Here is a 228,758-nt window from a genome sequence, read left to right as displayed (position 1 = left end):
AATTATTTTTTTATTTAATTCTCTATTTCCAAAGCTACAAACTGAGCCACAAGACTTTTTCTTTCCTCCAAATTTTACATCTCCCGTCTCTTATTTGTACCTTAAAATCTTCCCCAAAAAGTAATATGATGGACAAGCTGATACTAATTTTTCCTTTTGGTTTAAAATTCTATATGCTACTTGGAACTGCAATTCTCAGATCTCAGCCTCCTGAATAGCCACGATTATAGGCGTGAGCCATCAGCGCCTGGGAAATGTTACTTTTAAGTCATTTACATCTCATGAATTTGTAGTATAAATATTGTTTCAACCTCAATTTCCTTTGTATGAGTAGAAAGTTTTGCCATGTCACTTATTAAATTATTTAATTTAATTTCATTTATTAAATGAAATGTCATTTATTAAATTTTCATGTACATTAAGACTTATTTCTGGATTATTCATCCTATTTCATTTATAAATCTGTCTATTTTAATAATATTGTCAAATAATTTTATTCCAGGGCCTTTAAATTATGTTCTGCTACTTGGTGAGGCAAATATTCTTTTGCTAATCTTCCTTTGCACAATTTGCTATTCTTAGACATTTTTATTCTTTGCCATTTTTATAATTCTATAGAAACTTTAAAGGACTTCTAGATTCATAATTGAATGCTATTTGGATGTCAGTTGAAATTATATTAAAGTTTTAGATTATCTTTGATGAAAAGAATATTATAATTCTTTTTTCCCTCAAAGGACATAATCTGTCTGACCATTTGTTCAGACCTTGTTTTATGTTCTACAGTAGGGATTTGTTATTTGTCAAAACAAGGCACTGTAAAAGTCAATAAAAGCATGTTTGAAAATGTTTTCAATGAAGACAAAAAATAAAGGGTTTTTAAAGTATAAAGGGTTCCTTTATATGAGAGCTCAAAATCTCAAAAGAAAAATAGGCAAAGGAAGCTAATAGTCTTACAAAAGAATAAGTCTAAATAGCTGACAAATATAGGAGAGTATGCTCGAAATCACCCATAAATATTTTCAATTTTTTTTTTTGGTCAGATGTGGGGCTTGAACTCTGGGCCTGGGCACTGTCCTTGAGTTCTTCAGCCTAAGATGAGTAGTATATTTAGCAGAATCCCTGTTTTTGCTCAGTAGAAGTTAGTAGCAATCATTCCCTAGGATAACAACCAAAATGTATCATGACATTGGCAAATGGCTCCTGTGGGGTAAAACCATTACGACTTGAGAAGAGTGGATTTACAAGAATTAGAAATGCAACAGGGTAAAAACAGGCACATCAAATATTCCTCATCCTTCAACTATCTCTGACTTCCTTTTCTGTTACCAACAAGAGAAAAGTCTGCTTTCAAAGGGCTCATATGATTACACCTCTAATGAGGGATGCAGTATAAAACACTCTCAGTTGTTATTAGTAAAAAATGTAAGCTAGGGACTGGACCTAGGTAGCACATGCCTATATTCCTAGCATTTGCAAGGCTGAGGCAGGGAGATTGTGAGTTTGAGGCCAGGCAACGCTACGTAGGCAAGACCCTGTCTAAATAAATAACAAACAACCCCCCCCCCCACCATATTCTCTTTAACTTAGCAACCCCACTCCTGGTAATGAATGTCACTAAAACAAAATTTACAATACATACACATAACTAGGCATGATGATACACACCTGTAATTCTAGCACTTTGGAGATGGAAGCAAGAGGATTTTGAATTCAGACAGTTAGCTAGGGCTCTAAAGTGAATCCAAGGCTAATCTGGGCTACATATAAGACCTTGTCTCAAACAAATAAAGCAAAAGCAAAACAAAAACAAAAAAGTCCCCCAAAGCACAAAAAGGAAACATAAACATGTACTGTGTAATAATATTAATTGTAGCATTGTTGGTAGTAACCAAATGAACAAAGTGAAATGATCTCAATTAGTGTGATTAAATAAATTATAATATATCCACACCACAGGATATTATACAGGCATTAGAAAGAATTACATACTTTATACTTTACTACAAGAAATGTAATCATGAATTATTCCTTAGTGAGAGAAACAAAAACCATACAGTATAACACAGTCTTACTTTTTGCAAAACATACAACTCTACATATGTAATAAAGTCTCACAACATTCTATTGCTTCTACATAATGGGAACACAAAGTATTCAGAATACATAAAAAACTTTTATAACCCAGTGAGTGACCAAAAACCCAAATTCAATAGTAGGCAAAGGACTTGAAAATTCACTTCTCCAAATAAGATCTATAAATAATGGATAAATACATGAATATCATTAGTCATTACAAAAATTCAAATCAAAAGCATGCAATACAAATTTGAATCCACTAGGACAGCTATTTTTAAACAAAAATAGACACTGACAAGGATGTGGGAAAACTGGAAACTTTATACATTGCTTGTAGAAAGTAAAATGGTACAGCCTGTATGGAAAACACTAGTACTCTCTCAAACAGTTAACCTTAGAAACAGCACATTGATATAGCAGTCCTTCTAAGAATATACTCTCAAAAAATTCAAAACAGGCATTCAAAGCCACCTCTTCTGGAAAGGAGACAATGCAAAGTTTGGGTTCTGAGCAGGTACGGACTAATATCTGCACACTAATATCCCTAAGAACACTATTCACAATAGCTAAGATGCAAAACACAACTCAAGTGTTCACGCACAGATGAATATAAAAACAAAATGGCTACCAAAGGGAATGAAGTACTGGTATGTGCTGCCCAGTGTGTGAACTGTACAAATGCTATGCTTAGTGAAATCCAGGCAAGAAAGGTGTTATATGTAGACAATTTTCAGAATAGGTAAATCCATAAAGATAAAAATCACCTTAGTATTGGCCAGGAGTAAGGGTAGAAGAGACCAGGGACTAACAGCTTCAAGGGTGTTTTCATTCTAGGCTTATGAAAATGTCTTACAACTAGACAGAAGTAATGTTTATGAAAGCACTAATGCTACTAAGCAACACTTCAATATAGTTAACAGCTCATTTTGTGTGACATGAATATAATCTCAATTTTTAAAAATATATTCCATTTACTTTGTGTCCTATTGATACAGTAAGCTACACAACAAATCACAAGAATTTAGTGTTGGAAAAAAGTGACAACAGTTTAACTTACAGTTCTGTAGAAGTCCTGGTGGGCTTGGGTAGGTTCTGTTTAGTGTTTTACAGGCCAAAGCTAAGATGGTTCACCAGGCTGGGCTCTTCTCTGGTGTCTCTAAGAAATGATTCACTTCAAGATCTTCTGAGATTCCTTTCGGCAGCATTCATTTCCTGTCATTCTATGACTGGGACCCCTGCTTCCTTGCTGGCCATCAGCCAGGAGCCAGTCTCAGTTGCTGTGGGCTTCCCACATTCCTTGGTTCATAGTCCCCCCCAAACAGAAGAACATCAAATCCGCTCATCCTTCAACTCGGACTTCCTTTTCTGCGACTAGCACGAGAAAATTCTGTTTACAACGGGCCTGTGCAATTAGGTTGGCCCCAGATGAATAGTCTCACCTTTGCCATAAAATGGGAGTATTACCTAATTAAAGTCACAGGTTTCATCTCACACTCAAATGGATAGAGATCATTTGAGGCAAGGGTCATTTTGGGCCATTTTTATAATCCTGTCTTTTATAAACTCTTAGAGAAAAACAATAAAAACCTTTTTACCCAGTTAAAGAAAAACTATTTGTCTATATTCTGCCTCATTGGAAAGAGGATTTGAAGTGCCTAGGAAAAGTTTCAAAGCAGTGATTAACAGATTAATATAGTTCAGGTGCTGAAGCCTTAGGGAAAGTATAAAAAGCTGCTCTTAATAGGAGACACCTGGTTTTGAGTTGTCTCTGGGCTTTAAGTTTTCTTCTCTACTACTAAGGCACTGCAAAATAATTGCCAAGAGGACCACTGCATTCTCTCCATAGTCAAGATAAGAAACCAAAATCAGGCTAGGAAGGTGGCTCAGTGGTAAAGTGCTTGCCTTGTGTGCATGAGGCCCTAGGTTCGATTCCTCAGCATCACATAAACAGAAAAAGCTGGAAGTGGTGCTGTGGCTCAAGTGGTAGAGTGATAGCCCTGAGTGGAAGAGGTGAGGGACAGCACCCAGACCCAGAGTTCAAGCCCCACAACCGACAAAAAAAAAAAAAAAAAAAGAAAGAAACCAAAACAATGGTGGAAGTCTAGAGGACTAGATAATTGTATTACTTAGATCCAAAGTTCTTAGACTTCTTGTTATTAAGAACCTTAACGACCTTCAGTTTTTGTGGGTTGAAACCATGGCTATCACTGTATGATAAACTAAACCCTCCAGGTTTACACCATGTAGCGTCTGGACAGTAAAAGGAAATAAAACCTTAGTGTGATTATGAAAATAGTTTTGTCATTTGTAAAGTCCCTGGATTAAAGATCTTACATGTCTTTTGGAAGTGAAGAGGATAATCATAACAATGCTAATGGAACAAGTAAAAGAAGAAAAACAAAACATGAACAGTTTGCTGAGGAATACCTACAAGGACTTCATGAGCTTACAAGAATGTACATAGAATTCTTGATCGGATTTTACAACCAGAGAAATGGCCAAAAATTCCAAAATATCAGAGCCAGACTTTGACTTGAAGAAAAATACAGGATAGTCTAGTCCAAGCCCATCTACTTTAAAACTACCAGTAATCCCAGGCTGCAGCTCTCGACTACACCAATGAGCAAACTTTGTTCTGGTACCCAGAAAGCTGACAGTCACAGCTGAATGCTCCTCTCTGAATATGTCAACAGATAAACTCTCAACAACTCTCTCTGGGTGCAGTACTACAAAGCACATACCCAGGCTGTGATCTGAAATATCACATAAGAAGTGGAAAATTCACTGCCTAATTTTTATGCAACTACAACACAGCAGGATGCTTTTATCCTCCTGCATCTTCTGTGTGGCATTTTGACAGGGTCAGGCCAGGAAGGCCCTTGGCATTATGCTAATAGTAACTATGAAGTGAGCAGCAGAAGAGCAAGAAAGAGAGCCATTGTCATTGCTCACTATCCCAAGGACAGCAGCAGAACTGGCAATCAACAGCCTGGGAATTGTCAAGTGCAGCTGCCAATGGACTGAAGTTCTGCTGCCCTCCCTCAGCTGCGGCTGCAGGATTAGATTCCACAGACTCCTGGAAGGCACCTATTTTCTCAGAAGCAGCTGGTGCCTACTCAGATGGTGACAAGCTCATGACTACTGCTCATGACTACTGCCTCTGTAGCAATATTTACAGCAAGAAGCTTCAGGGCCATACAAGGTCCCAATGCTGCAGCTTTGGGATGAAGGATCTGCAGAGACTAAGGAATGCAGCTCCGGGAAGTAGAGTTAAATAGGTCAGCATATAGTCATTCACTCTCTAGAAACCTCCCCAGTGAAAAACAAAATAATAATAATTTGGTTAGTGTGTGTGTGTGTGTGTGTGTGTGTGTGTGTGTGTGTGTGTGTGTGCTGGCACTGAGGCTTGAAGTCAAAGCCTGGGCACTGTCCCTTAGTTTGTTTTTTTTGCTCAAGGCTAGCATTCTACCACTTGAGCTACCCCTTTACTTTTGGCTTTTTGATGGTTAATTGGAGACAAGAGTTTCATGGACTTTCTTGCCTGGGCTGCTTTGAACCCCAATCCTCAGATCTCAGTCTCCTGAGGAGCTAGGATTATAGTCATGAGCCACCTGCACCCAGCTAATAGAATCTTTATAAAAAATGTGCTTTCAGGTGGCTTGGTAAACTGTTGGTTCTTTCTGGTAGCACACAGGAGTCACCTGTGTCATAGTAGCGTGGCCCAGAAAAGCCTTACCTAGAGTTTGGAGTGCAAAACTAAGGAGCTTAAAGGCAGTAAGAGCATTTCCCCCAAAAAGCAGGCGTGCAATCTAACACAACACGTCCTTCAGCAGGCTTTTGTCCAGTCCCTGCTCAACTCTGATCCTCACACAGATATCCAAGAAGTTATACCACAACCCTGAGCTCGGGTTTTAGGAAGCCAGCACAATCGTGGCACACCTGGTCTAGAGTGTATGGACTAGAGTTGCAGATGATGGAAGGTTTTGGTGTGGGGGAAGGGAAGGGTAAGCATGGGTCAGCGGGCAGTAAACGAGCTAGTGTGCGAGGAAGCTGGGCAAGGATCTGGAGTAAGGAAACGGCAGGCGCTCGGGGAGAGCGCCAGCTTTTCTGATCCGAGTATTTCCCGGTGTTCCCGGGCGCGCAGACCCGCGGTCACACGGAACTCAAAGGCCCTAGGCCGCGCGGGGCCTCCCGGGGCCTCCCCGAGGAGACTGCGCAGGAGACACCCGGGCATGGCCCTCGGCGCCGCCGCGTCCACGTCTCCGTTCCCTCCCACGGGGCCGCACCGGAGCTGGACGGCTCCTCACGCACAGAAGCGCCAACGCGGGCGGGCACGCGGGCGAGACCACCGGGCAGCGAACCCGGCGGCACACGCGGGCGCCGCGGGCACGGCCGGGCCGCCCGGTCCCGCTCCGAGGTCAACCCGCGGCTCCTCAGGGCCGCTCGGCCGGCCAGGGACCCGAGGCTGAAGGAGAAGGCGGCCTGACCGGTGCCTGGAGCCGACCCGAGGCATGGAAGGGCGGGCTCCTCCAGACTCCACAGCGAGCGGCCACCGCCGCCGAACCGGAGGGCTCAGCCAGCCGGCTCCCCTCCCAGCGGTCCGCACCTCAGCCGACCGGGGTACCGCCACGGCCGCCCTTCACGGGGTGGGAGCTACCGGCCAATGAGGAAGAAGCCAGACACCTTGCGTCTGCGGTGATTGGCTCACGGCCTGGGGGGGCGGGCTTGAGGGCGGGGCTCGTTTCAGGCGGGGACACGTGAGGCGCCGGCCCGGGCGAAGGACTCAGTCCTGCCTGCGGCGCCGAGGCGGCGGCGGCGGCGGCGTTGGCGGCGGCGAGCCCCGGACCTGGCCCGGCGCCGCCGAGAGGAAGCGTCCGTCAAGGTTACCGGTGCGGACGTGGGGCCGGGCGCCCGAGCTCCCCTCCCGTTGGTGGAGCCGAAGGAAGGGAGCCGGGCCGGGTCCCCGCCGCGGGCGCCCCGCATGGATGCGCCGGGCCCGGTGTCCCGCAGGGCGGCGGCGGCGGCGGCCACCGTGCTCCTGCGCACCGCCCGGGTGCCCCGCGAGTGCTGGTTCCTGCCCACCGCGCTGCTCTGCGCCTACGGCTTCTTCGCCAGCCTGCGGCCGTCCGAGCCTTTCCTCACCCCGTACCTGCTGGGCAAGGACAAGAACCTGACGGAGAGGGAGGTAGGCCGGGCGGGGGTGGGGCGGGGGCGTGGCCGGGGCGGGATGGGGGCGTGGCCGGGGCGGGATGGGGGCGGGGCCGGGGCGGGGCCAGGCCGGGCCGGGGGCAGGCTGCGCGGAGCTCCCACCGAGCTCCCCCCCGAGCTCCCCCTGGGCGCCCGCCCTCCGGGTTTGCAAGTCCTGTGTGCCGGGGCCGCGGACGCGGGTTCGGATCCCCCGTGTGCGGCCCGGCCGTTCCTTCCGGGGGGAGGGGAGGGCCCCTCCCCCGTGTTGATGAACCGGCAGGCGGCCCTGGGCACGGGGTGTCGACCTGAAAGAAAGTCGTCCTGACGTTTCTGAGAAGGCTTCCTTCCGCCTGCTGCTTCCCCCCCCCCCCCCCCCGCCGTGTTTCCCGTCCCCCAATCTGTGTGCTCAGTCAAGTAAGGACAATGCAGGACAGAGAATTCATCATCTTAATTTGGGTTTCCTTTTTTTTTTTTTTTTGGCCAGTCCTGGGGCTTGAACTCAGGGCCTGGGCACCGTCCCTGAGCTGCTTTTGTTCAATCCTAGCGCTCTACCATTTGAGCCACAGCGCCACTTCTGGCTTTTTTCTGTCTGTGGTACTGAAGAATCGAACCCAGGGCCTCATGCATGCTAGGTTATTAGCACTCTACCATTGAGCCACCTTCCCAGCACTGGTTTGATTTTTTTTAATTAGGTGAGGTTGTATCCAAAGATATCCTGCCACCCCGTCCCCATCTCTTGGGATACAAGCAGATGGTTTCTGGTAATTGGCACTTAATTATAGTTTTTCCTTGTATTGTCGCTTCACAGATACTAGTTTTGCTTTTCGACTACAGGTGAAGTGTGTCAGGTCTCTGTACCTGTTTGTTGTTCAGGGTAATTGAAAATACATAGTCCATGATCCAGAACCTCTCACTGATTGATTTATTCAAGGTAAGGACTTAGACAGATTGTACTTAAGTGCATAATGTACTTTAGAAATGCACTTAAACATCTATACTCAACCTCAACACTTTTGCAGAAGAAAGATGTTATATAAACTGAAAAGGAAGTTAAACCCAGAGTGCTACCGCAAAACCAAAGTAAAACAGATTCAATCCTTGACTACTATGAAGTGTGAAAGATAAGGGTTGGTGTTCTTTTCCGTTCTATCAGCCAGGTGGACACTAGCCGTTCCTTTCTCCCCTATGCCTCTTTTTCCACTGGGGTTTCCCTGTCCCAGTTGCTGTAAAATACTTCTCCCTTTTGAAACTCACTCTTCTAAATGTGTTTAGTAATCATTCGCCTATTGTATTAGAAATCCAATAAGCAGTATAACAGGTCAGAGCAAGAGATGGCGTTAGCAGAGTCATTTGCAGACTGGCAGGTTCTAATTACTCATAATCCAGTTTGGTGTTGCTGTGGACCTTTATTTTCAAGGGCATCTGGGAGGAAACTGACAGTGTTTCTAGATTCATTTGAGTGAGTGTTTAGTCACTAGCAAGTTCAGGTTTTATCTAACCTTAGATCATTTGTTTCTCAATCTTATAGATCAGCACACAAAGAACTGTCATAGTATTGTTTGAATGTTGATACTGGTTAAAACCAGCAATGAAGTAGAAAGGACCAAGTCTTGTGGACAGAATGATTTTTCTGATATAAGACAGTGTGATTCTGGGCCTGGTGCTGGTGGCTCACGCCTCTAATCCTAGCTACTTTGGAGGCTGAGATCTGAGGATTGTGGTCCACAGCCAGCCCGGGAAAGAAAGTCTTTGAGACTTTTATCTCCAATAAACCACTAGAAAACCAGAAGTGGTTCTGTGGCTTAAGTGGTAGAGTGCTGGCCTTAAGCTGAAGAGCTGAGGGACAGTGCCCAGGCCCTGAGTTCAAGCCCCACAATCAATCAAAAAAAGAAAAGAAAGTGTGATTATTCTGGTGATCCAAACATGAGGTTATTCCACTGACACAGACATTATTTTGCTGAAAAAGCTTCATATGCACTACCATGTAATCTGCACAGTTTCTGTACCCTGACTCACAGAAGCAGAGGGGGAGAACCATGCTTCCAGTGTTGATATATGAAAGTTGATCTGTTGTGTTCTGTGACCTACGTAGAGGTAGGTGCATGCTGTGCTATCAGGATCATATGCTCTGTTTAGAGAAAGTGAAGTATGTTTTGGGGACACAGAAACAGAAGCACGGCAGACCCAGTAAATATTGGTTGATTGTGTAAGAATAATAATCATGCCTCCACATTGCAAATTAGAGGAAAAAGGCAAAATCTGGTGTCAAATCTAGTGATAGAGAATAGGATCACTTATTTCTGAGAACCTTCAAATCATGGCTGGTTCTGTTGTTGTACAGTGTGGCTCTGTTTACCTTATGGAGAACTCTAGAATTTTATTTTTATTTTTATTTTTAGTAACTAATAAGTGAAATGAATAGAACAACTTGTTCTTTCTGACTGCTTGCTTTCAGCAATGATCACTTCAATAAAACATATTACACTGCTTTTAAGCAAAAAAAAAAAAAATACCAAGTATGTTCAGTGGCATTTGTATTAAAGTTTGTATTTCTCCCTGAAGACTTCAGAAGGGTCAAATTAAATAATCTTAAATGAGTCTGTTATCATCTACATCCAAAAGTCAGAAATACCTCTATCTTTCTACTCAAGAAGGATTTTCTTCGCTTTAGGGTAGGAGAAAGCACTAACTTTAAAAGTTTATCACTTTGTAGGTTAACACTTTATAGGTTTGAAACAAGGCAAAATTTGAGTATGCCTCGATAATTGAGAACCAAGCTTATTTATTACTTAGTTAGAATACTGGGGCTTGAGCCCAGGTACTCATGATGCTAAGTAACCGCTACTGAGTTACATCCTCAGCCCTCTTTATTTTGAAATGAGGTCTTGCTAACCTGCCTCAGCTGGCCTTGAACTTATCCTCTCCCTGCCTCAGCCGCCAAGTAGCTCCAGATTAGGGGTATGTGTGACTGAACCAGCAGAGCTATTTATTTTTGAAGTTGTTTTATCATTCCTCTCTCTAACATGGCAGACATTTACTACTTTTTTTTTTTTTTGGTCGGTCGGGGGGCTTGAACTCTGGGCCTGGGCGCTGTCCCTCAGCTCTTCAGCTCAAGGTGAGCACTCTACCAATTAAGCTACAGCACCACTTCCGGTTTTCTGGTGGTTTATTGGAGATAGGAGTCTCACAGTCTCTCCTGCCCAGGCTGGCTTTGAACTGCGATCCTCAGATCTCAGCCTCCTGAGTAGCTAGGATTACAGGTGTGAGCCACCAGCGCCCGGCTACTTTTTTTTTTTTTTAACTGTACATTCTGCTTGATGTTAAGAGCTTTACAGACTCTTTTCCCTTCTCACCTTCAACATATCCAGGTTTCATTCATATCAATCTTATAATGTTAAGTTCAGCATAACCACAAACTCTCATCTGTTGACCTATACACGAAGCTGTTGATCTCTGCTGTTGATACTATTCTATTAGCTTCTTTCTTTTCAAGGGCCACCTCAAAGAAACAACCCATGTTTGCTGTTCCCATTATAAATGTTGTGTGTGCACACGAATGTGTGTGTTCCTCTTTCAGGTTCAGAACTCCTGGGGAATTAGGACTTCATTTTTTTTTGGGGGGGGGTCCGGTTGTGGGGCCTGGGCCTGGGCGCTGTCCCTCAGCTCTTCAGCTCAAGGCTAGCACTCTATTACTTGAGCCACAGCACCACTTCCGGCTTTTTTCTCTTATGTGGTGCTGAGGAATCGAACCCAGGGCCTCAGGCATGCAAGGCAAGTGCTCTACCACTGAGCCACCTTCCCAGCCCCTAGGACTTCATTTTATTCGTTTGCTGCCTCTACACAAGTTGAAAACAGTGTTGAGCAAATAGGTATTTATTAAGAGGGATATGAGAACTATTGAAACTATTTTGAAATAGTCTAAATCTGAATGAGAGCTTAAAACTAAACATTTGTTTTTCCTTGACTTTGAATCTCAGAAGAAAGCACAAACAAACTGATCCAAAGAGTTTTGCAAGACATTTCAACTAGAATAAAATCAATTGTTTTTACTGGAGGTGAGAAGTTAGATATGAACAATTCATAAGGGTCATCATTCCGCCCTCTCCCCCCAACCCCAGGAAGTTTGCAAGTAGGATTCAAAGTATCAAAAAGGTTTTTTTTGTTGTTGTTGTTGTGACATCCTCCTGGGAGAATTGAAAAAGAAGGGTTTTAGAGACCCAGTGACTAAGCTATGGAAATTATCTGGACCTTTGTTTCTTGATGAATTCATATAAAAACACTTCTATAGAGATTGAAACTTGGAAACAAGTGACTTGGAATTGTCCTAGATCAATGACAGCTTTTTGATGAAACAGTCATTTTAGTGTGGTAGATTTAGAATATCTGGCTTAGACCTTCCCTTTGCCAGTCTTCCCTGTGATGACTTTGGATAATTTACTTCACCTTTCATTAGTGCCAAGTTCCCATCATTGTAAGACAGAGATGATAAAAGTTTATGGTGCTGATAATTGAGGAAGAGGTATATTCACTCACCTGTGCCTGGTGTCTCTTACAGGAAAAAACATAGATCTCTTAGAGTGAGTTAAGGAGAGCCTATTAGATCTCTCTGCCCCATTTTATCCTATCTCACTCTGCCTTTTTTCTTTTTAAGTTGAAGTTTTTTAAGTTTTGGTTTTGTATTAGGAGTAGCATTAGATTAATAAGTAGAAGGTGGCTGGGAATGTGGCTTAGTGGTAGAGTGCTTGCCTAGCATGCATGAAGCCCTGGGTTTGATTCCTCAGTGCTACATAAACAGAAAAAGTTGGAAGTGGTGCTCTGACTCAAGTGGTAGAGAGCTAGTCTTGAGCAGAGAAGCTCAGGGATAGTGCCCAGCCCTGAGTTCAAGCCCCAGACTGAGGGAAAATAAAAAAAGGTATTTTGAGGTGGGATCTTGCTATGTTGTCCAGGCTGGCCTTTAACTTGTGATCTTTCTGCCTCAGCCTCTGTTATACCCTGCTAGATCTTTAAAATTGATAATCAAAGGTAATGTATATGATGAAAGTTGACAGCTAGTTAGGAGGCATCTATCAGTCAATTACTTCCAACAACCAGGTACATGAAGCCCTACAGGCCCATGCCGAGGAGACCACAGTGGCTCTTAACCTGCTGCAGACTCAAACTCTTTGAGAGACTTGACCTTCCAAACCCAAAGGCCCTAGATTTGTTAATGGCTGAAAAGGGGAAACCTGCGTTTTCTTGGGAAAAGAGTGTTGCTAGTGTGTGTTAACATGTCTGCCAGAGTAGAACAAAGCATAAAAGCTATGAAAAGACAGCTGCTAGCGTAAGAAGCCATTGGGAATCTCAGATCTTTGACAGCCTCTTCTGGGGATCCTTCACTCCTGGTTTGTACCTCTCCTGGGCCCGTTAGCAGCAACTTTTTGCCTTTTACTAATTGTGCTGTGCCTACTCAGGTATCCGCTAACCATTCCTATGGAAAAGATGAGGCTCTTCATCATAGAAGGCTACTTTCCAACAACAGATCAGGCATCCCTGACTCCTGTGTCCCTTCTCAGCAGGAAGTAGCCCAGTACTGTACTTAGTAAACAATGAAGGGGGCTGGGAAGGTGGCTCAGTAGTAGAGTGCTTGCTTTGCATGCATGAGGCCCACAGCACCACATAAGCAGAAAACGTCAGAAGTGGCGCTGTGGTTCATGTGGTAGAGCACTAGCCTTGAGCTGAAGAGCTGAGGGACAGCACCCAGGCCCAGAGTTCAGGCCCCACGACTGACCAAAAAAAAATGAAGGGAGAATGCTACCATGCCCCCCATCTCAGGTCTTCAGCCCCTCTTGCAAAACCAGTTGATCTGGCCAGGCATAAGGGCATCTGGCCTTTAGCCCGGGCTGTTCCTCCCACTTCACTTCCTGCTCCTAATAAAAGTTCCCGGTTCTAGTCCCCTGGCTATAAACTGACCCTAAACAAAGGACAGGTGCCATTTCTCACTCTACCACGAGAGAAGTGACTCCCTCTTGCTGTACATGACTGTGGGGCCTCATGGTTCTCTGGACTGCTGCTTTCAATAACTGCCATCAAAAGTTATATAATATGTCTAAGCACAGACTAATAAGTGAAGAATCGACCAGAATTCTAAAATAAAAGGAGACTGTATATTGAAGAGCACAATAGAGAACATCTTATTGTAATTTATTTTCTTTGCCAGGCTTAAGGCTTGAACTGAGGGCCTGGGTTCTCTCCCTGAGCCACGTGAGCCACAGTGCCACTTCTGGCTTTTTCTGAGTAATTTATTGGCAGTAAGAGTCTTACAGACTTTTCTACTTGGGCTGGCTTCAAACCATGATCTTCACATCTCAGCCTTCTCAGTAGCTAGGTTTATAGGCATGAGTAACTGGCACCTGATTTAATTTAATTTTTTTATTAATGTAAAAGAATTGTATTTTCTGGTTATGTTGTGATTTCAACACACATATATAGTATGCACTGATCAAATCATAATAATTAGCATTTTTCTCTCTATCATTTATTTTTGAAACCTTTGAGGTCCACTTTTCTAGCTATTTATAAGATATGTTGCAGGTTGTTGTGAACTAATCATTCCCATGTGCCAAGGGCCCTGGAACTATTCCCTCTATTTAAGTCTACTCTTTAGTAATCACTGCTCTACATTTGTACATTTTTTATAGTTTCAACACATAAGAGAGACTAAGCATTTGTATTTTTGTGTCTTCACTTATTTTGCTTAGCAGTGTCTTTCAGTTCCATTCATTTTCTTGCACACAGGAAGATTTCATTTTTCCTTAGAGTTGAATGATATTCCTGTGTGTGTGTGTGTGTCTGTGCCTGTATTATGTGTGGGTGTATCACATTTTTGATAGATAAGATTTTTAAAGGAAAGGTTTATTGGCTAGTAGATGTGGAGCTATGCTGGGGAACAGTGAAGGTACAGAATCATGCTGTCGGAGGAGCCAGAGAGCAATAGTATCTGAAAATTTATTGCTAGAAAAGGAGCAGGGCATTGTTAACCAGAACACACCTGTCAAAAAGTCTGTAAGGAAGGCTAACTCATCTCAGGATTATGCTTGTGGCTTTTTCTACTGAGGGGATCTTAGCAGGTGGACCTAGCAGCCATATGCTCCTTGCTTCTCATTTGTTAACATTTACACACATCAGAGTAAGAATCATCTCTCTCTCTCTCTCTGTGTCCTCTCTCTGTCTCTTTCTTTCTGTCTCTCTCTCTCTGTCTCTCTCTGTCTCTCTCCCTCTTTCTGTCAGTTGAGGGGCTTGAACTCTGGGCCTGGGCGCTGTCCCTCAGCTCTTCAGCTCAAGGCTAGCGCTCTGCCACTTGAGCTACAGTGCCACTTCCAGCTTTCTGGTGGTTAATTGTAGATAAGAGTTCTCATGGATTTTCCTGCCCGGGCTGGCATATTTCAGCCTCCAGAATAGCTAGGATTACAGACGTGAGCCACTAGCGCTCAGCAAGAATCATTTCTTGATTCCTTCAAGCATGTTTTCAGAAGCAGCATAGTTCCTGATCAGACACAAATTGAACCAAAATTAAACAGGTGACTTGTGAAACAAGTGAGACAGGAAGATGGAGTGTGGCTTACGATGGAGTGTGGCTTATGTAGTGAGATCGAGGCCAGGCTGTAGTGTCACCCTTCTCAGTTCTAGACTTAGAGATGATTAACCTTGATTCAAACTTAACTAAACTCTCAGTACCTTGCTAAGTAGTGGGTTCTATATAAAAGGAAGGAAAGAACATCTACAGTAATTGCTTATCAGAAGAATGGGATGATAGTGTGATTGTTAATTCATATTACCATGGGTGGTCGGTGTTATAGCCTGGGACCTCTAGTTTTCAGACTTGTAAATACTAGTATTACTCATACACACACACACACACACACACACACACACACACACGCACACACACACATATCAGCGATGCAATTATGAGTGTAAGCGACAGATCTTTACAGTGCATAGTTTGCACTGATGTTCCATAGGATATCTGAGCAAATGTAATTTTGACTTAGGTTCAGTTTGACAATGAGTTCATTGGGAACCTACCCTGTTGTAAGTTACGGAGCATCTCTAATTACACAGAAAGCAGTGGAACTGAATTCCAACTGGAGTCTTTCTAGTTTCTAGCTTATCTTAGAGTATTTTTTACTATATTCTGATTTAAAACTATACATTAAAGCAAATAAGTTCTGATGTACTATTACAGAGAAGGAAGGTTATAATTATTATTGTAACATATAAATAAAAACAACCAGAAGATAATTGAATGTTCTTATCACAAAGAAATGATAGATACTTGACGTGATTAGGCATCACACAATGTAGACATGTATAGAAATATCACATTGTACCCATAAATACGTGTATTTGCTGAAAACACAAAAACTTCTACTTTCTATCATATTACAAGTGAGTATATTAAGTAGTGTGTATATATACAGATGTGGATATAGATATGTTAGCTGTAATTCTCTTCAGAGAGAGTTGTTTTGTCAGGCCTGCAGGATGGATTTGCTCTCTACCTGTTCCTCTGCCTCAAAATAAATGCAACTTAAAATCAGAGAAAAGCTAACCAAACAGTTGCTTCCTGTTCTGTCTCTCAAAATAGGAACTGATAGTGATGGAATTTCTAACACATTTATTGATCCTAGTAGCTTAACAGTATACTGGCTATTAGACACATTGTACATGTACATTTGGGGTTCACCTTTAAAGAACCTAAGAAGCAATGGCTTTGAATCATGGCTCATGTTGAAATCTACTAAGAAGTTGTATTTTTGTTTGGTTTTTAAACATCTGTGGCTTATCATCCAAAAAAATTTAAGCATCTTGGAAAATGTACAGCCAATGTCATGACCCAGTGTCGTAAGTTAACTAGAGACATACATAGACACATACAAAGCCTTGATTAATAGGGAATCTTTTATTGGGAAGAAGTGATGAGGTGGAGATATAGGCAAGGCTATTCCAAAAGATTATTTGAGGTGGTGTTGCCAGCATTCTCTAGGTGATAAGAATAAGGTATTTGAAGTGCAGTGTTTTATAAGAATAGATTTTTAGGAATATTTAGGTGTTTTGATCACTAAAAGGTTTTTATTCTATTTTTACCAGGTCTTCAATGAAATTTATCCAGTATGGACTTACTCTTACCTGGTGCTGCTGTTCCCTGTGTTCCTTGCCACAGACTACCTCCGTTATAAACCTGTTGTTCTGCTGCAAGGACTGAGCCTTATTGTTACATGGTTCATGCTGCTCTATGCCCAGGGACTTCTGGCTATCCAGTTCTTGGAATTCTTCTATGGCATTGGCACAGCCACTGAAATTGCTTATTACTCTTACATATACAGTGTAGTAGACTTGGGCATGTATCAGAAAGTTACAAGTTACTGTCGAAGTGCCACTTTAGTGGGCTTCACAGTGGGCTCTGTCCTAGGCCAAGTCCTTGTCTCGGTGGCGGGCTGGTCCCTGTTCAGCCTGAATGTCGTCTCTCTCACTTGTGTTTCTGTGGCTTTTGCTGTTGCCTGGTTTCTGCCTATGCCACAGAAGAGCCTGTTCTTTCACCACGTTCCCTCCTCCTGCCAAGGAGTGAATGGCATCAAGGTACAAAATGGTGGCATTGTTACCGACACCCCCGCTTCTAACCACCTCCCTGGATGGGAGGACATTGAGTCAAAAATCCCTTTAAATCTGGAGGAGCCTCCCATAGAGGAACCGGTAAGCTCAATTATCTAAGTTTTTGTAGATATTATTTGGGGGCTTACTAATGGTTCTCCTGGGGTGCTTTACCTCCAAAATCAGACTGGCCACAAACTTCATGTCTCAGATTTCAGGGATGATGCCTCTTCTTTTATGTGCCAATCCTGGGGCTTGAACTCAGGACCTGGGTGCTGTTCCTGAGCTTTCTTGTTCATGGCTGGCACTCTACCACTTGAGCCACAGCTCTACTTTCAGCTTTTTTGGTTAATTAATTGGAGATACGAGTTTCATGAACTTTACTGCCTAGGCTGGCTTCCTACTGCAATCCTAGTGACTCCTGAGTCACTAGGATTACAGGTGTACCACCAGCACCTGACTCCTTTGTTTTTTTGTGTTTTTTTTTTTTAAACTCCTATTACGTGGTGTATATAGAAAGCACTCAAAACATGTTTGCTAAGTGAATAGGTAAAATGATTCTAATAAATATTTCAGAAAGAGAGAAAAATTAAGATGATAAAGGACTAAAGATTAAAAGTACGATTAAAGCTCTCTCTTAGAAGAAAGGTATAGCATTTATAAGTCATCCATTCATTCTATGTAGCCAGGAAGATTGCTTCCTAAAATCTCACCATTTTTTTTTTAATTATGAAAGTTTTTTCCTATTAAGTTATAAGCTTTGAGGTAAATGGTTCATTCCAACCATACTGAAACAGTTTTCATGGGACATGTTTGGATATAAGCATATTGACCTTCCTGCTTTGTATGTGGGCTCTGTCAGACATAAAACTTAGTAAATGGAAGCCGGGCCCTGGTGGCTCATGCCTGTAATCCTAGCTACTCAGGAGACTGAGATCTGAGGATCACAGTTCAAAGCCAGCCCAGGCAGGAAAGTCCGTGAGACTCTTATCTCCAATAAACCACTAGAAAACCTGAAGTGGCGCTGTGGCTCAAGCGGTAGCATGCTCGCCTTGAGCTGAAGAGCTGAGGGATAGCCCCCAAGCCCAGAGTTCAAGCCCATGACCGACAAAAAAAAAAGTAAATGGGTGAGCGTAACAAACGCTACATGAGTAGAGTTTTTGCTCTCTAAAAAGCAACCCAGTGGTTGAGTTGGGTTGAAAGCCAGCTTTACTCTTACTGGAAATTGATTTCTTGCCTACCCTATTCTTTACCTCAGGTTATTAGGGTTTAGATTATTATCCCAAGGATCCTGAGTCATTCCAGCTCATGGAGCCTGCAGGTCATTCATCATGAAACTCACCTTTGATTACCAGGACACTGTAGGTGGCCGCTTAGTGAACAGTACCAGGGATTAAGTATCAATGAAATGCTGATTACATCATAGTTTGTTAGGTGACACTGGAAATTTACAGGTTGCTGGGGGAAGAAATAGAGTATAATCATTTGGTTGTTGTATGTAATAGAAAAACTAAGGACCTTTTAGTCTGTTCACATGGTTAAGAGTGGCTTTGGGTAAAAATGTATGTAGTTCATGTATATGTATATCAATATGTTTTAAATATGAACATTAACACAGGGTGCCCGTGGCTCACACCTGTAATCCTGGCTACTCAAGAGGTGAGATCTGAGGATCCTGGTTCCAAGCCAGCCCCGGCAGTAAAGTCTGAGACTCTTATCTCCAGTAAACTACACAGAAAAAGCTGGGAGTGGTGCTGTGGCTCAAGTGGTAGAGTGCTAGCCGCCTTGAGCCAAAGGAGCTCAGAGACAGTGCACAGGCCCAGAGTTCAAGCCCCAGGACTGGCAAAAAATAACAATAAAAATATATGAACATTAACCATAGATCTGAATGTCTTTAGAGAGATTCAAGCTTTTTTGAATGTACACTAGAACTATAGTAAAAAGGACATTTACATAGCTATCAGTACATACACATGTATAAATGTTATATATAATAAAAATAAAAGCTTTACAACATATTTTATCCTGATATATTCCTTTATTCCTCAGTGTATCCTATGTCAACTTCCCAAGTGCTAGGATTATAGGCATGCACTGCTGTGCCTGGTCATTCTATTTATTTTTTTATAGTTTAAGTCACCATCAATAAAATCAGTTATTACTTACTGCTGAATTGTGGCTTAGAGTGTACAAAACACTCTCTTGAGCTGGGCACCAGTGGCTAACACCTGTTATCCTAGCTACCTAGGATGCTGAGATCAGAGGATCGTAGTTTGAAGTCAACCTGTGTAGCAAAGTTTGTGAAACTCTTCAATTAACCAGTAAAAAGCTAGAAGTGGAACTGAGGCTCAAGTGGTAGAGTACCAGGATTGCAAAGATAGCACTCTTAAACTTCTTTCTATACTTTTTGCCACAAAACCTTTCACTGAGGTAAAAACTCGACAGAACTGTCAGGATGTGTGTATAGACTTTTTTATTTAACAAATCTTTTTGCCTTTTGTCTTTGTAAAACTGACTATGTAGTTCATACTTATGTGTGCATAGGTATGTAAATACGCATATTTATGGTATATATATATCTCATACACACATAACCTTATTAGTATTACAATTATCCCTTTGGTTTGGGGGCGGGAAATATAATCTCCTGAATAACTACTTATAATAAAGATATAAAACTTTTTTTTTTTTTTTTTGTCTGTCGTGGGGCTTGAACTCTGGGCTTGGGTGCTGTCCCTGCACTCTTTAGCTCAAGGCTAGTACTCTACCACTTAAGCCACAGCGTCACTTCCAGCTTTCTAGTGGTTTATTGGAGATAAGGGTCTCACGAACTTTCTGCTCGGGCTGGCTTTGAACCATGATCCTCAGACCTCAGCTTCCTGAGTAGCTAGGATTACAGGCATGAGCCACCCACACCCAGCATAAAACTTTTTAAATTATTTGTTCCTAGTGATGATTGTAACAGCATTTACATATTGTGTATACCCATTTGAAGCATTATATTACTTCATTTTGATTTCATAATAATAATAATCTGTTCTTGTTCGCTGTGTAGGAAGCAAGGCCAGACCGTCTCCTGGTGTTGAAGGTTCTATGGAATGATTTCTTGATGTGTTACTCCTCACACCCTCTGCTCTGTTGGTCTGTGTGGTGGGCCCTTTCCACCTGTGGCTACTTTCAAGTTGTGAACTACGCACAGGGCCTGTGGGAGCAGGTGATGCCTTCTCGCCATGCTGATATCTACAATGGTGGTGTAGAAGCCGTTTCAACCTTACTAGGTAAGCTGTGCTGGGTGGTAGAAGGAGGGCTGGAAGGAGTCCTGGCTTTTAAGCCAACTAGGATCAGATTTGTTCTTCGTTCACACATTTCCAGTAGCCCTAGAGAACAATTTATGTTTTAGTTCTGATTTTATAATTTAGAAAGAGAATTTGGAAATAAGGGTAGAAGACTGTGACTGACAAACTTAAATTCTATATAAGTTTTCAGGAAACCCAATACAATACTCTCAAAATTATTTTCTTTGCTTAGCAAATTTTCACATACTCCTATATTTGCTGAATGTTTTTGTTACTTAATAAGAATTTTTAAATAGCAATATTCTATATGACAGTAGCTAATATCTTCTGAATGTTAATATACGTTAGGTGCTAAGGACGATGTATTTCAATTCGGTCTCCACAAAATTCTTGAGATAAGTGAAATTATCACTGCTTTACAATGGAAACAGGACGGTAGGTTAATAATTTACCTAAGGTCACATAAACTTAGATAAATAATGAAGTCAGGGTTTGGCTTCAGATCCTGTGTCCTTGATATCATACTCTATTGTCCCTAAGGTATTGCCCTACCTCATAAAGTTATTGGAAGGTTCGAGTAAGATCTGTAAACAGTAACTGTGTCTGCCACTGTAGCTACCATCCTCATGGTCTTGCCAAAGGACAGAGAAGTCCTGTTGCATATACTGGATTGCTCCTTGGTTTGAAGGAGAGATGACTCATCCTTGTGGGTTGCCAGAGTAGTAGCAGGGATTCTGCCTTGCCTGTGTGGCAGTCGCAGAAGTGGTTTTTTTTTGTAATATTCATTAGCCATTCTGTTCTTTGCCATCTGATTGCCACTTTCCCTAATTCAATCTCATCATCTCAGTGGCTCCATATTACTTATTCATCAAGTCCAAAATTCTCTGCTCGAGTTTTTGGGCCTTTCATAATGTACCTTTTAAATTTAAAGATTTTAAAAATTAATGGAAGCTTATTTTTTTTTCTTAATAAAAAGAATGACATCTTCTCGTTTTGTTTTGTAGGTGCTATTGCTGTGTTTGCAGTTGGTTATATAAAAATATCCTGGTCAACTTGGGGAGAAATGACATTATCTCTGTGTTCTCTCTTGATTGCTGCTGCAGTGTATACCATGGACACTGTGCATAACATCTGGGTGTGCTACGCATCCTATGTTGTCTTCAGAATCATCTACATGTTGCTCATCACAATAGCCACGTATGTATTTTAGTCCACAGACACATTAGGGAAGCTTATAGCAAGATAAACCTTGGATTTCTTTGCAAGTGATAAAATTTCTACACAAAAAGAGACCAATAGGAAGAGACGGTGTATCATATATGATTAGTGTTTCTCAGGAAGCATTCAGGCAAGATTTATTCTCTTGTTTGTATGTTCCTTATAATATTTATACCATTTGCATATTTCTATACTATTTATACCATTTGTGTATTTGCGTAATTAAACCATTTGGACACAAAATATTTTTTTATTTGGTTAGAAGAGAAATTGACACAACAAAGGAATTAGTCTTTACATTTCCAGTAAAAATTACCACTATTTAGGGAGCAACTTTATTCTTTTTTTTTTTCTTTTCAAAAAAGTTTTCAGATTGCTGCAAATCTCAGCATGGAGCGCTATGCCCTTGTGTTTGGTGTGAACACTTTCATTGCCCTGGCATTGCAGACTCTGCTCACTCTAATTGTGGTGGATGCGAGTGGCCTTGGCTTAGAAATCACCACCCAGGTAACGTCTTTCTTTTGGCATTGAAGAAGTCTGATGGGGCGAGGGTGGCAGAAGTGGGCCAAACTTAGGAAAATAAATAAATAAGACTGTAGACAGATAGAAAGGACAATGTTCTCTCCTTCAGTCACTTCCCTAGTCTATGTGGAGGATATTGAGATTATCATCTTGGTTTGTCTTTCATGGGGCTTGAACTCAGGGTCCTCGTATTGTCCTGAGCTTTTTTGCTCAAGACTAACACTCTACTTCTAGTTTTTGAGTGGTTAGTTGGAGATAAGGGTCTCAAAGGGACTTTTCAGCCTGGGCTAGCTTTAAACCACGATCCTTAGAGCTCAGCCTCCCGAGTAGCTAGGATTACAGGCATGAGCCATCAGCACCTGGCCTATCATTCTTTTCTAAAATGAGACCTACGAACATTAGACCTTAACATATTTTAAACATGACTAGCACAGAGGAACTCTTTCAGCTGAGAGGTAATATTAACAACTTCCAGACTCCACACTTCTAACTCCTCATTCATTCTTTTCCTCCATTCTCCCAAGGTCATGCTAAAGATTGAACCCAGGACTTCTAGCATGTTAGTCAAGTGCTCTCTCATGGAGCTGTAGCCCCAGCTTATTCCTAATCTATCCCTGAAACTTGATTACATGTTTGAGTTGCCCTACTTCAGGATACCTCATAGCTCTCTAAGTGTCCTCCCTTCCTTATTTAAAGCACCCCTCAGACAAATACCAAGGTAATGATTTACAGTTGACAAATAGAATTGTGATATTAACATATGACCAATTGACAATACACCTGGACAACCACCTACAATGTAACGTTAGTTCAGGAATTGTATAGTTGTATATGCCTCCATGTATTATGAGTTTGTAGACAGGTATTGCTGTGGACTTTAGTAAGATGGGAATTGAATCAGGAAATGCCTACCTCCATGCCTAGCCCATGGGGTCCATGGATTCCTCTCCACTATTCCTTCCATACATACTACCTAATAGTCCACATTTAAATAGGTTTTTTTGACACAAAAATATAACATGTTGCTGAACTCTGGTGGCTCATGCCTGTAATCCTAGCTACTCAGGAGGCTGAGAGCTGAGGATTGCAGTTCAATGCTAGCCTCTGCAGGAAAGTCCCCATGAGACTCATCTCCAATTAACCACCAGAATACCAGAAGTGGTGCTGTGGCTCAAAGAGGTAGAGTGCTAGCCTAGAGCAAAGACAGGGACAGTGCCCAGGCCCCTGAGTTCAACCCCAGGACTGACAAAAAAAAAAAAAAAATAACATGTTAATAATTAGCTTTGTCTTTTCTACTGAAAGAAATGACTAGTAAGTAATGTTCATTGAGCACCTTCTATATGACAGTTGCTTAGTAGCGTATTTTCAGTGCTGCTGTTAATTTTCAGAGAATTAGTCTGAGAGGTGTGCAGTAACTTGTGTAAGATCAAATGATAATAATGTGGTAGATCGGGGCTGGGAAGGTGGCTCAGCGGTAGAGCGCTTGCCTTGCATGCCTGAGGCCCTGGGCTCGGTTCCTCAGCACCACATAAGCAGAAAAAAAAAGTCGGAAGTGGCGCTGTGGCTCAAGTGGTAGAGCGCTAGCCTTGAGCTGAAGAGCTGAGGGACAGCGCCCAGGCCCAGAGTTCAGGCCCAAGACCAGACCCAAAAAAAAAAATATAATGTGGTAGATCAAGGATTTAGACATCTAAACTCAAATGCCCACCTTCACATGAAGAGTAGTAGAGAAACTAAGTGCCTGTCATCTTTCCTGTTTGGTAAAGGAAGACTACCAGACTATTATAGGTAAAGGGAGGAGACAACACAATCCTGTAAAAATGGTGTATTTAAATGTGGAATAATAATACTTTGTAGGCTGTGTGGAGACTGCCATGATTATATTAACTGCTGTGATTAATTAGCAGCCTTCCTATAAGAAATGTATTCACATTTGACAGGACATGGCTCAGATTTAATGCCACACTCTTGCTGTACCGTTAACTAACTTTGTACTTACTAAGTTGTGTTTAATAAGTTGTATTTTAGAAAGAAATGATGAAGATGTTGATAAATTACTTAGTCAAGTTAAAAATTAGTTTTAAGGAAGATTTTATAAAAGTAATCCTATAATTAGAACTATAATTGGCTTTCTACTGCCCTCTTCTGGGGAGGAATAAAAGTTCCTGATCTTGGACTGAGAGTGTGTTAGACTTGGACTGAGGACCTGAATTCAAACCCAGTTCCTCCCCATAGAAGTTGTTGATCTTCAGAAGTTGTCCTGTTAGTCTTACCCTAAGAATAGGCTACATGACTCAGTTACAGCCATGAACACCAACAATTAAAAACAGTAGTATTAAGAACATTGCCATTGTGCTAATAAACATTGACAAGCATGATCTCGTTCACTAAAGAAGTCACAGCTCAGAGATTAAGTATTTCAGTTGAGGTCACAGAGCTAGTAAGTTGTAAAGCCAGGATTCATACCAAATAGGTTTCTGCACTGTCATGCTATATTGCTTCTGTCTTCAGAAGCTGGCCACAGTGTCAGAATGCAGTGCTTTTTAAAGTTTTATTGAGGAACGAACTCCGAGTATAGTTTCATTAGTGTCTTCTCACATATGTAATGAAGTAGCTCATCTCTAATTAATAATTCCACAAATTATTACCTTTGTTTCTTTTAGTTCCTGATTTATGCCAGTTATTTTGCACTCATCGCTGTGGTTTTCCTGGCTAGTGGTATAGTCAGTGTTGTGAAAAAATGCAGAAAGCAGGAAGATCCAGAATCGAGTTCTCAAGAAACTACTTCATAACACACTGTTGAAGGGCTGCTTATTGCAAGAACTCTGCACAAGAACTGCCTGGATATACTTAATATTTTAAAGTTTAGACCAATATTTATGAACATGCAATTGCTGGCTTCAAAGCAACCACTCAGCTGACACCTTTATCCCTGGAGTAACATGATGCTTTTGAGAGGAGCCAGAAGTGGAGTTTCTTTCATGAATTATTTGTGAGAGACAATCCAAGGATGCCTTTTTTTCCTAATTCAAGAGTAAACTTGATTTTGGAAATCAAGTAATCCACAGAAGTCAAGCAGCACTTGGTGTTGTATACTTGATTAGCAAGGGAAGTATAGTGCTTTATAGGTCATACATGACTCTAATCCAGTTAGCTAGACCTTTGGCCAGTGGGACCAGAGCTTTAGAGAGTCCACAGGATGTTACAAATCATGATAAAAATGTGTTCTATCAGCACTTGCCTCTACTCAATTTCATTCTGATTTTATGTTTCTCTTGTGCATTTGTGTTTTAACAGATGAAAGTTGTTCTATCAATGGCAATATTTGCTCTGTTTTAATGTTCTGTACTATAAGAAGTGTCATTTCTAATTTTAAATATTCATTGTATGAATGTTCTTGGTTCCTGTCTTGATCATTATCTATTTGTGAAAACATTCCTTTGAAGTAGATTTTTGCATTATTCATATGCTTCCCAGAGAAGCTCATTTAGTCAGAAATGAAGGCAAGTTTTAAAGCCTCCTAATAATGTAAATGAAGAGATCTAATCAGAAAATGTTTGTTTGCTTGTCTTTAATACTTTATTATGATGTACTGTTAATTCTGTATGGGAAAAATCTGTTTGGGCTGAAGAGAGTTAGCCCATTTTGTATTTTCATTCCTTTTTATTTTCAAAAGAAAAGGACTTTTTCTTTAAAATAACCTCATTCTCATTGATAGCTTTTATGTTATTTTAGTTTTCTTGCCCAAGATAAAGATGTCAGTATGAGTTGGACTATTCCAAAGCCTTCATCATAAACCTAGCCCCTTATTTCAATGGGGCAGGAACTAGGATGAATGTTTGGACCTTGAATAAGCCTTTATTTCTAAGGATAGATACCTGGAATATTTGCTTAAATTAAAATTTGCTAGTGATCCCAAGATGCTTGAAAAAACAAGTGTTCTGTCTGCATTCAATTCTGAAATCATTCTATCAAGTTTGTGTGAGTCATGAAAAATAAAGCCAATTTTGTTGCCTTATTATGAAAAGAATTTAGGAAGGTGCTTTTAACTAGGGTGTTAACTTTTAAAGAATGACACAACCGTGTTAATAGTAGCAAGATTGCAAAATCAGGACTGGGATATGGCTCCATGGTGGAGACTGTATCCCACTTGTGCAAGGCCCTGGATTTGGTCCCTAGCAATGTGAACAAAACCAGAAGAGGTAAGCAGCCATCCTGGAAGCAAATTAATAAGGGAAGGAATAGATCATTTCCATTACCTTCCTTTTTAATCAAGGGACAGGAAAAAAATAGTAAGCAAGACGAAGGGGAGTGATATCATGAAGTAACAAACCTCCAGTCTTATCGTTTGTTTTCATTTTCTTGGTATTTATTTCCTTAACTCTAATAGGCAATTGTTTACTTGGAAACAAGTAGAAAGTAGTATTTGAAGAATTTTATTTAAGATTTAAAAAAATGAACTGTTGTATAATCAAAGAGCTCACATTACCAAAGCATTGCTTCCCTGGAATTTAATTCCTAGTGTGTGACACCCGGCCTGAACTTTTATCTGTTTCATCTTGGCATGTGGTCATATTTGTAGAATGCTGAATGCAATGTGCTGATTGTACTGTATGCAATTTTGCAGAAAAGTGAAAATAATTTGTTGTACTTTTTACTCAATTCTGTATAGATTATAAAATTATTTTTACTAAATAAATATTTTACAATACACTTCACTTTTAAATCAAGATTATTTTAAGTTCTCTTCTTCAAAAGCAGCTTTGTGTAATACTCTTAAGTCTTGTAATAATTTTCCTGGGACAAGGTTCATGTTAAGCTTTTCCCTTTTCTAGCCTTCCTGATTAACCTTTACTCACCCTGTTAATTCTTCAGTTGCTTTATGATCTTACTTTTGACTCCTTTCTTTGTTGTGTTTCCTCTTTATCTTGGCATCACTCACATCTCTTTTGAAAGTTTTCTTTTAGAAACTGAAGACTTGGCAAGATTGAAAGTCTTTTTTGAAGGACTCTGTCCTACCACCAACATACTCAAGCATTTTCTTGCCACCAATTGAAATATTTTTATTATAGCCTGAACACCATGTCAATATTTTTCTCACAATATCCAAGTTAGTACTGTTAACATCCCATTCCAAAAGCTACTTAGGGTATCTGATTAGATACCACCGAAAACTTGGAAAACTTCTGCAAAAAAAAAAAAAAAAAGTCAGATTTATAAGCCTTCTGAACAGTGATCTTAGCTTATATTTGTTGTTTGTTGTGAAACATATCCTGTGACCTGTGAATAGTAAATTATAGAAATGGTATTTGATAGCTGCCTGTCAATACAATAGCTAAATGCCTATCATTTTTTTTAAAGAGGTACATCATGAAAGATTAAAATGTCTTATCATTTCTAATCCAATTCTTCAGGGTATTCAAGGATAGAACTGTATAATGTGTATTTGTTTCGCTTATTTGAAGTCTTTTCAATTATTAATAGATTTGTTTAACATGTTACTCTTCAAGAAGGGTATTTGTGAAGGTCTTTTCTTGAAAAGGAACTTGTAGTAGTGCCAATTTTTGTTTTCATTAAATATCAGAAGAGTTTCAAATACTAGGTTTACCACTCAGAAATGGATTATATTAGGAAAGTCATTCTGTTGTGCCTCAGTTTTGTGTCTGCAAATGAGATGGTAATTTACAGGATTGTTTTGATGAAATGAAAATACATTTCAGTACTAGCTAATCATTGCAGACCCTGAGTAGGAGGCTGAGCAATGAATTTCATATCCCTTACGCTCCGTTTACAATGAATTTGTAGCCATCAATTTCAAAACTGCACTCTCAAAAGAAAGTTTGAATGATTCAATCAAAATGAGAATTGTCGAACTCTGCCTCCTTTTATCTTTCATTCCTATTTTATTTTCTTCCTATTTTAGCGCATTTCTGGGAATAGATTAAAGTCATAGTTCCTGCTCTCAGGGAACTTAAAGTGTACAATTACAAGAAAAACAAGAGCACAGTTGCAGTCCAAAACAATGTGTGGGCCCACAACCATGGAAAGGGGGATGGAGACTCAGGAGGGCCCCGAGCACACCCGGGAGGTTCCTGGACGCATGCTCTGCCCTCCCGCTGGGGGCTTCTGCTCGAAGGCTGTCCCCGCACACGTGCGCACACAGGAAGCAAGGACGCGGGAGCGCGCAGGACAGGACAGCCGGCAGGCCGCCGGGAGCGCGCAGGACAGGACAGCCGGCAGGCCGCCGGGAGCGCGCAGGACAGGACAGGACAGCCGCAGGCCGCCGGGAGCGCGCAGGACAGGACAGGACAGCCGGCAGGCCGCCGGGAGCGCGCAGGACAGGACAGGACAGCCGGCAGGCCGCCGGGAGCGCGCAGGACAGGACAGGACAGCCGGCAGGCCGCCGGGAGCGCGGCGGGCGTGGGACGGTGGGTGGACCGGCGGGCCCGGGCGTCCCCACCCGCGCGGGTCGGCGCCTGGCCCGCACAGAACTCGTGCGGTACCCTCCCAAGGCCGAGCGCCCGCGCAGGGGCACCGCACTTCTTCCGGCCTCCTACCCGCGTCGGTGGTCCCTGCGGCCCCGCCCTGCCCTGCCCCGTCCGTCCGCCGGGCGGAGGGTGCGGGACCGCAGGCAGACCTCGTTCCGAAAACAGCCCCACGGAGGATCAGTGCCAGGCGGTGGAAAGCCGACGGGCAGACGGGCGTCCCCGGGGCGGGGGCCGAGCAGAACGGGTGTCCAGGCCGCGGGGCTGGAGCCGGCCAGCGCTGCAGCGCAGACCCGCGGGCTCGCGGACGCGGGACAGAGGCGGGCGGCAGGCGGCGGGCGTGGCCCGGGGTGGGCGTGGCCTGAAGGGCGTGGCCGGATCTGGGCGGGGCCCTCCACCCTCCACCCTCCGGGTGCTCGCGCCTGCGCGTCAGTGCCTCGCCCGCTGCGGGGCTGCCAGCCCCGGTCCTCGGCGGCTCTCACGGCGGGGCCGGCTGTCCACCCACCCAGGAAGCGGCTCTCTCGGCTGGCCGGCTCAGGAGGGGAAGTCAGGCTTTGGGGAGCCTGTTTACAAAGGCTGGGCGTCGTGTCCCCCTCCAGGATCCACGTCGAGCTCTAGCGTGAAGGAAAGCCTCGGTGAAGATGAGGTTTGGGGTGGGGAGCGGGGCGGGCCTGGGGCAGGCGCCCTGGTGAGTCCCCTGAGTCCCACGAGCCCCTCCCACGATCCCCCCCTCCTGAGTCCCCCACGAGCCCCTCCCACGAACCCCCCCTCCTGAGTCCCCCACGAGCCCCCCCAGGGCCTCCCATGAGCCCCTGAGCCGTGCAGCTCACCCTCTCCTACTGAATATGTACATCTATGTTACCTATGATATACAGGTACGTAGGATCCCTAGGATATATGTGATCCCTAGGATATATGTGGTATCTCGGTTATATGTGACATATGTGATACCTAGGATAAATGTGATACATAGGATAAATATGTGATCCCTAGGATATATGTGATCCCTAGGATATGTGTGGTATCTAGGTTACACATGACATATGTGATCCCTAGGATATATATGTGATCCCTAGGATATATGTGGTATCTCGGTTATATGTGACATGTGATATCTAGGATATATATAGGGTAGATGGGCGGGTGCCGGTCCCGGCTGGAACCGCGCCTGGGCACTGCCCTGAGCCGCTGGGCTCGAGCCTGGCGCTGAACCACTCAGCCACGGCCCCACGCCCGGCCGTTTCTGGTGGTTTACTGGCAATGCGTGGCCCCGGCTGGGCCCCGGGCTGGCTGGGGGTCCTTTAGGCTCGGGCCTGGGCACTGCGCTGGGGCCACACTCCCCGGCCTAATGGAGAGGGGGTGAGAACTCTGTTTTAGAAGGGGATACTGAGAAACCGCCCTTCAAATGGAGCAAGTGAGTTCCAGGAACGTGCCCGTCGGGCTCTAGAGAGAAGCTGTGTGCGTAGTCATGACACAGAATAGCCCTTCTGTGCCACTCACCTAGGAGGCCGATGAGCACTTGGACACTAGGCCAGGGAAGGGCTGGGTGATGGAAACACACAGGATACAGGTCACTTGGTACCATATTCTGCAGAGATACTCGTTTGAGGCTGTTTCAAAATAATAACAGAATGAAGGCTCTCTAGTTATTCCCGGAAATGGAATAATTGTAATTGGAATATGACACCTTTACCAATTCTATTTTGAACACGTTTAATAAAGAAGTTTGAGTTTGATAGTGGCATCCAATGTGAAAGGGTGCTTATTATCTCGGGTTTATTTCTTTTGAAAAGGCTTGTCATTTTATAAATTTACTTTTCCCATTATTGATGATGTATTTCTTTGAAAACGAAAACTTAAAAAGACACACAGAGATCGCTGGGCATTGGTGGCTCTCACCTATCATCCTGGCTAGGGAGGCTGAGATCTGAGGAGCTTCGTTCAAAGGCCAGCCCTGGCAGAAAAGTCCACGAGACTTTTCCAGTTAACCACCAGGAAAGCAGAAGTAGAGCTGTGGCACAAAGTGGCAGAGCACCAACTTGAGTGAAAAAAGCTTCCAGGGACAGCTTCCAGGCCCTGATTTCAAGCCCATGACCGACAAACAACAAAAACTAAAACAAAACCCACAAAGACTACAATCAGGAATAACATCATTGGTTCATAGCGCAGAATTCTTGGGTTATTTCCAGTGTTTAGATTTACATAATTATATTTTCTCACTCAAGTTCTTCAGGATTTAAGGATAGAAAAATACATGAAGTAATTCTCAACTCAGAACTATTTTGTCATACTTAAAAACAATTTTTTATTCAGAATTAGGGCAATGCATTGCTAATTTAGTTATTAGTCAAATTCTAGAAGTATCTAATAGCCAATGAAGGTGGAGTGGTTACTGAAAGCAAAAGAGTGGAAGGAGAATACTGGTTTATTGCAGTTAAAATGCTTTAGTTTTGGAATTTTACAAAACTTTATGGTCACAGAAGTAAATTGTTAGGATCTTTGTCAGCACCTGTGCAGGTGCCGTGTCCTGAAACAAGCTGATTTTCATAATAAATTCTCCTCTTTGAACTCTGTGCCCTTTTAGCTACTGCTCTTCATCCTTTCTTTAGAAAAACTATCAGAAAAGAGCTGTGTCTCCTCTAATTTGCTTAGGATCCCCACCATTTCACTAAAACGATTGCCAAAATGGAACTTCCTGGTTCTCCTTGTATGTGACCTGTTAGCCACATTTCACATCACTGGGCATCACTTCTTGAATCATAATCCCTTCTTAGATTCAGCTGATGGAGTTCAGCTCAGCCCTCCTCTGTACTTCTGCTGGAGCTTCCTGGGATCCTCTCTGTTGGTGGTAGTTCTTCTGCACAGCCAAATATTGCAGCATCCCAGAGGGGCTCAGTTCTCCAATATGTGTGTGTGTGTATAGAGAATATATATATGTGTATATATATATATATATATGTATATATATGTATATGTGTGTGTGTGTGTGTGTGTGTATGGGCATCTACATCTCCCACATCCCTAACTCTGTCACTACACCTGCATGTTTTTTATACTAGCCTATGACTTGATGGTCTGTCTATACATAGTTCATCCCAAATTTTATATATAGTCTTTTCTGAATTCCAGAATCACAGCTGCTTATTCCATCTTTACTTCATTGCCTAATTGATCAATCACATAACATAACCATCAATAACAAGACTTCTTGATTCCTAATTGGCCACCCTGCTTCTCCTGGACCTCAGTAAATCCCCATTTCCAAATGGCCATTTGGAAAAGCTAAAAGCTTAAGTCATTCTTGACTTCTGCCTATCACTTCCCACCCCATTAACAAATCCTGTCCTAATACTTCTTCACCTCTTTCCATAGCACCTTTCTGCATCACTTGTGGTATTATGTAATTCTTTGTGAAGTCATTCATTTATACTTGTTACCATGGGAGCGTTTAGCCTCGAGCTAGGACATGGGGTAGTCTGTGATGGATCTGATTGGTTTTGCTTTGCCTTTCCCGTTCCCCTTCAAAAGAAAGGAAGGAAAGGGGATGCAGCGATTACAGTTTAAAATTTCCATTACTATAACTTTAAAAATATTTCAAAACTACAGTAACACATTCTCAATCAGCCATATTATTTTTCTTTTAAGCTAACTGATATGAATTCATTAATGTGCTAGAGCTTGACTACAATTAAGAAGAGGGCATAAGCCTGTGAGACTCTTATCTCCAATTAACCACCAAACAGTATATAAGTGGAGCTATGACATAAGTGGTAGATCACTAGCCTTGAGCACAAAAGCTCAGGGACAGTATTCAGGTGCTGAATGTGTTAGCCCTAGGACTAGCACAAAAATAAATGGAAAACATAACTTTGCCTTAATCGGTCAGAGCTTCAACATAGGTACAATATATACTTCACTATATATATACATATATATATATATATATATATTTTCACTATATATACATACATATATATGGTGAAATTGGTGCTAGAAGCAGAAGTCATCCCTAGAAAAATTAACCACTGAGTCACAGTTGAAGTTGATTTATAAATCATTTGACTGAATTTGGGTGTGGATAATGAAGAAAAACAAATATACATGTATACATATATATAGAGAGAGAACCAAAACCGAATTAGACAAACCAGTAATATTTTTTAAAGAAGCAAAATTACTATCCTAAGAAGTAGTGAAAAAGTCCTTAATAAAAGTAAAGAGGTTAAAAAAAGAGGGAAATAATAATTATAAAGAATATAATATTGTTTTCTCTTAAAAAAGAGGAAAAAAATGAATACAAATAGGAAAGTTACCAACATGGTAGCTATTCATACAATTATATCAAAATCACTGTAAATGTAAAATTGCCTAAAACACCAAAGACAGACTGAATGACTACAAATAAAACTCAGCTATGATGTTTATAAGAAACCTATCTTTAGAAAAAAAATTATTACATATTAGAAAAAAATTAAGTACAAAATCAGTAATTTAAACTTGGATCTTGGGAGAATTAAAGAAAGGCCAATTCAAGCCTAACGCACTAAGAAAAGAAATAATAAAAAAGAGTAGAAATCAATTGAAAACCAAGACAGCCGATTCTTTGAAAAGAGCAATAAAATAAACTTCACACCAAGCTAAGACAAAAGGATGACACAGACGATAAATATCAGTAATGAAAGAGGAATCATCATTATTGATTCTATGGGCAGTTAAGGATAGTAAAGGAGTATATAACTCTTAGGTCATAAATTTGGAAATTTAGGTAAAATGGACAAAAACCCTTGAAAAACACTGATTATACCTGTATCTATCAAAGAGTGAATCTTTAATGAAAAGCAAAAATAAATCACCAGGCCTAGATAGTTTCACTGGCAAATTGCATCAAATATTTAAATATTTATAGAATTACACAGATCTCCACAATCTATTCTAGAAAATAAAAACCAAAGAAACATTTCCTAACTCAGGAAGTCATCATTAGCTTAATGCCGAAACAAATATATTACAAGAAAGCAAAACTACAAACCTACAGATCTACAATAGATATGGAAAAAGTACTTGAGCAAATCCAACATCTATTCAGGATGTAAAAAATAAAAACTAGGAATAAAAGGGAACTTCCTCAACTTGATGAAGGTCATCTCCAGAAAGACTATAAGAAACTGGCATTGTAGATGTTCACACTCATCTTAATAATGTGAAGGGATCAGCAATGAAAATCACCTTGGAAATATCAAAGATAGGAAGGAGTTTTTTATGATCAAGATTAAGGAGGGCCATGAGATGACTTATGTTTTAAAAAGCACATGGGTTGATGGTGTAACCTTTAAGTTGTAGCAATCTAGTCTTGGAACACATTAACTCTCTATATCCAGATACAAAAGACAGTTCCCCATTATCTGCTAATAGCAAAGATACACTTTCAGATCTAAGTTCTGTAGGGAGTTTAAAATTTGATAACCTCCAAAGAAAGATATGTAGACACTACACTTTCTGGACTGTCACTGGAAGGCACTGACTAGAACACCAAACCATGTTTCTACCATACATGGGTTAGAAGCATAGTTGTTGTTTTTTTTAATCACTATTTTCAAAGAAACTAATGGTGGTTCATGCTTGGGCAGGACAAGGATCATACTTCAGAGCTAGTAAGCCAGGTAAAGAAAGTGAGAGCATCTCAAAAACATACGAAAGAGTAGTGGGGGTGTGGTTCAAGAAGTAGAGCTCATGGCAAGCACAGGTCCTGAGTTCAACTTTTAGGACTACAAATACACTCACAACTTAGACAATTTAGGGACATCTTTTACAGGTTTAATTATCTGGGTATATAGCTCAGTGGCAGAGCATTTGTCTAGTGTTGTGAGGCCCTGAATATGATCGCTAACTCCCCACCCCTCCACCAGCTGCACACATGCAAATACTGTGGAAAGCCCTATTCCTTGTCACTCACTACTCCTCATATGTACTCCATTTAAGAAATTACTTTCAAAGTCAATGCCAAGAGAACACTTCCCACTGCAAACCCTGCCAGCCAAGAAACATGCTTAATTTTTTTTTTCTTTCTGATAACGAGCTAAATACTTTTCTTTGCTTTTTTCTACTTGCTTACAGTTTGAAATTTGGTCACAGACAATAAGCGGATTCTTAGTTTGAGTATATTGGCTGTATATTGTAAGTAAAATGTGTTTGCAGGCAGAAACACATTTCATTTGGAAATGAATACCAATTTTAAGCTCATGCAAATTCTATTGCCAGCTCTTTGTCCTCAACCAAAATGTGTTTTTAGTAAACTTGTGATGTTAACAGTAATGAATATAAGTGATTATGAGTATAGACTACTATTTGAAAAGCATTTTTCTATTAAAAACATATAGACTTTATATAGGTGGGTCTGTTAATCACCTGTAGCACGTTAATAGAAGATTCTGCTTGTACACTTTCAATAAGGTCTCCGTAGTTTAGCCTCTCTATCTTATTATTGTTTGCTTATCATGCTAAATATTCATGTCTGAATGTCAAGAAAGAGGAACTTCTGTTATAAAGCTCACTGAGTAAAAGATGTACAGGGTATCTCTGCAAATAGTGCTTCTGTTCAAATACAGGTAGAGGTTTTCAAAGAGCAATTACTTCTTAGGCAATGAAACATAACTAATAAACAGATTTAACGTCAATAATTTAAAAAGTAAACTGTGTTTGTTGTTTTCCCAAAGGATAAACTGATTCATTTTGTTTCTTTTCCATAACTTACTCCCATTAAATTCTCCTTCAGTTAAGGGCTATGCACAAGATTCCTATCTACTGAGTAAGCTAGAGGAGATCAGCAGGAAATTGCTTCATCCATCAGAAGTGCTGAGCACATGAAACAAGGGCTGAGCAAATCTAGCGAACATATGGACATAGTGCTTCTTCACTGAGTGCATTTGTTAGGAGGAATGCCCTGCTGGCAGATGAGCGGGAAGTCGGTGTCCTGCTGGTTTAGGGTCAGGGGCAAACTCAAGGCCTCCAGCTCTGCTGTGGCTTATAAGGATAAACTATAAGGAACGGTTGGGGGGTGATGTATTTCTATAAGTACAGCCAAATATGAGACACGTGTATGATTTAAATACTATTCATCATCTCCTCACATACTATATTGTACAGCTTCCTTATTTAGGGTGCCTGATAGTCTGTTAACTTGATGTATGTAATCTTTTGTGTCTACCTTCTTCGATAGAACATGTTTGATAAACGTAGGTAGGTAAGGTTCTTCCATGCTGATTCATCTTCTGCATTGTCTTGGAAACTGAAAGCCTTGATAGGCTTTGTGTTCCAAAACAGATGAAGCCTTGTGCCAGTGCAGCTGTTTTCCTGGTGGGCTGAGGGAATGCTGATACTCTTATTTTAATACTTTTCTTTTACTACTGAATATTACATTTTTATGGACATGTTACATTTATTCAGCCATTAACCATTTGACGGGTAAGTCGTTTCTTTCTTGGCTATTATGAATTTAGAAAGCATTTGCAAACAGGGAGTGTTCAGAGTGTTCAGCTTCAGCATTACTAGAGTCCGAAAAGGACCATTTTTTTTTCTTCTCTTTTTCAAGGCCCCAGACTGAGTCCTGAAGTGGCTGAAATAGTAGATCACTACAGCTATAACTTGTAAATCTACGGCAGGAAGCACTCAGTCTTTTAATTCACGATGGCCTTGGCATTTTAACTTACTCTGCTCTGGTTAGTAAGGGGGAGTCTGGTGTGCTCTGTCCAGTCTTCTAGCAAACATCCATTGCCGAGCAGTGAGTGCCAGTCTGAGCCAGGCTGCAGGTTTCACTCAGGAGGGGCTTGAACTCTTCAGTCTGGGAGTCAGCCGCGGGTGGAGGGCCCCCCCGGCCCAGCCCCGCTCCCCCCCAGCCCCGCTCCCCCCCCAAGTCCCGCTCCCCCCCCTCCCCCAGTCCCGCTCCCCCAGCCCCGCTCCCCCCCAGCCCTGCTCACCCCCCCCAGTCCCGCTCACCCCCTCCCCAGCTCCCCCAGCCCGGCTCCCCCAGCCCCGCTTCCCCCCCAGCCCCGCTCCCCAGCCCCGCTCCCCCCAGCCCCGCTCCTCCCCAGCCCCGCTCCCCCAGCCCGGCTCCCCCCCAGCCCGGCTCCCCCCCCAGCCCGGCCCCCCCCCCAGCCCCGCTCCCCCCCCCAGCCCCGCTCCCCAGCCCGGCTCCCCCCCCAGCCCCGCTCCCCCCCAGCCCCGCTCCCCCCCCAGCCCCGCTCCCCAGCCCGGCTCCCCCCCCAGCCCCGCTCCCCCCCAGCCCGGCTCCCCCCCAGCCCGGCTCCCCCCCCAGCCCGGCTCCCCGCCCCGCTCCCCCCAGACCCGCTCCCCAGCCCGGCTCCCCCCCCAGCCCCGCTCCCCCCAGCCCCGCTCCCCAGCCCGGCTCCCCCCAGCCCGGCTCCCCCCCCAGCCCCGCTCCCCCCCGCCCCGCTCCCCCCAGCCCCGCTCCTCCCCCAGCCCGGCTCCCCCCAGCCCCGCTCCCCCCCCAGCCCCGCTCCCCCCAGCCCCGTCCCCCCCCAGCCCCGCTCCCCCCCCAGCCCCGCTCCCCCCAGCCCCGCTCCCCCCAGCCCCGCTCCCCCCCCCAGCCCCGCTCCCCCCAGCCCCGCTCCCCCCCAGCCCCGCTCCCCCCAGCCCCGTCCCCCCCCAGCCCCGCTCCCCCCAGCCCCGCTCCCCCCCAGCCCCGCTCCCGAGGGCTGGGGGGCGGCGCGCACGCATGCGCGGTCCGCCCGTCCAGCGTCCGTCCGCAGCGCTAGCAGCTTTGTTTCCGGGATTAGATACGCCGGGGTCAAACGCATCCTTTAACAAAACGACAAAGACGAGCTTTTCTGTTTCATGGGGTTACCTTGGAGAAGCTTCTGGAAGACGTGCACGAGGGGGCCTCACCGCTGGGACGGCCCGACTGCACCCGGAAAGGCGCGGCGGCGGCGGGCTGGACTTCCGGGCCGTCTCCCCGGAAACCGTAGCCAGGCCGGACCTGTTCTCCCGGGGTCTTCTGCGCGTGCGCGCGAGGGCGAGAGGCCCGGATGGAGGACGCCGCTCCGGCGTTGCCATGGCAGCCCGGTCGCGGGGCCTCCTCGAAGGCGCTGTCAGACCTCGGACGGAGGAGCGCTCCCGGGCCCTCCCGTGAGCCCGGACGCCCGCACGCCCGGAGCCCGGAGCCCGGACGCCCGGCGCCGCTGGGAGGCCAGGTGGGTGGGCCGCGGCGAGCGGGGCGGGCAGCGCCGACCTCCTCCCGGGCTGGGCGCCTGAAAGTTCTAGAGACTTCCAGCCGTCACCGGCCGCCACTCGTGGATTAGGCGGCGGCCCCAGGGTAGGGGTGTGACCGACCTCGGGATGCCGAGTGGAGACCCGAGGATCCATCGCCCGAGGCGTCTGGTAAACCCCTGCTTTGTGACAGATGACGTGTGTGTCCACACATGGACGTGTGTGTGTGTGTGTGTGTGTGAGTGTGATAGATATCTATGCGTGTGATAGATGATATCTGTGTGTGATAGATGATATCTGAGTGATAGATGATATCTGTGTGTGTGATAGATGATATCTGAGTGATAGATGATGTCTGTGTGTGATAGATGATATCTGTGTGTGATATCTATGTGTGTGATAGATGATATCTGAGTGATAGATGATATCTGTGTGTGATAGATGATATCTGTGTGTGATATCTATGTGTGTGATAGATGATATCTGTGTGTGATAGATATCTATGCGTGTGATAGATGATATCTGTGTGATAGATGATATCTGTGTGATAGATGATATCTGTGTGTGATAGATATCTGTGTGTGTGTGAGTGTGATAGATATCTGTGTGTGATAGATATCTATGCGTGTGATAGATGATATCTGTGTGTGATAGATGATATCTGAGTGATAGATGATATCTGTGTGTGATATCTATGTGTGTGATAGATGATATCTGAGTGATAGATGATATCTGTGTGTGATAGATGATATCTGTGTGTGATATCTATGTGTGTGATAGATATCTGTGTGTGTGTGATAGATATCTGTGTGATAGATATGTGTGTGTGTGATAGATGATATCTGTGTGTGTGATAGATATCTGTGTGTGATACATATGTGTGTGTGATAGATATGTGTGTGTGGTAGATGATATCTGTGTGTGATAGATGATATCTGAGTGATAGATGATATCTGTGTGTGATAGATGATATCTGAGTGATAGATGATATCTGTGTGTGATAGATGATATCTGTGTGTGATATCTATGTGTGTGATAGATGATATCTGAGTGATAGATGATATCTGTGTGTGATAGATGATATCTGTGTGTGATATCTATGTGTGTGATAGATATCTGTGTGTGTGTGATAGATATCTGTGTGATAGATATGTGTGTGTGTGATAGATATCTGTGTGATAGATATGTGTGTGTGTGATAGATGATATCTGTGTGTGTGATAGATATCTGTGTGTGATACATATGTGTGTGTGATAGATATGTGTGTGTGGTAGATGATATCTGTGTGTGATAGATGATATCTGAGTGATAGATGATATCTGTGTGTGATAGATGATATCTGAGTGATAGATGATATCTGTGTGTGATAGATGATATCTGTGTGTGATATCTATGTGTGTGATAGATGATATCTGTGTGTGATAGATATCTGTGTGTGTGTGTGATAGATATCTGTGTGATAGATATGTGTGTGTGTGTGATAGATGATATCTGTGTGTGTGTGATAGATATCTGTGTGTGATACATATGTGTGTGTGATAGATATGTGTGTGTGGTAGATGATATCTGTGTGTGATAGATGGATGATATCTGTGTGTGTGATAGATAGATGATATCCGTGTGTTTGATAGATATCTATGTGTGTGATAGATGATATCTATGTGTGTGTGATAGATGATATCTATGTGTGTGTGTGATATCTATGTGTGTGTGGTAGATAGATGATATCTGTGTGTGTGATAGATGATATCCGTGTGTGTGATAGATGATATCTATATGTGTGTGTGATAGATGATATCTGTGTGTGTGATAGATATGTGTGTGTGGTAGATAGATGATATCTGTGTGTGTGATAGATATCTGTGATAGGTGATGTATCCGTGTGTGATAGATGATATCTGTGTGTTTGATAGATGAGATCTGTGTGTGTGATAGATGATATCTGTGTGTGATAGATGGATGATATCTGTGTGTGTGTGTGATAGATATCTGTGTGTGATAGATATCTATGTGTGTGTGATAGATGATATCTATGTGTGTGTGATAGATAGATGAGGTATCTGTGTGTGTGATAGATATCTGTGTGTGTGATAGATGATGTAACCGTGTGTGATAGATATCTGTGTGTGTTATAGATAGATGACGTATCCGTGTGTGTGTGATAGATGATATCTGTGTGTGTGATAGACAGATGACATATCTGTGTGTGTGATAGATATCTGTGTGTGCTAGATGACATATCCATGTGTGTTATAGATGATATCTGTGTGTGTTATAGATAGATGACATATCCGTGTGTGTGTGATAGATGATATCTGTGTGTGATAGATGATGTATCTGTGTGTTATAGATGATATCTGTGTGTGTTATAGATGACATATCCATATGTGTTATAGAAGATATCTATGTGTGTTATAGATAGATGACGTATCTGGGTATGTTATACATGATATCTGTGTATATGTGTTGTAGATAGATGACATATCCATGTGTATTATAGATGCTATCTGTGTGTATGTTATAGATAGATGACGTATCTGTGTGTGTTATAGATGATATCTATGTGTGATAGATAGATGATGTATCTATGTATGTTATAGATATCTGTATATGTGTTACAGATAGATGATGTATCTATGTGTGTATTATAGATATCTATGTATGTGTGTGTTAGATAGATGTATATATATGTGTGTGATATATAGATGCTATAGATGTATTATATGTAGAGATGATATATATGTGTATATGGATTATATAAAGCGATGATATATATATGTATTATAGATAGATGATATGTATGCATATATGTATTATACACATATAGATGATTATATGTATATATAATACATATACAGGTGAGTATATGTATTATACATCTATAGACGATATGTATATATGTCATTGATGAAATCATAGTGTTAGCAGGAAGCAGCAGGAAGGATGTTTCTTAATGTTATGGACTTTTAGGCACTTTATATATTTTTGCTTAAGTGCCTATTTTATATTAAAAAAGAGTTCTTTCAGTGCCTTGTATTAGAAAGCAACATGTACAAAAAGGCTGTCTTACGAAGACAGCTATGAAAATCAGGTGTACACAGGACCTCCACTGTGGCAGAAGACCTGAAAGTCTGCTGGCCACACTGGAGTTTTTAGACACTTAAGAAGAAGGAATTAATTATAGTTTGTTATTGCAATTCCCCATTAAGAAAGTGGATCTGGTCTAAGAAGAAGGAATTATAGTTTGTTATTGCAATTCTCCGTTAAGAAAGTCATTTACATGGATTTTCACAAGTGATAAATGTTGATATCTAAATATTTGGTACTCACTAATAAAATAGGAAATAAATGTAGATAATTTGGCTCGTGTGAGATGTAACTTTGTTGTAGCTTGCTATGTAGGGTATGGATAGTATTCTGGGGACGAAGAGGTTGAATATCTTGTGGCACATTTGAAAAAAGGCTTAAAGGACCTGGTAACAAGAAGTTATGATTTACATTCTTTGTTTACTTGAAAAGCAGTCTTGAGACTTTTCTTACGTTACAGGAATCCAATTACACTCATTTAGAAGTACATTCATGTACTTCTCAGTTTACTTTAAGTAGTTTTTTCCATTAACTAATGTTTAATGAGTAATCATTGTATTTTTATTATATTGATTCTGTGTTTAAGTTTTAAACTTAAGTCTTCACTTGGGTGAAGTAAATAGAGCATACCTATCAAGTCTTAAGCAAGCTATTTATGAGTTCAGAATTATATTATAAAATTAAAGGAAATATTGAGGAGCTCAGTATTTAAGAGCACTATAACTAAAACATCTTAAAGTAAAAATTTCAAGAAGTTATCTTAGCATCATGACTTTCTAATATATTTTAGTGTATTCTGTATTTTTTTTTTTTTGTCAGTCATTTGTCTTGAACTCTGGGCCTGGGCGCTGTCCCTCAGCTCTTCAGCTCAAGGTTAGCGCTCTACCACTTGAGTCACAGTGCCACTTCCAGTTTTCTAATGGTTTATTGGAGATAAGAATTTCACGGCCATTCCTGCCCAGGTTGGATTTGAACTGCGATCCTCAGATTTCAGCCTCCTGAGTAGCTATGATTTACAGGTGTGAGCCACTGGTGCCCACCTATTCTGTAATCTTTATAATGCCTTTACTTTGTATTTGTAGGCAGGTAGACATACAGCTTAAGCGATTTAGCCTGTCTTGGAGCAGGTTACTGGTAAATAAACTCATTCTGAAGTATTTTTTAGGTTCCTCCATCATAGACACACACAATTTTTTTTGGATAGGATGCTGAGACAGAGTCTCTCTATGTAACTCAGGCTAGTCCCAGACCAAGTGCTGAGATTACAAACAGGCACCAACACACCTGGCTCCACATCAACATCTTAGTGTCCTTAACCCCTTACTTAGTCTTGAAGCATTGTTTTTGACATTTTAAGGAAAGGTCATTTTATATCTAGCTTAAAATATATATCTGGAAGGACTTGGAGTCTAACTAATACATTAAAAATGATAGCTACTCAATTGAAAAATAATTAAGCTGAATAATTAATTTTAGACTGAGTTGTTTTTCTGCCTTTATTAGTCCTTTGCATATGCTGTTGTTTCAATTGTAAATGTTTTTATCTATGGCTTCTATTTAACTTTGCCTTCTCTCAAAAACTGGAAGCCCACTGCAATAATCCTAGGCCTTCTCTATAAATTATGATGGAAATACATATATGTGTGTATACTAAGAAATACATGTATATATATAGTAAGAATTAAACAACTGATTGTCAAAGTTTTACAAATACATATACAGTTTTACACACACATACAGACACTTTATAGGTAAAGAGTGGTTTGAAAAATTTTACACAAATCAGCAAGGTTAATTCTGGTTTCCCTATACTTAACGATAACTTTAGATTGATTCTTTTTATATACCACTTTAACAAACATTTGTTATCCTTCATATGACAGTCCTATTTACTGTTACAACATTCTGTGATAGTATTATCAAAAAATTTTTAATAAAAATATAGTTAGGATTAACAAGTTTGACTTCTGTAGAAATCAACATTCACTATAATTAAGAATCAGTTATTACTTATTAAAACAAATTCAAATTATGTCATGTAAGTTATTAGAAGGATTGAGAAACAATGAGAATTTCCATAATTGTTTTTTATTTGAACATGGGAAAATGCAAGTAAAACTAAAATAAAACAAAACTAGCTTGAGTAGAGTGTTACAAATTGGCAGGGAAAGAGGGAAAATCTTTTTCGTAGTCTCAGTCTTCTAATCTGCTTAAAAAAATCTTCTTACAGATCAGGGTTTCAGGAAGAGAGAGAGAGAGAGAGAGAGAGAGCGAGTGTGTGTATGTGTGTGTGTGTGTTTGTATGTGTGTAGGTGTGTGTTAGGAATGTTCATTTATAGAAACACATTGCCATTGCAAGTCTTTCTTTTAGGCTATGTAAAAATGCATGTTTATTCTGAGTATTACATACTATATATTTCTGCAACATTAACCTCCACATTCCATTCCACCTTTAAAGTCAACTTAACATATACTTTATCTTTTAAAATCTTACAGCATTATTCTCTAGCAAGCGGAAAATGAATGACAATAAAGACAGTGACTCAAAAGAAAGTGGAGAATATGAAGATGATTTTGAAAAGGACCTGGAGTGGCTAATTAATGAAAAAGAACAAAATGATGGCAGCCTAACAGAGGTATATATAGATTATAGAGGTATATATAGATTACAAATGGCATTTAGAGTGATTACAAAATTGCAATCTAATAAGATCATGACGTGTTGCATCAAAATAAAAACAAATAGTTGATTCCTGTTTTCTGTGAACTTGAGGACAATCATGGGAGTATTTTGATATAAATGCAAAATGAAGCAAATTCTTTAAAAAATCTTAACCTTTCATCTGGGAGTTGAAAATTTAAGACGGAATAAGCCCTCCAGAGGAATGGATACAGAGAAAGAATTAAAGTGTCATTGTGAGTTTATAAGATACTTCTAGGGGAAAAGCTCTCAGGATAATATGCTTTAATAAGTGATACAGAAGGAAGATGCAGGAACTTAACCAGTTCCTGGCTCATGGTAGGCCCTTCCTCTCTTTACGCATATAGTGTGTATGTGTGTGCTTACACGATATGCATGCGCGTTCGTGTCAATAAATGGAGAAGTAATGAGGACATGGAGTTAGACTGGGATATTGAATAAGTAATTTTAGAGTGATAAGAGTCATCATCATTATTATTACAGAAGAGGCCAGATATAATGGAGTTAAGGAAAATATATGGGGAAATAAAGGCGTTAGCTTTTAAAACCTTCTCTTACCTCCATCTTGCTTTTTTTATATGATGGAAAAGAAAAATGGGGTAGATAAGATTTGAAGATGGCAACAGAATAAAAAATGCAGTTTTCTTCTAAAACAGCTTTTAAAAGGGAGTTTTATGCATCTTAACAGAAAAATAATAAAAATGAATAGCAGCAGAGGTACCCAGAGTGGTATGATTGAACCAAAGTTCTCCAGAGTGGAATGGTGTGAGAGATTCAAAGTACTGGCTGATAAAATGAGAGAAGTAATAATAGTGACGGTTCATAGTTTTACTTTTTTACTCACTCAGCAAAGATAATGACTACCTACTAGGTCAGGGGCTATTCTAGGGATACCACAGGAATCAAAACAAAATGCTTTCTTGAATCCTACACATTTCCATGCATGATTCTAGCAACTTCTTTTTGCTACTGGTGGGAAAAAGAGATTAGCAAGCTGGGAACAGTGAATGGTTGAGGTGAAGATTTCTTTCTAAAAGAAAAAGTGCTGAAGGAAAAGAAATGAAAGCCAAAGGACATCTTATGGACACTGAAGAAATAAAGCAGAGAATCAAAGGAAAAGAAAGAATTGCAAGGCAAAGATATTAACTCTAGTTATTTGGCAGTCATTGTAATGTACTAGATTTATTTCCTTATCAGATATCACACAATAATTTGCAGGTTAGGAAGTACAGGTTGTCAAAAGAGATGATTGTTGAGCAAATAAAAGAGGAACATAATTTTAAGGAGCAGAAATCAGCATGTTGTAGTTCCCATAGAACTGCAGTAAGAGGGAAAGAATTGTCTGAGAAAGAGGAAAAAACACATGCTCTGATGGTTAAATTTTTGGTAAGGGAAGAGGTATGTATAATCAAGGGGAGAGATGACAGAAGCCTTTACATGAAATTGCAGACATGTAGGGCCAACTAAAGTAGTTAGTATGGATTATTTATATGTCCGGTGGAGGTGAGAAAGGAAAATTTGATATAGAGGTAAACATAGCTTTGGAATTTGAATATGTGTTCTGTAGATACTAGCAGCCATGATTAGGACACAACTAAAGGACTTTATCTAATAATAGCCTGGGGAGAAAGATTTTGTTGTTGTTGTTTTGCTTCCAGATTTTTATTTTCTTTAAAAAGATAACTATTGTTATTATTATGTTGTACATAGGGGTTTTTAAGCATGTAAATCTTGCAAGCAGGTAATGTTTCAAAATTTTTTCCAAAAATGTAAAAAAATTAAAATTATTACAGCGGGCATAATATTAAAATAATGTTGTGTTGGCCTCGAAGTATGGCTCTAGCCGCTGTATATTTTTCTCTTAGGCTGTTCATAAATATATATTTGAATATTAGGATTGAAGTATGAGCAAGAGTCACTTCGAATTTCCTGTTCAAAACAAATCACACGAATAGGAAAGATCATCCATTTTGTATTGTTCAGATAAAAATGAACAGAACCTTGATTTTACTGAAAAAAATACAACCTCATTATCTTTTATTTAAGGTGAGTTGTAAGCAGGAAGAGGATATTAACCAGGAATTGAAGGAGAGTGACACTGAAAAAGAACATACCCAGCAGCTTTCAGATTCTGACACATCTGTTAAGGATGAGGCTTCTGCAAGAAGAAATGACTTCATTTCTGTACCAAGTATCCAGCCTTTAGATCCCCTATCAGATTCAGATAGTGAAAACTCTTCTCAGGATTCCAAGCCAGAAAACCAAAAAGACCATGAAGAAGATGAAGATGAGGAAGTAAAGAGATATATTATGGAGAAAATTATACAAGCTAACAATATTCTACAGAATCAAGAACCCATAAGTAGTAAAAGGGAGCGAAAACTTAAATTCAAAGACAAATTAGTTGATCTGGAAGTTCCTCCCCTTGATAACAATGATACTTGTAAAAATTCTTTTGAAAATGAGAATAATATGTCTGGAAAACTGTCACAGTTATATATTTCCAATGAATTAGAACAAGAAAACGTGATCTTGTCACTTCCTGACAGAAGCTGTGAAGAAAACAGGGATGGGAAGATACTGATAGAGAGAGACGGGAAGTTTGAACTTCTGAATTTGCAAGACATTGAGAGCCAAGGGTTTTTGCCTCCCATTAATAATGCCAGTAGTATAGAAAATGAGCCTCCGCAGTTGCTACTCAGATCTCCTAACTCATCTGCCAGTGGTGTGAAGAAAGATGAAACGTCAGGAAAGAGTCATGCCATCACTCACTCATCACCGGGAGAGCCGTTGGCTTACGTTCCTCAGCCACCACCCAACCCCAAAGCTCGTCCCAGCTCTGCTGCCAACTTAGATCGAAATAAAGGAAGCAGGAAATCCCACCGGACACAGTCCGCCAATATATCTCCAGTGACCTCGACCTACTGCCTTTCCCCTCGACAGAAAGAACTCCAAAAACAACTAGAACAAAGGAGAGAGAAGCTCAAGAGAGAGGTAGGAATGAAAGTAGAGGTATTTTGGGAATGTAACAGAAATGCTTCTTCAAAAGTGTTTGAGGTTGCTTGCTTTGTTTTTCTATTGTGAAATCGAATGGTTAAGTGTTACTAACGTATAAATGATTAACTATATGACTTATTACATACGCCTTTCTTGTAACCATCACAAAGCATAGTGGAATGATCTGTTGTAGAGTAAGAGGGATCTCAGCGAGAACATCACTTGGTCCTCTCATTTTAAGGGTGAAGACTCAGAATTAAGTGGTCATTGAAAGTAATTTTGATAGGAGATAGGTGAAAATTACACGTCATGTGGAAAAAAGACACATAGTTGTTGGATGTAGTAGGCACCAAGTGTAGTTACAAGTCCTGATTTCAGGGGTTTGATTCGGGGTATGTGTAGGTCAGTGGACTCCATGGGTTTCAATGGGTTTCACTCCTCACCTGAGGCCTGGCGTTCTCCACATCTCCAGCTCTGCCACTTCACAGGGACCAGCAGCACCGTGCTGAGCTTTGGCTTTGCTGAGAATAAGTAGCTTCTGAACCAGATTTCCAAGATGCATCTGGGGTAAGGGGCCGAGCTGTGCCAGTAGGCAGGGTTTCCAGGGTGCCATTGGTTGGGAAATCCCCAGTGGAGCTGCCAGTCTGGTTGTGAGATCTCAGCCACCGCGCTGTGCTCACCAACTGCAGCTGGCCTCTGACTCCTGCCTGTGTTTTGTGCCCAGCAGTACCTATGGCATATTTGTCACAATGTGGGGCTAGGCAAATCTGCGGTGCCACAAGTCCTGAGTGTGTTTGCTCTTCTGGTAGTTTGGTATGAGAACAGCTGTACAACGTGGTGTGTCAGCTTCCATCTTCCTCTTCCCTGAGGCCCTGTTATTCCCAAGATGGAAGTTTAAAATGCATGCAAAGTTCCAGGGGCAGAGATTCTGATTTTATGCCTCAAAATATGTTGAACAGATACATAATTTCATTAATTTTTTTTTTTTTTTTTTTTTTTTTTTAATCTTGGAAACTTTGCTCTTTATTTTTTTTTTTTTTTTTTTTTTTTTTTTTTATTGTAAAGCTACTATACAGAGGGTCACAGTTACATGAGTGAGGTTATGAGTACACTTCCTCTTGAACATTGTTACCCCCTCCATTGTTTTCCCCCTACCATCCCCTCCCTCCCTCCCTTCCCCGAGGTTCTTTTTTTTTTTTTTTTTTTTTTTGATTGTGATTAAATGATTACATAATTTCAAAGTCACAAGTTCATTCTAACTTCCCTGGAGCAAATTGTCTACCACAGTCTGTAATATATAACAGTGTTCACATGTTATATACCATATTTGTGATCAGCAGCATGAGGATATTTAGTAGTGGTTCAACCAGATGAGCGGGAGTTCTTTGTTTCTTAAGTCCTGTTAGTTTTGTCGTATCACTAACCTTTTGGATTTAGCATCCACTTATGAGGGAGACCATGTACCGTTTGTCTCTTCGTTCTTGGCTTACCTCGCTCAACATGATTCCTTCTAGCTCCATCCATTTCCCTGCAAATGCCATTATTTTGTCATTTCTAATGGCTGCATAATATTCCATTGTGTATAGATACCACAATTTTTGGATCCATTCATCTGTGGTGGGGCACCTAGGTTGTTTCCATATCCTAGCTATTGCGAACAGTGCTGCAATAAACATGGAGGTGCACGTGTCCTTGTATATTGGTTCCTGTTGTTCAGGGTAGATGCCTAGAAGTGGTATGACTGGGTCGTAAGGGAGGTCAATCTTTAGCTTTCTAAGGACCCTCCAGACTGCTTTCCAAAGTGGTTGTATAAGTGTACATTCCCACCAGCAGTGTAATAGGGTTCCTCTTTCTCCACATCCCCTCCAGCATTTGTCGTTGGCTGATTTGTGGATGTGGGACATTCTGACTGGGGTAAGGTGGTATCTCAGGGTTGTCTTTATTTGCATTTCCTTCACCACCAGGGATGATGAACATTTCCTCATGTGTTTCTTTGCCATTTTTATTTCTTCATTTGAGAAGTCCCTCTTTAGTTCCCTTGCCCATTTAGTAATTGGTTTGTTAGGTTTGGGAGGGATTAGTTTCTTGAGTTCCCTGTATATACAGGATGTTAACCCCTTGTCTGATATATTGCTGGTAAATATTTTTTCCCAATTCGTTGGTTGTCTTTCTAGCTTAGTTGCGATAGATTTAGCTGTGCAGAAGCTTTTTATTTTAAGGTAGTCCCATTTGTCGAGTCTCTCTCCAACTTGTTGTGACCCTGGGACTCTGTTCAGGAAGTTCCTTCCTGTGCCTATTAGTTCAAGTGTCTCTCCTACTCTGTCCTGCAGTAGTTTCAGAGATTCAGGTTTAATGTTAAGGTCTTTAATCCATTTTGAGTTGATGTTGGTGCATGGTGATAGGCTGGGGTCCACTTTTAGTTTTCTGCATGTGGCTGCCCAGTTTTCCCAGCACCAGCGGTTGAAGAGGCTGTGTTTCTTCCATTGTATGTCTTTGGCTCCTTTGTCGAATATCAGCTGGCTGTAGGCCTGTGGATTTATATCTGGATCTTCTATTCTGTTCCATTGGTCTTCGGGTCTGTTTTTGTGCCAGTACCATGCTGTCTTTGTGATTATAGCTCTGTAGTAGAGTTTGAAGTTCGGCATGGATAGCCCTCCCATATTGTCTTTATCCCCTAGAATTGTTTTGGCTATTCTAGGTCTTTTGTTGTTCCATATAAATTTTTGGACTGTTTTCTGTATTTCAGTGATGTATGTCATTGGGATTTTAATAGGAATTGCATTGAATTTGTATATTAATTTTGGAAGTATCACCATCTTTACTATATTAAGTCGGCCTATCCAGGAGCATGGGAGGTCTTTCCATTTCCTAGTGTCTTCTGCAATTTCTTTCTTTAACTTTTTATAGTTCTCATTAAATAGTTCTTTTACATCTTTGGTTAGGTTAATTCCTAAATATTTTATTTTTTGGGAGGTTATTGTGAATGGGGTTGCTCCCTTTATTTCCCTCTCTTCCTGTGCGTTATCAGTGTATAGGAAGGCAACTGATTTTTGTGGGTTTATTTTGTATCCTGCTATTTTGCCGAAGTGACTTATGATTTCTAAAAGTTTGGGGATGGAGTTTTTGGGATCGTGGAGGTATAGTATCATGTCGTCTGCAAAAAGGGATAGTTTCACTTCTTCTTTCCCTATGCGGATCCCTTTAATGTCTTTTTCTTGCCTTATTGCCCTGGCTAAGGGTTCTAGGACTATGTTGAAGAGGAGTGGAGACAGTGGACATCCTTGCCTTGTTCCTGTTTTTAGGAGGATTGGTTGTAGCTTTTCCCCATTAAGTATAATATTGGCTATTGGTCTGTCATAAATGGCTTTTATTGTTTTTAGAAATGTTCCTTCTATTCCTATTTTCTCCAGAGCTTTTAGCATGAATGAATGTTGAATTTTATCAAAGGCCTTTTCTGCATCTGTGGCGATAATCATGTGATTCTTGACCTTGGCTCTGTTGATATGCTGGATTACATTTATTGACTTACGTATGTTAAACCATCCCTGTGTCTCTGGGATGAAGCCTACCTGATCATAGTGTATTATTTTTTTTATGTGTTTCTGGATTCTGTTAGCTAGAATCTTGTTAAGGATCTTTGCATCTGTGTTCATCAAGGAGATTGGCCTGTAATTCTCCTTTTTGGTTGGGTCTTTGCCTGGTTTGGGGATGAGTGTGATATTGGCTTCGTAGAATGAGTTTGGGATAGCTCCCTCCTTCTCTGTTTCTCTGAAGAGCTTGAGGAGTATGGGTATTAGTTCTTCTTTAAAGGTCTTATAGAATTCTGCTGTGAATCCATCTGGTCCTGGGCTTTTTTTTGTTGGAAGACTTTTGATAGCTTCCTGTATCTCATTATAGGATATTGGCTTATTTAATTGGTTAACTTCTTCTTTGCTCAGTTTGGGTAACTTGTATTTCTCTAAAAATGCATCCATTTCCGCCAGATTTTCTTCCTTTAGAGAGTATAGCTTTTGAAAGTAGTCTGTTAGAATTGTTTGGATATCTTGGGTACGTGTTGTGATGTTTCCCGTGGCATCCCTAATCCTATTAATATGGGTTTCCTCTCTTCTTTTTTTAATTAATCTTGCCAACGGGCCATCAATTTTGTTTATTTTTTCAAAGAACCAGCTTTTTGTTTGGTTTATTTTGGTTATGGTTTTCTGATTTTCTAATTGGTTAATCTCTGCTCTCAATTTGGTTATCTGGCTTCGTCTAGTAGCTTTAGGTCCCATTTTTTCTTGTTTTTCTAGCTGTTTTAGTTGCAACATGAGATTATTTACTTGGTCTGTCTCCATTCTCTTGATGTGGGCACTGAGGGCAATAAATTTGCCCCTCAGGACTGCTTTTGCTGTGTCCCACAAGTTTCTTTGTGAGGTGTTTTCATTTTCATTGAGTTCTAGGAAATGCTTTATTTCTTCTCTGATCTCTTCTGTTACCCAGGCCTTGTTAAGGAGTGTGCTGTTCAATTTCCATGTATTAGAGAAATTTCTGCGGTATGCTTTGTTATTGAGAGCTAGCTTGATTCCACTGTGGTCAGATAGGATACAGGGGATTATGTCGATCCCTTTGTATTTGCTTAAGTTCCTTGAATGAACTATGATATGGTCTATTTTGGAGAAAGTTCCATGAGCTGCTGAGAAGAATGTGTACTGTGTTGTTTTAGGGTGAAATACTCGGTAGATGTCAGTTAATTCCGCTTGAAGTATGGCCTCACTTAATTCGGTAGCTTCTTTGCCAATCCTCTGGTTGGTAGACCTGTCCTTTGGTGAGAGTGGCGTGTTAAAGTCTCCTAGTATTATCGTATTGGGATCTATTTTATTCTGTAAGTTTGAGAGCATTTGTTTAACATATCTGGGTGCACCGATATTTGGGGCATATAAGTTGATGATGGTTATATCCTCCTCTTGGATTGTTCCCTTTATTAATATGTAATGTCCGTCCTTGTCTTTCTGTACTGATTTTAATGAAAAGTTTATTTTGTCAGATATCAGGATAGCTACACCTGCTTTCTTATTGGGGGAATTTGATTGGTAGATCCTTTTCCACCCCTTCACTCTGAGTTTGTTTGTATGTTTGGCTGAGAGGTGGGTCTCCTGAAGGCAACAGATGGATGGGTCTTGTTTTCTGATCCAGTCCTCAGTTCGTTTTCTTTTAATTGGCGAATTCAGCCCATTTATATTAAGAGAAAGTATAGAGAGATGCATTGTTGTCCCTGCCATTCCGTTTTCCTAAGTTTTTCTTCTTTCCTTTCCTCCTGTGCTTGCTCAGTTAGACTTTGAGTAATGCCTGTTTGGGGCAGGTCCCAGTTCCTGGTTGCTTTCTTCAGGTTGTGTCCCCCCTCTTAGAATTCTTTGTAATGCTGGCTTAATGTTTATGTATTCATTTAGTTTTTCTTTGCTATTAAAAGTTTTCAGTTCTCCATCGAATGTGAATGCTAGCTTTGCCGGGTATATCAGTCTGGGTTGGCAGTTATTGGCTCTCAGGGCTCGTATGGTGCTTTCCCAGGCTTTTCTTGCATTCATTGTTTGTGTGGAGAGATCTGCAGTGATTCTAATTTTTTTCCCGTTGTAGTATAGCTCCTTCTTCATTTTTGCTGCATGCAGGATTGTTTCCTTATTATTCAGATCCATCATTGTTACTATTATGTGCCTAGAAGTGTTTCTCCTGGGATCTTGCTTGTTGGGTGTTCGATAAGCTTTTGTGATGTAGTTAAGATGGTCGTTTTTGAGGTGGGGAAAATTTTCATTGACTATCTTGTTAAATAGGTGTTGCATTCCCTTGCTCTGGAATTCCTCACCTTCGTCCACTCCGATTATGCGAAGGTTAAATTTTTTAGCATTATCTGCTTGCTCTTGAATTTCCCTTTGGTTTAATTTGAGTGATTTTTCCATATCTGTCACTTTTTGGTCCAGTTGGTGTATTCTGTCTTCTGTATCTGACACTCTACCTTCCATTTCATTCACTCTGTTGACCGTGGCTTCTATTGTGGTTTGCATGATGGAAATGGATCCCTTTATGGATTCAATGTTGGTTCTCAGAGTACTGATCTCACCTCTCAATGAGGTGATATCAGTATGCATTACCTCTAATTTGGCGTTTATCTCACTTCTTACTGAGGTTTGTGCAGCTTCTATTTTTGCATCCAACTTTTGTTTGATGTCCTGTATATCTTTTGATAGTTCATCCTTGTGCTCTTTCAATTTCTGATCCATTTCTCGCTTTATTTCTTGAGTCATTGCCTCCAGCAACCCTTGGATGTAGTTTTTGTCTTCCATTCCTGCTTTGCTCCCACTGGGGCTCTCCCCTGCGTGGCTGCTGGCTTTTGAGGTGAGCTTGCTGTCCTGGGTAGTGGTAAACCTTGTGATTTTTCTCTGTGATTTTCGCATGGGGGTTCAGGAGACTGCTCTTCAATCTTGTTTTGGTGTGTCTGTCTTTGCTTGGTTGCTGATTCTCTATTGGTAGAGAGAGTCTGTGTCTGATCTGGATTCTGTTGGGAGCCTATTTCCAGCTGCTATTCACTTAGGATTCTCAGCTCTCTGCTGTAGCAATTCCCGCCTTTGGAAGGGTTGAGCAGCCTAGACTGCTTGTGTTTGCTCCTGCGGGTGCTCTTGGGAAGATCAGATGCTCTGGATGCACTCTCCCAAATACTGGAGTCTGCTATGGGCTCCTGATGTGTTTTTGTTTGTTTTGGGCTGGTTGTGGGCTTGAACTCTAGGTTTGGGTGCTGTCCCTCAGCTCTTCAGCTCAGGGCTGGCACCCTACCATTTGAGCCACAGCCCCACTTCTGACCCTTTTTGCTTTGTTCAGGCGCCGGTCCCCTGGCCTGGTTCCGGCCCCAGCCTGGAGCGCGCTCGTTAGGCCTGTGCTAATGTGTATACCACCTTGGTTATGCAGCCTGGAGGACACAGTTCAAATTTCTTCTACTGTTGGTAGTCTTGACCCAGGGGCACTGTTCCTGGCTTGAGCATTTAAGCTCCCTTCCCGGGGCGCTCTTGCTCTGGCCTGGCCAGCAGAGTGTGCTCCACCGGCTGGTGGGGCTCTCGAACAGTTCCCAGTTTTAGTGGGTCCTGTGGTCCGGGTGTTGGGGTAGGGAGTCTAGGTCAGGGTCTGGGGATTCCCTCCAGCTCTGGTCTCCCTTGATGGATTCCCTGTCCCCTGATGGGTACTCACCCTGTAGGTCGTCAGTTGTTGTTGCAGTCCGTCAGTTGTTGTTGCAGTCCGAGTTCAGTTGGGGTGGTTGCGGGCTGGGTTGGGCGGCCCCCCGCCGGGTCGTTGCGATCTCGACAGGTCCCTTTGTGGCGCTGCTGGTGCCGACAGGTCCCTTTGTGGCGCTGCTGGTGCCGGGCGGCTTTGGCGGGATGGAGCCTCTCCGCTCCGGTGGAGAGTGATGGGTGGGGTGGGATCCTCCTGGAGACTCCCGGCTGGTAGGTTTCTCTGTTCCTGGCGATCCGCTGTTCTGCAATCCGGTACCTGGTGATCTGCAAGCAGCCCCCTGTGTCTCTGTGGCTCCGGCAGCCCCTGCCGGGCCGGCTGGCCGGCGGCTTGGCGCACTGCCGCGCGGCCAGTAAAGGTTGGGGGAGGGGTCTTCGCTCTTCTCTGTTCTGAAATTCTTCTTTTCCTCTCTTTCTTTTTTTGTTATTTTCCACCTCTGGTTTTTCTCTGAGTGTTCGTCTTTTTGTTGTTGTCGGTCTCTTGGGGAGATTAAAGGTTGGAACTCGAACTCTCTTTTTGGTTGGAGAGAGCTGTGGCGTTTCCCTACTGCCCCGTCGCCATCTTGAGAACCAATTTCATTAATTTTTATGAATGTATTTTCATATTCTTTCTTCCAGGAAGAACAACGGAAAATAGAAGAAGAGAAAGAAAAGAAAAAAGAGAATGACATGGTGTTTAAAGCGTGGTTGCAAAAGAAGAGAGAGCAGGTTCTAGAAATGCGAAGAATTCAGCGAGCAAAGCAAATTGAATACATGAACAACAGAGTAAGTAGAATGTCCAGATGATAAGCAAGTTCATATATATATTAAAGTGGATCTTCTTTACAGAAGAGAGTCTTAATATCAGACTAAGAATCTTTGAATATAGAATGTATAAGAGCTCCCTGCAAAAGATGTAAAATGCAGGTGAATTTTTAATTTCTAAGGAGCCCTGTAAAAACCAAATGATCCTCATATTATTCAGAAGTCCTTAGCACAAAAAATGGAAAGTGGCTAATTCATTTTTAAGGTGGTATAATTTTGATATTCAAATAAGACATAGATACATATCCCTTCATTCCACACACTTACAGATTAATCTTACTTTAGATACATACAGAAATCACATATATATGCATATATATCACTTATATGCATATATAACACTTTTATGCATATATATATAACAGAGACAGAGACAGAGATAGAGACAGAGACAGACACACAAAGAAGAGAAATTTATATTCTTTCCTTAGCTCTTCTAGACTCATATTCCAATGACAACCTTTTCAACCTTTTCTTGCCAGTCTTGGGGCTTGAAATCAGGGCCTAGGTGCTGTCCTTGAGCGTTTGTGTTGAAGGCTTGCACTGGACCACTTGAGCACACAGCTCCACTTCTGGCTTTTGGGTGGTTACTTGGAGATCAGTCTCTCACAGATTTTCCCTTGGACTGACTTTAACTTCAACCCACAGATCCTAGCCTCCTGAGTAGCTAGGTTTACAGGCATAAACTTACTGACACTTGGATTATTGTATGCTTTTGTTTGGTGGGTTTTTAATTTTTTAAGTTTAATTTTTATTTATTGTTTAGTAGACTGTTGCTATATAGCCCAAGCTGGCCTTGAACTTGATATGTAGCCCAAGCTGGCCTCTGACCCCTGATCCTCCTTCCATGATTCTCCTCCTCTGGCTTACTCGTATTGACCATATAGTTGCGCACACAAAACCCAACTACATTCTTTATTAACGTAGTGAATAGATACCTGTGTTTCCTTTAGTCTACGAGTTGCGTTAGCTCCCAGATTTATAGTTGGTTAATCAGAAGCACCGGTCACAATCAGACTTTCAGTTGGCATCTGAGGTGAGGGCAGCCTTGGGAGACGGGGCTCTTATAGTGGAAACTATAAGAGACTGAGACTCATGTTCACTCCAGGCGAAGTCAGAGTTGAGTCACACTGTAGGGTAACAAGATAGCACGGCAGAAAAACACTCCACACATTCTTTTTTATGGAGGGTGAATGAACCAGGAAAGTTAGTTTTTCTCCTTATGAAATGTGAAAAATCTTCTATGAATTTTTTATTGTGTATTCAGGTTTTTAAAATAATTTAAAGTAATAGACAAATTATTGGTAATTTTTATACATAGTTTGTAGAAGCTTTTAGCTTTTAAAATCTTGGAATGAGGTAGCTATACTTTTGTTAGCTACACAGCCACAAAACAAAACAAAACAAAACATGGTGGTACATATTTGTAATCCCAACTGCTTGGAATGTCGGGACAGGAAGGTTGTACTTCAAAACAATTTATTAAACTTTGCATTTGGCATGTGATGAGTGCTGATTCGCAGACGGTATGAAGGCCTCTGTCATCAGAGCTCATATAGTAAAGATTTAATTTTAAAAATTAGAAATATTGTTGAATTCCATGCAAAATAAGCTATGAGAAATCATAAACAAGGGAAACATGTATTTTAATAGTTCAGGAAAAGTTTTTATAAGTCAGTGAAAGTAGGAGCAGCAGAAATCAGGCCAAGAATTGGAGCAGTTTCTTCAGGTCAAGAAAACACGTGGAAACGTCTTGAGAGCAGTTATTGCTTGATGAGTGTGCGAGGATTTAGAACATGAGCAGGAATCATGTGGTGCACATGCTGTATTGTGCATTTTTATTTGATGGAGCTGCCAGAAGCCAGGACCTCCGTAAAGCACAGGTACAGCACTTCCAGGATGTATTTCCACAGTGTTGCCTTTATGTCTGCTACGAATTAGAAAGATCCAGAGCTGATAATAGGAATCGGATGTACTAGTTCCAGTGAGAGGTTATGGCCACTTTGGTTAGGGTTATGGCAGTGGATAAAGGGATTTGAGATGCGCTTTAGTAATTGGTTATGTAAAGTGTGTGAGATAAAGAAGAGTATGTTGGGTTTCCTTCTGATCAGTTTTGGGGGTGGCGGTGCTGTCCCCTGGCGTAGTATATAAGACACTAGTTTGGGGACATTATCAGGGCACTTAGTAAGCTGTTGAGTTTTCCTGTACCTATGAAAGATTCAGGTGAGGATGTTGAAGATTAACTGGAGAATCTGTCTTGTAATCAGAGAGTTTGGGGCTGGAGATAGGAGGTAGATGAGTGACTGCAGAGATAGAGTGGCTTGTGGAGTCGCCTATGTGGCTATAGACCAGGGCAGCACATGGCCTGGGGAGAGTTATTGCTCAGTCAGAGATCCGGGAGGCTGGCTTCGAATGGGTCCTTGTTAATCATAAATACTACTTAGGAATAGGCTGGAGAGGAACACTGATCCAGAAGTTGTTAGATTACCAGCTTTAATAGAGCTAAATGAGGTGTTTGTGAGTGTATGTGTGTGTGTGTGTGTGTGTGTGTGTGTGTGTGTGTGTGTGTATGTGTGACTGGATGGATGGATGGTAGAATATCACAATTCAAAGACATTTTTTATTTTGTAATCAAAAAGTTTAATCTGTTAGTAATTCCTTTTTTTTTTGGCCGTGGGGCTTGAACTCTGCACCTGGGCGCTGTCCCTCAGCTCTTCAGCTTAAGGAGAACACTCTACCGCTTGAGCCACAGCGCCACTTCCGGTTTTCTAGTGGTTTTATTGGAGATAAGAGTCTCAGGACTTTCCTGCCCGGGCTGGCTTTGAACCGCAATCCTCAGGTCTCAGCCTGAGTAGCTAGGATGACAGGCGTGAGCCACCTGTGCCCGGCTAGTAATTACTTTTAAATTCACATTTTATGTTTGTAATTATTGTTGTGAGCTTTTTTATAAAGAGGGAGGGATGTTTTCAATGTATTCCCATCAATCTTACCCATGGGTGAGATTTGCCACTAGTTCTTACAATATCTCCCAGTCTAGCCAGGAATGCAGCAACTTACTTAATTGATAGTAAAGTTTAAAATTTAAATGTAACTTAAATGACCTCATATGAGGTGATATCCTGTGGTGTACACTGCAGGCAGAGAAAAAGAAGGACCCTTATTTTTATCATTGACACAATACAGTGCTTACGTGCCTCCTATGTAGAAAATACTGTAAATCTATGGAGTGAATGAATGGACACTCCTGTTCCTTGGCTCCTCTCTGAATCTCAGACTGCACACTTCTCGGCCATCTTCACTTATCTCTAGACATTCAGATGTTCAGCACTGATCCTTCAGAACCAGGGATTCTCTCCCTACAGGTCACTTGTGTAGCCAAGATACTGAACAGAGGCAGCATATAAATTAGAATGGAGCATGCTTGGCAATCTAAGTTACAGATGAGAGAGTGCAAGCTGGAGAAGTTCTTTGGTGTGGTAGAGCATGCTTGGCAATCTAAGTTACAGATGAGAGAGTGCAAGCTGGAGAAGTTCTTTGGTGTGGTAGAGCTTGTGTGTGGGGCAAGTGTATCCTTTTCTTGTAGCCACACAATGTCATGTCATGGTTTTCTAAGATAAAAGAGCCCTAGCTTGTCTCTTCTCCGTTATTTCTCCAAACCAGATCCTTTCGGACATTTTTTAGTGTTAGGAAGTTCTTTACAGATGTATCCATCAAGAACTCTGAGGGACTAAGAAGTGAGCTACTCCTGCAGGCTGTTCTTAGGTGAAATGCTCTGGGCTGTTCAACTTTATCAGAACACTAACCTTTATGCCTACCGTTCACAGCAATAATTAGTGTTATTTGCTCTTTTGTTTTTTTTTGAGACAAGATCTTGTTTTGTAGCCCAGGCTGGCTTCAAATTTATGATCCTCCTGACACAGCCTCCTGGCATGCTAGGATTACAGGTAAAATTCAGCCACTACTGAGAAGTAACCACAGTATGAAGATGGGCTTAGCAATTAAGTAGGTTCTGACTGATAACTCTTAAAATGGAAAAAAGTTATAAGAGAAAAGATGAGGAACACAGGTGTTGAATGGTTTCTTTACTAATTGTATTTCCCAGAGCTCCTTTAGGAACTGTTCCAAAGACCTTAACTCTATTCTTATTGCCTATCCCCAACTTCTCTTCAATTCTTGGTTTTACATGTTTGTAGCTTTGTGTAACATTATTTTACTTAATAGAGAGTTCAACTTGGAAAATCAACATTTTTCTACTTTTCTTTATTTACTGATTATCTCAAGACATTTAATGCTAGAAGTTGAAATCAGGATATTGGAACATGCTAGTGAAGCACTGTACTATATAGATCCTGTCTTTTCAAGAAGACATTTGACAAGAGCCAGACATCAGAAGGTTCCAGGTTGAATTTTCTGACAGCAGTGTGACCAGTACTGTCCACTCTAGGGTGATACATTGATTTGGATACATAGCCTGCAGTTAGGCTATGTATTTAGGGTTTTGAAAAATTCACAAGCAAGGCATTCTTGTAAGGTTTCATAGGTAGGGCCTCAAATGGTATTTTTTTGAGATTGAGTGTTTATAAAATTTCACAAATTTGTCAGTTCTGTGAGATAGTGATACTTTTAGTTTATCTGAATTAAGCAAAGCTTGTTTCTCTCCTCAGCAGGCAAACAGAGATCCACAGCTAGCTTTTCGATTGTGGCTTAAGAAAAAGCATGATGAGCAGATGAAAGAAAGAAAATCAGAAGAACTAAGAAAGCAAGAGGAATGCTTATTCTTCCTTCAAGGAACAGAAGGCCGAGAAAGGGCTTTTAAACAGTAAGCTAAAAGCAGAACATTTACAAAAGAACACCTGTCCTCTTATCCTTATTTGGCAAAACTGCTTTATCTCACTAACTCTTGAGAAGAGAGACTTGGGACTTAGTAAGCCTTGGGGAGAATGTTGAGTCCACTTGGGGAGAATGTTGAGTCTACTTATTTGGACTCCTTTACCCTCCTCCACCATTTATTATAACATAAACAGTAATTGCCCAATGGAGAAAAGGGAAATTGTTACATTTTTATCACTCATAAATCATAACCATGACTGTTAGCTCTGGAGCTCATGTCATTGATATATTCCTCTGTATGTGTATTTATAATTTAAAAATATAAAATGAAACCATACTGTACCTACTGTAGTAATCCATTCCATATACATTTTCCTCAACTGATCAATAATTGACTAAAAGGTAGTTGGTTAGAGTTGTAGCCAATGCAGGAACATATGAAATTATGAGATTTTCTTCTGTTACTTGATTGCTTAGACTTATTTCTGAAATAAAGTCTCTCTCTCTATACCTATACAATTATATATACCAGATAAGATATATTACCAGATTTATGGGTACATAGTTTTTATGGTATTATAACTAAGCAAGATTTATAGACTTGGGTATTTGGAGTGTGGATTCCTTCTTTACCACATTTTATGCTTTCAAACTGAGGTGCTTTTTTTTTTTTTTTCCATTTTAAGGAAGAACTATTTCATGCACTAAAAAGCACAAGAGCACTATAGTTTTCTTCCTAGGAAGATTAAGGCAGCATTTTTGCATCATTAGTGTTTTAACATGAATATTTAATCATTTAGAATACAGCTATTTGCAAAAAGTTATTTTGAATCTTATCAAATAATTACTTACAAACCCATCTTTTAAAAAGAAAGATAGACTTATAAGACATTAAAAATATTGTGCTTAGTAGTAAGAAGCTTAGTGCTTGGTAGTAAAAAGTTGGCAGTTGGCAGTTTAATCATTGAAAATGTCATTATTTGTTCCCAAATATAATTATGTTTTCTTGAGTAAGCCTTGGGCATATGCTTTAAAATTTTCAGTTGCTACTTTAATAATTTGTTATGGTATTTTAATGTAAAAAATAGTTTCCTAACTTTATAGCATGAAAAATGTATCGTTATACTCACCAAGTGCCTTTTCCTACAGATGGCTCAGAAGGAAACGGATAGAAAAAATAGCAGAGCAACAAGCTGTCAAAGAGAGAGCTAGACAGCTCCGACTAGAAGCCAGACGTACTAAACATATACAGAACCACCTGTATAATATGGCAGAAGCCAAAGCTTTTCGTTTTACTGATCAGTACTGATCAGTAGAAGAGTCTATTAAATACTTCATTTGGCACCTGCTGTTATCAGAATTTGGATATCATTTCTTATGGGTCTTGTGTTTTGGTAATACTCTAAATTGTGGAAATGGTATTTGTCTTTTGGTGATATTGGTGGTGAATTTAAATTTGTTTTTTGACACTAAAAGAAAATAAACTTCTCTCAGTGTTGGAATGTATTGTGCCATCTTTTACTTCATGCAACAAATGGATCAGTAAATGAACTCTGTTCTGCTTCTAAATTATTAATATTTCAATCTAGAAAAGATACAAAAAAGAGACAAATTGTTTTTCATCATTCCTATTAAAAAATTGTAGCAGAATATTTCATAAAGTAAGAGAAATGACTTCTTGAATAAGCCTTTTCTAAGGCCTTATATACAAAGTCCTATTATTAACTTTGAATTTAAATAGTGTAGGACTAATGTCAACTCTTAATACTTAAAAAGATATAATTATGCATAATAGTATTTTAGGTATGCTACACAATAAGCCATACTTTTTTGCACTTAAAAATGTGCTTGGTATTGTTGCAAATGTTTTACATAAATAATACAATCCCGTGACAGTCCTATTTGTTGCATTTCTCTGGGTTAAAGCTAAAATACCTAGACATGAGTAGTTAATTCACACTTTGGCAACTATCTCATCCTGAATCCCCAGTAGTGACCTTATTAGTACAGAGACAGTACCTACCACTTAGAAGCATGCCAGCCAGAAACTGGGACATGGTGAAAACAGCTTTCTTACTGTGTCACAGTGACACACAGATTCAACTTAACTCTTTTGCACATATGCATATCCAATTGTTCCAGCACCACTTTTTGAAGAGATTCTTTTCTCATTGAATAAGTTCCACTCTTGTTGAAAACCAGCTGATCACAGATGTGTTTATTTTATTTATTTTTTGGGTCCGGTCGAGGGGCCTGAACTCTGGGCCTGGGCGCTGTCCCTCAGCTCTTCACCTCAAGGCTAGCACTCTACCACTTGAGCCACAGCACCACTTCCGGCTTTTTTTTTTCTTTTTGCTTATGTGGTGCTGAGGAATCGAACCCAGGGCCTCAGGCATGCAAGGCAAGTGCTCTACCACTGAGCCACCTTCCCAGCCCAGATGTGTTTATTTTTTAACCTTCAATTCTATACCACAATTGACATGCCCAATCTTATTCCATTAGCATATTTTAATGATAGCTTTCTAGTTTGAAATTTAAGTTATAAATCCAACTTTTTTTTTTCACCTTTGTTTCAGTTATACTCAGAGGTGTTACAATTCACATAAGGTTTATGATCAGCTTTTCCATTTTTGTAAAAGAAAAAAAAGGTGGTTAATCTGTAATTGTTCTGGGTAGAAGGCAATTCTTAGAATTGTCTTCCAGTCTATGAACGTAGGATGTATTTTTAGTGTAGCAATGGCTTTGTAGTTTTCAATGTAGAAGTCATTGCCTTGTTTGAACTACTGTAAATGGAGTTGGTTATTTTGAGTTATATAGAAATACAAATGGTTCTGTGCACTCAACTTAAGGATTTTTCTGAATTTATTAATGCTAGCAGATTTTCTTTAGTGTATGATTTGGAACCTTTCATGTAGAGGATAATGAAGATAGTATAGGTAATACTACTACTTGCTTTCCAGATTATAGGACATGCTTTCTTTTACGGCCCAAGGTCCTGTAATATCTAATAGTAATTGTGAAAGTAGCCATCCCACCAGGAGTGGTGGGAATGCCTGGTCCCTGGCATTACCACACCTGGATTATGCCCATCTTTCTCAATATTTAAAGTTTTACCATATGTACTTTCTATGACAGCTGAGATAATTGAGATGGTCATGGCTTTTTTTCCCTGTTATCCTATGTTAATTTTATGTTCATCACTCTTGAATTCCTGATAAATTCTACCTGATCATGGTGTATAATCTCTTTAGCATGCTGTTACATTTTGTTTACTTGTAATTTGTGGGAGTACTTTTTCATCTGTAAATGGTATTAGTCTGTAATATTGGTGGGGGAGAATTACTGGGTTGAGCCTAGGGTATCATGCAAACTAGGCAGGTGCTCTACCACTTATTATTCCTCCAGCTTTTTTGTTTGTATTTTGTTTTTGAGACAGTGTCTCCTTAACTTTGGGCTGGCTCCCAATTTACAATCCTCCTGTCTCCTCTGGATAGTTGGGATTAAAGGCATTTGCCACCATACCTGGCTTGAAATAATATTTTCTGTGGTCTTTATTTTTGGTATTAGGCTATACTACCCTCATAGCACGGGTTAGTGTTATTGCCTGTTCCTTCCTCATCAATGTTTTGTGAAGAAGTAAAAGGCTGGAACTGTTCATTAAATGTTGAATAGAATCACCAGTGGAAATCTTTCGTTCTACTCTTTTTTGAAAAATAGACAGTTTTTTTATAGCCAATTTTTGGCGTACAAAAAAATTAGATAAAAGTATGGAGTTCTCATATACTTCACATTATCCCTCTCCATACCAACATCCTGTTCCCAAATGGTAAATTTGTTACATTGATGAACATACTCCACACTTCACATTAGGTTTATTCAGTGCTGGTAAGTTTTTAGTTACTGACAATCTCTTTATTATGTATCTATTCAGATTGTCTATTTCTTGTTGAGTCAGTTTTGGTAATTTGTGTCTTTTAGGCTTTTTCCCCATTTCATCCAGGTTACCAAATATATTGGTGGTATTCTTCCTTTGTAACGTGTGGGTAATATCTCCACTTTGTATTCTGAAGTCAATCTGGCAACAGATTTGTGGATCTTTTCCAAGAAATAACTTTTATTTATTTATACATTATTTATACATTTATTTAAGTCGGGCAGAAAGTACATTTCCCTTTGGACATCACCCTTCCCTCTCTCCCAGTTTCCCTCCCATTCCACCCACAAGTTCATTTTTGGTGTAGTGTCCAGTTAGTACCACTGCTGCATTTGTTTACCCTTTGCTCCTTCATTTCCCAAGGACAGATAAAAAACCAAAAAGACAACAAAAACAGCAAAAAACAAACCTCATTTCCATTTCCTGGAGTTCATTTCAATAAATGATCAGACGCACATAGGTATTGTGCTTTTTTTTCCTTTCCTAAGAGTGTCGTCCTTTGGTCTCACTGTTTGTGAATGCCTGGATACCTGTATTATTTTTTATGTCCCAGTTTATTTTAGATCCAGTCTCCACAAAAGAGATAAAACATGAACCATTTGTATCTCTGAGCTTGGTTTACACTTCATTTAACATGATTTGTTCTAGGTCCACCAAAAGGCCCCACCCCCAAGCCACTAGAGCCTATCAGTAAGTTTGTCAAAGTAGCTGGGTACAAAATTAACCCTTAAAATAAATCAGCCTTCTTGTATGCCAACAACATACAAAAAGAGAGAAATCAGGAAAATAATACCATTTGCAATATTCTCAAAATATCTAGGAATAAACCTAACCAAAGAAACAAAAGACCTCTATAGCAAAAACTGTAAAACTTTGAAGAAACTGAAATCAGGAAATGGAAAGATCTTCCATGTTCATGGACAGGTAGAATTAATATTGTAAAAATGGCCATACTGCCAAAAATGATCTACCAATTTAATGAAATCCCCATCAGAATCCCAGTGAAGTTCTTTACTGAGATAGAGAAAACAATCCAAAAATTCATATGGAACAAGACTTGGAATAGCCAAAACAAGTCTAGGTAAAAAAACAAAAAACCAACAGAAAAGCTGGTGGTATCACAATCCCAGACCTCCAGCTTCACTACAGAGCTTTAACAACAAAAACAGCTTGGAACTGGCACAAAAAATAGACTCAAGGATCAATGGAACAGACTAGAAGACCCAGAACTAAACCCATATACTTACAGTTATCTGATATCTGATAAGGGAGCCAAAGATATACAGTGGAATAGACTGAGCATTCATATGCAGAGAACTAAAAGTGGATCCCTGTTTGTCACCATGCACTAATCACTCAAAGTTGATTAAAGACCTCAATGTCAGACCTGAAACTTCTGAAATTATTGCAATAAGAGTAGGAGAAACACTAGCACTCATAGAAACTTTTTGAAAAGAGTCCCAGGGGCACAGGAGATAAGAGATATTCAACAAACTAAAAAAGTTTCTGCACATCAAAGGACATAGTAACTAATGTAGAAAGAGAGCCAACAGAATGGGAGACCTTTACCACTAATACCAAAAGCCTAATTTCTAAAATATGCAAGGAGCTCAAGAAACTAACCAAGTATAAGTAGTAAGAGACAAATAAAAGACTGAAGTCTTTGGAATGAAAAAAAATAGAGAAATTTATTGCCACTTGAAACTATAAACATCGTTCAGATGAGTCAAAGAAACTGACATTCAAATATTATTACTTGAATAAATTTGCCCCTTGAATTCTGTCAGGCACTTTTGCAACCAATTTGTTTATAACAGTATAAAAGCTTTGTCAACTTTTTTAAAGACCAATAAAACGGTATTTTATAAAGCATTATACAATAACATAAAATACATGAACTGATGGATTGTGTTTTTCTTTTCAGGTTTTTTATTCTAGAAAAATTTTGGCTTTCCCACTATTAAATATATCCAGGTAGTTACTACTGTTGTGTATTTGCCAAAATGAGCCAACAGGGAAGAATGTTTCCTTTCTCTATGTCAGATCAACTACATTCAAAATACAGAATGCCTTGTTAACAAAACCAGCAATAAAGGCATTCTGTTGAAGTTCTCATTACCTTATATTGGATCTAAGTAACTTCTATTTTCCTAATATATATAGCATTTAGTTTGGAAAGATTAGCCCCTTCACCTTAATAATTAAAATTCTCTTGTAGCCCCAAAATTATCATAAAGAGAATGCAACCTCTCTTCCTTCACCCCAGATATTACTTTATAGAATAGAAATCAGAAAACTTTTGCTATTAAGTACAGTTCTGGGCTTTGCTGTAGTGCAAAAACAGCTTAGTTGCCTTTTCAATTACAATAGTAAATGAATGAATGTGGCCACAATTGATTAACATAGTTTGCCCATCCTTGCTTTAAATGCACCAAAATGAAATCTGTTCATACAAAACACTTAATGAGATGAATAACTTAGGGCCTAAAAACAAAGTTATAAAATCTTTCACAATTGTTTTAGCATAAGCATTGTATAATGCCTGGGATCTATTCCTGAAAAATATCTACATGCTTTTTTTTTTCTTACCCTGAGATATTTATTAAGAAAAGGTAATCTGGAGTTTAGCACATGAAATATCTTGTGGGTGTACTTCTAGCATTACAAGAACCCCAGCTCCTAGTAATAATGACTTGGGTAAGAAGCAAGCGCCAACATAATGGATGTCAAAGGGCAATAAGCTCTCCCTGGCAATGATTGCAGCAATTGAAGGTTATATTTTCATATCTAGTATAGGGATGAAATCGTCCAATATTTTTCTTTGTAGCAAGCAATGTGTTTGGAGAGTCAGAAAATGGATTATCAGGTGAGCTTTCTACACAGGTAACTGGGTCCAATATATGTAGAACCTAAGGAAAATGAGAGGTAATGTTAGATGTATGTAGTATGACTTTCTCATTCTAATTGACGTGGAATACTGTATAGGTTTTGGGGTCAACACTATGCTCTCCCAACTCTTCTGACTTTCCCTGTCCTTTTTTTTTTGCTGGTCATAGGGCCTGAACTCTGGGCCTGGGCGTTGTCCCTCAGCTCTTCAGCTCAAGGCTAGCACTCTACCACTTGAGCCACAGCACTACTTCTGATTTTTCTGCTTATGTGGTGCTGAGGAATCAAACCCAGGGCCTCATGCATGCAAGGCAAGCGCTCTACCACTGAGCCACCTTCCCAGCCCCTCCCTGTCCCCTTAATTGAGACAAAACAGGAACAAGAGATGAAAACAACTTTCCAATTAAGGACAAAGATAACATGTCTGGCTCACAGCTCTGTTTTTCATGTTCATATTCCCCTAGTAGTTATTACATGAGGAAGTTATGTTTCAAAGACAATGCAACTGGAAAGGAAGTGTGAAAGGAATCAAAGGAATCAATACATATAGACACATACATACGTATATATATGTATGTGTATGTATGTATGTATGTATGTATGTATGTATCTCCTCCTATTTTTATGTTTCTATTTTATGTAACAGTGAAGCAAAAATGAAAGGCTTATGTTAAACTGCTTACAAATTTGGTGGGGAAAATAAGAAAGGAAGGTCTCCATATATTCTATGTCAGGTTATTATATTATGGGTCTTTAAAAAAAAAAACCCAAAACCAATTCTAAGGAAATTCTTAGCATGAGCTTCTTGACTTTAGCCTGAAGGTAATGTGGACAGATTTTAGGCAGGCGGTCTATACAATATGGAAGATGAGAAAATGGACAAGCATTAAAGGAGATGGAAGAGCAGAAGGGTAAGTTACCTTACTTCTTTAAAAACTTTATTTTCCCTACCAAATTTGTAAGCAATTAACAGAAACCACTCATCTTTGCTGTTTCTGTAACTCAGTTTGCTTGTACTTTAGCACTTAACAAAGTTACATAAAAATAGAAAGATCTCAAATTTATATAACTTCTCAGATTGGAAGGAATCTATTTAATTTACTAAATACTACTACATTAGAATTCTATACTGGTTTTTATAACAAAATGAAAATACAAAGAGGATTATCAATGGTTAGTCAGATAAAATAATAGGACCTCTTTCAAAACATTATTTTTCCCCTGAGAGTAGTAATATTAGAAAAAAAAAATTAGAGCTCAAAGGAGGAAATAATTTTCTCCAAAATAATTAGCGTAATCAGGTTTAGAACATATTACTCAGCCCTCAATGTCAAACTTTTAGATGTCATCTTTCAGTAAAGGGAGAATAAAATGCTACAGAACATGAAAAATATCATTTCAACATGTAATGAAAGATTAAATACTCTTACCTTTTCAGCCATTTTCTCAGCTGGAGTACTGCAGAATTCAACTGTTGATAAAATCTTTTTTTGACTGTTATTGCCAACATTTCCCAAAAGATGAGAATTTACTGCTTTTGCCAACTTATGATTTGTTACTGCTAGTTCTGCTGTGCTGTGGGGTTGTGGGCTAGGGGAGTAAGTTTGCTCTCTGCCCCATTGTAAAGAGACCAAGAGTTCCTCTAAAAATCTGCAGAGAACACATGTGAACACTGAATGTTAGTAAAAGAACAAAAATATTAAAAACACAATATTGAGCAACCTGTTCCTAAAATCATTTAATATCTTCTCTTCAGTTCAATAAACAAGGATGTCTGGTCATATAAACTATAGAGAACACCTGTTAATCCTACTACTAGGTTGTTTATCTGGAAATCAGTCAACATACAGTATTTTTTAAAGTTAACCTTATGTGCACCTATAGGTTTTATTTTTGGTGAGTTATACTCACTGATATTTAAATACTAAGCCAATCTGCAATTCATGGAAGTATTCTACATATGGCCCTACAATACTGAATTAACCCTGATTGGTCATAATGCTCGATAATGTAGGATTTGATTTTACCATTTCTTAAGGATTTTTTGCTCCTATGTTTATAACTATAGTTTATAAATAAAGTAGCATTGTAGTTTTCTAATAATGTCTCTAGTTTTGGTATCAAAATCATGCTGGCTTCATACAGTAAGTTAGAAATTGTTCTTTTCTTCTGTACACTCTAGAAGAATTTGTGTAAATTTTATTTCTTCCTTAGAGTTTTACTGGTATTCACTAGAAAATCTGCCTAGACCTGGAACCTCCTTCATTAAATGGTTTAAAAATATAAATTAATTGTTTCAATAGGCTGGGGGCATTTAGGCTATACATTTGTTCTTGAGTAAGCTTTGGTAATTTTTCTTTCCAGTTATTGTCCATTTCATCTAAATTACTGAATGTATGAGCACAATTATTAACATTTCCATGTTTTCTATTATGTTTATATAATTCATGGAATACACTTCCTTTCATTCTTGGCACTTATTGCCCTGTAGCTACCTTCAAAATTTCATTATTTCGATATAATAGTTGATACAATTTACTCTTAGACCGTCAATTCTTCTGGTAGCACAATTACATGAAAGTGCAAAGATGGGCTGGGAAGGTGGCTCAGTGGTAGAGCGCTTGCCTTGTATGCATGAGGTCCTGGGTTCCATTCCTCAGCACCACATAAGCAAAAAGAAAAAAGCTGGAAGTGGTGCTGTGGCTCAAGTGGTAGAGCGCTAGCCTTGAGCTGAAGAGCTCAAGGACAACGCCCAGGCCCAGAGTTCAGGCCCTGCGACCCGACCCACCCCACCCAAAAACAACAACAACAACAACAAAAAGAAAGTGCAAAGAGCTTTTCTGGAAGACAGACTGTTTTTAGAAGAAGACAGTTCTGGAATATGTAGAAATGAAAACAAGTTGTAACACTGTAGAAAGTTAGAGGTTAAAAAGAGATCCTCCATAGGAAACTTTGGCCTCTACTAAAAACTACTAGAAGTATACAAAGAATTGATTTTAAGTTCTGAGAGTCTTCTGTTATAAATAATTATATCACCCATATTATGAATTTAAGAAGCATTCTCTTTTTTTAGGTCTCCTCCCTTTTAAACTATTTTAAAGTGAAACTTCAAGTATATGTTCACTAAATTATCAAATTTGTAGGTAGACTAAAACACCCATCACAATAACAAAAATGGCAGGAGAAACTGGGAGAGTTCAGAATATAAGCAAAGTGCCCTACTTCTGGGTAGCCATCATATCCTGACGAAACTGTTCCCGTTCACTCAGGAGATCTTGTATTGCACTTTGTGCATCACGGTTCTGACGCTGCAAAACAGCCCTGGAGTTGGTTAACTCATCGGCCATTACCCTATAAAGATTAAAATATTACATATAAATTCTGTCAATAACATATGGAATAGCATATGGAAGTTAGTATACTTGGTGACTGCCACTTTCAGAAATTAAAGATTTAATAGTCAAATTGCTCTGCAGTTTTACATTTCACTATAAAATATTTAAACATTTTATGCATGTATAGTGTATTCCAAGGATTCAGCTAAAATATTTATAAGATGATAAGAGAAACATGAATCTAGTTTTTCTATAGTGATTTCTCAATTTACTCCAATATTACTGAATATTTTTTTTCAAAAGAAATAATTATCTGTTTTTAAATATAAAAATGCTTATGTAAGAGGAAAACTTGGGGAAGACTTGATAAGAAGAGTAATTAAGGGGTGAATTTATACAGAAATATTGCCATGAGATCTCTTTGTGTAATTAACATACGTTAATTTGAAAAAAATGTTTTTAACCTCCCAGCATGCTCATTCTTCTTTCATGTGTTATATTAAGTTCCTTACAATTTTTTGGTGTATTTCAACATAAACGTATGTGTTAAAAATAGACATATGATTTATTACAGAAAGAGGTTATTGAATACAAAATTTTGTACACTTTTTTTAACGAGTGAATTTTCCACATTAGCATAAGCAGAGATACTTTACTCTGTTTTAACCAAGTCTCTTCATATTTTCTACTGATTTCATGCACTAAATTTTATTTGGCCAGTTATCTATGGATGGAACTGAAGCCAAAATGTCAAGAACATTATTGAGGTAAAAACTTTAGAACTGAAATTAAATCTCAGATGAGTTACTACTAACTTAAAATGTAAAGAATTTTGACATTAGAAGTTGAACTAAGATATCATAAGGATGAGTTTAATTTTTATTTTTTAGAATGTTACTATCAGTGTTGATAAGGACTGTTAAGGTGCCTATTGTAATAATCTGAATTATATATACAATATTACATGTATATGTAATATACATTACACATATACACATATATACTTGCTAAACTGTTCAATAAGAATTAACTCATTCTAGATTAAAAAGTTTACTTCCTCAAATAGTTTACTATACTAGCAGAACTAATGATACATGGTAGTCTTTAAGAGAGTAACCAATTACTGAAAATGCTATAAGTATTAATATGTAAAGAAATATACTTCTAAAAATCTGATCATTCCAATTAGTGGTTCTTAAGTTAGGTGATTCCATTTAAATCAAGAGTTATTAAATGCATTGTGAAGTCTTTTGCTGCACAGATGGATAACATCCAGAACTAATCTCCCAATAACTTAATGCTGAAAGGTACTTAAGCAAATAATCATAATACCTAGCAGTGTTCCAACAAAGGCCTGTGGTTTTTACCCATGCCAGAGAGTAGCATTACCCAGTGTGCAATTCAATGACAGAGGGATAAAGACTGTAAGAACAGAGCACAGAGGATAAATAACACTGTTCTAAGGAGTGGAAATGATTTTTGAGTCCTCTAGGTAGAAGATGAAGGAATTAATTTCCCCTTTGTGATTTTAATATTTACCGGATGTCTAAATTCACAGTTTTGTTTTAGTCTTAAGCACTGTAATGGGAGTGATTTCTAGAATGAGGGAGGTTCCTTAAAACACTTCTTCATTTAGGGAAACTGTGACAATAGACAACAGAGGAGAGAGCTATGTATTAAAAAGTATTTGAAATACTCTGATAGCTTAATTTTCACACTACAATCTATGTTTTTTGTCTTATGGACCAAAAGCCCAGTAGGCAGTACAAAAACTAAGAAATGAAATATTATTTTCAAGAGAAAATACCTGCTTGCAAGGAATTTACTTCGCCATACATCACACTGTATTGACATACGTTCTAACTGTTCAGAAAGCTGAGCTGTGTTCCGACCTAGAGCTTCATTTTCTAAAATAAGCTGATTCTTCTCACGAGCTAGACGTTCAAAGTGATACTGAAGATCATCCCCGACAGAAGCCACCAGCAACTTTTTTAACTCACGATTAACCTAGAAAATAACATAGTACTATAAGCCCCAAAGAATAGCCCTGATTTTAATGTAACAAAATTAATGAAAGAGGGCTGGAGGCATGGCTTAAATGGCAGAGCACCAGCTGCTGAGTAAGCAAGTTAGAAACCCCAATGCCCTGGGTAAAACTCCAGTACCAGCAAAACAAAAAGTTAAAGAAAGACAAACTATGTGTCTGTGTATTTTAGACCTCCATGAAAGTATGCAAGAACTGGTATTAAAATTTTAAGGTGAATAATATATTCAAACACAATTCATACACAATGTGGCTGTAAACTGAGTGCGTTAAGAGTACAAATCATTATCACGAAAATTGCCTGGTTTATGTCAACACATGAAGGAAAAACATCAGAAAACAAAAACCAATAAATTTACTAAAAGGAAGTCAGAGAATGTTTTTCATCCACATTTATAAATTAAAGCTCTTTCATGCTGAAGAATCTAAAAAGAGGAAATAATATAGGGTATGTTTAAGCACACTATTATCCAATATCCAATAGCAAGTACTGGTATGGTATAGCTACTGAAGAACACAATTGTAATAATTGTAAAAGAATGTTGTGAGATGGGAAAACATTAATAACTTAAAGATTTGGGTTATCAGACAGAATGAATTCAATTATGAATCTTTTTTTCCAATATGAGTCTTATGTAGTCCTTTCTGGGTGGTGTGATTATAGGTGATAATATTATAATAAACAATAAATAATAAAATATTTGTAAACTATGTACAAATAAAACATTTGAACGAGTCACTTAAAATGCTACCATTTACAAAGATTACCATCTTGCAAAAATATGTGTAATCTAGTAGATAAAAAAGGGAGAGATAAGTTCATCTTACTAACATGAAAGAGTTAAATCTATATACTGAACATTATAGATTTTCAATCTTTTTTTACTTTTTGTCAGTTTGAACTCAGGGTCTCATGCTTAATATGTATGAGTCCACGATTTGTGCCACATACATAGTTGATTTTCATTTATGATGAAAACATTCTTATTCCGCTATTCTCTTTATTCCAAGTGTCATGCATATATAAGAAAAAGTACCTGGAAGTTATAGATCCTTACAAGGACAGCTAACTTACTTTTCCATTTCAAAGCCTAACTCAATCAACCTTTGGTTTGGCAGTTTATAACTGTAATCCACTGTATAGCTTAAAGGTGGTCTTGTCCAAAGTACTTCATAATTTCATCTTCAACCAGGTTTAATAAAAATGTAAGTTTTCAGCACAAACTCTACAGAGTCTATACACACACAAGCCCTGACAAAGAGTGAGAAATTTAAGGGAAGTATTTTACAAAAATGACAATCTATGATAAAGGACATTCCACTGAAGAAATGTGGATTCGAAGGCCCAGATGTAAAGAGTACTATATATTAAAAATACTTAAGAGGGGCTGGGAAGGTGGCTCAGTGGTAGAGTGCTTGCCTTGCAATGCATGAGGCCCTGGGTTCGATTCCTCAGCACCACATAAGCAAAAAAAAAGCCGGAAGTGGTGCTGTGACTCAAGTGGTAGAGCGCTAGCCTTGAGCTGAAGAGCTGAGGGACAGCGCCCAGGCCCAGAGTTCAGGCCCCACAACCGGACCCAAAAAAAAAAAAATACTTAAGATTTTTTTTTACCTCTGTCTGTACTCGGAGCTGGTTGGAAAGTCCTTCTTTGTCCTGTAGCAACCTCCTTTCAGAGTTTCTGAGCTTTTCCAATACACTTTTTACCTCTGAGAGTTCTTTCCTGGGATCTGTAAGACCCTCTGGCTGATTACTGAGTTCTCCTTTATGATATCCGAGAGATTTAACCTTCGCATTTTTGTTGGGGACATCATGAGTTATAGCAGCTTTGGGAACAAATATTCTTACAGCTTCAACTTCCACTGCTTTTTCAGTGAGAATCTTCCCTAGCTGAAGAACTCCTGGGCTCTCTGAGGGAAATGCTTTCTTCCGTGGACTCTGAAGGATTGCATGCTTTATGGACTGGGCTGCAGAGGTGACTTCGATAGATTTAGGTGACTCTTCGGTTTCCATTCCATCTCCTGCTCCTCGGAGTGGGGTTGAGGTAGGGATGACTAACAAAGGGAAAGCAAGCCAAACATGAGCTATTTACCAAACAAATGCTAAGAAAACTACCAGTTTGACCTGTGTGCAGAATTAGAAAAAAAATGGAAAAACCTCAGAGTGAAAAGTAATTTTTAAAACAAATATGTTAAGAAGAGATGAATAAAGTCTCATGGACATAAAATTTCTTTAAGCAAATGTCTTCTCTTTTGATAGAAAGTCAAACCTGGGAATTTGGTTTTGACATTTATTTTTTAATGTGACAATAGGTCAATAATTTAGTCTTTCATTAATTTCTATATCCTATTAAGACAAAACAGATAGTAACAACCATGCCACAGGACTGTGCGATAAGAAGGCTTTAACAAGTTAAGTGCCTGACACATAGTATAATAGTTACACAAAATATAAAAATAAATACAAGATACAAAAATAAGTAACTATATATACACATATTTGAAACCATCTATGTACCTCAAGACAGATTAGTCTATTTTTGCTGTATCTCAGTAAAGAATGTTTTCAAGGGGTACAGGAGAACATGTGTATTATACTGAAAAACTATTAGGCAAAAATTCAATCCTATTCTTACACCTAAGGAATTAAATCCTGCTTCCATAAGGGGCAGTGCATTATGCTGTCAGATTAAACTTTCTTAGATCTCATTTTCACCATATTTATTTAACTTATTATCTTATTTACTTGCTATATATATTACTTGGGCTTACTATATTTTAGTTATGTTAGTGCCAGTAAAGTGCCTCATAGTTACTCAATAAATTCATGAACAATAAATTAATGATAATAAGGGGAAGGGTTAAGAATTAGCACACAAGTCAGTAACGATTACTATAAAGATGAACTTTGAGTGGTCTATAGGAAGCATACCTGGTCCTAGGTGTCTGCCGAATGTAATCTAGTTCAAGCATTAGATGAGGTAGTATGGACTACTGCATTCAAGTTTACTATATAATTCTGAAGACAGGATATGCATATAACAGATAAAATAGGGCTGGAGGTATAGTTTAGTGTAGAGCACATTTGTAAGGTCCTGGGTTTCAACCCGTCCATGAGAGAGGGGGAAGAGGAGGAAGAGGAAAGACAGAAGCAGGGAGAATGAGAAGAGTGGAGAAGGGATGGGGAAAGGAGATAATAAAAAGGTAAAATGTATTGAAGGATAGCAATACATTAAGATGTAGTAAGTGGCATATAGTTCAACAGAAATTTTCTTTTTATAGAAACATTAAAGGCAATAATTACTGATTAGTGTTTAGTAAGTTTATCCATCCAGCTAAATTATGTAAAAGGTAATGTAATCTCTTAAAAGTCTATTTTTTTAGAATTCTTAATAAATCCAAAGTATCCTTTGTTTCAATTATCACTAAATACCATATCCTAGATCTAATTAAATATTGATCATGTTTCATTTTAACAATGAAATTAGGAGAGCTAACTCAGTTTGGAAAGAGCATAAGATCCTACAAAAAAGAAAGCTTTCTTAAGAATTTTTGATATACAGAGCTATATTAAAAGAGGAGTCATATATTGTGGCTCTAGAAATGGAATTCCCTAGCAAAATCCCCATAGAAATGAAAGCTTGCTTACAGCAATGTTTGCAAGTAACCATGAAAGTTACTTGCAAGTCTTCTACAGCCAAGGAATTATCTAGCAAAATAACCTCTTGAATTGGATTTGGTAGGTTTCTACTTTTAGAGAATTGTTCTTTACTACAAATATAAAAACTACAGAAGAGAATAGATCATCTTCCCACATAGTCAGATGTGTTCTAGTTTCTATTAGTTTTTTTTTTTTTTTTTGGTATCAGTCTTGGGGCTTGAACTCAGGGCTTGAACACTGTTCCTGAGCTTCTTTTGCTCAAGGCTAGTGCTTTACTACTTGGGCCACAGCTCTACTTCTACTACCATTTAGTTTATTGGAGATAAGAATCACATGGCCTTTCCTGCCTGGGCTGGCTTTGAAACTCAATCCTTGTAACTTAGCCTCATACATAACTAGAATTAGAAATAATAGTTTCATTTTTTAATTTTATCATCAAATAAAAGTTTATAATAACAATGCTCTAATGAAAGTTGACCTATATTCTCATTACTTCAAATTTTTTCAATGTTTTTATATACTGTAATCATAGTAAATTTTGTAAGCTTAATGTATTTTTATTTTGCTTCATATTTTAATTTTATAAATATATATTCCTTCAAGTTGATGTATCATTATTTTAAATTATTTTTCTGTTGTTAGTCTCTCTATAGTTTTCCACTATACTAATGTTAAGTGACACTTTGGTGATTATAGATTACTATGAACTTTCGGTTATTTCTCTTAAATAAACTTGCAGCTTGGCATGGTAGTAATACTTTTTATCCCAGCACTCAAAACAACTGTAGTGCATAAGACAAGTTTTCTCTTCATCATTTTAAAACTGTTCTTATGGGCTTACAATTTGGTTTTAAGTTTGTTTAATGTTATCTAGTGTAAGTTTTAGTTTGTTAAAAAGACGTGTCATTATAATTATTTACCTACAGATTAATATCATCATTTTATAGATAAAAACAACTTTTAACTCTAGATTAATAAAAACAGTAATAAATACACCACCAAAAATCATGCCATTTGGGTATACTTAGGTTGGTCAAATAAGAAGCTAGTATGAAAATTCGATCATAGTTTAACAAACTGGATTTCCAGGTAAGTCCTAATATTGAGTTGGAATTTTAAGTAATGGAGATTCAAGAATAAATCTTTGCTCCTTAAATCTATCATTAAAATAAAAAAAAGTTAAGAGTGTTTAACAGAAATCTCTTTCCAAACAGAATTTATCCTTACAAAGAAAATTTACTGTAAAATTCAGGAAGTTCAACCAACTTCTTTAAATCCCAATTACTCTTAACTATACTTATAGTGTCCTACTTACTAAAGCAGTGCTGAATATCAAACCTATGTTGTCGATCATAGGACAGCTCCCTCTCAGTCACAACTATGATTCTAGCTAACTCGCATATCAAGCAGATGAGCCAGGGCTCTATAGTTTCTCACCAGGTATCATAACTTTCATAATTCTATTTTGCTCGATGACACACATAGAAACCTTTATTACATATGTTGTGGGCACAATCCAGGGCACATTCATGAGTAATTACCTCCTCTCAAGTGGGAAGACAAAAATCAATGGTACCAGGTCAGTAACTATGAGCAATGCCTTAGTAAAGCAAAACATTAATCCTTGATCTTATTCTTCTCCATTCTTTGAGGGAACCAACAAAATAACCTATTATTCATTCATCTTTACTTCCAGCTGTGATCATTTGTCAAGAAATCGTGGCACATTCTTATTCTTCAAGAACTGATGAAATATAAGGAATAACAAGATCACTATTCTAACATCCTAGAATAGTGGTGGGCAAGCATTTTCTATAAAGAACAAATAGTACTTTGGGGACCATGATTTAAAATCAAGCATACTATCAATGTACTTACATGGAAGAGAAAAATATTATTGGTAAAATTCAAACTATAGTAATGATTATTTAGATTTTTGTAATGTAGACCTAAATAATGAGAAAAATAAAATTATTTTTATATTTAGTTTATACAAATTCAATTCCTAATTCAGTCATATACTGGCATACTTTTTAGAACACATACAAATTTAGCTGTAATGTAATTAAATTCAGCTATAACATAATTAGTGATGTTACTTGGTAATTTTTAAATGAAACTAATATCATCTAATAAAATGTAGCTATTATTAAATTAGAAAACTTACATTTTTATTAAGCTAAAACTTTATTAAACTAAATTATTATTAAATTAGAAAATGAACTTAGGAGTTGGTTCAACATTTATTGAATATTCTTCTTTCCATAGGCTCTAAATAGAGTTCCATGGTCAAAAAGTGTTGGTAATTCTGTATACTAAATCCCTTTGGAGCCTCTCAATAGACATTAGTATACTAAAGGCTTTGAGATTTCCTGTGGTATAACTACTCTTTTAATCCAGATTTTATTTGCTCCTAGAATCTTTTTTCATCTATTTTTTTTACTGTCCTTCAGAACTACTAATAGATTAGTTTATCTAATTATGAATATTTAAACGTCTCAGCTCTTTTTACAATTTTATCTACGTTTACTAAATTGTCTTAACTTTTCATCTTGCATCTAAGAGTTCAATTTCAATTTTCTAATTTCTACGATCTCTTCTGTATACCTTTCAGAATAGCCCTAGCAGCAAACACACATCTGTCTTCATAATGAAAGAACTTCACATATGTTTGAGAGGAAGTTCTGCCACCATACCAAATCATAGTGCTCTCTCCTGAGGCTGACAACTGACTAGGTCAAGTATTAAGTCTGCTTTTTCTCAGGCCATGCATTTACTTTTGTTTATGAATGATAGTTAACATTGTATTATGCAGAACTAGGGCTAAGAGTTGGATTGTTTTACTTATTGGTTAATTAGTCTCAGAATGTGACTTTATTTGAAAAGTTTCATTGTAAATGTAACTAATTAAGGATAAAATCATACATAAAAGCCTGGGGGGAGGAGGAACAATATGGCCACTCTCCTTATAAAAAGAGGAAGGCTGGGCTGGGCGCTGGTGGCTCACACCTGTAATCTTAGCTACTCAGGAGGCTGAGATCTGAGGATCGCAGTTCCAAGCCAGCCCGAGCAGGAAAGACCATGAGACTCCTATCTCCAATAAACCACCAGAAAACCGGAAGTGGCACTGTGGCTCAAGTGGTAGAGTGCTAGCCTTGAGCTGAAGAGCTGAGGGACAGTGCATAAGCCCAGAGTTTAAGCCCCAGATTGACCAAAAAAAAAAAAAAAAAAGAGGAAGGCTGGCACCTAAGGAGAATGCCTTATAACACAAAGACTGAGGTCAGGGTGTTGCATCTATAAGAAGCACCAACAAGTGCCAGAAAACCAGAAGCTAGGAGAGGGGCCAGAACTTTTCTTAAATACCTTCATAGAGAACAAAGCCCCACTGGCATTTATTTTGATGCTAGACATCTAGTCTTCAGAACTATGTTGTTTAAGTTATCCACTTGGGGTGACTGTGTTATAGTTGCTCTGCCATCTGTAGTGTTCCCATCTAATTATTATCAAAATAAGAAAACTTACCTTTGGTTTCTAAACTTTTAAGAGTAGCCATTTTTGTTTCCAAGACGCCCCCTGAAAAACAATACCATATAAATACATTTAATGAATGACTGTACTTTGAAAGATACACTAATTCTATCTATCTGTCATCTATCTATCTAACTTGTTTGTCTTTAGTCCCCACACATTTAGAGAGGCAGCTTTCTCCTCTCTATTCTCTCCTTATAACTGTGGTGTGGGGTCTTTTGAATGTCTCAAAAATTAGGTTTGGTTTATCTGAACATGCCCTGTCTCACTACTTTCACCGAGTGCATCACAGGGGGTTTTCTACCATGGCAATGACAATGAAAGACTTCTTAAGCACAGAAAATGCTGGGTGGATGCCCTGCCAAGAGGGCCAGGGGCAGGGAATGTCTCCTGACGCGGGCAGGGGGGTGGGGGGAAGGGGACAGGGGGACGAGGGACAGGGGGACGGGGGCGGGGCTGGGTACGGAGGACAGGGATACGGGTCGGGGGATAGGGGTACGGGGGACAGGGGTAGGGGGCGGGGGGGTGGGACACAGGGGACAAGGAATGGGGGGCAGGGACAGGGGTACTGGGGGCGGGGAACAGGGGTACGGGGACAGGGGGCAGGGGTATGGGGGACAGGGGTGCGGGGGGCGGGGGTACGGAGGACAGGGGTGCGGGGGACAGGGGGACGGGGTACGGGGGCAGGGGTACTGGGGGCGGGGAACAGGGGTACGGGGACGGGGGGCAGGAGACAGGGGTGCGGGGTGCGGGGGTACGGAGGACAGGGGTACGGGGGGGCGGGGACGGGTACGGGGGGCGGTGACAGGGGGAGGGGGTACGGGGGCAGGAGTACTGGGGGCGGGGGACAGGGGTACGGGGACGGGGGGCAGGAGACAGGGGTGCGGGGGGCGGGGGTACGGAGGACAGGGGTACGGGGGGGCGGGGACAGGGGTACGGGGGGCGGTGACAGGGGGAGGGGGTACGGGGGCAGGAGTACTGGGGGCGGGGGACAGGGGTACGGGGACGGGGGGCAGGAGACAGGGGTGCGGGGGGCGGGGGTACGGAGGACAGGGGTACGGGGACAGGGGTACGGGGGGCGGTGACAGGGGGAGGGGGTACGGGGGCAGGAGTACTGGGGGCGGGGGACAGGGGTGCGGGGTGCGGGGGTACGGAGGACAGGGGTGTGGGGTGCGGGGGTACGGAGGACAGGGGTACGGGGTGCGGGGGTACGGAGGACAGGGGTACGGGGGACAGGGGTGTGGGGTGCGGGGGTACGGAGGACAGGCGTGTGGGGTGCGGGGGTACGGAGGACAGGGGTACGGGGTGCGGGGGTACGGAGGACAGGGGTACGGGGGACAGGGGTGTGGGGTGCGGGGGTACGGAGGACAGGGGTACGGGGTGCGGGGGTACGGAGGACAGGGGTACGGGGTGCGGGGGTACGGAGGACAGGGGTACGGGGGACAGGGGTGCGGGGTGCGGGGGTACGGAGGACAGGGGTGTGGGGTGCGGGGGTACGGAGGACAGGGGTACGGGGGACAGGGGTGCGGGGTGCGGGGGTACGGAGGACAGGGGTGTGGGGTGCGGGGGTACGGGGGACAGGGGTACGGGGTGCGGGGGTACGGAGGACAGGGGTACGGGGGACAGGGGGACGGGGGGCGGGGACAGGGGGACGGGGGGCGGCGGACAGGGGGACGGGGACAGGGTACGGGGAAGGGGGACAGGGACGGGGACCGGGCGGGCGCCGGAGTGGAAGGCGGCAGGCGTGGGGGCGAGCCCGTCCCTCCTTCCGGTCGGAGGCCGCTCCCCGCGGCGGCCCCCTCCCCTGAAGCCCGAGCCGGCGGCCCCGCGCCCGCCTCCCGGCGTCGGCCAGCCTTCCAGCGCGCTCACCGAGCCGTTCCAGAGATGACGCCAGCCCTCCTCCGCGCGGCTTCGGGAGGCCTCGCCCTCCCCGCGGTCCGGCCGCGGTCCACCGCCCGGCCGGGCCCCGCCCCGCCTCCCCGACTCCCCACAACTCACCGCGCCCCCACCCTCACCACTTCCGGCAGTGCAGGGCTCGTTTCCGGAACTCCCTTCCGAAGGAGGAGGAGCAGCGTCCGGCGAGGCGTTGAGAACCCGGTCCCACAGAATGTGTGCCCAGCCCTCCGTGCGTGACCCGGGAACCGGCGCCTAGGGAAAACGGGCCGCATTACAGGGAGCGGAAGCACATCATCCTTGAACGTCCGGGTCAGCTGTCAGCACACGGCGTCTGGTTGCCCCGGGCGATGTCGTCAAGGGGCGGAACTTCCGTTCCCTCAGCCACGAGAGAGGAAGGGGCGGGGCCTCGCCGGCCTCCGGCAGTGGGCGGGGCTCCGTTGCCACAGTAACCGGATGCTGGTGTTGGTGTGGCGTCTTCCCGTGGCCGCCTGACTTACCGGTTTCTCGGCGCTGAGCTCCTGAGGCTATGGTGAGTCCGGGGGAGGGGGAGCGCGGTCCCGCGTCCCGGCTGCGCGGGGTGCCAGGCGGGGGGCGCAGGGCGTTTGGAGGCGCCCGTCCCTCTGCCTTTAACGTTGCCGCCCTGCCCGGGCTCGCGACGCCCGGCGTTCCTCCAGAGTGCGTGAGGGAAACAGCGGCGGGGGCTGAGCTGACGGGGCCCCGCGCGCGGCCCGCGACGGCGGGCGGGACGGGCGGGCGAGCGGGGCGGGCGGGCGGGCGAGCGGGGCCGGGCCTACGGCGGGGCGGGCGGGTGGGGCGGGCCGCGACGGCGGGCGGGCGGGCGGGCGAGCGGGGCGGGCGGGCGAGCGGGGCCGGGCCTACGGCGGGGCGGGCGGGGTGGGCCGCGACGGCGGGCGGGCGGGGCGGGCGGGCGAGCGGGGCGGGCCGCGACGGCGGGCGAGCGGGCGGGGCGGGCCGCGACGGCGGGCGGGCGGGGCGAGCCGGGCCTACGGCGGGGCGGGCCGGGCCTACGGCGGGGCGGGCGAGCGGGACGGGCGGGGCGGGCCTACGGCGGGGAGGGCGGGGCGGGGGAGCGGGGCGTTCCTTGTCTGGTAGGGCTGACCCCCGCTGTTGGTTTCTGCTCTTTGTCTGGTAGGGCTGACCCCCGCTGTTGGTTTCTGCTCTTTGTCTGGTAGAGCTGACCCCCGCTGTTGGTTTCTGTTCTTTGTCTGGTAGAGCTGACCCCCGCTGTTGGTTTCTGTTCTTTGTCTGGTAGGGCTGACCCCCGCTGTTGGTTTCTGCTCTTTGTCTGGTAGAGCTGACCCCCGCTGTTGGTTTCTGTTCTTTGTCTGGTAGGGCTGACCCCCGCTGTTGGTTTCTGTTCTTTGTCTGGTAGGGCTGACCCCCGCTGTTGGTTTCTGCTCTTTGTCTGGTAGGGTTGACCCCCCGCTGTTGGTTTCTGCTCTTTGTCTGGTAGGGCTGACCCCCGCTGTTGGTTTCTGCTCTTTGTCTGGTAGGGCTGACCCCCGCTGTTGGTTTCTGCTCTTTGTCTGGTAGAGCTGACCCCCGCTGTTGGTTTCTGCTCTTTGTCTGGTAGGGCTGACCCCCGCTGTTGGTTTTTGCTCTTTGGCTGGTAGAGCTGACTCTGGTAGAGCTGACGTCTATAAGGGCCACTTAACGAACATGTGTGTTGGCTCAGTTTTTGTCTTTGTTTTTTAACAAGAATGCCTCTCGGAAGCTTCTGGAGCTCCTTTGCCTGTGCAAGGCCAGTAGAAATGGAACCAAGGGGACTAGGGCTGCCAATGGTATTTGTAATTGGCCACTCCTGGAGAAGACAGCCCGCAGGAAAAAGATTGTTACACTTAGAGTACCGTGAAAGAAAGGAATAGATACTGAGTGGTAGGAGGAATATTGTGGAGAATAGTATGAGATGTACTTTGAAGAAGGAGCAGAGGCCCTGTCTCATAGATACAGTGTTTCTCAAGATAGATTGTGTCTTGCTACTCTGTCATGCAACCGTTTGCGGTAGGTAGTCATGATTTAAAAAGAAGAATAATAAAAATACTGTTTATTGTTCAGGTACTGTTTATTGTTCAGGTACTTGAATGTAAGGCCTTCTAGGTTTTTGCCTGTTATTTGGAGATAAGATCTTGTCTCTTGGCTTTGTCAGCTTCCTGTGTAGGTAGAATTACAGAGGTGAACCCCTGGCACCTAACTGACCATATTTGTTACATGTAGTAAAAGGATAACTTTCACGAACCTTTGTTTTAAATTGAACATATGTGGTGTGTGTACTTAATTAAGATGTAAAATATATTTCTTACTGTGAATTGTAATCCATGAAATTCAAGCTGTAATGTACTTTGAACAACATGCATTTTAAAGGCAACATAGTTGAAATCTCAAGATGTATAGATTTATCTTCTTCCTCTGATGGTGTTATTCTAGTGTAGAAATTAACAAAGCCTAAAATGAACTATAGTTAAAATGACAAATTTCACTCTGCATCTAGTTCTCTGTTACATCATTTGCTATCAACCCTTTGAGATGGAGTGGGTATATTGAAAAAGAGAGACATCGATGCCCTTTCTCTGTGTGCTGTCTAGGAATAGGCATATGAATCATATGGTTTTGTTGGCAGCTGAGGAGAGAGGATGTAGTTTACTGACCACTGTAATTATATGATCAGCTTCTGTTTGCATCTGGGTTGTTTACAGTTGTGTGTTCCATCGCCAGATTTTGATTCTGATCACAAATTCTAGAACCACCTTTGTTTTAGAAAGCAGAGAGGAAATTTTAGTTAAGGATGTCTTTCATACAAGCTTAAGACTGAAAATATTTTGTACAACATTTAGTATTAGAGCCATTAATTACATATTTATATAGAGAGAGGGAAAATAGAGAAGTCAGATTTGACTAACAAAGAAAAATGAATGTTATATCATCTTCTAAAATATAGCATTTCCTTGAATACTGTTACACCAGATTGTTAGAATAAAGGATTTTAAGGACTATCAGCCATATTCCATAAGAATTAGTCTAAATCTTTGAAGCACAAGTGTCTCAAAGTTATTATTTTTAAAAAAAGCCAACAAAGACAGTGATTATTAAGTGAAGGATAGGATTTGGGCCAGTGGTGTACGTCCAGTGGTTATAGCACCAGTCCAGCAGGCAAGCCAAGTCATCATGAGGTCCCGAGTTCAAAACCTGGTACTGGGGGAAACAAAACGAACCACCCACAAATCTTAAGTACCAAATTTTATTCCATGAGTGTTTTTCAGTTTCTAAGATTACTTATAAAATTCCTTTTAAATAGCTTTTTACTTCTTTTCTCTGTGATATCTATTTCTTGTACATATAGAATTCTTTTTGATACTTGAAATTTTACTTTAGAAGAATTTATTTCACATTAATGGAAACGAATCAAAGTATAGTGCTTAAATTAGAAGTCTGAAACTTAGAAGAAATAAATTTTCCTATAATATTACATACATAGACCATGTTGGTTGTTATATCCTTTCACAGAAACCAATAGTATTTATAAAACTGACTAGCAGCTGGCTAATATAATGCCTTAATTTTGTCTCATTCAACTCTATTCTTTAGTTTTTCTGACATTTTTGTCTACCATTTTCCTTTACTATTTGCAAGTATTCATCAATTCAAAAAAGTACTCAGTATTTTTATGTGTTAAGTATGGATGGCAATGCACTCATTCATAAGATTGCACACAGTAACCATTATTTAATGGAATTCATTGAGAAAAACCCTGGAAATGTGGTTCAGGTATAAGCTGAGTTACTAAAGAAAAATTGCAAGGGGAAGTGGAACTTAATAGTAAGAGAGTGACTTGAATAGCCTGGAATGAAAGTCTCTGTGATCATGTAACTTTTTAATTCCCCCTTTCATTAGGAAGAAAACAGTGTATGTGAATGCAGAAGTGAATATCAGGGCTTTCTGTGGTGTTTAACAGAATGAGGAACATGAGAACGCCATATTGGCTAATTCCATGAGCAAGTAGCTGTGGGTATCCTCCACAAGGTTGAGATCTTAATTTGGAAAGGAGCTGGTCAGGTAAAGTTCTAGAACATTCCATCCTGGGCAGAGACAACAGATAGTTCTGAGGTGCATTGGAGGACCAAGAAGGAGAGGAGGTTTGGAAAGAGATCTAAGAGGTGGACAGGAGCCAAGAACACTGAAGGTCATGGCACTTGGACAGGGTTTTGGATTTTTCCCTAAGTGCCCTGGCGGCCTGTGTCTCATACATTCTAGGCATTACATTAACCTTTCATTTTAAAACGTTATTTATTGTTGTTATAAAGATGATGTACAGGGGCTTATGGTTACATAGTTCTTTTTGAACAATGTTACCCTTCTCTCAATTTTTCTCATCCCTACCCACAAGTTGTATAGTTCATTTTTAACAGTGTCTAGTAAGTACCACCGCTGCATTTGTTCAGCCTTTGTCCTAGCATTTCTATGCCCCCTTACCCTTCTAAAGACAGATAAACAAATAAGACAAAAGGAATAGAAAACAAAAACAGCTACAAAGAGAAAAAAACCACGTTTCCATTTCTTGGGGTTCACTTTGACAAATATTATATGCTCATATGCACATAGCTGTTGATCCTCTCCTCAGAATATCCTCCTTTGGTCTCACTGTGGTGGAGGCCTAGAGACCTGTGCAATTTATCATGTCCCAGTATTTTTTCTCTCCTTTTACCATTGGTGTGCTTGCTTGTAATTTATAGGCACATTCTAGTTACTACAAATGAAGGAAACCATGCAACCTGTTTCTTTGGGTCTGGCTTACTTCATGACCCCACATAAGCAAATCACAATACACTATCAAACCAAGAATGCAGAGAACAACCTATTAGGAACCATAGACCCCAAAAAACTAAAACCAAGAGTTTCCAAATGGGCAGACCAAACCACAGAAATACAAGAAAAATGACAAGTGAAGGAATTTTAATTCTCACAGAAAATAACCAGGCAGTAGAGCAGACAATCAAGGACTTAGAAAACAGTTCACAAAATGCTTTAAAAACACTGTTGAGGGCTGGGAATGTGACTTAGTGGTAGAGTGCTTGCCTGGCATGCATGAGGCCCTGGGTTCCATTCCTTGGTACCACATAAACAAATACTAATCTATTAAAATTTTCTAAGTACCTGATAAGGTTTATTTAAAAAAAACTGATAAATTAATGAAAGATAGAAAGCTACCCAAGGCAACTTGTGAATGGGATGAGATGAACCAAAGATAGAAGAATTCATGGAGTTAAAATTTAAAAGATTAAAAATTAAAATTAAAAATAAAAATAAATTCCTTGGATCTACCTTTAAATGTTAGCCATAGTAGTTAGTGGTTTGTCAGTTTTTTCCTGTCTGTCACATTTATGATCTGAAAATTTTGAGACGTATCTTTCCTTATGGTAAAAGATCAGAAACTCCCAATTCTCCCCTTAGATTTGCAGTTTTGCACTTTGTCCTTTTCTGGACTCTTTTCTGTTTCTGTAATGCCCTATACAAGGTGTGGCAAGTGAACGGAGCTACATATTCAGTAAGATGAAGCATAGCTTCCACCTGGAAGTCCTGTTTTCTGTAAGAATTCTCACCCAGTACATTTTCTGTTGGCATCGAGCATTCGATTGAACTGTCTTACTCTCTAAAACATCTCTAGCATTTCCAAGGAGCCTGTATTTGCTTTGTCTACAAAAGCTATCTGGATGATTCCATTTGCTGTTAGATGTGAGAAGTTGTAGTTATGGTAATGCACTGCTGAGTTATGTTTATTTTCTGATAAAGAGACTTTACCTAATTAAGTTACTGTTGTTATCTCTATTAGCTCATCTTGTGTGCTCTGTCTTCTTTATTCTTTAAATGTTTCGGTGTTCATGCATAATATCTAGAGTGCTTTCTGACATAGGTGAACTTAATTTTATCCTTGTTTTCCATCACTCTACTATGTGCAAGTACATGTATGTGTGTATATGTGTGTGCTACATGTTTATACTGATTCCACAGTAGAAATGTAGGATGATTACTTTGTCAGTTTTACATATTTGAAAAATATAAGCACATATTACATGCTTATATTTACATGCTTATACATTTATATTTGAAAGGTATTGATTATATTATGTACATCATTTACAAATTAGTTTCTGAACATTTACTATATCATGTGTGTTTTTCCAGGTTAGTTTTGGGAATTTTTGGTTGTTTCATTTACTGTGATGTAATAAGTCAATGTTTTTTAAACTTTTGTTAACACTATAAATAACACACTTTATGCACATCCATAATTGGGCCCTTAGAATACATTATGAAGATGACTTCCTAGTGAAAGGTCATATGCATAGTTAAGTCACTGCCAAATTACAGACTATGCCCCCCCAAAAAAAAGTTTTACCGATTCATACTCTGCTACTCGTGTGCTTTGCTTCTTGTTTCTCCAAAACTCTATATTACTATTTCATTTATCTAATGACTGATTTTTTTTTTTTAATGCTGGTCCTGGTGCTTGAACTCAGGGTTTGAGAATTCCTGATCACTAGTTCAAGGCTCTACCAAATCCCTGATCACTAGTTCAAGGCTCTACCACTTGAGCACAGCTCTACATCCCGCTTCTTTGTTGTTGTTGTTGATTGTAGTTAATTGGAGATGTATCACAGATTTTCTTGTCTCTCTGGCTTCAACCTGCAGTCCTCAGATCTCAGCCTCCTGAGTAGCTAGGATTACAGGCGTGAGCCACTGACACCTGACTAAATATGATCTTTTAATAAAAATGCCACTTACTTTTTCCAGAATATCAAGAAAGATTACAGAGTTGTATATTATATAAATTGAAGACATTGTTAATACTTACCTAAAATATTTCTCTGTAATTTTTTCCCACATGTCTTATAAAGTGCTAAAATTCAAACCTTACTGTTTGTATATAATGAAGAAAATAAATCTAGCTCTTCTATTTTTCACAAGGAGATTATTTGGTCCTTTATTGTTTACCTGTTTTGATGAAGCAGCCTGTGGTAGCACTGAGAGACTGGTGCTGCAAGTTAAAAAATTTCCCATCTTTATTCCAGTTCTGGTTTCAGCATTTTGTAAACTTACTGGAGAGTTTCTGGTCCATAAAATTGGAGCAATGCTTTTCTGCTCCTATTACCTTACAGTATCTTTGTGAGGATTAAATAAGGCAGTGTATGTGAAAGTAACTTACAAATTGTCTTCAGATAACTGGATTGCTACCTAATGAGAAGACAGGGAAAGTAAAAGGAGATTAAATCTAAAACAAGTTTCAGAAATGAACATTTGAGACTAATGATATTCAATTTTGTGACCATTGACAAGTTTACTTTTACAGGATTTTCTTTGGTGTCTTTTAAAATTTTCCTTCTGAAAAATTCTCTGTTAGATGCATTTTACTAATTGAAGAAACAAAAGGCCCGAGAAAAGGCCAGAGGGGAAGGAGGATGGGAGAAAGCAGGATGAGGCTTCAGTCAATTGTAATAGCCCATGTACGTTTTGGGGGAAAGGGTAGTAAAAATACGTGGTATATATTTAGCAGACTTTCCTCATCTGAGAGGTATAAATTTCTACTCCATTTAAATAGATTAGTTGGGAACATTTATTGATAGTAGTCTCAAGAGATTATTATTCAATAATTTGACTGTGAAAGTACAACAGAGACCATTTAGACCCAGACTGTTTCTTGCTACTAAGGTTCAGAAGTATGGCTTTGGAAAATCTGATAATTCCTCCATCTAGTGGCTAGTATGGTTTTTACCACTTATGTCAAATGTCTGGTTTGTTCAGTCACTAATTTTTACTGTATGCACCCGAATGTCTAAATGGTGAATAGTTGTATGTGCCTGACAAAAGCATTGTAAATAACAGCTTGTAAAAATAATGATAATGCCTGACATTTATATACTGTTTTCCATTTTCTGTTTGGTTTTTTTTTTTAACTGTATTTTTTTTTTTTTTTTGGGTCCGGTCGTGGGGCCTGAACTCTGGGCCTGGGCGCTGTCCCTTAGCTCTTCAGCTCAAGGCTAGCGCTCTACCACTTGAGCCAAAGCACCACCTCTGGCTTTTTTCTTTTTGCTTTATGTGGTGCTGAGGAATCGAACCCAGGGCCTCATGCATGCAAGGCAAGTGCTGTACCACTGAGCCACCTTTGCAGCCCACTTAACTGTATTTTTTTTGTCTTTTCTTTTTTTTTTTTTTGGTACTGGGGATCGAACCCAGGACGTTGAACTTGCTAGGCAAGCGCTTTGCCACTGAGCTACATCCCAGCCCCTATTTTCCATTTTCATGGAACTTAATCCATAGTCTTTCTTTGGAGAGGTAGCTGTTGCATGTATAGAGAAAATAGATCTATAACAAACAGAAAATGAAAGCATATCTTCCAAGGAAGAAGTAGAATGCTGTAAAAATTGTAAAGAAAGGAAGTTAATATTATATTGAAGTGCTAGCTAGCTAGTACTTAGTAGAAGTCAGCAAGGAGGACCATTACGATCAGGATATTTTAACCACTTTAGAAATATCTAGAATTCTATATCAGAAGCAGTGGAATTTAATCAGAGAGAAGGGAACTTCAGTCTCGTTCATTTATTCACTGTACATTTTTCTTAAGACAGCATTTTACCAGGGGCTGTTTTATAAATACATGATCTTTTCTCCTTAGTCTTCATAGCTCTAGGCTTATAGGTGCATGCCACTATACATTTTTCTTAAGACAGCATTTTACTTTGGGGCTGTTTTATAAACACATGATCCTTTCTCCTCAGTCTTCATAGCTCTAGGCTTATAGGTGGCATGCACCTATAGGCTTACCTAAACAATGATTTTAGGTTCCTATTACGTAGCAGGTGCTATTTGAGGCACCCAGAATATACAGATGTATAGCAACTTCCCACCTTTATGAAACTAGAAACACAATGAACAGTCATGTGATTTCTTATATTGATAAGTGTTATAAAAATGAAACAAGTGAGAAGGAGAAAGAATGAAGGGAGTAGAAGATGGGGTTATTTAGTTGGATAGTCATGGAAGCCTCTCCACATTGTTATTTGAACAGAGAACTAAAAGAAGTGATGATATAGAGACCTGTAGTTTTATAGCATAGCAATCAAGTGGACCAGGGGGAGAGACTTGTAAATCCAGGGAAGTAGAAGTCTGTCTGATTTGTCCAGGAACAAGGAAGGCCAGTCAAACTAGAGTAGAGAAAACGAGGGAGCAGATGGCCGAAGATGAGCTGAACAGGTAAACTGAGGTGTGATCTGGTCATTATGAAGTTCTAGATTTGGAAGGGGGTTTGAAATTTTCTTTTCTTTTTACATAAGTTTTTTATTCTGAAAATACTGTACAGAGGGGTTACAGTTACATGAGCAAGGTCATGAGTACATTTCTTATCCAGCATTGTTGAGTGGGAGGACAGGATGGTAGGAGAAAACAAAGGAGGAGGCAACAATGTTGGGTTTGAATTTTTCTAAGAACAGCGATTCTGAAACAGATTTTGAACAAGTCAATTTTTAAAAAAATATAGAATATCAGTATGCTGTCCATATTGAAAATAAGAATATTTTCATAGAACTTCTTTTTTTAGTTGTGTGGGTCTGTGTTCTAATAGAGTCTATAATTTAATACTTTAGTCGATACAATTTTAATAAGTACCCTCTTCAGTTCTGTTTCATGAACTCTTCTAGTACGTTTAAAATTTCTTTCTCTTTTCTTAAATATCTATTTCTCTAGGAAAGAAAACTATCCAAAGTGAAAAGATAGAGAGAGGAAGGTATCAGAATATAAAGAAATGTACAGATACCCACAATCCAGGAGAGAAAAGAAGGAAGCATCCAAAGCTTAGAAATAGAAGTGTCTTTGCCCCTGCGTCTCGTAACCCTTTCAAGGACAGTTTTGCCCTTCGAAGTCCTATCCTAGCATCCTAGAAGGGTGGTGCTCTCATAGATGTCTATTGGGAGTTTCCGTCTGTGTCCTGCCTGTCAGAGGAAGGAATCAATTCTGTATTGAGTAGAATGAGCTCCTTGAGAAAAAGATTATATGTTTTTTGTTTGTTTTCTTTTGGTCCTGGGGCTTGAATTCAGGGCCTGAGCACTGTCCCTACCTAAGCTCTTTTGCTCAAGGCTAGTGCTTTATTGCTTTGAGTCACCGTGCCACATCTGGTTTTCTGGTGGTTAATTGGAGATAAAGAGGCTCATGGACTTTGCTGTCCAGATTGGCTTTGAACTGTGATCCTCAGATCTTACTCTGCTGCGTAGTTAGGATTTACCGGGATGAGCCACTGGCACCTAGCTTGAGAAAGGTTCTGTCTTACTCTCCTGTGTATTCCTAGGTTGGCCCAGGGAGGCTCTCAATAATGGCTTGCTTAAACGTCTATCCTAGCCGGAGTAGTTCCTTAGCGTTTTATGCTCAAGGCTGGTACTCTACCACTCGAACCACAGCTTCACTTGTGGCTTTTTGGTGGTTAATTGAAGATAAGAGGGTCGTAGACTTTCCTGCCTGGCCTGGCTTTCAACTATAATTCTCAGATCTCAGCCTCCTGAACAGTTAGGGTGACAGGTGTGAGCTTCTAGCAGTCCACCAAGGCCATTGCTTTTTAATAGTGTACAACTTGTATAAGTTTGTAGGTGTTAGAAATTGGAGGAAGAGTATTCACTGAACATCACTCATCTTCTATGTCAATGGCTATTTGAATCTGATAGCTTCATCAGTGTAAAAATAAAAATACAAAAAGCTTTAAACTTATTTGGGGCTCACTGAGGGAATGCTAAAATAATTCAGATTAGATCCTTTTTTTATGCAAGGAAAGGATTGCTTAGAGAAATGAAATTCATGGTTCAGCCTAAGCTACCTTTTCATTGACACATGCAAAATCCTGATCAATGGAGAGGATGTTTTAAAGCCTAAAGAAACATATTAACTTATGAATCAGAATAGCAGCCCCATTTCTCATTATTAGTTAATACCTTTAAATGCTGACTGTTTTTTAAGGTCTTTTCATATAAGGAAGCAGTCTAGGTTTTAGCTGAAAGCCATTGGCTCATGCCTATAATTCTAGTTACTTAGAAGGCTGACATCTGGAAGGATGGGGTTCAAAGACATCCTAGGCAGAAAAAGTCAACAAAACCCATCTCTAAAAATAAGCAGCAAAAATTTGTGCTAGAGGCATTTCTCAACTGGTATAGCACCAGCCAAGCAAGTTAGTGCAAGACTACTGAATTCAAGCTACCATAGCATCAGAAGAAAAGGAAAACGCTCAGTTTCTAAAAGCATCTGTGGTTCTACTACTAAACATAGAACTATGGTAGAACCTTGATTTGAAGTGCCTTAGCCGAGAAATCTTCCTAGTCTACCACAAATGTGGCCAAGATTTTTTTTAACTTTTGAGAAATGATTTTGTTCTTTCATATAGCTATAGAAAGAAGTAGAGGGCTTTAAATTCCCTTTTGAAGACCTTCATTTTGATATGATAGTATATGATTTGATATATAATTATCAGGGTGATATGGATAGATGTTTGTAAATGGTTGTACAGCCTGGATATATTGAAATCAACACTGAACACTAGGTGGCACTCCTCCCCCATTGGATATATTATCTCAGGAAAACAGTAGAGATTTACAGGAAAAAGCTAGACCTGATTGATTGATTGATTGATTGATTTTTATAGGTCCATGTCAACAGAGCCTTATCTGTTTTCTTATCCCAAGTGTCTGTTGCAGTACCCGGCAAAAAGAAGACATTAATATTTGTTGAGGAAATGAATAAACGCAACTTTTAAGATCTGACTGCATTTTAGTTTGATAATAGTAGGTGCATAGGTTCTGCTTTTCAGATTTATCCTTTCAGTAAGTATTCAACATAGATACCTAGTCCTTTTAGTTACATTCTTGAACAAAACACATTTTATGAGGAGACATGTTCAATAAAAATAAGCATATTAAGTATAATGTGCATTATGTTTAAGATATGAAATGCTACCTAGAAAAATGAGTAGGGTAATGAATATTGGTAGTGCTGATAATGGTGGTGAATACGATTTAAAGAGAGATTGCCAAGGTCAGTCTTGTAGAGCTTTGAGGGTGAAAAGGGATGACCAACATATATTGGAGGAAGTAGGAGAGCCAGTGGAGGGGCTCTTAGGTGGTAGCATGCCGTGTATTCAAGGAATTGCCTGGCCAGGAGAAAATAAGCAAGAGCAACAGTTCTGGGAGATTAGATCAGACAGATAATTGGGGGCCAGATCTCACAGAACTTTGTGGGTCATTAGAGGTTTGACACTTTTCCCTTCATAGAAATATGAAGTCAGTGCAAATTTTAAGCAGAATGAAGTGTCTGAATTATTATTAATCAGTTATGGCTGCATGTCTTGAGAGTAGACAGAGGGGCAGGGATGAGGAGTTATGAGGCTATAATTAGTAAGAGAGCATGGGCATTTGGAGGAGGAGGACTGCAATAGTGGTGGTAAAGTGGTTAATAGAATTTGTGTATATTTTGAAGGTTGACCTAACAGGATTTCCTAATGACTAGACTTCAGATGTGAGGGAGTGAATCAAGGATAGAGTTCAAAAGTTAGAAGACGATTTTAGCCAGTGCTGGTGGCTCACTCCTACAATCCCAGCTATGCCTCAGGGGGCTGTGATCTGAGGATCACCGTTCAGAGTGCTGGTAGTGGAGCTCAAGTGGCTCAAGTGGTAAAGTACGAGCCGTGACACAAAAAGATCAAGGACAGTGCCTGGGCCCTGAGTTCAAGCCCCAGGACCCCCTCACCCCCACACAAGTAAATGATGACTTTATAGTTTAGAGAGTGAATCAAGGGTAGAATTAAAAGAATAGTTAAAAGTTTTGCAGTGAGGGGCTAGGAAGGTGGCTCAGTGGTAGAGCGCTTGCCTTGTATGCATGAGGCCCTGGATTTGATTCCTCAGCACCACATAAGCAAAAAGAAAAAAAGCCGGAAGTGGAGCTGTGGCTCAAGTGGTAGAAGCTAGCCTTGAGCTGAAGAGCTGAGGGACAGCGCCCAGGCCTAGAGTTCAGGCCCACGACTGGACCCAAAAAAAAAAAAAAGTTTTGCAGTGAGCAATAGCATGGGTAGTTAATACAAATGTCAGTGACTGGTAAAGTATCATAAAGGGGAGTTTCATAACTGAGAAGAGGAGTTCAACTTAGTGTCTGTTAAATTAGAGATATCTTTTTGATATCTAAGAGGCAGCTAAGAAGATATGTGAACCTAAAATTTATAGAAATTCTCTAGCTTGAGAGCTGATGATTGTATTTAAAGCCACAAAATAGCTCAAACGATCAAGAGAATGAGTGTATCTAGAGCTAAAACCCATAGAAATACTCAGTGATATCAAACATTTACAGAGTAAATAACAGCAATCTCACAAATTCTTCTGGAAAATGGAGGAGCAAATACTTCCCAACCTATTCCATGAAGCCAATATTATACTTCTACCAAAGCCAGCAAACTATCACAAGCAAACTATAGGCCAATATCCCTAATGAATGCAGATGTAAGCATCTTCCATAAAAGATCAGCAAACTGAATCCAGGAACCTACAGAATTTATAACCTACTTCAGTGGAATTTATACTGAGAATATGACATTTGTTTAACATCTGATAATCAGAGAATGCAACATACTGTATTAACAAACTAAAGGACAAACCCCACATGACCAATGAAACAGAAAAGCATTTCACAAATCCATACCATTCATAACAGAAGTACTCAGCAAATAGGGAGTTGAAGGGGACTTCAACCAGAGTGTAGAGATTCATTTAAATAAAAGTCAGAAACATAGTTAATGATGAAAGTGTGAATGCCTTCTTCCTAAGGATATGTCTGTCCTGGGATGTCTGTCCTGAACTGTTTTTTTTGTTTTTTGTTTTTTTAAATAGAATTGTACTAGGTATTCTCGCCATTATAACCAGGTAAGAAAAAAAGAACTCAAAGGTATCTATATTATATAGAAAAAAACAAAACTATCTTTATTGACAGTTGACAAGACCTTTTGTGTAGAAATTAAAAATCTATGAAAATGATGTCACAGATGTTTCAGCAAGGTTTCAGAGTACATGATCAATATATAAAAGCAAACTGTATTTCTGTATGTAATAGTCATGTTCCAAGACCTGCAGTGGAGGCCTAAGGCCCTGGATAGCATCAAACCCTATATATATGCTTCCTATGCATGTATACCCATGATAAAGTTTATAAATTGGCCATAAAAGGAAAATAATGTCTAACTGCCAATGACAGCAATTATAACAATATGCAGTAGTAAAAGTTATGCAAATTCGGTCTTTCTCAGAGTAGCTTACTCCGTGCTCACCTTCCTCTGACAGCTGGAGGTGACGCAGGCATGTGTGCTGTGGTGCAGAGCCGTGGGTGACCAGACGCCTCACACACTGGCAGTCTGAGGTGTGACAGCAGAGCTTCCTGAGTCCCCTTGTCCTTCTTTACACTTTCATGCACATAAAATGTGCTCTAATTTTAGAACACAGTAACCACAGCATACGATCGTTTGCTTTACAGCTTTACTACCCTCGCATTTTGGAATCATTATGTAAAATAAGGATCTCTTGAACATGTGTTCTGCAATACAGTGTCATAATCCAGGCTGCTCCTAATTAACTCATGGGCAGGTGAATGGACGCACTGGACAGAGAAATGATTTACATCCTGCCTGGGGCACAGTAGGGTGGCCTGGGAGTTCACTAACTGCAAGCAATTTAAAACTGACAAATGATTTGTTTCTTGAATTTTCTGTCTACTATTTTTGATCATTATTGACAAAAGTGAAATTTTGGAAAAATGAACATTCAGACAAGAAGGGACTACTAGATTATGATGAACAGCCTGAAGAAGAATGTAAGTCCCATTTACAAAAGAATCAAAGAAAACAATACTTAGGAATATTTTTAGCAGAGGGTAGAAGACTTCACACTGGAGTCTACAGAATGCTCAGTTAAATTAAAAGACCAGAGTAAATACAGAAATACCTTGTTCATGGATTGGAAGATTAGAATTGTTGGTAAATAGACTCAGAGCAGTGCCTCTTAAACTCACAGCAAGTATTTTTGTACAATTGGCACGTATATCTTAAATTAGGTATGGAAATATGAAGGAGTCAAGTTAGCCAAGGCAGTTCTGAAAAAGAACAAAAGTAGAGAACTTAAATGTTCCGATTACAATTCAAATTTATTATAAAGCTTCAATAGTAATCTAGGCAGTGTAGTACTGGCAGAGAGACTAACAGGAAGTGCAACAGAACTAGGGTTCCATATAAAAACTTTTATGACAAGTTGGCGTTTGGACAAACTTGTCAGTGCCACTCAATGAGGAAAGAGTAGTCTTTTCAACCAATACTATTGAGACAACCAAAACCATGTAAAAGGATAAAATTATCTACATCATGCATGAAATATAACTCAGAGTTGTTCAGATAAATCTCTTAGAAGAAGGTACAGAAATTTATCTCTGCCACACTGGGCCAGGCAAACCCTTTTTGGATATGACACCAAAACCACAAATGATCAAGTGTTTCCAGCTCTTTGCCAGTGAAAATGGTTTGTAACTGGCCATGTAAGGCAGGAAGACCTCTCCCCCAAGGTTTCATTGTAAGCCTAGCTAGATACAGATATGGATAGATCAGTGAGAATGCAGAACAATTTGCAGGGACCAGTGACAAAGGTATGCATGGAGTTAAGAGAAACTAACAAAGGAGGTGCAGGGAGCTGGACTTTAGTTTCTACTTTAGCCTTATCCAGACACAGGGATAGAACTATCAAAGTAGTAGTAGAAAGGTTGTCTGACAGGAGCCATGGTCTTCAGTAGCTGGGAACAGCTTACCAATGTAGTCTGACAGGGGGAAGTTCAGAAGATAAATGAATGGTTTGATTGTTGGCATTGTCTCCTGATGGCCAAATCCCTGTGAGCATCAGGGCAAGGGGATGGCATGGGCTCTTTGGCAAGGTGGTCAGCTCTCCTGGCCATGCCCACTGCAGACTGGAGAAAAGCTGAGTTTGGGGAGGATGAATGGAAAATGTTTAGCATATCCACTTGTGGGTCTAGTGGTGGTGTGGCTGGGGGATAAAGGCAGAATAAGATTTGGGCCTGTGTATTTGCAATGTGAAAATAACGGTTACTTGGATGAAAAACTCATATTGTCTGATGACTTTTTTGCCCAATTAAAACTCAGTTTTCTAATTGAGTATAATTGCTGAAATATTTTCAGGCCACTGTAGTTAGATCAGAGTTTCTTTTTGTTTCAGATCTATTTCTTTTCTTTCTTTCTTTCTTTTTTTTTGTTGGTCGTGGGTCTTGAACTCTGGGCTTGGGTGCTATCCCTCAGCTCTTCAGCTCAAGGCAAGTGCTTTACCGCTTGAGCCACAGCGCCACTTCTGGTTTTCTAATGGTTATTGGAGATTAGAGTCTCAGGGACTTTCCTGCTCGGGCTGGCTTTGAATCATGATTCTCAGATCTCAGCCTCCTGAGTAGCTAGGATTACAGGCATGAGCCATTGGTGCCCGGTCTCAGATCTGTTTCTTTGTGTGTGTGTGTGTGTGTGTGTGTGTGTGTGTGTGTGTGTGTGAGAGAGAGAGAGAGAGAGAGAGAGAGAGAGAGAGAAAATGAGAGAGAGAGAATGAGAGAATGTGAGTGTGTGTATGTATGTGTAAATGTGCTCATATATGAGTTTAAATAGGGCCTGTACTTTTGCTTTTTTTTGTTTTCCTGTGTCTGGTGCTCTACCTCTTGAGCAATGCTTCAGTGTGGCACTTTGCTAGCTAATTGGAGATAAAGGTCTTGAGAACATTTCTGCCTGGACAGGCTTCTAACTCAGATCTCAGCCTCCTGTCTGGCTAGGATGACAGGCGTGAGCCACCTGTGCCCAGCCTATTTCTCTTTTGCAGTTACTTATCACTGTATCGTGTATTTTTTAAGGAGCTAGCCGGAGAAGCCAGACTTATCCAAAAAAGGCCAGAAAAAGGATCCTTCAGATTCATTCTGGAAATATTGTAAGCAGATGCAAATAAATATTTACTAAGCCCTAAATCAATTTTGGGCTTTCTTAATATTAAAGAGTGAATTTTTGCTGTTTTATCGGAATTTATTGTTTACACATTTAGTCCTTTGGATCTTGCTTTGGTATTTAATTTTTTTTAAGGTTTCAAAATGTCACCAAGGAGATTCAAAAGAAATATATGGTGTAGTTACTGTCCTCTTGCAGTTTCTATTTGGTTAGAGAATTTGTATTGTGCCAAGAACCCAGATGTGAGCCCTCAGTGCTGCCTGTGGGAACATGAGGTGGCTTAAGTGGAAACAAAGGTCCTTGTTAGATGGTGCTGTTTAACAACTCAGAACTTTTGCAAAGTCCCTTATCTAACCTTGTGTTTCCTTATTGCTAATATCCCTTTGATTTCTGGACTTCTGTGAAAAATCGTATTCCAAGTGTGGAAACATCACTTGGCCAGTGTTGGTGTGTGAAGACTTCACAGTTGTGTTCGCTTTAAGATATCTGAGCAAAATACACCCTTACTTTCCAGAGAGGTTTCTTTTGACACAAAGTGCCTCACTGTTTTGTTTTGATTTTTACATAGCATGATTTGTGGAAACCAGGAGGGACTTTAAAGGATCTACAGGTTGCAAACTACAAAAGCTTTCAAAAGCCCTTTCTGAGAGGGTATGTTTCATTGTTTTCCCGATCTATATATGCATTGTGGAAATCTGTTTTTTTAGCTTTTCATTCTTCCCTTTAAAAAGTATAAGCAAGAAGTCGAAAGTATATTCATAAGTATCACAGGTTGTAAAACACGTGGTTTTGTGTTTTGATAAATATATATACATATATATCTGTTTTCTTGAGACAGTGTCTTACTGTTACCCAGATTTATCTCAGGTGGGCTTTAAAGTATGGATCTTCTTACCTGGGTCTTCTGAATACTGGAGTTACAGGCCTGCATCATCATGCCTCACTGTGTTCTGTTTACTACAGCGTTGTCTCTTCTCTGTAAAGGCAAATACGTATTCTAATTGAGATATTATTCTTAAATGACAGTTTAACTGGACACTGATGGCTCACACCTGTAATCCTAGCTATTCACAGAGCTGAGATCTGAGGATTTCAGTTTGAAGCCAGCCAGAGCAGGAAAGTTCTTGACACTCTTATCTCCAATTAATCACAGAAAAAGCTGGGAATGGCACTCTGGCTCAAGTGGTAGAATGTTGGCCTTGAGCAAAAGGAGCCCAGGGACAGTGCCTAGGCAGAGTTCAAGCCCCATGACTGGCAAAATACAAAAGAGAATAAGCCAACATGATAGCTTAAAAGAAAATAAAAGAGAGTGGAAAAAAAAGTATGTGGAATCCTCATGTTCAACATTATAATTTTGCTTTAGTGTTTTGGGAATTTAATTGGATTAGACTAGTTAGTTAAGTTTAATAATTCTCTTACTTTTCCTCCTCGTATACTATGTCCTGTTACTGAGAAATGTTAAGATGACATTGGCAAGTCAGATTCTTTGTGTGAAGACCCTTGAGTTCTCAATCTGTTTGCCTTGACCAGGTAAATCATGGAGGAGTAACGCTGAGCAATCTGACCAGCTCAAAACTGGTTCTGGCCACACTCAAGTAAGGTTAACATTTGCCACAGTTCAGTGTGAGAAAATACTTGGTCTTCTAAAGCCACCCTGAAGGGAGACTCCTTGTGAAGGACACACATGAAAGAAGTTACTCCTTAAAAATCTAGCTTGTAGCAATTGGAAGCAGCCTTTTGGTTGCTGCATGTGTGTTTCTATTGTACTTGCCATGGCAGTATCAAAGTACGCAATGGGAATTGCTAGGCTTATTTGCCTACTATGTCTGCTAATTCATTTTTAATGATTCACTATAATCTCAATGTTTGAAGCCAAATGAAATTTGTTCTCTGGAAACCACATTTTACTTGCCCTCACTGGAAGCAGCTGGCCGGAGTTTTTAACCTCTGATGATGTCTGTTATGGTCCTATAATGTGATTCAGTCTGATGCAGGCACCTGGAGACTCACTCTAACTTCAAAGGTCTGTTGAACTGTAACTTTTATCGTCCAGACTCCACAGTGTCTATGTGGTCACACAGAAACAGATGATTGTCATAAAACAGGTTAAGAACAGTTACTCTTAAACGTACATATTCTGCAAACTGTTTTTATTAGGTCAAGACATTTCTGCACGATGTATTATATAAACATCGATTTTATATGAAATGCAAGGAACATTTATATATGCCTGGAAATATTTGATTGCTTCCTGTGAAGTAATTGCATTATAAAGCGCATTGTATTTTTTAAATGTATTGTTAGAATTACAAGTCTGAGAAGTGTGGCTGAGTTTTGTCGTTGGCCTGTTGGTTTGTTTCAGTGGAGGATTACATCGAAAGGCCTAGCTGTCCATTCTGGAGATGCTGCAAGCAGTGCAGCATTTATGGATTGCTTAGTTCTCTTTTTCTGGGAGGTCCCTTTCACAGTGACTTTAAGCACAGTGACTTTTAATAGCATGGGACTTGGGATCACACTGCCTGGGTTTACCTGTTGTAAGCTGGCTAATTTTGGGCAAGTTTGTTTGGTTTTTGTTTTAAGACAGTGTAGAGATTTGAACTGACCTATGACTTGTGCTTGCTAGGAAGGTGCTCTGCCGTTGGGCCACACCTCTAGCCCCTTTTGTTCTGCTCTGTTCTAATCTTTCCTAGTATGGGATTTTGAGCTGAGGGCCTCACACTCTTGTTTGGCTTTCTTACTCATGACTAGCACTCTATCACTTGAGCTATAGCTCCAGTCTGGCATTTGGCTGGTTAACTAGAGATGGAATCTCTAAGACTTTTCTAGGCTGGCTTTGAACTGTGGTTCTTTTTAGTAGTTAGGATTTCAGGCATGAGCTTGGTGAGACGTCTGTGAAAATTTTGAGGAAACAGTTTGGTTGTGCAATAAAGAAAAAGACCCATGACACACATCCTGGATCTGGGTCTGAAGAATATTTAGGTTTACTTCAGCTGGATTCAGAACTGTGGCATTCCTTTTAGGGGCTTGTTCATGACTTGGGAAAATGAATTACTTCTGTTATTTACCATCTTTTTAGAGTCTTTGCCTATACTCATTTTTACTCATCCAGAAAGAACCATCTAGTTTTTTGAATATGTTGATGGAGGAGATCTGCTTCCCTGATTTTTTAATAATCTCATGTAACAGCAGAGATTCTAAGTCTGGCTTTTTAAAATGTTAGTGTTGTAAAGAAATTGTATGTAAATGTGTACATCTTCACATATAGAAATTAAAGATTATCCCTACTTACTATTTATACTACCAGGACTCTAACTCTACAGCCATGTTATTCCTATTGTTTCTCCTTCTCCTTTCCAATATATCTCACCATTCACTGAGCAGGCTTCCCACATGCTAAGCATAGTGTGAAATAGCTTAACTCATTCTTTAGAATTGGATGGTTGCAAAGCATTGTTCATTAGGATGCATTACTGAATAATGATTAGTATTGTAAGATAACATTTTATAATCAGCAAAAATATAAAAATTATTTCTTCAAAATTATGAAGACAAAAATCATACTCTTCTTTTTATGCCTTTCTGAACTGATTTGCATTTCCTAGACCTTACAATCTTGTACTGACTCTGGGGAACTTTTTTTCTTTGCCTCCTGAGACACCCATTTCATAAAACTACCTGAAACATTTAAAGATGGCTTCAGTGACTCGGACGCTGCTTTCTTCCTCGGATTGAAGCAAACTGCTTTTCCATTGTTAGCGACTCCTGTTTCTTGTTTGCTGTCTGCTCAGGGGTACTTGACAGACAGGCCCCTGCTCACTGCCATCTCCACTGCTCTCTTGTCTGATTTAGAACTGTGCTTTGGATTTTGCTTGATTCAGAGCTTTGACTGTCTAGACATAAATATTGATCTTTGGCATCAGTCAAACCTTTGAAGGCTGAATTGTAGTCCTCACTAGCTGTATGATATGCAAAATATATGGACAGTTAATTGTTTGGAACCTCTCTTCAGATTGGTGAAAATTGAGGTGTTACCTCTGTTAACAAGTTTATTGTGATACTCACATGTGGATTTGAAACCCCTTCATACCACTATTTAAAGATAATACAAAATGAAATAAAAAAACAAGTTTATTGTGGGGATTAACTGTCTGTTAAACAAGCCCTGATCTTATTTCCCTCCTTGCTTAATTTAACATTCAATTATAATTAGGTTTTAAAAGATTAAATGGTGACAGCTTAGTAAACATTCAAAGAATCCTAGTAAAAGCAATCATATGTAAGCAGTGGATTCTACTGATTTAGTGAAAGCTATTGATAGAGCTATTGAAAGAGTGATTCATTCCCTCCCTCTCTCCCTCCCTCCCTCCCTTTTTTCCTTTCTTCCTTCCTTCCTTCCTTCTCTTTATTATAGGTATTTATACTTAAATTCACTGCTCTTTTTGTCAGTGTGTGCTGAGTTGATTCCTTCACTTTTCTATACCCTCTTGAGGCCTTATCAGGATATAATATCCTGAGAGAGGGACTTTTTTTTTTTTAAAGGACTCTATTGCATTGGAACAATTTATTATCAGAATTTCTCTTTTAAAACCTTATAATTCATTAGTAAAAATCAGTTAAGGTAATTTTACATATCTAATATTCTATTTTATTCAGAAATATTTGTCTTTGTTTAACACGAACACAAATGCAAATATACATATATACTCCTTTACTCCAAGTGCTTACAACTTGAGGGAGTTCTTTTTCCTTCTTTTCCTTTACTTTCAAAACCAAGCTGGTCCTGGTGCTTGAACTCAGCTTGGGCGCTGTCCCTGAGCTTTTTCACCAAAGGCTAGTATTTGAGCACAGCTCCACTAATTGCTTTTTTTGTTGGTTGGTTGGAGATAAGTCTTAGATCTTTCCTGCCTGTGCTGGCTTTGAACCAAGATCCTCAGATCTTAATTTGAGTAACTAGGATTACAGGTGTGTGCTGTTGGTGCCTGGTGTGAGGGATTGATTTTCCATTCATATTAATATTTTATTTCTTCTGAATTTATGATGTAAAGATAAATAATAATTTTCAGTTTTCCCTGCCTTCCCACCAGGCTTATTACTTCAAAGAAGTAAAATACTAGGAAAGATTCTTTAGGATTTTACTTGGGAACATTAAATGGAGATTTGGATAGTTTACTTGAAAATAATTTCCCATGCTTTATTGTTGAGACCAGAAATACTTGAATTGAAGTACTTTGTCATCTGTATATATTTTAAGTAAAATATGAAGAATTTTACTTTGCATATGAAATTGGAGGCAGGACCTGTATGGTCCTGGAAACATAGCTAAATAATTATTTCTGAATCTTAGAGTACCAACACAGATAGTTACATGGATATATGTGTTGCTGACAGTGGAATGTCTTTAAATATGGCTTTAAAATTTGTCTTTACCATGTGAATATGAATGCTTTATTATTGTTTTCATAACATTTTATGTTAGGTGACAATTTAATTTCACAATTTAATTTCTTGCATATGCAGTATAAAACAAATTCAATATTTATTAATATAATTTACAATTTTTTTCAGGCATTTTCTTTGAGAAGTTTAAATTACAAAACTAGCTATTGCTATGTAACCAATAGTGTTACAAGATTTAAAAAATTAGTTTTTTTGTGTATTCTAGAGCTTGAACTCAGATTTAAAAGTTTATTTATTTATTTGTTTGTTTGTTTGCTCAAGGCGGCTAGAGCTTTACCACTTGAGCCATAGCTCCAGTTCTGGCTTTTTTGTGGTTCCATGGACTGTCCTGCCCAAGCTGTCTTTGAACCATGATCCTCTGATTTCAGCCTCCTGAGTAGCCAGGATTACAGGTGTGTGCTACCAGTGCCTGGCTTTCAATTTTTTTTTTTTTTTAATAAAAAGATCCATTGTGGTCTGAGTTTCCCACAAGGCAAGAATTTGAACTCTCATGTCACTTAAAAATACTTACTGCTACAGAAATACATATATGTGCACATATATACACATGTGTACGTGTACACATGTTTGTATACATATATATTTATATATATGTATATATCTAGGAGTTTTTATTCATAAATATGGTTTTAATCACATTTCCCATTTTCTGCCTACCACAAGTTCCTTTATCCTCTATATTGATTTTTCCTCAAAACCTTTAAAAAAACTGTTTAACTAGGATTAGTTGAAGCTGTGTCTGTGGCATCACAAATCAAGATGGGATTCTTCTGTGTATCAGAACAGGACCAAAGAGGGAGAGCAGTGTGTGCCCTGCAGCTCTGTAAGCCTGTCATTGCTAGACCTGTAAGCCGCTGTCATTGCTGTGGGAGACTTGGGACAAGGGAACTCCCAAGCGGTCATGTACACCAAGTCATGCAATTTCTGCTGCTACCCTGTGAAGACAGTTAAATGACTATTCCCACTCTACACACAGGGAAATGAAGACTTAGATGCTTAAGTATTGTATCTGATATTATAAAGAAATTTGTTGACTCCAGAGTCTGTGATCTTAAACATCCTGAAGCATTTTCCATTTGACCCCAAGAGAAAACCTTACACAGTCTCCTGCATCTTCTCCTTAAGTAGCGTGTTTCAGGGCCATTTCACTTACTGTACACTGCCAGGAAGTGCTCTCAGCAGCAGACTTGTTGGTCTGGTATTCTTGTTGCACTCAGCAATGCCTGGAGTACCAGACCTGAGTGCCATTTGCTGACGTACAGCATCAGCAGAGATGGAACGGCCTCCCTGTCAGTAACACTGAAATGCGCGAGGCAGGTGTACAGTGGCTTACTACACTTGTTTTTGAACTGACAGATTGGATTCATGTCTTTTTCTTGTTTAAATATATGTGTACATTTTGTATGGTCATATGTGAATAGCCATTGGGCTATTGTGAGCCTCTGGACTATCCCAGACGTATGCTAATTATTACAAATGAGGAAGCCATGGGGCCTATATTTCTTTGGGTCTGGCTTACTTCACTTAATAGGACATTTTCTTAGTCTTTCCATTTGCTTATGAATGGAGCTGTGTCATTCTTTCTGGTGGAATGATGCTAATTGAAATGAATGCCAACATATGGAAGCAAGAGTTTTTTTTTTAAATTTTGTTTCTTTGTTTTTGTTTTTTAATGTACTGTGTGAAGTTATTTTTTTTCTTTCATTTTTTTCCCTTTGTTTTATCCCCTGTTGTCACTGTTTTTGATTTTGGTACTCTGTTTATGTTTATCTGATTTGGGGAAGGGAAGAGGGAATAACAAAATGGTGAGACAAAGGAGAAAGGGTGAACCAATGCAGCAGCGATACTCACCAGACACTGTGTTGGAAATGAATGGAGGGGGAGGGGAGTGGGGATGGGAGGGAAAGTGGGAAAATAAAGGGAAGAGGTAGCAATGTTTGACAAGAAATGTACTCATCACCTCACTTACGAACTGTAACCCCTCTGACGCCACTCTTACAGTAAAAAAGGAAATACATGTGCACAGAAAAGGTGATTGGTTTACATGACCCATTATCAAGTTGACCATTACTTCCAGGGTAGGAAATCCTTTCTTCTGTCAAGAGCTATTTTGGGGTCAGCTAAATGAAAATTAAATATAGGTTGGGAATAATAGATTGATGCCAGAACTACACAATAGATATGGGTGATGCAAAAATCACAATAAGTATAGCTAATTCTTTTAACATTTTTGGTAGCAGCTAGGCCACAAAATTGATGACTTTAAAAAAGAACTTGATGTATAATAAAAGAAGAAGTTGAACAAAGTAGCTAAAGGGTGGGAAGGTATGGGCAGTGGGCAGAATGTTTGAATCACTGACATTTGTGGTAGAGTACCTTTTCTATGGTCATAAAGTCCAGAATGTGACCAAATCATCTATCTAAATCTTAGGTTTTCTTCTAGCATTACCTACAAATTCTGTCATTATCTTGTTGATAGTACATATATGGTTTTTAAATATTACAAAGAAGCCTATCATTTCTATTGCTTTTTAGCTATTGTTTTAAAGGAATTGGAAAAGAAATTGAAAGGAAATTGAAAAGGAAAACATTTTGAAAATGCATGGAATAAACTAAGTTATGTAATCACTTGTGCATAGTAATGAAACTATTTTCAAAAAGTGGTCTACTAGCCAGGTGCTGGTGGCTCACACCTGGAGTCCTAGTGACTTAAGAGGCTGAGATCTGAAGATAGTGGTTCAAAGCCAGCCCAGGCAGGAAATGAGACTATGAGACTCTTATCTCCAATTAATTACCAGAAAACTGGAAGTGATGTTGTGGCTCAAAGTGATAGATGGCTAGCCTTGAGTGAAAAAACTCAGGGACAGTGCCCACGCCCAGAATTCAAGTCCCACAACCAGCCCCCCCCCCCCAAAAAAAAAGTATTCCTACTATAAAATGACTTATACCAGAATGTCACTGAGTAGGCTACTATTTTGTATACCATATTTAAAATGGCATTTTTCACTTTTAGAAGGTGAGATGAAACAACTTTTGCAAAACAAGTTGATGTTATAAAAATGCATAGCATCAAATAGAAGTGAAAAATACAAAAAATTATAAAAGTGCTTGACAGAGCATCTTGATCAATAGTTGCATAAAAAGTGTTATGTGAATTTTACAAGGCAATCACATTAATTTTTACAGCTGTAACAGGTATGTTTTCTATTCTCCAATTGGAGAGACTGAGCATATAGAATGTAGAAGAGCGTAAGTAACAGATGTTACTTACAGGACCATTCTGCAGATACAGCAGATGTTTTTTATTTTAGCTTAATATTAAAGAAAAGTCTAGCCTGAGTTTAGTATAGCGTGTAGACACTCCATACCTTAGCTTTATATTGAGGCATATAGTGTAGCCTTTTCTAAAAATTGGAATGATTTTTCTTTTCTTTAGTTTCTAAACCAAACCGTGGCTGTAGATTTGTTCTTAGTGGATTTGCCTCTCCCCTTGCTTGTCTGTATTATGTGGGATAGCTTCTCTGCTTTGGTTTAGGGTGTTTTGTCTTTTGTTATTTTATTTCCTTTTTCCCTGGCTCCCTCTTCATTTCCCCTTTCAGGAATTTGCCTTCATGAAGTTCATAATTTTAATGACAATAGCTAAATGTTGCCAGATTCTTCAGGCTTAAGATTGTTAAAATTTACTGCAGTTGAGCCAGGCGCCAGTGGCTCAGGCTTGTAATCCTAGCTGCTCAGGAGTCTGAGATCTGAGGATTGCGGTTCAAAGCCAGCCCAGGCAGGAAACTCCGTGAGACTCTTATCTCCAATATACCACCAGAAAACCAGAAGTGGTGCTGTGGCTCAAGCAGTAAAGCGCTCGCCTTGAGCTGAAGAGTGCAGGGACAGCGCCTAGGCCCAGAGTTCAAGCCCCACGACCGACCAAAAAAAAAAACAAAAAAACAAAAAAAAACGCAAAAACTTACTGCAGTTGAACCTCTCTGAATTTTTTCCCACATTAGGTTGTGTGGTAGTCTGTATGTAAATTTGTCTTCAGGAAGACTGAAATTCTTTCAGTAGTCAGGAGCTCATGTTCTAAAAAAGGCTGATTTAGGATGTGTTGTTGATTGCATGTTTCAGAAATATATTAAAGATTTCATAACTCATCTTTGAAATATCTAAAAGTATTAATAAGAAATTAGCAGACAATTTCTGAGGAAAGCAAAATAGTTCAATGTGATAGGTAGTAGCAGATTTATTTGTTGCAAATACTTGGAAACTTTTCTTTCATTTCGTATGACTTATACAAGTGTGCTTATACTTTATATGTTAGTGTTAAAAATCTTTTTATTTTTCCTCACAGAATCATAATGAGAGATTTGCCTTCATCGCAGAGTGGTATGATCCAAATGCTTCACTTCTCCGACGTTATGATCTTTTCTTTTACCCAGCGGATGGGTCTGTTGAGATGGTAAATGAACCTTCTTTGCTTCAAATTGGAAAAGGAGAAGGTGGGGCAAAGACAGGAATAGAATTGTCTTTTATACTGCTGTTTTAAAAACCATGTTTATAAGATACATTCTACTGTAATTTGATGTATTTACTATGATACCAAAACAAGATTTTTTGTTCTTTTTTTTTTTTGTAGACAGAGTCTCACTATATATCTCAGGCTTCCTTGAGATTACATTTCTCCTGCCTTACCCTCTCAAGTGTTGAGATTGTAGACATGCACCACCATGCCTTGTGTATGTATGTGTGTGATGTATGTGGTCATGTATGTATGTGTGTGTGTGTGTGTGTATTATACTGGGGCTTATTAAACTCTGAACCTTTCACTCATGCTTGGCATTTTCATGCATACCTAGTGCTCTACCACTTGAGCCATGCCTCTAGCTTTTGAGTTTTGCTGGTTAATTAGAAGTAAGAATCTCTTGGAATTCTGCCCATACTAGATTTGACCTATGATTTTCAGATCTCAGCCTCCTGAATAGCTATGCTTATAGACATGAACCATTGGTGTATGGGCTATGCCTATATTTTGAATATCAGAAATTGAAATAATGTTATTTAGGAAACTGAAGTGGAGCAGGGTATAGTGGTGAATGCCCATAATATCAATAATCAAGGCAGTAGCATAAACCAAAATGGAATTATTGTTGTGGATTAGGTTATAATTGATAGAGAAAGGTTATCATGATCATATATGTCATCATTATTGAAAATTGTCATCTCTATAAATAGTCAAATTGAAGATCATTGAGCTTTTTGTCCTTTTCCTGGTCACACTTTAACAAGTTTTTCTACTTGGTATTAGACTGTGTGTAAAAGCAGATATTTGGGCAAATGATTCTTTTCTCTGGGATTTTATTTACTGAAAAAGTTGGGCCATAAAAAAAAAATCTTTCTATTTGGGGTGTTTTATATGTCATTATGTTTATATTATTATTTATGTTTTAATATATTTGTTTTATGTTATATTTTACATTCTAAATGTTAAAAACAATTGTGTTTCTAGTGGGGCTAGAACTCAGGGCCCTGAGTTCTCGCTGGGCTTTCTAGCTCATGTCTGGTACTCAACACATCTCCACACTGGCATTTTCCTTGTTTGAGAGAGTCTCTTACTTAGGCTTTTCTGCCAGGCTGGCTTCAAATTGCCGTCTTTAGAAACTGGCCTCCTGAATAGCTACAGTTACTGCCATGAGCCAGCTACAGTCAGCGTCAGCAATATGCTTTAATAAAAAAGCTATATTATGAATAAGTTACATTAGCAGATACAAATATATAATATAAAAGTTATGGCTAGGTATCAGTGGCTCACACCTATAACCCCTGCTATTCAGGAGGCTGAGGTCTGAGGATTGTGCCTCAAAGCAGCTGGGTAGAAAAGTTGGTGAGAACTATCTCTAATTAACCACCAAAAAACTGGAAGTAGAGCTTTGGTTAAGTGATAGAGTGCTTGTCTTGAGCAAAACAAAACAAACAACAACAAAAAAAACACCTCAGGGACAGTGCCTAGACCTTGAAATCAAGCCGGAGGCCCTAGCACATGCACAAAACATACCGATTTATATTGGTAACAAAAAATGAACAGGATGTAGCCTATTTTGATAAAGTCAGAATTAAGAACTATTTCTACCTCATAAAGTTAGCATTCTTTATTGGTAAGTTTTTTATTGTGTGTTTTTTTTCTGTTCTAGCATGACCTAAAGAATCGTCGTACTTTTTTAAAGCGGACTAAATATGATGACCTACACATGGAAGATTTATTTATAGGCAACAAAGTGAATGTGTTTTCTCGACAACTGGTGTTGGTAGACTATGGGGACCAGTATACATCTCGCCAACTTGGCAGTAGAAAAGAAAAGTAAGAGAATCCTTCTCATGCTTAAATGAACGTTGGAGGCTAGATATAAGCTAATTTTGTATTTTTCTTTTGTTTTCCTAATGTAGACAATTTTCAATGAAGTCATTTTCATGTTATGATACATTTACAGTATTTTGGAAAAGATTATGTGATTTGTTCTTTAGTAGGAATGATTAAGTAATTTCTAAAGTATTGGGTTGTTGTTATTTTTATTTTATTTTTTCCATCATGGTATTCTAATACACAAGAAAATATTTCATTTTTTTCTTGTGTTTGTTAATAGATACTTTATGGACTAAAATGCAGTGTATTTTAGAGAAAATTCTGTGGTTGCTGAGAAGAGAATGTGTATTGCAAAGCTTATGGGTACAATTTTCTATAAATTTACTTTTGGGTGCAATTTTCTATAGATTGTTGTTAAGTCCATTTGCTTAATGGTTTAACTTTGTAGTCTTTTTGTTGCTTGTTTTCTTATGTTGTTTGTTTTGTCTGGATGATGTATCTATTGATGAGAGTTAAGAATTTGGGTTCCCCACTATTCTTGTGTCAGTCTGTCTGTCCCTGAATATACAGTGGATTTGCTTCATGAAATTCGGCACTCCAGTCAGTGGTGCATGTAAGTCTCTCATCATTCTATGTTCTTGGTGTTTTATTCCCTACTAATTCCTACTAACTTCCTTTCTCTTTTCAAGCTACGACTCAGTCTACTTTTTCTACATTGTTTATGGATATAGTCTCTCCTCCCTGCTTTCAGTTTCTACTTTTCACTTTCAATCTTTGTGAGCCAGGGAGTTGAGTATCATGTTGACAACAAATAGATAATGTTTTCAATCTAGTCATCTAACTGTCATCTTTTTAATGGAGAGTTCAGACTTTAAGGTTATTTAAGGTTATTAATGAGAGGTGTTTGCTGATTTGTGTAATTTCATTGGCTTTTTTTCCTGGCTTATTCAACTACTGTTTGAATTATTAAATTTGAATTATTTAATTACTAGTCTTTTTTCTTTCTCCCATCCTATTCTTAGGAATTTGCTGTTTTACTCAGTTGGCCATGTTTGACTCTTTTGTTTTTCTCATATGTTCATCTATTCTGCATTATTCTTTCTTGACTCCTCATAATTGTGACTTCCTTTCTTATACATTGGTATGTAGGATTACTTAAATAGCTTGTGCAGTTTTGGATTAGTGGTCATCATTGCGTTAGTTTATGTTTATCTTGGAACATCTTTATTTGTCCATTAATTTTTTTTTGTTGTTGTTGGTTGTGGGACTTGAACTCTGGGCCTGAGTGCCATCCCTCAGCTTTTCAACTCAAGGCTAGTGCTCTATCACTTGAGCCACAGTGCCACTTCCGGTTTTCTGAATGGTTTATTAGAGAGAAGAGTCTCATGGACTTTCCTGTCCGGGCTGGCTTTGAACTGTGATCCTCAGATCTCAGCCTCCTGAGTAGCTAGGATGACAGGTGTGAGCCATCAGTGCCCAGCTTGTTCATTAATTTTAAAATATAACTGATGAGTATAGTAATTTAGGGTAAAGGTTATTTACTTTTAGAACTTGAAATGTATCATTCTGCACTTTCTTGGCTTTTAGGATTTCTGTTAAGGAAATTACCAGTGCTCAGGAGTTACAAATACAAACTGTAGAACTTTTTATTTTCAAACTTATTCATTATTATTATTACTATTATTATTTTACAGAACATTAGCCCTGATTAAACCTGATGCAGTACCCAAGGCTGGAGAAATAATTGAAATGATAAACAAAGCTGGATTTACTATAACCAAACTCAAAATGATGAAACTTTCAAGGTAATTTGTTGATAATTTTCAGTTATATAATATTTGATTCACTTAAAAAATTTCTTTCCATCGCTTTTTAAAACTAAGAAAAAAAGAAAAAGAAAAACCTCTTAGTGAATAGCAAAGTAGACAGGAGTATAGTGAGTTTGAGAGCAGCTGGGCCTATATGGTAAGACCCTCTTAGTTAAAGTATTATTTTTAAAAGTGGTTTTTTCTTTCTTCCTATTGTTTCTAATGTATTTTTAAGGTACCACGTTTGTATGTCCCTCCCCCACAGTATAACCCTTGTTTTCACTGCATTTGATGTTGGTATAATTTAGGGAGCAGAAGGGAAAAAAAATTGTTTAAATAGGGATACAGATTGACCTATTGCAACAATGAGAGGCACAAGACGCTCTGTCTAAAACTGAACTTTACAATTTAGGTGGGGGTGGGGGATGTAGTTGTGGAGGGGAGGGAAGGGATGATAGGGAAAAAACAAAGGAGGAGACAACAATGCTTGGGAATAAATTATCTCATTATCTTGCTCATGTGATTGTAGCCCCTCTGTACAGTATTTTCACAATAAAAAACTTATTTAAAAATAATTGATGTTTAAATATCCTTAACATGCTGTGAACTCTCTTTAAAACATTTTTTTTTTGTCAGATATATTGGGGGCTTGGTCACTGTTCCTGGGCTCTTTTTGCTCAAGGCTAGCACTCTTTCAAGCCACAACATTACTTGCAGTTTTCTGGTGGTTAATTGGAGATAAGAGTCTCACAAACTTTCCTGCCTGGGCTGGCTTTGAACCTCAGTTCTCAGATCTCAGCCCCTCCAGAGTAGGTAGGATGACAGGCATGAGTCACCACTGTCCAGTTTCAATTTAAATTCTTTAAGAAAAGTGACACAGATATAGGAAAGGCATCTGATTTGCTTAAAAAGTTTATCTTCTTTACAGTTTTCAGAGTATTAGTTTAACATGAATTATCTTTAAATTGTCTTTATAGTTCTTTAGTAGAAATATAAATTTGAAAAATGAATTCCTGTTAGCATTAATAGAATTAGTGACCATAACTCTGAATTCTGATTAGTTCCATGTTCTTTCCTTGATGTCAAATAGAATATTAGGTTTTAATCTATTAATAACTAATAAGAATACATTAATATGACTGGAAACAAAGTTCACAAGACCCATCTCAGCCAATCACTAAGTATGGGTGTGATGGCTTGTGCCTGTCCTCTAGCTCAGTTGGAGTTTGGGGTTGGGAGGATTGCTGTTGTAGGCCAATCTGGACAGAAAGTCCTCACCACTCCCATCTCAGGAGAAGAAGCTGGGCATGGTACTACATACTTGTTATTCTGACTATGATAAGAAGCATGAAATAGGCAGATCCTGGTCCTGGTCTGGGCTCTGGCAAAAAGTGAGACCCTATTGAAACAGAATAACCATTATTAAAAAAAGGCCTGGGGATATGACCCAAACATAGCACACCTGCATGGCAAGTGAAAGCCCTGAGTTCAAATGCAGTACCACCAACAAAGCTGAACAATCCCAGACAAAAACATCAAGGTGCCTCGTTTATATGAAGCACCTTTTAAAAATTCAAGTGTATTGAGCTTCCCTTTGGTGCAGTCAAGCTAAGAATGATAGTAAAACCAAGAGCTTAAACTCCTATGTTAAAACTCCTATGTTAAAAACCTGCAGAAAAAGTAAAAAATTTTGAGTTGGAAGATGACTTTCCATTCTTTGATACAACTTACTTGGGCTTTAACAAATATTGGCCAAATATTAGGTTTTGTTTCTAGAGCATTGAAGATGCTGGTAGAAAGGAAATGGATGAAATAGTATAAGTGGAAAAATAGTATAAGTGGATGAAATAGTATAAGTGGAAAAATAAATACTGCTTCTTATCTTCATTTAAATTTTATATCTCAAAATAGATATGACTCAAGAGGGAGTCAAAGCATTTCACACACAGTATGCAATGCTTTAGAGAAATCTCTCTGTGTGCAGCAGTGACAACTAGAAGGGAAAGAGGCCAGAGGTTGGGGGAAGGTAAAAAGATAATGGAGCAGTTCAAGTGTAAAGACAGTGACTTAGGCTAGACTAGGAGCTGTGAATACTTACAGTTGATTTGACATTTAGCCCTGGTGCTTACCAGAAATAAGGGCACCATGTGGTCCAGTTTTTCTTTTTTTAATCTCCAGTCCTATCTATTTAACCAAAGTCACATAGTTTCTTATGTTTCTAGGTAGTAGTACATAGATAAGCATGACATGTAGAGAAACTTTGCTTTTATATAATAGCTGTAGAAAATTATTTATAAGTTGTAAAAAATAATGTACCTATAATCTCTCAGTGTAACATTCCAAATAAACTAGAAGAAGAAAAAATATAGATCTAACTCATATTTGTAAATTATTTACCAGAAAGAGGTATTTGGTGAAAAAAATCATGTTAATTCACATACAAATGAGACAGAAATTTTTGTATTTTATCTTTATTTTATTAATATAGTCTAAAATACTCATTGCTTTCATGATTCTTAACCATTGTCATTATGATTATTTTATAGGAAAGAAGGAAGCGATTTTCATGTAGACCACCACGGAAGGCCCTTGTATAGGTAGGTACTTATTCTGGGGGACAGTGGTAGGTAAGGCAGGATATCCTAGAAAACTACGGAGTTATAGCCTTATAATTCAGAACTTTATTGCCTGACAATAATCTGTCAATAGGGCCAAAATAATGACTTGCAACTGCACAGAAAACTTTTTAAAGAACTTTTTCTCTGTAATCTTATTAGATAAGACATCTTAAAGTGCATCACTTCATGTTTCAATCTTGAACCAGAAGCAAGCTCTTTTTTTTCAGACAGGCCCTGCCCTCTCTTTAGTCTGGGTGGACTTTCTTTTAAAGGCACTCCATCGCTGATTAACATTATATGGGGATGATATCACTTATTTCACAGCAAATGCCCTTACTGCCAGTGCACATGTAGAAGTGAAAAATAACATAAGCTCTTGCTTTTTATTTTCTGGGTAACTATTAGTCTTGGATTTTTAATCAAGAGCCCCTAATTTAATATAGTAATAACCTAGAGTCGCCTTTCTACCAATAAATGGCTATTTCTTTAGTGTTTGTTGATTGCCCTTCTCTGTCACTAAATCAGTTTGATTGAAAGTTCTTTGTCATTCCTTGAATCCTAGTTATAGATTAAAAGCACTAATTAAATTCTTACTGGAAGTGTTACAAGATGCTCTTATTACAATGTATATTATAAAATCTTCCCTTGACTGAAGTCATAAACCACATGGAAATAAAAGGAAAATCTTCCTGTTCTTCAGAACACTGTGAAATCCTCATTATGTATTTTAAGCCAATTAAATATTTCTTTTCCAAAACCACAGTGATTGTTTTTACTTCAGTCATTATCTATTTGGCATTCCTTCTGTAGTGATTTTTGCAGTGGACTGGATCACTGTAAGACATTTTTGAAAATCTTATACTGATCATATAAACTTTACTCTGTCCAATAATTTTGAAAGTCTACTCATGTCTCTGTTAAAATACTCAAATATAAATATACCACATTGCCAAGAGAAATGTCCAGGCAACATTTCCAAAGGAAAAGAAGCAAATCAGTCTTTTACTGTTTTGTAGTGAGCTGGTCCAGTTTATTACAAGCGGGCCTGTGATTGCCATGGAAGTTTTAAGAGATGATGCTATCTCTGAATGGAAAAGACTCCTTGGGCCTGCCAACTCTGAGGTGGCACGTGCAGATGCCCCAGGAAGCATCCGAGCCCTCTATGGAGCAGACGGCATAAGAAATGCGGCTCATGGCCCCGATTCTTTTGCTTCCGCTGCCAGAGTAAGGTGTTTTAAATATGTTTTACTTCCATTTTCATTTCTTCAAATACTTCATGTCAAAAGAAAGCATTTCTATCACTGGTTACTTTGGATGAGATCAGATAGCTGAGCTAGTGTGCTAGGAATACCTTTTGACATCTTGTCTCTTGGTTCAGCGATACTTATTTCTGATCTGGTAGACAGGTCATGGTCAAGATTGTTTTTTAACAATTAAAACACTTGTATTCCTATTCCTTGCTGTGAAAAACTTAGATTACTAAGACTCACAAATGTTTGAATTGTTGAATTTGTGTAAGAATACTAGTGTGAGTTTGGTAACTATTTTAAAAAGAAGGCGTCATTTTATAACCTTTCTTTGCTTCAGACCAAACCTTGTTAGCTAAGTAGGAATCAAGAAGAAATACTGGGGTTGGAAAATGCAGCAGGTTAGAAGCAGCAACGACTTCACCAGAATTTGAGATGTATCATCTAAGCAGCCCCAACAGCTTCCCCCAGACCTTCGGTCTCTGTTAGTTATTCTCTGATCTTGCTTTCCCTTTTATATTCAAATTTCTCTGTGACTAGACTATATTCCCTATCTCCCTTTGACTACTCATTGGGAGAGTCTATAGAACTTGGCACACCAAAACTGTTTTGGCCAAGACATCCCATGTGTGCTCAATTTTAAAATCCAAGGAAAAATGTTCATCTCTTATTTTACTGTATGCCTAGGTACATTTGACAACTTTGAATAGGAATAGTCTACCTCTGTTAATTCCATGATACCTCACTAGTCTTTGAACATGGAATTCTCTTTTCCCCTGTCTGATACTGGGACTTGAACTCACTATCTACCACTTGCTTTCACTCATTGGCTAGCTTTCTACCTCCTGAGCCACACCTCCAATCTGCTTGGAGTTCATCTGATAATTAAATTATGTGCAAAGCACTGTTGGAGAAACTGAGAGTCAGGGAATTTAATCTTCCTTGTCCAAATGAGCACTGGAGCCCAGGACTCCTCTATATTATTTATTTAAAAATTATTATAGACAAGTAAAAAGTTTTTAATGGATTTTTAATTGGCCACCATTTTGTAATAATTTTATCATTATAATTAAAGATATTAACACAGATTTCTTAAATGCTCTGTTGAAGTTACCATAGCATCTTGTTATGGTGAAAGTATGAAGCAGCACAGTTATATATGTTTTTAATTTGTGGAAGAAAATATATTTAAAACTTACCAAATTTGTGTAAACTTCCTTTCATTGGAAAATTTAAGGAAACATGAAAAACTTAGAGTGATAGCAGGAACCCTTGCTAGGAGAGCAATTTTATGCAAAATGCATTAGTGCCTCAAATTACAAAAGACCACAGCGGGTTTCTGAATGTGTATATTGTGTGAGGAATTGGAATTATTTACCATAACAAGGACCTTGCAAATTCTCTTGAAAATAATAGCATGGGTTAATAGATAGGACAGATAGGACAAACGATGGAGAAAAAGCAAAAGCAAAGGTACAATGCTAACACATAGAATTATTCACTTTTGCTAAGAAGATATATTTAATTAAAGTATCTAGGCTCTTTTTCTTAGTAATTATTCGCTCAGCATATATAATTGGGTAGTTGGAAAATTGATAGTTCTATTTTTAATTATTATGTAAGAAAAGAAGTTGAACAAAAATTAATTAGAGTTAATATGAAAAAAAAGGTAATTGGCCAGATAATTGGCTAACTAGTTTGCTAAAGTGGAGGTGGATAATGTGGCATTAGCTTTGGGAAGGGAGAGAATACAGAAACAGTTCAAGTTGTTGGGAGTTATAATGACCTGAATTTAAATTGTGACTCTGTACTTGCTAACTTGTATTACCTTATTACTAAAGCTCTCTGGGTCTCATTTTCTCGTGTGTTCTGTGGTTACATTTCCTTTTATCAGCACATGCAGAAATTGTAAGTCTCTAAATTTCATTTATCCAAAGTACTTTTTGAGAAGCCGTTAATGAATAAAACGAAGTCTATATACCTCTTCTGATGGGAGAAATAGACATAGGGCATTCCGGGTGCTAAATGTTCTAATGGAAATGAAGCAGAGAAAGAGGAGAGAAAAATTTAAGGATGGAGGAAGATGTTCTTCTAAGCACAAGATGTTCAGGACATCTTTTCAATCTCTGGTTTGAGCAGAGATCTAAAGTAAATGAGGAAAAAAATCATAAATGTATCTATAGAAAGAACATTCCAGAAAGAAAGAGAACAATTCATGAGTTTGAAATGGGAACATGTTTTCTGTGTTCAGAGCAGTGAGTGTTGGAAAAGACCAGCAGTACTGGGGCAAAATCAGAAGTGGTAGAAATGTCAGAGGTATAGACAGCAAGCTATACCTTATAAGACCTTGTAATATAAGACTTGAAAATTCATTCCAAACAAGATGGGAAACTGTGAAGTTTCTGTGTCAAGGAATGACAGGATCTAATGGTTTTCCAAGTTTTATTCTGATTGCTGTATCAATACTAGATCAGACTATCCTGCTGTCAGGAAAGGGAGGGTTGGTGGGGACAGGGTCTGGGGGGATAAGAGGGAAGGTAGTTCAGTTCTTGTGATATTGCAAGGGATTTCAAGAATTGTATTCTTGTAATTGTATTCTTCCCCATACCCAAATGTCTATAAATTTAAGATAAGAGATCATATATGCTCAAGTCATCTTTTTATCCTCTGTATTTAGGAAATGGAGTTATTTTTTCCTTCAAGTGGAGGATGCAGGCCCGCAAACACTGCTAAGTTTACCAATTGTACCTGCTGTATTGTTAAACCCCATGCTATCAGTGAAGGTAAGAGAATTGACCTCTTAAATACAACATACCCAGTTTATTTTGTTAATAGCTTAACTTATTTTGTTAATGTCTGTTTTCCTGTTGAATTTTGCATGATGAAATTAGTGTGCTTTTCATTTTTCTTTGAAGGCATAGAATAAAGCCGACTGATTATAAGAGAGAATCTGTCTCAATCTCAGTCTGTGTTTTTGTGTCTGCATTTCTAGAAGGTATCCGTGGGTTGTGTGGCTCAGTCATGCTCACTCATCCTGGCAACAGATCTTGATTCCTTGACTTTTACTCTCCTATCATTCATTAATTCAATTGCATAGCACTTGTAATACACATTAAACAATATTTATTACCCCAGACTGTACCCTTCCTGAGAAAGTTGTAGAAAATCTCTTATCTCTCCTGTCCCCTCCCCTCCCCTCGCCTGTCCTCCCCTCTTCTCCCTGTTCCACTCCACTCCGCTCCTCTCCTCCCCTCTCCCTCAGGCTTGAACTCAGGACCTGGGCACTGTATCTGACCTCCTTTTTGGTCAGGGCTAACATTCTGCCACTTAACTACAATACCACTTCTGGCTTTTTGGTGTTTAATTGGAGATGAGTCTCACAGTTTTCCTGCCCAGGGTCACTTGGAACCTCTGCCCTCAGATCTCAGCCTCCTGAGTAGCTAGGATTACAGGCATGAGCCACCTGGGTCCAGCTGAGATTTTTTTGTGTTGTTTTATCTTCTTTCTTCTATGATGTATTACCTAACCAGCACCAAAAACAAGAATTTCATATGGTTGGTAACACTTTCATTAGAAGCAATTCTTGCCTGTGTTTTGATCCCTTCCCCATCCACCTCCATTCATTCTTCTACCCCTCTCCTTGCCCTCCCTCACACCTTGTAAGTACCCATTTCCTGGTACGTATTTTGTTGGGCTATGACTTAGTCTTTCTAAAGAATTTACACTTACATTCTTCATAGAGCCTATATACCAGTTAATTCATTTATAACTGCATGGGTACTACCCAGTGAGTGAGTTTACTTCTAGGTTTATAGGCACATTCTAGCTCCCACAAATGAGGGAAACTACGATGTAACTTGTGTTTCTCTGGGTCTGGCTGACTTCAGTTAATATTATTTTTTTCCAAATTCATACAAATGGTATAATATCATTCGTTCTGATGGATGAGTAGAATTCTATTGTGTATATATGCCACATTTTCTTAATCCATTTATCTGTTGAGGGGCAAAAATAAATAAAAAAAAATAACATAGTACTGATAATGTTCTGTTTCTTGATTAGGTGATGGTTATATTGTGGTGTCCACTCTGTAACAACTATTTGACTTATGATATATGTAAACTTTTCTTTGTGAATAAAAATTTTTACTTAGATTACTTTTGAAGTCTGTGTATTTAGATACATGTGCGCATGTATACTTTCTTAGGATAAATCTAGAAATGTATGGCGGTTCATTAACTGATTTCCTCAGGTGGGAGCACTAGGCTGGGGAATAGTGGAAAACCTTTTATTTTTTTGCCTATATATTTCATATTTCCTAAATGTTTTATAATAAGTGTGCATTATTTTGTACAAATAAAGTCCCCCTCTAAGAGCTATTAAAAAATCAACTATGTATGTAAAGAAAAATGTGACTTATATTTAAGGAATCAAATATAATGAAGAATTAGAATAAAAACTAGTTATGCATCTTAATAATTATATAGGTAATGATAACTAGGAATCTGGTTAAAAAAAAAAAATATGGTGGGGCTGGGAAGTTGGCTCAGTGGTAGAGTGCTTGCCTTGCATGCATGAGGCCCTGGGTTCGATTCCTCAGCACCATATAAGCAAAAAGAAAAAAGCCGGAAGTGGCGCTATGGCTCAAGTGGTAGAGCGCTAGCCTTGAGCTGAAGAGCTGAGGGACAGCGCCCAGGCCCAGAGTTCAGGCCCCACAACCGGACCCAAAAAAAAAAAAAAGTATGGTGATGTAAAAATAACCAGTTTGGGGGCTGGCTCAGTGGTAGAGTGCTTGCCTTGCATGCCTGGGTTCGATTCCTCAGCACCACATAGGTAGAAAAAGCTGGAAGTGGCCCTGTGGCTCAAGTGGTAGAGCGCGAGCTTTGAGCTGAAGAGCTGAGGGACAGTGCCCAGGCCCAGAGTTCAGGCCCACGACCTATAAAAAACAAGCAGACAATCAAAAAAAGTTTTGTTATATATAATTTTTATATTTTTACACATTCAAACCATTTTAGATCAGAGCCTTCGATCAAACCTAGAGTTGTGCATACTAGACAAGTAATCTACCACAAAGCTGTGCCCCATACTGAACCTTTAAGATACTAGGATATATAAATTCCTTAGAGCAAAAGAAAATTTGTAAAAGATAGCAGTATAAATGTGAGCATCCTACTTTTTTTTAAAAAAAATCTTCCTTCTAAACCTGGATAGCAGTATACTTTAAGACCATTTTTGAAACATATAATTAACCCAATCCTCATTCAACTGTGGTAATAATAAAATGAAGTTTGAAGTCTCATGCTGAATTTATGATTGATTCATTTGTCCCCTTCTCAACTGCTGGTTGGTTTGTGTTTGTCTTTTTCTAGTCCATATCCTAGTATATTTACTTTTGCCTGTGGCCTAATCTAGTGCTAAAGGAAGAGATTTGGAAGGAGTTTTTGATAAGAGAGTATACCTGAAATGGAATCTGTTGATAGCTGATTTCCCTAAAATGGACAAATAGCCAGTTACCTAGCCAAGCTAAGTTAACTGTGTACTATAGTAAGACTGTACCAGAAGGAGGTCCTAGGTAAATGGAGAGTCAGGTTGTTTCCCTAGAGAGGTTGCTGGTGGGATTTTCAGTAGAGTGATCTGATTGATATCAAGGAGGGTACAAAGTCCTGGGAACCACAGTCCAGTTAGTGGAAACAGTGAGTCAGGATCTTATTAAGTCTCCTAAATACACAGTTGTTGGATAAGTGAGTGGCTGGGTTTGGTAAGTGAGTAGCCTTTTGTTGGGATTAAAAGATTTGGAGAAAGTCTTTGGGGGCAAACAATGAAGTTATTTACTGATTTGCATCCTTATCTTTCTGGACAAGAATTTCTGGTCTTGCTTGTGTAGGCAGAGTTGGCTTTCAGTCCTGAACTGAATGCATGGTAGTTCAGTGGGTTTCACTTTTCACCTCAAAAGAGAACTGAAAAAAGCAAGAGAGTCAGCTTTGGAGACCAGTGGTGGGGAAATAGAGTACCTGTGAGGCCTTTGCAGTCTTTCTATAGACAGACTGAAATTTATATTGTCATTTTGGACTGAGTCTTTTTAAAAAAGAAGGAGAAACTATGTGCATGTTCTCATGCTTGCTTTTTTTTCATTTCAAAATTATTCAGTATGTTTGTATGTCCTCAGTATTGCATATATCTACTTTAAGACCATTTATAAAATGAATTGTTTCTAATCTAAATTAAGCTATTTAGACTTGAATTCTGATTCTGAAACTTACTAGCCATGGGATATTGGATAAATTATTTCACCTTTTTATCTATTTGTAGACTATTTGTTTCCATATTTGTAAAATGAGGATAATAATATATTGTCCTCAGAGTGAATATTAAATGTATGTGTATGTAAAGGATACTGGGTTAGTACCTAGCACTTAGTTAGGTGCTCTATAAGTGTTAGCCATTATAGCCATTATTACAATTGCTTTGCTGTCCTACTACAACTACTCTGCCATTAGTATCATTAGCTTTCAATTTTTAAACAAAATTGATAACCTACTAATAAAGCAATAGTTAAAAATGCTAATAAAATCCATATCCATGGACAAAAAGAAAATCCTTATTATTACATAAGTGAAAAAGTACTATACTAGTTTCTTCAGCTAAAGCCTAGGTCTAAAATTTGTGAACTAGGATTATTGCTGGTATTACAAATATGCTCAGCTTTTATGTTCTTTTCCAGTAGTATGATTTTGAACTCAGGGCCAGTATTTTACCACTTGTGTTATGCCTTAACCCTTAGAAAATTATATTCTGTATGTCAGTAGTATATTTTGGTTGTGAAAACATTCAGTTTTACATGGAAAATATTTTATGATATAACATAAAATGTATATTATGTTATTATATTTATGATATATTATATAATGATATATAGTATTTCACCTTATCCTCATTTTTTGTGTATGTTAAAGGATACCATATCTTTGTATCACACTTACCTTTGTCTTTACCTTAAAAGATACCTAACTTTTAAAAAAAGTCATCAGTATATTTACTATAAAATTTTCCAGTAAGAATAGTGACATTATTGGGTCAACAATAGTAAAACCTCATTGAGGGAGTCTGAATTCAAGATTGAAATATTAACAGATAGGAGCAGATTCAGTAAGGTCTGTGGGTATTGGCATGGCTTCAGGCACATTGTTAGAAAAGTCTTTTATTTTTGAGTACAATTTTTTTTTATTGTCAAGGTGATGTACAGAGGGGTTACAGATACATAAGTAAGGTAATAAGTACATTTCTTGTCAAACTTGTTACCCCTTCCCTCATTTTTCTCCTCCTTCTTTTTAACTTTTAGAACTACTTTCTAATGTATGTCTTATATTCATAGTGGCAGACTGGTTTCTTTATCTTGCTATGGCTCCTCCCAGCCCTCCTGCCCCCTCTTTCTTTTTTGAAAATTGTTATTGTATAGTTGATATACAGAGGGTCTCAGTACATGAATCAGATACAATCAGTACAATTCCTTTTGAACCAAGTCTCCCCTTCTCACTCTCTCCTGGTCTTTCCCTCCCATCCCCACCCACATAGTGTCTAGTGAGTATCACCGTTGTATTTGTTCATCCTTGTTCTACTTTTTATGTGCCCTCCCTTACCATCCCAAATACAAACAAACAAGACAAAAGGAAAAGAAGACAAAAACAGCAACAATGCCAACTAAAGAATGTCTCTTGTGGGGCTGGGAAGGTGGCTCAGTGGTAGAGCGCTTGCCTTGCATGCCTGAGGCCCTGGGTTCGATTCCTCAGCACCACATAAGCAAAAAGAAAAAAAGCCGGAAGTGGCGCTGTGGCTCAAGTGGTAGAGCGCTAGCCTTGAGCTGAAGAGCTAAGGGACAGTGCCCAGGCCCAGAGTTCAGGCCCCACGACCGGACCCAAAAAAAAAAAAAAAAAAGAATGTCTCTTGTTTCCTTTTCTTGGAGTTCATGTCATAGACTATTAATATGATCACCTGTCCATAGTCATTGAGCCTTAATATACGATATAGCCTCCTTCGGCCTCTGTATGTTAATGAGTAGGTTCCTATGTAATTTATCACGTTCCACTGTTATTTACGTATTTTAGTCATTCGATTTGTTGTAGTTTTTTTTTGGGGGTCTGGTCATGGGTCCTGAACTCTGGGCCTGGGCGCTGTCCCTCAGCTCTTCAGCTCAAGGCTAACGCTCTACCACTTGAGCCACAGCGCCACTTCCAGCTTTTTTCTTTTTGCTTATGTGGTACTGAGGAATCAAACCCAGGGCCTCATGCATGCAAGGCAAGCACTCTACCACTGAGCCACCTTCTCAGCCCCATGAATTCTTGATTGATTGTTGGATGAAGGATTAAATTCATTCTTAGCTTAATTATGCGCTTTTATGATAATGGTTTGTCTATTAAAGACCAAACAATGGAAAGTCACTGTGTCTTTTATCTTTTAATATCAGAATGTACTCTTCACACTTGATTGAAATAAAATAACACCTGTTGCTAGACAGCCAAAGCCCAGGATCTAGCAACTATAATGTTTACATCAGTCACCTTAGGGTTTAATGATGTATTGTAATGATGTAGTATACAGGATCTACCCTTTGACTGGATTAGAAGAAACAGAAGCTAGACAGAGCCATGGGAATGAGCTCAATGAAGTTTTACTGCACTTGGCAAAGATGATTGTAATGTGTAATGTTGGGAATAGCTTACACTTCTTTGATATTTCTCCTCTGTGTGCCCTTGGAAACATTTCCTGATCTCCATAAAGATTTTTTTTGTGTGTGTGTCACTAGGCACTGAACATAGGGCCTCATGTATACCATTGTATATGTTATTGCCTCAAATGCTTATCAGTCTTTGTCTCTAAACATGCTATCTAACATTTTTTTATCCAAATAATTATTTCCCCCACTTTTTTTTTTGTCGATTGTGAGGCTTGAACTCTGGGCCTGGCGCTGTCCCTGAGCTTTTCAGCTCAAGGCAAGCCATGAACTCATGATGTTAACAAATTATTTTTTTGTAATGCAATTTAAATAAGTCCTAAGTATAGCTAAAGTAACTTATGGATCCATTATATAGTATCCAATGAATACTATACAAGTTAGTAATATTAATATGACAAGAAATATTGTTCAAAACCAGCTCAAAATGACTAGGGTTCAGATTTGATTTAGGCATGTGCAGGTTCTATAACATTGACTCAGTTAGCTGCTGTTTTTAAATCTTCAAACTTCTGGGAAACCTTTGTTTTCACAGCTAAATCAGTTGGCCTTTGCTTGATACAATTGTGATATTTGAGAAACATATCCATCTACCTGTCTTTTTCTCCTCCATCCCTCAGCCTGCTGCAACTAAAATAGCACTAATTAGCTACAGTAAGTTAGTAAAATAAAAACGTATATAAAGCACTATATACGTGGTAATATCTAAGTGAACTTTCAGATGACTCAATACCATGAGAGAGCAGGAAAAAAACAAGTCTTAACTGCTTTGCAAAAATGAATAGATAAATAAAAGAACTTAGATTTTTATAAGAAATCAATAGGATCTTTAAGCCAGCCCTGCAGTTTTAGAATAGGCAGACCCCATTTTAAAAACCACTCATCTGTGAGATAAAGCTCAAATTCCTCATGCTGGCATTTAAGACCTTCATTAGTTTGGATTAAGTCTCTTGTCTTTTTCTGTTTTGCTTTTCTTTTCTGACTTGCTTCTCGCTGCCCTGTAGCCGTACACACACTTTCCCAGGGCTGTGTCTTTTCTCCTGCCTTATGTGGACCTACCATCTTGCTATGCTGTCAGGCACCTTTCAGCTTTCATTCTCCCTTGAAGTTTCTGTCTACCTTTTTATAATTTCATTTTTCTCCTTCTTAGAACTGCTCTTTGATTTCCTTCTGTGGCCACTGTTTTGACATTTCATTTTTAAGAGTTATTTTAAAATGACTTATTTTTCATATTTTTAAATCACTAGTCTTCTGTGGCCTTTTAGGCAAAAATAGTATCTTAAAAGATTTTTTGTTAGCTTCAGGGCTGTCACTGATAGTCTTGAAGCATTCACTGAGGGCCGTCTAAGGATTAATTGTAATTCTCGTTATTCCAGATTTACTCTTTCTTTTAAAAAGAACGTGCTGCTTATAGAGTATAAGCAAAATAATTTGACATTGAAGCGTGGTATTTCTAGGAAACTAAAATGGTTTAAATATCTTGCCTTATGTCCATTTATTTTTCATTTTCAGGACTGTTGGGAAAGATCTTGATGAGTATTCGTGATGGAGGCTTTGAAGTTTCAGCTATGCAGATGGTACATAGTTTGCAATGACCCACGAGCCATAATTAATTAGAATTTCTTTTAAATAATTTCTTTTAAAATGTTTTAAACTCAGTATTCAAGTGTACTTATGAACTCAATGTTTCAAAAATAGTGGACTCACATACTGAATTCAATAACTATATTTAACTGAGAAAAGGAAAATTTACCTAGTATACTCATTTAAGCTTGCAAGGGAAGTTTGTAAATTTCTTAAAACTTCAGTCCAAAACTTTTAGTTCTAATAAGTAAGTTTTTACAAGTGAAACATAGATTCAAAGTACAGAATGTCAGGGGTTTTTCTCTCTTCTGCATTTTTAACTAGTTGATAATGATGGAAGGGAATCAGTTCACTTATTTCCCCTTGATCTGGTGGTACTGGGCTCTAGACTCTTCCTTTAGAGTTAGTATACTTCAGATTCTCTGTCTGGACACCTCCTTCACTGGGTCTCAAGCCTATATACTTGCTCAGAATTTCCCTGCTTATACACCCGCAGGATGCCCTTAGCTGAAAAAAACCCAGCAGTTCACATTTTGATAGCAGTATACCTTTGACCTTTATTCATTGGTGCATTTAACAATAATTCAAGTGCCAAAATATCATGAGACTCAGATAAACAATTTAGTTTTCAGAACAGAGCCCCAGCAAGTTAATTTTTATTTTATTTTATTATTATATATTTGGCTATATTTTTATTTACTACATATACTATAAACATATACAATACATGCTACAAAAACATTTTTTTTTAATTTAACTGTCAAGAAAGTATGTAGTGTTATAATACAATGGCACATGTTTATATTTTATTTCAAATTGGTTTGCTTTTCAACCATTTCAAACCATTAATAGTGAAATGTTACTTGTGGATAATTAAAAATTATCTATTTGCATTATTAACAATAAACAATTACAACAAATTAATAAGAATTAACCATGTCAAATATTAGTATTCAAAAATGGGCTTTTGCAGAGTTATTATATATAAAAAATAGTAGCCAATTTCAGTTTACTTTGCTCTGTAACAATGTACATATGAACTTGGAGCCTAGCATTTCTTTTTTACGGGAAGATACTTACGCGAAGTCTTTTGACTTCTTGAGGTCCAGTAACTGCTACACCACATGAATCCACCCAAGAGTTCCTGTAATGGCTTCAGACAAATGATCATTGAGAAGTTCTTGTCATTTTTAGTAGAGTTGCATGTTCCATTAACAATACATAGGATGAAGAGACACATTTTTCAGCCAATATCAAAGCCAAAAGAAAATACAAACATTCAGATCATTTGTGACAAGGATCTTATACAAATATTTTAGATGCCATACTTTCAGGAAAACAAAATTGAAGGTGTATTTGGATTTTACAGTATCTATGCTAACTGGAAATGTACAAGTAGTCAGGTGGAATTATGTCAAGTGTTGCAAATCTGTTCATCCAACATTAAGCACCTAACTATGTGCATAGCACTGTGCTAATGTTTTATAAGTCGAGCATTAGTGTCTTTATCAGGCATTACTTAGTGTGAGGTAAAAATAAATTAGCGTCATTAGTTTGCCTGGGATGAGTTTGTGATCCCGCGCCAGTTGGCTTCCCTGGGCCATGTAACAAGCTTCTGCACTCCCTCATTCACTCACGCACACAGCTGCGCATACTGTGCGCCAGGCAATGTGCTAGTCACTGAAATACCATGATTTGGTATATGTTTCAGGAATGCAAATTTATCATATAACCGATGCAGGACAACCAGAAAGGCACATTATTGTTCTAAAATGAGGTCCGAAGCAAAGTACAGATGTTTTGATTGGTCATACGACACCAGAGTCCATTTCCTATATTGAATGGGTACTAACTTTGAAAGTTTCATGTTGTGATTAAAAAAAGCCTAGATCATTTTTGGTCTCATAGGTCTATTCTTTGGAGCATGACACTCCATATAAGCCATTCTACATGTAGGTTTGTAAACTAAACCTGTATATAAAAAGAACCAAAAACAAAGGCAGTTTATAATGTCATGTACGTCAAATACTATTCTGGCCAAGTAAAATGAATACATAGTTAATTCATGATTGACTCACACATTTTTCAAAGCTCTAACCCTACCCCAAACTCACATAATTCTAATTTGCCTTATATAAAAGTTGCACACAATGCAGAGGGTAAAATTTGGCCCTGAAACCTTGCATGGAATAGTATAAGTGATTGGTCCTTCCACTCCAAGTAGAATCTGAGAATTAGAACTCTGCATCTCCTATGAGGATACTGGCACCTAGGAGAAATGGCCTTTTAGGTCCCATCAGCCAGGAGTTTCTTTAGGTGCAGTAGCAGTTACTTTATTATTTTTAAATACATTTTTTTATTGTAAAAGTACTCTACAGAGGGGTTACAGTTACATGATCAAGGTAATGAGTACATTTCCTATCAAGCATTGTTACCTCCTCCTTTGTTTTTCCCCTACTGTTTTGGCCAAGGACAAATGGCGAACCAATGCAACAGCAATACCCACAATATGCTGGAAATGAACTGTACAACTTGGGGGTGGGGGTTGAGGGGGAGGGGAAAACAATGTTTTACAAGAAATGTGCTCACTTCCTTAGGTATGTAACTGTAGCCCCTCTGTACATCACCTTGACAATAAAATTAAATTAAAAAAATCCTTTATAATATAGGTAAGGTTTTCCAAATATCAGAAGATGTAAGATTAATTTAAAAATTATAATTATAGGAATTATAGTTTTAAATATTGACCTTAATGCTGGCCTACAATCTATCACAGTGATTAGTCATAGTAGGTAATGATATTATTATTATTACTATTATTAATTAAATCTGTTAGAAGCATGATAATGTAATGACGTGTAGCTATTGAGTTTCAAAATTAAAAAAAATCTATTTCTAAATCTGAGATCAGCTGTTTTCTAGATATGTGACTGGCAAATTTCAAGCATTCTTATTCTCAATTTTCTCATCTAAGACATGAGCATTCTGAGTAAATGGGCTATTCTTCAGATTAAATAGCCATGATCAGAGTTTCCTGAACAAATTACTAAGTATTTAATATATTATCTCTTCTGCTTTTATTTTGCTGCATTAATAATACAGGTTACATGGTTGAAAGGTAGAACTGAAACAGAATTCCCTCCCTCTAATAGCAGGGTTATCTATGAGGCTACATTCTTCTTTAATAACTATGTAGGCAGGAATTTCTCAGTAATATTCAACGTTGGCAAAAATAAACAGTAGAAGAAAATAAAATTGAAAATCAGAGGCTGTTTTTTAAAATTAAGTTTTGAGTTCCTAGACCTAATGAAATTTTTATTTCTAACTAAATTTAAAGCCTGTCTGAATTGAAAAGAATGATTTGTTCTAGACTCACTCTGTAAGCTTGCTATTATTTACTATTGTTTCTGAAGATTAGTAGGATACCCAGATGACATCTTTAAGTGTTTTGTTATACACCAGAGTGGGGATTTTTCTGGAAGCTTAAGAGGAAAATAGAGTTGTTTTTCATCCCCACTACAAAATCTGAAGCACTAGACGTTGGTTAGTCACCTTTCTTCTTGTACCGTTAATCAACCAACAAGCATTCTATGACATAGATTTTTTTTTTATCATATCAAGAATGAGGCTTTATTCAGAGCAGTGTAGGGTAGTGGCTAAAAGCATGTTCAGTGAGTCAGATTCCTGGAGGCCAAATGCCAGTGTGGGGAGATGTAGGGTCTCTGGGTCTTGGTAGCCCTGACTGTAAATTTGCACCAGTCACAGCACCTTTGCCATGATATATACTGTGAAGATTAAATAAGGTGATTCATGCATAGAACCTCACACATTAACCTCTCAGTGATCTCTGTCTGTTGCACTTAGTGGTCAGCTAACTCTTTATACCATGTGTTCTTCTGTGAAGTGTAATGATGCAAAGTTTGCTGTTGAACTTGGTTTAAGTAGGGGATGAGAGAGAGGGATGGGAAGAGAGGAGAGTTAAGGTTTGTGGTCGGCATATGTAGATAGTCAAACAGGAATCCCTTCACAGAACTAACTGATGCTAATAAAATGTGGGGAAAGAGATTGACATTTTAAAAGTTAAAGAACAAGCTGAGTATAGTGACACAGACCTATAATCCCAGCACTTGGAGGGCTGAGGAAGGGTGACAATGAATTCTAGTTCTGCCTGTGCTAGAGAGTAAAACCGTATCTCTCTGTCTGTCTTGTCTGTCTGTCTGTCTGTCTGTCTGTCTGTCTGTCTGTCTGTCTGTCTGTCTTATAAGCAGAATATATCCAAGGGATGATAATTGTTGAGGGCTAAATGTAGCTTCTTTTTCTTTGTTTGGCCAGTTGGCTTATGTTTTCTTTTTCTTTTTTTGGTACAGTTCAATATGGATCAGGTTAATGTTGAAGAATTCTATGAAGTTTATAAAGGAGTAGTAACTGATTATAATGTAAGTATTATCGTAAATTGAAAAATCATAGTACTGAAAACAATTTGTGTGTCTCAGATCCTTGGAATTTCAGTATAATTTATAATCATTCAAAGTATTCAATCTAAAGCGTAAGGTAAGTATCACTTAAAGTATGATTTGCAAATTGTATATCTGATAAGAGGTTAATATTTAAAATATATAAGAAACTCAGAAAAAGGAATTGCAAAGTAAAAAAAATAAGAGGGTTTAAAAATGGGCGAAGAGCTGGATGTGGTGGCAAGTGTCTGACCTGAGGCTGAGTGAAAGGGCCAAAGCTCAGTGAACCCACAATAACGAGCTTGGGAGAAACAGACCCTACACTCTGCTGATAGGGGTAGAAATTACTATAGCTGTTTTAGAAAGCAGAGTGAGAATTTCTTAAAAAAACAAAAACTAGAATTTCCATACATAATCCACAATTCCATTTCTAGGTATGCGTGTGTGTGTGTGTGTGTGTGTGTGTGTGTGTGTGTAATACATATTTCTAGGTATATACACACTCAAATTGAAATCAGAATGTGGAAACTTACCTGCATGCTGTGTTTATTTCAACATTATTCACAAGAGCCAAGGTATAGAAGCAACTTAGGTGTACATTGCTGGATGACAATTTCTTGTTTTTATCATGAATTCACCAGAGATACATTGAATATATATGATATACTGTAACCATCAGTGATAAAACATCCATAGAGCTTATATTCTGGTGAGGATGGACATAACTGAATCAAATGATCACATACACAACTCGCTTAGGTCAGTAAATGAGTATAAAGGAAACAAACATGTTTTCTTTCTTTTTCAAAAAGTTTCTCCTTACCAGGTTGTTTGTTAAGCCTTCAGATTTCCATTACTACATCTCACCCCTCCATAGTCCCGTGCGCCTTTTCATTCAACACCTTTGAGAGCAAATGAGTTTATTTTGTATAAAGTCATCCAGACAGATGCTAAAAGGCAGGGAGAATTCCTGCCATTTATTTATTTATTTATTTATCTATCTATCATAATCGAGGATGTATTATCTTACTGCAACCTGTTCTCACGAAAAAATTGCAAAAGAAAACCCTACAAAAAACCTTATTTCTTAATTAAAACTTAGGATGACTTAATTTTTTTTGGATCAACTTTTTTAATCTTTTTTAAAATATATATTTTTATTGTAAAAATACTGTACAGAGGGGTTACAGTTACATGAGCAAGGTCATGAGTCTGTTTCCTATTGGGCATTGTTATACCCTCCTTTATTTTTCTCCTAACATCTCTTTCTTCCCCACCTCCCCATTTCCTCTCTCCCCTCCCCCAACCCCCTGCCCTGCAAAGTTGTGAAGTTCGTTTTCAACATAGTGTCTTGTATATCTCATTGTTACAGCGGGTCAACCTGTATCTTATTTCAGCATTTTATTTCCCTTCCCCTCCCCAAATTAGAAAAATGTATATACAAGATGCAGGACACTGGAATCAAATACACTGACAACAGAGGTTGTACCATGGGGGAAGAACATACAAAGAAACCAAAAACAATTACATAGTAGATTAAAAGTACATTAAAAAGAACAGCAACAAAGATAAAACCTCATGTGTCCTTATCTTGGGGTTCATTTTGCTTCGCATCAGGTTATATGATCATATATACATAGCTTTTGACATCTTCTGCTTGTTCTCGACATATACTAGTTATTACAGATAAGGGAAACCATGGGACCTATGTTTCTTTGGGTCTGGCTTACTTCACTTAATATAATTTTTTCCAGGTCTTTCCATTTCCTAACAAAAGGGACAGTGTCATTCTTTCTGTTGGAGGCATAGAATTCTCTATTGCATTTTCTTGATCCATTCATCTACTGAGGGGCATCTGGGTTGGTTCCATATCTTAGCTATGGTGAATAATGCTGCGATAAACATGGTTGTGCTTAGTATAGCTTTGTGATCGTTTGGGCAAATGCCTAAAAGTGGGATTGCTGGGTCATAGGGGAGGATTTACATCATGAAAATGGCAATACTTCCAAAAGCTATCTACAAATTCAGTGCTATACCTGCCAATATCCCAACCTCATTCTTCAAGGAAATAGAAAAAGTAGTCCAAAAATTCATGTGGATCAACTTTTAATGAAACATACGTTTGATGGAGTTCTTTGCTCAACATGTTTTTCTTTCCACTTTATACATTTTGAACAGCCTTTCCATCTATTTTTGATGTCATCTGTTATCACATTGAAAGTGAGTGAGGGGATAGAGAGATAGATATAGATACAAAAGAGAAGGAAAGGAGAAGAAAATGAAAGAAGATGGGAAGATGGGAAGAAAACAGGAAAAGTAGAGAAATTAATTTTTTGGTGGAGGGGACATTTTATTCCTTCCTCTCCTGTAAAGAATTGGGCCCTTTAGGCTTCTATGTCAGTGTACTTCAATGTCATGAAGACTGAAAATCAGAGTCTTAGGATCTGGGCACCTCCCATCCTGTCTTTCTGTTACTCTGTCCTGAAAATTCTATTTACACTGTCCTCACTCTACTTCATCCCTGTATCTTTAGTGCAGTGGCAGTGTTGGACTCTATTGTGTGTTCTCACATACCCTGTGTCTCTCCTTCCTCCCTGGGAATTGTTTGCCGGCAATAAAGTGGACCAATCATTTGCTCGTCTCATTTCCCCCCTCTCCCAGGAGTCACAGTACATACCTCCTGTCATCCAGTCCAAAAACTTGCTTTGTGTATTTTGTTTAGTTTCTAGGACCAAGTGAAATATACTAAAAGATAATTTCAGACAATGGAAATATGAGGTGGTGAAGTATTCCATTAAAATGATAGGGATGGAGATGAAGGACTATATCTAAAAGAATTCTTTCAGGAAAAGTGGACATAATTTGGAAACTGCTCAGTGTATGGGATACAGGTGGGAAGAAGTCAGAGGTCTTTAGCACTTGGAGATTAGTGGGATGGTAACACAACAAAAAGGAGGAGTAAAATATTACCTAATTGTACTGATTCTCTTGTGTTCCTTTATAATACGTGTCATAGGAGATGGTGACAGAAATGTATTCTGGCCCTTGTGTGGCTCTGGAGATTCAACAGAGTAACCCTGCCAAGACGTTTCGAGAGTTCTGCGGGCCTGCCGACCCTGTAAGTTACTCTCAATGACTGGTCTAGTCTGTGTTATTCGCTAGCTACATGTTTGGATATGTTTATTCTAGTGTTCTTAAATGACAACACCAAATGAATATACAAAATCTGTTCAAAATGGTACTTTAGAAGAGGAAATCATCTTTATCACCCTAGTTACCAAGTAGAATGGACAAAAGCATTTATTGTGGCCCTTCTTTCTTTCGTTACTTTTGTTAAATTTTGTAAGTAAATTTTTCAAGCTTTTCATAGAAATCCTCTAAAGTGTTGTACTTTGACCTAGAGAGGATATAAAAAGAGCTTTAATGTGAAGACCATCACAATGGTGGAATCATACCTGATATATAAATGAATACAAGCAGTGGAATTTATTTGCTGTCAGTGGTCTAAATTCTTAGATTTCCCTGCATTCCACATTGTCTTACAGAGCAAGATACAGATACTGACCAAATGTTGATAGTTCAGTTGAAAGAGCAATCAATATGATCTGACTTTTGTGACATCTAACTTTATTAGAGAAAGAGATATATGTCAGACACTGGTGGCTCATGCCTACGGCATTAGAATCAGGCTGAGATCTGGCAGATCTTGATTCACAGATACTCCAGACATAATAGTATGTTAGACCCTACCCCCAATTAACCAGCCAAAAGCAAGGCTAGATTAAAAAACCCCACAGCAACATTTACTCTGTGTCGTATATAAGTTTATCTGATCTCGGGAAGGGAAGGGGAATAACAAAATGGTGAGACAGAGAGCAAAGTGTGAACTAACTCAGCATCAAACTCACAAGACACTCAGTTGGAAATGAACTTTACAACTTGCGGGAGAGGGAAGTTGGGGGTAGGAGAAGTGGGAGAAAAACGAGGGAAGGGGTAACAATGTTCAACAAGAAATGAATTCATTACCATACCTATGTAACTGTAACCCTCTGTACATCACCTTTACAATAAAATAAAATTTTTGATAAAAAAGCAAGGCTAGAAGCATGGCTCTAGTGGTAGAGCATCAGCTGTAAGCAAGAAAGCTTAGGAACAGTGTGCTAGTAGTATGTACAAAGCTCACGGCTAGATTCTGGCTTGGTACAATGAGAAAAGCAAGTTAGCATATTCTCTCTCTTTTTCTCTTTCTCCCTCTCTTCCTCTTTCCCCTTTTCTGCCTCTCTCCCTTCCTCTTCCTTTCTACTTTTTTGCCTCCCTACCTTTAGAAAGTGGCATTGAATGTTTTCTACATATTAGCTATTATACTAGGTGATAATAAGTTTATTATTAGTAATCAACCAAATAAGGTTTTTTTCCCTCTGAAGAACTTACAGGCAAGATATAGCAAAAGGTAGAACTGCTAATTAATAGGAATCTCAGTTTAAATTAATCTACATATTATGCTATTCTGAGATAATTTAGAAATTAATGTTTTCACTGCCTTGTCATTCCCACATCTAAAGAAAGACCCTGGGTCACAATCTACATCAGTATAATTAATGTTTGGAAAACCACCAGGTACATATTGGTCACCCAATTAATACTTGGTGAATTAATGAATAGGCCAGCTCTGTATTTAGGTAGACCTAACAATGTCATTAACTCCTTGCTTAATTGTATTTTACAAAGCAAAGCTCATCCTCCTTCTGGCTGTCAAAATTCATCTTTTGTTTGGCTCGCAGTTCTGGGGTTTTGATCTGAGATCAGGTGGCCCTATTGCTTTGAGCCTCTGGTGAAGACACTCTGGTGAAGTAATGGGCGGTGTCAGCACAAAACACTGAAATCATAAGCGAGGACTAAGAAATGTAAGTCCTACAATCTCCTTTACAGACATGCCTCAGTGATCCAAAGATCTTTCCAGAAGACTTACTCCTCACAGGTCCATAGCACCTCTATTACTTCTACCCTGGGGCCAGTGCTTTGGTATTGGGATTTGGGGGAATACTGTCTATTTCAAACCATAGAACAGAAATGTTAAGCAACAAACAGAACAGTACCACCAGCAGCAGCAACAACAACTTTTTGGGTATATATGCATACCTTCTAGTAGTGCAGATTTCAAAAAGTCTCCATGAATAAAACTTCCAGAGATTCTCTATGCTATAAACTCAGAGGATAAATTGGAAGTTTCACTCTAAGAGATTTTTGCCTTATACCTCCTTTCTTGTTGAATTAGAATTTAATTTTCTTTCAAACAAAGTTATCAAATGCATTGTGGATGTGGAGAATTAGGGGTGAGCATGATAGACTAATTAATTAGCTCAGTCCATGTGAAATGTGTACTCTAGTAAGGAATATGGTCATTAGATAATTACATAGATATGCCTACATGGTAACTATGTTAACTGCTTTAAAGAAGTGTGATCATTGTGTAAGGGCTTATCCTCAGAGCCTTTAGCTAAGTTGAGAATGGGGGAGGGGTTTGCAAATGATTCTCATTTATTCTAAATTCTGAAGGTTTAAAAATATCCATGTGAGCCGGGCGCTGGTGGCTCACGCCTGTAATCCTAGCTACTCAGGAGGCTGAGATCTGAGGATCGCGGTTCAAAGCCAGCCCGGGCAGGAGAGACCGTGAGACTCCTATCTCCAATAAACCACCAGAAAATCGGAAGTGGCGCTGTAGCTCAAGTGGTAGAGCGCTCGCCTTGAGCTGAAGAGCTGAGGGACAGCGCCCAGGCCCAGAGTTCAAGCCCCACAACCGACAAAAAAAAAAAAAAAAATATCCATGTGAGACTGTGAGAACCTAGCATATTTTAGGAACTGAGAGAAATCCAGTTTGACTCTGATGTTGAGTGCAAAGAGGAGAATAGACTGTAATGCAGTTGAAGAAATTATTTAGGCCAAAGTAGATCACAGTAACCAGTCTGTATTTACTGTAAGTTCAGTGAAAACTCCATGGGAAAGTTTACGTGGATATTGATGTAGCCAAATTTTTATTTTAGAAGAGTGCTAGAGCTGTATGGCAAACTGATAATTGATTGAGATGATGGGACTTTTGTGAAGACAGCTATCAGAACTTATGGGTAATTTAGATGTGGAAATGAGTGACAAGATAGTTATCTAATCTGGATGAAGAAATTCTTGAAGAAATGATCACTATATTTTGGAATAGTCTAAATTTTGTTGTTTAAATGTCTTTTTCCTAAGCTATTGGTTTAAATTTTATGTACATATAAGTTGTTTTACTCTCAAAAGTAGGAAATAGAGATACCAGAAATGCATTCAGACTATTTCTTAAGTACCTGTCAGCTTTCAGTAAATTGAAAACACCTTGGTGTTGGAAGAAGGGTTCTTGGATGTGTCCGTTTTGTTTTGTTCTTAAAGTAATGGTCTGGTAATAATCAGCTTATACTCTGCGCCTTCCATTTTAATTTCATAGATTTTTAACTAAAATTTTATTTTTAAAAAGTGCTCTATTTCTACCCAGCTGGAACCAACAGATGTTGCTTTCTTGTTCTGCTTTTGGAAATTCTGAAGTGGGTAGAGTTAGCTGATTACAATCCATATGGAATACGAATAAAGTTCTTTAAAACCTTCAGCATTGAAATCCACCTAACATATGCCCACCTAACATATCTTTTCAATGTATGTGTCTTTTTTATTACTTTTTTATTATTTTTATTGTCAAGGTGATATACAGAGGGATTACAATAATAGAAATAAGGTAATAAGTACATTTCTTGTCCAACTTGTTACCCCCCCTCTCTCATTTTTTCTCTCTCTTTCCCTCCTCCTTCATCCCCCCCCAAGTTGTAAAGTTCATGTTCAACATATTACCTTGTGAGTATCGCTGTTGCATTGGTTTCCCCTTTGTTCTTTGTCTCACCATTTTGTTGTTCCCCTTCTCCTCCCTAGTTCAGATAAACCTACATACAATACCAGGATACCAAAATCAAATACAGTGACAACAGGGATAAACCATAGGGGGAAGAACACACAAAAGAAACAAGAAATCACATAATACATTAAAAACAACAAGAACAAAGTAAAACCTCTTGTGTCTATATCTTGGAGTTCATTTTGCTTAGTGTCATCTTATATGGTCATATGTACATAGCTATTGAGATATTCTACCTGGACGGTGGAATATTTAGTCAGGGCATAGGAGGAGGATTGGGGTGGGCTCTGAGTAGGTCAGATTGTGTATTAATGGAAATCTCACAGGCAAGCTCTTTACAGTCTGGAAGTTGGCTGGCCTTGGGAGGGATAAGCAAAGATGTGAACCACTGCCTCTGGCCTTTGCTTTGTGTGTGTGTGTGTGTGTTCACGCGCGTGCGTGCACAGTGGCAGCACTGGGCTTGAATTCAGGGCTGTGTGTGTGTGTGTGTGCGCGCGCGTGTGTGCAGGTGGCAGTACTGGGCTTGAATTCAGGGCCTTCTGTTCTCTTTCACTCGAGATAGGTGCTATATCACTTGAGTCATACCTCCACTTTTTGCTGATTAATTGGAGCTAAGAGTCTCATAAACTTTTCTGCCTGGACTGGCTTCAAACCATGATCCTCAGATCTTAGCCTCCTAAACATCTAAGGTTACAGACATCACCCACTAGGCACTTCCCTTTGCCCAGTCTTTGATAGTTTTTTTTTTTTTGTTGTTCTGCTTTTGATATCATATGTAAGACTCTCTTATCATATCTAAGATCATCAACTTCTTACTGGTGTGTTGTTCTGAGAGTTTAGAGATTTAGTTTCTTACTTTAGGTCTTGGATCCAGTTCAGTTATTTTTGTATAGTGTGAGGTATGGGTTGAACTTCATTTTTTGGCAGGTACCTATGTAGATGCCATTTGTTGAGAAAACTTTTCTTTCTCTATTGGATGGTAATAGCACCCTTCATAACCTATACATGATAGATAGGTTATTCTCAACTCTGTTCTATTCTGTTGATACATTATTGTTCCAGATAAATATTTAAATTTGAAATACTTATTTTTGGTCTTGTTTTTCTTTTAAAGAGTCTTGACATCCGAGAAGATAATTTTAGTTTTGCTTTTTAAATACTGTATAATTTTTTTAGTCATGATGGTAAAATGAATTATATCTTAGAAATAATGATTCATTCTCCATTACATACTTAAAATGAATATAAATTCCAGGTATTTTGTAAGCCTAGAATTTTTACAAAAAAATCTTAATTATTTTGAAAAATAATATATTTTAAATAATTTTTTAGATTACAAAGCAATTAAATGTTCAGTGCCTCATTTGCTCCTAACAGTAATTTGGAAAGATATTATTCTATATATCAGGAGACGGAAGCATGAGAACATGCAGAGACCTATGCAGGCCACTCACTCAGCTTGCAGCAAACGCAAATCTCTTAACCATTTCTGCACCCTGACCACTGACTGAGCTCTAATGATTAGATTAGAAATGAGTATTTGGAAGGCTATTTATATGTGACAGAGTCTTTGAGTCCTGAGTCCTTGAGTCTCATTTATAGAAAGTAGGCTGCTCAATAGAGATGTGACCAGTCACCAGTAGAGAGACAGACTCACAGGCTCACTCAAGAGGTGGCGCATCCAGGTTCTTGGGCTCACTTGCTAAGGGATTGTCCTGTGCAGCTTCTGCTATATCACACCCTTGCGCAGATCACTTAGATTTAGAGTTGTTCTCCAATCTTCAAAATTGCAAATGTTAAATCTCTGACTTCTGACTTCTTTTGTTAATGATATTCCAGACTGTGGTTTCTTTCTGAAAAAAGAACAAAACAATTCTTAATTGTTGCTTTCATTTATTCAGCTTGTACTCAGTTACTTTTATGGGTCAGATATTCCTCTGCCCAGGGATAGATAAGATAGTACATAGTTTGGAGTTGACACACAAATCCCTTATCTCAGAGAAGTTTTGTTTGAATACTAAGGTAGATAGTAGATAACTAAAATAAGCCGTGTGGGGAATGAAGAAGTGGTCCAGGGAACCATCTGAGTTCTCTGGTGAACCTGGTGTTGATGGTTGCTGCTACCACATCAAAGGGAAGAGCTGTGCTTAATGAGCACCATTCTCTGATAGACTGAGGAGGAGTTAAGACTAGCTTGGAGAATGAACTAGAGTTGTGAGAGCATTTCCAGATAAGATTCTCACAGCAGGCTGAGCTTCTTTAATCCTTTGGGACACCACCACAAAGCACCATTTATATATCACCCGCATTGGTTTTTAGTAGCTTGCTTTTTGTGTCATAGTATTTATGCTTGAATGATTGATTCCCAAAGAGATCTAGCTCACTTCTCACCGCCATTTATCACTGAAACATTGGCATCCTCCATTTATTGCCCTGCACTTATTTTTTAAGTTTTTTTGTAGTAAGTACTAGCTTCTAGACATTTTATGTCATATATATTTGAGCACAGTTATTTTTTGTTTCCTTTCCCTAGCATGTAGACTGCAGGAAGGAAAGAACTTTTGTTTGTTTACTGGTCTGTTTATTTGGAAGTGTACATCTCCTAAACTGCTGTTGCTGCTGCTCTAACTCCCTGGCCGGAAGCTTCGTACCTATTTACTGACTTCATCTTTTTAAGATAGAAGGGATGGTGCCCATTTCAGGGATGAAAGGGCTTATTTGAAAAAAGTTCTTTATCTTTGTCTTTAATTTTTCCAAAGGACTCATTCTTTTTTTTTTTTTTTTGTTGGTCGTGGGGCTTGAACTCTGGGCTGTCCCTCAGCTCTTCAGCTCAAGGCGAGCGCTCTACCACTTGAGCTACAGTGCCACTTCCGGTTTTCTGGTGGTTTATTGGAGATAGGAGTCTCACGGTCTCTCCTGCCCGGGCTGGCTTTGAACCGCGATCCTCAGATCTCAGCCTCCTGAGTAGTTAGGATTACAGGCGTGAGCCACCAGTGCCCAGCTTCCAAAGGACTCATTCTTAACAAGAATTAAGCCAAGAGTCGAACTCTGTTCTGCCTGATACCATCTTAATTTTTTTTGTGGGGGGGGCAGGGTGTGTGTGTCTGGTTCTGGATCTTGAACTCAAGCCCTCATATTCTCACTCAGCTTTCTTGCCACAGATGATACTCTGCTAATGGAGCCATACCTCCAGTCTGTTATTTTGTTGATGAAATGTAGAATAGAGTTCATAAGCTTTTCTGCCAGGACTGGCATTGACTTGTGATCCTCCAGTTCTCAGCCTCCTAGGTAGCTAGGATTACAGGTCTAAGCCACAGGCACCCAGGTGGAGATTTCTGTTGGTGGTGGTGGTGGTTTGTTTCGTAGACAGGGTATATCATTACATAGCCCTGTCTGGTTTTGAACTTAAGATCCTGAGTCTTGCTTCCACCTCCTAAGAGTTGGAATAGTAAGTATTTGCTACCATACTGGTTCCAGCTTGAATTTTTATGATTTAGAATCTAAAAATACCTTTTTTCAAGTTATAACTGCATTTAACATCAAAACTTCAAGCATTTGACAGCATACTGTCAAATGTTGAGTCTCTATACAGAGAGCAGCAAGGTTTCTTTCTGTGACAATAGAACCAATTGATATTTTGTTGGTATCATCCTAGACATGGATCTCAGATTTGTTTGATAACATTCAATTTCACTTTAGTAATCCATTATGAGAGAAAAATAAGAGAAAAAATACTGGAAACAATCCATCAAGAGACTGTTACCCATGTGATTCTAACCTGTTGAGGATACGTGCATATGTACCCTTTGGATTTCGTATTATTCTACTTAATATTTAGGACTTTGTTCATGTGGCCTGAGCATCTGTAATGGGTAGGAGTAATGTCCCTATCGCTTCTGACGCCCGCCTTCTCGCCCCTCACTCTCATCTGTGTCCCGTTGGCTCTCACAGGGCAGGAGGGATTGTATACATTTTTTTCCATAGCAGACCTTCTCTTGCTTTCCTTCTACATTTTACTGGTTTTTTATTTCCCCATTTTTCATATTGGATTGTTTTGTCCTTGTATGTCCCAACTATTAGTTTGAGCACTCACAAAAATGTTCTCTTTTCATTCCTTTATTTAGTTATTTAAAAGAAATTCCTTCCTGGTGTTCCTTTTATATCTTTTTACCTACATTAATCATTTGTACTGGAGTGATACTCCTTTGTGTAAGATCTTTTAGCTTAACATATATATATATATATATATATACACACACACACACACACACACACACACACATATATGTATTTTTTTCAGCTATGGGGCTTGAACTCTGGGCCTGGGCACTGTCCCTCAGCTCTTCAGCTCAAGGCTGTAGCTCTACCACTTGAGCCACGGTGCCACTTCCAGTTTTCTCGTGGTTTATTGGAGATCAGAGTTTCGGGGACTTTCCTGCGTGGGCTGGCTTTTGAACCTCGATCCTCAGATCTCAGCCTCCTGAGTAGCTAGGGTGACAGGCGTGAGCCACCAGCGCCTGGCACTTTACTTCCTTTTTAGTAATTTCTTTTTTTTCATGGAGAGGCTTTCTTGCTGTGGACGTCTTTAATAGCCAGTGTCTAATTAGACATGCCCACAGTACCATTGGATGGCAGGGTTCAATCTTCCTAAAGCAATGAGCTGTGGGAGGAGGCCGAGCCACTAGCATTTCAAAATCCCAGGAGGCCCTGGGCAGCGTGCGCCAGGCTGTATCTCCCTGGTGCCAATGTGCTGCTTGTCAGTTTCAAATGGCAGCCCCCTAGTTCATCGCCTAGATGGGAGGAGAATCCTTTTAAATCTTCCTGAGACCCTGGGAAATGACCACTTTGAGATAGGAAAGAGCCTGTCTCTTTGGAAGGCTGTCAGTAAGTAGAGGCCACTGGCACCAGTGCCAGGTTTGAGTCCAGGCAGTTACTGGTGGCAGGAGTAGTCCTGCGCTGCCGTGTTCTTGGGATGCCCTTAGTGAGATACTGTATTTCTGTCCCGGTGACAGTCCTACCACCTGTGGGCCCAGAGAGGGGACGTCCCATGGCGACCATGGAGACACGCACCACCCTTCACTGCTGGATGCTGATTTTTGTCCAGTGACAAACTTACTTTCTAGTTAACAAAACAACTTTAAAAATAGCGTGTGCAGTACGATCTCTTTGAAAGTACTTAATTCAAATGTCACAAAAATGTTAATTCACCTATAACTTATAGCTTGTCTGTTTTATAGAAGTCTATAGCTCCTCAAAGAATTTCTTTTAAAAGTCCTTTTAAATGTTTGTTTTCCTACATTTTAACTAAATCTTCAATCTGTGTAAAAAGTGAAGTGTATACATAGGAGGGAAAGATGGTACACTTCACAACAAACCAGTGTGTGCTCTCACGCTTCTAGTCTATGCCCTTTCAGAGCTTCAGGTGCTTGATGAGTTCACTATTTTTAAGTAACCATAACTAGAATTTCAACCATGTCATTTCTCTCAGACTATAACCTGACCAGAGTGCTAGGTTATCTAAAATTTACAAATCTGTTAGTGTAAACTTATGCTGAGGTCTCCTAAGTGTATTGTCCATTCCCTTGCTTATTATTTTCCAAGCCCAGTCTCTCCTTATAGATACCACCAACTTGAGTGAATGTCTCCGCCTTGTACTGTCTAAGGCTCTCACCTGGCACCTAGATTAGGCACCTAGATTGTCTTTTTTTTTTTTTAATTGTGAAAATACCGTACAGAGGTGTTATAATTACATGGGCAAAGTAATGAGGACATTTCTTTTTTTTGGGGGGGGGGGGGAAGGGGCGGTCGTGGGGCCTGAACTCTGGGCCTGGATGCTGTCCCTTCAGCTCAAGGCTAGCGCTCTACCACTTGAGCCACAGCACCACTTTGGGCTTTTTTCTTTTTGCTTATGTGGTGCTGAGGAATCAAATCCAGGGCCTCATGCATGCAAGGCAAGCACTCTACCCCTGAGCCACCTTGCCAGCCCTAATGAGAACATTTCTTATCAAGCATTGTAGCCTCCGCCTTTGTTGTCTTTTAGGTGTTCCTCACCCCCTAGCCTAGAGACTAATTAGAAAACCTGCATTACACCTTCTGGGATCTCTAGTACTAGAAGAAAATGCTCTGACACAGTGTTTTAAAATGTTTCTGTGCAGAAAAACTTGGAGATCTTGTGGAACTGTAGGTTGATTTTCTTGTTCTAATGTAGCATTTATGACACATTCCCAAATGCTCTAAGGCAGGTGGTCTGCAAACCTCACTTTGATTGGCAACCTCATAGTTTCACCAAATGTCGGCTGCTGAGGCCACCAGTCCAGCAGAGGGACAAAAATATATCTTAAAAAATTGTTAAATGTTCCGCTTTTTCTGCAGTATACAAATAGTGCTAAGAAGTGAAGAAATTTAAGTCAATGTAGAGGAGTAATTGATGATACTCTATCTTCTATCAGTGTCCTCCCCCATTTATGAAACCAATCAACAGAAATGGACTGTAGCTTCTCTCCTTTCCATAGATTCCAGACTAAATGAGATTATAAGTTAACTCTGATTTCTTGCTTTGATAGATTCAGGCTTAAAAGAGCTTTCAGAACACATTTCTGGTAACCTGATTTACCTAGTCTTTCTCTGACTTCTGCTTTTCTTTAGTTCTCCTAGCTTTAGGAGCAGATCCAATTTTCCAATAAATTTTAAAATGCATGAGTATAACACTTTAGAGTCAAGAGTTCCTCACAAGTATAACCATGAGCCTCTGGCTCACACCTATAAGCTTAGCTACTCAAGAGGCAAAGATCTGGAGGATCACAGCTGAAAGCCAGCTCTGGCAGAGAATACTTAGAGTCCATCTCGGAAATAACCAGTAAAAGGTCAAACTGGAAAGTGGCAGTACACCAGCTGAGCAAGCCCAAGGCTTTTAGCTTAAACCCCAGTACCAAGAAAATAGGGCTATATATCAGTAGCCTGCATCTTAAACACATTTGTTTTCATGGTCCAAAACATTAAATGGAAAATCCCAGAAATATTTAAAAAGTTAAAAAAATTATTGCTGTGTATTGCTATAGTTATTCTTTCTTATTTTAGCTATTTTTATTTCTTACAGTGCCTAATTTATAAATTAAACTTTATCATAGTATGTAGGAATAGGAAAAGCATAGTTTTTTCCCCCTTTCTTTGGTTTCAGATTTTTGCTGGGGGTCTTAAACCATATAGGGCAGACTGCAGTCTGCTACAAACCTTATAAAATCTTTCCTGTTCCATTTTTTCTTTTCCTCTCTCTCTCTTACCCTTCCTCCCTCTTCCCTCTCTCCTTCTCTCCCTCTCTCTTTCCCTCCCTCTCTCCCTTCCCCCTCTCTTTCCTTCTCATTTTCTCTCTCCCTCTCTCTTCCTCTTAAGATTCTTTTGGTTAAGAAAGCATTAGTGTATGAAAGAAGTACTTGACATCTGGAAGACTAATTAACCTGAGGAGATCATAAACAATAGGCCCTGCAGTGAGCAGCATTTGTGTCCATAGGCCTGGCTCAGGGCAGGTGTTGCCTATGGGTCTGCTATGTATGCTCTTGTCAGATTTGAGGCCTTAGCCTGTGTACACAGTGTGGAAAAGTCACACACATGAATTTCAATGAATGTAGCCAAAACAGGAACTTGTTTTTTATGGTTTTTTTTCCCTTTTATGCAGAGAATTTTACTTGGTAAACAAGCACTAGTCAATTTTAAGTATTCTGAGTCAAGCAAACTGAAAAATATATATATAAGAAAATAAATGCTACTTAACTATCAGTCAGTCTGAGTACTTAGACTAGTGAATTTTGACTCTTAGTTTGCAGTATTGCAGTTTTTCTTGTTTAAAAACCACAAACACACCTCTGTACAGTATTTTTACAATAAAAAACATATATGTGTGTGTATATATACATATATATACATATATGTATATATGTATATGTATATATGTATACACACACACACACACACACACACACATATACACACACATACATATATATATGTATATAAAGAAAAAGCACAAACAGATAATAGAGATTGTGCCGGGTGTCTGTGTCTCACGCCTGTAATCCTAGCTACTCAGGAGGCTGAGATCTGAGGATCTCAGTTCAAAGCCAGCCCAGACAGGAACGTCCATGAGACTTTTCAATAAACAGCCAGAAAACCAGAAGTGGTGCTGTGGCTCAAGTGGTACAGCCCTAGCTTCGAGCTGAAGAGCTGAGGGACAGTGCCCAGGCCCAGAGTTCAAGCCCTATGACCAACAACAACAACAATAACAAAAATGGTGATTGTATTTTTAATAGCTAAAAGCTACAGCTCTGCTCTGACTTAAAAATAGTATTTGCTATAGAGCAGCTTATTAAATAAATAATGTAAAGGGTTATAAAATATTGTATGATTTTAATAGGTTTATTAAAGTAAGTAAAGCTTTCAAAAATGAGATATTGAATGTATAAAATGGCAATTTTGTGGCTTTAAAAACTGATTGAGTTTTTGTAACAAGTGTCTGTAGTTACTTATGACTTTAGTAGATAATATATGTAAATATATATAATTATATTATGTTAACTATGTCTTTAAAAAATCTTAGAACATTGCCAGTATATTTATTTAGTTCAATTTTTTCCTTTAATGTGAATTCAAGGCAGCTTTAAAAATGCATACAACATATTAAGTAAATTAGAGTGAGTGAGGAAGTCAGCATAGAGTGCAAATGTTGATTTCACAAGATAAAATACATGGCAGGAAATATCATACTCAGAGGACATTTACCCTTGAAGGCTGTTATTTTCTGATGAATCTTCTATGACGTACTTTTATGAAATGAAACTTGCTATAGAGGCTGTCCAATCAATAAAACCATGAAGTAAAAGCATGTAGCATATATCTAAAGTCTCACAGCAATGGTCAGACCTCTAGCCTATGGGCTATTACCAGGCCTAGGGAAGTAAGAGCTACAAATTGTGTTTGGAGCCTAGTGTCCATTGTGTGGTGCTGTTGGGTTGTTTGTACTACCTGGGGAAGGATCATCTGAAACTGTAGGTGAAGCAGCCATGAATCATATCCAGACCTGTCCTGTGCTGTGCAGAGCTCATGGAACTATTCCACTGGCGATTCAGTCAGATAAATTTCAAAAATACCTTTTTTTTTTCATGTATGTTTTAGAAACATGAATTTCAGACCAAGTGTTAGTGGCTCATGCCTGTAATTCTAGCTCAGGATGCTGAGATCTGAGGAGATACATCATAGAAACTCTTATCTCCAGTTAACTAGCAAACAGCTGGAAGTGGAGATGTGGTTCAAGAGGTAGACTGCCATCCTTGAGCAAAATAGTTAAGGAGTGGGCCCTGGCCCTGTCTCAAGCCCCAGTCCTGGCACACAGAAAAAGGGGGAGGGAAGGGGAAGGAAAAAGGAAGGAAAAGGAAAGGAAAGTGCATATAAAATACCTGGAGAAGATTCAGTTCATGAAGTGTATTGAAACCTTGAAACACTAAGGTGAATAAAACACTGTTTTCATTTCCAGTGGACCTCTCAGCTCTAGGAAGAGATCTGTAATGGCATTTTACATGCTTATTGCTGCTATACATTAGGTGTTCTTGACATTCAGAACACAACAAAGAAAAAAGATATATTTTCTCTTACAGAGAGAACATAAAATATCAGCTATACAGCAAGTCACTGTATCTTTTTTTTCTCTGTGAAATCTCTTTACAGAAATGTTATTGTCAAAGTGATGAGAGCAGTTACTGTTACATGAGTAAGATAGTGACTATATTTCTTGTCGAACTTGTTATCCCCTCTCTCATTTTTCTCCTTTCCCTCTCCCCTCTCCCCCAAGTTGTACAGGTCATTTCCAACATACTGTCTTGTGAGTATCACTGTTGTTGCATTGTTTTACCCCTTTGTCCTTTGTCTCACCATTTTGTTGTTCCCTTTCCCTTCCCTAATTCAGACAAACATATATACAATTCCCAGGGAACCAAAATCAAATACAGTGACAACAGGGGATAAACCATAGGGGGGAAAACACAAAAGCAAAAAGACATTACATAGTACATTAACAACAACAACAAGTTGATAACTGTAGCTGTGACGGAGAGCTGCTCCACTGAGATGACATTTTTCTGTTTCATAATTTCCAGGAGACAGGGAAAGCACACACCAGCATGGGAGATGAGGGCAAGGGAACAAGTATACCCTTCAAAAGTCACTTCAGTGGCCTGTTTCCTCCAATCAGCTCCCACCACCTTTTACTCAGTCAACTAAGATTCATCTACTGATGACATCCAGGCCCTTAACCACCTATCAACTGTAGCTGGAACCAAGGTTTCATAGCCAAACCCCAACCCTGTAAATAAATACTTGCTGAACAAATGGAGGGACAGTTTAACAAATGGGATAAATGAGGTAGTGATCCATTGGTTGTGACTATTAAATGAAATATTTGAAGTAGCCCTGTTTTCTCTATTGTGAATGTATGCGATGACAAGGACATCACCAAGAATCAAAGAAAAATTGAGTTGGTAGAGTGAGGAGTGGGCTAGTTCTGAAAATAATTGATGTGAGATATACATTTGAGGTGCTAGCAGAACGACCAGAGTGTAAATGCCCAGAATTCATTTCAGTCACTATCAAATGGCAGTTTGGAATGACTTTTCCTGTGGTTTTCTAAATATTATAATGTATATCTATATGTATATGGATGGGCACAAGTAAACTAAGGGAGCTAATTTTTAACACTTTGTGTTGACATGATTCAGCAATGAATTAGAATTGCAAAAAAGGCAGCTATTATTATTCCTTTAAGGAAGTTTCTGAGCTGAAGTTTCTTTAGGCTAGTAGAGAATGATGGAAAATATTAGGGCTGACTGTGCAGAGTTTTTTGGCAGGAAATGATTAAGAATGTCTTTCAAGTTTCTTAATATAACTATACCTCAAAGATTCATCTCTTATAATACAGTATTTTTAGGAAGTAGAGGAGAAATAGGAAAATATTTGCAAAAAAGTAATATCACTTTCCTCTATACTAGTGTTTATTTTCTTAGACTTTGCTCATATAAATGCATCTTTCTTTGTAGGTTTGTTAAAATATAAAGCATTTTCTATAAAAGTGAGTAAAGAGATTTCTCCAGTTTTTTTTAGAAGAAGAAATATAGGAGGGTTCAAGTTTCCATTAAAAAAAATCTCTTGTCAATAAGACTTCATTTTTGTCTTAGTTGGAGCCTATTGTTGGCTCCTCAGGAGCAATGGTTACCATGTCCTATGGTCTATTAAAATCTAGAAGAAAAGACAAGATTGTATGTTTAACTGTTCCACCTGAAATAACATTGAATTGCAATCCTCTTTAGATGCTATGAATTTACATTATACCTAATTTTTACTTGAAGAAATGTGAAAGGTGAAGACTGTCACAGTTCACAAAATGGCACATCTTAATGATTCTTCCTTGATTTTTGTAGCTTCCAGTGCCAGCTGGTTTATTCAGTGAGACTAGTGAATAGGTATGTGAGTTTAACTTCACAGTTACTTGTTCTGAATTCTATGCAAGCGTTCTTTTGAAGAATTTCTATTGTTATAAAGGTGAATTACAGAAGGTTTACAGTTGCGTAAGTCAAAGAGAACATTTCTATTTTGGACAGTGTCACCCCTTCCTTTGTACTCTTCCAGTTTTTCCTTCCCATCTCCAATATATAGGGCCTCTGAAAAGGACATAGCAGTAACCTTTGGATTTCTTCCTTGGTTTCCTTTCTACTTGGAATTCCTTCCCTGTACTCCATTAAGCTGTGACTTAATCTGATGTTGCCTATCTCCCAGGGATATAAAACTGCAGTTGTGTTAGTTAGCATAAGATTGCTGGAAGGTCAGCTTTGTTATTTTTGAAATGCCAGAGGAGTCAAGGAGAAGACTTAGCACGCATGCACTGTTCACAGTTGTCAGATTTGTCCAGGAGTACTGGTGATTGTTGGAGACATGAGTATTTCTATCTTAATTACCGTGGCTACCTCGTTGGCCTTTGGTAGGATGTTATGACCCTGTTGCCTGTTGTCCCTGGATTGAGGGCAATGCTTAGAATGAATTGTATTTTTTTCAGCTGTTTTGGGGTTGCCAGGACTGAAACCATGGTCAGTTTTTTTTTTTATACTTATGTCATTACTAAATATTTACTCTATAATTCAGGGTAGAAGTTTTCCCTTTAATATTTGCAGGACTAGACTAGTGACTTAGTGATTAGCCGCCAAAAGTTAAATATTATTTGAATATATTTGCTACTTGGTCACAAAATTCTTCATTCCAAGTTTTATAATTAGTATATTTCACATCTCTTTCCAGTTTATTTTGTTTCTTAAATGGAACACCATTTTCATTCCCAAATATCTTTCCTGTGTTATTGAGAACCAGAATGGCTTACTGTGGAAGCAATGTGCTCTTTGTCCAGATGTATTGAATAAATTTTATAGCCTATTCAATAAACACTGACATTCCTTAACATGCATGGTGCAGCCATAGAATACTTCAGTAAACATTCTCTTCTTTGTTTTCAGCTTTGTGCTAATTAAAATTCTATTTGGTACATTTTCTCATGTCTTAGAGGTCATTCTCTAAGCAGGAATTATTCCTCCCACTGCAGGATAACCTGAGTAGAATTTTTAGTACTTGCAATGAGCTGTAAAATATGTAAGTACTTGATGGTGTTGTATAAGGAAGGTTGTAGAAGGCGGTGGATATGCAGAGAATTTGGTGGTCTGGAAGGTTGTTGACTCTATATATTTCACTTAAAGAGTCTAATTTTTTTAGCTGAGCAGTTAGAAATACTGCAGTAACATTTTAAGGACCATTTACGGTATTGGTTGAAATTGTATGGTGGTGCTTTGGGTTGCCTTTAGTATCTGATAAACAGTTGTGTTCTTTTAGGGAGAGGGGATTGTATATGGTGCATGGTTTTCACTATGGAGAGAAAAGAGAAGAAATGTGACTCTCTTAGGAACAAGTAGGGAAATGACAAGGAGAAATCAGTCTACGGAAGATCACTTCACTTTTAGTATTTTACTTTTATTTTAGTGTTTTTAAAATCTTTTAAGCATGTATTATACTTTATTGTGATCCAAACTAAAATCAATTCACTATTATTCCTTTAGTAATAGTTTTTTTTTGTTATTACTATCCAGTATTATAAACTGTAAATAATGCCACACTTTCATATGAGTGGCAATGGAATCGATTTTTCTTCTCGCTTCCTCCTTTCCTTCCTCCCTCCCCTTTCCTTTTCCTTTTCCTTTTTCTTTTCCTTTTTCCTATCTTTTCCTTTCCTTTTCCCTTTCCCTTTTCTTTTCTCTTTCCCTTTCCTTTTCCCTTTTCCTTTCCTCCCTCCCTTCTTCCTCCTATCTGTTGTCTTCTTTCCCTCAACATTCCTGCTTCAACTTGACTTCATTACCATGCTTGGTAATCTCAATTTAAACAGCTTGTCTCTTAATCTTGTCGCTATGTTGGTAGTCATCCCTCGCATCAGACCCACCTTGTCATCATCTCGTCCCCTCTCTGTCCTCCATGTCCTTCCTTCCTTTCCAAAGTTATTGTCAACCTGTTGTACCTCTCTTGTTTTGTTATTTTTGTTGGTAAAACCTTCAGCTGTCATTAAATTCAGGGCTACTTGTAGCTTCTTGTTAAATGAGCTAATACAAAGTAGATACAACATCTAAAAAATCTTCTAAATCTTTCAATACTATCAAACTGGTTTATGTTAAATCATTTAGATATCTACTGTCTTTATAAAAGTTGTCACAATAATGAAATGACTCATGTTTTATGTGATTTTTTTACTGTTTATATGCTTTTTTATTTTATTGTCAAAGTGAAGTACAGAGGGGTTACAGTTACATAGGTAAGGTAGTGATTTCATTTCTTGTCTGATTTGTTACCCCTACCCTCATATTTCTCCCTCTTTCCTTCCCCCTCAACCCCTCCCCAGTTGTACAGATCATTTCCAACATACTGTCTTGTGAGTATCGCTGTTGCATAAGTTCCCCCTTTGTCCTTTTTCTCCCCATTTTGTGGTTCCCTAGTTTGCGTGATTTTTAATAATCTGTTGACAAGTGGAAATGTAATTATTGTTTGCACTCTAACACAAATTGCAATAGACTCTACATTGGGCCACAGGAATTCTTAAGAGTAAATGCAAAATTTTCAGGGTGTGAAATTTTCATACATTCATGTGGTTTGCAGGAAAAACTAGCATCTTTAGTGTACAACATGTATCTCATAAATAAAAATAATTCAAGTGTTTCATAGAGCTAATGTTTTTCTTATGCTCGTCATAAGACTAATGTCTATGTAAATGTATATTAATAGGAAATTGCCCGGCATTTGCGCCCTGACACCCTCAGAGCAATCTTTGGTAAAACTAAGATCCGGAATGCTGTTCACTGTACGGATCTGCCAGAGGACGGCCTGCTAGAGGTAAGCCAGGGACGGGCCAGCTCCTGTTCACATGACAGTCCCATAAGGAATCCCAGCAGGAAAATCCGGCGTAGGAGAAGCCATGTTAATAGTCTAGGGTTACACTGTTACTTGGCCATCTGATAACATTGGACTGTAACTTTAAAGGACCGGTAGGATGGATTTGTCCCACATGTTCCAAAGCTGGAGCAAGAGAAGTGCTTGAATCCCAGGAGTTCCAGGCTACCCCTAACACCATTGAACACAGGAGTTCCAGGCTAGCCCGGACACCTTTATAAGGCTCTGTCTCTGAGGAGAAAAAGAGTTCAAATTTTAGGATGCTAAATATATAACATATATATATTCATTAAAGAATTAAAGATATAGTTTAAAATAATAAGCAAGACACTACAGCATCAATTAAATTATGTGACATAAGTTTTTAAATCAGGTGGCAGTACCATTTGTCAGACCATGTTGTTACAAGTCATGAAAATATTCCACTGAAATTTAAGAGCACAGTAGAAAAGCAAATGGCATAAAATCTCATAGCTCCATTTCTTAGTGCTTTTTATATGTCAAGTTCTACCATGATACATGCTTTGTATAAATCACTTATTTCACAAAACCATAATAACACTAATAGCCTGGTATTATTATGTCTATCTTTTCTGGAAAATGAAATTGAGACACAGAGAGGTTAAGTAACATCCCCAAATCAAATACTTAATAGAAGACAGAGCCATATTTTGACCTCTAATTTATTTAATTAATTTAAATAAGAAAAAATGAAAACTGATTTTAAAAAGTAAAAATCTATTTTGGGGCTTAAAGGCTCATTTCTAAGCTAAAAGCAAAGAAAGAAAGGTCAGCTAAGAAGTTGCTATTTTTAACTTATTTGTAGTTTTAAAGCTTTTATGTATTTCTAAGGAAATTAAATGAAATTTAAAGAAAAATGACAAATTTAAGTGATTATAATAGCAATGGCCAAAACTAGTTGCTATTCTTAATCTATATTTTTGTGATTGTTACTTGCTTTCTGTGTAAAAATCTATTAGTCTTTTTTATTATTTCTGCCTTTGAAGTCATATATAAAAGTCTCCCCCCCTCCCCATATTTCTTCTTCAATTTAAATTTTATAAACCACCTGGAATTTATTTGATCTTTTGGATGAGGTATGGATTTTGCAAGTTGTCACCACATTGTATATTCTATTGTTTTATTGTTCTTCGTCATTTATTGAATACTTACAAATACCTAAACTTGTTTATGGACTTTAAATTTTAGCCCATTAGTATGTCTCAGCAAAATACTATTTTTATTATTGCCGTTTATACTTTACAAAAGTTTTTTTTTGTTATTCTCTTAAATGTATTTCTCCAAATGAACTTTATGTGTGTTCTGTCAAGTGCTTTGTTGTACCACTGGAAGATGCAAGTAGGACCTTGATTAACATGACAGTATGTTTATATATTAATGTGGGGGTGTCATGTGTATAGTTCTGAGTCTCTCCAAATCCATATAATACACATGCCTCACCTTTTATGCAAGCAGTAGTTACTTTTTATTTTCTACTTTGGGGCATGAACTTAGGGCCTTGTACTCTCGCTTATTTTTCCAGTCAAGGCTGACACTCTTCCACTTCAGGCACACGTCCAGCTTTTGTGCTGGTTAATTGAAGATAGGATACATTTCTGCCATCTAATTCTCAGACTGTCAAGTTCCACCAGTTCTCTCAATAAGGTACTTTCATAGCAAATAGGTCTAAGACAGAATCATGCATTTCACTTAATTTTCTTCTTAGTCTCTTTCAATCTAGAGCAGTTTGTCCATTTTTCTCTGACTTTCTTGACCTTGGAATCTTTGAAAATAACAAGCAGAGATTTTAATTAAATTTATTCATTAATTCCTTTGCTTATCAGAAGCTTTTTTAGCTAGCTTTTACCTACAGTTCTAGCAAGATATTTTATTCTGCTGTGTGGCATCTATTAGTCATACATGAAGTCATTTGTTGGCTCCTCATTGTCCAAAAAAGCGAATGATGCTTCTTTTATGACTCATCCTTATATATGTCTTGTCTCTGCTCCACTTCCATATTAATCCTCATCTGACAGCTGACCTATGTTCCTGCTGCTCATGGAAATCAGTTTTATTTTCTCTGTTTCCCCAGATGTCATTAAAAAATAAATCTGCTTCTCTTTCTTTTGTTTTACCTTTATGTCTGTTCTTGGGATTATTTCCTGGTTGTCTCTAAGCAAAAAAAAAACAAACCCTAAACTGCATGCACAGAAATTAAAATTCTTAAAATTGGTACATAGATTATGGTAGAAAATTCAATCAGGTATGATTGAAGTTTGAATTCTGTACATGAAAATGATAGGCCAGTTCTTCTTCACTTGAATGCTTAGATTATTTATATCATTTATTTTTATATGTAATTTATATTATTTATATTACTTAAAAATGAAAAGCAGCTGGGTGTTGGTATCTACCAATAATCCTAGCTACCTCAGGAGGCTGAGATCTGTGAAGCCAGTGAAGTGAAGGGAAATTCATAAGACTCTTACCCCAGTTAAGCAGCAAAATAAAGGAAGTAGAGGCATAACTCAAATGGTGTCCTATCACTTAAGTGGTAGAGATGCACCAGCCATAAGTGCAGGCTGCTGCTGGCACAACAACAATAAAAAGTGAGAACCACTGCGTCTGGGCACCGCAGTAAAGAGGGCTCCAGTGGTACCCAGTGGCACTGCCTCTAGGAGTCAATACTTACCGTGGTTGTTTTATAGAGTAATGAAACCCTGTGAATTTCCTTTGGTTTTCTTTTCCAAACATTCTGTAGCTTGGTTATGCAACTTTATGACTATAAAATAAAATGTTAAGATTAAAAATATGTATTGTGTATATATATATATATATATATATATATATATATATAGTTGACTAAAGCAAATATGAATTTGGATATACATGTATATGTTGTTATGGTATGCTGTTGGGGAAAAAAGTGAATGAAGCAAGGATGATTGGATAAGAGATTTATCAGCCCTGGTTAGCATAGGCCTCTCCACAGACTGACACTCATAACTTATCTTTAGTTGTAGTTTCTATCTTAGAGGAAGAAGATTTGTGATTCTTTACTAGTACACTATCAAAGAGGGAACGGCTTGTACAAAGACAAGAGCAAACAGTTTTCTCTGGAGACCTAAAAATAGATGATCAGGGCTAGTGCTTTGACCAGGAAGTGGGAAATGACAAGAGATAAGCCAGAAAAGAGCTTAGGAGCTTATAAATTATATTAATACACTGAGCTTCATCCAGAGGCATTAGGTACTATGAAAAAAAATCAAGATACTTCCTATCACTAGTGAATAATCCTTCAGACACGATCATCTTTTGTCTATGATAACTAATTCTAAAAACTTCTGAACACCAATGTTCTGTAAGATTGATGGTAAAGCCTAATCTGTCGCATTTTTGTAGAATATACTTAGTGTGGCTAATCATACTAATGCAGAAATTTTCATGTATTACATTATATAGTATACCTTACAGAGTATTCATTTATTACTGCAAACTCCAGAACATCTGGCACCAGGTGTTTTGAATAAGGGGTAATGGAGATTTGAAACAGCCTTAGAAACACAGCTGATCCCAGAATATAGACTTGAGTAGTAGTAAGAATGCAGTTGATGTGAGAGGTTGCAGGCACCTCGAGCCTCCCTCCTCCCTCTCCACCATGAACAGTTATTAGATTGGCGACAGAGCTTTAATAAGCAGGTGTGATGAGGAAAGAGTTGAGGACATTAGGAAGAGTGGTTGGAATTATAAAGATGAGGTGGCAGGAGGTGTTAGGAAAAAAGGTGGAAAGTAGATGAGCCATGGCTGAAGGCGTTTCTGAAGAACAGATCAACTCTCTTCCAGCGAGAAGCAGCTGGAGCAGAGGGGCCTCACTGACAATGTCAGGTGATGCTTTTCCATGAGAACGTATCTGTGGAAGAGTGAGCCAGTGTGGAATGGTCCAGGTCAGGAGCTGAGAGATATTGGTCAAATGCAGCATCTTCTCAAAGTGACTGACAAGAGGTGTTTGGTGAATGATCAGGTTTCCAGTAGAATCATCCCCCTGATGCTTCTCCAGGAGAGTAAATTCTTGGGTTCCATCTTAGACCTACTGCCTTAGAAACTCTGGAGATTGGGCCCAGGAATCTGCTGTAATGCGACTTCCAGCTGGTTCTGGTGTCCGTCAAGCTTGAGAACCACTGTCTCATGCAATGCTGCCAGTCAGTGACATGCACCAGATCACCTCGGGAGACTTCATAGTGTGTGTGTCTCTTTTAAATTAATAACTAAAAACAGCACATCACAGGCACCCTGTGATGTTTTGATCCATTTAAAGACAAAACCACATGATCTTATGTGAAATCTGAAAAGATTGGTCCTACAGAAGGTGAGAGCAGAACAGTGGTTAACATGGGCATGGTAGGTTTGTCTAGGAGCAGGGCCTAGGACGTGTCAGAGAAGGTTCTGGTTAAGTAGGTCTGCGATAGGAGTCTTGAATCCGTATTTGTATTATTTGGGTTTCTTTGGGCTTACTTTTCTTTTCTTAAAAAATTATTAGCTTGTCTGATTTTGAGGCAGTGTGTAGCCCCGGCTGGCCTCCATGTCCTCTTGCTTCAGTCCTCCCCACCTGTCCCTCTCCTCTTCCCCCCTTTAGTACTAGAATTATTGACATGAGCTGTCATGCCCGGATCTATATCATGTCTATATTTAATATTCCAGGTGTTTTTTTTTTATTGTAAAGATACTATACAGAGGGTTACAGTTACATGAGTGAGGTAATGAGTATACTTCCTATTGAACATTGTTACCCCCTCCATTGTTTTCCCCCTACCATCCCCTCCCTCCCTCCCTTCCCCGAGGTTCTTTTTTTTTTTATTGTGATTAAGTGATTACATAATTTCCGGAATTTCACAGTATTGTGGAATAATGATGCTCATTTAAAGTCACAAGTTCATTCTAACTTTCCTGGAGCAAATTGTCTATCACAGTCTGTAACGTATAACGGTGTTCACATGTTATATACCATATATGTGATCAGCAGCATGGGGATATTTAGTAGTGGTTCAACCAGATGAGTGGGAGTTCTTTGTTTCTTAAGTCCTGTTAGTTTTGTCGCATCTCCTAACATTTTGGATTTAGCATCCACTTATCAGGGAGACCATGTCCAGGTGGTTTTTTTTAAGTCCAGATCCAGGCTGGCCTTGAACTCAGATCCTCCTGCCACAGTCTGGCTGCAGGTCATCCTGGTGTAGCTAATGGGCAAACTAATAATCAGAAACCATGATACTGTTAATGAGTGAAGGCATCCACAACTTTTTAGTCCTAGACCACCATTCTGCTTTTGAGGAAAACATAGACCCTGAGGACAGTCCAGCAAAGGAACTGTTTGGCTAACATAGGAAATAATAGCAACCTCTGAAATTTGAAGGGATATAAAGTTTCTGGATGAATTCAGCTGTAGCCAGAGGATATTACTTTTCCAAGGCAGATCTGGTATGAGCTGGAGGACTGTTGGCTCATCTGGATACAGCCAGCCATGACGTGGTTTATTACCTAGATTTCTTGGTGAAAATTTCTGTGTTAAGGGGCCGTCATTTGCCCTCCTGGGTAGTGGCTAGGGGCTGGGGAATATATTGTGTCCATGTCTATACATTGTGTATGTGCTGTAACTGACAACGACAGAAGTCCTAGGTCTTTCACAGCAGAAACATACTCTTCAGGTTCTTCAGACCTGCAGTCACCAGATCAGATCACAGATCACAGATCACAGGGGAGTGTGGCTTTCCAGTGTGTGGGGACTACATTCTTCTTTCTGATTGCATAAGAGCTTTGAGGGCCTGGGCCTATCATAGACCATTGCATTTCTAGTCCTTGCCAAACGTACTGCTGGTTTTTATTCATCGTTTATTGAGTCACCGATGGACAGTGCATCATACATGGAAACAATTCTCTCCATTCCCCCTCTTCTTCTGTGCTTGAGAGATCACAGTGCCCTGAGGAGGCTCAAGCCTGGCTTTCAGTTGGTATATCCCCAAATCCCTCTACCTTCCTGATGTCAGAAAAAAAAAAAAAAAATCATGGCATTGATGACAGTATTCAAGTGAAACCTGAAATGTATTGCAAGTGGAAAGCTTATAGTTGGCATAGAATTTTTTCTTCCTCAGACCTCATATTTTAAAAGCTCTGCATTAACCTTTAAAAACATAAGAGGCATTGATCTATTAAATTATAATTCATTATGATCCTGTTGATATTTAAGTGGTACTGGCAAGTTTCTCAGATGAAAGAATCTAAGGAAGAATTACATATGCCATCCTATGTCTTTTTTTGTTTATTTGTTTGTTTGTGTGTGTGTGTGTGTTTTGTGGGTCGGTCATGGGGCTTGAACTCTAGGCCTGGGCACTGTCCCTCAGCTCTTCAGCTCAAGGCTAGTGCTCTACCACTTGAGCCACAGCGCCACTTCCGGCTTTTTGCTTATGTGGTGCTGAGGAATGGAACCCAGGGCCTCATGCATGCAAGGCAAGTGCTCTACCACTGAGCCACCTTCCCAGCCCACCATCCTATGTCTTATCAAACAGAGCTCCTCGTCTTTGCTGGATGATTTCTGTTTATTCACTTACTTATTTTTACCATGGGGAGTGGTCTCACACACTGAGAACTAAGGACATCTCTGCTATCTGTAACATAGATACGAGTTATTTTTCACTAAGACAACATGGAGCTCTAGTAATAAAATGTCAGAATAACTTGTCCTAAGTAGTCATAATACCTGTTTTCCTTGCGGAAGTTCCTATAAATACATTAATACTATAACTATAATATGCTAGCAGTCATTATAATGCCTGAAACCACATTCCACAAAGGAATGTGGTCCATAAGTCTTTCAGTTTCTCAAGCATATCCTACCTCTCACTTTCTTAAGAGTGGTTCTCTTCTCAATCTAAAAAGCAATATATGCTTTATGGTTTAAGAAATATTTTAGTGTGATTTATCCCACATTATAGAAGTACTTACAATAGCATTCACTGAAGTCTGTAGGAAAAAATATTTTGTTTTTAAAAAGATTGGCTAATATGGTAAATGGTAATATGGTAAATGCATAAAAAATAAATACGAAATCATAGGACTAAAAGAGACCTTAAAAGGGCATTTAAGAACCTCCAAGCATTTTGTCTGAGCACAGTCTCAGCTTTTCTACCTGTTCCTTAGGCAGTGTTTCTCAAACCTTAGCAACGGAATCCTCTGAAAAACATTTTTAAAAGAGAGATTGCTAGACTTCTCTGTAGCATTTGTGATATGGTAGATCTGAGGTAGGGTCTGAGAATTTGCATTTCTAACACGTTCTCATTGAATACTGTTGTTATTGTACCCTGTACTACACTTTGACATCTACTTCCCTAAGCCAAGAGACATTGCATACTTTCCTACTCTAAAGTCAAGTTTTCCTTGTTAGTGGCTCTCAGATTTGGATTTTTTCAGACCTGGAACATTTCCAAAAACAACCAAGCAATCAATGGCATTGAGGATAGCCATAGTAGTTTTGCCAAATGAGGACATTAGAAAAATTGTTTTCTGTCATCACTATTATTTTGTTTAAAAAAGATACTTAGCCAGCAGCAGCAGCATTTAATCACATAACAATGGACTGTCTCTTTAGTTGAAAATTCAGTTTCATCCAAACCTTCGTTTATTGCTCAACATGCCAAGAGCACAGGCAGGTGCGAGCAAAGCAGCCGCGTCCCGTAGAGATCTGCACGGTTTTCTGCTTTTCATTTCACCGTGCACAGGCAGTTCAAAACAGTCTGTGAGGAAATGCTGCCCCTTCCCCAGGGTGGGTCATCCCTGCCGAATCTTGGTCCAGACTACTTGAGATGCCCTGTTTGTTCTCATTTTTTCAGGAAGTAGTAAAGTTCCACCCTAGCAGCACCAGCTTTGAAATGGTGATCTAAAACCAATTAAGTTACACTTGATTATGGGATATCTTGTTTTGTTCAAATTTAAAATAGAAAGCATATGTTAGGTTCTATAGGTCAAAGAGGAATGTAAACCATTTTAAATTTCTTTACTCTTAATAGTGATTTTTATGTATGTTTTAAAAAATGATAGATGAAAATACACCAAAGGTTTTTTTTTGTCAGTTGTGAGACTTGAACTCTGGACCCTGGGTACTGTTCCTGAGCTCTTCAGCTCAAGGCTAGCTCTCTACCACTTGAGCCACAGCACCACTTGTGGTTTTCTGGTGGTTAATTGGAGATAGGAGTCTCACAGACTTTTCTGCCTGGACTGGCTTTGAACCGTGATCCTCAGATCTCAGCCTCAGCCTCCTAAGTAGCTAGGATTACAGGTGTGAGCTACCGGCACCCAGCACAAGATTTTTACAAAAGGAGAAAAACGCTTCTTAATTGTTTGGAGAAATAGTCTAACGTTTGTACCACTTGGGCTCAAATAGATAATGCACATTTTAAAAACAATTAACTATCACAATTCACAAATGTAGAACATTGTGATCTATTTTAAAGGAAAAAAGCCAAAGTTTTTTCATAACATCGAGCCAACATAATATGAATAAGTAAAAAGTAATTTTATCTTCATGGATGACTTAATTTTAAGTTAATTGTAACACATTTGTGAGTATTATTTAATTTCATTCATTCACTGTTGTGTGCAGTAATTTTACTGGGTGCTATTATGAGGATACGAGTACTATAGAGTTTGTACTGTATAGAGTTCCTGCCTTTGACAAATTGAGTTTGGATGGGAGAACAAGGTAAATGTAACATTGTGTCAGTATATGAGGTGAGTATAGACTGAAGTACAGAAAACAAGAAGTGTCAAAGTTGAATGAAAGGCCTCGGGACTGTGGCTAAAGCGACCAGGGGCATTTGATGAATAAAATGGTGCTAGAAAAGGGTGAGGAAGCATAAAACTTGATTTTTTTATATGGAGGAGAACATGGCAAAGCTAGTGTTAGTTGCCACTGAGTTATTTAATTCTGATGGAAGTGGATGGTTCCTTTTGTAGAGTGTAAGAGATAGATACAGAAATGTATGGTAAAGCTAGATTGTGGAGGCTTTAGAAGATTTGTTTTTCTGAACATTGGGATAATGGTGATAAAGTATCAGCTGAGCAATATATGCCAGATTCAGCCCTTGTCTACATACTTCCTTGAAAAGCTTCTGTCTCCCATTTGTGCATAAGGAGAGTGAAGTTCCTGGGGTGGCAGGACCTGACCAAGCTTGCAGCACAAGTGAGCGGGCACAGCTGGTATTTACACCTAAGTAGAACTCAGTCCAAGTGTGCTTTTTTCTTTTTAAACAGGAAATTAAAACCAGAATAGCCCATAGTTTTCAATTCAAGGACCAATTATTGACTTACTGATAATATTCTAAGATTACAACTAAAGAGATAAAAATTTCTGTGATGGTTTACCGATGTCTGCCATGCATAGAGACTGAAGGTTTGTTGATATGTACTGTACCCATTGGCTACTTTGACTATAAAACAGCCTTCAGTTGAACAGAGCAGTAACCCAATGACGTAGTGTTCCCAATTGTGAGGCAAGCAGGGGCGTGTAAGGTGAGTAGATAAGAATAATGGAACAGGATTGTTAGGTCCACCCAGAGAAATGGCCTCTTGCCTTACTCTCCCTGTGCCCACATGTGGCCCTTCCCTAGAAGTCCCCACCCAGGACCTGTGTAACCCAGGTAATAGAGCACCTGGCGGCAGGCCCCCAGTTTCAGAAGTCGTTGCTGTGGCCACAGCTCCTCCCCACCCTCCTTCTAGATAGTCACCCCACTTGCTGCTTTCCCTTCCCTTTGCTTTCCTCCCTTTTCCCTTCCCTTTCCCACCCCCGGCATCCACTGAGAGCAGTATGCTCCCCCCGCCCCCCCACAGCCGTAGACTCTCTTCTGCCTGAACCATGTAGCGGTCTCCTTTTGGTGATCCTTACAAAAATAATTAGAACAATTAGAATAATGGCAGCATGTGATCTAATCCTCTAGTCAGACATCTTACGATCTTCTGGCCTAAAATGCAACCATTTAGAAATAATCTTCAAGTAATCCCTTTCTACTCTAAATACAATTCTCAGATAACGTCTACCTCCTCCATTAACCTCTATGCTCTATGAGAACAGTGACTTGATATATTTAGCACTAAATGTCCTTTCCATAATCAATTGCTATTGAAAGAAATGATAAATTTTTTTGAAGTCTTTCCATTTTTTTACAAATGGTAAATATCATTCTTTCTGATGGATGAGTAGAATTCTACTTTCTTGATTCATTTGTCCATTGAGGAGCATCTGGGTTGGTTATGTTGCAATTAATATGGTTGTGCTGGTGGCTTTAGTGCGGCCTTGTTTGTGCTTTACTGGATAAATGCCCAAGAGTGGGATTGCTGGGTCATAGGGTAACTGTTTAGTTCTTTGAGGAACCTCCATACTGCTTTCCAGAGTGATTGAAAAGCTTATATTCCAACTAACAGTGTAATAGAATTGCCCTTTGGCCACAGCATTTGTTATTGTTAGTTTTAAGCAAAGTAAGGGAGACCTAGAGAGCATAAGTTATATGATTTCTGTCATTTGTGGTAGCTAGAATGTGCCTATAAATCTACAAGTAAACACACCGGGTGGTAAGCATGGGGTTATAAATGAATTACCGGGAGGGTAATATACTCCGTGGAGAGCACAAATGGTATAATTCTTTCAAAAGATGAATTCAAAGCCCAAAAAGTACGTACCAGGGATGGGGTGCTTGCAAGAGGGGAGGGTGGAGTCAAGGGAGAGAGGCGGAAGAAGGAAGGGGAAGAGGGGAGTGCAGGCAAGAAGTTGTTGTCTATACCACCGAGTTGAGAAACGTAAGGGAAGGGGGGGGGGTCAAAGGGCTGAAGATGTCAAAGGGTGACATTGTACACATGAAATCAGAAAATCACGATAATAATAGTGCTAAGCCAGGGGCTGGGTGCTTCCAGGCAGCAAATGCATCTGGTACTGGACTGCTGGGTTTGAATGCTAGCTCTGCTGCTTGCTGGTCAGTTCAACTCTTAAGCCCCAAAAGCTTCATCACAATGAGGGTAATATTAGTACTGTACTTGTCTCCAGCGATAGTGCAAGATGTAAATTACTTGATGTATATAAATCAGTAAACATTCAACAGCAATTAAATGTTGGTTGTTATCTTTATAATTATTGTCATAATCTATGATTTATCTTTTACTTCCATTAGAAAATAAATATATTAGGGTCAGAGTGTGTCAGACTGTTAGAATCTTTCACAAATTGTATTCCAACTAAAGAAAAACTCATAAGGATCATTTCATGGTCAGAATCATCTTCACTCTGTCTTTATCATATAAAAGGTACACAAAGATCTGGTCTCAATTTTTTTAAGTAATAAAAGAGTTTTTTTTAATTGTTCTGTGAAGTCTTTTTTTTTTTTTTGTCAGCCGTGGGACTTGAACTCTGGGCCTGGGCGCTGTCCCTCAGCTCTTCAGCTCAAGGCGAGCGCTCTACCACTTGAGCTATAGCGCCACTTCTGTTTTTTCTGGTGGTTATTGGAGGGAGTCTCACGGTCTCTCCTGCCCGGGCTGGCTTTGAACTGTGATCCTCAGATCTCAGCCTCCTGAGTAGCTAGGATTACAGGCGTGAGCCACCAGCGCCCGGCTTTGTTCTGTGAAGTCTTTAAGGATTGAAAAATAAACCAGAACTAGATTCTGGCCTCAGCCCTAAACTTGCTTCTCATTTTTTTTTGTGTTTTGTTTTGTTTTTTGGTCGGTCGTGGGACTTGAACTGTCTGGGCGCTGTCCCTCAGCTCTTCAGCTCAAGGCTGGCGCTCTACCACTTGAGCCACAGCACCACTTCCAGCTTTTTCTGCTTATGTGGTGCTGAGGAATGGAACCCAGGGCCTTGTGCATGCGAGGCAAGCACGCTACCACTGAGCCACCTTCCCAGCCCGTTTTTGTTTTGTTTTTACTTTTTTTTTCTTTTCCATCCTCTCTTCTTGTAAACTTGTTACTTGCAACATACTTGTCCCCTGTCCCCTGCAGCAAAATGAAACTTGGATTTTCCCATGGTAAAGAGGAAAGGCTCACTGAGCTAACTGAAGGGAGTGCATGTTATATCCAGGCAATCAGAACTTCTTTTTGCCCTCTGTGAATTAAAAGTCAAAATGTTCCATCTCTGTATCTTTAATCTCTAGGGGTCCTTACTAAGGTGGTCTTAAGTAATACCAGCATTTTAATATAACAGAACAGGATTATTTCTTGGCACTTTACCATAGTAGAGAAATGACTGGGCTAGTTAGCAGGAGTCCTTGAAATCCAGAGCAACACTAGCAACCATTTATCCATTATGCTTTTCATAGTAGATACCCACATACACTAGTTTTCTTGAAGACACTTACATTTGCTTTTTAAAAAACTAACTTCTTATAGGGCATGAAAATATTTGTTCTGTACTTAAAGTAAATATTTTACAACTGAATGAAGGTGATTAAGAATGAAGAAAGGATCCCAAAGTCATAAACCAGGAAAAAGTTAAAAGTCTGGCTCATGCAATCTAAATTAGATAAGATTATGCCACTCAGTAGAAAGAAATGTATAGCTAAAACATTAACCTCTCTGAGTTATTACTTAAAACTAAAAAGTAGATATTCTCACTGTGCTTTTATTCCTGGCAAACTTAAAGTTGCAACGTACCTAAACTGTTGATCAACTTAATCAAATTCATCTTTTTAATCATTCATGAGACATTACTGCTACTCATGTGTTGGTTTCACGGTGAGCATTGTGAATCTCACTACTGTTCTCTGTCCATTATCAGCACTTCTGTTTTAGCCATACAAAGTAGAGGAATAATGTAACAAGTCCAGAAAATATTAGGTCAACTGATTTCAAGAACAAATATACTGAGGTTTTGAAGGTTATTTGAAAATGTTAAGCTTGAAAGGGCTTTCGTCTTCCAGTTCCGTACGCCTCCATTACTGTGTTGGTGCTCATACTGAGTAAGCAAGATTCTGCGAAATAATTTTGAAAGATATGATAACAGTTCCCATTTCCTGCTCTTGTTTAGCCTGAATCGTCATTCAGCCACAAAGGTGGTAATTTGACCAAAAAATTAAAAATATTGTGCAAGTGTTTTATCCATAGCAAGTCATGACTACTTTTCTCGGCTTAATAATAAATGGAACTCAGGCCTGATAGGGCAGCACGGCTCAGCTCTGTAATCCTAGTGTGCTGGAGGGTAGTGAGGCAGAAGGAGCTGGAATCCAAGGCTAGTGTGTGCTACGTGCATATGTAGGAAGACTGCATGAAAAACAAACAAACAAAAAGGAAAGTTAAAATCCAAATTACCATTACCACTTTAAAATCCTGTGGCAGTCAAATGTGTACTTGCTATAGTTAGCACAAAAAATGACTACATGTTTCACTCAATTTAAAAGAGAACTCTTTCATGGGATTCATTTGTACGAATACTTTGATCTCATTTGCTGACTGATTTTCTCTTTTATGCATGTAATGTCAGTATGGGCTAGAGCGTGAGCATCTCAGCCTGTTTTTTTTTTTTTTTTTTTTGTTTTTTATTTTGTCGGTCATGGGGCTCATCTCAGCCTGTTTTATGTGAACTCACCCGTCAAAGAGCCCAGCAAGGCAAATTATTTTCCCATTTAGAAATGAGCAACTGAAGTGCAGAAGAAGAAGGCAACTTAAGTTATCTAGCTGTATCAGGACAGAATACAGATTTGAAGCAGGCTGTCCAGGTCAAGAATATGACTCTAACTCTACTTTCTCTGCACACTTGAACTCTAGACTTCATTGATAGAATGAGAACAAGACTAAAATAAGTGTGAAGGAAGATAGGACAAGATAGTGAGCCAGGATATTTGCCTTCTCCCCAGAACAATGAGATTATGTGGATATTTACTTATATTTATTTATATTTTACTTATATTTAACTTATATATTTGGCCCCTTAATTTTAGATGAATATGTAAAATCAATTAATTTCTTAAAATTTGCTCAACAGGCTGTACACTGTCAGCAGCGAGAGGCTTTGAGCTTTAGTGGGGAATGAGGGAAGCTTGGAGGCTCCAGGAAAGAGTAGGGACTCTTCTGATTTCACTGGACTTAAGTCAATATTTATTAAGTAACAATGTATATATAGTTCTCATTCCCCTCCTCATTTAAAAAAAAAATCGCTATTTTTGGCTTGAACTCAGGGCTTGGGCACTGTTCCTGAGCTTTGTCATTGAGGCTAGCACTGTAACTTTGAGCTACAGCTGTACTCTGATTTTCTGATGGTTAATTGGAGATAAGAGTGTCATGGACCGTCCTGCCCAGTCTGGCTTTGAACCACAATCCTCAGATCTCAGCTCCTTGAGTAGGTAGGTTGACAGGTGTGAGCCACCAGCGCCCAGCTTCATTTCCCCTTTTAATGGTTCTGTGTCACATGATTAACAAGATCACACCTATTTTCTTGTCCCTCGTGTTCCACATCACACTGCTGTGGGAGCATTGGGAACATCTGTGATGTTTAGTGTAAGCTCCTGGAAAGCAGGGATCATACCTTATTCTCGTGTCCCAAGAACGTGAGCACCCGATTTATCAACAACCTGAGTGATCATTAACAAATGGTTATAGAAGGGAAGGAAGGAAGGAAGCATGCAGGCAGATAGAGAACTGCTGTTCCTGACCTCTGGAACATGGGGTCACTGGGTTTAATGACTTGAGACATTTAAAATATATTTAGAGATGTTAATTCTTGGATATTACTTTGGTCTTAGGGCAATCAAACAATGTTTGAGGCCCCCAGTAAGCAAATAACATGTGCATCGTCGTGTCTTGTAGGTCACCGTTCACTGTGTTAGGTCATACTGCCAGGGCTTTGGCCGTATTCTGGTGACACTATCTGTAATGGAGGAAAAATATATTTTCTTTCGTTTATAAAGAGTGTCTACATCCATTGCCACAAATGGCTGAAACATCCAAATTTCCACCATACAGTGAAGATACGGGTAGAAGTCTACCCTGGAAAATTGGACAAATGGAAAGTGTACTCACTCGACATCCCAGATAATATGTCCTGCTCCCCTCTCCTCCTGCTACCAGACTCTCAGATTTCACCACAACTTAGCTCAAACCTCTTGTGCATTGTGGACCTCTAGTTGTGGTGGATACGATGTTTGTTTCTATGGACATTAATGTGTCAGTTTTCCCATGTCATTCTATAGTTCTGCTTTTAAATGTGGGTAAACACGTATGGTGAACATTCTTGTTTGGTGGATTTCAGTCTTTACTGTCCTTGTCATTTTTGTTCAAAACCCAGCCTATTCCATCAGTGATACTTTTTACCACAATAGTGGTCTGTGGGAGTAGCAGCTGGAATGAGCCTACAGATGAGCCTACAGCAGGTACTTGAAACAATTGCTCTTCCTTGGAAACTGCTGACAATGTTTCTGCCCCTACTTCCACCCTATTACCCACTGCTCTGCCTGCCACTGTCTTATGACGACAATTGAAGAGAGCATAGAAGAGAAAGTGCCAGAGTGAGCGTCCATCTCATTGAATTCTACCCGGTTGTACTAATGCATTATGCCTAGAGTCTATTATGTAACACATGGTCATCCTTGTAAGGAGAATTACTGACCCCTTTGGGCATTGACCTTAAAAATGCAAATAAATCTACTGGGTGAATGAATCACAACTGCAGGTTTAAAACAACAAAAAATCATTTCTTTGCTTGGAATATCAACCTGCAAACTCCTCTGTGCAAAGTTCTTCCCTTTGCTTGTTGCACATTAACTTTTTGGTTACTGAACAATCACTATCTGAGAGCTAAGATGGGCTGTATGAATGACAAGGCAAAGAACATTATAAAATGCTGTGCTGCAGTAGCACACCATATAGCTTTCTCTGAGGTCCATGTAATGGTAGATTTGGTAGACTCTAGTTCTTTTAACAAAGAATCTGTTGTTCAGCGGTTGCATGGTGACGTCCTGTAATAGAAGTGCAGACTGATGTTGATGTCTCAGGCGAGGGGTCCTTTCCCTAGAGGCTGATTAACCTTGCTGCGCGTCTGCTGTGCTGATAGACTTTGTTGGCATGGCACCCTTGAAGGCATTCGGTTTATCTCCGTTCACCCTCTCATTTGAGGCATGATGTTATGCCCTCTTCGCTCTCCTGTTGGTGTTATTCTTCTCTGGGGTCAACTGTGTTTACTAGAAGCCTGTCTCCGTGGTTAGGGCTGGATAAGATACAGTGCTTATAAAGGAACTTCATGGAGAATTCTGGAAAAGATGGTGAGTTTTACACCATGAAGTAAGTGCTACAGGCTGATCATTTGAAATCATGGAAGCCCCTAGAAGTTACCCATTTCCTAGCACTAGAGTCAGATGAGGCTCCTGGGAGATAAGAGATCTCTGCTCCAACTGTTGGAGGCCAGATTTAAAAAGATAGCTAGAGAGAATGCAGCATTCTAACAGAAGAAATGACTCGTGTGCTGAGAATCTGCCTGAGATTTGATATAGTAGAGATGCAGTAGCATTCGGCAATGCCGATGACCATGGAGAAGTAGGTGGAGATTGGAGGGTGGTCTGAGGCCAGCCCTGTCAGAAGTGTGGGACTGTCCAGAAACACACTAAAAAGACCAAAAGGCCTTGCAAGCATGAGGCTCTGCATTTAATCTCCAGTACTTAAAAAAAAAAAAAAAAGAAACTAAGAAATAATATCATCTGCCTGTGCCATGAAGTGTCAGAGATCAAGAAGCCAAAGAGCACTGCTCAAAACCTGGTTTCTGCATTAATATTTCTTGGTTCCAGGTGTGGAGTGGATCAAATGCTAATTCAGGAGCACATCGTGGGATAGGGAAGTCCAGCTCCTCGCCCCAGTCCTCATGAGGTTGTCTACTGCGCCAGGCAGTTTCTCTACCCTTGGTAATCCTCACAATTGGACTATTGTTATAAAAACTTAGCAGGTACCTACTCCCTTTCCTGTAGCTATAGAACACATTTTATTCTTTTCAGTGACTAGTAAACCTCTATTCGATCTTTTCACTAAAGCTTGAAGCTTGAAACAGAGGAATGAATTTCCAGCAGGACAGAACTTATCTTACTCTAGCTAAGCTAGAAATAGTGCAAGCCTGGCATTTCTCCCTCAGTCCAAAGTCTCTAAGCATGCACAAGTGATGAGTACAAGAACGTAGCTGAGCTTTTAATAACTATTACTTGAACTTGAGTTCAGAGGCGAGAGTTTAAAGTTCAGTGTGCATCACATTGTGCCAGATGAGCTTTCCTCAGCCTGCGTTAGGATCTGGGGTGTGAGACAAGTTCCGGAGACCAGGGGTCCTGAGCCCGGCTGCCAGGCTCTGTCGTCAGGTGACTCGAGGTCAGATCCTTGGTGGTCTTCCTGTCAGCTTTGTGACCTCAGAGACATGACCTTCCTCTCCCTTTCCCCGCATGGAGACTCGATAGGAATTAAATGAGACAACGCACATCCAGAGCCCTCTGAGGGCCAGAGGCCCTGGCGTATGTCTACAATCACAGCTGCTTGGGAAACACGTTAGGGGGATCGATGACTGGGCCCAGCATAGGCTGGGCTATGTCAGTGAGGCTGCAGTTACGGGCGCGTGGCCACGTGCCTGTCCTCCGAGCCCCAGGACGGGCATAAACAGGAGAGCTGTGGTCCAGGCCTGCCCGGGCAGGATTCCAGCACTTATCCCCAAAATATCTAAAGCAACACTGACTGCGGTATGGTTCAAGTGGCCGTTCACCGACCTAGCAAGTGTTAGCTTCTGATCTCCAACCCCAGTGAACACAACGCAAAGTAGAAAGAACCAAGGGGTCCCAGGGGAAGGAACGAGAGGGCAGCCCTGTGGAAGGTCTGGGACGGCCGTCCAGATGAGCGGCTGCTCCTGCTGCAGCTTGGGGACAGTTCTCACAGTCGGGCTGGCAGGTGAGACCCATTTGGGGTGGATGACAAACCTACGAAACAGGAGACTATTTCCAAGACAATGGCTTGTTTTGTTCTATTTTATTTTTTACTGAAGCAAAGATACCTGTCTTCTACAGAACCCATTTAATGCAGAGGTTCTGAATTGGAACTTTGTTCTCGCTTAAAGAAAGGAAGATCCTATCAGAAGCAATTTAAAGAATAGGCTAATACCTTGACAAATTAATGTACTCAGAAAAGCAGTAGGTATTTCACTTGTCTTCTGAAGAACAAAGGGTAGTGTAATGTGGCTTTCTCCTTTAGCGGGGTGGCAGAATGTTTTTCTCAACCTTTTTCTCTTATTCATTTTATATTTGCTACCTGTTAAAATAGAGAAAAAGGCTGCTTAGATTCAAAGTCAGTAGGAGAAACTAAAGTTTAAATATTAACGGTAAATAAAATTGGAAGCACTTTTTCATTCATGAAATATCCTTGGGGTTATACTTATCTGCATTTAAAATTGAGAACTATTTGCATTGTTTTTTTCTCTATTTATAACCTTTCATTTCTACAGTACGATACTGAGGCATGGTCTACTGATTAGGACTTAAGGCAAAGACTTTCTTGATGAGTCAAAATTCTCTCCACAGTACATTTGAGTAATTCCTGGAAAGTTCCCCAAATTTCTAGTGATATTTAGTGACACAGTAATGGGATCCAGGTAATGAACTGTAGGAATTACCTGTATGCTTAATGACTGTGTCACAAAATACCAATGAACAATGACCCCAGCATTGTCTGTTCACATTAGGTCTTTCTAGTTAAACCTAATGTTATTTTTGAGTCCCTGACTTTCAAGTGTCATCCAAACAAGGGTACAATTATTTAGGAAAAGATGAAAAGAATATATTTCTGACCTAAAGAAAATCAAACAAAGAATTATTTTTCTGTCTAAACTGACATCTAAGGAGGGATTTTTCCCTGGCTCTTTGGGAATGACAGTAAGTCAGATAATAAGCATTTGTACAGTTAGATGTGTTATGAGAAGGATGAGTACATACTAGTACTTCCCAGTTCAAGTGCAGTGTTCCAGCCCTACACACACCGCCGTGGCAGGCTGATGGGCATTTGCCCCCTCAGGTATAGAAGTGTTAGATTCAGGTTGCCCAGATCAAAATATTCTGCTTATTCAATCAGCAGATCTGTCAAAGACACTAGGGAATCCCCTGTGTTTACGGATGACAATATTGCTGTTTTATTATTTTGCACATTTCCAAATGAGAGCATGGGAGGCTGCTGCAGGCTGTGAGGTGTCACAGCGGCCGCCCTGCCTCCGAAAGCTCATGTCGGGGAGGCGGCAGTGAGTCCGAGCCAGGGAAGAGCGGAGGCTAGAGGGTTTTCTGATTTTTTATAGCAGCCATCAAGGATAAACAAAACAAACAATACATACTTAATCTCAACTTTGTGATTTTGAAATTTTTAGTTCATAATTAGCATTACATTTTTAACCAGAGAAAAGTGTTTCTATCTCTTACACAGATTCCAATTTTCCAAAAGAAGTTACATTAAAATGCTAATCTCTGATGGCTTGGTTTTATTTCTTTGAAAGCATCATTCTTGTTCAAGGCCCTGAATTCAAACCCTCATATTGATAAAAACAAAACCAAATGATTCTTAGGGGTAGGGCTGTAGCTCAGCATGTCTCCAGCATACATGTGCATGTACATGCATATATACTCTCTCTAACCCTCTCTCTCTACCCCCTTCTCACACACACACACACACACACACACACACACACACACACACACACACACACAAGTTCCATCCTGTTAATCTCCTATATTTTAAATTACAGTTGCAAGATAATATTTCTTGCTCACTAAAATAAGTTATTTAAAAAATCTTAGGGTTCGGCTGGGAAGGTGGCTGCCGTCCTGTGACATCAGAAATGCCAGGATAGAGGAAGACTTCAGTTCTGATACTGGATATAGCCATGCCACGTCTTTGCCTCCGTTTAACCAAGTTCTTCTTGTGAAACCCCGAAGGGAAAGATTTACTGACTGGTAGAGTCACTCAAGTGATAGCACATCTACCCAGCCAGCACCAGGCCCCACAAGTTCAAACCCAGTACCATCAAGAAGAAAAACTTCCAAAAACTAAATACCTTCTGACTATATACACATCATATTTTAAGTATCCACTGATGGGTGGATAGACAATAAAGCCTCTATTTCCCGACCATTGTGAACAAACAAGGAAGTGCAGATAGCTCTCCAACATACTGGCTCCATTTCTTTTGGTTATGTATTTCTTAGAGTTCTATTTTAAGAAATCTCTGTAATCTTTTCTGCATTGGCTGTACTCATTCCATTCCCACCTCCTGAGTAGCTAGGACTGTAGGCACAAGCCACTGCTGCCCAGATCTCGTTGCTTAGACACAGCTCCTTCAGCTGGATTTGCTGTCTGGCTAGCAGGACATCTGTAGTGAAGTAGCCCTGGTGCAGAATCAAAACATGATGTTTTTCAAAATTTACTATTAATTTCAAGACAGTGACAGTAGACTGTTAAACGAAACATAGGGATCTAAGCGTGTGACAGCAAAAACATCACAGTAGGCATATAAAGCCATCTCCCTGAGCTGCAAGTTGGTCCTTTCTTAGAAATACAGGTATTCAAGGTTCAGTATCATATTATTGAAAAACTAATAAAATTGGACCACAGTCAAGTTCGGATTCGATTTGCATCTGGAAATCCACTGTATTTAATAGCACAAGTACACATATTCCATTCTGTTGCTGAAACTCCATTAACAATGAGTAAATTCTCTAAATGAGCAAGTGTCAGCCACTTGGAAGCTCATTAGGAACCCCTCCCCCACCCCAGCCCTAAATTTTAGAACCCTGGAACTTATCCAGAGGATTGGGTCCTATAGACCATTCCTCCAGAACCTTCCATATTCCTATTAGCTATTTTAGTAATTGAATTTCTGTAAAAGTCATGAACACTAAAGGCCATGTGTACAATTAATGAGATGTTTCACCCCCATAAATGAAGTATTTGATCCTTTTAAGCACTTAAGCCAAGAAACAGGCCTCATAGTGATTTTATCCAGCACTGTGGCTGGCTTTCTCATCACCCCATGTCGCCACCTACCTGGTCTATGGAGAGCCAACACCTAGTGTTTCATGCCAGGTGGTGGGGCTCATGCCTATAATACTAGTTAGTTACTCAGGAGGCTGAGATCTGAGTATCATAGTTCAAAGCCAGCCTGGGCAGAAAAATCTCTGAGAGACTCTTTATCTCCAATTAACCACTCAAAGTAGTCAAGCACTAAACTTGAGCACAAAAGCTCAGGGTAGCACTCAGGCCCTGAGTTCAAGCCGCACCTGCGTGCGCGCACACACACGTTTCTTTCACTAGCCTTGTACAGGTTACCTGTAAGATTCCGGCTTTTGTTTATAAAAAGCTTTGTGGTATGGTATGCTGGAGATAGTTTTTATGGTTTTGTTAGAATGTGGGCCTTTTAGAGTATAGGTTTCAATGGTGATTTTTTTTTTTTTTTTTTTTTGGGGTCCGGTCGTGGGGCCTGAAATCTGGGCCTGGGTGCTGTCCCTCAGCTCTTCAGTTCAAGGCTAGCGCTCTACCACTTGACCCACAGCGCCACTTCCAGCTTTTTTCTTTTTTCTTATGTGGTGCTGAGGAATCGAACCCAGGGCCTCATGCATGCAAGGCAAGCGCTCTACCACTGAGCCACCTTCCCAGCCCCCAATGGTGATTTTTTTTAAGGCTAGATTCTAGTTAATTGATCAGTACCTTAAAATATTTAATCTTTCAGAAGGAAAAGGTGCTTGAAATATGTTGGAGAAAAACACAGAATAAAATCATGAACTGTGACACAATCCTGTTTTTTTCACTGGCTAGGATATAATACCAATTAGGACCATAAATTTGAAGAATGGTAACAGGGTTGTTTGGGTGGTGATCTTTCCCTGTGTACAGCCCAGGGGACTACAGGTAAAAGTGGTGTTCTCTTAAAAAGGAAAGGAAGTCAAAGAACTAGAAAACAAAATCTCGACTCAACTAACTTGTTGAAATGCTCTGGGAAGTTTCAAGGTGACTTCACGTGGTTCTCCACCACAGGCCAACTATATAGTTATAGAAGTGTTACTAATCCTTTCACAATCCAGGAGTCTCGGTTATGGTTGAGCTTTTGAAAGATACAGGTAACTGGGCTGTGTCTCTGATCAGATAATGTTGGCAGTGTGGAGCTGGAACAGTTCCCTCTGGTGCCCAGTGGGGCCTGCCCAGACAGGGAGGTTGCTTTTCTAGAGCAGATAAGGTTTAAAGTTTGCCCCAACAGGCCTCCGTTGGTGTTACACTTTTAAGCAGAGTCCTCAGGTTTAGTTGGGTATCTCTCCCTTTCCTGTTTATCATATTTAAGTAGCACCTGATACTTTGTTTTCACTGTTTTTCTTTAAATCCACCCACTGCTCTCCATGAAGGCGTTTATTTCCCTCCCAGAAATCATAATGCAGTAGTGGGTAGGGACGGGAGGGAAAAACTGGGAGAGCAAGGGAAGGGGTGACGTTGTCCAAAAAGAAATGTACTCATTACCTGACTTACGTAACTGTAAGCATTCTGTACACTACCTTTACAATAACGGTTAAGTAAAAGAAAAAACACCTGTGGTGAGGTAGGGTGCGTTTCCCATGTACCTAAAGAACGTGCCAATTAACAAATGTTGCAATAAATGGATATGAAAAATGAAATAAGTGTATAAAAGCAAGGATGCCTGAACTATGCACGCATTTACCATTAGAGTGTTAGCTGCTTCACTTTGTACACTAGATCTCGTGCTAGTGGCAGGAAGTGAAGCTGGCAGTGCAGGCACATAGTGCAAGAAGAAATGCAAACTATATTCCCGAGATGCCCACACCTGACACAGTCCCAAGGGTCCTGAATGGGAAGTGGGTTAGCAGAGTGTGTAGAGGTTGTGGAAGCAAGGTTTGGAGAGGAGTTTGGAGGTAACAGGCAAAGAACCCGTGTGTGCGCACATGCACGTAGACACAAGGTTTCTTATTGTAAGAGTGACACCTTCTAGTTCCATAAAATAGAAATGTACCTTTTGAGAAACCCAGTTTCAGGTAAGGGTATTTTTGCCATTTCCCCGTTGAGGAGAAATGCCTACGTACAAGTGAGGCAGATCTGCCATTTTCTACGGTTGCCTTTTGTTACTTTCTGTTAAATAGTGTCACTAGACCTCTGCTATTAATTTATCCTCACACAATTTGCTGCTGTGGAGCAAAGTTTCTAGAGGCTTTTTTTTTTCTTTCTTTTTTATAAAAAGATCTTGTTTTGTAGCCGAAGTTGGTCTCGAATTCAAGCTTCCCAAGTGGTGGGATTACAGCTATCACACTTGGCCTGGGAAATATTTGAGGAGTGGGAAACTGTCTATAAGCACAGAGATTGTAAGTGGGAAATAAAACAACAAGATTTCAGAGTGAGCTCTGCTGTCAGAGCCACTTCACACAGAAGTGCCTTCTCACGACTGACCCGAAATCAGACCCATTTACTCGAACTGTGACTGCAGAGGCCTGGTGAAGGTTTTCCATTTTATGCGCACTAATTTAAATGTGGGCATTTCCCATGTTGGCTGACAGAAGTTAAATACTGAGTTTCAATTATACTTGGAAATGTCTTTTACAAGGCTAACTTCTTATTAATACTATTAAATAAGGACTTAGACACAACACTGAACAAAAGCCAGACATGAACCTTTTTAAGTTTACTGGACCTTGAACCTAACCATGTTTTTCAGGTTTTTTTAATCTATTGAAAAGGTGATACACAGAGGGATTACGATATGATACGATACGATACAAGTCGGGTGCTGAGTGCATTTGCTCTGCTCCAGTGTCTTCTGCTCCCTCACGCTCTCCCGGTCCCTCCCTCCCGTCTCCACCTGGCGTTGTGTAGCTCCCGGTCGCCAGTGCCAGCGCGTGCGCGCCACGCTGCACTCTTCCCTCGAGCTCCGCACCCTGACCAGGGTTTTAAGCGTACTGCTAACAGCTCTGCTCTATGTTTCTTTCTCTTTTAGATACAGCTCATGAGACACCCACAAAGCAAAGCGTCACACTGCAAAATATTTCTAAAACGGAACTTCCAAGTAGAAGTGTAGTGAGTCTATGTGTTATCTCCTTGGGAGAGGAGGGGGAGCTTTGATTCTTATTCCAGCAGCCAGATTCCTTACCAGCCTCTTGCCCTGTGACAAGTGGACTCGCAGCCACAGCTGTTTGTGAGCCAATTAAGATCGTGTGCTTATCTTTCAGGTTCAATATTTCTTCAAGATCTTGGATAATTAGCGGCGCAAAAAGCAAAGAAGTCACAGACCGGAGCACGTAGACAACAGCGGATCACGCGCGTGAGGAGTGTGTTCATTCTTTTATTGTCCATTGTTTCAACCTGACTGATACAAGATCAACAAGAGCACTGTACTCCTGGCAATTATTACATATGTTAGAACATGGATTTGCACTGTAGACAACATTTAACACCAGTCTATGGGGTACTGCATTGCTTTTTATAAAGTTCAAAATAAAGATTTATTTTCAAACAAGTGACTTTGGTTTATTTCATACATTACACTTTTTCTTGCAGAAAAAAATAAAATTGTACAACTGCATAAATATAAAATTCTTCCACCATGAAAATGGTTAAAACATTCATAAAGACACAGCACCAGCATGTGATGCCTCAGAGAAAGGAAGAAAGGAAAAGAAAATGTACAAAGCAAATTAATTATCCCGCCACTAGCCAAAGTGATGGGAAAATCCCAATCTCAGACCTCGCTTCAGAGCACAGTGGAGGACACGCGAGCAGATGTCAGCACAGCACTCGGTGCAGAGCGCGACACAGCCCATCAGCTTTCTGTGCTTTTCTGTCGTGTCACTTACAATGTTAAGGGCAGTTCCCCCATGACAGCCCACCCCCTCCCCAGCCCCAGGAAAAAAGAAAAACAAAGACCTAACACCACAGGTAAAGACTACGGAGTGTGTTAAAAATGCTCATTGATGGGCCATTATCTCTGAAAAAGTCAAACCAAAAACAAAACAAAACAAAAAAAAGGACCATGCCAGTTTTATTCCCATTGAATATTTACACCTTGGACAGCAAACCTTGCTCACATAAAGTAGAAAACAGATATGATAAAACATGGCTTGAAAAATGACCGGAGTATGCACCTAGAGTACTGTACACTAAATAAAATACACAAGGCAGCAATACTTAGGGGCCAGAAACACTGCTTACTACAAGTCAGTTATGGAATCATAATTTACAGTAAAAATGGGCACGTCCCAAGGCTCAATTTTTATTTTTCTTTTGTCATTTACAGTAGAATAAATATTTTGTTGCTATTGCTACACTTTAAATTTACATTCTAACCTATTAAATGCAGAAAGCTAGTGTGAAGCGTATAGATTAAGTGTAGGTCCCATATGTATGACCGTTTGTTCAAGACCAGTAGGTTTCTGTGTCTTTTTAACTTATTAAATGGCTAGTGGGAAAGGCCTGTGCTTGCGATCAGCTCTTAACCTCGATTTTTACATCAAAGCGTCCCTGGAAGCGGTCTTTCTCACTGTACCCGATGTTCTCACCATAGGCCTTACACTCAATGCGGACCTCTGTGTCCAGGGTGAGGTTGGTGAACTGCACGGCCAGCAGGGGCTGCAGGTACTTGGGCTGCAGGAGTTTGCCGTAGTAGGGGTAGTACTGCAGAGGAAAGCCAGCATAGCCACCCAGTCCAAAATATTCAATGTTGCCCACTTTCTCCTTGTCTTCATCGCGCTAAAACACAGTGAAATGCAGTTTTAATGGGTCACGGCACGGCTCACAGTCTGTGTTCTCGGGAGTAGGAGAATATCAAGCAAGGGAAGATCTGGGGGTGGGTGTCTGCCACTGCCAAAAGACCAGCTACCCAGTCTAACCCACAACCGCTCTCATAGGAGAGGATTCTCACTGTCCAAGTTGGGAAACCTAGGCAAAGACAGGTAAGCATTTCTCTAAGCCAGCACCGCCTCCTAGGAACGAGGCCATCACTAAGAGCACCTCCCAGTGAGGCCCCAGTGGGTGTGACTTCCAGTGAATAGGTTGATCTGTTCGCCTCCCATTTCTTATGCCCATGTCCCTTTTTGGTACCAGCGTCAAACAGCACTGTTTGGGATTCTCTTTTAATTGCCTTCTCTCTTAATAATTGGAGTACCTGGTTTTAGGTCTAGCGGGAAGATGTGTCAATTCTTAACCTCAATCTCACTATTTTTAAAAGAGAAATCCATAACACATCTTAGGTGACATTATTCATTAAAACAAAAAAATCAACCTTAAATACTAGCTAGCTCACCTTTCGGGTCTATAAACCATCATGTTGATGGATTATATTCAGATAAATGAGTTTCTTATGTCAACGGAGAAAGCAACATGCAGCTTTATTCTCACTAGATCTCTCTGTCCTTTCAAGAAGTTTTACCTGGTGCAATGAGACTGGTTTCTGAAAGCAGTGTTCATGTGTCATATATGAAAAATTTAACCTGAGGGAAGATCATTCACTCCTCCTCCTCCTCCTCCTCCTCCTCCTCCTCCTCCTCCGCTCTCCAACCCAACCTCAATAACCCCAAATGCGTCTTTACCTTGCCAGTGCACTGAACAGGCAGGACGTTTGGATTGTACTTCATCACTGGGTAATTCTCCAAAGACTCATTCTTAGGAGGCTAGAAATAAAACCCACATTGGTCAGTAGGATGGAAATAAACATTTTTTAGTTTCTGAAAAGTGAAACTTGCTTATGGCCCAAACAAACACTGGTCATGCTAAATGAACAGAAATAATAAAACACCTCAAGAGTGTAAAATGAGTGACTCTTCTAGCCAATCTAGGAAAAGTCTGTGAGTTTGTTGAAAGTAAGTGTCCAGGTTTTGTTAGCATCACCATTAAGCTGCTATGGAGGCCAGAACTAAATGTTAATCAAAAAGACACAAGCAAGGAGTGACTGTGAAGATTATTTACTTGAGAAGACTGACATTTCTGTTTTATAAACTTAAGCCATGAATGAATAATACCATTTTTTTTTTCTCAAGAATGACTTCTTCAAATGGGCTTTCCTTTTTTTTTTTTCTTCAATATCATCCAGGAATTGAGAGGAAGGAATATTGACATCTAAGGATGGTTTCTGTGGGGAACTCTCACATGTACCAGCAAGTGAAGCTGGCACTGCCTCAGCACACAGTGTGAAAATCACTGCCATCATAAAACACAGAGCCTTCTCTCTCGGGTTCAAATCAACCTCAGTAGTATGATGAATGTTTAATGTTGGAGAATCTATTCTCAGACAATGGAGAAACAGGTATACCAAGTAAGATGCTGATAAAAGCAATTCCAGTAACAAAGTAGTTAGCATTTGGGTGAGAGTGCTTATTAGGAGTGGAAATGGATAATCAAGCAGAGAGCAAATAGAAGGGAAAGTCAAAAAGACTCAATTCATCACTTGATAGACTATCCAGATGTAGGAAGACATAAATCATAATAAGCTAACTTTGCCTCTGTGAGGTATAAATATCACTAAGTCTTTGATGAGTATCTAAAACAAAGGATTCAGAACAGATCAGCTGCAGTCTTCTCCCATGCCACACTAATTCCTTTTTATTGATCTTGATGGAGCATTCACTAACTATGAATATCAAAAACAGTCATGGAGTAATGGTTCTCATCATTTTATTTCTAACATGATATCCCAGCCTAAGTGGGAAAAAGATTAAAATTCTGCTGATGGGGACACCAATTCCTACAAACTATCCACGAAGCCAGTCAGACAACCACTTACCCCTTTGTTGCTTCTGCTGCAACAAAGGAGCTTTGGTACACCTTTGTGTATCAAAGATTCAGGGAACCAGATTCCAGAAATGACATAGTGTATTTCACATAACATAGTGGATGGCAGTCAATCCCTATCAGAATTTAAAATTATATAGTAAGGGCAAGGCCCTGTAACGGCTAGGGAGAAGAACAGCACTGTTAATTCATGATCTGGGGAAGAGGATGAAACAATCAATTTTTAAAAAGCAGAGACGATACCAATAATATCTCTTCTCTAAAAAAAAAATCAAATTCTCACAAAATGCCAAGGAGCAGCCACTGGCAATTTTTCTGTGACTTCAAGTAATAAATATCCACTTGCCAATATGGTTATCAAAAACATTAGGCCAAGATGGTGTTCAATTTCTACTTTTACAATGAAATCATTATTCAGGGAAAAATATCTTTTCAGATTACTAAACTACTTGTAAAAAATGTTTCTAAATATCATTTTCTATTTTGCTCTTAAAGAATTTACGTGAGATAGAAACTATTACCTAGATACCTAGCAGAAGTACTAAGAACAGGCCTTCAGGACTCACTTCAAAATTTGATTTTGCCTAAATCAAATCACAGAAGTTCTGCAACTTCACAAGGTATCTACCTAACTTTAGGTAGATATGCTATCCTGAAATACACAATAGTAGTGTGCCGCTGATTAGGATCCAAAACTGGCAGTGAGTATACTTTAGAACTCCCTTGTATTATGTTTCATGTCAAGTGAGTACTTGAATAAAAAATGTGAATGGCTCATCTAAGTTTTGCAGTGTAAAATACCACTTGCCTTAGGTCTGAAGCCCAGAACTCGGTTGAGCTTTATGATGATGCAGGGTTTACCCTCTTTGTAGCCAAAAGTGTCATCATTTTGTCCAGAGCAATTTCCCAACCAGTCAAGCTTGAATCTGCACACCTTCCGTTCTCCACGTTCGTGATTGAAGTCTCCTCGTTCTTTGGGTTCACTGGGCATACCTAAAAATACAAACATCATTTTTATATTGTCCCACAGTTTTCTAGACACTGACGGACAGCAAAAGGAAACTTTCACAATTTTTTTTCTTGCCACAATTTATGACAGTGCTACTCATTAATGCATCTTCCAAATTAAGCAAGGATTTCCACCAAGCTGTCTCTCATCTCTGCAGAAGGTGAAAAATGATACTCTACCAAAGGCAACAGGTAGTATATGACCCCACATAGAAGGTGTGTGGTACTTCTTGATGAACATGTATTTGGTCTCTGGCAATATCTCTTCCTGTAAATAATGGATTGAGCAGCTATTTAGAAGATAGAAAGGAAACTGGATCCTCCTTTCTGAGCAGCAGCATTTCTATAGGCCAACACTGGCTTAGCTCAGTAACAGGAAAACTGTAGTTGAAATAAAAATGTTAAAGATTGTCAACAAGTTTTCCAACGAAGTTTTTGGCCTGAAGTTTCTGTGGAGCTATGCCCCAATTATCATGTTAAATAGTAAAGGAGGGAAGAGAAATAAGAATTTTGCCTTTGAAAGCTGTGAGTTCATATTTTGTTATAAGCATTTATCAAACTGAAAATTTTGCTATTATTTTTAATTCACATATAAAAGCCATAGGAAGCCTAAATGAATACAGAATTCAAAGCATCCTAAAGAAAAATAACAGACATTTTCAGTATATATTTGATGTATACTATTAATAATATTCTATATTTTATGAATAATCTCATTGTAATACATGATTTCTTAAATTACTATTCTTTTCTCCTAAATGGTAAAATGAAAATGTCTCAATTTAGTCCTCCTGTGAAATGATTTGCCCTGGTTATCATTTGGGTCTTTTTATTGCTACAGTATAAGATTTTTAAGAATTTTATAAATTCTAAATTTTAAAGTACCATACCTTTCAAATTCAGAAACTGTAGTACTTGAAGCTACATTGTTTCTTTCCTTGCATTTCTTATTTTTTAAAATTACCTTCTGAATGTGATCAGAATTCAGTAACTACTGAACTATTTTGAGACTTTCTCTCAAACTCAGTAGAAATGAGAAATAAGAATTAGAAAAAAGAAAAAAATAACTAAGCACAAGCATGTACAGTGAGTTTACTTACTACCACAGTCCTCGAAAATCATGTCATCCTTCTGGGCCGTATCTCTGTATTTTTCCAGGAACCTAATTATGTTCAGCACATATGCCTCATAGCTCTTGGGATTGTTAGGATTAAAGGAAATTTCAGTCTTTTGGATCTGAGGAATCTGTGTTAATCCTAGACCGGGAAGAATTAAAAAGACACAAAAAGTCATTAGTACAAAGTCAATCAAGACGTGTTAGATTCTCTGGCACAAGCATACTATGCTAAATTTACCTGGCTAAGAAGGTTAGATTCTTGCCTCCCTTTCAAAATCAATCCTGTAATGATTTAAGTAACAAGTATAAGGACATAGCCTTAAGACCTCATGCCATTCAATTTCCTTGCATTTTATGAATGAAAACACCACTGCCCAAGGTCTTACAGAAAGTGGTAGAGCCAGATTTCCAAAATGGCAAGGCACTCCAAAGTCTGTTATTCTTCTAGTACACCTTTACAGGCATTGCCAGCTAGCATTGTGCATGGGTGGCTTCCATTCCATGGTGAGCTGTCAGGCACCTCTGCATTCCTGTCAGTAAGGTTATACCCATCACAAACTCTGGACTCAACACTACACCACAGAAACCTCTTTTAGAGTCAACTGGGGAACTGGGAATATACATCCAGTTCCCAGTACAAAGAAGCATGTCAGCACTAGTCAAGGTAAAATTCAGATTATGTCTACAGTGGGTCTGCCCAACGTTTCTATGTCCCAAAGCCTCTGCATGCCACACATCGGGGCACCGCTGGACAGTCAGTGGTCTTCTACCCCCGAGTACCAGATGCCTGATTAAATTCCAATTTCACATGAACAACAAATCATTTTTTTAGTAAGGACACTGTTCTCTGAAATTTGACTTGAACCAGGCATCTCAAGCTTTCAATGGCTACCTCTACCTCTGCGTGTTCGGTCCGGAAAGTGTTGCATCATTCCAACTACTTGTTCATAGCTTTGCCAAGTCTTCCACGGCATTCCCTGGCAGGCCAGGAGAGCGACTCCACACTCAAGCAAGGCGGCTTAAACACACAGCCCCCACAGCACACCAACCACCATCTCTAAGGCTGGACTTTGAGAATCTCTTGAACAGGCATGAAGAGGGCCTGAAGCACCCTCCATTTCCAACTACCACTCTAGGGAATTAGAATATACGAGCAGCAGCAGCGAAGGAGATAAGAGCATGATTAAAATGGACGTAAGTTGAGTGTATTAACTATTCCGCAGCACTGTTTGTGGGGCTTGAACACCAGGTTTCAGTGAGAGCCGGAATAAATGGTGGTTATCTTTACTCAGACAGTGCGGAGTGGAAAGGGTGGGGATAGACAATGAACTTGAAGTGGAGAGCGGGGCCGAGGCTTCAGGAGTGACATTAGAACTGTATCAAAAGGATACCATCGGCAGGGAACTCAGGAAACATTTACTAGGAATTTTCAAGAAATCTCAAAAGGGAGATAGGAAACTAGAGGAATGTCTGCAATGAAAGCTGTCAACAGTGATGGAAACGAAACGGAAGTCACAGAATTGGCTTCTCTGCTCTTTAACAAAAATCTTGTTTAAACACTACCACAGACAGTTGTACCATTAGGAAAGAAAAATCTTATAAGCCGCAGAAAAAATTTCATACTCAAGCAACTTAAAGATAGCCTGAACAATCTTCTAATGATGGGAGCGAGTGGCGTTCTAACCGTGAGGAAGCATTGCAGTGAGCGATTAGGCAGCTGGGAAGAGAAGGTAAACAGAGCGAGGGCAGAAGCTTGCTCTGAATAGCCAGGGAGAAGATGGGAAGACAGCTAGGAAGACTCCTTCTTGGTTTGAGTCATAGACAGCCATTTCAGTAAGAGGCCTGGCCTGGCCTGGCCTGTGGCCTGGCCCGGGAGGAGAGGCAGGGGGTCCACAGCCAGAGGCTCCTGACACCTCAGGAAGACGCAAGTTCTCTCTACAGCTCCGAGTCACGAGCCACGCCCTGGAGGCCACTGGGCAGGCCGGACAGATGGCAGGCGAACGCCTGGGAAGTGCTCTGGCAGAAACAGACAGAGAAGACCTGTGTGCACGGGGCTGCTCCGCGTTCCAGACCTGAGGTGAAGACAAAATGAAATGACGGAAACCAGGGGCAGCTCTCCCAACCTTCAGTGAGGAGGGAGAGGAAAGAACTGGAAGGACCTTAAGTGTGATCACAAACAGCAATGTAAGCTGGCAGCAGAACCAATGATGCAACAAAAACCAAAACGCTAGCGAAAGACACAGCCAGTACGCGACGCAGGTTCACAAGGGGAAGTGACCCGAGAGGGCTGCATGAGTAGGCCCGGGGACCCGACTACAGAGCCATCTGTTAACGGCTCACCTCATGCCCGAAGATATCCAGGAGGCCACCTTACTTAAGGTTCCATGACCTCCCTGGGGTGGGCTTCAAAGAACTCTCCTTCCTCACAGTCACGGTCCATCTCTCAGGTTACCATCTGCTCTGGGTTGCCCGTCTTGACTTCATCCGGGGCCTAAGGGCTGAGACTTTCTCTTTCTAGGAGCTAGCAGAGCTCAGCACTCAGAAGTCAGCTCAGAGTTCAGAGCTCAGCTCGCAAAGATCTCTGGTGAGATCTTCACCAAATCAGTAGGAAAACACTGCTCAGAAGTAATTTTCTAAAACAAGTCAGATACAAGAAGCAGAGGAATAATGTTCAAACCCTTCAAACCATTTACGGTGCTTTTATCCGACTACGGGAAGGGAGCCGGGCCGGCTCAGGCGGCTCTTTGACTCGGCTCCCCAAGAGAGACCCCCAGCAGCTGCAGGTCCCCCCTCGCTTCCGCAAGTCCCCGTCACTTGTTTTCCTACCAGATCCCATCCTCTCAGGATGTACCACAGATGAGAAAAGATGGAAGGCATCTCAACAAGGGCGACCTTTGTTTGCACTGGTAACATCTACAGGCCAAAGGTAACAGAGCGACCAACTGCTGGCTTGTGCTTTCAAACTGAACTCCAGGAAACAGATCTCATCTTTTGCCTCATCGGTCTTCTAAACTTGAATTAACCAAGCCAAGTTTTATACAGCTTTGCCCCAACTGAACCATCTGCCTTAAACTACGGATCATTATCCAATAAAGTCAACAACTTGAGCAAATAAAATTTTCATATTTGGTTTTCAACAAGGACTACGTTTGCTGTTTGGAGATACACTGGCCTCCCGGCCTCCCATCTCTGAAGAGCAGATGGGAAGCTTTCCCAACTTCATCTTTCGGCTTCAGTAATAATGTTCAGAGCAAGAGGGTGAATGACAAGAAAAAGATAGGGAACGTAAAGACAAAAGAAAAAATTTTCCTAAGAAGTATTTTGTTTCCAAATAGGTTTATAACTTAGCAAGATTCTAATGCCTCAATCGGTTTGTGGAAGTATTTAGGCAGCCATTTTAGCCTTGTAGCAGTTACTCTAGTAAATCCCAAAGCCCAGCTGTACTTGTCACTTAATACATCTGATGAGTCAGTAGCCAAATACACTGAGCAGCTCAACAGGCATCATTTTTCCATAGAAACCTGCTGGGGGAAAGCAGGTGACTAAGAGCACAGGAAGTAAATTCTTCCAATGTAACCATGCACACCATCCTCCCTCACCACCTGTCTCCCATACATTATCCTTACGAGTTGAAAAGCAGCCTGGGAATGTTTGTTGGCTCACACCTGTCCTCCTCTACTCAGGAGGATCACAGCTGAAGCCAGCCCAGGCCAAAAAGAAAAAAACCAACTCTCCATCTCCAAAATACCCAACAAAAAGCCAGGGTGGAGCTGTGGCCCAACCGTCAAGTGACAGATTGTTAACCAAGCGAGTCAGGCCCTGAGTTCAAACCCCGGCACTGATGAAGAGTCAAGGAGTAGAAGGTGGTTTCCAAAGGCCAGCACGGTGGTACACACCTGTGAGCCTGGCACGGGGAGGCCGGAGCAGCGCATTAGCCAGTGCAGGCCACAGGCTGCAGAGGAAAGTCTGAGGATGGCCTCAAAAGAGTTTAAACTGGGGAAAGGGATCGTTCAAATGTGTTCTCTCTCTCTCTCGCTCTCACACACACACACTTTCCCTTTTTGTAGAACTTAAGGTAGCACTCAATTTTGTTTCTTTACCTCCATGAGCTAGTATCAACTTACCTAACACAAAGAGAGTATGGAAAGGGGAAGAAAAGTTCTGTGCCTGGAAACTAGGGCCTTGGACTCACCTCTGCCTTTGGGTCATCCTGTGACCCCGTTGCCTGGACTGGCCAGAAATTCATCTCTGTATCCATCTCAGACCGCAGAGTCTGAGAAAAGTCTTAGAACTGTTTCACTGCTCCATAGCCTACTTCGGTGTTTGCAATAATCCTTGGTTTATAGAAATTTTCCTCCCATCTGCGTTAAATGCCACAAACTCTAGCTGTAGACCCTTTTCCATTTTTGGAGAAGGATTTTTTTTTAAATTGTAGATTCATTTTGGGATAATCAAATGAAAAATGCTCTTAAAAAAATACAGCCAGGTACCTAAAATCCTAGTTAATCAGAAGACTGAGATCCAATGACCTTGAAGCAGCCCAGGCAGAAAAACCTGGGAGAATCTTATCTCCAATTAACTAGCAAAAAGCTAGAAGTGGAGATATGCCTCAAGTGGTACAGCACCAGGCCTTGAATGGATAAAACTAAGCAAGAGCAGAAGGCCCAGAGTTCAAATCCCAATACCAGCATTCATGCCGTACCCCCTCCCACTGTAAGTACTTACAACGTCGGAGGGACATTATGTTTCATATTTTGATAGGTCTTCACGTACTTACCCCCAGTACAGGAAGTGTACCACTTCACCATTTTTATAAAGGGAAAAGACATACATCTTAGTGTTTCGTACTGATCATGCTTTCTTGCTCAAGGTCAAACAAGAACGTAAGAGTATATGTGACTTGTCTAAATTCAGTACATACTATTTGCTAGGTACTAACAGCTTGAAGTAAGATAGGGACATTTGATGAGATATAGTCATGTATGTGTGTGGGAAAAGAGGAGCATTCCTGGTGAGAAGCCATTGGATAATCCATCCCCAGTTCCCTTCATCTTCCCCAGTCCTTTCTGAATCCGGTGGGCCCGTATGTCACAAGATTACTAGCCTAAAATCCTTAGATTATTCAAGAGCAACCAGTCCTACCTGCCAGATTTCAGGATGGTAGAAGTGAAGTGTGGGGCTAATACCTTTCCCACTACCAGCCTCCCCACTGTGGTCCTTTTCTTGGATCAGTGCCGCCGTCAAATCCTTAAATGCATCTTTATAAATCCAGCTTAGGATTTTATCAGCATCTGCATGACTTTGTTACCTGTTCCTGCTTTGCAGAGGGATCTCTGTGAAGAGAGTTCTTCAAATGAGCACACAGAGTGAGTCTCACTTTGCTGTGACTCCAAGAACAACTTAATGTTCATCTTTAGGCTTGTTACAGACCCAAGAATTGTCATACTCTGGAAATAAAGAGCTACGTGGGTAGGTGAGTTGCTGCAGTCAGCTTCTTCCTCCCTAATCCTTTTACCAAACCAAAGGCTAAGCAGTAGCTCCTGGGAGCCAGCTCCGCCATCAACACTCACTCATCCACAGCTCAAACTCTGGGAACAGACTTAGGATCTATCTGAGGGCAGGAAGAGAGGAGGAGGAAAACAAGTGAGAAAGTCAGACCTGCATGCGGTGTCAGCTGAGACATCACAAAGCAATGCATGGTAACCTGAAACACCAGAAAAACACCGTACTGACACTTGAAAGAATTCCTCCCACAGTCTAAGGAGGCAGAGTTTCTCCTTTGAAATCTGAGTAAGAGTGATACAGATGTGACACTGTAGGCTGAAAACAGTTTTTCTGAGATGAATGCAATCCCAGCAATTTTACTTAAGCACACTGACTTGCACTGCCACGGCTCCTCCCATGGATTTTAAAATCCGACCAGTCTCTTTCAGACAAGATGAAGCTGAAAACACTGCCAGGGACTGTGAGGTCTGCTGTCTTTCCCAACCCTACTTTCTGCCCAATTCTGGTTACTAAGGTGCTAAGAATATGACCCTTTCAAAATGAGTATACACTTACACCTTTGTACCGGGAAGCCAGCCAGGTGGGACTACCCCTGTAACTAGGGATCGACACACAGTGACCTTCAGTTCACTGAGGAACTGCTAACGGAGCCTCTGTGGAGGAAGGGCAGCAGCAGATGGGAAGAAGACTTTTTTCCATTACACCACAGGGCAGGCCACAAGGCCGTCAGGGTCAAATCAAGGACAAGGCCTGGTGAATCCTCACAGTGAATGCACGTGCGACTGCTTAGAAGTGTCTCTTCCTAGATCTTCATTAAGGGGCTGAGACAAGACGCTGCTCAGCACCATGGGAGGACACGCCGTCCCGCTCGACCACAGCCCGCAGGTTAGTGGAAGAGATCATGAAACAAACCCGGTGTCCTTTAGGGTCACACAGAATTCTTCACAAATATGTCTTCTACTCCCGTATCACCCAAACACTTCTTGTGGCAAACTGAAGTTTTTATCGCTTTCCATGAAAATTTAACTTTGGAAAGCATTCTTGCTGTGTCATACGAAGTTCTGTTTGGAAATTCTGTATTTAAAAAGAAACTACTTCTTCCAGTAGAAGGCTGAGACGGCTATCAACAGTTTATCTGATGCCGTTAGTTTTGTCCTTACTAATTACCACTTGCCTTGCATACATTACCTAATCATCTTAGGGTATTTCTCCTATTTTACAGATGAGAAAATGGAGGCCCGGGGTGGCTAGGCAGTACTGGAGTGATGGGCGCTGTGTCCAGCTGTTAAATCCTGCTTTTTCCTTATCTCTACTCTGAACCTACTCCTAATCCCTTAGGGCTTCCAGGGTGGCGTTGGTGTTTAGATTAAGGCAGTATGATATACTGGGTTTGGCCACCCACACACAGGTTATTTGGAAGAGATCTAGTGACACAGTATTTTGATGCATAAAGGGTACTCATTCAGGCTTGGTTTTGTATTCATTCCTCAAATTCAATGCGTAATGACATTCGTAAATACTTTTCTTCTTAAAATAGTATTGTTGTTCATACTTGAAAGATATGCATCCAAAATTAAATCCTTTTCTCTTAACCATCACTGAAATGGAGGCTTCGAGACCTTATGTTAAAGTCCAAAAATTGTCAAAATATTCTTCCATCCTTCTCTGCAGTCTAGATACTTGTCATTGACTCTCCAAATACAATTTCTACACATCTGCTCCAAAAGGTGCCATGAGATGGCTCTAGTTATGGCCTTAGAAATGGTGCAGAGACTGCATTTGGCACCCAGCACTCCAGAGACCTCATTGAAGATTACCATAACTTCCAAAAAGAGCACCGAGTCCCTCAGGAGAGACACACAGAAGCTCCACGAGCTAAGGAAAGGTGGTAGGATGTCCGCATAGACTCTCCAGACAAGGTTATAAGTAAGAAAGGGGAGGGACAAAATTACCCAGGCAGAGAGCAAGAGAGACAAATGGGCAGGTAGAAGACTCAAGACTTGCCTGTGACTCAGACTACAGGACAGGAATGCATGTTTCCAAGATGAGCCACCAGCATTCCTTTGCAGAAGAGAGGTTTTGTCAGGTCAGTCCAATTGCTATGAGCACACTAAACTTAGGTACTAAGACCTTGTCTTTTAGGAAGGGGAGCTGGAGGAAAGGGAGGAGGGAATAAAGGAGAGAGGGACCTGGGATGGACTGAATACCTCAGACAGGATGGGCAATGTCATTTGCAAATCCTCACTTAAAAGGTTAGGTGTTTCAGCGAGGTGAAATTTCCCTTTTTTCAAGGGTCTGGAGAAAACGTTTTATTAAATGCTGATTCTCCCAAGGTTATTTAATCAGTGCCCCTTTTGCTTGGGAAATTACTTCATAGTCATTTTTGCTATGAGTACAAGAATTTTAAAATAATACCATGAATAAAAAATAGCTTTTAAGTGGCAAAACCAAAGGTCTACATAAATTTGCATCATTACTAACGCTACTGTAAAATTCTAACAGAAGCGGAAAGACAAAGAGACATCATGCTTTATTATGACAGAAGTCCGGGTAATACATTTATTTCAGACCCTAAATCTCTCTGCCAATCAGAATCTTTGTCCAATTTTGCCACAGACCCACCTTTTTGGGGGATAAAGCTGCTGGAAACTACCGGTTATTAACCAGGTTTGTCACTTTATATACTTACACGCATTCTTCTTCCACTCCCACCTAAATTTATCTGGAGACACTTCTTCTTACTCTCAAGAACTACTTGACTTAGACACTGTTTGTCACCTTATTGTGCAGATTTTCTTCTTTCCCACACCCACAAGAAGGCAGCATGACACATCTCCAGAAGGCAGTCACGCTCCCTCTGGATGGCTTACTGCCATGCAAAGGGCCTTCCCACTGTCCCCTGCAGACAGCTGCTACCCAACTGCTGCCCAGAGGGAAGTGACAAGTCGACATCACCTCCAACACCTCAAGGGCATTTTAAGGCGAAAGCTTAGAAGTTGTGCAAGTTACTCAGTTTTTCTTCTCCCTCCCCCCATGACTTGGAGAAGAATGACAGTAAATTCACTGTTGCGGTGCTGCTGGCTTTCCGGGTCCTGGGCGTGATGACAGAGACCTTCCAAGGTGTGTGGGGACTGGTGTGGACACAACACAGCTGCGCGGAACTCACACAACACCCAAGCACTAAGGGATCCGTGGGGCAGTTTGCAATTTCTATGATAATCTTTTGTTCACTTAAGGTTTTAAAACTAATAGGGCAGCTAAACTGGAAAGAGGGTTCACAAAGTCAATATAAAAGACAGGCAAAAAAAAAACAAAACCCAAACCCACCAAACAGGTAACATTTTATGAAGTGCAAAGACTGTTCAAGGTCAAAGCGCAAATCTATAGGAAAGAGGGGGAGAACAGAGCTCTGAAATCATGGCTCCTCGCTCTGAAGCAGATGGCCCATCTCAGAGCTTCTAATCACCTCTAAAAATAAGCTAACCTTTTAAAATGGGAGCCAAAGTGAATTCTCTGGAGCATTTATGAGTCATAGCCCCTCGAGAAGGTGAAAACCGTGCACTGGAGCTGACAAAGGCCCCGAGATGATCCCTCTCGGCAAGACCTTGAACGTCAGCGCCAAGGAGACTGAGCCTCTTCCAGGAGCTGAAGAGCTCGCAGTCATGCAGTTGGTGAGTCAGGCTGGGGAAGAACAAGGCCCTTCCCTCTCACGCCAGAGCTGCGCAAATAAGATGTCTGTCACCCTAGGGACAAGGGGATGCATGCAGATTTGCCTGCCGCAGAGTGAAGTTATTGTTCTTTCCATGCTTCGCTTAAAACTCTATTACAGAGCAATTTTCAGGTTCCTTGTCCACTGAAAAAGTAACATCCCTTTTACCTCTGGAAGAACAGAAGCTAGTCACATGGATGTCTTTACCTGGAGGGGCCACCCGGTCCTGGTATGTGGGCTTCAGTTCACTGATGGTGAGCAGCATCACTTGGATGGTTCCAATGAAAATGCCAGCCAGGCAGCCATAAAATATTACATAGAACAGAAGGATCTTAACTGCAAGAGAACAGACACACACAAAAGGCCGTGATGTAGTCACGTGCTCAGAATCAAAGCCTGACCTTCCCGGGGATGAAGGAGCTTTCTTCCAGGTTCCTCCCCAGCCTGTTTCTCCAGAGCCTCCTTTCCCGATGCCGATCAGGAGCAGAGTGAACCTCACTCTTTGGAGGCGGAGGAATCGCTCAACTACAATAGTCCACGAGGAAACAGCCTTATTCTCTAAGAAGAAAAACGGTCAAGATCACCAAGAAAAATCCATAGTTATGTTTGTGCGCCTCTGCCACGCGTTTAACGTATGACATCACACCTCCTCAGAGAGGTGCATTCTTTGCTTGTTTATCCCTTGACATTAAACACTGCACTTCAGATTCTGCCATTCCAAAAAATCCAAAACAAAAAAAAAAAACAACTAACGCTTCAGAATTCCTATGACAGGGGTGACAGAGTGACGGATGCCAAGAAGCCCAGCGGAGCCCTCCTCTCTACCATCAGCCTACCTCTGGCTTTTAACCAGGGACATGTGTTTCTCCTCAGGGGACACTTGTAGGGGAGAATCCTATAGTACAAATGAGTGGCACATTTCTATCTGAGCTTCTGACTGGCACCAGAGTAATGACTGCTTGATGAGACTGCATTTTCATTTTCTTATGGTTAACAGGATGGCTGCTAAAATAGCTGCAAATGGGAAGGAAAATCTCTCTCTCTCACACACACACACACACCACCACCACCACCACCACCACCACAAAATACTATCCCATATATTGATATAAGGCTATCAGTTACTGGTTTACAAGGATTATCTCCCTGATTAGCTGTATGGTAACAGGCTGTACTAGGCATCGCTGGGCAATTCTGTGCCAGCCAAACAGATCAGTGTCAATGCAAAAGGGGGAACGGACAGCCTGTAAGGTTATGACCACCTCAAAGAGCCTTCGAGTATTTCTAAAAAGATCCAGATCAAATGCAGTAAATGTCAGAGTCCTTGGGGAAAAGCCACAGAACAAATGTATTAAAAAGGGGTAGGTGGGGGCCAGAGAGGGAGAGGTACACACTTGTGGAAATTAGCCATATGGCCTTTTCTGTGCTTAAAAGTCCAACTTCCCTCTCAGGAACAAATAGTTCTGGGCAATTATGCTATAGAGCAGTTAAGCAGAGCACATCCTAAAGCCACACCAAAATGCTTAATCATAATCCTTTTGTCTTCTACTCATAGAGAAGACGGGGGTGGGGTGGGGGAACCACAAAAAGACAGCAAAAGTAAGGAAGAGGGAAGCTACACCCCACTCAATCACTCCCTTCCAGCAGGGCAAGAGTTAAGTGCTGCATTCGGTATCTAAGCAGCAGTAGTCAAATGGCAGACTGTGACGTCAAGAGATGTGGAAAATTTTCCAGTGAATGCTCCTAAGAGGTGCATGAAGAGTTGGTGTACCACAGTCAGCAAGGCAGCCCCCATGGCCCGATTCATGGTTTCTTCCCTATTTTGTTCCTTTCTAAGCCCCTCTGAATGCTCTCAGCTTATTCTCAATTGCCTCTTTAACAACTGGAACATTTCTATTCATTTCCTGGACTCCAGATACCTAATCCTGACAGTCTAAGAAGGTACATGATTGAAGGTACAGTTTAAAACAGAGTGGAGGAAAAATAAGTCATTTTGCAAGCACGCAGAATAACTGAAGGCATGTACAACCTTCCTACCCTGCCTGGAGGGTAGGTGAAAAATGAGGAATTTTCCTCTTTTTTTTTTTTGCTCAGAAATATTAACAAAATCTCCCTAGTTACTGCTGTGATGTCACTTGGTTGGACTGAGCGTGTGTATCTGGTGAGACCCATGCACCATAGACTTGTATTAAAAAAAAAAAAAAAAGCTGAACAGCTAGGGTGGAAGCCTGGGTGTGCAGGATGTCTGAGGGGAGCTGAGCTTTAGCGGCATTTTTCCCTTGAAATTTCTTTTCTCTTGTTTAAAGTACAAGTATTATCGAGGCTTTCAGTTAGGAAAAAAAAAAACTACCCTTCAAAAGGTTATTTATAGGTAGATGGGGGGAAAAAAAGGCATCGTGCCCATCTTGTTAAATACCAATGCCTGCATTATGTTAACTAATCAAAAGACAGAAAGCACAAAATAATTTGCATGCCATGATTTCTCCAGCAGGTGCCAGGCTGGAGTCTCCTGCGTCCATCTTGGTAAAAATCTACCTATAAGCAAAAGCAAGCCAAGGGCATCCTGCCCTCGCCCCAAGGGCATCGTGCATGTTGAGCCCAGAGCTGGAATGTAGGCGTTTTCTCCAAATGAGACAGCAATTGCTGCCCCTTTCCCTAACTAAGACAAGCTCTGCTATTTCCTTACATTGCTAGGAAGGCGCAGATGTATTAGCACAGAACAAAAAGTGGGTTTTTAGTCTATTGTGGGCACCTTAGCCCGTGTTAGATGACAAACTCACTGCGTAAATCAGTGTATCGATACTCTGCTGGATGTGACTGGAAAGAGGCAAACATTTACTCTTTCTCTCACTGTCTCTGTCTCTCTCTAGCTTGTCTCTCTCTGTGGTACTGTCCCATTAAATGTCAGTTGAAAGAGCAAATTGTGTTCCATACTGCCTTGTCCCTAAAGCAAATATTGTTCTAAGAAGCATGAAATTGGAATGAGGAAAGAAACATATTTATGAAGGCAGAAACAACTTGAGGGCAAATTTCACAATGTACCCAGAATCAATGCAGCTCCTGGTCCTGAGACGCCCCAGGGGTCAGACCACCAGAGAAAGAAGCCCAAGCTAACCTGGAGGTTCCGCAGTGCACCCGGCAGGCCTCACTCTAGCTACAAGGAGTTGGTAGGGGACAGCCCTTGCAGGGAGCTCTTCATCCTACATACCCTTTAGTTCTTCAAGTCTTCTCTTCCATATTAAGAAAACGCAAGGGAGGGCCTTTATTCCTGAGACATTATAACCATAAGCCTTCGGAAGCTCACAATCACCCCCTCTCAAAAAATAAAATTTTACATGAAATAGAAAGCCATGACTTTCAAAAACTACATTTTCCGTGGCTCAGGGACACCTATGCTCTCCCAGTAATACCTTGGAATAAGGCTTCACCTTGACTAACCTTGAAATATGATGCATTATTAACCCTTTATTTTTCAATCAAACTCCCTACAAACTGCTTTATTCCCCTTATTTAAAAAAAAAAAAAAAAAACAGTAACATATTTCGGCTTCTTGCACTTCGAAGTGTGAGCCAAGCCCTATTTCCCTGACTCATGCTCCTGCTGATTTCCACAGACCCTCCCAAGCAGGATGCTGCTCTGGCCCCTAACAGGGCTCCCTTCATGACTGCAGTGGTGATGCTGGAGGGGTGGAGGTGGTGGAGACACCTGAGAAGGGAGGGGGGGGGCAGTGGCGCAGGGCGGGAGCTCCCTCCCTCCCTCCCTGACCCCTCCCTTCTGCAGTCACGACTCCTAGATGTGTCTACAAGGATGCCCTTCAAAATGACCTTTAGGAAAATGTCACCCTTCGGGTGTAGGGAGGAAAGAACGCCAGAGCCAGGTCTCTCATTTTCGTGGGCCGTGTGAGGGGGGCTGTCGGCCCGGCAGAGCCACAGGCCGCGCAAACAGCTTCCATCGGGGGAGACGCGTCTGCAGTTTTCCTTCCACCTGGCCCTCTACGGCGATCAGAGCTGGGGGGCGAGGGGAGGCTGCCAGGCTTCGAGGCCGGAGTCCTGACGTGAATCCGGCCGGGCCGACTCCGGGGAAGGTCACCGGAGGAAACCCTAGCCCGGCGCGGAATGCCGCAGTGGGGCAGGATTCCCGCCCCTCCCGTCCGCGGTACGGATTTAGCCTACGAGGAGGACGCCGCCGCCCCGTCCCGCCGGCCGCGGGTCGGGTTACCGCCCGGGACCATGCCCCCCCTTCCCCCGGGGCGAGGGGCGAGTCCGGGACCCCGGGCCCCAGCATGCATCCGCAGAGCGGGGACGAGGCGGGGTGCGCACCGCCTGCGCCCGATCGCCACGGCGCCCCCCGCCGCGGCCGGGCTGCGGGCGCCGCAGCGTCCACCGCCCCCGCCCCGGGCCCGCGCCGAGCGAGGCGAGGGCGGCGCCGTCCGTCCGCGGAGCCCGCGCGGGGATGCGGCGGCGGCGGAGCGGGGCCCGGCTGCAGACCCGCACTTACACCAGCTGCCGCCGGTCCGGCCGAGGAACTCCTTCTTCTCCGAGTTCCAGATGAATTTCTTCCAGCCGCCCTCCTCCTTGGCTTTTCCGCGGGCCATGGCGGCGGGTCAGCGGCGGGGCTCGGGGCGGCGGCGCGGGGCGCCCTGGCGTCCTCCTCGCCGGCGGGGCGGCTGGCGGGGCCCGACGCTCGGCTCTGCGCAGCCCGGACGCGCCGCGCGCTGCCGCTGCGGCTCTGCGAGTGCCGGACGCGCGGCGCGGGGGCCGGGCGGGAGGCGCGGGGCGGGGAGCGCGGCGCGGCGCGGGGAGGAGGGGCGGCCGCGAGGCTGCGCGGCTCCGAGCCACCAACCTACGGGTGGGCGCGCGCGCGGCCGCTCGCCCGGGGCTGCCCGGGGTCCGCCCCGCGCGCCCGGCGCCTCGGAGGGCTCGCGGTGCGGGAGTGCACGGGGAGCGGGGCGGCTTCGCGGACCCGCCGCCGAGGACGCGTGCCGGACCCCTTCCCCCCGCCTGCGGCGACCTCCACGGACACCGGCCGGGGGCCGCGACTGTCAGCGGCAAGGACGCCCGGCGGACCGCAGGCCCCGCACACACCCGCGCGCGCCGGCCGCCAGCCGAGGAATAGGCTGTGGGCGCGCGCCCCACCTTTACTATATACCGCGCCTTCGCGCCCCGGGGCCCCGCCCCCGGCCGGCCCGGCCGGCCAATCGCCGCCGCCCGGGGGCGGGGCCTGAGGCCCGAAGGGGCGGGCGCGGGGCTGGCACAAAGGAGCCGCCTGGGCTTGAGGGGCCGGCTGCAGAGGCGGGGGCGCAAGGACGGCGCGGCGAGGTGTGGGGGGGCGTCGGTGGGGGGGGGTCGGGGGAGACCCGTGACGGACACACAGCCCCCTCCCCGCCCCTCCTGTGGCGGGGCGGCCCGCGCTGGAGCCCCTCACAGACCGGGGGACCCCTCCCCGCCCCCCGGCCGCGTCTACCTCACGCCTGCCTGCGGGCTCTCCCGGCTCTCCGGGGCCTGGGGAGGCTCGGGTGGGGTGGGGTCACTCCGGGACGCCGCTGACCCCGCCCGGCCCCGCCTTGGGGCTCGGACACCTGCCTCCCCCGCCCCCCCGCCGCGGCGGCAGTTCCGGCCCGGGCCGCGCTCGCCGGGGGCGGGACACCTGCCGGACCCGCCGGGGCGGCCGCGCGGGGCCCGGGCCCGCGGGGGGACGGCCGGGCAGCGGGGCGCGGGGCGGGCTGTGGCCGGCGGCAGCCCCGGGCGGGGGGGCGGGCCGCCCACGTGGGCCCCCGGCCCGACCCCGCGCCCCGTCAGCGTGGACGGCCCCCGCGTGGACGGGCGCCGGACGCTCGCTCCCCCCCCCGCCCGCGGCGCCCCCGGGCCGCGCGTGACACAGCAGAAAACGCGGGGGTCCCGGCGAGGCCCGCGGCCGGCAGGCGGGGCCCGCGGCGGGGTCGGCCGCGCCGGGGAGCGCGTCCCGCGCCAGGTCCCCGGAGCCCGGCCGCCGAGCGGGCGTCCCAGGCCACCTGTCTACCGGGGCCGCGGCCAGGGGTCGGCCCAGGGCCTGAGCACAGCCTGCCCGGGGAGGAGGCGGCCGCTTGCCCGCCGCGCGGGGTGCGAAGGGCCGGAATCCGCACACAGAGCCGGGGAGGACACATGGAAGCAAGTTGGAGAGTCTTTCCCTGTTCTGACCCAGGCCATTCCCCACCCCCATTCTTCTTCCCTACCCCCTCTCCCCCCCAAACTTGCTCTGTGCCAAGAGGTCTCCAGTGACAGAGGTTTGTCTTTGTTTTGTCTTTTTTTTTTTTACTGGTCTTGAACTCAGGTCCTGGGCTAGCGCTCTACCACTTGAGCCAAGATGCCATTTCTGGCTCCTTCTGAGTAGTATATTGGAGATAAGAGGCTCAGAGACTTTTCTGCCAAGGCTGGCTTTGAATTGCGATCCTCAGATCTGAGCCTCCTGAGTAGCGAAGGATTACAGGTGTGAGCCACGGGTGCCACCCCAGTGACAGAGTTTTCATTAGAACTCCTTCTCTCCTTTTGTGTTTCCTTAAGACCAAAAGCCCTTAGCTCTCCAGAGCCAGGTACCTGTCACATGCACCAATGCTGAGTCGGGTAAAATAGGTTTTCTCTCTTGTCCTACTGTCTTCCTCTGACAGACATCTCCCACTCTCGGATTTTAGTTCTCTGGTGGTGTTTGCTCAGTCTCCGGAGTTTAAACTGCTCCCTCAGGTTTTGATTTTAAACAAATCCTGAGGGTCGTGTCTGTAGACCCAAGGCCTTACCTCATTCTAAACCAGCAGGCCTCTTAGAAACTTCGTTGTGCCCCCCTAAACCTGGTATTGCTGCTGAAGAATCCTATCTCAGCACCGTGGGAACCATACTTCTCCCAGTGGCTCCGTGCAAGCTCCATTCTAGACCATCTGCCATTTTCTAAACGTGTAATTCGCCTCCTACTGTAGGCAGAAAGGACAAACTTACATGTACTTTCCTACCTTCAGTATTGGCCAGCTGTGTGACCTTGGGCAAGTCACTTGTTCTTTTCAAGGCTTTCCCTGAGGTTGTAAAATTGGAGTGATACATTGTAGCAAGGATTAAATGGGAGATGTGTGGAAGTGTTAAGCACAGTGCCCGGTGCATAGCAAGAGCTATTAAATGACTAGCTTAATTATAATTCTTCTGTTTCCACCAGACCTTGCCTAACCTTGGGGCTGTTATGACTTTACCACCTTCTAAGGCAGATGCCTACCCTCTGCCAGAACTCGGAGTTCCCATCAGGCCTTGGCAGGTCACCCTGACTATGTCTCCACCCTCCATACCACCTTTCCCCTTGCATCCCAACATGCTTCCTGCTCCGTGGCCTCCACTAACTCCCATAATGAATAACTCAAGCACATAATGTCCCTTTGGATTGTACTGGGCTGGGCTTTTACTCCAAGGCCCCTGCTGTGAAAGGTGCCCTAGGAGCAGGTTGAAAGCGAGAAGTGCCCGCTCTGCAGTGGGCGTGTGACTGGGTGCAGAGGGAGGCACCGGCCTGGGGGAACCAAGGAAGTGGTTCCATACCTATCTGTGGAATGTGCAGTATTTCTTTGCCGAACAAAGAAATTCTCCAGCTTGGTGGAAAAGGCTCAGGGCAAGAACCGTTTTTAATCCGGTTCTCTATGCTGGCTAGGGAAGAGGCAGGAGTCTTGTGATTGGCTTTGCTCAAGGTGAATGTTCCGTGTGTAGGTGGATAGAGAAGTATCCAGCAGAAATGGTAATGGAAGAGAGAGAGACTGACAGAGACAGAGACAGACCTCGGCTCCAGTGAGGATGTCAGATTTTCTGACTCAGAGAAAGCCAAATGCTGTTACAATTGAAGCACAATCTACTTGGGGCTAGAAATGGGGTCGGGCAGGCGAACAGGACGAGGCATTCCTGTTTAAAACAAAATGACCAGCCAGAACCTAGGCTGAGAAAATTGGACAAATCAACCCCCAACAGCAAGAACCTTCTGCTCAAGGTCAGAGAGGCTAAAATGGAGGTGCCCGCAAAGGAAGGGGTGCAACTGGACAGGCTTGCATGAGAGAGAGCGGATCTGATACACACAACTCCCCTGAGCTCCTGGCTCTCTGGACCCCTCAGCCCTCCCAACCCCTTTGCCAAACACAATGCAGTCCACGCTGCAGAGGGCTGCAGAGGGCTGAGCTGCCAACCCCACATTCCCACACAAGCTTGCGCACACGGTGGGGGTTCTTTACAGCCAGCCCCAGAGTATTTTAAGTACCGAGTGGAAGGGGATGAGGGGATGTGTTGCGTGGTGACTCATTGTGGCAGCAGAGATTGTGTGCAGTGCAGAGGAAAATGGTTCAATGGCAGGCTGTGTTTGCAGTAGAAAGCTACCCGGATGCTCAGCTGTGCGTTGGAGAGCTTAGGAGATGCTGGAGACTGGTCACCGTGGCCAGGTGTGGGTGGCTGCCTGGGTGACACCGGAGGTGAGGCTGGGCTCGCTGCCCATCCATCCCTCACAGAAAGACAGCTGATTACAGAGGGTCTCTCCAGGCTTCATAATGGAACCCTCATGTTTAATAGACACACAAATCATTCTCTGAAACAGCTCTGATTTCTTAAGAGGCCAGAGACCCTGCATGGGAACAAATAGAAACAGTCCTTTGCTCCTTTCATCTGTGGCCATGCTGATATGGTTCTACTTGAATTGACTACAATCTATGTCCTCTATAAGGACATATTATTAAAAAGATAATGAAAAGGGACTGTCTTACCAAAGCATATTGGTAAGTTAAACTATTCCACTGTTTACTGATAGGAACAGGTTACCTGTTTATCTAGATCCTAACTGATGAACCTCCAGAAGTTGCTTTTGTTTGTGCCAAAAGAAACTCTCCCACCTGTTGGATCTAGAAAGCATCCATGGTGTCATGTGGCATGCTGGGAATCCTCTTCAATCACCCCCCTCCCCAACAAACAAACACAAATGTCTGGTGTCAGATTATTAAATATGTAGATGGTGGAGTTACCATAGCAGAGAGAAGAGGACACACAAAGAATCTTTTTTTTTTTTCTTTTTGCTTTCTAGCAGGATCACAGAGGTGAACGATCACTGCAGGCAATCGTGATTCACTGAAATAACCGCAAGGCAGTAGGATGGAAGACAGGTGGGGAAGTGGAACCGAACGATTGTGAGAGCTTTCAACCAGCTTACCTGCTCCTTCTACTTGTCCCATCAAGGTAAGTTGGTAGAATTTGTTTTTCCTTGAAAAAAATGGCACATTGAGAACATCTCTCTTTGCCTTAAAGAAGTGAAGGTCCCGAGGGAGGAGTAATAAGCCAGTGGTAGAGTGTTTACCCAGTCCACCCAAGGTCATACCCTCCAATTCCAGTAGGGAGGGGATACAAGAGAGGAGGTACCAGTTATTCAGGAGGTTGAGTCAGGAGGATTGAGTGAACCTGGGAGTTAAATACTACTCTGTGTAACACGGGGAACCTGTCTCAAAAAGAAAGGAAAACATTCCTTTCTAGAGTTTTCTATTTGCTTAAAAGGCAACAAGTGGAAACCCTTCTGGGAAGCCAATCTTAGTGAGAGGAGATTCTACTACATCATTTCCCTGGCATAGAAGCATGGGCAGAGATAGAGGAGATGGAGATCTGGGAAACTTTGTGATTGCCGCTTTTGTGCTGTAATACTTCGAGTCATCTGGAGATTGAAGAGAATTTCTCTTTTGTGGTCTGCTTAATCTTCAGAAGTTCACTGTAGCTTTCGTTGAAGGCCAAGAGGTAATAGTAGTCATTCTGGATAAAACTCCATGTGTTTAGTGCTAAAGATAATGCTCTCTAGTTGAAATTCTGCTTTGGGGACACAACGTAGCTGGCCATCTAGTCTCTAGGTGAATATCTCCGTGATTTTTGTACTCTCTACCTTGCAGCCAAACATCCTTTGGTTGGGAAATTCAGAGCTAAACCTTTTGATTGATTTCTAGTTCTAACTTTTGGAGGAGCAAGAGGCAAATATGACACATATGAAGTGTGGCAGATACACATGTAATGAAAATTTCTCCCGCTTCTTTAAGATGTACTTTTCAAAGTAAATACACTCCTCTTTCTTCAGTCTGTAGGTCATGGCATCCGACCCCTCACCGGACCTTCCTCACCGTGGTTTCTTGTGCATTGATCTTTTCTAAGCAGGTGTTCAGGTTCTGAGGAGTGTAATGTTCTGGGAGCCTAATGTTCATGGATGATCTGATCATGCCATTTTTATGAACTGCTTTTATCCTAAAGCTATATCTCCATGGTTTTCTTGAGCTAAAGCCTAATACTGAAGTGAGATAAGTGTTTTAGATAAAAAATCTTATATTCGTAAAAAAAAGTGGCATTCCTACTCCTAAATCTAAACTAAGTAGAGTGAAAATCCATAGAACAATTAGCTGGGGACAACTACCAAGACTCAACTCCAGGGACTACTCAGGGATGGGGCTGGACCCGTATCTAGAGCTCTTTAGCTGTTCCAGCATTCTCTCACTGATGGACTCAACTGTAGTCTGAATGCGACTGCTTTCTTTTACTTGCCCCTGCCCCTGCAGTGTCTTCAGTTCCCCTCAATGTCCGATCTTGTCTGTCTGGCTGAGAATTTTATGTTCCCACTTCCTCATGGCCCATGCAGCTGTGGTTCCCACTGCTAATAGGCAAACCTTATTTTGCTTCTAGCCTAGATGCTCAACAGAGGCAATCAGATTGGCACAGTTCAAATTTTCCTAGCAGGTCATAGGTTGCTGGGAAACCTAAGCTTTGACTGCCTTGGCATAGGTTCCTTCCTCCAGGATACAGAGCAGGCAGAGAGTCACACAGGATTAAATGGCTGCCTAACTGTTGGCTGGCATCGGGCCAGCGCACACACTCAGGTAAGCAGGTAGACAGGTAGGCAAGCAAACACACAGAACAAAGAACCTTTTATATTCCATCAAGATGCCCACTTCTTTCCTATCACTCTAGAAATAGTGCATTTTAATGTGGTTAGTTTATAAGGATCAACCTAAGAGAGGTAATGAAGGAAGACTATTTGACTTTCATTTGACTTTGGGGAGGATCTGGGAGGCAGGAAAATGAAAAACAGTTTGCTTTAACTTGATTACCACTTAATTTGTACTCATTTCTCTATTGAGTAACGAGGAGGAATTTTTCTGTTCTCAAGGAGCAAGTCCTTTAGGCAAACTGGCTGTTGCAGTAACTCTGTCCTAGCTTGCTAGCAGCATATTGGTGGATGTTTTTTTCTTTGGCATTAGTAAATTTTATTCAGTGTTTCAGGCTTATCTAGTACCCATTGGTCCCCCTGGAAGGCAGATCTCCTACTGACACGTTTCTTGCAAGCATGCTAGCCTTCTTTTAGGATGTGGTGTGACAACATCATCCAGGTGTCCAACTTCTGGCTCTAAAAGTCATCACTGTGCCTTTCTTTATAGGCTTACCACAGAAGGTACTGGCCGTGGAAAGAAGATTAGTATCTCTGACCCTGCAGCTTTATCAAGAATTCTTGCTCCATTTAAGCCTTCTGTCATATTAGAAGCTGCACTGGTAAATAACTGCAGTATGACACATAGTAATTAAGATTCTATGCGATATATTTAATATGAATAGCCTCTTTTTTCCCTGTTTACTACTTTTTACAACTTAAAAAATAGGTCATGTTATTATCATCTTTGTTTTATAAGTGAAGCACTAAACTCTTCATAAAACTCTTTATAAAACTTTGATAAGTGAAGGGTTTAAGGCTTCTAGACTTCAGTTGAATCCCTAAGATTAGAAGAAGGGAGACTACGTTCAAACCTCAGCAGTCTGGCCCAAGAGATGAGAAATACTAGATCTGTGTCTTCAAAAGAGGAAAGTCAAGCATAACTTATGACATCATCTGTTTGGTGTATTAAGAAGCTCTCTAAAATAATGCAAATCTTCCTTGGGTTACAGTTCAGAAACCTGTTTTGGATTCATGTACTCATCTACCAATCATTTATCACTTACTTACTTACTGTGTGCCTTAGAAAATGATGAGGTAACAAAGGACATTTAAGATAGGGTCTAAACCTGTTAGTAGCAAACTCTTAGCGGAGGCGGCAAGATACTTAGGAATGTGGAAACAACAATGAAAGGTGGTAAATGATTGTACTCTACAATAAATACCATAAACAGAAGGTACAATAGGAGTTTAAAGAGCAGTACCTCTTGTGTGGGAGGTAAGTCCTATGAAGGAATATGATAGAACCAGGAGGAGAAGAGAGGAACATTTGCCCATTCATTGACTACTGGTGAACCTTACAGTGCACAGGTCATTTTTGTTAGTTACTGGAGAATGGAGGCTGTGAGCAGTATGAGAGGGTAGCCTGATATTAGTAAGATTGTCAAGAGAGCACAATGAAGTGGGGAGGGGGGACGGGGAGGAGGGAGAGACAGAGTGAGAGTGAGAGAGAGAGAGAGAGAGAAAGAGAGAAAGAGGATCCCTTCTGAGAATTGAGAAATCTTCTTGAAAATAATGACAAGAATTACAGAACAGGCAGAGGAAAATTATATCCAAAAGCACATTAATGTGTATGTATTTATGAAATCAGGTAAATAGGAGGTATACCTTTGACTGGAGACATTTAATTTTTTTTTCAGGCAAAAGATTAGATGTAAAGGAGCAGAGGCTAAGCTGTTTTTTCTAAGGAAAAACTAGAATAGGTCAGGTCAGAGTTCCTCAGGGAGTTCTAATGTCACGCTCGACACCCCATGCTCATAGGAACAGGATAGAAAAAGGTCCTCAGTTCTAGCAGAGTACCTCAGTTCCCCTGACTGCCTCTCAGTCTGAGTGACACAAGGGTTCTGGGATGGTGACTACTATCAGAAAAACCACTTAGTTTCAAAGGATCATGGACTTAAAAAAGAGAAACCTTCCTCATTTTATGTCTCCTGGGGCTTCTGTACCATGTTTGCTTAAGAAAATGTAGATATGCTCAGAAAAAATGATATTAGGCAATGACTGACAAAAGCCAAGCTATAGTATCATTGAAGATTTGGCATAAAACATGACTCACATTTTCTTAGCTTGAACTCAGGGCCTGAGCACTGTCCCTGAGCCTCTTTGTGCTCAAGGCTGGCACTCTACCAATTGAGCCACAGTGCCACTTCTGGCCTTTTTGAGTGGTTAATGGGAGATAATAGGCTCTGGGGTCTTTTCTGCCTGGGCTGGCTTCAAACCAAAATCCTCAGATCTCAGCCTCCTGAGTAGCTGGGATTACAGGCGTGAGCCACTGTGCTCAGCTCAACTAAATATGTTTATAGTTTACTTCGTGTGTCTGTTAACAGTTACAAATAAGTAATATGTGGACACTAATTTTTTGGTGAAATGAAAGCTCTTTATCCTGACTAGCAGAACTGGCACCAGGGATAGGTATACTACCTGATCTGGAAATTGTCTGTTTTATAAGAAGGCTGTTTTTTCAGATGAGGAACTGGGAGTCCAGTGAGGGAAAGTGACCAACACACTGTGGCTAGGCGGGTCTCAGACAGCCTTGGGACTCAGTCTGCTTTCCAGCTACGATTCAGTTGGGATTGGCTGAAAGAAGCAAACACACATGAAACTAGGGGGTTTCACTGTGATCCTCCATGAAAAAGAGAGTGCGGAGGGAGTAAGAAAAGGAAGACAAGAAGGAAGGAATGCAGGAAGGGGAGGTAGGAGGGAAGCAGGAAGGGAGAGACAGTGGGAGGGAAATCTGAAAAAAGAAAGAGCCTTGGGAAGGTGGCTCAGTGGTAGAGCGTTTTCCTTGCATGCATGAGGCCCTGGGTTCGATTCCTCAGCACCACATAAGCAGAAAAATCCAGAAGTGACGCTGTGGTTCAAGTGGTAGAGCACTAGCCTTGAGCTGAAGAGCTGAGGGACAGCGCCCAGGCCCAGAGTTCAGGCCCCACTACTGACAAAAAAAAAAAAGAGAAAGAAAGAAAAAGAAAACCAATGCCAGTTAGGGCCATTTTTGGCTGTGAGTGAAATAATAATGAGTTTGCTTCACTCTGACAAGTCCAGAGGTAGATGGCCTATGTCTGTCAATGTCTTTAGTCCATTAAATCCTTAGGGAGCTAGGTCCCTTCCAGCTCATCCTTACACTTTGCTCTCATGGCCCAAGATGGTGTCCAAGGGGCCACGCATCACATCTAGGCTGGAGGGAAGAAGCAAGAAAGAGAAGGTCACTAAGTTGACTACCACTCTAGAAACTATACCAGGACACTTCTGGTCCCATGTTGTTGATTGGAACTTACAGCCACAATTTGCAAAAAAGGAAGCTGAGAAATACAGTTTTTGAATCCCGAGCACCATGGATCCAGCTTGAAAAATGAAATTCTGTCACTGTCTTTTGTCACTAATATACAGGGAAATGATGCATATTGATTTGTTTTTTGTTCTTTAATATTTGTCTATAATACAAATCCTGGGACTGGTTAGAGAGTAACACTTTATTTTTCCATGAAAAGATCAACCCTCCCCTTCCCCTCCCCTTCCCTCCCTTCCCTTTCCCTCCCATCCCTTCCCCTTCCCTTCCCTTCTCTTCCCTTTCCTTTTGTTTTCTTTTCCTTTCCTTTTTTCTTGATGCCAATCCCGGGGCTTAGAATCAGGGCCTGGGTACTGTCCCTGAGTTTTCTGAGCTTTTTGTTCCCTCAAGGCTAGTGCTGGACCACTTGAGCCACAGCTTGAGTTCTGGCTTTTTTTTCTCTTTTCTTTGGATGCCTAATTGGATTTAAGAGTCTTAAGGAGTTTCCTGCCTAGGTTGTCTTTGAACCTTGATCCTCACATCTCAGCTTTCTGAGCAGCCAGGATTACAGGTGTGAGACACTGGCTCCCAACTTCAAATTCTTTTCTCTGGTGGTAAGAAAGACAATCTGTTATAAGAGTAAGCCATTAGAAGAGTCCAGGTCACTGGAGGAAGAAGGGGTGCTCCAGAAACACCAGGGATAAAGAGTTGAAAAATACCCTGAAAAGAATATAAAGAGAACAGATAAAAACAGGGCCATGGTCCAGTCTGTGACTTTGCCTGTTGGTAAGAGCTGGTTTTCTGAGCACTCTGCCTTTCTACTCTTTTCTGTGTCCCATTGCAACAGTGACTCCAGTCTCTGCCAGCCTCTTTGGGGGCCTGTGGGACTTAGACAGCTGTTGCCCATTCTTAATGTGGGTTGTGGTGATACAACATTTGTGATTTACTCAGTCCTCGCATGTCAGTTGAAGTGTCCCTTTGAGTAGGACAAAAAAGGGTTTTAATACAGTTCACATTTAATTGTGAGGTAATAGTTATCTGTAATGAATCTACAGTTTCTCACTTTCATTTCCTTTAAGTGAAGGGTGGGTTATTACTGAACTTTGGAAGCCTGGGTGGGTTGACAACTAACTCCAATTGTGCTTATGGGATAACTTCTGACAATTCTTCAGATTCTCCAGACTCCCTGTTACCACAAAGCCTTTGCAGTGCTATAACTTCTCCCTCTGAAATGTTCACCGTTCTCCTCTTGTCTGAATACCATGTACTGTGGCCTTCAGGAGACTTTAACTTTGGGGAGTAAGGAAAAATGACTGAGCCAAAGGTTGTCCCACACAATGTAATTCTTTGTATCATTTATTACAGATACCATTCTATATTCATATGTCTTCATTTACTTAAACTTTAATTTTATGAAAAAAGTTTTTTTTACCACCTTGATATCCCTGTGTCTGATGTAATAGTGGGCATATACAGTATGCACTCAGTTCGCTGACCTTAGTAAGTATACCGTTCTTGTGTCTGAATTTGTATAACCTAGAAATGAGTAATGTATTATTTCTTGATATATGGTCCATGAGCTGCCTTCATCAAATTTACCTGGTTAATGTCTTTAAAATGCAGACTCCCAGGCTTTGCCCTAGTTCTACCAGATCAAACTATTGGGGTAGGCTCAGAAACTTTCACATGAAGGGGTTATCAAATAATTGTTTGATTTTATTTATATTTTTAGTGGTTTTAGGGCTTGACACATGCTAGGCAAGTGCTCTTCCACTGAAGTAGGCCCTCAACTTGGTTAATCGTTTGAGAAACTTCATTATAGGGTGTGTGAGCCGTTGGAGGAGACAGGACAGCACGAGTGTTATTTAGAGGATATAAGAATGTGCGTGAGAGCAGGCCTTCAGGATAAGAAGCTATGTCAGTATGCTTGGACTAAGAGAAAAGAAATTTAGATGACTACTTGCCTCTTTAATATTTGAAAGCGCTGTGGAAATTTTTGAAGCCCATGTTGAGTTTAGTAATCCAGGTTTATGTGGCAATAAAGCAATGTGTGTGCACAATGTGTGTTTATGGTAACACCTGTGCGCCAAGGACCTTAAAGAAATTAACTGTTATCAGTATTTGTTTATTCCCCATCCCCATGTAGATTGAAGAGACACAGTGTTCTTACAAATAGTCATCTTGATCAAGAGTTGGGTCTTTGATGGAATGTTGACTCTAATTCTCTGCTTTCAAACTTAATAAGACATATAGTTACCTATTAAATATATTCAAACCAAGGAAGTGGAAAACTTTAATCCTTGTTTTCTTTAAAAAACAATCAGGTACCCAGTATCTTATGCCTGTAAGTTGAAAATACACATAGTGTAAACAACTATTTAGCAAGAAAGGTATGAAAGCCTAAAACAGGAAAGGATTATATTCTGAGTGTTTTTGTCCTTTCTGCTCACCTTAGTTGATCTTTTAATTTCATTCCAAAGGTCTCTTCCTTTTCTAAGATTCCTTTCTTCCTCCCTCCCACTTCCTATGGACAAGTGTGTGTGTGTATGTGTGTGTTTCTCCCTTTCTCTAAAGTCTCCAAAACTCACCTCTTAAAAAAATATTATTCCAAAGACCTTAGATAAAACATCAGTCATCATCATAGTAGCTGAGTAAATACTCAACTACTATTATTAATAACTCTACCAAAAACAAACAAAAATACTAGCATAAACTTGGTCTTGGTGGTACATGCCTGAAATTCCAGCAGCCAGGAGGCTGAGGCAGGAGGTCCGTGATCTTACACTTGAAGTTCCCTAACCCCTCTGAGATCTTTCCAGGTTATTGTGATGAAAAAGAAATCCTTTGCTGGTAAAATGCAGAATATTTTAGCTGAAAGTCCTTTTGTTAGCCCAATGTGGTGCTGTGGGAAATACAGGGGTTTAATGACATAGTTTTTAGACATTGTGAAAATTGCTTTAACTACATGAGGCCCCACATTTTCATTTTGAAAATGAGGATAAAGACAGCTATATTTTATTATCCATGTTCAACAATAGAAACTCAGGTCATTAATGTAAAGGACTTAGGATGTAGTGGAAATTCAGTAAGTGATAGCTTTCACACTCAGCTTTATGCTCTATATTGTCTGGTATTTCTATCTGTTTTGTCCCTGCTGGTTCCCAATGCCTGACTCAATAAAAGCACCTATAGTATTTGTTAAATAAATTACGTATTTATTTGCTTACCACATTACAGACTAGAAATGCATCCCAGTATTTTGAATATACTAAAATTCCATGGCATCTAATATTTCATTACATCTGGCTTCAAGACTACATCTTGTCTCAGGGATAGTCGTGTGCTTTATCCACATTAGGCATCCAGTAGGTAGGTCTGAGACAGTAGGTCTCAACGTATGGTCCCCAGACCAGCACCATCAGCATCACATGGGTAAGTACTCAGCTCTTATTCAGACCCACTGAAGCAGCAACTCTTGAGGTGAAGTCAGTAATACACTTTCACAAGTTTTTCAGTCAATGTTGATGTGAGTCAAAGTTTGAGAAGCCAAACCCCAGATATATAAAGGTATTTCTTGTGCTATATAATTAGAAATTATCTAAGCATGTGATACCTGAGAATAAATAGATGACTTGTACCTAAAAAGTATAATCCATGGGGAAATTTAAAAATGTAACACAGAATTAAAGTCTTTCAGATAAAGGATTTTCAGAAACCTAAGTGGCAGACAGATTGTGAGTTCTTCAGCTCACTAGGCTCACCCATCATCTGTAGACATTTCTAGAAGAGCTCCTTGAACTGTTTTTTAAAAATTAATTTATTTTTTATTGTCAAGGTGGTGTACAGTTACAAAAGGAAGGTTACCCCTTCCTGGTTTTTTTGTTCATTTTTATTTTATTATTTTTTTAAAATCATCTAGCAGTGGCAGTGTGGACTGGATTGGGCACTGACTCCAGGAAGCTCGGTCTCTGTGCTCCCTTTAAATTCTTGTGTTAGTTAAGATGTCAGACCAACCCATGTAGCAGATACTCGCAATGGAAAGAGCAGTTTTTTCTTTCTCACATAACAGCCTGAAAGTGAGGAGTCCAGACTAGAAAGTTTTCTGTGCTATGTGAATGGTGTCTTCCTTTTCATGACAAATGGAGTTGACAGCACATCTGCATTCCATCTAAACTGTCAAGCACTGGGAACCCCTTCCTCCTCCCCTTTTCTCTCCCCTGCCCCCCCTCTCCTCCCTTACTCCCTGCCTTCTTCCCTTCTTTCCTTTCCCTTTTCTCTTCTTTTCTAAACTGATAGTAAAACTAGCAGGAAAGACGATGGATTCTCCTGAAGTCAAACAATAACATTGTGGCACAAAATAGACCCTTCTTTATTAATTACTATATTTATTCATAGTGGTCCTGATTTTTCCCTCTGCCTTCAGTCCACTTATGAGGATTGTAATAGGAATGTGCCCTATGCCCTTTCATTTTCTCATTGAGTAACTTGGTGTTAATAGATGATGCTTTTCCTGGAGCCAGGCTTTAAAAATTAGACAAACTGTTCAGATTCTGAGTCCCATCCATCAGATATTAGGGATCTGGGAAAGTTACTTTTACCTTCAGCTTTCTATGTGTGTTGATTCACTTTTGGTTTATTTGAAGACGAAAAGCATCTTATAGGGCCCAACATATATTGGCCTTTTATCTGATGATAACCGGCTTCCTACCCACTCTAGACTTTCTTCCATTCCTCTGTAAGGCAGAACAGTGTCATCGGATTGCAGTCATCCTAATATTCCACTGCAGTGTATGGCGTAATAAGACCCAGCCCATGGAAAAGAAATGACCTGGAGACAGAGTCAAGAAATCTAGGACAGATAAGGACAAACTGAGTGTTGAACCAATTATGGCTAGACATTGTCTATTTTCAAATTTAAATGTACAAAATCGTACTAAGGGTTTCTGATTTCCCATTGTTTATTATCCCCCACTTAATGTACATATCAATTTTACTTTGTTTTTTGGTACTGTACTCAAATTCTTAAACCTAGGTCCTGTGTCTTTATTAAGTAAAAAAAAGTGTTAATGTAGTAGTCTTTCTCAGAAAATACATTACAAAATATGACTGAAAATAGTATCTTTTCCTGTTACTCTTATGCACAGCATTACACCGTACCCTGTGTATCATTGTAAGGGTTTAATAGTACTAGTTAAATAAGTAGATGGCTGTATAGGCTTAATAATCTGACTCTCCCCTCTAGTTCTTAGTGAACAAGAATTCAGGGACATTCGGAATCTCTCTCTGTACACAATTATTATGTGTTTCACGCAGTCATTAATTGCCCAAAGATGTTTATCTGTAACCAGTGTTTTTCTCTTGAAATTATCTTTACTACAGTTCAGGTTTAGCTTAGAAGATGAATCCAACATATTCAAGCATTTTTGGAGAATACATTCCTAGAGTTGAAAGGTCTAGGCAAGGAAGTTGGCTGGTGCTGGGCCTTCTCTGATTATATTTGACCTATAATGATGATAGAAATAATATTTGGGCAACACTTTCAAGCACTCATTCACTCTACAGATTTGATCGTTGTGGTTTTATCATGGCTGGGAACCCTTAGGCCAAGTTCATCTGTCTCCCTGGCTCCAGTGCTGTTTTCAGTGCATATCCTGTGCACTTGTATGGGACCACAGCTTAGAGGAACCTGAACATGGTTTAATGTTCAGCTGTCATCTTGAAATTTTAAGTGATTTTTTCAAGTGGCCCACATTCCTGTTTTTAAATTGTATAATAAACCCGAACGTATCTGCCTTTGGATGCCTAAATGTTTTCTCTCCCCTCACATCTACCAGTCCCCTTGCTGAACCGCACGTTCCATCCGGAAACATCTCCAAAGCCTTTAGCGTAAACTAGTAAGTGCATTATTCAAGATAAATAATGCTCTTCATGTGTGTTAACAAATGAATACAATGGAGTAGACCCGTGCTTATCTTTGGGGTCTGCCACTAAGCTGTGGATTTATAGACATTTTATTCACCTGTCACCACAAACCTGTGAGATAAGTACTACACTTCTGTTTTTTCCTTTTTACAGATAGGAGAGCTGAGGCTGGGAGGTCAGTGACTAGCAGGGCTCACTACTGAGTCCTGCTTGTGTTTTTGAGTGTCAGGCTCTTTCCCACTTGGTTCCTTTGGTAGCCTGAGTTTGGAAAGCTGGCTCCTTGGGTGTCACACAGCTTGGCTTATTGCACAGCATCAGTAGTTTGGTGAAAAGCTAGGATAGGTTGTTCTAGGCTTGCCCGTGTCATACTTTGTGTTCTCCTAGGATGGCCCATGGAACTAGACCTGGGACAGTGTCATTGTTTTCACAGGGAGGGGTAGGGAAGCAGACAAGCTTCTACAAGAACAGATGTGCTCTGGGATCAGGAGTCTAAGCCAGTAATGAATGCACATTCCTTACTCAGCAACACTTGCAGATACATAATGAGAAAGGACATTTATTTGCTGTTAACAACTTTTGTGCCAGACATTGATGAGAAAATAATAACAACAACAACAATAACAATAAAATTGCCTCTACTTTCCAGAAGGTCACGCACTGGCAGAAAGGTGAAAACGCATAACCTTCATCTCAACATTTTGTTCACTTTCACTCTAAAGCCAGGGAGTCAGGCTGTGAAGCAAACTTAGGAAATGAGTTGAACATTATCTCTGAAGCTCATAGGAATTTTCCCTGTCTAAAGCTTGTTACACACATTAAGGCCCTGGGTTTGACAGCCTGAAAATTAAGCCTATCATGATTTGCATGCTGGCTTAATAGTGATGTCCAACCATAGCAAATGGAAATGCAATTTTTAAAAAGTGACTTAAAGAATCATGGAGTAGCAGACAGATTCAGCGTTGAGTCCCACCTCTCCTTAGATCAAAGCTTTATAAAAATCTCTGATTGTTTAACAGCCAGCAGGGCTAGAAGACTAGAATTATGCTCAGTAAATGTAGGAATGGAGCACAGTTCTGTTTGTGTTTCCATGGTTACAGTGATAACAGCTTATATTTATAGACCTTCCATCTCCAAGGAGCTCAAAGCACTTTAGAGACACATTATCTCTCTTTTACAGGAGGAAGAGAGAGAAGAATACTAGGAGAAAGAGTGAGAGCAAGTGAGAGGGTGAGCAAGCAAGAGACAGACACAGGCATAGAGACACAGAAAGCTGTGGAGGAAAGGAAGCAGGGAAAGGAAGGGAGGGAGAGAAGAGAAAGTAGGGACAGAAGGGCATAATGTGCTATTGTTTACCTTTCACAGATGGCACAGAGTAGGGAAGTCAGTGACCCAAGGTGGCATGGTAAGCCAGTGACAGATGGCAGATAGTGGATGTACCTAATGGCTCATATAACTCCTAGAATCTTCGTTGCTGGCCTTAGACAGATGTCAGGGCTGAACTACTATCTCCCAGTCGTCTGGCTGTGTTCAGTGGCATAATGGAGATCAAGTAACTCTGAAAACAGCAACGTTAGCTTGCCTCAGCTATTGTTGATGGGAAACACAAGGACGGTTCTTCCCTGGAGATCTAGGGTTAATGTCCAAAGGCCTCATGGCCAGTTAGCCACCCAGCAGTCCCAGGGACGAGAGGCCTAGATGTCCTGATAACCTCAGACAAAGATTTTCTCATGCACATCCAGGGAACCGATGGAAATGATTCCTTAAATGGAGCCAATTTCCAGGACCTTTCCGTGGCATGCCTCTTCGCTATAGCTTCCTGTAACGTGATCTTCTAATCTATCAGATATGTAGTTGTGCGGCTCAGAGTTATTTGAAACGAAAAGTGGCTTTCGTGAATCTCAAAATCTACTCTTCCCCTGTAAAATCTGTACAAGAAAAGCCCATGCTCGCTGGTGGAGGTCTGTCCTCGGGAGAGAAGGGAATGTTGAAATGACTCTTAGGCTCCCTAACCCTGGAGGCATCCTGTCCTTATTCTACTTTGTCATACTTTGCTCACACTGCTTCTCACCTTTTGCTCTCGTAAGCCAGAAAACCTCCTCTCCACTGCACTCACTTCCTACTTCACCTTTGGAAAATAGAAACTATTGAACTATTCTTTCTCCCTCTCTCTCCCCTCATTCCCTCTCCTCTCTCAGAGTACTCTGCAGACAGAATAGGCAGAGTACTGTCAATCCAGCCAGCAATCTCCATGGCAATGCCAAGTGACAAGATTCCCCCTCCCCTGCCCCCCACAGGTCTTCAGAGGTCATCATAAGCGAATCACAATGTTCCCACAACAACCTATGACCCTACACGTGAGCCAAAGATGAACTCTCTTCTCTCTTGCCTTCTACATATTGAAGTATCAGGGGTACTGGGCAAAGAGGCTAATAGTGTTGGCATTAGTGCCCCAGAAATACTAAATGTTTGTCTTATGAGTAGGCTTCTGATTCCCAAATCATAAAGCAAGCAGTAAACTGAAGAAAGGAACATTTCACTGAGGGCCTTCTGGTTCATCAACATACCAGGGACCTGACCCTGTATCAGTATTCGAAAGCTCACCCACCCCCAGAGAGTGAGGTACTCTTGTGACTCTGCCAGGTGGACTACAATCATACTACACTGCCCTTTCCCCAGGAGGCCAATGACCTCCTAGCTCCTGGGCTTAGGCTCTAAGAGGGAAAGAGCCCTGTTTGATTTGTCACTCTGTCTACCCTCAGCCCCAAGCATAGTGCCTAGCGCAGACTTAATATCTGTAAATGACAAAGCTCCCTAAAACCCTCTTGGCTATCTCAAAATCCCATCCCTAATATAATATGTTATCTGTTCCCATTATAATCCTTAACACATGCTGCATCAATTCCTTATGTTTGTAGGAATTTCTAGATGTCATTGAAGGTGGCTTTTGTAACTAGAAAATCCTATTGAAAGAGTTACTCTTGGATTAAAATTAATAGTCTATTAAACCAGGAGTGGTGTGGTAGTGTATGTCTGGAATCCTAGCAACTGGGAGATGGAGGCAGGAAGACCACAACTCACCACTGGTCTGGGCTGCATAACGAGACTTTTTTCAAAAACAAAACAAAATGAATCATCTATTAAAAATTAGAAAGATATAGCTTAATTTGCCTTATCTTACATCTATAATTTTTGGTCAATAGAGTAGCAATTTGAAAGAGCTTATGAATAAAATGAAATACTCAGATATTTTAAGCTGTGATGTGATTATACATCTCTCTGTATATGTGTATATATAATGTATAAACATATACATATATAAACAATATACATATCTGTCTATATTAACAAAACTTTCTAGACTACTTTGATACTTACATAGATTTAAGCCTATAAATGTATAAATATATAGTTCTAAGGTATTTGGTATGTTGTAGCAAACTAAGAACTTAGCTTAAAAACCATAAAATTCTATATTAAATTATTTGATAATATTTCAAATTATAATTCAAACTCCTTTATAAAATTGCAAAGAAACAAAACTGAAAATATGTAAGATTGCTGAAATTTTTGTTTCTTAAATTTTGCTGTGGTTCTCTCAAACCTTTCCAAACTAATTTTCCATCTTTCTAGAATTAAGAAACACATAGCCTAATTAAGGGAAGACCTATGCCACAGCAGATAGGTGAAGCTATTCAGGTGAGGATTTTGGTGAGGATGTAAGCTTCTTGGTGATAGGACTTACTGAGCCTCATCTTAATGATGAGAAGCTCTTAGACTTTTGCATTATTGAACTGGGTCTCCTGGTCCCCTTGACACCCATCTGATTATTTACTCAACGAAGTCTGTAGCGCTCATCCCTGTTGTTCATTTGACTGGATTTTTGTTCTTAGTTCTTTGTTTTATTTTTTCCTTGTCTTACAATATCCTCCCATTATATAACATTCATGAGAAAATTTTTTTGGGGGGGGTCCAGTCATGGGGCCTGAACTCTGAGCCTGGGCGCTGTCCCTCAGTACTTTAGCTCAAGGCTAGCGCTCTACCAGTTGAGCCACAGCGCCACTTCCGGCTTTTTTTTTTTTTTTTGCTTATGTGGTGCTTGGGAATCGAACCCTGGGCCTCATGCATGCAAGGCAAACGCTTTACCACTAAGCCACCTTCCCAGCCCCTCATGAGAAATTTTTATATCAAGCTTAAAGTACATACTGAAATTGATATATGTCAGATAATATAAGATTATTTGAATTAAAAAGGCATAAAGCTTCTGATTGACATATATCCAAATTTAAACTAAATTGTAAGGTAGTGTACATCACCTTGACAATAAAATTAAAAAAAAAATTAAAAAATAAACTAAATTGTTACTATTTCTTCAGTATATGTCCAAATATGGACCTCTCAACTGCTAAGTCTCAATTATCTCCCAAAAATGCATCTATTATGAGTACACAATTTATATTTTTATGAGGATATCATTAATTTATAGTCAGTGAAATATACACCACCCTGAGTCATGAGCATATTGAGAATCTGAATATATAAATGAAAAATTGTCAAACTACAAATACACTTATTTTTCTGACCATAAATAATACTAACTGTTCACAAATCCAAAACCTTAGACAGAAAAATAACATACAAAGTTGACCTACTCATTCATCAAATGTCCGGTCATTAACTCTACTTACAGTTTAGGGACTTAATTATAATTCCGTAACAACTAATCACAGATACAAAGACCATTTGACTGGATTTTATAAATATATTTACACATACCTCTCATTAATAGAATCCTAGGCGTTGTAAACATCTTCTTGCTAATAATAAATATATTTTGTATCATAGTGTTTCCATTAAAAAATATTTTTTGGACCATACCCCTCTAGGGACTATTTAGTGTGTTACTCGGTTGAATTTTGCCTGACTTGTCATAAAAGGATATTGACTGAGGAATTGGTGAGGGAGTCAAACGACAGCATGAGGATTTGAGAATGCTTGGTGACATCAAGTAGCTTTGAACTTGGAAACAGTGGTCATAGTAGCCCCCTTGATGGAAGCTAGTTTACTACCTGGAAGCAAACAAACAGAGGTCCAAATGTGATAGGTTCTTGCAGAACATAAAAAGCAACCACCCACCACAAATACCATCCACAGACACAATAAGACAACTGAAATATGTGGAATGACATAAATTCTTATTTATTTCAGAACCATTTGTATACTTTCATACAGAAATTACCTTGCTGAATCTTTTGAGCAGAATTTATAAGTTATGCATGGAATGGCTTGCCTTAATAAAGGATCAAATTTTCAAATGGGGGGCTGGGAAGGTGGCTCAGTGGTAGAGCACTTGCCTTGCATGCATGAGGCCCTGGGTTCAATTCTTCAGCACCACATAAGCAGAAAGAAAAGCTGGAAGTGGTGCTGTGGCTCAAGCAGGAGAGTGCTAGCCTTGAGCTAAAGAGCTGAGGGACAGCGCCCAGTCCCACAGTTCAGGCCCACGACTGGACCCCCCCCCCCAAAAAAAAAAAAAAAAAAACCTTCTAATTCTCAAATGATACTTGTGCTGACAGGAAAGGTGTTTTTTAATTTTTTTTCATTTTACTTGCCACATTCTATGGCTTTCAGTCTCACCAAAGATAATAACCAGCCCTTACTGTGGCTCACAAGGTTCTACACCTTAAATCTTACTGTACATTCCCAGTCATTTGCGGGGTGGAGGGCAGTATTTTAAAGTTTCTGGTACTCAAATCCTACTCTAGAGTAAATCAGAATCCTTGGAAGTGTGCATATGGAGCTCTTTTCATGGAAGCATAACTGACATTCAAGAAATTTCTCATATTGAATTGTAAAATTCAGTAAGGTTGATATATGTAAACACCAATGAAAAAAATCACCATGATCAAGATAGTGAATATATCCATTAAATTCCTCTTCTACAGTTTCCAAGTCTCCTTATGCCCCTTAGTAAGCCTTTTCCTTGCCTCTTATGCTACCAATAGTCTACCCTTGCCACTGTAAGCAAGTTTGCATTTTTCTCGAGCTTTGTATGTGCTAAGTTTTAAAACAAATCTGGCTTCTTCCACTTGACATAGGTATTTTGAGATCCATGATGTTGCATATATCATGGGCATTTCTTTTTTTTCTATTAGAGTGATTCTGCCTTTACTATTTTTTTAAACAATATTTATTGTAAATATGATGAACAGGATGGTTACAGTTACATAAGTAAGGTAAATGTTTTTTTTAAACAGTTACCCCCTTCCTGGTTCCATAATCTTAGCTATGGTATAATGCTACAATGAACATGATTGTGCTGGTAGCTTTAGTGTGGCCTTGTTTGTGGCCATTTGGGTAAATGCATAGGAGTGGGATTGCTGGGTCATATTGAAGCTCTAGTTTTTTTTGTTGTTGTTGTTTTGTTTCGTTTTTTCAGTCGTAGGGCTTGAACTCTGGGCCTGGGCACTGTCCCTGAGCTCTTCAGCTCAAGGCCAGCGCTCTACCACTTGAGCCACAGTGCCACTTCCGGTTTTCTGAGTGGTTTATTGGAGATAAGAGTTTAACGGAATTTTGTGCTTGGGCTGTCTTTGGCTGTCTTTGAACCATGATCCTCAGATCTCAGCCTCCTGAGTAGCTAGGATTACAGGGGTGAGCCACCAAGCCCGGCAGTCTGTTTTGTTGTTGTTGTTGTTTTTTGTTTTGAGAAGCCTCCATCCTGCTTTCCAGAGTAATTGAACAAGTTCATACTTCCACCAGCAGTGTAGTAGCATTCTCTTTCATGGACATTTATTTCCTTTTAAAAAGTTTTTGTGTTTGTTTTTTTGTTTTTTTTTAGCATACCTTAACTTTTACAAGGGGAGATTTCATCATGACATTTCCATGTATGATTACAAGGTATTCAAATCAACCTCCCCAATACTCTTTTACCCCTCCTCCCTTACTAACACAATTTAAAGAAGTTTCATTTTCTGTTTTCATATGTATTGACAAATCTATTTTAGCTCTTCTCTTTCATGGTACACAGACATTTTCTTTTGAACTCACTTTTTTCTTTCCTTTTTGTTGCCAGATTTAAAGCAACTATTCAAGCCCTATGTTTCAGATGCTCCCAGCATCCCATTCATGAAGCTCTGAGGAACTCTGCAGGCTGGTTCAGCGCAGAGTGGAGGAAACTGTAGTTGACCTAGGTTCATAGTCACTGGGTATAGGGAGCAACTTGTACTGCTCTCCCTCAGCAGTCTCTGTCTCCAGCATTCACTTTTCAGCATCTTCACACTCCATACTTAGAAGTCTGGGAAGTAGAGCAGGGTGTTTTAGAGTTAAAGACTGGCTGTCTTTCCTCACATGGTTCAGTCCCGCTGGTTTTAGTATATCTTTCATTCCTACTCACTGGAGTGGGCAAAGCTGGCCTGCACCAGGTCCTCACCCTCTTGCTGTTTACTTGCCAAAAATATTTCTGCAACTGGACTTGAATTTGGAAAATCTTTTACAAATAACATTTCTTGGGTCACTATTTTAATTTTTCTGATCCAGGTAGAATGTGCTATTCTTCTGGCTAGAAATAGAGATTTCAACACGTTTATTTCAGGTCCTGACTTCATCACAGACCCTTTATTTGGGCACCTTGTAAAGGCTCCAAACGCAGAGCATTCATGGGATAACAACGGTTGGGATGGTCACTGAAGGAACTTCTTACTTCTCAAGGCCTTTCACCGAAGGAGGAGGAGGTCTGAGATTGATTATGTCATTTACTCTCTAATAAATCTGTTCTCCTGTTCCATTTTCAGCCATAGAGGCATTTGAAAAGTGTGGTTTTTGAGGAATTACTCAGATCACTCGAAGGCAACATGGTAGATCTCTTTATCTGTACTCTGTAGCAAAAATTTTTGGTCAGGAAATTTAGGTAGGTTTTTAAAAATTCCCTTTCAGTAGTTTTCCAAAAGCTTTACCATTCAACAAAGCAGTTTATGAATATAATGCATCTTGACTATGTTTTTAGTGACAGATTTACTTTTAAAATCTGCCTGGGAAGCAAATTCCTTAACAATATCTATCCTTTGAATGATAAATACAGGCATACATATGCATATTCCCTATCATATTACTGATGCATGTTTTTTTAAAAATGTATTGTAAAGGTGATGTACAAAGAAGTTACATAAGTAAGGGAATGAATACATTTCTTTTTGAACTGTCACCTGCTCACTCATTTTCTCCTCCTCCTCCCCACCCCCACCCCCGCTACGAGTCCCCTCGCCCCCAAGTTGTAAAGTTCATTTCCAACATAGAGTCTAGTGAGTATCACTGTTGTTGGTTCACCCACAGAAGTGATGGGACTAAGGGTGATGTCACGCTTTTGTTAGTGGTAGCAATGATTATGCTTTGGGTATGTTTATTGAAACTACAGAATTAAGAAAGCTTTGTTCACGCCTTGGCTTATACAGCAAATGGGATAACTTTAACAAAAAACAAAAGCAATCATTTCTTAGAAAGACTTTCAGCTTGAACAAGTAAGTTGTGAAAATGAAATCGAAAAATTGGTGAGATTTATTGGCTGATTTATTGTTCGTAGACATTGACCTCTTTATAGACTTAAATTTTAACTTTTATATGAATATGTTGAGGGCAAAGTACAGAATCCAGTGTGCAGCAGGATCCTGGCATGATGGAATATCACAGTTCTGAGAGTCAAGAGCTGGAATTCTGCTATCACTTTAGTTGTTAACTGGAATTTGGTTGTTAGCTGGAATTCTGCTGTCATGTTAGTTGTTAATTGCTAACCTTAGGCAAAATGTAATGAAAAGTATATCTGGATCTCATTTTCTGCAAAATGAGGAAATTATATGAGCTAATTTAGTAGTTTCCTTATAGCTTAAATATTCTGCATTTTATAGGTAAAAATTCATTCGGATCTCAGTTTTGCAAACTGAGGGAATTATACTAGCTAATTTAGTAATTTCCTTATAGTTTAAATATTGTACATTTTGTAGGTAAAATTTCATTGTTTAGTCAGTCATTTACCACAGAAGCCCAAAGAGAAATAATGATTATAACCAGTGAATACCATCAGCATGAGGAAGATATTTTCTTCATAGGTCCTGTGCTTCATTGACAATCTGATGCCATATCAGGGGTGAATCTGAAACTTGTTCTATTCCTACCTTCCATCCCTTTAGACAAATATTTGTTGAAATTTTAAGCATAGCTATTGTCACAAAGTCACTGAACAGAGTCATATTCTGATTTTACCAGTCTTCTCATACTGCCTGAAAATAACTAGTTCTATATTTCTAGGCCTGTTAAGTCAGGCTGGCCTTCACAAAGGCTGGGGAATAAAAATCCATCCAAACAAAAGAGCCATTTCCTAATCTCTCCTTAGGATGGAGATATTTTGATCATGTGTATTAACAGTATAAGTAGATGTTAATTTGAAATATAAACATTGTAGCAAGATATTTTGAAAAAGGAAATACTAGATAATTTTCTATCTGATATTTGTTCCTTTTTTTTCTTTTTGGTCAGTCATGGGGCCTGGACTCTGGGCCTGGGTGCTGTCCCTCAGTTCTTCAGCTCAAGCCAAGTGCTCTACCACTTGAGCCACAGCACTATTTCTGGCTTTTCCTGCTTATATGATGCTGAGGAATCGAACCCAGGGCCTCATGCATATAAGGCAAGTTCTCTACTGCTGAGCCACCTTCCCAGTCCCAATATTTTGTTGATATTTGTTACTTTGAAAACCTACCCAGGAAGTTAACTGTTTTAACAATATCCTATCTGGCCACTTGCTTATTTATTTATTTGTGTCAATACTAGGGCTTGAAGTCAGGGCCTGGGCATTGCCCCTTAGCTTTTGCGCAGTATTTTCCTCCTTGACTGACTTGGAAAGACTATCCTCAAATCTCATACCTGATTACAGGTGTGAGCCATTGGTGCCTATCCTTAATCAACATGTATTAAATGTTAAACTTTACAAAGGTTTTTTTTAATGGCATAAAGCAGTTTTTGGAGAGATCTTTACTACAAGTTTGGCTTTTCTGTCACCTCCAGTCTCAAGGTCATAACCCCCTGTGGCAACTGGAGATGAAAAGAATATTAGGTAACATTCAGAGGACAGACCTCTGGCACAAAAACCTCCAGAAGCACCAAAACCTGCCTTAGGCACATAGATCAGTGATATTGACTTTGGCAATGTCTCTACCTTGTCAGCAATAAAGTTAACTGACATTGAAAATTGAATTAATTATATAACCCAATTCCCTCTGGGCCCTTCTCCTTTGATTTGGGTCACAGTTTGGTCTTGTCTGGCTGTATGTCCCCCCCTCCCCTGGCTTTTTTTCTGCCAGTCTTGGGGCTTGAACTCAGGGCCTGGGCACTGTCCCTGACCTTGTTCAAGGCAAGCACTCTACCACTAAGCCACATTCCCAGCCCCAACCACACCCATTCTTTCTTCCTGTCTGGGCCAATACTTGCACAGCCCACGCTTGTGAGAGTGGCTTCCTGAGGACATCACCCTTGTTGGCACTTAAACTTGTCTGTTTAAGGAAAAGTAAACTTCTGTTTACTCTGGAAAGCCTATCTAATAGTGTTCTGACCATAGTCAGGATCTGATTTTCATGTATGTTCTCAGGCTGTCTGAAGAATCATTCATACAGGTGTATGTGTTTTGGCCTGTTTGGTCATTCTGGGCTCCAGGGGGAAATAATGGAGTGCTGAATCCTGGTTCGGACATGCGTGCTTACCCAGTTTGTTGGGGGACAAAGGTTAACATAGATCCAGCTGTATGGAAGCTACTAGAGGGGCAATGTTACAGCAGCTGCTTGGACAACTCCAGGACATGTCTTAACCTTGCACAACTTATAGGTGACAGGTGTGCCCAGTGAACTAGGGAAAGGGGTACAACACTTGACCTGAAGGACCATAGCAGTGAAAGGCATGAGAATCTTAGCTGAGCACTAAGATGTTTTCTATAGAATTCTTCATTACAGGCCAGTAGACGTAGTCCTTGAAAGGGCAGGTGGCTGCCCCCCCACAGTGGCTAATTAAGGTCAAAACAACGCTGAGACCCAGGCTTCCCCACTTGTAGTTTCTAGTCCTGCTCAGAGCCTCACTCCTGACTTTGGGCAAGCTACGTCTATGGAAACAAGTTTCACTCGTTCAGATGGAATGACACTTGGCCTAGTGGATCCTGATTGAGAAAGGTGTGCACCAGGTGTTTTTGCTTCCAGAAGGGATACTCTGAGAGCTTGATTTTCTCCAGATGTACCTCCTCTCTTTGGCTCTTGGAAATGGAAACTGCTGTTTCCCCAATCAGAATTTATTAGAGGTCGCTTTGTACAAGTTTCAGCAATTGGCTGAATTCTTTAAGCATGCGAACTCTTCCCTTTCAACCTGTTCCCGAATAGTTGGGAAGGTGACTGCACTGTGTGAAGCCGGGAAATGAAAAGCACTTCACAGGGCCTAGCCCGGCTTGATGGGATGGAGATGGACCCAAAAGCTGGGATTAATGTGAACTCTGAGGGGAGAGCACAAAGGAATAGTCACCTTGTTGATACTTTACATTCTGTGGGGTTTTCCACTGATATAATGAATAATTGCCGTTCAGTTGATGTACAGATTTCAGAAGTCATTACGGTCATACAGTAGAGGACTCTCTTTAGCTCATGGGTATCCTATTTACCACATAAGAATCACAGTCCTAATGATTTCCGTCTTCTCCCATTTTCCATTCATTGAAAGATTATTTTGAACCAGGCACCTGTGGTTCATACCTAGATTCTCGGAAGGCTGAGATCTGGAGGGTAGAGGTTGTAGCCATCCTCTTCTCCAAAAATAGCCATCAAAAATGAGGACAGGAAGTATGGCTCAAGTGGTAAAACACCAGGATGACTAAAGCAAGCTTCATAATTCAAACCCTAGCACTGCCAAAAATTATTTTTAAAGTTATATATGTACTATATGTACATGTAATTATTATGATAGGATAGAAAATTAGTTTCTCAATGCAGTTATCATCTTGTATATTCCTACTTTTCAGTCTAGATAATTGTAATATTTCTATATTCATAAAAATACAACTACATAATACTCAAAGGATGAACAGTAACAATACTATTCATGATGCTTTATACATTTTTTCTAAAACCTGCATTCATTTATTAATATGTTGAAATAGCTTCTCATGATGTTGAAATAGCTTCTCATGCTGATTATTATTAATTTAAAATATTATTATAGTAGGTAACCAAAGTATTTAGATTATACATTTATACATACTTATTATTTACTTCACTAATGTGCCATTGGCAGATGTTGTTTTAAACTTTTTATCTATTGCAAATGGCATTCCAGTGTGCATTGGTAAAAATAAATCTTCATGCTTGTCCTTAGTTGTTTTCTTATGATGAATTTCTGAACTGGAATTGATTGGCCAGAAAACATACTTAATTTAAGACTCTTGATATACATCATCCAACTGCCCCAAAGGACAGTTGTATCCAGAATCTGGGAGTGATTACCTTTCTCTGCTTCCTAATAGCCATGTGTCTTACCATTTCAGTTGACATTTTATTAAGGTACAGTTTACAAATCATAACGTATGCTACTGTAAGTGAACAGTCTAATGCTTTAAAATTTTTTTAACGTATTTATACAGTTGTGAAAATGTCTCCTCAATCCAGTTTCAAAATATTTTCATCTCCCAAAATGACCCTAGGTATTATTTCTTACTTTATTGAGATATAACTGAATGCTGTGAAATGGTCTGAATTTAAGTCAGTTTCAGTGAGTACATTACAAGACATGGGACATTTCAGCCATACTAGAACATTTCCTCATGACCTTTCTCAGTTAGTCCTCTCTCTTGCCACTGGTCTGACTTGTATTACTGACGGCCCTAGGATTTCATGAAAATTGAATAACACACTACGTCTATAATCTTCTTGAGGTTTATCCATCGGTATATATCAGGAGTTTGTTACATTTTACTGCTGTGTATTTTTCTATCACATGAGTGTGTCAGGATTTCTATCCATTTTTTTGTTGAACATCTGGATGGTCTCCAACTTGGCTACTATGAATAAAGCTGTAGGAAGATTTGAGGCCTTTCTGCATGTTTATTTTTTCCTGGCTATGTAGCTACAAGTTAGAATTGTGTGGTTACAAGGTAAATGCCCATTTTAACTTTTTTTTTTTGGTTGGTTGTGGGGCTTGAATTCTGGCCTGCTGTCCCTGAGCTCTTTAGCTCAACGCTAGCACTCTACCACTTGGGCCACAGTGCCATTTCCAGCATTTTCTGTTTATGTGGTAATGAGGAATTGAACCCAGGGCTTCATGCATATTAGACAAGTACTCTACCACCGAGCCACATTCCCAGCCCCCATTTTAACTTTTTAAGAAATGACTACACTGTTATCCAAAGTGGTTGTACTGAACTATGTGCTAATCAGAGAGTCCTGCTTATTCTACATCATCTCTAGTATCTAGCGTTAAAAACCTTTATTTATGAAATTCTAATGGGAATGTAGTGAGGGCTCATTGTATGGATTTACATTAACCTCAGAGTGATGTCACATTTTAAATTACTTGACTACCAATGAGAATGCCTATTTTTTGTATTTGTTGATTTCTACCTCTATCTGATTTACTTCTTAATACAAATTTACATGGTAACTACAAATAACATATATGTATCTTAAAAAGTAAAAAAGAAAACCCACTATATTTATTTCAGAATTAATGTTTAAGTTCGAATCTAGTTTGAGATGCACATGTGGTCCAGGCTGGCCCAGAATGCCTAGGCTTAAATGATCTGCCAGCGTTAGTCCCAGTTAACTGGGACTACAGGCACTTACTAGTGCACCCACAAACTTTATGTTTTTTGGAATATATGTGATACATATACATATGCATATATAAGTATGTCTGTAAATTCAGATTAGTAACAAGATTTTAAAATATCAAATTTTACTTAAAGTTATGTTGCAGTTAATGACATATATGTAAAATTCTCCATAATTCAAATGTTTATACAATATAATGTATATTCAGAAATCCTTATTTGGTGGATTATATTCTTAAATCTAAAAGATCTTAATTTTGTAGTTTAAAAAAGATATATCTATTTCTATCTGTATACCTAGTTGCAAATATAGTGTCTGTATACCTATGTACAAATAGATAAGAAGATTTTACTTCTTATTTACCATACCATTTGACATTATTAGCATATTGACTAAAGAAGCAAACAAGCATGAAAGAAAGAGAAAAAAAGAAGAAAGAAGAAGAAAATTGAGTCATTATCAGGTATTGAGGGATACTTTTTGGTAAGGGTTAACACAGAAAACTAACAATTTGGTTATTTCTGTTTCCTAGTTTCTCAGAAAGTGAAGTAACAACTTAGTTTTGATTGGCTGGTGCAGAACTTTAGTATGCATGGCTCCATTTTGGTTTTTGTTCTGCTCTGTTGGGGCCCAGTGGAAGTGCCTCAGAGTAATGACCACCTGCAGTTGTTAGTGAATAAATACAGCAGTTGCCTGACATTTCTAATTACATAGAGGAAAAATGTATGAAGAAAGTACTTGAAATCTGGGACTCTGTCTATTACAACTTTTGTTCTTTCCTTATATTTTATTTCTTCCTGTTATTTCCTTGCAAAGGTTTCCAGAACAGTGTTCTGAGGTAGATATCGGGATGCTGATTTTTGATGGTTTGAACATCTTTAATGAGAGATGGGGCTGAGAGAACCTGAAGGAAGGCAGAGTCTAAATGTCATGCTTAGCCTCTCTGTTTGCCTTTCTGATGATTTACATTTAAACTCTGTGTGTGTGTGTGTGTGTGTGTGTGTGTGTGTGTGTGTGTGTGTGTGTGTGTGTGTGTGTGTGTGTGTGTGTGTGTGTGTGTGTGTGTGTGTGTTCATATAAGCTGCCTTCAAGCCTTTCTGGAAAGAGTGATAGAGTAAACAAAACACAATGCACAGTTAATAAAGGCCTAACGAAGGGCTGGTCCTTTAGCAAAAACAATATGTTTAGGGACAAAGATCTACACACAGGGAAGCTAAAAACTCCAGTTGGTACAACAGTAACCATAGCTGTGAAATCGAACCTATCCAAGAGTTTGGGGGAAAGGAACTCAGGAGCTAAGCCCTAGCAGCATCTAGAATTTAAATAACAAATATTGCAGAAAACTAGGACCAAATAGGCTAAAAGAAGAAAATAAACAGGTTACTTCAGATTCAAATGGGTGAAAGAGCAAAGGAAAAACATACAGGTATCAGACGACAAGTGTTTGGAGTAGGAGTTCACAAGGACTAGAAGACAGTAATCGCTGGGAAGCGATTTGTGGGGAACACAATTAGAAAAGCAAGTTATATTCTAGGTTGTGGAACTGGAATATTTCTTGTAGTTACTCAGAGACCTGTGGAAATTCTTAAGCAGCGGTGTTAGCACTGTTAATTTAATAATATTTTGCCAGCTATCTGGCATCTAAGAAAGACTGAAGTCACTAGAGAGGATTCTGTGATAATCAGATGGGAATCTTTTGTTCTTCACCTATCAGTCTGCCTTGCTGTGAAACAGGTAGAATTTTGTCATCTTCTTAAAATATAATCAAGTTTTTCAAATATTTTTCTTCAAATCCAATGATTATACCCCATTAGCACAATTTTTTTACCAGCTTTGTCTCTTTTAGAAAAAAAAACAAAAATTTAAACTTGATAGGATAAGATAGGCTATTATTTTCACTTTATGAATGATTTAAATAAGAAGCATGGATAAGAAGCATGGATTAGAGCCATTGGGATTCTTCTGGGCAAAGGAGATTTACATTTACATTTTTACAAAGCTTTACAATGAAAAACAAAAAACAAAAAACAAAGCTTTACAATGTTGTATCTGATGACTCCAGAGTTTAATGTTATAGGTGAGAAAACTGATATTTAAAAAGCTAGATAATGTTGCCCAAGACCATAAACTAGACAAGTGAAACCAAGACATTGTTTAAGAAACCAACAGTTAAGGATTGAGGGTGGAGTTTGGTGGCAGAGGAGTTGCCTAGAATGTATGAAGTTCTGGTTAGATTCCCCAGCATTACAAAACCAAAAGAAGTTACAAGTATAGAATGCAAAAGAAAACATTTATAATAAAATAGCTAATCTAATAGGAAAAGTTTTATTTAAAACATTGAAACCCAGAGAATCAGAGATATACAGCTTTTGTGAGTAGTGAACTTCCCTAGTATACCCTTTGAAGTCTAATCATCTTCTCTTTGTCCCATTTTTTTTCTTTCTTTCTACCTCTACTTTCTCTGTGACTTATGACAGATCCCAACAGGAATATAATAGTCATCTCATGTAGTGCTTACAGTGCATAATGAACTTAAGCACATTTTGTTAACTCACCTCATTTATTTCCTTGAAGATCCTGTAAAGGCAACATTATTATGATTATAATCTCCATTTTACTCAGTAAATTTTACACAGACTCAACTACCCAGTGAAGTGGCTCGTGCTGGTAAGTCCTAGCTACTCAGTAGACTGATATTTGAAGACCAAGGTTTGAAGCCAGCTGGGGAAGGAAAGTCTGTGAGACTCTATCTCCAGTTGACCACCAAAAAGCCAAAAGTGGAGTTCTGGCTTAAGTGATAGAGCTCTAGGGCCCTGAGTTCAAGTGCCAGCTCAGTACAAAAACAAAACAAATCCCCAAATAACACAGATTTAGCAAGAGAGATTATTAGCCTCATGTTAGGGAGCCAGTATTCAAATCCAGCTCTCTTTTACTAACGACCTGAAGCTCTTAATTAGAAATAAAACCTATTTCTCTCATCAAGCGTCCTGGACAGATCACGGGCTCTCTTCAAGAGGCGTGGAATGTGCCGCTGTTCTTGCGTATCTTCATGTCCAGTGAGTAACAAGCCCTCGGCAGCTTGGCCAGCAACCAGTCCTCAGGGGAGAGTTGGTATTTCACTCAGCCTGTTTCTTGTGTTTTTTTGTCCCCTTCCCTTTGCCAGTATAAGTTAGTGCCAATAAAAGATCATTAGCTTGTGCAGGAATGCCAACAGAGCTACTGTCAGAAAAGATCTTCAATAATAACAATGTTTTGTTCTTGGACTGTAAGGTCTGAAAAATGTCAAACATAATGTAGTCTGCAGGTCTCAGAGATACATGCTTATCACCAAAGAGATTCCCTGTGTCAAGAGAAAAAGGTAAAGCAGAGAGGAAATTCTCGAGGTCCCCCCCAAGGCTATAAAACAAGACTAACCAGGAGCTATTATTCCTGACTTCACCCTAATATAAGCCAAAATGCAGAAAACATGGGAGAATTTGAGAAGAAAGGAACCCTAGAGAGTTTGGTAAGAAAAGCTTACCTCCATTGTATTGCACGATGTGAAATTTAGCAGAACTCTGTGGTTGAATGTTTTATTGTTCATCACTTCTCACTATTATAAATAGTACTGTGAAAAAAAAAATGTTTGTAAAGGGGCTGGTGAGATGGCTAAGTGGTAGAGCGCTTGCCTTGCATACATGAGGCCCTGGGTTCGATTCCTCAGCACCACATAAACAAAAAAAAGCCAGAAGTGGTGCTGTGGCTCAAGTGGTAGAGCGCTAGCCTTGAACTGAAGAGCTGAGGGACAGCGCCCAGGTCTAGAGTTCAGGCCCCAAGACCAACAACAGCAGCAACAAAAAGTTTGTAGAAAATGTTTGACCACATCTCATTAAGTTTGGCCCTCAAAAGAATTACCAGTGTATACCAGTGTACATTTCCACCAGAAGTGTTGGAAGATTCTTGGCACACTGCAGGTTTGTAGGTATTGAGTGTTAATATTTGTTAAATCTTTACAAATTTGAAGGCAAAGAACTTATTATCCAAATTGCATTTATTCTGTGGCTAGTAGTGTTTAAGTATCTTGTTTAATTTTATGGTAATTGTTTACTATTATTTGTCCATTCTTCTTCAGTTGTTGCCTTCTTAGTTGTTTATTAGGTGAGTTTTAAGGATAGATGTCTAGTTCGTCATCTATTGATTTCCTATGTGATTATATAATTGGCAGAATCATTTAGCAATCCCAATCTTCTCCTTAGAATCCTACTGAGCTTCTGCCTTTTCATTTGGACTGCAAGCTTCATGACTTACTAGGTGACA

General features: G+C 40.2%; 6 protein-coding genes across 14 annotated transcripts; 4 read left to right on the top strand and 2 right to left on the bottom strand.

The window, feature by feature from the left end:
• Positions 1-7,060: 7,060 nt before the first annotated feature.
• Positions 7,061-43,009, top strand: Slc19a2 (solute carrier family 19 member 2). 2 transcript variants are annotated; one of them, XR_006146832.1, is made up of 7 exons: positions 7,061-7,264; positions 16,396-16,998; positions 19,952-20,174; positions 21,197-21,389; positions 21,776-21,917; positions 24,593-25,041; positions 42,999-43,009. XR_006146832.1 is itself a non-coding variant. In XM_042674414.1 (6 exons), exons 1-6 carry the CDS (start codon positions 7,061-7,063, stop codon positions 24,719-24,721), a joined length of 1,494 nt encoding a protein of 497 aa, XP_042530348.1. In that variant the 3' UTR covers positions 24,722-26,655. The 2 variants fall into 2 exon arrangements, 1 of the variants encoding a protein (XP_042530348.1); XM_042674414.1 differs by lacking the exon at positions 42,999-43,009 and having other exon boundaries at positions 24,593-26,655.
• Positions 37,457-60,811, top strand: Ccdc181 (coiled-coil domain containing 181). Of its 3 annotated transcripts, none has more exons than XM_042674412.1 (6): positions 37,457-37,620; positions 43,220-43,359; positions 45,471-46,418; positions 54,290-54,436; positions 59,140-59,294; positions 60,455-60,811. In XM_042674412.1, the coding sequence occupies exons 2-6, from the start codon at positions 43,243-43,245 to the stop codon at positions 60,612-60,614; spliced, it is 1,527 nt and encodes a 508-aa protein (XP_042530346.1). In that variant the 5' UTR covers positions 37,457-37,620; positions 43,220-43,242; the 3' UTR covers positions 60,615-60,811. The 3 variants fall into 3 exon arrangements, with proteins under 3 accessions (XP_042530346.1, XP_042530347.1, XP_042530345.1); XM_042674413.1 differs by lacking the exon at positions 37,457-37,620 and adding an exon at positions 37,721-37,807 and having other exon boundaries at positions 59,143-59,294; XM_042674411.1 differs by lacking the exon at positions 37,457-37,620 and adding an exon at positions 37,721-37,807.
• A 4,097-nt stretch (positions 60,812-64,908) lies between these two features.
• Blzf1 (basic leucine zipper nuclear factor 1) lies at positions 64,909-99,330 on the bottom strand. 3 transcript variants are annotated; one of them, XM_042674279.1, is made up of 8 exons: positions 99,320-99,330; positions 82,899-82,906; positions 78,685-78,719; positions 73,117-73,556; positions 71,268-71,467; positions 69,348-69,476; positions 67,556-67,775; positions 64,909-66,148 (listed from the first exon to the last, which is right to left on the bottom strand). In XM_042674279.1, exons 3-8 carry the CDS (start codon positions 78,713-78,715, stop codon positions 65,966-65,968), a joined length of 1,203 nt encoding a protein of 400 aa, XP_042530213.1. In that variant the 5' UTR covers positions 78,716-78,719; positions 82,899-82,906; positions 99,320-99,330; the 3' UTR covers positions 64,909-65,965. The 3 variants fall into 3 exon arrangements, with proteins under 3 accessions (XP_042530213.1, XP_042530212.1, XP_042530210.1); XM_042674278.1 differs by lacking the exons at positions 82,899-82,906; positions 99,320-99,330 and adding an exon at positions 80,706-80,849 and having other exon boundaries at positions 78,685-78,735; XM_042674276.1 differs by lacking the exons at positions 82,899-82,906; positions 99,320-99,330 and adding an exon at positions 80,560-80,639 and having other exon boundaries at positions 78,685-78,735.
• Nme7 (NME/NM23 family member 7) lies at positions 80,936-176,338 on the top strand. Of its 4 annotated transcripts, XM_042674280.1 has the most exons (12): positions 80,943-81,115; positions 107,436-107,543; positions 109,273-109,439; positions 111,137-111,247; positions 113,797-113,847; positions 114,885-115,092; positions 117,793-117,898; positions 125,356-125,420; positions 129,795-129,863; positions 132,898-132,999; positions 151,165-151,272; positions 175,563-176,338. In XM_042674280.1, exons 1-12 carry the CDS (start codon positions 81,113-81,115, stop codon positions 175,593-175,595), a joined length of 1,131 nt encoding a protein of 376 aa, XP_042530214.1. In that variant the 5' UTR covers positions 80,943-81,112; the 3' UTR covers positions 175,596-176,338. The 4 variants fall into 4 exon arrangements, with proteins under 4 accessions (XP_042530216.1, XP_042530217.1, XP_042530214.1 ...); XM_042674282.1 differs by lacking the exons at positions 151,165-151,272; positions 175,563-176,338 and adding an exon at positions 134,663-134,770 and having other exon boundaries at positions 80,936-81,115; XM_042674283.1 differs by lacking the exon at positions 151,165-151,272 and having other exon boundaries at positions 80,939-81,115.
• On the bottom strand, positions 175,656-195,104 carry Atp1b1 (ATPase Na+/K+ transporting subunit beta 1). The gene is made up of 6 exons (XM_042674284.1): positions 194,952-195,104; positions 190,662-190,790; positions 181,224-181,379; positions 179,924-180,108; positions 177,918-177,998; positions 175,656-177,078 (listed from the first exon to the last, which is right to left on the bottom strand). Exons 1-6 carry the CDS (start codon positions 195,046-195,048, stop codon positions 176,815-176,817), a joined length of 912 nt encoding a protein of 303 aa, XP_042530218.1. The 5' UTR covers positions 195,049-195,104; the 3' UTR covers positions 175,656-176,814.
• Positions 195,047-201,992, top strand: LOC122103703 (collagen alpha-1(I) chain-like). Its single transcript, XM_042674293.1, has 3 exons — positions 195,047-195,772; positions 199,515-199,666; positions 201,892-201,992. Exons 1-2 carry the CDS (start codon positions 195,047-195,049, stop codon positions 199,560-199,562), a joined length of 774 nt encoding a protein of 257 aa, XP_042530227.1. The 3' UTR covers positions 199,563-199,666; positions 201,892-201,992.
• Positions 201,993-228,758: the final 26,766 nt, after the last annotated feature.

The sequence above is a fragment of the Dipodomys spectabilis genome, unplaced genomic scaffold (genome assembly GCF_019054845.1).
Source record: "Dipodomys spectabilis isolate Male_0828 unplaced genomic scaffold, ASM1905484v1 ptg000019l, whole genome shotgun sequence".
NCBI classification, from domain to species: Eukaryota; Metazoa; Chordata; class Mammalia; order Rodentia; family Heteromyidae; genus Dipodomys; species Dipodomys spectabilis.
This window is presented reverse-complemented; position numbering and strand designations above follow the sequence as displayed.

Excerpts from the sequence above, each read along its gene's own strand:
- Slc19a2 (XM_042674414.1), top strand. The coding sequence starts at position 7,061 with ATGGATGCGCCGGGCCCGGTGTCCCGCAGGGCGGCGGCGGCGGCGGCC. Across the intron at positions 7,265-16,395 it reads AGAACCTGACGGAGAGGGAG|GTCTTCAATGAAATTTATCC; the intron begins GTAGGCCGGGCG and ends TATTTTTACCAG. Across the intron at positions 20,175-21,196 it reads AGCCGTTTCAACCTTACTAG|GTGCTATTGCTGTGTTTGCA; the intron begins GTAAGCTGTGCT and ends TTTGTTTTGTAG.
- Ccdc181 (XM_042674412.1), top strand. The coding sequence starts at position 43,243 with ATGAATGACAATAAAGACAGTGACTCAAAAGAAAGTGGAGAATATGAA. Across the intron at positions 43,360-45,470 it reads ATGATGGCAGCCTAACAGAG|GTGAGTTGTAAGCAGGAAGA; the intron begins GTATATATAGAT and ends CTTTTATTTAAG. Across the intron at positions 59,295-60,454 it reads CGAGAAAGGGCTTTTAAACA|ATGGCTCAGAAGGAAACGGA; the intron begins GTAAGCTAAAAG and ends CTTTTCCTACAG.
- Blzf1 (XM_042674279.1), bottom strand. The coding sequence starts at position 78,715 with ATGGCTACTCTTAAAAGTTTAGAAACCAAAG. Across the intron at positions 73,557-78,684 it reads TAAAAGTTTAGAAACCAAAG|TCATCCCTACCTCAACCCCA; the intron begins GTAAGTTTTCTT and ends TCCCTTTGTTAG. Across the intron at positions 69,477-71,267 it reads AGTAAATTCCTTGCAAGCAG|GGTAATGGCCGATGAGTTAA; the intron begins GTATTTTCTCTT and ends TAATCTTTATAG.
- Nme7 (XM_042674280.1), top strand. Across the intron at positions 111,248-113,796 it reads AAAATGATGAAACTTTCAAG|GAAAGAAGGAAGCGATTTTC; the intron begins GTAATTTGTTGA and ends ATTATTTTATAG. Across the intron at positions 129,864-132,897 it reads GAGTAGTAACTGATTATAAT|GAGATGGTGACAGAAATGTA; the intron begins GTAAGTATTATC and ends TACGTGTCATAG.
- LOC122103703 (XM_042674293.1), top strand. The coding sequence starts at position 195,047 with ATGGCGGCGGGTCAGCGGCGGGGCTCGGGGCGGCGGCGCGGGGCGCCC. Across the intron at positions 195,773-199,514 it reads CGCAAGGACGGCGCGGCGAG|CAGGATCACAGAGGTGAACG; the intron begins GTGTGGGGGGGC and ends TTTGCTTTCTAG.
- Atp1b1 (XM_042674284.1), bottom strand. The coding sequence starts at position 195,048 with ATGGCCCGCGGAAAAGCCAAGGAGGAGGGCGGCTGGAAGAAATTCATC. Across the intron at positions 190,791-194,951 it reads CCGGACCGGCGGCAGCTGGT|TTAAGATCCTTCTGTTCTAT; the intron begins GTAAGTGCGGGT and ends GTTCTCTTGCAG. Across the intron at positions 180,109-181,223 it reads GATTTTCGAGGACTGTGGTA|GTATGCCCAGTGAACCCAAA; the intron begins GTAAGTAAACTC and ends TTGTATTTTTAG.